The sequence below is a fragment of the Amphiura filiformis genome, chromosome 5 (assembly GCF_039555335.1).
Source record: "Amphiura filiformis chromosome 5, Afil_fr2py, whole genome shotgun sequence".
Classification (NCBI taxonomy): Eukaryota; Metazoa; Echinodermata; class Ophiuroidea; order Amphilepidida; family Amphiuridae; genus Amphiura; species Amphiura filiformis.
The window spans coordinates 9,870,990-10,159,347 of NC_092632.1; the positions used below are offsets into that span (position 1 = coordinate 9,870,990).

Below are 288,358 nucleotides of genomic sequence, written 5' to 3' on the forward strand. Positions count from 1 at the left end.
AATTCTTGCAATTCATCCTTGATGATTACTTGCTCATGTTCTGCACTTTCTGTTAGCTTATCAAACTCTTGCAATTCATTCTTGATGACTACATGCTCACACCCTGCAACTGTTTGGTATACACCTACTGAACAGACTTGAATATCTTCAGCATGACTTCTTTGAATTTCAGTTGTGTATAGTCTAGGTGATGCTCTATCATATATATTCTCTCCTGTATCTCCTACCAACATTTGATCTTGCATCATTGCATCACTTATCTTCATGTTTTCTTGGCAACCGTCTTGCTTCAATTCCAGTTTGAGCACTGCATCTGAATTTTCCTTTACATTCTGTGCATGACCTTTGACCTGCTTTGAACATTTGTCTGGTAAATCATGGTCTGTATACATACTTTCAGGTAATGCTGCATGTTTTCTCTTCAAAGAATTCATTGTCTCACCTTCCTGATGTTCACTACCTTCCATTTTTCTTGCCATCAATTTTCACATGTAGGAGAATATTGTAATCTGGTGACCTAACTACTAACTGTTTAATCAAATGATATGTTACAATAGTCTCAGGTCACAATGTACACCTTCGAAATTAGTAAGTGATATAAAAACAGTTTCAGAGTGATTCACACCTATAGTCTATATTTACTTGGTATAGTTCTCCACATAGAGTGTATAGTTCTCCACTTCAGCACGATCCAACTGACCTTCATTCCCACACTCCAAATCTGAAGAAAATGGTGAGAAAAATAAAGACATCTTTTAAGGACGAGTCTTCTTTAATATTTTTAACTTGGCCTGGCGGCTGACCCAGATAATACCATCCCGACTAGATTGATCAAAGAATATGCAAATGAGCTTGCACCATGACTGACTATGATCTTGCAAGGCAAATCACCTGGTGACTGGAAGTTTGGGCATGCTACACCAATTTTAAAGCAATGGAATAGACATGAAGCATCAAATTGCCATCATATCTGTTAGCTATATCTTATGGAACACATCCTGGACAGCACCAGCATTTCACATCTTGAAGATCAACAAATCCTGTTATATCCCAGTATGGTTTTTTCCGAAGCTAGTTGTGTGAAACCAAATTGATTCACACTATTCACAATTTATCAAAGGTTTGAATGTGAAAAAGCAAACTGATGCAATCTTGTTAGACTTGTTGAAAGTTCTATGTAAACAACTCTTTCTAAAGCTATCACACTATGACTATGGGTTATGTGGTAATACTCAAGGATTGAGAACTTTCTGTTTAACCATACTAATCATGTTCTTCTGAATGGACAAGTTTCCAACTAGTGTGCTGTGACATCTGACATTCCGCAGGGGTTAGTCTTGGGGCCCCTGCTCTTCCTGGTATTTATTAATTATCTTCCCGAATGTGTTACGTTAACTACACACCTGTTTGTAGTTGACTCCTTACTTTATCACATCACAAGAAGCTCTGAAGACAGTAGATTGTTGAAGAAAGACCTATACAGCTTACAGATGTGGAAAAAGTGGTGGGGCATGTCATTTAATCCTAAAGAGGGTGAAATCCTTTGCCTAACCAACAAGAGGTCTCCCATTCAAGCCACCGATTCACTTCTTGGCCAGGATTTTGTTTTAACATCTAATGCCAAGTACCTTGTAGTTACCATCAGCTCAGATTTATCTTGGATTGCTTACATTAATGTCATTACAAAAAAGTGGAAAAGGAACTTTGTTTTCATCTAGAGGTAAATCTTCACCAGAGATACCAAGATCTAGATGCCCCTTGACCGAGGCAATAAGGATTTAAAATTATAGCTCCATCTCTAGTAGATGCCTCATGTATACATCAGATGAGTGTCCAGCCTTTAAGATCTGGTCATGAACAAGTGGTTGTTCAAAGTTATCATTGCTATCATCAGGAATCTCTATACTAGTGTTTTTCCCAGATCTGTTACTGCATGATCCCATGTGTACATCTTTTATGTACCTGTAAGCAGTAGACCTTAGTGAAGTACATGTTGCATGTTTGGCAATAAGCTTCTGTTGTCTTGTCACATATTTTATGACATATATCTGCATGTTGGATTTTATCACCTTCCCTGTCACATGCAGAAAATGGTTTAAGAAATAGGCTTAAAACTTCTGAAACATGAATAAGTAGTGCCCTCTGACTATTGAACACTTTTAAACACCAATGGCAGCGAAATGTTCCTCCACACTTCACCCACTCTAGATGAGTCAGTTTGTGATTGTCTAATGCCTCTGGAGATGGAAAAACCAGCTTACAATAACAGCATTTTTGTGTTGACCTGAGCTGTATTTCACGTGTTCCATCTGATTTGACAATAATCTTTCCACTTGACGTGTTCAACCATGAGAGATGTGAGGCTTCATGAGCAATCCTAGCTTTCTCTGTCTTGCATATCATTTGACAAGTTTTGCATACAAGTTGACTTGAATTGACAGCTGCATTTGTACCCTCATCTTCTTTATTGGAGCTTGTTAGTAATTATCTTTCATGCATGTCCGGTTTAGTTTTACTGATAGGTTTAGCGACTTGGACTAAGGCAATTTTGGTTGCATTTTGAGGTAAATCTGCCATTTGCATTATCCCATGTGTACATCTATTATGAACTTTTAAGCAGTAGGCATCAGTCAAATACATGTTGCATATTTGGCAATAAGCTTCTGATTTCTTGTCGCACATTTTGTGACATATATCTGCAAGTGGAATTGTATCATCTTCGCTGCAACATACAGCGCATGGTGTAAGAAATCGGCTCAAAACTTTTGAAGCATGATAGAGCAGTGCCCTCTGACTGTTGAACATTTTTGAACACCAATGGCAGCGAAATGTTCCTCCATGCTTCACCCACTCTGGATGAGTCAATTTGTGATTATCCAATGCCTCTGCAGATGGAAAAATCAACTTGCAATAACAGCATTCTTGTGTTGTCCAAAGCTGTATTTCACGTGTTCCATCTGATTTGACAATAATTTTTCCACTTGAAGTGTTCAACCATGAGAGATGTGAGGTTTCATGAGCAATCCTAGCTTTTTTTGTCATGCATATCAATTGACAAGTTTCACATATATGTTGGCTTGCTGCATTTGAACTCTCATCTTCTTTATTGGAGGTTCTTAGTAACTTTCTGTTGCACTTGCTAACTTTAGTTTTAAAGATAGTTTTATCTTCTTGTAATAAGGCAGTTTGCATGATCCCATGTGTAAATCTTTCATGTACCTTTAGGCTGAGAGCTTCAGTCAAATACATATTGCATGATTGGCAATAAGCTTCTGTTGTCTTGTCACACTCTGTATGATATATATCTGCAAATAGAACTGTATCATCTTCCATGCCACATACTTCCCTGCCACATACAGTACATGATTTAAGAAATCGGCTCAGAACTTTTGAAACATGAATGAGCAGAGCCCTCTGACTGTTATACACCTTTGAACACCATTGACAGCAAAATCTTCCTTCACACTTCACCCACTCTGGATGAGTCAATTTGTGATTGTCTAACACCTCTGGAGATTGAAAAACCAGCTTACAATAACAGCATTTTTGTGTTGACCTGAGCTGTATTTCACGTTTTCCATCTGATTTGACAATAATCTTTCCACTTGACGTGTTCAACCATGGGAGATGTGAGGTTTGATGAGCAATCCTAGCTTTTTTTGTCTTGCATATCATTTGACAAATTTTACATACATGTTGGCTTGAAAGTGGTTGTTTAACATCATCATTGCTATCATATGCATCATTTCCACTAAACTGTCCAGTCTTATTTCCATTCTGATTTAGTTGCATTTCTGATGAATCAGATCTGTCATCAATGACATCTTTCTCTCTAAAAGTATCACATTGCAGTGTCTCAGCCAAATCTATGCTGGTATTTGATTTTTGAGCTGCCTTTTGCATGTTCTTACATGTCACTCTTTTATATATCTCTGGTGTTGATGAAGGTGTGTCATGTATTACCGTATCATGTACCTTCAAACAGTATGCATTAGTCATATACATGTTACATGCTTGGCAGTAAGCTTTTGTTGTCTTGACACACTTTGTATGATTTAAATCTGCATGTTGGATTGTGTCATCTTCCCTGTTGCATTCAGCACATGGTTTAAGAAATCGGCACAAAACTTCAGATACATGAATGAGCAGAGCCCTCTTACTGTTGAACACTTTTGAACACCAATGACAGCAACATATTTCTCCATACTTCATCCACTCTGAATGAGTCAATTTATGATTGGATAACACCTCAGGAGATGGAAAATCCAACTTACAATAACCACATTTAAGTGTAGTTGTCAAAAGCTGTATTTCATGTTTTCCATCTGATTTGACTATAATCTTTCCACTTGAAGTGTTCAACCATGGGAGATGTGAGGCTTCATGAGCAATCCTAGCTTTCTTTGTCTTGCATATCATTTGACAAGTCTTGCAGATATTATCCTTAAGATGGAAGACGCTATTATGCAATTTGAGCATGTCTTGACCAGAACAATACAAGTTGCACAATGCACATGTCGATTTTGTACCATCGCTTATAAAAACCTCTTTAGAGTAGCGTATTTGATGAGTATGATTGTGTTGATCTGCTTCTGACAAGTTGGCAAAACGCTGGTTGCATTTAGCGCAGGAATTCAGGAACTGGTTTAATACTTTGGTTGCATGAATCTGCAGATCTGATATACAGTTGAAAACTTTAGGACACCATATACACTTGTATTGACTATTCAAGCCTTTTAAATGACACCTGCGCATATGATGTTCTAGCCTTTGTTCTGTTCCTAACTCGTTATGACAAACTTCACATATAACTAGACCAATTAGAGCTGCAGTATAAAACTGATTTGTTGTTTCATCAAACGTGATATTGTTAAGGTGGTGAGAGTAAGCTAGGTTATGGGCAATATACGTTCTAAATGAAGAGAAAACATGTTCACAATGCTTACATGTAATTCTGTGTTCAGTCATGTGATGCTTTTGAATTTGAATTTCTTTCAAATTTGGAAATTTCTTGCCACTATCTTTGATGGGACATGTCAGTTCTGATGAACTGTCATTCAAGTTTATTTTCACATTATTTACATTTTGTTCAGAACCTGAGGAAACATCGTCAATTTTGACACGCCTTTTCAACCTTATTTGTTTATCAAGTTCTACATGACCAACATCTGCAGTTTCTTTATGTATAGTTTCAATGTTCACACTCATATCAATGATCTCTCTGCTGGCATTAAGGTTTCCCCTTTCCACTAGCTCATCAAACTCTTGCATTTCATTCTTGATTACTGCTTGCTCATGTTCTGCACTTTCTGTTAGCTCATCAAACTCTTGCATTTCATTCTTGATGACTACTTGCTCATGTCCTGCACTATCTGTTAGTTCATCAAACTCTTGCATTTCATCCTTGATGACTACTTGCTCATGTTCTGCACTTTCTGGTAGCTCATCAAACTCTTGCATTTCATCCTTGATGACTACTTGCTCATGTCCTGCACTTTCTGGTAGCTCATCAAACTCTTGCATTTCATCCTTGATGACTACTTGCTCATGTCTCGCACTTTCTGTTAGCTCATCAAACTCTTGCATTTCATCCTTGATGACTACTTGCTCATGTCCTGCACTTTCTGGTAGCTCATCAAACTCTTGCATTTCATCCTTGATGACTACTTGCTCATGTTCTACACTTTCTGTTAGCTCATCAAACTCTTGCATTTCATCCTTGATGACTACTTGCTCATGTCCTGCACTTTCTGGTAGCTCATCAAACTCTTGCATTTCATCCTTGATGACTACTTGCTCATGTCCTGCACTTTCTGTTAGCTCATCAAACTCTTGCATTTCATCCTTGATGACTACTTGCTCATGTCCTGCACTTTCTGGTAGCTCATCAAACTCTTGCATTTCATCCTTGATGACTACTTGCTCATGTCCTGCACTTTCTGGTAGCTCATCAAACTCTTGCATTTCATCCTTGATGACTACTTGCTCATGTCTCGCACTTTCTGTTAGCTCATCAAACTCTTGCATTTCATATTTGATGACTACTTGCTCATGTCCTGCACTATCTGTTTGCTCATCAAACTCATTTATATCATTTTTAATGACTACTTGCTCATGTCCTGCACTTTCTACTGCTACATATTTTCTCTTCAAACAATTAATTGTCTTGCCTTCCTGATTTTTGCTGCCTTCCATTACTTTTTGCATCAACTTTATTGTGTTTCCTTAGTCAATATACATTTGGTACAAGAGAATATTCAATACAATCTGGTGACCTATAACTACGTACTATGTTTGATCAAATTATATTACACTAGTCTCAGGTAACAATGTACACCATTGTAATTATTAACAAGAGTAGAATACACAGTAAATGTTAACAACAGTTTCAAAGTCATTCAAACCTATAGTTGATATTTACTTGGTATAGTTCTCCATGTAGAGTGCATAATTCTCCATATCAGCATGATTTCATACACACCTTCCTTCCCACACTCCAGATCTGAGGAAAATGTTGAGAAAAATAAAGATGTTCTTTACAATTGTGATATAGTGATATAGTATGGGTGACGTAAATGACAAGAATGCCCAAGCCAGGCTTCTTTTTTGGGTGACGTAAATGACAAGAGTGAAAGACACAGTTATTTTAAATTGTTTGATTAACTTATTAATTAGTAATTGGGTTAATCATTATTATTGGCTTTTCAAAAAAAAAAAAAAAAAAAGAAGCCTGGCTTGGGCATTTTGTTTAATCCTGGTACCATCAGGACCCAATTGTGTCACCACATGGAGCGACCGTTTAAACAATAACTATTCACTAAATATTACAACAATAATCTTCAATATTTTATACTTTGCCTAACATGTACATGTATGGCATGTGCATCTCACCAGGTTTTTGACACAAGAATAAATTAAATTCAGTGAGGAGTTGTAGAGTTGTTCGTTTGTGACATTTTTACAAGTCGGTTTTGGGAACTAAGTTGAGCCACAACTCCCTCCCCCCTACACATGGACTTGTATCACCCCAACAAAAATCCCAAGCTGCATTTAAAAAAATTCCCTGAAAACATTCATGGTGCATATATATATGAAACTCACATAGTATTATTATAATCTTCACAGTATAGCAACCTATGTGTACGACAAAGGACCATAAGCACATACATTGTAAATATCAACATGTTTTGGTTGTAAATTTATAACGGATGTATTAAACATTGAAATACTGGTCAACCGCTGTAAATGTTAAGGTCTCGTAAGCCTGGATCAAAAAGTACCACCACTTATGTAAGTGGTAAACTATTTGAAAAGTGTCTAAGGATTACCACTAAATATAAAAAACTATGAAAATATCACAGTGTTCCATGAAAAGACCCATTTACAAATCAAGTGATTAAATGCATACCTACGTAATACAATTATTGTAGATTTCTGCAAGTCATTAGTCACTCTCTGGATTATGCAATCTGCTAACTTGTAACACCAGAATTAATTAACTGCAGTACCTATAGAAATTCATTCAACAGAAACAAAAATAGAGAGTTTCAAACTTTTATAAATGATGTTTCGTTCCCTTAGCTATTTGCAACAGTAGCTAATACTTATGGCCCAACTGAATCCGACTGGAAACAATCATTGGTCAGGGGATGGGGGTAGTGGTTATGCACTCTGTTATAATGAAAGACAGAGATAAAAAGAATTGATCGCGTCTGACGTCATCTGTCAATCAAACTCGAGCACGGTTTGTTTATAAGTGTCGTGATGATGACTTGCTGAACGCGGCGATATAACCGGGCGCCTTATTGTTAATTTTGCACCTTCAAACATACAAACCATCTCAAAAGTTAGGTCTTTATGGTAGGAAACTTTCTTTCGCGAAGGCACCATGTCAACAATGCCTAGAATGCCTTGAAAAAGTACGTAATTTTTCACCATTTTCTGCTATTCCTTTTCTTCGATCGGCACCAGATAAATCGGCCTTCTTTTTACGCGCTATTAACCTGTGTAAACCAATCAAGGATCGTAATTGACAGTGACATCAGACGCGATAAATTCTTTTTATCTCTGTCTTTCATTATAGCTCATCAAACTCTTGCATTTCATACTTGATGACAACTTGCTACTCTGCACTATCCATTAGATTATCAAATTCTTCATCATGGTTTTCTTTCTGGATGATTACATGCTCATCATGTCTTGCAATTTCTGTTAGCTTAACTAATTCATCATCCCTTTCCTTCTTGATGACCACATTGCTCGTGCTCTGCAACTGTTTGGTGTACACCTACTGGACATACTTGAATATCTTCAGCATTACTTCTTTGAATTTAAGTTGTGTATAATCTACAACCATGGCCAAAATGTGTTGGGACACTTACGGAAAACATACACTATATTATGGCCTTATTTCCGTTATTGTTAACGTGATCAAATGGAGGTTTCTTTGGTGACAAGCCTAAAGCCTTTCCTAACACCCCAATCCTCCCCCTTCCCCACCAATCAATGTTGGGTGTCACTAGGCGCGTGTGACCAAAAAAGTAGGATTCAACATTGATCGGGGAGTGGGGGCTTATTTACATTACCCTATCAAACCGTCCCAACACTTATGGCCAGCATTGTCTCTAAGCTACAATAATTCCAATTTTAAAATGTGTGTTTTGGCCCATATCTCCTCAACCATAGCTTGGATTTTCATCAAATTTTACATGAAAATGGAGAAACTGTTTATTTTTTCACTTATATAAAAACTATTGGATTTTCCTCACGTGATATAACAATACGGTCACTTTTTATATGCAATATCATGTATTTTACAGGGCGTGCTGTACATTATTAGCCTACGTGAACTACATTATTTTGAATAAAATGACGCTTTTATTTTGAAAGAGTAGTGATTTAGTCGCCAGAAATACATAATATTTGTTGACAGGAATTGATTGAAGTCTTTTAAAAGAGTGACTTTGGACAAAAATAATACTTAAATTAAAAAAGCTAATTTTTAGACTAAATAACAAACTTTAATAATTGTCATCGTTTGCATCAAAACGTATGTGGTATTTGCAACAAGTATATCGTGTAAATATAATTATAGTCGGCAGGAGTGGGCTTAAATTACGTTTTATGACTGAAATCTATTAAAGCGCTTTCAAAGAAACTTACGTTTGAAAAATAACATAGCACATAAAAAGAGTAATTATTATAACATTACACATAATTCCTAAATCAGAATTTCATCTTCAGAAGATAGCAAACATCATTGACTATTCACCTTCATATCCTATTAGACTAGTCGACTTCCTGCTGAGAAATAGAAGTCTTAGGTGCATTTTTAGTTAAAACGGTATCTATGTTTTTAAAGTCAATTTGAGTATGCTGAATCCAACAATCATGGATACCATAAATAATTGTAATGTTTTGACATTCTAATTTGCATAAAAACAAAATAACCACCAAAATCATTAAATTAGTATGTAAAACTCTAATTATTTTTGTGGTCATTTTGTTTGATGCAAATTAGCAGGTCAAAGCATATATACATTATTTTTGGTATCCGTGATTCATGGATTCAGCATAGGTCATGCCGATTTTAAGGATGAATACTAGTAAATATAATAGTTCATGATTTAGAGATAAGTTACAACAAAAGGTGAATGATCTTCATGATACAACATTACCTATATAACACAACAAACGCAGTATATAATACTAAGAAGCCACAATAAATGCCCATAATAGTGACATTTTGCATTTTATTTGAAAAAAGGAGTTTGTTCGTCTGCAAAGTAATTTGAAAGAAAATTGTCACGTAAATAATTATAACCAAAAAAAAAAATTGGATGGAGTCGAACCCGCGCTATCTATTGGAGATGACCAGCGCTAACCAATTGAGCTATCGGAGACCACTGGTGTTCGTATGGTTTTGTTTATTGACAAGTGTCAAATTAATCATGATATTTAAATTGACAATATTGTGCTAAATAAGTTGAATTTCTGAAATGATCATATCGGTAATCCATATTGTTGTGAAAATATTGTGTCGATTTGTAAAACATAACGCCATGAATCCACGATATATACCACCGTATTCTTAGAATAAAAGCAATTGACTATGATCAGACTTTATAGCAATGGTTTATCGATGGGATGCATTCATGTGTGTATGGTCATGATGGTGTTTCGTTGGTTTACCGTCGCATCCTTAATACAAAGTCCATACAATATATTTAAATTTCATGATTAGTCTTACTTTAGGAACGAGACTGAATGCGGACATGCTTGAGTTCATGTCACGGTATGTACTATAATAAAAGAGAATCACTACCCAGCAAACACAAAAACGTTTTAAAAACATTTTAAATAAGTTATATTTTGGCTTTTGGTTTATGTAAAAACGTTTTAATAACATTAAAATGTCGGGTTATATAAAGGTCATGATAACGTTTTAAAACGTTTTGTATGAAAACACAGTACAACAATATTTTTTAATGTTTTCAAAAAATGTTATTGTAAACTATTTTTGCAAACATTTTTGCCAAATATTGTTTCAATACTTAAATAACATTATGTTAAAATATTTGAACCCAGCAAACACAAAATGTTCTTAAAATGTTTTTTCAAAACCTTTTAATAACATTTAAATGTCGGGTTATATAAAGGTCATGAAAACGTTTTTAAACGTTATTGAAAATATTTTGGGCAAACATTTTTCGCAAAATATTTTTTCAACTCCCCAAAATAACATTCTGTTTAGAATGTTTTGTATCAAGTTTTCAAGAATGTTTTTGGAATGTTATTAAAACGTTTTTATACCCTTTATATAACCCGACATTTAAACGCTTTTTGTAAAACACTTTTGTTTGCTGAGCAGTAGATTATCAAAAATGTTTTTAAGGTTATGAAACGCGTTTTATACTCTTAATATACCCTTTATATAACCCGACATTTAAACGCGTTTTCTGACAACCTTTTATAACCTTTGCGAATGATGTCGAAAACGTTTTGTGTTTGCTGGGTACTATCTCTTGATTCAGTTTACGAGTCACTTGAACATGTTAGCTCAGTTGATAAGTTGTCTGTCTTGTACTCAAAAAGTCCGAGTTCAATTCCTAACTATTTATTTTTTTATTTTTTTTTTGCTTTCTTTTTAAAATAAATAATTTCTCATATCACTGAATTTCTGTTGAAATAAAAATGTGTAGGATTTTTTTTCATAAATAAGATCACAAATAAAAGCAGAGCATCAACTGAGCTAACACACTGTACTTGTTCATCCATTATTGTATGTAGTCTAAATTAATGCTAACAAGTTGATTTGCTCCGTTACTTCAATTGAGGTAGACAGCATTAAATTGGAAAAACAAGTGTGCATGGGTTCGATTCCTTTATTTGTTTTTTGATCACGAGATGTTGTGATAACTTTTATTTTCTTCTATAACTTTAATATAAGATTTTAATTGGTGGAAACAATAATTTGTCATTTTAAAACCTAACTTTTTGACAGTTAAAGTGACTAATAGTGAACTTCAACATGGAAAAAAATATGGCTTTAAGACTTTTTAAGTGACCAGTCCCTAAATTTAAAATGTAGCCATTTATATTTTTTGTGGTCAAGCATAATTATAGGATCTCTTACTGCTCTAGTCTACTGTAGTAGACTCCTTTCATTTAGCATCACTGTTTTCTGTCGTCCCCTCTCTGTTTATGCATGGGTAACGCCATCTTTCCTATTCTGATCCAACAGCATAGCTATTAATCTTTAACGTTGGTGGCTCACTACGAAAGCTGCAAGCCGATCTGCAAGCCGAGACCCGGAAAAAGGAGTCTACTGACTTTCGATTTGACCTTCGACCCTCCCTATAGCTTTCCCTGGGGCGAAATCTCAAAATTGAGATGAATGCGTAATGAAGCAAACTTCGTGTGGGGTTTCAAGCGCAACCAATGACAGACGAGCAATATATGAATAATTCATCATATGAATCGATGCATTTTGCTCATCATATGATCGATACTTGGGAGGGCAATCCCCGGGGCTATCGTGACGCAAATTACCATTCAATGCAAATAATGATTTATGGAGAGAATTTTTTAGACGGAAAGTGTACAATTTATAATTACCGGTACGACCGGGTTGTTGTTGTGCACATATACATGTACACTTGAAGTGATACTTTTTTGAGGAAAATTTGGCCCCCTACTGTTGAAAGTTTGCAAGAGTTTTTGCCCTGGGAGTTTTTGGTCATTAGCAAAGTAATTTTTTATTGCCTGCATATCTGACTACGGGTGTGTTTTTCATTTTAATATGGCAGCTTCCTCGCCAAAAACTAAAAATGTGGCAATAGACTAAGCCAGTAAAATCATCGGACTTCAATTCAAACCAGCGCAACACGAAGCTCTTTCACAATTTCTTCATGGGAAATACGTTTTCATAAGGGGCTGACATTTTCTTCGAGGGGAGGGGTCCCAAAAATACAGGGGGATCATAAAATTTTCAGACCAAAAATAGGGGGGTCATAATTTTTTTAACACCTAAAATAGGGGGTTATAGAATTATTAAGGGCAGGTGACTCAAAATTTTTTGCGCACAGAACGCGCATTCTTTCACTTCACAATAGAAATGTGCGTAAAATATATGCAAAATTTTTACGCGCTCCGTGTCGCGTAAATTTTACGATAAAAATTTTAACGCGCTCTGCCCACGTCCTTCACTCTTCAGGTTTTGATGCGCTCCGCGCCTTAGTTCCATCAATGAATAATTTGTCTTTGTCTGTGTAGGTGGAAGGGGGGGGGGTCATAAAAATTTTTGACCTAAGATGGGGGGGTCATAAAAAAATTTTGCCCATGATAGGGGGGTCATAAAAATGACTCGGTCATCGACATATTTGGGACACGCCCCCCCTTCCGCAAAAATGCCAGCCCCTAAGCTTGCCAACGGGCTATGAAAATCATCTATATATGAAGCAGCACCATTTTGTTAAGATTATATGGCATACTTGTAGTATTGGGACCCGCCATGAGTACGGTTACGGGTACAGGTCCCGAACCATGAGTACGGGTAAAGGTCCCAAGCCCTGGGTACGGATACAGGTCCCAGGTACGGGTATTGGTCCCAGTCCATGACGGGTACGGGTCCGAAGTCAAAATAGGGTATGAGTACGGGTACATGTACAGGTCCGGCTACGGGTATGAGTAACGGGTACAGAAATTGGGACTCGAGTACGGGTATGGGTCCCAGTATGGGTACGGGCCATGGGAACGGGTATGGAAATTTGGACTTGAATGGGTCCAATTATGGGTATGAGTATAAACAAATTAATTAAACAAGTACAAAAAGAGATTAAATATTGGTGGTCATGGTGAATGTGGCATATTTTGGGATGCAAGAGAAAAAACTATGTCTATGTATGGACACCCAGACTGTGCAATACTAATTTCAACATACTTTAGTATATTTAGCAGCTTTTGAGTCTGGACTCGGACTCAAGTCCACTTTTTACTGGACTCGGACTCGGCTCGGAATTGAACATTAAAAGGCTCAGCTCAGCTCGGTCAAAAATACGACTCGGGCTTGAAGACGACCCCGGTCCGATTCCAGTCTAATCAATCCATGTACAATGTGGAAAAATTATTTATCTTAAAACATCAATTGGAATTAAATTGATTGTCAATTTTCCAAGTACATTCATGCACATCTACACAATACACATTCAACAGATTGTCCATTAGCTTAATCATTATAATTATTATCATTAATTATGCACATCTAGATAATTACATCCATGTTTCTCAAATTTCTGTATGGTAAGGACCTCTGTATTCATTTTCTAGATGTACTAGTCCAAGCCTGGCACAAGAAGTACACTGTCAGCTCACATGTGGCTGGCAGAAAATCTGTCACACCTGCCAGTCACATTATCATTAGGCTACATGTATGCAGCATACAAGTAGTCGTGTGACAAGTAGTGGAGTGTATTTGAATGGGGAATATCAAAATGATTAATAAAAGCTAAAATAATGATATTGATAACTTGAAATTCACCACAAAAGAAAAGAAAATCTTTAAATGTTTTCCCAGTTTGCCATGTCTTTTTCTGTATTGAACAGTCATTGTGTGAATGAGACATGTACATGTAGCATACATGGGTGGCAGTTTGCAGTGTGCACAGGCTGTTTATACCTTTTAGATATGTGTGCAGCATTCATGCCCGCATTCATGCTCATTTTGTGTAGCAATGTGGTAAGTTGAAAAACTTTGAAACTGTTTATTTGCTATGACTGGCAGCATGAACATGAGTCCAATCAGTCCATGTATTTTTGAACAGCTGATTCATGGTACGGACAAGCCTACCCTACGCCCCGGCCAACGCCCATGAGTCACACCCATCGAACCCTCGATTAATCCCTGCCGATGCATGTAAATCTTCCATAAAATGATCTGGAAAATTTTACAGAGATTCCTGCATCTAGGCCTACCATGAATATTAGCAATATTATTTTGTGTATCGATATGCTCTTTTGAACTCCAAATTCTAAGGGAGTAGACCGGGGAAGTGGGATACCTCCGGACATTATGTGCTGATTTCGCTGGCGCCATTCTCTTTTCTCGTACAATAAATATGTTTGAAATAGTCGGGAAATAGTGTCAGCACACGGATTTTAATTAATAAATTGATTAAATTCACTGTTCCACATTAGTCCATGCATTGAAAACATTGTTTGCTGATGTCTAGTAAATGAACAAATAAAGGCTCTGATATATCGGAAACTTCATCGCACTTTTTTTTTTTTTTTTTTGAGGGCCAATCGAAAAGCATGACTAGTACGGTATCATGTATCACGGTATATGGAAATGAAATTGTCAAAAAATGCCACACCCCTGGTGCCCCCGGGCTGGTGCACCCCACCCTCCCCAATCAGGGTCGGTACCGGTACTCCCCAAGATAGCTTGACCACGGGCCACTAGGTTGATACAAAATATTTTGTCATGATGTTTGTGAAAAGTTCTCATATTTACATTTCACTTTTGTGGGGATTCCTCGCGCCGTAGAGAAAACCAGGCCGAGTATTAGGAGGATACATGTCGATATCGATTAATTATCGGAAAAGATTTTGCCATTTAAAAAGTAGGGGGTTATCCAAATAATAGCATACATATTTATTCATAATTAAACTAATATAATTTGGAATTTCTAGTTTTATACTTTTCAACATGTGTCTGTTTGCGCCAGATTCCGGTCAGAAAATTTTATTTCACTTACGATGTGAGAAAAATAATATATAAAAGAGTAGTAACAAATTTGCATTTATTTAAACCCTTTTATATAATGGTCAAATCTGAACGAGATCCGAATTACCTGCGAATTACTGATTGGTGGAAACGATAACTTTGCTGGGGGTAATTAATATTACAGCATCATCGTTAGAGTGCGCAATGTTAGTGAAGCGCAGTTCTGGGGACTTTTCAAAGTCAGTAGACCGCTTTTCCCGGGATGGTGCGGTTCTCGACGGGCAGCGGTTTTCGGAGTGAGCCCTCAACTTGAAGATTAGCTGTTGGCTCAGAACAGCATAGATGGCGCTTCCATGGTCAGAGGGGGAAGGTCAAATAACAGTGATTATTAAATAAAAACGGGTTCCCGGGATGGTGCGGTTCTCGACGGGCAGCGGTTTTCGGAGTGAGCCCTCAACTTGAAGATTAGCTGTTGGCTCAGAACAGCATAGATGGCGCTTCCATGGTCAGAGGGGGAAGGTCAAATAACAGTGATTATTAAATAAAAACGGTCTACACAGTAGACTATTACTGCTCCAAATTTGGTGTCAATATCATAATTACTTTTTGAGTTATAAGCAAAAAACTGAAATTTATTGATTTTTTTTTCAACTTTTCAAATACAACCATGGCCAAAATGTGTTGGGACACTTACGGAAAACGTACACTATATTATGGCCTTATTTCCGTTATTGTTAACGTGATCAAATGGAGGTTTCTTTGGTGACAAGCCTAAAGCCTTTCCTAACACCCCAATCCTCCCCCTTCCCCACCAATCAATGTTGGGTGCCACTAGGCGCGTGTGACCAAAAAAGTAGGATTCAACATTGATCGGGGGGAGTGGGGGTTTATTTACATTACCCTATCAAACCGTCCCAACACTTATGGCCAGCATTGTAGGTGATGGTCTATCATTTTTATTCTCTCCTGTATCTCTTACTAACATTTGATCTTGTATCATGCATCTCCATGTATTCAATGTAATCTGGTGACCTGTTACTACTTACTATATTTAATCAAATTATATATCACATTAGTCTCAGGTCACAATGTTCACATCCATAATCAATAATGGGGTTAGGTTATACAGCAAATTTGAAAAACAGTTTCAAGAGTCATTCAAACTTACAGTCTATATTTACTTGGTATAATTCTCCACATTGAGTGTATAGTTCTCCACTTCAGCATGATCCAACTGACCTTCCTTCCCACAATCCAGATCTGAAAAAAATGGTGAGAAAAATAAAGACATCTTTTTTTAAAGACAAGTCATCTTTAATATTTTAAACTTGGCTATACAAGCTCACCAGGTTTTTGACACAAGAAATCATTTCTTGAAAATATCCATGCTCCATACAGTCATACGTGCGCTTGGCATGAGGGGGGTGGGGTTCTAAAGTTCGAATCCTGGTGGACGGTGCCAAGTGACTTCTTTGTTCATCTTCTCTCCTTTTTCGTTTCTTCTTTAACTTCCGATAGCAAAAAGCAGGGTTGGGTGTTAGGGTTAATAATAATTTTATTTTAACAATGCTTGTAGTGATGTTGTACAGTACCACTTTTCAACCCAATGGTGCATTCTTGTACACTGATGTTACAAAATATAACAAAACATAAAGGCGTAAAACTATCATTAAAATTAAGCCACTACAGCAGTATTTGCAACAGTAAAATCCTGCAATAAAGAAAACCTATCTTGTGGACACCTGGGACGCGACTGGGAGTCTCTTAATTATTAAATAATTTTATCTTCAATTGATGTTATCAAATTTGAAAGCTACATATTTTATAAATCCAGCTTTCTTTCTAAGCCCATTTTGGTTAGGTCTCCAAGAAGTAGGCTTGTTATCGACAGAGCTACTGTCGCCAATATTGTCGACAATGAATTTTTTTGAGAGTTTTCCGACTGTCGATAAGAGACTATCACTGTCGACAAAATAGTAATCAATAATAAATCATGTACGGCTAGTAATAAGGCCCGGCAAAAACGAGATCTCGCTTTTCACGCCGTGATTCTCGCTATTAACCAACTATCTCGCCTTTTAAAAAAGTTTCCAAGCAGTGCACTTACTATCAAAATGTTGCTTTATGCCATAAAAGTTCGCCGAAATCCATTATAATGCAGTTCCAACTTCGCCAAAGTGCAGAATTCAACAGCATTGCAACCACATGGTCGAGTGAAAATGCCATGGATTACTCAATAAAAACTGCCATTTCATTTCAAATGAGTTCAAGTTTAGGCCAAATATCATTATATTTATTGAATTACTGGACTATTTTGACTATAAAACATAATTCAAGGTCAACTTTTTGTCACTTTTTTTTCTTCGATAGCGACCGTCCGTCGGCAGGTTTATTTACATTGGCCCTGAGCGAAACCCACCTGAGCTATTAATAGCGAACTCGTCATGTCGTAACTCATGGGTCAGTCCATTATTACCGCGTAGGCACTGGGAGGGCAAGCTGATGTTTTAATACTGCTTAAAAGTTAACAGATGTAATTATATTTCTTGGCCCGCCTATGGATTATTATTTAGCTGTTTTATTTAAATATAAAAGTGAGATGATACGGCATTTGAGTTGATTGGGTTTATGATAACACAGTCACATAGTCATATTGAAGCGAAGTCCTTCCCCCGAACCACTTTTGAACTGCTTTTTGGGGAGTCCCCTGCACACGTTATTACATCATCGCTGCATGCTTTCACTGTTGAATTAATTTGACCTTGTAAATCATCGTAATAAATCCTCAAAAAGCAAATAAATGAAGCCGTCCAACAAGAATAATGTTTGGAAGAAGTCAAATCATTCAAGGGAAATATGGTAGGATAAAGTTTGGCACCGCTCTTACAGGTAACAAGAGCTAACAAGTGCTATTTTAGGGTCATAGAATTCGCCATCGTCGGCCGTCATGGATGCACAAATAACGCATTGAGTGCTAAATTCGGAAGCTTTATAAAGACTGTATTTTTCACTTGTTTGTCGACAAAGATTTGACGTCGGATTCAGAGTTTTGGCAACATGTCGCCAAAGAAAAATGAAACGATAACAAGCCTACCAAGAAGTTTTACTTTGAATCGGTTAATGCTTTTTTAAGGCTAGGCTACTCTGGCTTGTGGATTTTGCATTTAGGTCTGGACCATATATTTTCCATGGGCCCAATTTTGTAACCCTTATGGACCAACCTAAAAACTAACAATCAAACAAACTCACCTGTGAATATGGCTTCTGATAGTGTCAATAAGGGTCAACCTGTTATGGTCATTATTCATGTCAACAATATCATCTACCTGCAAAATGTCAAGAAAGATAAGGACATTAAAATCTTTATTTTCTGACAATTTCTTTTGAAGAATCAAGATTTAATATTACACTTGAGAAAAGAGCTTTGCAAAAGACAACATACTATTTATATGGCCGATTCTCACAAAAACCCAACAAACATATCCCTTTATAATTTTGACTGCCTTTTCTGTTTATTCTATTTTACTGATGACAGGACCCCGGGACAGGACCATCAATGTGGATTTGTGTAAACGGACATTAACAGTTTACAGAAAGAAAAAGGATGTACCAAGCCTTGCCCCCAGTTTGACTATTTATACTTCATTTTTTAAGCAACTGAACCCCAAAATGTGGTGACCCCTTTTTCTGACATACTTTTCTGACATGCCTTTTTTTACCTGTATAACGAGATAGTTCTTTGTAAATATTATGATTATATGCAAGAAATATCTACAGGGTGAGTAAAAAAAAAGTACAATAGAGAAAAGAATCCATTTTTATTTAAGACCTGAGTTGAACCTTTTAGGTTTAAAAACATTTTATAGATGATATGCCCATCAGTGACCTTGTGTGAAAAAATCAAGGAATTAGCATTTACCGTTTTGTTTTTATGACACATTTTATAGCGATACCCAATTTTAATGTTTGTCCAAGAAACATCTAATGTTTGAATGTCAGATCACTCTGTGTAAGGTAGATTTGGAACAACTGCCATTTTCTTAACCTCATTGGCATTGAAATAAAATGGAGCACCCAACGTGTTATTGCCCTTGGTCTTGTTTAAGGGAAGGGGTATGAACGTTTGGGCAGTATTTATTGTGGGACATTAGAGCACATCAGACATATCGAATCGCATTCTGAATACGAAGAATGTCCTTTTGATATCCAATAATTTTTTTTTTTTTTAATTACGCAATGTAATACACATTTTATGGCAAATCATTAAAAATTGATATTTTTAATATTTAACAGTACTTGAAGTAAACTTTATAAATCTGATGATTTATATTTAAAGTGTATGTAGGTGGGATGAAAAGCCGACAATCAATTGAAAATTTTGACTTTTCGTATTGAAGATATGGATTTTTTTCCCAAAACACCAACAAAAAATAGGTCTTTTTGGGAAAAAAATACATATCTTCAATATGAAAGGTCAAAATTTTCAATTGATCGTCGGCCTTTCCTCCCAGCTACATACACTTTAAGAATATATCATTAAATTTATAAAATTTACTTAGAGGACTGATATATCTCAAAATGTGAAAAATATCAAATTTTATTAATTTGTCATAAAATTTGTATTACCGGTATATCGTAAATTTCATGAAATGAAAATTATTTGATATCAGAAAGACATTCTTCGTATTCAGAATGCAATTCGATATGTCTGATGTGCTCTCATGTCCCACAAAAACTACTGTCGAAACGCACAAAACGCTCATTCCAGTTCCCTTAAGGAGAAGAAACATTATTTGTTGTTATTTTCATTTTACCTTACTTTAAAGTTGTTTATTCTCTATCAAAAACATACAAATTTGTAGGCGGGTTTTTCAAATGTCAAAATGAAATGCGCGCAAATTGATGTGGAGTGAATTACAAAATATCCAGTAAGTTGGACATATTGGGATTTTAAAAAAACGGGAGTTGGAGTCGAGTGCGGTATGAAGGACATAAAGTAATGTTAGAAAGTTTGTTTGAACAGAAAAAAAAAGAAATTAAAATAACACAAAAATCAGAGCTGGCGCCTTTACCGTGCATTGTGTGCTCTCATTCAAAATACATGTGGACATCCCGACAAATAACGAAATTGGGTATCGCAGCAAAAGGACTCATACAAATTAAACGGTAGTCACGATTCACTCCATATTTTCACAGAAGGTGACTTTTGAGTGTGGCATTTATAGAATCTTTCAATAAATGGAAAGTTTGCCTTGGTTCTTGGCAAATTTTCCTACTCGCTGCGCTTGCAACATGTACATTTTTGTATAGACCATAAAAGGTTTGTAAATTGGGATCCCTAAAATTTGGCATGCGCAAGGGGGGGCAAAGAATATTTGACGGGCCGTGAGGGGGGGCAAGCGATTTTTGGCGAGCCGTTTGGAAATGTTACCCACGGAGGGGGGACTCGTAATTATTGCACAGCCCCTTAGTCATTGTGTAGGGGTGTGTTTATATTCATGGGTTACTCATCATCAGACTGAATCATTGTCGTTTACAACTGCACAAGTTTATGTGTGTAATTTTGGTGAACGTTGACAGACAGATGGTGTCAAATATAGGCCTACATGTCACTTTTGAAACACAGCCAAACATGCACATGCTCAGCATGCAAATACGACTGCGATTTAGTACACGTACACTGATCATACGTGCGATTCAGTTTTCTGCAAAAGCGATTGAGTATTATGCATTTTTAGAAATGACTGGCGATTGTGTGTTCTCAAGTGGGTTTTATCATGATATTAGCGACCTGACATAGCCTGTGTTATGCACTTTCAGTTTCCCGTGCGTTTGAATGGGAATTATTTTGCCTACTCGCCACAAGTTTGGGGAGCACATTTCTTCAATATTTTGACAAGTTGACATCAAATGTTCTATTCTACATTGTTTGGCAATAATGTCTTTGGCCAATAGTACGTCCAAAGTTGTAATTTTGTGGTTTTGATCGCAAAGATCGGATATTTTTATTCGATTCTAATTCTGCACCCATCGCAAGGGTGGAGAATTCGGCAGAACTTTGACGATAATTTTGCCTTTTTGGACACTAAAATGCATTAGATCCTTAAGGGGGTACTACACCCCTGGCCAATTTTGTGCCTATTTTTGCACTTTACTCAAAAATTATAGTGCATTGGTGACAGGTAAGATATGTATATTATAGGGGCAAAGACTACAGCTACTGCACTGAAAATTCAGCAACTCAAGGCAAGTAGTTATTGATTTATTGATCAAATATTGGTTTTCCCTCATTTTTCACTGTAACTCCACAAATGTTGTCTGTGCTGAAATAAAATTTCCAGTGCAGTAGTTGTAGTCCTTGCCCCTATAATAAACAGGTGGTGGTCGCTGTGCATCCTCTAAATTCAGTAAATTTACCGTGTAATTGAATGGGATTATTTTGAAATTTTATAACGCTTGAAATATCACAAACAAATAGGCCTATGTTAATAAATAATATACAAGCTAAAACCGTTGGGGTTCGATAATGAACCCCACAAAACCGAGTATATGGAAAATGCCATACGGCCGGGCGGTTTCACAAGTTGCCGGCTCTATCATGCCACTCGCCGCCTGATAATATAGGCCTACATATCTTACTTGTCACCAATACGCTATAATTTTGGAGAAAAATGCAAAAATAGGCACAAAATTGGGCAGGGGTGTAGTACCCCCTTAATTTTGTTTCAATAGAGTCTTAAATTAGCAAGCACAATAAGGCTGAGACTAGTATAAGGGAAACGGGACACTTCACACCCTTTCAATTTCGGACCCATGCAAGTAAAATGATGTGCTGCTGTTGATCGATGCACGATCGATCGCTTCAACTCCCGTTTTTTTTTACATTATATTTTTCTTTTGTTTTCTTTATTATTTTATTTTATCTTTATTATTATTATTATCTTTATTATTATTATTATTATTATTATTATAGAATTATGTTACCTTACTAGTACTAAATATATAATTTAATGATAAATTATTTATAATTTATATAATATTGATGTGGCCAAAAATTTGTAGCCAAAAATTTGATGGCTTATAATTTATAATTTTATCCCATCTTTTTGTTGCCGAATTAAACTCGGTTAAAATATAATAAGTTTGAGACATTCAAAACTTACAGTCCTAAACATATTAAATCAGATAAATCTTCTTTGATATAATGAAACTAAAGGAACAAATATTTGGCAAATTTCTCAAAGACAAATGTGCACAACTAGCAAAACAAACCCCTGCAGCAGCTTTGCGATATATTGCTGTGCTGACTTTCGCCCCTTTCTTCACTGCGAGTATTAGCTGCCACTTACTCGAAAGCGCCGGGTGTGACATGGGTTCAATCTGATGGTGACTACCCACCAAGTTTCATGCCCATATGACAGTTTGTAGTAATTTGACCTCAGATGACCCCTGGTGACCCCAAAATGACCTTCCAAAAATTTGGCTCTAAATATTGACTGTATCCACCAAGTTTCATGCCCATACAACACTTTTTACTAATTTGACCTCAGGTGACCCCAAAATGACCTTCCAAAATTTTGGCTCTAAATGTTGTCTGTACCCACCAAGTTTCATGCCCATAGGACAGTTTTTACCAATTTGACTTCAGATGACCTGTGGGTGACCTCTCGGATGACTCAAAAATGACCTTCCAAAATTTTAGCTCTAAATGTTGTCTGTACCCACCAAGTTTCATGCCAATATGACAGTTTTCAGTAATTTGACCTCAGGTGACCTCTGGGTGACCTCGGATGACCCCAAGATGACCTTCAAAAAAATTGACTCCAAATGTTGACTGTACCTACCAAGTTTCACGCCCATACGACAGTTTTTAGTAATTTGACCTCAGGTGACCCCTGGGAGGGGGCCCCGGGGTCAGATGACTTCACGAACATAAACTTCTTCTTGCCAGGACAGAACTACACCCACCCACCGAGTTTGAGCCCCGTAGGACCTACGGTGGCCTCACATTAGCAGTCACAGACAGACAAACAGATCTACATACAGATCTACAGAGAATAGCGTATTATTATATAGATTATTATGATATTAATAATTAAATATTATTGCTGGTATTATTACTATTTATCATTATTACTATTTCTATCATTAAATTACATACATACATACATACATACACAATTCTTTTATAAAGCGCCGTTACATCTAGACCCCAGCGCATAAACAAATTCAAAGCATAAACACAATATAACAAAACAATGTGAGCAATAAAACAGTTAACTTTTGGATTTCAGTAATTTCTTGAAGACTGGTAATGAGTTTGCAGTACGAATGGTGATGGGTAAATTGTTCCACAGTCCAGGAAGAAAGAAAAGGCTTTATTTGCGGCAGAATGGAGAGATTTGGCATTGAACTTATGCACAGTAAGCTAAGCTGTCTTGCCTTCCCGGGTTTATCATGACTTTAGTGCATGCCCGACAGCCCCAGTATAAACATACATGTACTACGCCGCACCGCCGGGAGTTCAAGCAATCGATCGTGCATCAATCAACAGCAGCACGTTACCCGCGGTATAAAAAGGGGGGGCGAAAGTGCACGGGTGCGAAATAGAAAAGGGGCGAAAGTGCACAGGTCCGAAATTGAAAGGGTGTGAACCAGGGCTGTCAACTTTTTGGAATTGCTTGGCGTGAGACAGAGGCGTACCGGGATTTGCCGACTCCAATGTTCATTTTGTACCATGATTACTTCAGCCACTGCGCTCGAGAATGCGAAAAGCGGGGGGGGGATCAACAAATTATTCATGACGATGCGTGAGATTTTACTCATTTTCTAGCTTTTTGCGTGAGATTTACTACCTAGGCGTGAGATTATACTACCTTGGCGTGAGACCGTGAGAAAGTGACCCAATGCGTGAGACTCACGGCCAATGCGTGAGAGTTGACAGCCCTGGTGTGAACCGTCCAGCATTCAGTATAAGGTGCATGGTACCAATTTTATATAGGTACCTTTGATGAAATTTTGAAGAAATTTTTCTAACCTGCGCAAACCATTAAGTGTGTATTTTCCATAGACAGACAAAATGGCGTGAGCCAGTCCTTAGATACGGTCTGTATCGTAGGACTGGCGAGCGAGTCTAACCTGACACACATACATTGGTTCGATCAAGCATTGAAAATGCTATCAACTTTTGTACTGGATCGTTCAAGTATTAGTAATATAGTGATGACACACAGCACACGTAAATCGGTGCTGCTATTCTGTAACATGTAAAAACTTGCTCTCGGAGAATTGCCCTAGTTCCATTAATACTTGAAATATTTTGCTAGAATTTAATGCTAGTGTAGTTAAAAGTATGTTTTAACTAAATATTAATTCAAATTTTGAATAAAAGCTTGGAAAAGTTCCATAAATAAATTGTGAATTTAGTGGTTTGAAAATCGCGATTGTTGAAATTACCACAAATGGCGACCTGTACACATTTCCGGGTCTCGCATTGCATTGTGGGGGTAAAGCATCGGAAATAATCTAGAAACGTTATCGTAAGCAATATATTCCCCAAAATGACAAAAAAATGGTGAAAAAGCTTTAAAATTAGCCAAATGGCTTGGAATTGTGCCATTTTTAGTGTAATTTTTACTTTTTTTTGACTTTGTGAGCCATTTTTTAAGCTTAACCCCCCTGATGATCTTTGATGATTGTGATTTTTAGACATATTGGAAGGTCCTCTTTGCAATGATATCAAACACATGGGGCTAGGGCATTACACATTTTGCCATAAGTAGGGATAATGTGGGCAGGTTGAGAGCATTTTGAAGGCTTTTTACAGATTTTACACAGTGCTCTATGGGAAAAGTATAGTGTAGACATAGCCTATGAACTTAAACACACCTTGTATGCTAATTACATGTACAAGATAAAGATAGCATTAATTAAATATTTCAATTTTAAATCATTTATTAATTTTATAATTACATTAAATAAATAGTTTTCTTCTTCTAGAAGACTAGATAATTATTTTTAAAATCATAAAATAACGAACAAATAAAGGAATTTCCCAGTACAAAAATTGCATATATAGTGAATTCGCTTAAGGCCAATGGAACTCGATTATTAGTTTCCGATTGGATGTTTGAAAAAAAGGATGAGGTCGCTATTTCATTATTCATTATTCGGTCTCTTTTCATTATCCATTAAATGTCAACAAAATCAATGATTTTATGAACAGCTTTCTCCAAATTTAGGTACCCCACCAGTACCAAAGTATATATTGTTGATGAAAGACCATTTCAAAACAGGTATTAATGCTTAGATCATCATTAGGCCAAAAAAAAAAAAAATATTGTTGTGTTGCCCTCAAGTGGGAAAATGGGAAATTTGGGCCGGACGGTCGGATTTTTTTTTTTTTTTTTTAAATTGTTTTTTAGGCCTTCAGTTTTTAAAAATCCCTCAAATATTAAATAATGCTTCTTCAATTAGGGACATTTGTCAATTTTGACTTCTGGGTACCTGTTAGACATCAATTACAGACTAGTCTTTCAATAAAATATTAATTATAAGTGAAAAACATTGATTTTTTGAACAAATCTGTAAAAATCATCATTCAAAAAAAAAAAAAAAAAAAAACCCGACCCTGATTTTTCAGATTTTAGGGTCGGACGGTTGAGGCAACACAACAATTTTTTTTTTGGCCTTACAGACATTTTGCAACAGATTGAGAAAAGATTTTATTTTTTTAAATTAAAATGAAAAGAAATTTGCAATTTTTGTAATCACCAGACATGCAGTAAACATGAGGTAATCCGTAAATTTCCATTATTTACCACATCCTCTACCCCTACAACTAAGAAAAACTGCTGATTATGATCAGCAGGGTATGTCAGACATTTTGAGAGTTTCAATTTTGATTAGTTCCATCTCAATTTTCAAATAATTGACTTTTTTATAAAAATAATGAAAGTTTTGGTCAAATTGAAAAGGTGATGCGGGATGTCAATAGGAAACTAACAATCGAGTTCCATTAGCCTAATTAGCAATTAATTAGCATATTAATTCAAGATTAATACCTTAAACATCTTTATTTAGGGTTATTTCATGTAAACATTAAACAAACTTAGCTAAAAAATACAATTTGACTTTAATTTTTATAAAATTAGTAAAATACTTCATTCGACAGACAAATTCGTTATAATTCAATGTAAGGGCCTCTAGCCCTAGTAGAAGTAAAAACCGATACTATGGCCAGAGTTTTAGGGCTAGACTTGACTGTTCAAAGACAAGTCAAGTTAAAGTTCATTGTTTACATTGATTTTTTTTTGAGTTGTTCTTATTTTTAGGTAAGCTTAAAATTTAAATAAAAATTTATAATAACACGATCTGCCCTGACGATCATTCATATCAGTAAATGAATATTTTGTTCTGGGACTGATTATTCCATGATTCGGTCAAATTAAAAGCTTACCAAAACTTCAACAAGTGGCTTGTTTTTCTCGACTTCCTTGCGAACCATGTCAGAGAAAATAAAGGTAGAGAAGCGACACTCCGTACAATTAACGTGCAGACGGCCTATACCGATGTGAGGACAGAAAATGTGACTCTCCTGCTAGTCTCGAGCGCGGGCCAGACTGTATGCGGTATGAACAAAAACATAATTAACTGGTTGTGTAGGAGACTAGCAGGAGAGTCACATTTTTCTGTCCTCTGCTGTCCTCCGGATGTGCTTGCGAACCTGCCACACTGATTGGGTCATGGGTCACATTCCTGAAGTCAAGGGCGCACAACACCTATTCGCCAATGAATGTTGTACACATTTTGATCAAAGCAGTGAGGGGGGGGGCACAGTGTCTTCGACCCTATAGCTTCATGGCAGGAATCGCCATGGTAGGTTAAATCCACAGCCACGATTAGCCATTTGGTTCAAACCTTTAAAGCTCTTTTAAACTAATAATTAGTCGAGGGACATAACTAAGGCTACTCACAATAGCCGGGTAATCGATCTTGGTTGTGCGTGATTAAGCTTGTATACCCCATTGAGGTCAATGGTCATCGACTTTTATACTGCCTACAGTGAGTGCAGCTGTACTACACGCTGCACGCTGTAGTCCGTAACAGGACCAACGCAATATAAAATGGTCAAATTTTGAGTTCAAAGCGCACGCCCGGGAGCGCACGGCCAATTTTCAAAGCGCATTCTAGCGACTATCATATCTGTTCAACACGTATTTCCAAGTTTATGAGACCAAATCTGATTTCTTGAGAAAAAAATCATGACGGGAGATATTCATCATTTTCTAACCCGGTATCAGAAGATTTTCGTCTGATATCAAAATCGTGCATAGCAATTCACGTGTATCGATCCCGTGTATTCATAGTCATGTCCCTTCTGCACCAAATAATTATTAGCCAGGCGGTGTCGGTGTGGGGGGGGGGAGTCACTTCCATAACGCAGCTTGTGCCTCTGGATAGAACCCCCTTTTCACACTTATTCCAGGCACTTATTTAGGCCTATGTCAGTGTACTCAATGACCCCCTTTTGGCAGTCTTGATATAAATTGGCAATGACCAATATGATAAGTTTCCCCGGTATAAGTTCACACCGAATGACCCCAATTTCACGGTGGCGTAGACATTTACATTTGGGGGAGGGGCAAGCATGATAAATGAGGGGGGGGCAGGCATTGTTCATGCTGTTTGGGTTTGTAAAGCGCATCAACACCCTCGTCGCCCAGAGCGACACGGGCGGGGGGTTGTCCAGGATCTTGGGATCTGCTTGGAAGTGTCCCCGCAAAAGTGACGTAGATTTCTTTTTGACATTGGGGGATGGGGTTGGAAAAAATTTCTTGAAGTATAGTGAATCCAGCACATTTTGGCGAATATTAGAAGTTTATGTACAATAGTGGAATGAATGCGCGTGAAGCACATATGAGGATATTTCCCAAAGATCAGAGACACAGCAGCATGCCCAAAGTCAGTCAGGGGAAATTTATGGGCCTAGGGTAGTTATTACTAATAGTAATTTAAATTAAACTTCAACACTACTTGTTAATTTTCGCTTACAGGGAGCGCTTTCGAGGAACTTCCTCGTCATTAGTTGATGTTGTTGGTTTTGATGCATTACTTGGAAATGGCTTGAGACTAATCTGATCAGGTGATATTACACATGATGACGTCACCAAAGTCGGAAAAATCCCGCCCCTGGCTTTTATCAGGTTGTCCCACCTGATCAGGTGGTCTCTAGCCATTTCAAAGAAATACATCAGAGCCAACAACATCGGCTGATGACGAGGAAGTTCCTCAAAAGCACTCCCGGTAATAAACAAGTAGTGTTGAAGTTTAATTTAAATTACTTTCATTTTATTACCACTATGTATGAATCTGCAATTCTATATGGAAACAATAAGACTTAACACTTCTAGTTACTTTTTATCATTGTGTAACTACAACCAAAACAGAATCTACTCACACATTATGAAATGACTTATGAAAGAGCTAAAAGTTTACAAAGCATTTTATTCTTTACATCACAAACAGCAGATCACGTAAGAAAATAAGAGAACATTTTAATACAAAGCATGGTATTGTACATTTACTACATATTTATACCAGGGACAGACTTAGGTTTCAGTTTTCTACTGGCCCTCCGGGCCAGTGAAACGGCAAATCTACTGGCCCTGCAATAAATTTACTGGCCCAACTTTTTCAATATGTTCTACGCCAAAAAGTGCAAATAAAGATATATAATATGTTCCCATGCCCGTAAACAGGGGCAGGTGGTGAACACCCCCTCGCCAAATTCCCCAAAAAAGTCCCCTATTTTGACCCAAAAAGTCCCATTCACGAGCGTAGCAAGCGAAAAATAGAGATTTTCAGTCCTTGTCGGTCAGAAAAGGTCCTAATTTTGAACAAAAGTCCACTTTTTACAAATCCTGGTTACGGACCTGCACGTTCCAATGCGACTTTTAAAGTTAGAGACTACCATTATTTTATTCTGTGCCACCATGGACCCTAAAAATCTTTTTCCAGGATCTATGGTGCCACTTTAATTCAAGCAAACCTGAACATTTTTAATTGTTTTGTACTGAGCGTATTCAATATAGAGAGACTAGTCACCAACACAAGTTCAGTCAGTAGTCCTTCCTTAATTAATAAATCTATAGTTCCAAAAGTTCACGAAAGAAAAGGTTCAAGTATGCGGTATTTGCGATATCGCTATCATCATCAGATAGAGCATGAAAGAGCTTGGAAATAGTATGTAGGCCTACATCGCCGTAAAATGCGGCCGTATATTAATTTCCAACTTGCTTGCAACACAAGGATAAGAATAAATGGACAAAAAATCATTAAATAAAAATATAAATTACACACAGGTGACATGTGGAGCAGAAACTGTGTCCAACTGTGTCCATCGCTGATTATATCTTGCCTCATATGATCAGGATCAAAAATCTAGTGGCCCGCCGGGCCAGTATTGTTGGAAGTTTACTGGCCCGAGGCAAAATCAACTGGCCCCGGGCCACCGGGCCACTGCTTAAATCCGTCCCTGATTTATACTGAATTCTATTGCTAACCAGCCAAATATAAACACTGTTTTACAATGAGTTGAGGTCTTGACTTTGACAAGACAAACAAAATACACACACTTGATATGATTTGAAATATTTTTCACAATGTGACATTAATTTCCACATTTGGTCTTCATAAACATTGAACATACTTACTTACTATTTTAAATTTTTGATCTCAACACCAGATTAGACATACCTCAAAATTTATGGCCATACCTTTGAAATTCATCAGGAGACTGGCAACCCAAGTTTAATTTAGGGATCTACAATTTTTTGCAAAATTCCTTTTACAAATTATGCATTCTGCCAGCCATCCAGCGCATATTATTTTCCACAAATGCTCACGTTTGAGGTCGCAAGCATATACACGATGGTTAACTCATAAAAGGAACCTTGCAACAAATTATACATGTAGTGACCTTTTGGACACTTTTCAATCTTGTGCTGAGATCAGAAGTTTAAGACAGTAAATTATGATGTCTACCAGGACAGATGAACTTTCATGCTAGTATTATTGAACAAACTTGTTGAAGTCATCAGTTATATGATTGATGAAAATAAGACCTTTTCTACCTGGACTCAAGTGAGTCCTGTGTCATTTGAATTTAGTACTCAGGACCAGAACTAAGTGTTAGCCGCAAGCGTGTCAACAAACCGCCCATGTACACGTGTGTGTACACTTAGGGCGTTTAACTTTACACGCGTGATTTCATACTGCGGCGAGCAAAATACACACATACGTCACTACCAAACTTGAGATGAACCAAATTATAATATCCAATGGCACAGTTCAATAGTCTACTGTCCAAAAAATAGCTCAAATTCTAACCTCACGTTGCAGAGAAACTCCTTTGGTTCCCCATTTCCTATTTCTTGGGTATGGTGACGGGCTATGGTTCAGAACAAAGAGTGTAGCCTGGTGATGTGATTTTTTTATCTTCAATGTCCTACAGTAGGCAACTCATGGGCCTAAAACAAGACCTGTGGCCTGCTTATTTTCAACCTTGATTAAACCATGTGCCTGCATCTGATTTTTTTTAGAAATACAAAGGATAAATCCTCTGCGATCACTACCATATTTTTCTTAAACAAAGGAATGTTTATGCCTTGATGGGATAGGTTTTGGCAAGCAACTTTAAAACCAAGTACGGTGCCTGATCTACCTGCTTGCAATCACAAGGTAACAGGTCATAACAAAAAAGTGCATCAAAGGCCGCTTGCAAAGGACAAGACAAAAATGCCTCATAGCCTCTCTGATCATTACTTTTAGAACAATTTGTACTTTAGGTATCAGTATCAGTTTGTATTTGGTATGTCAAATAACCATTTTCATTGTAATATTCATCACACAAATTTGGTACCCCCCCCCCCAAACAAAAAAACCAATTCCTTGCTAAGTCACTGTTGATGTGTTGTGTCATAATAACAGAACATGTTTTACAATTCTACCAGGGATTAACAACCTGCACTGTAGCCTGCCAGAAATTTTCATGTGGCTCGCAAGACCATCTACAAATGAAAAATGTTTTTAATTTCTTTAACTTACACATGGAAATAGTAGATATCTACTATTTCCATGGCCTACATAAGCAAGGTTTTTGAACAAAACAACCCTCAGCTTTGTCTGTTATACCCGTTGTGTAAAATCATAATTTTTCACTTTGTTAAATTGTGTTTTCTCCAGATGCTGTTGTCTAAAACTGAAGTGTGTGCGGCCTGCATAATTTGACAAATACTTTTGGCTCGATGATGTGAAAATATTGCCTATCCCTGCTATACATACAGGTACCAGAGCTAAGGAATCTAAATATGTATTTCTAACACTTCACATATACGTAACATGTATGGTTCAGTTTGAACAAATAAAAGTTGCAAAATTTGCATTGATAAGCAATATTTTGTCCAATTATTTTTAAGTTCTAAAATGCATTTTGTTGTTTTGTCAAAATCAATCCCAGTCTTGAAATAAGCTGGCGCGGGGGAGCAAATTTGCCACCAATTGCTCGGTCCTTGTAAAATTCACATGAACCAGGAGCAGTTTTCTAAAACAAATTGCTTCTGGTTCCAGTTTTGCACTTGATGTAGTAGTGCTGGTTTGCCATATTGTATAAGCAAAAAAGATTTTCTATTTGAAAATTGCTCCTGTTTCTTCAGAAATTGATCATGGCTCTTGTAAAATCCCAGTGAACCAGGAGCAATGTTCAAAAACAAATTGCTCCTGGTTCCAGTCCACTTATTTCCAGGCTTGATCCCAAGTAGGCTACTAAATTGACTGCAGTCAAAGTTCAACATCATGAAAGCGGCATGTCTCAATTCAATGCCTAATTTGGATTGATTTTGTCTGCACACAACATATACATTACGACATGGTGTGGTTTCGTAGGGTAACAAAGCAATGTCCATTATGAAAGTCACAAAGTGATTTACTATCATCACTGGCAGAGATAAATTGGGAATGTTGCATCAATGTCACATGTTATGCTATGATTGGCTGTCTTGCTCATTTACCAAAAAAAATATATGTGTTATACTCTGAGTGCAGACACATGCCATCTAAGGATTAAGTCAACTGCAACATTCTGAGTTTATCTCTGCCAGTGATGATTGCCAATTTAAATTGCCAATCAACATTGACAAATGAATACCCGATTAGAATGCAAGACAGTCAATTTCCCGCTGCCTAATCAAAAAATACCATGAATAAATAAACAAGAAATACATATCTGTAAACATAACATTGCATATATACGGACTTAGTAGCTGCTTTACCAGCTTTATTTTCAAACAGTTTATATTTAAAGTCTGAGCACTGACTATTCCCTGTGTATCCTTGATGTAATACAAGCAATACTTTGCAACAGTTCTTTATCCCTCAGTAGAAGTCTATTCATCAACTCTGTTCCCATAAGGATATTTTTAATCCTCGTGTGTTCCTTTAACACAGTTCAGTCATTATTCCCCTCTCCTGGTGTGCTGTTTGTTTCCCTGTGTGTAACACTATGATGATACTAATACATAGATCATACTGTTAAGAAAAATAAGAAGGAAAAAGAAGTCATATTAAAATCATAACGCACAAAACAGTGCACAGAAAATTTCATACATTGTATGTGTATGTACAATGTCCAGAAAAGTACACATTTAGTAAGAGGTGAATGATTGACAAGCAGGCCAATAAGTTTTAAAATAAAAGCCATACACGTGTATAGCATTATTGCTGTATCTTCTGCGGTAACATATTTGGTACATTTTTGCTTTGCATTCTATTATGCCTACAATGCATATCCTTATTGAATATATTCAACACAGAACTGGAATTACAAACAACCTTCCTCATCTACAAATTTACCAGATGATATTTCTGAATAAATTTGGACTGCCTAAATTTTTGGATATCTCTACATGCACATACATGTAGTTATATTTTTCAATCAAATATTTATGACTAACGCTTAATACAGAGTTCTAATTTCTTTCATCACAGCATTCTAACACATGGGCAACTGGTAGTCAAGAGAATCAACTGAAATAATGGTAAAAAGACTTAAAAGGATTGTGAGAAAGTTACTTGCAGATCAAAACTTAAAATAGTCAAATCAAGTTCTCAAATGGCAAGCTTTTCATTTGAAATAAAAAGCAAATAAATAGTTGCAAGGAAAAAAATCAACTACATATTAAAATAATATGATAAATCAAGCTCAAGTAACAAAATACAGTGAATGATACTTGCTAACCCCGGCTTGGGGTGATGAAGGAGATCATGTACATCTGGTGTAAATGTATACAATGGCAAAGCAGATGATTACACTACAGTGAGTGAGTGAGTGAGTGAGTGAGTGAGTGACTCTTGAGTCATAGGTGAGATAAAAGATACATGAATGAGAAAAAGGATTCTTTGACATCAATTTTGCAGTGCGATTAAGAAACGGTCACTATTGCTAAGATAAGAGAATTAGAGCATGGAAATCTACACCACAATGAAACATACATACAGAAGGGATACATTACACCATCGCAATATTTCCCTTCTTAGCTAATATTAAGTCTCAGTAACAGTAGATGTATGGTAAGGCAAAGCAAAGAAGATTTGGACTAGAATCAAGAATGGATAATACATATCAGGTTTGAGGAATTATGTTAAAAGTCTACAACCATATTTTGGACAACAATGGCATCTACGGTGAGCTGAATGGCTTGAAACGGTGCACCCAGAAACTGCAATAAAGATGTATTATGCATACTTGGTTGAAAATATTCTTACCAGAAAAGGAAGATTTTTATGAGAAGGAAAATGTGCTGAAATAGGACTTGTAGGTACCGTTCTAAGCTAGTTCAGTGTACAGCATGGAATGTTTGTGTGCATGAACATTTTGTGAACTTCACAAATGACACAAACTCACACAATTTTCAAACTCGCAAATATTTCCTTTTTTTTCTATAGGCCATTTGTGCCGCGAAAAATATTGTGATTAGCAAGGGTAGTGTTAGATATTAGTGCAACAGTGGTGATAAAGCAGGATAGCATCGCACACTAGAATTTACCATGGTACACTTTTTGGCATTGAAATTGTGCAGGTTAATAAACATTTGGCTTAGCATCACTAAATTATGGCATAGAAAAATGCAACTCAACATGCTTTTAATGTCAAAAGACGAATCCACACTAGTAACCCCATCTATGAATTAACCTTTTATATGAAGGAGGTGGTTATATAATAAACTACAAGATGCTTTTGGAAGTATATTTTGCTTATAAATGTAATATTTAAAATATAGGCCTATATGGTAAGGTAGACCATCAATCATCCAGGGCAGGGTAAAGTTCAACAATCTTTATTTTTGAACTTGTATGTTTTAGTCATTTTTTTCACCTTTCCTTCTTTAAATTTGTTCCAAAATATAGCTCAGTAAATGCAGGATTTAACAGGCAAGTGATTTACCCTTTATAAAATGTTAATAAAATACAGAACAAAAAATGATACACCTCAGGCCTCAAAGAATTCATATTTTTATGGGGCTATTTATAAATTTTATTACGAAAAATTGCCCCCATCCAATGAGTGTTGCTCATTTTTACATGTAGAGTGCTATTTCAGAAAAAATAACAGGGGTAAATTGCCCAACTGCCCCATATTCTTTGAGCCCTGATACCACTCTTTCAACACAGTAATTTTAATTCAATGTACACCTACCTATACAGATAGTAGAAAAATGATAGGAGATAGAAGGCAAGCTTAATCCACCCTTCTCTCATACAGCGTGATAGTACATCAGCATTCATAATGGTAGTAGGGTCATATAACCCTGCTTGACTCATTACAGGCCTGTTGGCATATCTAAAATGAAAATATAACATACAAAAAATATATTTGAAACAAATTACCTGGGATGCATGCATCATTTATAGTTAAATACACCCTTTCTGATTTTTTCACCAAAATTGACGGAAGTTGCTTGAATGTGATATATCTAGCTCAGGTCTTGTGCACAATGAGAAGTGTACATTTTTGTAGTATGGCATTTTCACATCAATTTTATTTTTCAAAATTCTCAGTCCTTCATAAAATTGCATTTAATTGAGATGCCAAAAGTAATGTACATGTATGGCATTATTATTCACATCACTCAGCAGGAATCAGATCAGCTTCTTGCAATCAAATATATACATGTACTAACACTGAGCCTGATAAGACAGTTGTTACAAAGAATCATTGGTGATTCCTGCAAATATTTACCTGCCTTTGTGCAAGAATGCCTATGATGACTCATTGCATATTCAAATTGGGACTTACCACTTCTATGGGGGCTGTGATGGCCTTTTTCATGTGTCTTAGCCAGGCAATTAGCTTTTGCATTGTCCTTTTGCCATAGGCTCACGGTTTTATCTGTCCTGGCCTCAGCTTTTGCAGCTATAGGCATATATCACAGCACCTTTTACGAGTGGTGGGAATCAATTACAATTGTTTTTATAGTCATCATTGCAATCTATTTGAATGCTCTGCATATAATAGTTTCACTCTAATGTTGTTGTCATGTAGTTGAAATGAAGAAGGGGACTGGTGGTTATCTCGATGTATCTTTCTCCACCCACCAGTTCCAAGTACAGGGCAATAAAAACAGAAATACAAAAAAAAGAATGCCTATGTTCTTACCTATAGATATGATAACCAATGAGAGGCAGATTGAGTGCCACGGTACCTATCTGTCCAGCCAGTAAGAATAACACATTAAAGAAAATGTGGATGATATACTCTGGTAACACAAGCTGGAAAAAGATTGGATCAAGAAAAGTTTCAATATATGAATTTAAATGTTAGGTCGCAAACAGAGAACAATTATGTATGTTTTATGTTGTTTTAGTGTATGCTTGCTGTAAGATGCTTAACATTGTAATCTGACATTGTGGACACTTGTGGAGAAGGGAAGAATTCAGGTTAGCAAGTGTTCCCATCAATATCAATCAAACTTTTGGTGTCATACTTAATAGTCAGTGGAATGAGGATCTAAACTAAAAAAACATTCTGATCATCTATCGTACTCAGTTATCCAGAAGACATTAGTGTGACTTCACAGGTAATTGTGTGCTCTAGTACCCTATAACATGGGTGGGTACCTGGGTACAATTGGTGATGGATCAAGTTAAAGTGGAGTAATTAGTAGCAATAGTAATTAGTATAATACCTTTTGTTTGACATTGAACTCTTTGTAATTGGATTTGTGTGCTTTTGTTTGGATTTTTTGGCTAGGGACTCATAGAGAGTAAGTTTATAAACTTATTTATTTATTTATTTATTTATTTATTTATTTATTATTTAACCTGGGGTGACCAATCAATGCACTGGCACTGTTTATTTATTATTTAACCTGGGGTGACCAATCAATGCACTGGCACTGTTCTCCATTGGTTCCCAGGTGAAGAACCAATGAACTTTTTATACAAACTAGGCTAGGGCAAGGCTTGTAAATAATGACCCTTGGGTAGCCCTTTAAGTGAATTCGGGCAGGGGTAGGACACAAAGGGGACGCACTGTTTGTCAGGGGGTCAAACCCCCACCCTTTTTATTTTTCCGCCACGCTTTTTAGGTATACACCCTTTTTTCCAAAAATTGAACCCCCACCCTTTTTTGACCAAAGCTTTCAACATTGTAGTTGTCAAATTCGGGAGCTTCGTCGCTACCGCAATTACCGTACATACCAACATAGTCACTTCCGGGTTCTCACAATCTGCACCCGCCATTGTCCATTTCAGAGTCCGAATTGATGCAGAATTTATCCTCATCTAACAAACACTCATGATTTTATTCATTATCTGAAACATTTGCAACATTATATTGGCACAATTACTCGCCCCAAAAGGTCCCTGAACGAACTGTGCGTCGCTTTTTTCGAAGCCATTTTCAACATCAATTTCGTTTTATTCATCAGATGACAACAACACGCGTGAACTTCTGCACATGCCTGATATCCTGAATCGGTTCCGAATTTCCGATAAATCAGTCTCTACACAGGCGCTGTGGTTCCGATCGCCCCACTTCTAGTGTGCAGCGAAGCGGGCCAAAGCAACTGGTGACGAGGCTGAAAATTATATTCATTCATAAAATTCACGGCGCTCGATTCTACTATGGGTGACATCGTATGAATCGAAAACATCAGCAAATTAATTTATGACATTTTCTTTCGAGATTTATGAAGAAAATATGAATGTTTTTCAACGGATCATCAAATTACTTTATTATATTATATTTTTTCAATTGGTATCGTAACCCACACGCTTTATATATTGCTCCCACGCTTTTTAGAATCCCACTCTTTATACAGCAAAATTTTAACCCCCACCCTTTTTACAGCTTTTCAGAATTCCCACCCCCCCCGCTGTAGAAAGCGTGTCGGACAAACAGTGGGACGGGACGGGACGGGATGCAAACGGCAAGTACCCAGGTTTTGCTGCCTGCCTTAGAAGACATGTTATCAATTCAATGAATTTTCCCTGCATTTGACCTTTCATTTTTATACTTACTGGATTAAGGCTGTTGCATTGATCTATTGGGTTCTTGTAATCTGTTTTAAGTTCATCAAAAGCAATTATCTGAAATGTAATATAGAAAAGTACAAATCTATGAACATCAAAAATCATTGTATGGTGCTAACTTTGGTAAATACCTATTTACAATAAATTGAAGTTGAAGTCCATATCAACCTGGCAGCTAGATGATACTGTTAACACAAGTCCTTCCAATCTGCAAACTAGTGATGCACTGATTCCCCTACAAAAGTCATGTAGATCTGAATCGGTCAATCATCGATCATTGTGATCGGCCAATCATCGATCATTGTGATCGGCCAATCATCGATCATTGTGATCGGCCAATCATCGATCATTGTGATCGGCCAATCATCGATTATTGTGCTTGCCAAGTCAACTGATCTGATCCCAAACTGTACTAAGTATAACAAAATAACAAAATGCAACACTCCTTGACTCGATTAATTCTGATGCCCTGCGAGTATGGCAAAAAGTTAAAACTGGTAAAATAAGAAATGTTTTTATAGCTCACAGCTGTCTTGAATTTTGAAGCCTTGATTTTGCATGAAAATAATTGTTTTTCCTCCAATCCTGATTCAGAACCAATCTGACTGAAATTGGACCAGTTCAGAAGCTACCGATCGGATGTGCAATTATTATACTTGTCCTACAAATGTATATATGAAAATGACTAAAAAACTTGTTGCTGGTTTTTCTTTTCTCTTTGACAGGTCCTTAATTTATGTACAAGAAAATCAAGAAAAAATATATTTTGAAAGTACATACCTGGACGTACCAGATTGACAGTTTTCACTTGGGAATACTTTGCTTGGAATTACCCTTACCCAATTCCATACATTTGTTTATACTACTGGTACCATACTTTTAAATCAATTCTATGATATTTTAACCAAGCCTTGAAATAAGCGGACTGGAACCAGGATAGAGTTCCAGATTAGAGTCCAATGCATTCAAAATCTACTTGAAATTGCTGAAGCATGACACAGTGTAAAGCAATTACATGTAGAAGTTCAGAAGTAAACACAACGGATCATGATGGGTGATCGCATCCAATTAAATCTAGTTTAGCCACGAATTTGCTCACCAATGAGTTTCACATTCGAGGCTAAAGATTGTTCACTGTAGTGTTGCATTAGAAATCTAGTTGGATTCGCTGAAGCATGCCATGATCATGACACTGTGTAAAGCAATGGAAATTCAGAAGTAAACATAAACCGATCACAACAGGCAATCGCATTTAAGGTCATGTTTTTTTATGTTGGGCACCAGTTGCGTCGCATGTGTATTTTTCAAACAAATTACATGCTTACAGGTTTGGTACAATGTACCGGGTACTATAACTTCAAAAGTTTACATTTAATAGAACCCAATAAAAGTATATATAAACCACTTGGCATGTGACGTCATTGCCCAGCAGTATACGCGCAAATTATGGCAATTTCCATTGTTTTTTGCCCTGCAGTGCAGTGGCGTACCGTGGCCGCCCCTTCCCCGGGGGGCTGAAGAAATTCCAATTTTGCCGCCCCTTCCTCAACAGCCCGAAAAGGTTGCCCCAATTTTTTTTACGGTCGTTTGAAAAAGTGAAGAGCAACAACAAAAAAAAAGGATTTACAGGCGCTACCGCCCCAAAAGCAACACATTTTGATGTATAGTAAAAATTTTCACATTTTCCGCCCTTTTTCCTTTACTAATTCTTTTTGCCGCCCTTCTTCTTCCGCCGCCCTCTTTTTGCCGCCTTCTTCTTCCCGCCGCCCTTCGATTTTGCCGCCCCTGCTTTGACCCGGGGCTGGCGCTTAAATACGCGCATGCAGTGTGCGTGACGCATCGTAGTTTGCTAAGGGCACGTGCATTTTAAATCGCCCGCCACATTTCATATAGTACCAGAAAGCCATTTAACAGTGTAGCAGATCGTCCGAGCATATCGATAGACGAGTCCCTCGCCTTTGTTGATAAACAGTGTCAGTGATGTCAAGTGGTCTATATTCTGAGAGCATATACTCAGACGATTTCAGAAACGATACAATGGGAGTCATTATACAGGGTGACCCATACATGTAATATACAGGGTGTAACAAGCAAAATAAGGATGAAAATATGAGTATTATACTATTAAGGGCAGAGTAATGGGAGAGAACATGGACCTTTTCGAGCATCATTATTTTTTAATTGTATGTCGAAAGTATATAAAACTATACATTTTTGGAAAGGAAATGAGTCAAGGAATCCCATGGTGACGTCAGATTTGTTCAAAAATCTCAAGTTTTTGAAAAAATCACAAAATGCACTTTTTACCCCAATTTTTTTGTGACAAGTTAAAAAAAATCCGTTCGAGTAAAAACTTTTTAGTTAGTTTTTCATGGAGAAGAGACATGAACTTAGGGAAGGTTTTTTATTTTTTGAAATTGTCTTATTTTTCAAAATATTGCAAAAAACATGTGAAAAAAACTATTTTATCACTCTATTAAGCTAAAAATTGCACATAATGGTGTATATTTTTGTTTAAAACAAATATTTTGAAAAAATGAGAAAACCTTCCCTAGACTTTGATGTGCTCTAAACGATAGTGCAAAATGTTTACCTTTTGCTTGCATATTTTTCGAGTTATCTTGTCACAAAAATGTGCAATATTGTCAAAAATGAACTCTGAGAAATCGACGTTTTAGTAAAAAAATGTCAAAATTATGCACAAAACGTCCTTATATTTTAAAACGGTAAGACTTTCACGCTTGTAAAAGCTGTATCTGGTGCATGGTCTAAATATGCATCTTTTTGCACCAATGAATCTATAATGTCTGCTTTTAGTGCGCCAAAATCCAAAATAATTAAAAAATCTAAGTGGCTTTTTTTCACTGCAAATTTTTGTTTTGTTTACATCACATTTGCTGGCGTTAACAACATACCGAATGCGCCTTGACTGCGTCGGACATACGCAGCGAGAGTTGCGCTTGGCGTCACGCCTTGACGCGAATCGCTGCCAGTAATCACAATATTTCGCATTCACAAGCATTTCTGACTCATTATTTCCCGCCAATTTACTAAGCTGTCTTGAGCCATGTGACTTTTTAGAGTTGAAAAGAGTGAAATAAATCAAGCAAAAATACAAGTAAATATTAGGAAGTTGTATTTTGTCAGTTTCAAGTGAAAGAATACATGTTAGTGTTGATAAATATCAAGAAATCTCAAATTCGGGCGTGAACGAATGTGTCTTCCATTACTCTGGCCTTAAATGCAACAAAGCCACCCTTTTTAGGTGCCCATAAAAAACATGACCATAAAAAAAATCAAAAATTACACTTTCAAAATTCAAGTTCAACAAAATTCAAAACAGACAATCTTTCACTCAAAGCAAGGATAACGAACATGATGGGTGGAATTTAATGTTGAAATTTGAAACTCAAAACTTAGACAAACTGAGAATCAGGCTGAAAAACGTTCGAAATTTAACGTACTATAGCCAAAATAACAATTTCTCGATCATGAGAGGATGTACCTTCTGTGTCAGCGTACTTTTCATAGAATAACACGATCGCGCGACCTGCATGACCGAATCTTGACCTTGCCAGGCCCTAGCAACGATCGTGTGATTGGTCAATTCTCAAAAGCTGTGTTTGCGCCGTAAGCGCCGGTATTTGCGTAGTACGCTCGGCGCAAATAACTGTGCGTACCCAAGTTGGCTCTCATGATCGAGAATTTAATATTTTGGCTATAGTACACAATTCACAAACAACTTGAAAACCAAGGTTCTCAAACGTTCGAAATTTCTAGTTACTACAACCAGAGATGATGAGAATCTTCTCTGCTTGCTAGCCACACACTTGCACTTGAGTAATCACAAAATCAGTTAAGCTCAGCACGCCACAGTGAGTGCACTGCCACTGTCATGACTGCACAATTTCAATGACACAATGTATTGTTTACATTAATGGGCGAGGGCTTGGATCTTAACGGTCAAATATTATGAAATTTACAGCTACGATCGGAATACTAAAATAGCAGGCTGATGTATCAATAAACCCTTTACACATCTGTAGTTACTCACGTGAAATATTGCGAAGAATATGAGAACTGCAGCTAATAACATAGCCAGCAAATAGCAGAATGCAGCAAATGTGAACGCCATTTTTGATTCGTGTTCTTGTGTGCACACGCCCTCTGGTGTTCAAAAGTTAACTGAAAGCAAATTAAAATTTCCCTTAAAAGGAAATGATCAATTTAAGGGGATTTGATTCATTCAGGAGCTTTCAGGGTGGTGTTTGAAACCCGGGGTTTGAAAACGGCACAAGCACACCGGGGGGGGGCACATCAAAAATTTTTGGTGGGTATGCTCTCCCGGAATTTTGAGGTGGTGGGTCTTTGGGAGCTGATGGCGTACCGGTAAAAGGGGTCTTTTGGAGCTGCGAACCGGGCTGCGAACATGTAAAATGGGGTCTTTTGGAGCTGCGAAAAGTCGAAATCAAGGGTCTTTCTTGGCTTTTTGGTTGAAAATCGCCTGAAAAACAAGAAATATGAGAAATGAGCAATTTTTGGGTCTTTTAGAGCTGAAATTATCAAAATCAAGGGTCTTTCGGAGCTGTATTTTGGTCACTAGGGTCTTCGAGACTGCGAAACCCAAAAAGGGGTCTTTCGGGGAGCATATCCGTATGGTCAATTGTGTTGAGTGCCCCCCCGGGCAAGCACAAGCGCTGTCGACTTGAGACCTTGCTGTGCAATAATTACAAGCCCCCTGGGAGGGGAGGTAAAATGTTCAAATTAGACAATAATAACTTTGCACCATCTATTTTGAGGTCATTGTGTGAAATCGGAGGGTTTTGTTTTTGGGCCGAGGTATTGAAAATGTACCGAGGCCCAAAACAAAACCCGACAATTTCACAATGACCACAAAATAGATGGTGCAAAGTAATTATTGTCATTTATTACCGTCGTATCTAATATTTTGAACAAATCAAAATGGCATTTTATGTTATTTTATGCCATAAAACGCTGTTAAATATAACCAGTTTTAATCATTGTTGTAACCTACCCTACAAAAAAAAATCAACCAGGTGAATATAACATTCGCGCCGACAACAAGAGCTACCAATCACAGAAGCGCGACGGCATCGCGTAGGCGTGTGCGTTGCCATAACACGTAGCTTATACACGCACATGCGTGCAGAAGTCATTGTTGCGAGTGTGCATTTCTACGGTTTGGAGTACACCCAGGCCCGTATGCAGATTTTTTGGGGTGCAGATTTTGAAAATGTGGACTTTTTCCAGGACACTGAAGAGTGTGTACAATTTTGTGAAAAGTGGAACTTCCTTCAAAAATTTGGACCTTTTTGACCATTAAGCATAAAAAACCTTTTATTATACTTTTGCCAATTTGGGGTGGGGGAAGGGGGTGCTTCCCAAATATTTTTCTTGTCACCAGTAAACACCCAAAATTACAAATATTTCCACTTTTTGGGGCAATTTTGAGCAAAATTAGTTGATTTGCCCCCCAAAAAAAAAAAAATTACTTTGCCCCACCCCTCACTGAAAAAATTCTGGGATAACCTAAACCATAAATTTAAAGATCAAACAATGTCAAGCAAAGCTGTTGTCTACGTTAAATATTTTGCAGAGACACATTTTCACTCAATATCATTGCTACTCACACTCAAATAGCTGTTTGGAGACCATTTATAAAAATTTTCCCTAGTGCAAATTTCACAATCCACTTCGACTTTGGCGATACTGGTACCCAGATTACCCAGGTAACTTCCCGTAAAGCAGGTACATGAGGCCACTTTACCTAAAAATCCTAGCCTTAATGTAGACATTTGACCAATTTTATTTGTTCAAGCACAACAAAAAGGGGCAGTTAGTTGATCAATTTTGTAGATAGCACAAGGGAGGGGTATTAGAGACATAGATCTGGAGGCAAAGATCATAGGAAAATAGAATAACATTTATCCAGGAATTATTTCATGCTGCACTTCCAATAATTGACAGCCAATACTGTGTAAACAGAGAACAAACACAAACATTCAAGAAATACACAAACAGAATTTCACAATCCATGATTTATTTATTCAAATATATGCATCAAATGTACAAAATATAAAGCATTATTTATTTTTTAAATTACAGAATACTAGTATTGCATTTGACACATACTATAGCAACACCTGTGAAAATCATGTGACCCAGTGCCACAATATAGACTGACACCGTTATTCTTCTGAGTTGATGACTAAGAAACTTGTGTGTAAAAAAAGTTTTTAACTTTTCCCCAGAATCTAGGGAATAGAGACAGCACTGTTGTGTCCCAGACTGCACAGTTGTGACTTAATTAAAAACCTTTTGACCGCATCTGGTTTTGAACACATATTCAAAATTTGCCTAGTAATGGGTAAGAAGCAAAACATTGCACATTATAGTAAGCTCCACATAATTATATTCATCCATCCGTGTGAGGCAAATCTGTGGTAGATTTGTAATATTTGCTTTCAATTTCATGTAAATTTTATTCGGTATGCCTTAAGGCTGTTTATGTGTGACAACCGCTTTTATCTAGGGTGCCCTCAATGCTTTTCTGATTTTACGTAAACTGTACCTATCGATATTTCAACAAGATTTATTGGAACTCATTTTTATGAATGAACTCCTAATGCCATGAGTGTGTAGTAATGTTCGGCCTAATTGACAACTTGTTGCACCAGGGCAACATTTCATCCATTTAAGTCTAACACACATGTGTATGTATCATGCTATTCCAATCACATTAGCCATAAGATGACGTCAGACTGACCACCTTTATTAATGATGCTGTGTTTATGTGTGACAACTGCTTTTATCTAGGGTGCCCTCAATGTAAGCCTTTCTGATTTTACGTAAACTGTACCTATCGATATATCAACAAGATTTATTGGAACTAATTTTTATGAATGAACTCCTAGTGCCATAAGTGCGTAGTAATGTTTGGCCTAACTGACAACTTGTTGCACCAGGGCAACATTTCATCCATGAAAGTCTACACACATGTGTATGTATCATGATCATGCTATTCCAATCACATTAGCCATAAGATGACGTCAGACTGACCATTTTTATTAATGATGCTGTGGTTATAGTTTACTGGAGGTGACTGGATGTGTATATGATAAACCTCCTACATGTTTGTAAAAGAATTGTAGCATCTTGGGCCAAGAATCCTCTTGTGCATCCGCATGTTCCTTGAGAGATCCTCCCCATCTCATCACGTTACCTACAGATAGACAAGAAGTATCAATTCAAAATACATTAATTTCATCAAAATACACAATGACTATGTTATAATCAGAGACTGCCACAGCTGACGTCACCTGTCAATCAAACTCACAAAAGATTTTGTTTACAAATTGTCATGATCATAAAGTTCTAAATGGGGTGGTAAAACAGTGTGCCTTATGGTTAATTTTGCACAATTAAGGGAAGGGGTATGAACGTTTGGACAGTATTTATTGTGGGACATTAGAGGCTTTAGAGCACATCAGACATATTGAATTGCATTCTGAATACGAAGAATGTCCTTCTGATATCAAATAATTTTCGCAATGTAATACACATTTTATGGCAAATCATTAAAAATTGATATTTTTGATATTTAACAGTACTTGAAGTCAACTTTATAAATCTGATGATTTATACTTAAAGTGTATGTAGGTGGGATGAAAAGCCGACGATCAATTGAAAATTTTGACCTTTCGTATTAAAGATATGGATTTTTTTCCCAAAACACCAAAAAAAAAGAAGGTCTTTTTGGGAAAAAAATCCATATCTTCAATATAAAAGGTAACAATTTTCAATTGATCATCGGCTTTTCCTCCCAGCTACATACACTTTAAGAATATATCATTAGATTTATAAAATTTATTCGAGGACTGTTATATATCAAAAATTTGAAAAATATCAAATTTTAATAATTTGTCATAAAATTTGTATTATATCGTGAATTTCAAAAATTAAAATTATTTGATATCAGAAAGACATGCTTCAGTATTCAGAATGCAATTCGACACGTCTGAGGTGCTCTCATGTCCCACAAAAATACTGTCGAAACGCCATAAACGCTCATTCTAGATCCCTTAAACATACAAACTGTCTAACAAAAGTTGGGTGTTAGTAGGAAAATTTCTCTCCTGAAGGCACCATGTTTGCTTTTTGCCGTGTAAAAGTGCCGTAATTATTTGCAATTAACTGCGCATCCTTTTCTCTGATGAAGGCACCAGATGAATCAACCTTCCTTTTACTGGCTTCTAGCCAATCAAGGGTTATGGGGATTTTGGTTGACCGTTTGAGAAACTCCCGTAATTCCTTGTGCTTACACCCCAGGTGTCAACATTTGCCATCACGCCAATGTGCACATCGCTATAATTAAAGACAGAGATAAAAACAATTTATCCCGTCTAATGTCACAGTCAATTACGATCCTTGATTGGTTTACACAGGTTAATCAGCGCGTAAAAGGAAGACCAATCTATCTGGTGCTGATCGGAGAAAAGGAATAGCAGCAAATGGCGAAAAATTACGTACTTTTACAAGGCAAAAAGCAGCTTTTCTAGGCATTGTGGACATGGTGCCTTCGGTTAAGAAAGTTTCCTACTATAAAGACCTAACTTGTGAGATGGTTTGCATGTTTCAAGGTGCAAAATTAACAATACGGCGCCCGGTTATAAATCCGCGTTCAGCAAGTCATCATCACGATTGACAGATGACGTCAGATGCGATAAATTGTCTTTATCTTTGTCTTTCATTATACTGTGCATTGTAAGTCGGCATGGCGTCAAATGACGACATCTGGGGTCTAACGCAAGGAATTATGGGATTTACCGAAAAGGTCAATTGACAGTGGCATCTGACGCATGTTTTTTTAATCCAGTCTCAGATTATAAGCTGTTAAAGTGATATATCGTAAATAATGGTGAGTTTGTGAACAATATGACAATTTCTGAAGAAATACACAGAGGGTAAAAAGTTGCACAATTTCAAATCCTTTTCTATGCAGAATCATAACATTGTGGCATCCAAGTTGGGGAGAGCTACTAAGAATTTTAAACAATATTTCAATCAAAATTTGTCTTTTTCATTGGTTATACTCAGTAGAAATGACCATACTGTTGTATATTTGTTTTAATTTCGGGTACACTTTTGCCAAAATTGTCAAATACAGGGATTTTGGGATAGAGAAATCCATTTGTGATGAAATTCCTTCCCAAAATGCAATACGTAAAGGATAAGGATTCCCGGATGGATTAACCTCCAAACATTATCTACTGTTATCCAATATGCCTATTGCATTGTGGGACGGATTTTCAGCACAAATTGATTCCCGGTAGAGACACCGTAAATCCACAAATTAACTCCATATCTAATAGCCATAACAAAACTCACCCCATGCTTTATGATATGACTTGATGCACACAGGAGCATATGGTGGCTCTATTAAGTGTCCACCTTTGTGATAACTCCATACTTGATAGTTATCTTTGCCATGGGCCTTCAATCTTGCTACTGATTGCTCTACCATCTCAGGACTAGGCCAATTCAAGTCATCCTCACCAACGATATATAACAACTGGCCTTTCGCTTTTTCTACCTGATGATACAGAGAAACAGACATCGTCAATTAGAATTACTATAATAGTATGTCATGTTAAATGGTATTATGTATTGCATTGTGCAAATAGTCTGTGCTTTTTGCCAATTTCACCTTTAGAATGTTTAATGCATTATGTAATGTTATCACTACATTATTGCACTAAGCACACATACCAACAGTGATTGTATTAGTAATATCAACCAAACTGTCACTACTTTGCACCATCAAGTGAGTGTGTTTTGATTGTGGGTAAAATTGTCTGTATTATTTATCCTTCACATTATACACTTTATTTCAAGAAAGATTAATTTCATGTAGAGTCAATTTACAAGTTCTTTCATTTCATTCAAATAAGACTTTGGATCAGGCCTCAAAATAAGGTGGGCACTTGGGCCAAATGCCCTTAGAAATATGTGAGGGCCCTGGATTTCTGGGAGGGCCCCAACTTATTATACACAACATGCCTAAGTCAACTACATAAGGAAGGTCTGAAGGGCTCGCATAAATGTTACCGTATTTCGAGCCCCATTTTGGATTATGATCAAATTGTCTATGGATTGGATATACATGTATCCATATGATATACTTATGGGTATACGATGTATTGTTGGTCGAAGCAGCAGAAAAAAATAGTTCACAGCATCTTGCGAATGGTAGTGAGCTTTAGCAAAAATTGCACTGCTCATGCAATTCATAGCGAGTGTGTAGAAGAATTTAAATATCACAGATATACTTTTGTAGGTCCTGTGGTTCTTGAGTTATGTTGTAATGAGGGCTGAAACAACAACACTTTTGTAAAACTCATTAACAACAATAAATTAAGCAAGTTTTCAAAGTATATGATTTGATGAATGAACTTTTGCAAAACACCAAATTGTTATTTTTCAATAATATATTGATTCAGATAATGAAAATCTTTTTTGTACACTTGTAACAAAAACTTGCCATTTTATAGTTAAGACCAATTTTGACAACATTGTACAATGTATTTATAATCACAGACAAAATTAAAAACATGTTTGCGTCTGACATCAATTTGTCAATCAAACCCGGGCATGTTTTTTTTGCGAGTGTTGTCATGATTGAGTTTCTGAACACAGCCATAAAACATTGCGCCTTATGGTTAATTTTGCACCTTCAAGCATACAAACCATCTCAAAAGTTAGGTGTTAGTAGGAAACTTTCTTTCCTGAAGGCACCATGTTAACAATGCCTAGAAAAGTTGTTTTTTGCCTTGTAATTTTCGACATTTTCTGCGATTGCTTTTCTTGAATCGGCGCACTAGATGTATCAACCTTCCTTTTACTCGCTACTTATCAATCAAAGGTCATGGGGAGTTTGATTGACAGTGACGTTAGATGCAAAATAGTCCTTTTAATTGTGTCTCAGATTATAAGTAACCCATATAACTAAGTAAGTTTTGGATTGGAAGAGAATATATAAAGGTGATAGGTATATACAAGACAAGATGAAGAACACAAAATACCTTAATAAATATATCCTTATCCCATTCCTGTGGATTTGTAAACAAATCTATTCCTTGTAGAGACTTGTCTTCGTGAACTTTAAATTTGGACATCTCAAAGCTGAAAGAAACAAAAATGAAATGAAAGCTGTGACATTATTGCGGATGGCTGATGATGCTGTATTTTGATATTGTTTTGTAATATATCTTTATCCCAAATTTTTGAATCATCAAATGAAGAGCTTTGTTTCAAAACCCTTACATCCACTTGCCCATTTTGAGAATACATCACAAAATCATCAAAAAATCACTGATATAAGGGGGTTTGCAACAAAAGCAGTTTTTTGGCGGGATGCTTGGGTAGGATGAGCATCCCGCCAAAAACTGCTTTTGTTGAAAAACACCTTATATCAGTGATTATTTTGATGATTTTTTGATGTGTTCTCAAAATTGGGCAAGTGGATGTAAGGGGTTTTGAAACAAAGCTCTTCAAATATATGCAGACAACTAAGTGACTCATCTATGAAAACTGTGATTCTTGACCAGTCATATCTGAAGAAAATATAATCAAGCTTATTATAAAGAAGATGTTTATGGAGGGTATAGAAAGTGACTATATGCAGGATCAAAATAGTGAAAAAATAACGTGCTTGAGGCAGGGTTGCAATTTACAGGGAAATACTGAGAAATACCAGGATATATTGAGCACTACTAGTGAAAGTATTACCTGAGCAATATCATGAAGTGATGATGATGATATCAACACTACAATGCCATGAAGGCTAGCATCAAATGTCTGTATCTTGCACTGGTATCATGTTTATTTATACCCATCTAATGCAAAGTGGATACTTTCAAACAGCAAAATGTAATCAGCAGATCATATGTTATGGATTAAGATTTTTAAAATGACATTCTAATAATATTTCTTCTAGGACTTACTCTAGAAAATATACTCCTTTATAGCTTAAACAAGGAATCATATGATCTGTACTGCCATTGATGGAAACTGCAGCTTTCTACTAAGATTTATGGACTTACTCTTGCATGGGGAAATCCACTCCTTTATAACACAAACCAGGAGTCATATGTGACCGTACACCACGAATGAGCCGTAAATGTCCTCAATTGTATTCTGAGTTACAGTGTAAAATGGGCATGAAGGTCGTATTCATAGGTACCTCAATTTGGTGCTACGTGTACCTCATTTAATGAGATACACGTAGCACCAAATTGAAATACCTATGAATATGACCTTCATGCCCATTTTACACTGTAACTCAGAATACAATTGAGGACATTTATGGCTCATTCGTGGTGTACGGTCACATATGAGCTGTACTGACATTGATGGATACAGCAGCTTTCTACTAAGATTTATAGATTTACTCTTGCATGGGGAAATCAACTCCTTTATAACACAAACCAGGAGTCATGTGAGCTGTACTGACATTGATGGATACAGCAGCTTACTACTAAGATTTATGGACTTACTCTTGCATGGGGAAATCAACTCCTTTATAACACAAACCAGGAGTCATATGAGCTGTACTGACATTGATGGATACAGCAGCTTTCTACTAAGATTTATGGACTTACTCTTGCATGGGGAAATCCACTCCTTTATAACACAAACCAGGAGTCATGTGAGTTGTACTGCCATTGATGGATACAGCAGCTTTCTACTAAGATTTATGGACTTACTCTTGCATGGGGAAATCAACTGCTTTATAACACAAACCAGGAATCATATGAGCTGTACTGACATTGATGGATACAGCAGCTTTCTACTAAGATTTATAGACTTACTCTTGTATGGGGAAATCCACTCCTTTATAACACAAACCAGGAGTCATATGAGCTGTACTGCCATTGATGGATACAGCAGCTTTCTACTAAGATTTATGGACTTACTCTTGCATGGGGAAATCGACTCCTTTATAACACAAACCAGGAGTCATATGAGCTGTACTGACATTGATGGATACAGCAGCTTTCTACTAAGATTTATGGACTTACTCTTGCATGGGGAAATCAACTCCTTTATAACACAAACCAGGAGTCATATGAGCTGTACTGCCATTGATGGATACAGCAGCTTTCTACTAAGATTTACGGACTTACTCTTGCATGGGGAAATCCACTCCTTTATAACACAAACCAGGAGTCATATGAGCTGTACTGCCATTGATGGATACAGCAGCTTTCTACTAAGATTTATGGACTTACTCTTGCATGGGGAAATCCACTCCTTTATAACACAAACCAGGAGTCATATGAGCTGTACTGCCATTGATGGATACAGCAGCTTTCTACTAAGATTTATGGACTTACTCTTGCATGGGGAAATCCACTCCTTTATAACACAAACCAGGAGTCATATGAGCTGTACTGCCATTGATGGATACAGCAGCTTTCTACTAAGATTTACGGACTTACTCTTGCATGGGGAAATCCACTCCTTTATAACACAAACCAGGAGTCATATGAGCTGTACTGCCATTGATGGATACAGCAGCTTTCTACTAAGATTTACGGACTTACTCTTGCATGGGGAAATCCACTCCTTTATAACACAAACCAGGAGTCATATGAGCTGTACTGCCATTGATGGATACAGCAGCTTTCTACTAAGATTTACGGACTTACTCTTGCATGGGGAAATCAACTCCTTTATAACACAAACCAGGAGTCATATGAGCTGTACTGCCATTGATGGATACAGCAGCTTTCTACTAAGATTTATGGACTTACTCTTGCATGGGGAAATCCACTCCTTTATAACACAAACCAGGAGTCATATGAGCTGTACTGCCATTGATGGATACAGCAGCTTTCTACTAAGATTTATGGACTTACTCTTGCATGGGGAAATCCACTCCTTTATAACACAAACCAGGAGTCATGTGAGCTGTACTGCCATTGATGGATACAGCAGCTTTCTACTAAGATTTATGGACTTACTCTTGCATGGGGAAATCCACTCCTTTATAACATAAATCAGGAGTCATGTCATGGATTCAGCAGCTAATAAGAGTTACAGACTTACTCTTGCATGGGGAAATCGACTCCTTTGTAACACAAATCAGGAGTCATATGAGCTGTACTACCATTGATGGATACAGCAGCTTTCTACTAAGATTTATGGACTTACTCTTGCATGGGGAAATCGACTCCTTTGTAACACAAACCAGGAGTCATGTGAGCTGTACTGCCATTGATGGATACAGCAGCTTTCTACTAAGATTTATGGACTTACTCTTGCATGGGGAAATCCACTCCTTTATAACACAAACCAGGAGTCATGTGAGCTGTACTGCCATTGATGGATACAGCAGCTTTCTACTAAGATTTATGGACTTACTCTTGCATGGGGAAATGTACTCCTTTATAACACAAACAGGAGTCATATGAGCTGTACTGCCATTGATGGATACAGCAGCTTTCTACTGAGATTTATGAACTTACTCTTGCATGGGGAAATCCACTCCTTTATAACACAAACCAGGAGTCATATGAGCTGTACTGCCATTGATGGATACCGCAGCTTTCACCTGTAAAACATAAAATATACACAAGATACATATACAGGGTATTATTCTTATTGTAATGTAATGCACATTTCCTGAGGTTTTGGAATAACAAGACTGTAATGGATGAGGTTTGAAGAACCAAAGATGTTTGACAAGGAAAGATTTTGACTCTAGCATGTATAAATGTTGTAAAGAATTAATTAAAAGATGACCCTTATGCTGGTTTCATACTTTCTGCTCATGACATTATTTTCATCATGCTGCTTAATTGTACTCTTCTGCAAGCGGAGCGGCACACTGCTGAGCGGCATGACTATGAAAGCCAATGTTGCCGCTCAGCACAGCCACAAATCGTATTTGTTCTCATACATCAGAGTGGTGCCGCTCCCGAGTTGACTTAAATTCAACACCTAGCAATCTGCCGCTTTGGGCAAAGAAGTGGAGTGATCGATATATTGGCCTGCCACTGGTCACCGCTAGGGTATCTGGTGCAACTGCGTAGTGAAGCAAAATCGTTGTTAGACTGGCAAAGTGTCGAGTGGCAGGAAAGTATGAAACCAGCATTAGCAAGGATTCAAACAATTTGTCAAATTGGCACTTAACAAAAATGTTTACATATGCACCCTTAGGAGGACTTAGTTTTGAATATGGGCTGAAAAGTCCTGAAAAACACCCTTTTTTCTTTGAAATCTGTGTGGATCTGAGTTTTGCTTTTCAAAGCTACCCATAATCTGCATTTTTGACATATGCATGGTTACAATTTGCTGAAATCTCCAGATGTGCATTTTTCATAGCATTACATAATTCATTCTCTACACAGAGTTCAATTTCCAGCTCTCCTAATCCAACTTCTTTGGGGTGAAAACACAGACAAATATTTTGACCAAGATGACTGATATTTCACATTTTCAGAGAAAGGCAACACTGCAGTTTTCACAAGTGCAATCAAAGTTATTGTCAACTATACAGTTATGGTGTAGTATTGCAGAATTATCACAATACATGATATTTATCTTTGTGGCTATGGCCTCTTGATTTATCTCAGACTACTTAGTTATATCTTACTTTGTCTGGAAAATATGTTGCCAGTAGCAATGCTAGTTCACCTCCTGTTGACACTCCAACAGTCCCGACACCCCCTGGCAAGACAAAGTTCTGAGACAATAGCCAATCAATGGCTTCCTAAAACAAAAGAGAGAGAGAGACAAAAATGAAACAAAGAAGAATTGAGATAAAGCGTCGCTTAAATGCAAGTAGATCACAAGCACAAAGTAGTTACAATATCTTCTTTCATTCAAGTGTCAAACTAATCTCACATCAGTCATATGTACGCAAATTCAATCACCGTATTTGAAAGCATCACTTGCAGATTTAGCAAGGTGCATTTAAAGGGTATGTGTCATTCCAGCCATCACCTGTATGCATCAGTCCAGGATCAGTCCCTGGGTACATCTTGTATTCCTTTGACAGTGATGACAGAAGAATATAACAAAGTTCTACAACCTGGCTGGATAAAGTATAATTATTATGACAATACATATCTTGGTAGGCATGCAAAAATCTCCAGGCATAAATCTAAAATGTCTAAGCATCTGAGCTACAAATTGAGATTTGGCTCTCATTTCAATGAAGCTGATCATCCTAAATTTGACCTTCCAAACATGTTTTGCCCAGGCTTCAGCAGCTTACTTGCGGTTCAGCTAGGTCATTATGTTACTATCACAATACCTTGATCTAACAACATCTATAAACTGTAATTTAGCATCAGTCAATGCATCACTTTGCCAATCTCCGGAGCAAAATGATGAGTGGACTGGAGAATAGCTAAAACACTGGTATTACTATCATGACATTGTACCTCAAAATACTCCAGCTGAATGTTGTCTAGTGTATCAGGTAAATCTTCAAAGGCAAAGAATGGCAATGAATAGGACACAAATCCTCTGGAAGCAAGAAGAGCTGAACGGAATTCAAGGATGCCTCCAGCTGTACCAAACATGTCTATGATCCCTGGGAATGGACCTGGACCTGCACATAAAAACACAACATAGTTTTATTCATTTATGATTAAGTCAATATGATTCAGTAAACATTCTTTCTTTACAACATATAGATAAAATCACACTTATGGATGACTTGATGCCTACTATTAATATTCCACTCCATGGACTTGTCTGACTTCACCTATTTAGCACCCTCTTTTATTGCAACATTATTTTACATGGAAATGTACATGTCCAGGGTATAATTAGGTTAAATAAGGGTATTAGGACATGGTGACTCAGTGGTACAGGCTTTGACTCATAATGTGTATAGCTTGTGTTTGGGGATTCAAGTCCCTGTAGGGTCAAAGTGCTGTGCACTTGGGCAGGGTGTTTTACCTCACTTGCCTCACCCCACCCAGATGTAATGGGGAGCTATTACTGTTCGGGGATAATTACAATCAAAGTGCCACAAGCAGCTGTACTACAGTTGTGCTCTTATTGAAGTGAAATAATTTTGATGTATTTCAGTAGCAGCAAATAAATTGTTGAAGGGTGCTGGTACCAGACAGTGAATCATTAACATTTGGTTTATTTTATTCAATTTATACTATTTCTAGTGTATTTATAAATTTGTGTCATAAAAATGTAAATACAATTTCTAATAATAAAGGGTAAAACAAACCTTTTGGTTTATACAGCATTCCCCTTATCCTGCCTTGGTGAACTTTTTGACGTTCAACATTTGGTCCCATGTATGTTTTTTGAACTAGAGTTTTTGCTAATGGTTGCACAGAATCTAACGCATCCATATTTATATGGCCCTTGTACACAGACAGTGTGATATCCATAGGAGTTGTAACATCTTTTTAGAATAGCGAAGACCTGGTCTCTGGCCTGGCGATGGTTGCATACTCCAAAACATCCCCATAGGTTCTATACCTGAAAATTAACAAATCAGAAAACTTAATTGAATATGTGGATTGTTTTAACTTGCTAAGTATAAAATTAGATATGGAGACAGAAAACACTGGTCAGTTTCAAAACTCAAAAGTTTTATAGACATATCACAAGATATGGAGAATGATAACAGCTCAGCATACCATAGTGGTGCATTATCTTATTCAGTAAACTGAGAGAGGTAAAGACCTCTTATTTCCAAAAATTGTCCAAATATGAAAATTTGACTTTTATTGCCAGTTAGTTCCAAATAGAGTATTATGATTGAGCTATGTTTTATTTGGTAAATCAGGATTATATATTTCTGGAATCAGAGTACACAATGTAGCTCTGGTACAAGTTAGCTCTTAATCTGTTAAGGTGTCAGACTCTGGTTATGTTATGGTACGAGTTTGAGCTCTGCAATGACATTATTCTGTTCTTGTGTGAAAAACTTGAGCTAGCTTGAAATTCCATTGGACAAGGAACTCACTGATAATTGTCCCAGTCTACATGTATGAAACTTGGGGGCTGATCCTGGTTGGGTTGGTCATACGTAGGCTGATTAGATCTGTAAAGAGCTTCATCCCTGAATGATGATAGATGGTAAATAAGATTTGTCTTGAGCCAATTTGGACACCAATTTTCTGTAACATGTGCCAATGCATGTGGGTTTATGCCTGCGCATAGTGCGCTATAATAAATGATGTGATTTTTCAACATTTTCTGTCACAACACCATTCTTCTCTTGAAGTTTACAAGTCTTAAGTGATGCTCCTTTTTTTCCTTCTAAAATCAATTTTTAAAAGCAATCTTTTCAAATTTATTAATACTGATAATAAAATGTTTGTTACCTGTGTAACTGCCTCCTAAAGAGCTATTTTCTGTTAAAGAAATGACTCCTTTGTCATCCGCTTTGTAATGTGCATGAGCCTCAAACTTCATCTTCATTTCATCCAGTTGTGACCTCAAAGTCACCTTTGATCGTGGTTCAAGTCCATGAAGAAGCACTTTAACTTTTTCATCAACAAGGGTCAGCTGTGGCGTTGCTTCAATGGAAATCATTTTAATGGATGTTGCCGACAAGGAAGCTAAAACAAACATGAATAAAAAAAGACGTATTATTGGAAAATATGTCAGAACGAAGTAACAAGTCAAAGTTAGGAGTTTTCCCCAAATTGTCTAGCGAAATGGCCATGAAAGTTAAATGAAAAAATTAAACTGGACTTTTCTCAATTTTGATTTATTGCGTCATATACTGATTGTACTCCTATTTTATTTAGTGTTATTTGGGAATAAAGGTATCAATGCAGACTGAGCTCAAATTAGCCCATGGGCATTGCCATTTGCACTCCAAATATTTGCCTGTTGAATTGTACCTTATACAATGTACTCCCATTTTCAAATTACGTACATTGCATTTCACCTTCAAGAGTAGAAAACAATTTAGTAACAAACCTTACTCTGCATGTAGCTTACAGTTAAACACTCAGACACATGTAGTTAAAGTTCCTTGTGATTTTTATACCTCTGTATTACTTCTATCACATGGTTTCTGCCTTTCTTCTTACTCATGTCAGGGGCATATCATACGGGTGGGCAGGGTGGATAAAGTCTAGGGGCTCCAAGGGTTCAGGGGCCCCGAGGAGAGGGATAGGGCGGATAAAGGAGATGTTAAAAGGGCCCCACAGACAGTGATCCTTGTCCATAGCCCCGAGGCTTCCGCTACGCTCCCAGACTCACATACTTTACTTAGTTCACCCGACTGATTTTACCCTACAATTTGCGTCAACTCCCGATGTCATGATGTATGCGCCATGTTGATCTTGGCTCCGATTGCTGACTACCATATTACATGGACGAGAATTACAACTGGTAGCCAACCAAAGTTCCTGATCACCAGAGGTCTTGCATTCTCACCCGAGTGAATGTGCTAGTGAATATTTACTGATTGTGTAATGTGTATACGGTACAATAAAGTTTATGAATAATTAATGTAAATTTCAAGCACCTAACCCTAGGTAACAAGTGTAAGAAGATACATGTGAACTTGATTCCACTCGCCACCAATAAGACTGTTTTGAATTCAGATTAATGATACCAAGAACTGTGGACGATTGGAACTCTTTACCCAGTAACTTAAAACCACAATCCTGGATACTGAAAACTTCCAAGAAGCAGTTTTAAAGAATACCTCAAATCAACAACAGCAAGAAGATAACAAGTTAAATTGCATGCACACAGCTAGTATTCTGTCCGGTTGACTCCTTTGAAATAAAAGGGGTGTTGGAGAGTGCCCATTGCTTGAGAAGTCTAGCCACAAATTTGCTCACCGATGAGCTTCACATTCAAAGCTAGATAGAGACCACTGCATTTGAAATCTAGTCGGATTCGCTGAAGCATGACACCGTGTAAAGCAATGGAAGTTCAGAAGTAAGCAGGCGGTTGCATCAAAAATTTTGCTAAAATTTTGGACTGTTCAAAATAGGCCATCTTTACTCAAAAGATACAGTTGACTCATCAAAATAACTTTCATCCAAATTTCAACATTAACAGAATAAATACATCTGTTGCAAATATGTCAATGCTGACCACCCGTAAAACGATAGCAATGTACTCTAGCATCGAATGCCGAACTATCAAGTGCAAATTCGAAACTAGAGTTCTTGAATATCGAGTAAAGCACCCACAAAGATGAGTTGCATGGGGCATTGACTTACTTACAATACATCATGTACCGGGTATCTTCAACGTAAATCCCATATACCGTAATAAAATTCAACGTATAGGTTCCTGTACTACAGTACCGGTACTACTATACTATAAGGCTAATAAATGTTGATTCTTAGTTTCCCGTCACCTGCCCGCATCACCTTTTCAATTTGACCAAAACTTTCATTATTTTCATAAAAAAGTCAATTATAAATCTGAAAATTGAGATACAAATAATCAAAATTGAAACTCTCAAAATGTCTGACATCTCCTGCTGATCATAACCTAATCAGCAGTTTTTTCTTAGTTGTAGGGGTAGGATATAGTAAATAATGGAAATTTAAGGATTACCGTACCTCATGTTTCTAGTGATTACAAAAATTGCAAATTTCTTTTTATTTTAATAAAAACAAATTCAAATCTTTTCTGTTGCAAAATGTCTGTATGATGATCTAAGTATTAATACCTGTTTTGAGATCGAACACAGACATAATCATTTGGACGTTAAATGAGCTGGTTCTTCTATCCTAGATATCTGGCCTTTATGATACACACATCCACAAGTTGCGGTCGATCCTTCATGTAATTATTTCGTGTAATCTAATCCTAACTCTAACCCTAATCCTAACCCTAAGCTTAATCATAATCATAACCCTAATCCTAACCCTAACCCTAATCCTAACCCTAATCCTAAACTAACCCTAACCTTAACCCTAACCCTAATTTCGTGTAAAATTACATGAAGGAATAACCCAAGTTGCACACATTTCCTAAATTTTCAATTATACAATTCTGTTGGTAGATGTTTTTCACTATTCCATAGTTTCTTCTGTTGCTTACCTAAATATTGATATCATTGCTTTTGAAAAATAATCTGTATTTAAGTGTTTTCTTTCCAACTTCTGTGGAGCGAAAAATTTGGTACCAAAACCTAAGTCCGAAGGAAGAACCGGATGTAGGTGAAAAGGTCAAACTTTGTTTATTTTCTATAGCCACGTCATGCTTGGCGTATTTTGGGGGGCTTTGGGGGGGGCTTTAGGCGCCAGCCCCGGGTCAAAGTAGGAGGCGGCAAAAACGAAGGCGGCGGAAGAAGAAAAGCGGCAAAAAGCGAAGGGGCGGTAAAAGCGGATTATCCAATAAAAAGTGCGAAAAGAAATTGAAGAAGCATAACAAATCTTGAAAGAAGGTTGCTTTTAGGCGTTAGCGCCTAAAATTTTTTTTTTTTTTTTGCTCTTCACTTTTTCAAACGACTGTGAAAAAAATTGGGTCAACCTTTCGGGCTGTTAAAGAAGGGCGGCAAAATTGTTTCTTCTTCAGCCCCGGGGTTGGGCGTACACGCACGCCACTGCACGTGGTGGCGTTGTTTATATAAATTCTCCTTCAGGAGGTATATGGCGGATTGGGTTGGTTTTTTTGTTCCGTTTGATTTTTGAATTATTCATACATTTTAATAATACGTTTGCTTGAATTCATGAATATGAACTGTCTATTTCTAAACCCATGCATGAATAATCATAGTTTTGGGTGTACTATCAATTGATCCACCAATCTACTGTCACCTGCCAAGGCCTTTCATCGCGAACACCTGGATAAATACGTCACAGGCCGTCTCACAGAAATTCCCACAATGCAACATTAAAATGGCTCCTTCCATGAATAGCACATCGCGCAGAGAAACTGCAGCGAAAATAATCTGTTTTAACATTAGTTCAAATACGAAGAAATCAAGGTGAGCATAATAATTTCTGGTAATTTTTCTTATAGCCAAGCTTGGCGGATCGTAGTTAACAACATTGCTAGTCTTGGAAAACCTATCCAAATCATTTCCACTGGTTTAAAAGTCCCGCAGACATCCGCCAGTATTACTAATCATGATCAGAAAAAATATCAGGTTTTCGATAGTAAATCAACTTGAACTCGAAAACACAATGACGCAATCGAAGAACATGTGACCGTCGATGCAAAAAGGCACTAATACCATCCATTTCCGGTACGTTTCATCTGGGGGGTCGGTTTAAATTTAATTTTAAAATAGATGATCAATATTGTCGCATAACAATCATAAACATCAAAGGCCGTGTTTGAGGGACTGCACTGATTAAATCCATTCAAGTGATGACTTGCATTGAATAGCATAATCGGCTTATCCCTCTTGAGTGGATTAGGATTTTTCTGTGGATTCTCCTTCTATTTTATAGGGTAGCTCGATGGTCAAGCTATGAGTTTTAAAATATTGGACGAGACGTAGTCGAGTCCCCGGGGTCGAGTCCAATACCGTATTTCGTCAAATAAACGCCCCCGGCGTTATTTTCCCGGGGGGGGCATTTATTCAAGGTCAATTTTAGAACGATAATTCCCGTTAAAATCATTAGGTAAAGTAAAAACACACGCTAAAATGACGAACTATGAACTAGAAACACTGACTTCTGGCTCACTTCCGGTTTCTGATCCAGATTTTCGCCAATTATTGACACTATTATCGACCATGTGCGCAACTTGGTAAGCTTACTACACAAGATAGCATGGAAATATCGGCATTTTTGAAACATCTTGGTTGAAAAAAGTGGTGGGGGGCGTTTATTTGAGGGGGGCGACTATTTGACGAAATACAGTATTTGAAAACTCATAGCGAGACCAATATGAAATATTTGGTGTAAAGCATCCAATTTTATCATTATTATGATGGATTATTGGATCCAATATTTTCACACACTTGACTTGGATTCATCAAATTAACAATAATGTAAGTTGTAACATCATGGTCATGGACTGAAGTATGTGTTCATCAAAAGTTTACAGCAAAATATTATACCTATACTAAAATGCAGTAAACCTTTGACGAGCGCGTATTGTAAGGATACATCGCGTATTTACTGCGTTGCACGCACTTGTCTCTGCTCTGATTGGCTGCTAAGGCGATGTTGTCGCTGAGTTCAAATTTATGAATGAACTGTGCGCCGTACGCGTTGTTAGCGCCGAATTTGCAACATCACGGTAGTCGCGCTTGTCAAAGGTTTGCTGCATTTGACTTTAGTACTAGTATTTCAGCAAAGCAAAGTCAAAGTTATCATGATTTTAAATTTATACAATTACATGTACATAAAAAGTCATAATGTCAATACATGAATAAGCTTACCACAACACTTCATTAAAAGTCGCCTTTCTCTGGTCAGACAACGTATCATCTTTTCTATTTGCAAGCAAAAACGTCTACAGGTTGAAAACAACCCTTGTTTCTCAGTAAATGACCAAACACTTTTCACACACCTCCGGTTTATAGGAATTTCATGATTTAGATAAGCTTATAATTATTTTTCGCAAGCCAAAGGTCGCCAGACTACCTAAACGCAGCCCGTGGTACATGGTAAAATGAAACTTTTTCCCGCGCTAATTTAAAAGTTTTAAAAGTTTTGTAAAACGATTGGGGAGAGGGGGCAGTATTAAAGTGACGGATGTAAAAAATGTTCACGGCCAATCGCGTCGTGCTTGCGCCCCTCATAAGTGAGAAATTGAAGCCATTTGGGGAATGAGGGACCATTTTGGTAGGCCTGTCTAGGCCCTACTACGGTATTGGGCCCTGTCTAAATTTTAGTTAGCAGAAATTGGTGAAATGAAGGTCGAATTATAAAGCCATTCGTGGACAAGTTTTCACTTTTATTGTATAAACTATTGCTTTTGACATATAGTGTTGTCCAAAGCAGAGGCGAAAAAAAGGGGGGGTGTAGGGTGTTGAGGGAATGTAGGGCCTATCCCCCCCCCCCCTAGAAACTAAAATCGCAATACTTAGTGGACCAATTTGACACTATTTTAGTTTGAAAAATTCGAAAATGGGTTAAATGAAGGCCAAATTAAAGCCGTTCGTGGGTAGGTTTTCGCTATCAGGCCTATTGTATAAATTCTATTTTTTTAAAAACATTGTGTTGGGTATCCAAAGCAGAAGTAAAAGAGGGATTTTTTTATCCATACACAGGGGGGGGGGGTTGTGCAAGATGAAGGTCCAATTGAAACCTTTTGGTGCATCATTTTTACACTTTCTTGCTTCCAACTGGGTTTTTCCTCCGCCTAAAGATATTATGAATAGGCCTATATGGCCTATAGCGCTCAATTTCTGAAGGGATAGTATTTGGATATTTGTGCACTACTAACTAAAATGCAATGATCAAGAAATGAGATTGAAAAGACAGAAGCTGAACTGAAAGGTGAAATTGACATGCAAATTTAAGCATCATTTAAATGCATCCCGGTAAAAAACAACTATAGGCCTATAGCGCATCTCCCAAAACACTGTCGTTGACTCTTCCGGAGGAACCAGATGGTTAAGTAGATGAAGTAGATCATATCCTCAAATTGCATACTATAGGCCTATAATTATGGGTGAAACTCGTATCAGGAAACTTTAACCAACATGAAAATTGTTAACTCATCCTCCCATTATGAAACTATGACCCCAATAGGCGTAAAGGTAAATATATCCATAGGGCTATATTCGTCTCAGGTATCACGTGGTGGTGAAGCATCTAGAGCAGCCTGTGAAGTTTTATGAGTTTAAAGATTTCATTTCCCCTTTAATAGTTTTACAATATTGTCGAAGTAACGAGTCATAAAAATTTACAAAATGTATAGGCTTATTTATTCGTCTAAAGTTTTGTGGCCAATTTATTAGTCATGGAATGAAATTACATAGACTACATACGGTACATTAGACTTTTCCATCGTCCTCTTCTGTTTCTCCCTTTTCCTTCAAGTTTGTCTTTTTTCTTCCATTTCTTTCCCATTTTTCCCTTTTACCTCAATTGGTCTCTTTTCTTCCCTCTTTTTCTCTTCTTTTCTCTTTTTGCCATTTTCCTCTTCTAAGTTCTCTTCTCATTCCCCTTTCTCAGTTTCCCCCTCATTTTTTCCTCCCGGAAAGCCTATAGCTATACACCAGTTCTTATAAAAGGCCTATTCTGATTATCCCAAACCTAGTTTCCCTTTTCCTTGCATTCGATGAAGGCACAGCCATCGTGAGATATCACTTGCAATCTGAAACATGTAATGGGGTGGGGTAACATGGTTGTTGAAAGCTACTCATCTCCGTTGCCAATCATTGCCATGGTGGTACCTGTCAGCATTGGGTCGCAGTTTAGCAGTGGATTATAGGTGTTTGCAACTTTGGGGCCTCCACTCCTTTGAGAAACTTTTTAAATGTCAGAAACCTACATACGCAGTTTCGATAACGCGCTATTGATTTCTAGATTTTTATGCTGTTGTTATTTATTTATATAACGGAATGTAAAGTCAACTAAAAATATACATCTATAGTCTTTAGCAAACTATGCACGTAGCTGAGATATCTATCCACTGGATCAGGCAGGAATTTGACAACGGGCTGCAGCATCTCTTCATCTATGGTTTCCGATTTGAGCGCTGATTGGAAATTGTTGCCAATCAATATTCAGAGTGTACATTCAACGTCCAATTTTCGAAACTGGGTGACTTTTGTTTGGCAGGTGTGAAATACATCTGACTGGGTGTTTTAATTAATAAAGGTTTTACCATCATGGAATGGCTACCTAGTGCAGTGGCGTAGCTGGGATTTTTTCCAGGGGGGCAAGCCTGTATGGCGCGGGGGCCCAAATCCACCAAACAAAAAATTGTGCCGCCCCTTCCTCAAAAAAAGGTTGACCCAATTTTTTGTCGGTGGTTTGAAAAAGTGAAGAGCAAAAAAAAAAAAAAAAAAAGAATACAAGGGATAGCGACTTCATTTTGATATAATATAGTTCCATTTTTTAACAAAATTTTTTAATTTTTCAAATTCTATCCGCACCTGATATCGTTGGCCTATGGATTCTCTCTTTCTGTTTCTTTTCCCCTTTTTTCCATCTCTCTCACTCCTTTATTATTTTACCCTGCGCTAGGGGGGGCGGGGGCCCAAATAGGCATTGCCAGGGGGCAATTGCCCCCCCCCCCTGCCCCCCCGGCAGCTACGCCACTGACCTAGTGCTGTTATGCGTTTAGTTTCACCTCCAATAATGCGAACTGATGCTGTCAGTGTCATGTGACACTACCAATTGATAATATGCTTGCTTGCATGATTATACGTAATTCCAGTATGATGTCATTTCCTCCTCTGCTTTCTATAATAATAATAATAATTATTATTTTCTTAAATTCATTGCTTTTTTTTCTTTTCTTTGCACTTATTCTTTCTTATGGCTACACATTAGGGGGCCTATCACTCCCTCGCTTTCATTCACCCTTCCCTTCTCTCCTCTCTTTCTTTCTTTTTCATTTCGTCTTCTTCCCTTCCCTCCCTTCCCCTCTCCTCCCCTATCCGCTTGTCCTCTTTTTGCCCCTCCCTCCTTCACTCCCTCACTTTCCACTGGCTTTTAAGATCGATATAAGTGATATTAAAAAAAATAGACTTTATTGAATAGGCCTATAACCATGATAACAAAATATACTGCCAAATAGTTCCTTGATAGAAAGGGACACTGATAGACATGGACCTATTACCTGGCAGTCACGCCACGTTGTTACGGGTAATCGATCAGCAACGCTATTAAATTTATAGCGCCTCAAATAAGGTGGGCAGTAAATAACAGTACATCGATGGCTAAAGTGTGCGTTTTTGTGCTTGCGGCTACTCATCACACCCGTAGGCAGTATTAACAAAAGGTACCCTTTTGCTCAAGTAGACGCTTTCACATAACTTTCTTTTGATCACCTATTGACAGTAGGCTGCCTGATAAAGCTTCATTAAGTTCATTATGCTGTCAGGTCAGTTACCGATTTAATGGCGGAACCCTTTGTCTGGAACAAAAGGTACCCCTCGATGAATAGCTTGTTGGCAAATCAAATCGGCATAAAGGAACAATGCGTTACGTAATCTATTGCCCCTTCATTATTATTCGCCAGCGAAGTGGTTACGTAACTCTCTGGTGACTGGATCACGCACCTTTTGACTTTGGTTTTACATGCCATAGACTTTGTGTTGCGATCATTTCGATCGTGGTGCAGAACTCAAAAGCGTGATCCAGGTGACATGGTGATAATCAGATTACACGTAACACTTCGCTGGCGAATTAAACCTTGAGTATTTCTGTCTGCATGTCAACTGCAGTTGGCTGACATTTTACTATATTTGCTGTCAACTTGAAATTTCTATACCCTATTTCTGCCCCTCAATATGGAAGCACGTTTTAAGGGGTGCTTCCTGAAAATGCTGTATCACAAAATGTCCGATCTTGTGCTTTACATAAAAAAGAGGAAATCTGGTGGCAAAATTATTATCCATAAAAAAGTAATATATTTCTAAATTCAACTGATAAAATAGATTATTTTTCATATGAAATATTATATAACACAATAAAAAGGTAATCTGTCAAAGTATAAGACGCCATCAGAGTTCGGACAAGATATTGCGTTTGGGAAAAAAGGTTCATAAGGAGCAGTCCCGGGGTTCAGTATACTTCGACCCGGACTTTGACAATGTTAATATGCCTTAGGTCTGTTAGTATTTTGAGGGAAGTCATTCTCGTGGAACTGATTTGCAGCGAAATGAGGTTGTCGTCTTCCTATGGATCATTATTATGTGACCTATGAGATGAGGACTTTCCACTGTTGTCTATATTTCTGTCATACACAAATGCTTAGTCGGCTAGTATCATAGTAATCCCAGTGAACTCGGGTTTTCCTTTCTTGTGTGATCTTTCAAAGCTATATTTTTTCTATAATTCTTCACTGCCACCTCCATTAGTTAATATGGAGTTTTCGATTTCATCGACGGATGGTTCTGCGACGATAAAACACCAAACATTGTCGTCGTCGCCACGACGGATGTCAGACTCTTCGCGTGTTGTAGAATTTAGACGACGATGCATTACAAAGTCGACAACGTTTGCTGTTTTACCGTCGCAGAACCATCCGTCGTGGAAATCGAAAACTCTCTAGTATTAAGTAAGAAGACGGGTGTTTTTATAACACGGATCGTATGTTCCTATTTTCACTTAAATTGGGTAACGGGCAGTATTTTTGCCATATGGCCAATCTCCATCTGATTTCTTCGGAGCTTTCACCCGGGCCTCCCACCTTCTTTAACAACAAGGGATCCTAGGAAATTAAAGGAGTCCACTTTAACAAATTCCTCTCAATCAATACATTTAGGCATGCCAATCATAGTGCACTTACGTCCACGGCGAATTCACCGTGACCCTTCCAGCCATAAACCCGCTTATTGAAGATTAAACCGATATATGCAGTACTAAACCATTATATAGTAATCTATTGTCCAATACAAATTTATTACCACCTGATAATATTGATCCAATGAGCGACCGAATTGTCCGCTACGGACGACTAATCCAATCGATAATGACTCTATTGACATGTACGCGCGGAACTCCACTGATCGAGTTTTGGGATATTTTTCACTGGTTTGCAGCTGTTTGCTGTCATTTACTCATCAAGGCGGACCACCGTTATTATAAGGACTATGCCAATTATTTAAAGATTGACATGTAGAGAATAAGCCATAATTGATTGACAGAAAGTACTAAATTTGTACCTATGACGGTTTTACGACACCAATCTTCAAAATACGATCAAAAAATGGCTGCCCGGTGAAGTAAAATGTGCATTGGAATAACACGGCGAGTTTGGATAGATGGTAGGATTTCTTTTAATAAAAATGTATGTTCCCTTGTACCGGGTTGAAGATTCAGATATTTGGAAAAGAATAAGTAATTGAAACATAGAGAAAGTACTAAAATCATAGCTTTTATACTTTTTGATATATGATACTAACTAGTTCGTCCCCAATAGCTACAACACAGCGCTACCAGTAGGGTTCAATTGCCTATTGTGAGTGCCCCTGTGTTGTGTGCATACATGTAGTTAACAATAACTGCATGATGTTATCATGGTTATAGCCTATGTGATATAACAGACAATATCCAATTATATAGTTTTCTCAAACCATTTAACATTACTTGAAACATTAAAGAAACATGCTGGGCGAGATGTCACTGTAAGTCTGTAACGATTTCATTAGGACGTTAGCATCGGTAAGAAAGAGTATCGTTTGCTAGTCCATTCACCCGAGATGGCTTAACTCATTATATGCACTCATCAGTCCAATATACCATGCCCTATGATATGACAAAATAACATCTGAAAAATTGAATTATCTTTGAAATGTCAGTTCCATTTGATGTAAACCAACCAGATTTTAATTGATTGTAACCGTCACCAAACCACGTGATTTCATAGATTCATACAGTTGTATTTATTGTATTTCCAGGAAAAGTGGAACACCTGAGAACTTTGATGAGAACTTTGAACCCGATGTTAATAAGCAGTGGTAATTAGTACCTGAACGTGCAATCATCTATAACTAATAAGGAGGAAATAAATATTATTTATTTTGAATGTACTTGAAAATATACTGTCTACAACACTTACTATAAGCTTTATGCAGGGGCGTAGCCAGCTTTCATGGTCAGGCCACAGGGGTAACAAAATAACATTTTCGGGGCAAATACGAAAAAAAACCCGGTTGCATGATTTGACCTGGTATAATTGGTGGGATATATATTTATAGCGGGATTTTTTGAGCTTCTAAAAAATAACTTAATTGGGACAAAGTGCGCGTGTAGTGCACAGAAATTTGGTATTTTACACTATTTTGGCCCATATTGATCGGGGTTAACAAACTCCTTGACCATTTTTTTCCTTTGCCTTCCCGATTTTCTCTTTCACTTTTTATCAGAGGGGCACTGACTTTTCTCTTTCATTTTTGGTAAATATGTATTATTTATATATGCTTATTTGTGTTAACATTTTGCTTGTAATAGTTATCTGGACCTCTTGGGAGACCAGTACGTATATTGAAAGAGCTATCCAGAATAAAGTAAATGTGTATATGAACAAGACTGGGATGGTGCACGCACATAATACAAAGATCAATGTTGCTCAACAACAATGTGGTTCTTTTAAGAAGATCAGGTGTTGCATTTGGAAGAATAAACATCAAATTTGAAGGGTAACAATAATTTTGATACAACTATAAATTGCATGCATTCTACTCATTAAATGGCTTCTACGAATTTAATTCGTAATTTCCGAAACACATCTAAATAGCCATAGGCATCTTCACATGGCACGATGAGAGAATGGAAGATAGGATTTGTTGTAGTCAGAATTGTGAGTCACTCAATCATTCCAATGGTTTCTGAGAGTTCATCTGTTTTTATTATTGTTGTCGCAAATAGTGTCAGTTCATTGTTGTTTTTATTTTGCTTGTCACGCAATATGTGAGAGATGTTTTTGTTGTTACCATTCTTTCCCTTGCCCATCAGTCAACCAAACAGATCATCGCAACTATTGCGATACAAGCACCCTAATAAGATTCAACGTTTAGTTAATTAAACAACAATCATTACAATATAGAAATACAATACTTGCAACAACAAAAAATCACCTGTTTGGGTAATGGGTAATTATAACAAATTTTATGGTGAGGCATCAATAAAATTATTACAGTGTCATATTTTTCGCTCTACAACAACAGCTAACAGCAAAATAAACAAACTGGTATAGTGGTAACAACATTTTTGAAGACCAAAATACTTGAAAAGTGAAAGTGAAAGTTAAGCTGAATTTGTAATAAACACTGAACTGAACAAAAATTGACATTAATTTAACAATGACGAAAACAACAAGTACGTGTCACCCGTCCTCAAACTTCAGTAGCCTAATCTGATTTGAAACATCTTCCGACATTATCTGTCGTCGCACTAATACCGACAAAAACAAAAATCTAAGAATACAATATTCATAATATTAAGTTCGAAAAGCACTACGGAAGGAAAGTTTCAATTGAAGCTAAAATCCATGTCTGTGATTTTTCATCCGAATTTTATCCAAGCATGAGAATGTGTTATCAAAACCCGCCCTACATGAAATGGAGTGATGGAAACGGCAAGTATTCATGGCTTAGCGTTGAAAACATAATACTCAAGACTTTGATATTAATATGAGCAGATCTGTCAGTCGAATGAAACCCATTCCTTCCTATTTTTTATTTACGTGTAACCATTGTATCAATACGTGGCCCTGTGACCTATATTATATTGGCATGTATAAACACAAAAAGCGTCGCAGTCAATTTTGTAATTTGTCAAAATTTTAGTAATCATAAGATTTGAACAAATTTTAATCTGTACGTACAGATCAGTCAGCGCACAACCATTGTCTGGGTACAGATTAAAATGGGTTCATCTTATTAACCTATTAATTAAGTATTATAATTTCATTGATAAGATTTGTCGAAAAAAAATGCTCAAAATAGACTTTATTGTCTCAAACTGGCCTATAGTAGAAGTGATGGGGAGGCATTGAGACTGATAACAACTATATAGTGGTGAGAAGCTGTGGGACATGGGTGCCGATCATGTCCTGTACTTTGACTGGAGGCCAGGTGCGTAAAGATGAAATCGGTATGTTATAAAAATATCGCCAAACATTAAGCTTTTGAAGCGAGACAGCCATTATGATAGGAATAATTCTGGATTGTCAGTCTCAGGTTCACGCCGCTACAGTCAAACCCAGTTGTCAACTTTAGGTGATTAACACGATTGACTAATCCTGTGAACATGATTAACGAAACCGAGCATAACGAAACACGAAAACAACCATTACGTTCACATGATAAGCGAAGCACGTCAATCGCTAATAAGTTGGACAGTTGGTTTGACTATTTTTCTGTGAAGACACCAATGATATTCCAGAACCCAGAAAATATACGCGAACAACCAAACAAATAGCAACGGAAATGTTAAGGACAAAATATTGCTCAAGTGGAATGCGGAATGTTGCGCATGTAGAATTCAATACTGACATAATTATAAGTCGTTTTGTAACAGTTACAAAATTGATCAAAACAAAAGTTAGTCTAAAAATTTTCATCTATGGAATGTACACTCTTCATTCTTCAATATATCTTTATAGAATAGATAGAGATGTCATGTTACTTTTTTATGGCTTTTTCGGATGAGACCTATAATAATATACCTTTTATAGTCACTTGGGAGACACATTAAGCTCGTCTGTAGGTTTATCATACAGCTTCTGCTGCTGCTTATCACCATCAATCGTCTGCCATCTACTCTCCCTATGATCAGGTGATCAGTGATGCAGATCCAGTCGCCATGTTTGCTGTTAAGGATGCGTGGGCAATCTAGACATGTACCTGAACTGGGTCTTTGAAACTGGGTGGGTTTCGGTAGAACTAGTTAATCTCAGCCCGGAATCTCGGTAATCAATACAATATATCAAACCAACCACACGTCCACCAGATCATATTTGACCCACAATCTTCTATCAAAGATGGATATTTCCAGGTGACACAAGATATCAATTTATGTTAACGGTTTGAAGCACTTTTTACCAAGCTATTAAAATTGTGTGTTGGTTTCTGATCAAATTAACCTCATATTCGGGCATTTTGGCCTAAAATATGCCAATTTTTGAGCGCTTCGCGCGAATTTATTCCACATGATCAGTTTAGCATGTTTTTGCATAAAGAAACACCGGGCAATTTGTGTTGTAAGGGCGCATACTACTTAATCACTGCCCCTCATCATTTATTGCACATTAGGATAATCATATAAACTGGCCTCAAAAAGAAACTTATAATTTTTCACAAGGTCATATCGTAAAATCCTGTCCATAAAAATGCACAAAAATTACAAACAGGATTACTTCAATACTCTACTCTAAAGACATGTCAGTAACCAAGTAGTTGTCAAACTGACACAACAGTAAAATGCACTGACATGGAACAGCTTCCGGGACCACATTCACAGGCGTATAATTGTAACCCAGCAAAAGAAATCTGTGAGAATGCGTACAAGATCCTTACAAGGTGATTATTTACAAAGTGGAATAGTGTGGAACGGGGCTGCTTCTGCTTTTCACACACTTTCTTCAAGAAACAGGTCTTGTTCCACACTATTCCATTTACTCACAGATTTCTTGTGTTGGGTGCCAATTATTGGGCTGTGAATGTGGTCCAGGAAGCTGTTCCATGTCATTGCAATTTACTGTTGTGTCAGTTGGACAACTGTTTGGTTACTGACCAGTGTTTAGAGTAGAGTATTGAAGTAATCCTGTGTGCAATTTTTGTTCATTTTTATGGACAGGATTTTAAGATATGACCTGGTGAAAAATTACAAGTTTCTTTTTTAGGCCAGATTACATACAGTGTGAAATGATACGTATTTGAACAACAGCACAAAAGTTTAACCCAATGCACGAGTGTAGTATGCTAGCAACTCTTACATGCTGTAGTATGTGTACGGAGAAGTCGCATGTCACTGAAGTATGTGGTTTGCATATGCAAAAGCACATACATTTGCAAAATATGTAGTTTTGCATAATATGCAAAATATAATTTTTTGCAAAAATATGTGATTTTGCACGTAACACCGGCATAGGTGTAGCATTATTTAGCACTGTATAATTGAAATGAATAGATCCATGGTTGGACACATGCAGCTGGTACACACACTGTCAAAAAAGTTGAACACCCATGGCCTTCTAATAAAATCTGGAATATGGCCCACATAAGGCGTATATGATATTGCTATGTCGTCCAAATTCGTCTGAATGTAAAGCTTTTGATGAGAGATAAATCATGAGGCACGTGTGACATAAACTCAACTCTTCCGTAGTTAGTGCTACCCAGTTCCTTTTTAAATCACTTGTAATCATCGTTACCTGCTAACAAATGGTATTTCCACTTAAAGTGCAGCGCCTTATAGTTTTTTATACGCAATATTCTCTATGGTTTTTCTTTGAAATACACGTTTGCTCATATAAGATGCTCATATTGAGACGACGGGTGTCTGCTTGTAGATCATTCTATTTTAGGAATTGTTTACTTACAAAACTGTCATATTGATGAATACTTATTTTTCACCGACATTACATTTGTGCACTTTCCATAAACGTGAATATAGTATAGGACATCTTTATTTGTAATGGTATCATTTTTAACATCTTTGTTTAATCATTTTTGTCTACTTTTGACTGCTTCTTTAGGCGTAATTGAAATGAAAACAAAATGATTACCAATAGATTTACATTGCCTCTTCTTTTTCTTCTTTTGAAACACAGAGTTCACATAGATTCAAATGTCTTTGTACTGGAGCAGTTTCCGAAACTAAGTGATGTTCATTGCTTACAAACCTGTCCCAATGGCTGTTTGTGATAGAACAAAATGATGATGATGATGATAATAATAATAATAATAATAATAATAATAATAATAATAATAATAATAATAATAATAATAATAATAATAATAATAATAATAACAATAATAATAATGGGGTTTTTTTTGATCGGATGTTTATAGCAAGGTTGTGGACCCACATTGCTTGTTGGAATAAAAACAAGCTGACAAATAAGTTCAGAAAACAAGCAAACTGAAGTATTTGCTGTGTGAAGATGAATGAACGGTTTCTGCAAATTAATTTATAGTCTGGTCGACGACCATGTATAGAAATTTTACCTCGTTTTAGCTTCGCGTCTTAGATTTTGTTTTTTTTGTTTTGTTTTTATGGATTTGACTTCTTATGAATACTAATTTGATAACTCTTACTTGCCATTTGGTGAACATTTTGTTAAGGATCGGTGTACATTTAGTGTCATGCTTTAAATTATACACTTTTACAGTTTTAGATAAGTCTTATTATGTTAGAAAGCATTCATAACTACTACTAATAATTGATTTACACTTGATTTAGAATGGTTTTAGAAGTGCTGATAAAATACGGCGTGTTGGCAAAGGTAGAATTTGCCAACCTTTTCCAACAATTTGACCACAACATCCTAAGGAGATCAACTGAATCCCAATGCATCCTTTAGACATTTAAAGATAGAACGTTACAAAATGTCCCAAAAATTTGTCGCCATTACATTTTGCACACAACTGCACAAAGGACAACACTTTGTTTAAGCAATGTTTCAAGCGGTGTTAAGCCTTATGACGCTTACAAGATATCCCATGTGCCAAAGCTACTTTGTCTGTTGACAGAGTTATAATGGTTGCGGCTAGTAGTCATGTGACCAATCATTATTTAAAAAACATTCTTTTTGATCATCTTATAGTCTTCATAATTGTTTGCAATCTGATTAAAGCATTAGGTCAAAGTGTTATATTAGCATTATTAATGCATGTAATGAAACGAAATATAATTATTGTTGTCATGGGTAAAAATTATTTCTTTAAAATGAGCGAAGTGCAACTTTAACGTTTTTATTACGACACCTTATATACAAGGGAATTCAAGGAGAAATGGAAATCGGGACATAAGCCCTAACTGAAATACAAATCAGCTGATAGCATCGGTGCAGAAGTATGTCAGGTATCTATTGCAAAAGTGCAAATACATTGCCAAGTGTCACATTTTGCTATCTTAAAAAAGCAGCGCTATGTTATTTGTGATCGCTATTCGTTGCCCGTTATCAAACTTGTGTCCGGTTTTTTCTTATGTTTGTATTGGTCTTGTGTTGTTGTAATCCTGGTTATTTGTTTGTTTTATTTCTTTTGCCTGGGTATTTGGCACATTTTGAAGGGACATCTTCTAAGCGTCATAATAATGTTGACGTAGATACATAGGCTTAAAACTGCTTAACACTGCTTAAAACATTTAATTAAACAAAGTGTTGTCCTTTGTGCACTTGTGCGTAAAATGTAATGGCGACATTTTATTGGGACAGTTTGTAACGTTCTATCTTTACATTTAATCTTGATCATCAGCTCCTATTGGAACAACACTCATCTTGTCTTAAGGTATCCTCTGTTCTTCCGTGAAACCCAAGGGTCACATTAGAATATACATCACAATAATGTAACAAGATATCACATTAGAATATATCACAATAATGTAACAAAATATTTAAATACATAGAACACATAAATATAAGTATACATAATCATGAACGTAAAATGTGCAAATTAACACATCTATGCATCCCATTTCAAATACATAACCAACACAGCGCATCAATATAGATACATTGTACTTTTATAAAATTAAGAATCAAAAATTTGCAAGCCGAAGTCAAACAAGACTTGGGATAAAAAATTTCAAAAGGATTTCAGATTTACCATGATACGAGCCAAAATACAATATACATGTAAAGCCATATTTCTAAAACAAAAAGATATCAAACAGTTAAAGATTTAAGACACAATAGAATTTATATAACAAGTGAATTCACCATTTAGTATTAAATAAAATATACACATTTCAGAAATTACAAAACAGTTAAAGATTTAAAACCCATTACACTTGATTAGTAGGAAATTTCACCAATATTTCAATTCTTAAAATGTAATCTATATAGTCATTCTTGTTATAGGTGTTGTACGACCAAAAATTCTCTTTGTTATTATACACTACCAAATCCGTTGCAGTCCCCAGAGGTACGCTGCTGCCCAGTTACTCTGTGGGTATACTCTAGAGTACCAGCGCAGTACCAATCTAATGTGTGTACTCAACGTATGATACCGATGTATGCTACCAAACACTCTAAATTGATAAAGATTGGTAAAGATTGATCCAGAATCAGGCGGATTCTGAATCTATATACACGCAATCACCCTAATTATTTCTGATTATTCCCTTTTATGTGTTCTTGTGCAAAGATTGGTGAATAAATATGTTTAAATGCATGTTTGAACCATTTTTACTTTGTTCTCAAAATTAGTGGTATAGGCTGACGATATTATAGTAACCAAAATAGGCAAATTAGATTACACATTTGTCTATTGGCGGGATGACCATATAATGACAGCAAATGACCTAGTTTAGGGGTTAATGTTATTTCAGCCAAGCGTGATTGAACCGTGACCAATAAGTGTCATCGTTTTTTGACGATTCAGAATATCAACCTACAATATTAGAAAAAACTGTTCGAACACTTTTAAGGCCTTATTGGAAATGGTCCCCCTTCTACCCCCGTACAATGTTGGCATGCCCAATATGCCCATTTTCACCATATCTTCTCTCAACATTGTTTGGTGGGGAAAGGGGAGGGGGCATGCTTAAGATGAACATTGAGACAACACTACTATAATTCTTAGTTTCCAGTGGCTCATATTACGTGCGCACTATACTAAGAAGAACGTGGGAATTATATTGGGTGTTCGAACACATTTTTTCCGGGATTGTAGTTCATTGGTTAATAACTAGCCGTTAATAGCGAGTAGAGTATGAATTAGTTTTTACTGGGAACCCAGCAAACACAAAACGTTTTCGACATCATTCGCAAAAGGTTATAAAAGGTTGTCAGAAAACGTTTAAATGTCGGGTAACATTAAGGGTATATTAAGAGTATAAAACGTTTTCATAACCTTAAACAACATTTTTTGATAATCTACTGCTCAGCATACAAAAATGTTTTACAGGAAACGTTTAAATGTCGGGTTATATAAAGGGTATAAAAACGTTTTAATAACATTCAAAAACATTCTTGAAAACTTGATACAAAACATTCTAAACAGAATGTTATTTTGGGGTTGAAAAAATATTTTACGAAAAATGTTTGGCCAAAATATTTTCAATAACGTTTTAAAAACGTTTTCATGACCTTTATATAACCCGACATTTAAATGTTATTAAAAGGTTTTGAAAAAACATTTTAAGAACATTTTGTGTTTGCTGGGTTCAAATATTTTAACATAATGTTATTTAAGTTTTGACACAATATTTGGCAAAAATGTTTGCAAAAAACGTTTACAATAACATTTTTTGTAAACATTAAAAAATATTGTTGTAGTGTGTTTTTCATACAAAACGTTTTAAAACGTTATCATGACCTTTATATAACCCGACATTTTAATGTTATTAAAACGTTTTTACCTAAACCAAAGGCCAAAATATAACTTATTTAAAACGTTTTTGTGTTTGCTGGGAAGTCAAGTACTCCCACGACCCACAAAGTAACGCGAGAGACATAAAAATTTGAATTGAATTGGTTGCCAAAACAAATCGAAGTTAATTTATAAAATCTAGCCATTTCTTATGAGCACCTGCAGATGTTATTATGATGCACGTAAGTCACATAATAACATAACTTAATCCTCATTAATCATGCTAATTCCTCGGATCGAAACTATGAATAACTCTTAACTTTGATTTCAAATATAATAGTCTTTGATTTGGGTTGTTAATCCACCAAGTTGGTTTTTAGATTATAGACGATATTGCTACCTCATCAGGTTTACCGAGTCATTTAGAAATAAAGGAACACACCAGAACAACAGTAATATTAACTTAAAGACATTTTGTATAATAATTTTTAATAGCAATCATAGCAATGTGTTTGGGTATTCCTTGTTGAGTTAAGAAATCAAGTAGTCAATATTACTTGAATGTCCCTGACAACTTTCAGTTTGAAAGACTGCTACACTACAATCCCGTAGTGTTTGTGAACCGAGTAAACTCAATGCATAGCGCCATCTGTAAATGCTTATTCCAACGACAAACTAACTGAAGTAAAGATATTCAACTAAAATATACACGAATAACATGAAGTTAAGGTGGTACTACACCCCTTGATAAATTTGTTAACATTTTCTCAAAACTAATAAAACACTGGTAACAAAAGTTGTGTATATTATAGGGGTAAGGAATCCAGTTACTACACTGGAATTTCAGTGACTCAAGACAAGTAGTTATTGATTTACTGATCAAATATTGGTTTTCCCTTGTTTTTGACTGTAATTCCACAACTGTTGTCTGTGCTGAAATAAAATTTTCAGTGCAGAAGTTTTAGTCCTTTCCCGTATAATATACATATCTTACTTGTCACCAATGCGCTATAATTTTTGAGAAAAATGCAAAAATAGGCACAAAATTGGCCAGCCGTGTAATACCACCTTAATTAAGTAGACCATTATAGACTATCATGATATTGACTTCGCCGTCGAAGTGACGTAATAATCGTATTAACTACCATAGCATTAGATGAATGCAATTTTTGAATAGATCGCCCTGCACTACAAGCAGGTTGCACTCATCACCTGTGTATGTCTGCAATCATAGATTGAATACAATATCGCTCTTTTCAAAGAGACTAATCTTACAGGTGTGAGTTATCAGCATTTCTTTGACATCTATGGTTAATTACCATAGCAATAGATGAATACAATTATTGAATAGATCGCCCCGCACTACAACGTTCACACGGTAACCATAGATGTCAAAGAAATGCTAATCACTCGCTGACTCGCACCTGTAAGATAAGTATCTTTGTAAAGAGCGGTATTGTATTCAATCTATGATTGCAGACATACACAGGTGATGACTACAACCTGCTTATAGTTCCGGTTCGATCTATCCAAAAATTGTATTCATCTATTGCTATAGTTAATCCGATTATTACATTCGACGGCGAATACATTCAAAAATTGTTTTCATCTATTGCTATAGTTAATCCGATTATTACATTCGACGGCGAATACATTCAAAAATTGTTTTCATCTATTGCTCTAGTCAATCCGATTATTACATCATTCGACGGCGAATACATTCAAAAATCGTTTTCAGCTATTGCTATAGTTAATCCGATTATTACATTCGACGGCGAATACATTCAAAAAGTGTTTTCATCTATTGCTATAGTTAATCCGATTATTACATTCGACGGCGAATACATTCAAAAATTGTTTTCATCTATTGCTATAGTTAATCCGATTATTACATTCGACGGCGAATACATTCAAAAATTGTTTTCATCTATTGCTCTAGTCAATCCGATTATTACATCATTCGACGGCGAATACATTCAAAAATTATTTTCATCTATTGCTATAGTTAATCCGATTATTACATTCGACGGCGAATACATTCAAAAATTGTTTTCATCTATTGCTATAGTTAATCCGATTATTACATTCGACGGCGAATACATTCAAAACATGTTTTCATCTATTGCTATAGTTAATCCGATTATTACATTCGACGGCGAATACATTCAAAAATTGTTTTCAGCTATTGCTATAGTTAATCCGATTATTACATTCGACGGCGAATACATTCAAAAATTGTATACATCTATTGCTATAGTTAATCCGATTATTACATTCGACGGCGAATACATTCAAAAATTGTATTAATCTATTGCTATAGTTAATCCGATTATTACATTCGACGGCGAATACATTCAAAAATTGTATTAATCTATTGCTATAGTTAATCCGATTATTACATTCGACGGCGAATACATTCAAAAATTGTTTTGATCTATTGCTCTAGTTAATCCGATTATTACATTTGACGGCGAATACATTCAAAAATTGTTTTCATCTATTGCTATAGTTAATCCGATTATTACATTCGACGGCGAATACATTCAAAAATTGTTTTGATCTATCCCTATGTAATTAATCCTCTTACATCACTACTTCTGCAGCGTATAGCTTCAGCCACCAATAATCATATATCGCTGATCGCTCAATAACGAATACTTGAAAATAACGAACGTATGGTTAAAACTATATATGGTAGGCCTACCCTAAATTTGCCAACTCACTTCCCTATTTTTATGTTAGCATAGTTCTTATCGATGGATATAAATATGAACACATTAATGTTAAGCTAGATATGGCACGCATTAACACGTATTTCCCGGTGACCACCCAAGTTCGCCCAACCCACAGTTAAAGGTAATATTTCCGTTATTTCTCACACGAACGTAATCATGGTAATTGGTTACAAGTCATTCGCAATCGTATCTACAATCTTGATATATTTATTATCCTAAATTTGGATTCTTAAACAAACTTATCGAATATAGGAAAACAGACATCAAAACCGGAATTTGTAAAATAAGAACACGACACAACCCACCAAAAAGTCCTGGTCACCAAGATTATGGTGGTGGAAAATTTAATTTAATATTTCCGAGTTCCGACTGATTTTGCTTGATCGCATCACATATAATAGATGGTCGCTACAAAGTACGATGGGTTGCATAAATGTTTTTTCACATTTCTCAGTCTTTACCCCTTTTTAATTTTAATTGTAATTGCAGAGATTTCTTCATGTTGTTGTTGTTGGTAATGCTGGTGCTGTAACTGCTTGGCACTAGGACTCCGCTATTAAACATATCACACAGTTCTTTAACCTCAATTGTGTATTCCAGAATGACGTTTGAATGCATTGGTACAACTCATCGGGTCTTTTTCAGATATTTTGTTGACTGGAAGTTACTGAACTGAACCATTAATAGATGAGAGCATTTTGGTGCATTCTGTGGATGGAAGTGTAAAGTACATGTAATTCATGTAAAGTCGTTGCAAACTAAACTAATTACCCAATATTTATTAAAGAGTCTTGAATTATTCACAGTACCGTTACAATGGTTGTCAAGTCCTGATGGATCTGAAGATAATATTTTGGTCATCGATCTGATGTAGAATTCGAATAAAGTTCGAATACTATATATGATATATATCGGCAAACTGATTGCCTGAGTGAGAAGGCGGTCTGCAACACAAAGTGCCGCTCAAAGTACAAGAGCATCTTTGCGATGCATTGGTTCAGATAACACTTGGGATAAATCTCATAAGAATGCTATAAGGGAGGTATTGCATTGCCATTTATCCTCGGGTATTTATCTAGCCTAGGCTATCACAATAATACCGTAGTTTAGTACATGACATTAACTGATAAGTGATGGAAAACAATGGTACCAAAAACTCCCAAGATACGACATTTTCACATTGACATACACTTAGATTTCATTCACGTTTTCATCGAACCACAATGTTATTTTGACCTCGAATTCACCCAAGAAAAGATTCTGGTTGATCGAAAAAAAATATATTTTTATATTTATCACCATAGAGCACGTAGTTAAATCTTTATTCATTGAATAATATTCAACCATTAAGCAATTTTGACATGTTCACCATAATAATATTTTTACCCAAAATATCTAATGATATTATTGACGGCAGTGCAATATTACATGTAAAAGACATTTTACATTTGTCTGTCTGTAGTATTTATTTATTTATTTATTTATTTATTTATTTATTTATTTATTTATTTATTTATTTATTTATTTATTTATTTATTTATTTATTTATTTATTTATTTATTTATTTATTTATTTATTTATTTATTTATTTATTTATTTATTCATATTTATCCAGGGTATCCCAATTCAGCTAATAGCTGGTCTAAATTGGGCCCTGCTACACATTTACAAATCATTAATAACAACAATTATCAACATGCAATTTATATATACTGCGCCAAGAGAGTATCCTTACACTTGGAAAAATAATCACAATTTCAAAACTGAAACATATTGGGGTAAATTTGTATACTTAATAGATGCACTAGTTAATCCTGCACATTATGACACAACATTGAATCCAATGTGACTTCAAGAAGTTACAAGCAATTGAATAGACGATGATCCAGTTTTAAAAGTGACAAATTGGCCTATACAAGGCGCAAAATGATTCAAACAAGCGCAACAAAGAGACTACACAGTTTCGTCAATGAAGCTTTATTTAAAGCAGTATTTATTTAAGTTTTTACTTCTCTGTACTTTTCATAACTTGCATTTTAATTGTCAGCTCTTTTGTTTCAGTTTTCTTTTGTTCTTTTTGTTTTTAAATTAAAGGCACACACAAATTAGCCATTAACCACTCTCAAAGCAGATGTCTAGTCCGTGGAGTTTTGAATAGGCCAGTGTGTCACTTTTAAAACTGGACCTTCGTCGAATCAAATGCTTGTAACTTTGCTTCTTGAAGTCACATTGGATTCAATGGGGTGTCAAAATGTGCCAGATTAGATAGTGCATCTATTAAAAAAACAAAATTACCCCATTATGGTTCAGTTTTGAAATTGTGATTATTTTTCCAAGTGTAAGGATACTTTCTTGGAGCAGTATAGTATCATATAATACAACTATTAAATACAAATTAAAATACAAATTTACATACAAATTTCAATCATAGTAAATAAAATAAAGTACGTGCTCATAAGTTAAGACTTGTATATGAAAAAATTGCACATTTGTTAAACTTCTTACTTCATTACTCAGCTTATTGTGCACATAGGAGAGTTAGGACTATTCTGCTTTCATAACATATTACATTTTTGAGTAGGTTGTTTTTACGATTTTGGCACGATATCCAACATAGTTGCAAAATAATATTATGACAAGATTTAAAGGAGTCAACATAACGTCAGAAACGGTCTAAAACCGAGTTAAAAGTTGAAAACGACATAGGTTCCTTTAAGATTAAATATTCAAGATATCATAACAGATTGCTTCCTAAACCAATGTGAATTGGGTACACGTAATGACGTATTAAAAGGATTGTGGGTATTTTTACAAGTTGCAACTATAAGTATTGCAGGCAGTCGTGAAAAGGCGTGATTAAAGGGCGGTTACCTTAGCTTGTCTACATTACACGGCTCCTTTACGTGTCAGAAGTAGATAAATTTGTAGCTAAAATTATATAATTATGAAACAATAAAGCGGATTTTTATTTCTGCTATTTGCTAGTACTACAGTCTGTCCACTTAGAAGTACAAACCAAATCTGTGGCATCGGGGGTCGATGCTTTGCGTCACACGCGAGCGCGACGCAACGCGTAAAGAGCGTGGTATACAAATCGCGCAGCAGTTGGCGCGCCAAAGAAGCATTGCTCTGAAATGATTATTCTCATATCTCCAGTTTCCGAGGTCTATTTACTTTGTACTTCTATGTGGACAGACTATAGTGAATTAAATTAATTTGCCGTTTAGTGTCGACAAATTGTTTGTTTGTTTTTGTATCTGAAAGGATTTTGCATTTTTCTGTTTCCATTTGTTCAAATTAGTGTTACTCTACTAAAATACCTATGAATGTTTAAATTCTGATTTAGCCTCTTAAGCACAATCTCATACATTTACAGTGCAATGAGTATGTTATCAAAATAATCATTCCTGGTAGTAATTCAACATTAGGTACGTAATCAGGAACCAGAAAAAGCTGATTGCGTTACATGTTTAATCCAACATTCAAATGTACTTAATATATCTTATCTCTTATGTTATGACAGTAGCTCTGTGTCTATATACTTTGGCAACTGTGTTGTTTTAAGGTTATAAAGTCATCCATTTTGTTTTGATATTTTGAACTTCGCGTCGCGGTGTCATGCCTTTGTATTGCGATAGCAAAGGTACATGTCGAGGGCATGTGGCATTATATTAACAGTAGATGGACCCTGAAGTTTATCTATAATCTGTTTCCAATTGCAATCTGCAACGCAAAGCGTTAAACTTCACAGCTCATATACTATTGCTATTCTCCATGGACACGAATGAGAAAATAACTTTCCGGACAAATATAGGAATAATGAAGGAATAACAAGACCAGGAGAGGTCCCGTATTTTCAGACAGACTGCTTATGAATTGATGAAATCAGATTCCTTATAATTCCAGTGTCGTCTACCTGTGAGTATTTTGTGCCTGAGGCGTACAATCCGTGTAAGAACAAGCATTAAAGACTGATACAAAACAAGATAGTGTTGTATTGCCGGCTGGGAGTTTGGCGTGATAAGACCAGGTGCAGAGAGAGAAGTCGCATATACGCGGATTGGAATCATTTCATACATATATTTGTATCATTATTTTAAGTTTTACGTAACACAAGCTATTCGAAAGTTTGGAAGTTGTTGGATTAACATAATTTGGATGTAGATTGCGTGTTATATGCGTTTCTCTCCTATATCCGCCGGATTCATTTGGTTGGGTGTGCGCTGCTTCAGAGCCGAGCACGGAGCTGCGCAAGGCAATTTACATGGAAGAAACAAACTTGGAATAAGTTCACCAAGGGTCGTTTTCTAACCACTCACAAACGAAGAGGATACGACGCATGGGAGAACACAGTATTCGTTTACTCTCTCACTCACTGTTATTGCTACTTCAATGAGTCATGATAAAGTTGTGATGGAATCAGGCCAACACTCTTCTCAACTGGACATTGCTGCTTTACATGGCTCTCCAGAATAAAACTATTAGGGTTCATCACGGGTGAAAATTAGCGATTTTCTGGAATTTTAGCCCACGAAGTATTAACCCCCGCATATACCTGGTTAAGCTCGTGAGGATAAAGGAGGGTTCGCATTTACCTAGGATATCTTATTTGTATCAATCTCGCGCTATCTTATGCTGGAATATAATTGGAATCTGTGAGTGTCCAGTCAGTAACAATTCAAGATGACAATGGCGGCGTTAAGCTGCAACCTCCAGTGGATGATGCTGATAGTCATCGCTTTTTGGGTGATGTTCTCTAGTGATGTTGTAGAAGCCCAGGGTAGAAGCACGACAAATAATAAAAGACCATCGTATACCCTACGGTTTGTGTATACACCAACGGATCTTACAGGGTATGTAATATTGAAACTAACGTTTCCTTTAACTATACATTGCATTTTAAATATGAAAGTATTTTAAGATATGTTCAAGTGATATTTTTCCCACCAAGGAAATCGTAGCCCATATGGCATTGATACTTATCACGCTTATCATTAATAAATTCCGACTGTATAGTTTTCAGTTACGAGTATTATAATAATCAGATTGAATTATAAAAATAGCTTAAAGTGCCCCACTTAAGTGATATTTTCCCATTAAGCGATGTGTGACGTATATGGACTATTTTTTAACCTGTTGCAACATCCAACCTTATAACTGCAAAAGTATCTGTACTATAATTGTATTGTAAAAATGCTTGAAGGCATATCTTTTCGAGATTGTTACTTTGATAATTATTATCAAAGTGATAATTATTATCAAAGTAACAATCTCGGTAAGATATGCTTTCAAGTACAACAATACGTATGTAATTGGCATATTGACATATGTTCCTTTTCAATTAATTTTGTCTCCTTTTGCCTATCGTTGAGGAGTAGCATGAGAGCATTGGCAGGTACGTGTCAGAGCTAAATCAATTTGATCTTGTCATTGATAATGATTAATGTACATGTCTAGATGTGATAATGTGTGCATGTTGATTTCTCATGTCAACCTAATGTAACGATATGTACATGTTATTAGGTGCTTTGTTATCACAACATAGCATCCTTTTTATATAAATCTGAACATCCGAACCATCGTTTCTTGTGTGCGAAGTGTGCAATCCAGGTAAATATGTTACATTGGTGGTTATATTTGTTTGTTTTACCTTGAATGACAAAATATTACATACGGGCACAATATCTTTTTAATTTTTCATACACTCTTCTCATACGAGTTTTTTCCTTCTCTTAAACATAATTCATTATCCTTGTTGGTCGCTTTTTACAAATGAAATAGTAATGGTATATAGAAAAGTGAAATATGAGTCCTTTTTCCAGTCATACAGCTGGTCCATAGCAAGATATCATAAATGATATCTTGCTATTCATAATTAGATTGCTTAAAAATTAAGGTATTACTCAATCGTATCCCCTATAGCAAACAGCAGAGGAAATGAATCGCGTCTTGAGGATGCTTTGTTCATAAGATTTTATCTTTTCACTGATCTAATTAATATCAAGGATAAAGAATTATTTTATTCAGTAAATAAACCAATATATAAAAACACATTGAATTGAAAGAAGTAATGGTGATTATTAAAAATATTTAAGATACAAATTACTCAAAGATGTTAAAGGTTATACGCCAGCCCCAAATAGACTGGTGCAACCAAAACCGGTCGAATTGTACTAATATTGTAGGTAGGCGTTATCCAATTAGGTGGTGCCGGTCGATGTTGTTATATAGCATAGTATGAACTGTTCCAGATCCATTTTGTGCCACTTTAGGCACTACAACATGTCTCAAAAAAATTGTGCAAGTGAAAAGCGCCCTCTTTGGCAATTAGAAAATACCGTTGTGGCATGATTCTTACATCCACGTCAAGGGCGTAGTTCTAGCTCTCAAATGCTGTTTGTTCTGTTAAATTTGCTTGTTTTAATCTCGAGATATGTTTAGTTACCAACAAAAAGGTAAAATCACAATTGTGCCACTTTTACTGGGGAAGAGGGCTGTGCATGTAAATCAATGGTAGCTGCTGATGATGCGTCTAATGCACTCCCCCCCCCACCCTTGGGGCTCGTGCATTAGACGCATCAACATCAGTGCGCGTGTATTATTTTGTTTAATTCCTATCCCAACAAGTAATACGCATTCATTAACCTATAAGTGTGTAATATTTGTTTGTCTTGCATGTCTTGAGTGACAAAGAAAACAATATATTTACCATGATAAAATTATTGACTTGCACATGTATTTAATTTTACAGCAGAATGTGAAATATTTATTTATCTTTTAATCTGTTTTAAGTGGAAAAAGAGAAACATTATACCTGTATCATGATAAAACAGTAAAAACAGTAAAAACAATTTTGTATTGTTGTGTAATTGATGCATTCTTTTGATTTCAAGAAGGAACTCTTGATAAACTTGATGCTATCATTGATTTACATGTACATCACTCTTCCCAAGTAAAAGTGGCACATTTGTGATTTTACCCTTTCTTAGTTAACTAAACATATCTCGAGATTAAAACAAACAAATTGGGCAGAACAAACGGCATTTGAGAGGTAAGACTACGCCCTTGACGTGGATGTAAGCATCATGTCACAACGGTATTTTCTAATTGCCAAAGAGGGCACTTTTCACTTGCACAATTTTTTTGAGACAGGCTTTTATTTCCTAAAAATGTCACATTTATGACACATATGCCTATTGTATCTTCAGTTAAGTGTTCTCTACATTCCTGCGATAAATGTAAATCTCAAAATGATTGAATGACATTTTCACCCGTTGGGGCTTCCTAAATCGGATGCTCTAAAACCATTGCCACAAATAATAAATTCTCCGTGAAGTTAGCCTGCAGTTTAGGGTACTGAACTATCTGTATTATAAATTATTAATAGCTATTAATGCATTGAATTTAATCATGTTCTTCGAAAAAGCTTCACTTCACCAACTTCTTGAAAAGAACAGCGGCACAAACCTAAACTGGAGGGATTTTTATGCACATCGTAATCACTGATCATCGATAGTAGTTAATTAAGATTCACCTTACACGTGGTACATTTAAAAGGAAGGGCGCTATTCGGATGTCATTATACTTTGAAACAGACAAAATTTTACAAATTTGTCTGACATAATAAAGACTCGAATTTTGCAGTTTTTTGTTAGCAATAGAGAGTTGCAACATTAATCACTGCTTTAACTTGCAAATTGCAACACTACTCACTGCTGTTACTTGCAAGTTGCAACACTACTCACTACTGTTGCTCGCCCATGGTGTTGATAAAAGTTGATCTGCATACACTCATTTGTACTTAAGTGCAGAATACCTACCACACTCTAACCCTAACCCTAAAGAAGGTCTTTTAAACCAAGGGTCTAGTTCTTTCTCTTACTGCAGTGAGCCACATGCAGCAACTGGTCCAACCAAAGCCAAGGGGCATATTTTTTGATATAAAAAGATAATGATGAGCTAGGCTAGGATGATCGTGACCGTCTGGGGATTTGTTAACCGACTTTTTAATACTCTAGGTAGCTATCAGATGACTTTGTTCGTTTGAGGCATCTTTTAAGGTTATCGTACTACCGTCGCTTTCATTTGCTCATCTTTCCTTCCTTCAAAGATTGACATGTCATCGATATAGACTTTCCGCTGTCCTTTAAACACCGGCGACTTTATGTCATTCAAATAAATATATGATTAACTGGAAACCGCCCAAAATGTATCACTTTTCCTGTCTATCAGTAACCAATATTGATGAGCAGAAGTAAAATATCAGAAAATTGTAACACGTATTAATTCGGAAATCTATAATGAAAACCAATTCCCTAGCTACACTTTAAACTAGACAATCATGACAATATAGACAGCAGTTCTTGCCCCTATCCATTTGGCTAGTGTAAAACCCATTCACTATAGCTTAGTAAACCATTCGCCTTTAAACATATTTAAACGTTTTCACTTCATATATGCCGTGGTCCCTGCAGTCCGAATGTGTAATGATACTACAAATAATACACAAGATAATAATGAGGCACGTCAATTCGGAAGCAAGGAAAATGCTTGTCGGGGGAGAATGCAAGCTTAAAGGTTCGTTCATACTACCACCGGCGCACCGCATTTGCGATGCGTTGCTTTGCGATGCGGTGCGTTGCCGCACTGCATCGTACTGCAAACTACTGCATTGCGATATCGCAATGAAGTTAAATACATTTTAACTTGGAAATGCGACGAGTTGCGTTGAGTTGCGGTAAAAAGTAATCGATATATCGGCATCGCAAAGCAACGCATCGCAAATGCGGTTTTAGTATGAACGAACCTTTAGAGTTGTGTTTTGAAATCTGTTTATAATACAAACACATACATAAGTACCTTAAAGACGTGTATTTTCTAACCAATTGACATAATTAATTATTTCCTTTTGACCTAAATGTTGTGTGCTGTTTCAATCATTTCTGGAACAAATTTTAAGTTGTTACTTTGAGTGTGTGCATATCAGAATGTAAAAACGTCTTGTCATGATGGAATTAAGTGGTGATAAGTGTCCATGGGTAATTACTTTCATAATCAAAGGAGTGACAGGGTCACAGAGATGGCAAAAATCGAGACCTTCCCAATAAGCTGCAATAGACCCCTTTATACGGACTCTTACTTCCAAAAGCAATTAACATTGCATTCAATTACTCTTATTTAATTAAAACCTCACCATCACAAAAAAAATATTTTCAAGTGAAAGTGTTCAAAGATTCCAACCATTTCGTGTTCCCTAAGTTAGATAATCTAATCATTAGGCGAGTGTTCTTTTCCCTTGTATAGTGTAAAACCCTTTCACTGTAGATTTCACCCAGTAAACGATTTGCATTTAAACATATTTTAAACGTTTTCACTTTAAATGTAATAGTTGTCCCTGTAGTCAGGTAGTCAATAATATAAAACAAGATAACGCACGTCAATTCTGACATGTTTGACGCAATGAAATGCTTGTCGGGGAGAATGGAAGCTTTTAATAGATTTGTGTTTTGAATACTTGAATGTTTTTATATGGATACAAACACAGACATTAGTACCTTAAAGACGTTTAGTTTTCCAGCCAATTGACATAATTAATGATTTCCTTTTAACCTAAATGTATTACCTGTGTACGTTAAATCATTTATGGAACAAAACTTTGAGTTCTTACCTTTAGTTTATGTCCGAATGTAATATCTAGTCACGGTGGAATTTTGAAAAGTGTTAACATGGTTACGTATCCATGGGTAATTAGACTTCGTAATCAAAGGAATGGCAGGGTCACAGAGATGACAAAAATCGGGACCTTCGCAATAGATCTCTTTATACAGACTCTTACTTCCAACAACAACATTGAATCAAATTACTCTAGCTTACTCAATTAAGACATCACCATACAATGAGAAAGAGGTTTTTGCATAGTAGATTAACATTTTCAAGTCCATCAGTTAAATATTGTGCTTTTTAGTGGTTGTACCGGTGTGGCACACTTTTCAATAACAGTTGATCAATCATTTGACACTGTATTACTCGAATCGGAATACACTCGGTTTTGAATTGCAATAAAGCTTAGAGAACTTGCTTTTGATTGTATTTCAGTGAAAATGTTCGAGATTCCAGCCATTTTGTGTTTTCTTGCTACACTTTAAACTAGACAATCATGACAATAGACTAGTGTTCTTGGCCCTATCCATTCGGCATACCTATCATGCCTATAGTGTAAAAGTCATTCAATATTATAGCTTTCATCATGTTCCCTCAGTAAACGATTTGCCTTTAAACATATTTTAAACGAATGCGATAGTGGTCCCTGCAGTCCGAAATGTATCATGATGCTACAATAATATAAACAAGATAAGGCACGTCAATTCTGAAGCAATGAAATGCTTGTCGGGGGAGAATAGAAGCTGTAGACTTGTGTTTTAAGTATTTAGAATATTTTTATATGAATACAAACACAGACATAAGTACCTTAAAGACGTGGATTTTTCTAGCCAATTGACATAATTAATGATTTCCTTTTGACCTAAATGTGTTACCCCTGTGTTGTTTCAATCATTTATGGAACAAATCTTTAAGTTCTTACCTTAGTTTGTGATCATTATAGTCAGGATCTATGACGTCTTGTCACGATAGAATTTTGAATGGTGTTAAGTATCCATGGGTAATTACACTTTTCTAATCAAAAGAGTGACAGGGTCACAGAGATGGCAAATGCAGTGTCGTAGAGTGCAGAATTGGGACCTTTAACATATTTAACAAAAAAACCTTCATACAGACTCATTATGTTCAAAGGCATCATTAGAGAGATTGCGATTTCCAAACGTAGCATCGAACGTACGTGGAATCTATTCAAAATCCCGTCACAGGAGAGTGATTTTGAATAAATTACACGTACGTTCGATACGTATGTTTGGAAATCACAATAGAAAGATTGCGATTTCCAAACGTAGCATCGAACGTACGTGGAATCTATTCAAAATCCCGTCACAGGAGAGTGATTTTGAATAGATTACACGTACGTTCGATACGTACGTTTGGAAATCACAATAGAAAGATCGTGATTTCCAAACGTAGCATCGAACATACGTGGGATATATTCAAAATCCCGTCACAGGAGAGTGATTTTGAATAGATCCCACGTACGTTCGATACGTACGTTTATTATTTATTATTATTTATTCTTTCTTTATTGAGGGTTATACTGCTTCAGTGACAAGCACTGCTTTTCAAGCAGGCCCTCATTGATACATGTTATATAGCAACAAAATATATTACGATACACAATATTTACAAAGTATCATACAGTATTTACAATGTATTTACAATATATTACAAATAAGTATAATGGTATCATCAACTACAAGATAATTATAAATACCATGATTCAAAATACATAAATACAATAATTATATTTATAGTACAAAAATCAAGCAAGTAAATGAATAAAATATAGATAAAGACAGGCCTAAATTTCTTTAATTTTTGATTGAAATTGGCCTAAAGTCATATTTTCCATCTGAGCTCTTACTGTCGGTGGCAAAGAATTCCATGCATAGGCTGCCCTGACATGAAAAGTACGTTGACCTGAATTTGATTTAAATTTTGGTACAATCAATGTATTAGAAGTATGATTTCTAGTTATATGATTATGGTTATCATGAACAAAATCAAATTGAGAAGATAAGTATGATGGATATTCATTCTTTAAACATTTGAAAACAGTCATTAATAGAGTATTATGCCATCTTTGATCAAGTTTAACCCACTGCAATGTATTCATTAAATCATTAGTTGGTGTCCTTATATCTGCTGAGAGAATTATTCTAGCTAAATTATTATGAAGTACCTGAAGCCTATTATGGTACTCTACACTAAAATTTGACCAGACCATGCTTCCATAATCAAAGTGGGGAATAACAAGAGCATTGGATAACATTACAATGGTTTTGTATGGAAGGAAATATTTTATACGTTTTATTATGCCAGTTCTTTTGGAAATAGTTTTACTAACATTATCGACATGAGCTGACCAGGACAGCTTGCTATCAAATTTCACACCTAGATATTTAAACTCATCTACTCTTTCAATATCATTGTTGTTATATATTAAATGTACATTGTTGAACTTTTCAAGCATTTTGTTTGTACCAAAGATCATAAACTTAGTCTTTTCAACATTTAAAGTGAGTTTGTTTACTTTGAACCATTCAGCTACCCTACTTAGACATGACTCCATTTGAATTTTAAGATCAGATTCATTTTTAGCTTTACACATTAAAGAGGTATCATCTGCATACATTACAGTTTTACATTCAGACACAGCATTAGGTAAACAGTTAACGAAAATTATAAACAGTAAAGGACCTAAAATTGAGCCTTGAGGAATACCAATATCAATTGGCCTAAAGTCAGAAAAAGTTGAGTTAACATTAACAGTTTGTTCTCTGTTGTTTAAGTATGATTTAAACCATAATAATTCATCCCCACATACCCCATATTGTTTAAGTTTCCCAATCAGAATATCATGATTTACAGTATCAAATGCTTTCTTTAAGTCTATAAATAAAACGCCTGTAGCATAACCTGTATCCATATTCTTTAAAATGTAATCTTGAACATCTAGAAGGGTTGTTGTTGTGGAATGTTTCGGACGAAATCCCGATTGAGCATTTGATAATAGTCCTACATTACTCATATATTCATATAATTGATCATGAACAGCTCTTTCAATGATCTTTGATACAATTGGTAATACAGAGATAGGTCTATAGTTACTAACATTAGTTTTATCACCCGATTTAAATATTGGAGTTACTTTAGCCTTCTTCCATGCATCAGGAAAAGTAGACCCATTCAAAGACAGGTTGCAAATATGAACAAGTTTGGAAATCTGAATCTCTCTAATAATATCTCTATTGAATTCACTTACTCTTGCGCATAAACCTTCCACCACCATGATCACATAGAGCTTTTGCATCTGGTAATTCAACATTTCAAGTGCATCAAAATTAATGTTGCCCTGATGTGGTATTCTTTTCAATATAGTAACCATGGTAACTGATGGATGATTTTGACACACATTGTATTACTCTAATTGGAGTACACTCTTTTGTGAATTGCAATAAAGCTGCCCCAAAACAAGTGCTTTTTTATATATTTCCGTGGAAATGTTGGAGTTTCCACTCATTTTGTGACTCAATAGCGAGTGAAATGCCACTATCCAAACTTAATGAAATGGGACATTGCTTACAAAGGAAATCTCAGGGTTTATAGTTTGTAATGACTGACGGTTTCCTTGGAAGTGAAGAAAGCCAATGGTTTAGTTAAATTTGCGTTTACACGATTAACATGAGATGGATCAATGGAAACGGGACTAAGCTTAGGCACTTCGTGGATAAACCGTCACATTAAAGTGTTAGAGCAGTCAGCAATACATTTCCAGTTATTACAGGCATCATCATTGATCCACATGAAAAAGTAAAGATATTTGGAATTAGTAGCGGTAGCACATAAGTGAAGCATTAATAATCTATGGAATCTAAGGCATTGTTGCAAATGAAAAAGTTACAGAAATTTGAGAGGTTACTTTTTAGTACGCCTTGGTTCAACTTTATATGCATGTGTAACTATTTAAAATCAAAGCAAAGTGATTTTTGAAGGCCAACCAAAAATTTATTTCAGTTATATCATGTATATTGCATTATTGCTATTGAGAGTGTTCGGGGATGAATTAAATCTTCATTGTTTTATTACAATATTATGATGTTGTGATGTTGTCGACTATACTGCTATACAACCGAAGCCTTCAATGCAACGTCGGAAACATTTTATAGGACTAAATCACTCGGTACCATATGCTTACTTTTCAAAAGAGTCATCTTCACTGCATTGCCGCATCACCTTCTGTTCACCATTGAGTTATGAAGATAACTGACCTGTCAATAAACTTTGACATTTTGCCATCAAAATTATTATACTGATATGTACTCAGTTCAAATCGACGATAGGCACATATTTATATATACATATGTATATTAGAAACCAACTTATTTTAGATATAGGCGATACAGAATACATGTAAAGCTGTGAACACATTGACATGGGTGGTCTCTATATAGCCCCAAGAAGGTTTACTCCTGTTAGTTAAGGTTGCTCCATAGATTCTTAGTTCACCCTTCACCAGTTTACTGGGAGATTCTGAAGAAGCAAGAGATGCAAAAATGTCTTGCAGAACAAAAAAGTTATTATTTATTTGATTCTTTTGGAAATAGATGCACTTTTAAATCACACTCTTCCACAATGATTTAACTTTAATAATTATTGCTGTTCTGAGAGACCCGAAAGTCAGTAGAATACATATAACAATGAAGGGTATTAAATGTTCATGATATAAAAACCTTTTTTTCTGTGTTGTGACGATCAATTATCAATTATGTGCTTCTGAGATCTAATCTTCCCCCGACATCCAGACATTGTCTGTCTGTGCCTTAATCATTTTATTTTCAACACTTACAAATGTACATCTGGGAAAACACACTGAATCAAAAGATTTGAAATTCCGGAGAGAGTTTGTCAGTGCGTTAATAGTATTCTGATTAATCATACAAATCACAGGCGCCTTCATCCACACCCACAGTGACAACAAAACCTATGATCAGTGATGATATAAATGCAAGAGTATTTCAGTAGTGGCTAATATAAAATCCAGTTAATACCAACTATGGCTATTCCAGATTTACTTTTAAAAGGGCATTGATATGTCAATACGATAGCAATTTTTTAAATTGACTTTTCCCGAAAAATTTAATTGCATATTATTTTATAAGCAATCTTACCCGAGTGTTTTGACTAAAATAGTATTCTTATCCCAGATAATTATGCGGCTTTATGCAAATTATAAATCACATTCCTTCATTCGTTATGGTTTGCTTCCAACACAGTCTCACGTATTACGCATACCAATATTCTGACTACAAGTCATTGATAAAATCGTCGTCTGTAACTTCAATAATTGCCTTCAAAGCCCTTCTTATTCGTGGGTGATGGTTGGCTTACTTCTATATAGCCTACTAGTATTCGATAAGGTGATTAAGTTCAAGGGGATTCCTGAAATTTGGTGAGCGATGCCAAGTCTGTGGTTTATGAATAATGTAATTTTAGCCGGACAATAAGTAACATAAAGCTCTTTGCCCATCTTATATTTCTGAATTGTGCATATTGTGTGTGGTAAAATATGTAGGATGGATACAGAAAAATGAATGGGATTGACTGTTGTGAACAAAAATAGAAGCACCGATTTTAAGGGCAATCGGAGGTTCGTAAGCATGCATGCACAAGATTACGAGAACAGTTGTTGCCCTGTAACCATTTATCACACAGTAATGACTTTCATTAGGTTCAAAAGACGTTTCTTTTTTACTATAAAAAGTTAATAAGGAAATTCTAGGTAATTGTAAACTAATGCATAAGGCTATACCATGTTCCAAACACTGACAAATACTGTTTTTAGAATTCTGATGCACAAGAACAAATTATTGACATTGGAAATATTGAAATATTACACTCATGTTATCTTTAGCTATAGTTTTGATTAAATATAAAACACATTAGGGAAGTAAATATGTTTATGAATTTGAATGTATAAATAATATCGGGATCTTAGGTCTTTGGTTTTATGATTGGTTGTTTATATTATAACGTGGCTTCATATTGACATCACCTGAAACATATGAAGGTGAAGTTCAATCCTGCAATCTGGAATCTATTTAAACATACATCGACGGCTGACTAGGATGACATACATGATATTTTTGTTTTTGTATAACGATGTGCGTCAAAGGTTAGCTACATCGTGTCTTCCACCATCTTCCGTGTGTTCAGAAGCATTAAAACGTATATTTTACGTATATATTTAAATAAATAGTTTGCCTTGAATTTTCGTGTTTGTGACAAAATTCCTGAAAAAAATTGCTGATACTGGGTTAACTATTATAGAGATTTACCAATATAGAGTTGGCAGAAATATAACTCGGTCATCGGTCACCAATCTCTAAAAATACTCAATTGCTTCATTGGATTCCTAAGCTCTTGGTAACCAACATGAATGCAAAATGGATGTCATTCATTTGCCGTCTCCGCCCTCTATGTCTACATGGTAACTTTTTTTTCTTATACAGTACAGTACAGTGATCCCCAGCATTATTAGATTTCATATGTAGGCAAATCGAGTTGACTAGTTGTATTCCCTGAAGAGGAACCTTTCAACACCCGCGGGGTTTACTGGTGCACTGGTTTCCAAAGAGCGTGACTCTCCGATGAACGCGCAGCGCCAAAAGTCTCCTAACTTATTTTTAATTTCCTTTTCCCAGACCAATTTTAAGGGCGTGTGGGCCTTTAAGTTAAAAGTAGTTTTAGAAAGATATTTTTTACGATTTACAAGCACGTGCCTAATTGTTTCATTTTTTCAAATTTTATATCTTATAACGCCTGAAACAAACTTTCACTCATGGTCTTACTTACTCGAAGAGATTAGAATCACAAATCCATGGTGATCAAATCAACTTAAGGAATCAACTCCACAATGCAAGATATGCGCATCTAGCCTTTTTCTGAAGAAAAATACTACAAAGTATGGTCAAATATTTTCTAACTCGCTTTTATTGACAGTAAACGAAGGATTGCATATTTGCATAGCTAATGCAGACCAGCAATAGACCTGCATGTTGAAAAAATGTCAAGTTTAGTCGTAGAAAATACAAATGAGTTGTATTTCGGATAAGACGGTGTTACTGTATTTTACGTCTTCTCTGGTATGGCACAACGTTTCAGGTCGAACTTTTAATATCAATACCTTTATTGGATCACATTCAAGAGAGATCAAAACCGGCTTTTGGTGCAGGAGGAAACTGGGAAACCCGGAGAAGACCTGTGAGTGTGAGAAAATTTTTGAGAAAATAAGACGTTTAAAATTGATATTCCGCAAAACCCAACTGTAAGCGGTGAGTTCCTTCGAACGAGACAGATTTGATCTAGAAAAAAGTTGACGTCATGAAATGAAATGTGCTCGCTTTGAAAGAATGGACTGTAAACACTCTCAATGCACAGAACGTATACTGTTGTTGTTCTCAGAAAAAAATCTAATCAAGTGTTACATATTTAATGGTTTTTAAACATATGGATACAATCAGCCGCTTCTTTATTATATATTAGTAAATTGTGATATTACAATTCATATGTATATGAACATCATGAGAAATATTTGGACTAAAAAATAAAAATAAAAATATTTTGAGCTTAGAATATATTCAGGTATACTAGTCTCAGTGATCAATGTTGTATTTATTATGCAAATTAACATTTTCAATGGGCCAGTAGCTATACTTTTGTTGACCATTGAAGGTCGCGCATTTATACATGAATCATAGATCATCTGGATGATCTATGCATGAATGAACATGAAAAGAGCTCTAGGCCATTATGTTATCGTGAACATAGGGGAACGGCGGGTAATCCCACCCTTGATATTGGTATGGTTTATTCTATCTTACGTTGTTTTAATGTGTAGTAATAGGCTCAAATGAAAAGATGTTCGGGATTACTCTACTCTCCCTTATAGTGTCCGCTTCATTTACTTACGTCATTGAGCCCGCTGCCTTGAAAAGTAATTCGTTTCGTTTGGGGGAAGGACCGGTACGAGGCCGAACTTTACCAACACAATTTCTCTTTTTTTTTTCAGTAAAAATACGCATAAAACAATTGCAACGAGTGTCAACTTGTAATGAAATAATTGTTGTCTTGGAATTGTGGAATATATGATCAATAGTAAGTCAATTAATATTTAGCGCGATTTAAATACAGAAAAAAACATGCATCTATAATTTTGCTTGATTTGTGAGGGTACCTGCCTGGCGAGTGCAACGCATTCCGCTCGCCTGCCATAACATGCCAAATGCATGTCAGTGAACCAACGTAAATGTCTACTAAAATTCTGACATAAAACAGAAATGTTTAACATCAAAATAAAATTTGTTTGTGGTTTTATACTAAAAAGGATATTTTCAATATTTCAGTTAAAATCCAAACACGCAAGAATCGCATAAAATTGTATTTTTAGGATGTCTAAATTTCAGTTGGAAGCACTTATATTTCCTATTTCGGAAATGGTTCATATTTTTAAGCCCACACCTACCTATCTCACATCTTCTTACTTTATGTCTGGTATCTATTCTTGAAATAATATATTACGTGAGTTATTATGACTGGTGGGCGATAAAGTACAAATTATCAACAGCTTGCATCCGATGATAGGTCAGTCATGATTTTGGCATTATTATTCTCGGTTACCATCATGAACACATAATGTTTCGTGATCAGATGATAATCATTGAGATATCATTGAAGACCCATCCCAAAGAAGAAACAGCAGTTACGGCTGCAAGGAGCAAAAGTAAGGAACGATAGAGAATACCTGTTGGCATCCAAGATCATGAAAACAGGAGATGCATGATGTCTATTCTTTCAATCCGTGAAATTATATCAGACTGAAGGTTAGCAGGCACAAGTTAGATCAAGTATTCCAGACTAAAAGAATTCTACGGGCAAGTCAGACCCAAAACTACAATTCTGCACTATTCTTACACTTAATAAAGTTCTTGCAATCTTATTGATTCTTAGCCATGTGATATGACACGATATAACCACCGAGCATACTGAGTATTAAAACTTCTGAGCTGCGAAGGATACACAAGTTAGCCCGACGATCTACACGTTGTGCGTTCTTACGCAATTCACAAGTACATCAGTATACGCGAATTTCTGGCATCATTATATTAGATGCACGACAGCGGCTAAGAACAATAACTTTATTCTTTAAATATCACCGTATGCAATGCCAAGGATAATCCCACTTGAAGTATTAATTAATCGATACGTCAATATCTCAGCTGACAAGTTGTAATCATGCATGAACGTGACAGACTTGTCTATTTACATTCACTATTTTCAGTGTTTGTAATAGTATGGAAATGGATTGTTTTTGAATGTGCAAATCAGACTATTGGTCGAAAATTGAATGTTTCTTTCCGTATTAGTAGATCATTAATAGAAATTCACCGTTGGCCTGCTGAGTAAGCATAGCAGGATTTCATCTGCTATTGATAAGTGATTTGATATCTAGAATTCCTGTCAACAAATACTGAAATAAAAGAGTTGCGACGGATATTTGCTGGTCTGAAAGGGGCTTGTCTGATTCCTTGACGCGCTTCTCAATTTGAGTATTGAAAGAAGAAAACACGATGTGCAGGTCAATCAACAAATCTAAACATTGAAATTGATTCAAATTAAGCGTCACGCCCTAAATTAGGCGATTACCGTTTGTTGCTGTTGCACTTAACTGCTAGCGGTAAAAAATAGTAACGAGAAAATAAGTGCTGACAAACGGGATCACCTCTTAGTGATAGGAGAAGGATCGATGTCGTCTACATGCAGGTTCTATACGAAGATGCTAGTATTTAAATAATTATTAACAAATCCACATTGCGAGACGAGATAACACTATGTAGACCATACTCATCATTATAATTCGCCAGCAAAGTTACATGTAAGTTCTACATGTATGTTAGCTGAATCACAAGTCCTGAACCACGACCAAAATGACCGCCATTCGCCACTCAAAGAATGCGGCATTATCATTTAAAAATGTACGTGATGCTTTTACCAAAGAGTTACGGGACCAATTCGCTGACGTTTTCAGCACCAGAGTTTTAAAAACTCAAACCAATCTCACCGTAGAAGTAGTGATGCAATTACCATAGCAACCGGTCCACGCTATTTTTGAATGTATTGCTCTGCACTAGGCGTTACACTCGTCCTCTACATTGCACCATGGATTATCAAAGAACAAGGAGCTAAGGATAAACATGATAAAGACCGGGTCGTTCAATTTAGATATTTCACTCACGCCTGTAAGATAAATATCTTTGAAAAGAGCAGTATCGTATTCAATATATTATGATTGTACACATGTACACGGGTGATAAGAGCAGCCTGTTTATAGACGAACCCAATTTCACGCATTCCTGCACCTCAATGGCAGCCATAGCTGGGTCACCGGCGACTCCATCACACCTAAAATGTGAAATGACGCGGCCTTGGCGGGGACTTTAAACTGCATTCCACCACCCGTGTTACACGTAGACAAAAGAATGATGAATAATTAGTGGGTTTTTAGAACTGTCAAGCTTTCGTCAGGAGTAGTTATGACTTCTTCAGGACAAGAATGAGACATGTAGGCCGCCCCTTGCCTACTGATGGCTCTGAAAAGAGCCGTTCACTGAAGACTGTCCCTTGTCAACAGAGAACAGACAGATCTCGCCTATCTGCTAATTTTAAAGGTTTGGTGCGAGTGATCAGCATAATATGGTTCAATGCATAGGTGCCGCGTGACAAGGCAGTTAAGCGAATGCCCTGGTGCCGTGTTTCATTACCGCTCATGCACTGATCAACCACACGATAAGAAGAATCGGGAAGCACCGTAAAAAAACTGGGCAACTGGTGGCAAGAAAGTTTCGCACCACATACGTCGAAGTTCACTTTTCAAAGGGCGAACTGTTGTTACGAAAATCAAAACGACTGGTAAACATATCTACTAAATGACCTCAAAAGGTCAAATGACGAAATTGCAACAGTGACTGTCACCCTTACGAGTGAAAATACAGCTTATTTAGCCAGTGTCAACATGGTGTCATCGGTTTGAATATTTTCCTAACATATTGGACTAACTCCACAGCTATATGGTTTTTCACAATATAACAGTAATGGAAAGAAAACTGAAATTGTTCGTCATTTTTCGGCACAAAAATTTTTGACAAAAAATGACGTCACGGACATAAACAACAATCTCCTAATTAGCATATGGTCGCCATTCCTCCAGCTAGCGCGTCCTGTGATTGGTCCTTTAGTTATCTATTATTCTATATCGCTGCCGCGTGAACGTTGTAGTGCAGGGCGATATAGTAAAAAAATTGTATTCTACTATTGCTATGGTAGTCTTACGTCACTTCTACAGCGAACTGAGGCAAAGGTTCATCACATATTAGTAGCATTTTTAACGTTTGCTCATCCATGTCATCTGTGTGAGACGATCCTTGGGAACGTAAATTCGGAAGGTCAACATTGTAGCATTATACTCGTAAAAGGAGCAATTCTCAAATACTGCTTACTATGTGCCGTAACTATTATAATTTTGAGCAGATTAGTTTCTCTTTATTACAAGTTGGTATGCAAGTTCTGTCTTGGATAGGATTGTGATTATTCTTTTCTGAAATCGCACGAATCAAAATTTGTATAATATTATGAAAGAAACCCCCACCTTCACCTTCAATGCTTTTCCTCAGAAGTGTTGAACTGTTAGTGAAAACTCTTTACTCTATAGGTGTTACTTTACGGATTAAGTATTCCCCTTTGAACTATACGGATACCTTGATAGTGTTTGCAGGTTTCCCATTAAAACTTATTATTCATTAAAAATGATTAAGGAATGCGCGCATACACATACCTGGTCAATTTCACAATGTATACATGTCCGGACGGTCATTGCTGAATAACTTTGTTGCAAAGGTATTTTTAACATCATTGTTTGAACTTTGAATATACTTGACCATTATGGACTTCATATGACTTGACAAAATTTGAAGCCAATCAAATAGATTCCTTTGCGACCGAACTAGACAAAATATGGCAATCATTCACAAAGGAAATCTTGACTGATATTTACAGAATTGCAAACGCCTTTCCCGAGTGCAAGCAGACCGTTTACAAGTGATTTGTTGTATGTACTAACGACCTTTTTGTACTCAGTTGGTTTATTGCCTTTTTGATCCATTAGTGATGCTATCATGTTGTGAGACGAAGAGCTAAACGGGAAATCATTGATCATTTTGCGTCCAGAAGTTATAGTCCCTTCAATAATGTAACTTTATATCGGACAATTGAAACTGTTACGCCATGATCAGGTATTCGTTCTCTAATAATCTGATAGACTTTGAAAAATGTATGGCTTAAATTGTTTAATGATATAATAAAAACATTTGGATCAGCGTGTTAAGGCAATTTACTCCCATTAGCTTCGGTCAGTCTGGCCACCGTATAGCGAGGTAAGAATGCAGATGTGCAGATGACAGATAAAATTCCCTACGAACACTGACATCACAGAGATCGAGTGAACATTAGTATCCTTTAAGAGCCATAATATCATAGATCGTCAAAAATATGTTTTTTTACTATCTATGAAAATATTATACAATGGCCGGTTGCGTGAAATACATCTCCCTAGCCTCCTGCATCTTGTACGTATACAATGTTGCCGACAGTATTTCAGTTTAATTCTTTTGAGTAAATGCCTGTTTGGAATATTAACTGTTTCTCCATGTTAGTATGGAATTTAATGGAAATAAATATTGACCTTAGTTGAAATTAGTAGGGGGAACATTGACTGACTGCTACCAATTATTGTTAAAAAGAATGAATCGATAAATTATTAATTGTACTCGAATCTATCGCAGTAAAAACAAAACAGCCTGACAAAATCACAAATAAAATACATTAGCACAAAAAGGAAGCAAGTAAGCTTTCCTAATGAGTCGAAGACTCGCATAGCCTGTAGTTGTAGACAGATTTAACACAGAGCGTGTGAAAATGATTGCGACGTCAAACCTGGTGTTGTTTTCCTTGCCTGAGAATTTGACTTAGTGAACACCTCCGTCATAGCATCATTCCAAATATCCTCGAGTGAAAATCGCTGTCCCTGAGGATGCAAAGGAAGGACGAACACACAGTACTCACATGATACAAGATTGTATCATCCCTCCAGCATTTTGCTAGGGCTATTTGAGCTGCTATTCAACTTCTCATAACTAATTTTAGTTTAGGATAGGATACAAATGGGTCATAGGAAAGAGAACCAGACGCGATAGTTGTACGTTAGAGATGTATTCTATTATATGATTAAGTTTGACTTTTTATTATACACATATATTACTTATACCGTATAACACGACGAAACTCGCACCTTCAGTGCATAAAATGTAAGTTGTCCGATTTATCGTGATATGCACCATGAGATAAAATAAAAGATTTACTTGCGTTGCATTCTTTGATCTCATCATGGATTAGGTTTGACATCAAGCATCATATGATAAACACAATAACCTATGCCGAGCCTCGTTGTCAAATGTAGGAATTACGAGCAGCGTAATGATCTATTTGTACATCTGCTGATTTATAATGAACGTCAAGTACAATATTCACGAGAATCACAAATGTATATGAGTTCTATCTTGATTAATGATTTGCAATGAGGGAAAATGAATTGTGTTTCATAATCTAAAGAACTGCAAAATCAAAATGCATTTGACATAGATATTTGCATTGCAACACTTTTGGCGAAGTATTTGGTAGTATAGACATGTATAGACATCCGCAAGCAATTGAACATGTTGGACGGCAGAGATCTTTGGGCCTCTGAAGGCTCTAACAATCTACATGCTTGAAATGATTTCTTCATACCTTATATATATACTACCCTGAGGAACTCAGAATGTGATGTCATTTTGTAATTATTAAAAAAACATCAATTGTGTCATTTTGAGTGCTTAGTAAACTATGAAAATGTGCATTGTATGGATTCAGAAAATATATAGTTTGAGCTATCTAGAATGTATTCTTGACTTGTTTGCATAAAGTTCAAAGGTCAAAATACATCCCTCCAGTATTATGCCACGTATATGAGCTGCAAATAAAGCTGATCTTCTTCTCATCAGCTAATTTTAGACGTGATAGTTGTGCGTTGGAGATGTATTCTATTATCATGATTATCATGATTAAGGATGATTTTCTATTAGTATAAATCCAATACTTATTTTCACATCTTTGAGCTGTAATATGTAATACTCAGGTGAACATGGTGATAGAGGCCCGATAAAAGACTCAAATCATCTACAGAATTATTATGTTCTGAAAAAATATTTGCATAATTATTCCGAAGACAAAACATGGAAATCTGTGTAAGAGGAGGAATTCGGAAGGTCATTATCATAACAAAAGAGGCAGTTCTCAGATGCGAATGCTGTAGAGCAGAATTCTATTATTTGCCGTTGAGTAAAAATACAATTTGAGCAGGTTAATCACCCTTTATGACAATTTCTGTTTGCATTGTGTAAGCATTATGTGTGATTAATGAATGATGTGCTGAAATCGCACGAATCAAAATTTGTATAATAACTATGAAAGAAATTTCCACCTTCACATTGAATGCTCGTTTTCCTGTGAGGCGTTGACTTTATAGCGAAAACTCTTTACTCAAAAGGTGTTATATTATGGATTAGGCCTTCCTTTTAAATTATATACGGATACCTTGAGAGTATTAGCAGCTTTTCCACCATTAAAACCTACTGAGCCTGTGAATAAAATACCATATAATTCATTAACATGAATAAGGAATGAGTGCCATGTACCTGGTCAATTTCAAGACGTACTGTGTCCGGACGGTCATTTCTGGATGACTTGATTGCCGTGATTGCAGTGTATTTTAACATCAATTTTGGACCTCTGAGTAGAGGTGGACATTATGGATCTCAGAATGACTTTTTTAAATTCGAAGACAATCAAACAAGATTCCTTTGTGACCGAACTGGACAAATCATAATGTGCAATAAACAAAGCAAATCTTGACTGATATTTACATTTCAAAATGGAATACGACAGATATTGCAGTTCATGCCCATTCGTGATTCGTTCATTTTGTGAGACGAACAGCAAAAAGGGAAAGCATTGAAGATTTGGCGTCCAGAGATTGATCCCTTATTAATATAACTTTAGATCGGATAAAGGACATTTGTCACGCTCAAGATATTTCACGTATTCGTACTCAAATTATCTGATAGACTTGAAAAAGTATGGCTTATATTTTCATGATATATACAGGGTGTAACAATAAAATTTGTACAATTGCATTTTGACTTCTCAGGAAAAAACTAAAAGAGTTATGGCACAAATGTTACATGCAATATAATCAGTAATATCTTGGCTAAAAGAAGACGTTTAGTTGGTTTCTTTACTAGCTTGGGTTAAAAAGTTATGTCTGATTAATTCAAACGTCCAGAAAACGTGTTGGGCCACTTTTGCCATGTTTGCGCATATCAAGTTTGAACCGCGTAGATATGCTTATCGTACATTAAATATCAAAGAACTGACACAAAAGAATTATAAGTTGTGTTTCTTCATATAATTAACATGAACATATTATCATAATATGGTATTTCTTTAAAAGTTATAAATGAAGTCATGAAATTTCTTTCAAATTATCTTATAAATAAAGTAATTTTTCATATCCCTGAGATATCATTGGTAAAACTGAGAACATTTTTGCATCCATAAGTACAAAACAATAAGATTTTGAAATTAAGTTCAGCTGGGCTTCTAGCTGTTCTGGGGCGACCACTATTACCAGCATGTATGTTAACAAATTCTACATACTTCTCATAGTTATATGTAATTGTATGCCTTGATGGAAGATGTGAGTTTGGAAAATGAGCTAAAAACAATCTTATGGTATCTGCTTGACTCCATGTGCTACCGAATGTCACAACCATAAAAATACGCTCTTCCAACGTGAATTGGGGTTGACGTTGTTGAGCTGCAGCCACGATTTCTAGTAGATGAGATTGTTATGTCAGTGCTTAGTTGTGACTTTTAAAAACTCAAGGAGATATTCTATTATATAATCATTTCTATCACTTCGAATACCCCATTGTTTAAAACTACCTATCATATTAGAGCACCGTCCAACTGGTCCATGGGTCAACTTTATTCCGTCGCTTTTGTAATACTTTAGACAAAAGTGGCCCAAGCGGTTTTAAGACTAGGTTACATAATTGGCCATATCTTCACTTTTATACCGTCGATTTTATTGGAACAAAGCTTAGTTGGTGGCTGAAGAAATGATCTTGATAGATATATAAATATCAAACCACAAAATAAACGGTATACTTGTGTCAGTCTATTTTCAAAATTGTACAAATTTTATTGTTACACCCTGTATAATAAAAACATGTGGATCATCGTGTTAAGGTAATTTCCCCCATTAATTTCGGTCAGTCTATTTAGGGTGAGGAAAGAATGCAGATGAGAGATGACAGATAAAATTTGCTACGAACACTGACATCAAAGATCGAGTGGACATCGGTTTCCATTATTGAGGTATGATAATTATATAGCCTATATATTGAATACTGTGAAATGGCTTGGCAAAATCTCAATGGAAACACTGATTTCAAACAGTTATTGTTGAAAAGAGAGGAGAGTCGAAGATTATTAATTGTACGCGTTTCTATCGCAGTGAAACACAAAACAGCCTGATAACATTATGAAAAGTATTATGAAAAGGAAGCCAGTAAGCTATCCTAATGATTTGAAAACTCGTATAGCCTGTAGTAGTAGACAAAATTAACACAGAGCGTGTGAAAATGATTGCGACGTCAAACCTGGTGTTGTTTTCTTTGCCTGAGAATTTGACTTGGTCATAACATCATTCCAAATATCCTCGAGTGAGAATCGCTGTCCCTGAGGATGCGAAGGAAGGAGGAAGACACAGTACTCACCTGATACAAGATTGTAACACCCCTCCAGCATTTTGCTACGGCTATTTGAGCTGCAAATAAAGCTGGTCTTCTTCTCATCAGCTAATTTTAGTTTAGGATAGGAAACAAACGGGAAAGAGTATCAGACGCGATAGTTGCGAGTAAGAGATGTATTCTATTATCTGATTAAGTTTGACTTTTTATAAGTATAAATCCCATGCTTATTTCTTAGCGGATTTCATACCTGATGGAGATTTGTTTTGATTTGTTTAAGGGATGGGGTATGAGCGTTTGGACAGTATTTATTATGGGACATTGGAGCACATCGGACATATCGAATTGCATTCTGAATACGAAGAATGTCCTTCTGATATCAAATAATTCTTATTTTTTGAAATTCGCAATGTAATACACATTTTATTGCAAATGATTAAAAATTAATATTTTTGACATTTAACAGTACTCGAAGTAAACTTTATAAATCTGATGATTTATATTTAAAGTGTATGTAGGTGGGATGAAAAGCCGACGATCAATTGGAAATTTTGACCTTTCGTATTGAAGATATAGATTTTGTCCCCAAATCAGCAAAAACAAATTAGGTCTTTTGGGGGAATAAAATCCATATCTTTCAATATGAAAGGTCAAAATTTTCAATTGATCGTCGGCTTTTCCTCCCAGCTACATACACTTTAAGAATATACCATTAAATTTATATATCAAAGCCAGTCGTTTCTTAATTTATCTTCATTGCGGAAATGTCTTAGTACATCCAAATAATGTTTTTGCTGACGAACATATTTATTTTGTAATAATGTTTAATGCAAATGATTAAAAATTAATATTTTTGACATTTAACAGTACTCGAAGTAAACTTTATAAATCTGATGATTTATACTTAAAGTGTATGTAGGTGGGATGAAAAGCCGACGATCAATTGGAAATTTTGACCTTTCGTATTGAAGATATGGATTTTGTCCCCAAATCAGCAAAAACAAATTAGGTCTTTTTGGGGGAATAAAATCCATATCTTTCAATATGAAAGGTCAAAATTTTCAATTGATCGTCGGCTTTTCCTCCCAGCTACATACACTTTAAGAATATACCATTAAATTTATAACATTTACTTCGAGGACTGTAATATATCAAAAATGTGAAAAATATCAAATTTTAATAATTTGTCATAAATTTGTATTACATCGTGAATTTCAAAATTGAAAATTATTTGATATCAGAAAGACATTCTTCGTATTCAGAATGCAATTCGATATGTCTGATGTGCTCTCATGTCCCACAAAAACGTTCATTCCAGATCCCTTAATGTAACATAAAAAGAAGTATGTGTCAAAGAGAATAGTACCTCTATTGTACTATGTCCAAGAAAAAAAAGTACGTATGGGATAGCTTCTGAAATAATATTATTGAAAATAAATCAAAGCCAGTCGTTTCTTAATTTATCTTCATTGCGGAAATGTCTTAGTACATCCAAATAATGTTTTTGCTGACGAACATATTTATTTTGTAATAATGTTTACACTTCGTTCAGTTTAATTTTCTTGAACAAATTTTCAGATTATAGTATTACTACACCCTTAATAAATTTAGACTATTTTTTGCATTTTCTCAAAAACTAATAACGCCTTGGTAACAAAAGTTATGTATATTATAGGGGTAAGAAATCAATTACTACACTGGAATTTCAGTGACCCAAGACAAGCGGTTCGATACTTGTGATAGAAAATGAGGTACCGCTAGGATGTACCTCATTTGCTATCATATTTATTGAATCGCTTGTCTTGATTCACTGAAATTTCAGTGTAGTAATTGGATTCCAGCCCCAATAATATTCATAACTTTTGTTACGAGTGTGTTATTAATTTTTGAGAAACATGCAAAAATAGTCACACATTTACCACAGGGGTGTAATACCCCCTTAAGTTTATTTATTTCAAATGCACTTGGTATAGTCATCCATTGGACGGTAATTGGGTCTTTAAGGCTCCAAGCATCCACATCCGTGAAATGATTTTTTTCATATCGTATATCGTATTCTATTTTATGAACAATATTTGTGACACAAGACACCAAACATGATACCCAGAGGAACTCCAAAAGCCGTGATGCGATTTTGAACCCATGTTAGTTTATCAATTGTCAGAACGTCTTCGTTTGTTACGTAACTGATGGGGGAAGGATTGTGCGATTTATTCGCTGTCGAAGCGACGTAATAATCGGATTAACTACCATAGCAATGGATGAATACAATTTATGAATAGATCGCCCTGCACTACAAGCAGATTGCACTAATTACCTGTGTATGTCACCAAACATAGATTGAATACATTGCCGCTCTTTTCAAAGATATTAATGTTACAGGTGCGAGTAATTAGCATTTCTTTGACATCTATGGTTCAATGCATAGGTACCGCATGAACGATGTAGTGCAGGGCGATCTATTCAAAATTGTATTCATCCATATTTGCTATGGTAGGTAATCCGATTAATTACGTCACTTCGACAGCGAATAGGATGAGGATCTGCGGTGAAGGTCACTCCTTAAAATGAGTAAATGACTTGCTTTGATTTCACACATAATTGTGGAAATTTGAGTGCATTAGTAAACTATGAAAAGTGAAATCTAATACCCAAAGGAAAATTAACGTATAAACAAAACATGATTTATGAATGAAATGTTGCAACATTTCAAGCATGACTTATTTTACAATCAGATGGACATAAAAGACATTGACGCGTTTAGAATGAAAACAAAATGTGTTTAATTTAACAGTTTTCCTCTATTTCCCGTGACGTAGCTGATATAAAGATTATTATCATAATCATCATAAGTGAAAATGGACTTCTTGTTATCAATAAAATATCTTGATGATGTAGAAATATCTGACTAATCAACGGTATCCATTTTAGGAATACGGTTCATGGTCCTTTGGAATTACATGATGTTCCAATAAGCTTGGACCTCAATTACTGTGTTGTTGTCCACACACATAAAATAAAATGCTTCGTAAATTCTGCGATATTGGTTAAAGATTGCTTATCAAAGTAGTAAAGTGAAGTAATGAAGAACATAGTTGGGCCTAGTGTAGTTATGAAAAACAATCAGCAGTTTAGCTGCGCCCTTTTTACAAGACACTTGAGAGCAGGCAGATGGTATGGCCAACACCTAACATAGACAAATATAGAATGTAGGTGATCCTTTGGAACCTAGATTATTATGTAATTTGACACACGTTTCATTCCTTTGCCGTTTGGTCAATGGCAGATTTAACTCTTGCACTACAGGTTGAAACTTGAAATTAAAATATTTGATTTCAAAGCCGATATACATCTGTTGGCAAGGTTTGCATGGTAAGCCTCTATAAATGACGAATGATAAAAACATTGTCGCCTCCTCCATCTGTTTATATATTCTATCGCAGCTGGTAAATACTTCATAGAATTTAACTCATCGTAATGTCTTGTATATTGTTTTATGTCCTGAACAAACATAAATGATTTAAATTAAAACAAGGACAGCTCGGCAGATATTTTAAAAGCTCTTTCAGAAACATGATAGTTTCTCTACTAATGCTTGGTAATTTAAAGCTATGATTCTGTGACACTTGATCATGTTGATTTATTTGGACGAATGTAGGAATATCTGATATGCTGTATACTTACATAACGAGACAGCCATAATATTTTATGATTCTTTGGGAAGATTCTAGAGCGAGTATTATTTTCTTAATATTTGAATTTCTTACATGCTTCCATGCGATGTTATTTTAATTATAAATCTTTCGTGTGTGCTGAAATTAATATTTGAATTATAACTTTACTGTGTGTCGGGTTAGAACAGCGTAAGACGCAAAGATGCAGTAAAATATCGCGCTGATTAATTAAGATTAACAATAAAAACAAAGAACCAAATAAGAAAGAAAAAAAAGAAGAAAAAAGATTCAGTTTGTCATTCATTGTTCTTAAAACATATCAGTATTGCTCAGCTCGGGTTATAAAATAGTTCATGAATTAACATCTACCAATAGTTGTATCAAGTAAAACATATAAATTAATTTGAATTCGAGAAGAAGTTTCAAATCCGAATGTTATTTTTCATTTGTTAACAAATTTAGCGGGTATAGCTTTAAACATGGCATATATTTCATCTCTACAACCCAACTGGGTATTTTTGTTTCAATATTTAACTTATCTTGCTCATAATCATCAAGAGGTTTCAAAATGCAGATAAGAACATTTTGAAATGATCAGATTAAAGCACCTGTGGAAAAGCTATAAGATTGCGGAAACCAGGTTGGCAGAAGAATATGTGGTCGTGATGGAGGTAAATGAAGCACACAGATAACCACACGGCGATGATATCCGATTGACACTGATCATGTCATATGTCATATTTTGAAGGTTTTCCTACTATCATTATTTTTCAATTTACATCTCTAAAAATATAAAAATCATGTCGACCTGCCTTTTTTATTTTATCCTCCACGTGCATTCAGGATATCTCACCATTACACGCCCATCTTGGTGGAACTGAAAAATTAGCAGGATTGATGGTTTCCGAAATAAAATTACCTGGAAAGGTTAAATCTCCTTAAATATGCTTTTCACAATAAAACGGGCATTTACAATGGAGTGCTCAGAAAGTGATAGGTATTGCTACAGATTCTTTGTCGGAGGTAATATTTCGAGGGATTATTGCAAGACGCACTAGGATCCACAACATGCTCATCTATCAGGGGCAGCGTTCTTAAACCCGAATACATTTGTACTACATTGAATGATTTGGGTACAAAAACATTGCACTATGATTATGTAATTGAGGTTATTGGACTATGCCATTGGGATGAGGCTATTGTGGCCCATAGTGATGATCCCATCTGCAAAATTGCTGCCCAATGTCGTATTATTAGATGCATAGAATATAGAATGCAGAAATTGTCAGGTGTCAATAGAGGAGCTATTGCAGATAGGGCGTTCTTGAACTAACCACTCGAATTAACGTTTCAGATTTATACTTGTACCCATATACACCAGGCACAAAAAGAAACTCGTCAGTTATAGTCGTCCTTGCTGTTCAACACCCTGATAATTTTGGATTATTCTGAAATATACATTTGACACCCTGTTCGTGAATATCAAACAAGAATTGACCAAGATACGTGCCTCCAAACACTCAAACCCCAAAATCGAAAGTTGCAATTTTAACGATTCAATTGTGCCTGTTACATTGTGTGCTTTATTGATTGGCCCGTGGTGCTTGTGTGCAATACAATGATACGTTCCCATTGAAAATCGTTGAAATTGCAACTTTTGATTTTGGGGTGTGACGATTTTAAGGCGCATATCTTGGTCAATTCCTGTTCGATTTTCACGAACAGGGTGACAAATGAGAAAGCAAAGTCCAGCAAAGTCCAGTAGTAGTAGCTGGTGTAGTAGCTGGGATAGTGGTATATTTGTGTGAGTCGTTCGATGGGGTGCATGGATGGTAGGGTAATGGTGTTCACTAATATTGATCATGGCGACAATGTTCACATTTGCACTTCGATGTAGAGGACACTTACGTGTATTTATGGTGATATAACCAACAATCATGAATAGCATTTATTAAGCATTTAGCGTATAAATGTGTGTCTCACAGAAGCACTAGATATTTAACACAGGATAAGCGTTGTGTGAATCAAAGATTAGACCAGAATTTGCCTTCAATTTAAGTCGTTTCATTTCGTCGAGACCAAAGCGTAACTTAGTAGAAATATAAAGGACGTGTAGGTTCCCCAGTAGAACACAATGACACCATTTGTAAATTGATCCACTAAGGTGAAAACAAATGTATCAAATAGTTGTGTGAAATCAAATACTCTTGATATTGGTTAACCCAACGAAGGGGCATAGGGGCCTGCTGGGATCAGACCCAAATCTTATATTTGTGGTGTTTGAAAAACAAATATAATTTGAAATATTTTGGTAATACTATTATGTTCTTAAAATAAGCATTTAAGAAGACAATTCGTCCGTTTGATCACTTTGATATAATGATATTAAGGACTTACCGTAGGATGAGAATAAGCAATGTGATATTCAAGGATTTTTTAGAGTTCATACAATTTATGTGGTTATTTATTTCTTCTTTATATCTGTGTCCTATTTGCTATACTAATACATCTTGTGTCACCTGAAATACAAACTAGACATCCCTGCGACGCTCGTGTGACCTTCTTCACCTATCACTCTATGTGATTTGCTATCATGTAAATTGGACAATTGCCACTGGCTTTCTATATTCAGGTTCTATGAATCTCAGTGGAAATCAGATCTTGTACTACATAACATATTGCCTATGTGATCCAATTTTAAACATTATATTGTCTGACTGACATTATCTGAAACAATGCAAACTTAATATGTGCAGGAACTAAAATAGTTTTACCTATGCATTGCATTCAGTGTCATGTTTTTTTTGGTGTGGATTTCTATAGCATGCACTATATTGCCACCTATGTAGATACCTCGGAGGTGCTGTGGTCATATTCATATTAACCGACACTTAAGTGCATTTTTGACGATGTTAAATCACAAAAAACTATCAGTGTATCCCTTTAGATAGCGAAGTGACTCCCGTAAGCTTGAACTTAAGGTATTCTCCTAACTTTCTCCCTATTGCTTCCCTTAAATTCTGCCCTTATACAAATTTTCCAGTAGCAGTATCTGTACTTTTGTTCTTCTCACTCAGAGGAACATTTAGAGAACTGATATTGTATAATTGGTTTGAAGATTTTATAAAATATGGTAATAATATCCAGTTGAAATATAACACCATATGTTTGAACTTTGTTAGCGTAAAAAACGAGCAACCATAGAGTTTCACTTAACACTCCTTAGTATTACGCTAGATTACTGACAGGGAAATCGGAAGGTTTGCAAGTGTTGCGTTCGTTATGAATGATTTTCTTTCCGAGTTCCAAAGTAGCAATCTGAACAATCACCAAATTAGCATCTTGGAGTTAAATACAATAGGAGTAACAATTTGCCATAAAGTTCAAATAGTATGGCTTTAATGTTGACATACTTGTCTAATTGTCCTGGTTTGTAGATATTTGGTTCACTCGCCCGCTGTTGTAATCAGCGTGAAAACATTATGAAGTCAAACAGGCATGACAGTAGGTTAGATGAGAGGTCAGACAATTAGTAATAGGATAGAATACATCTGGAAACGGACAAATTAGGATCTAAAATGAAATTAGAATGATGGTAATTTATATATTGAGTACAATTATTTGATTAATCTCCACGTTGGTATGGATCATTTACAGAAGAAAAAGGATATTTGATTAAACATAGCATTTGAGGTGAGTGCTGACATTGGTTTTTGGTTGACAGTTGTAACCACATGTCGTAATCGAGATGTAATCAAAAATTATCATTGATTAGATTTAATTAAAAACTTATTAATCATAAATACTGCAGTGCCTGAGGCCAATGACCTAATTGTGTCAACCCTATTATATGTGTAGCCAAAATTATTAGGGTGTAAAGCATGATAAATGTGTGAAGTATATCTGAGTATCAATCAGTTTGCAGACTAACTACTTCATGTCAAAGATTTTGATTAAATATGGCAGTGAGTGCCTAGGTTTTTTCAAGTACTACATCCGATGTCACAAGTTTAGTACAAGGACATGCCCTTTAAGACACACGCCTTTCTATGTTATAGTAAGCTTTATATGAAACTGCCATATCATTTCCACACACACCATATTATTAATTTTATATAAGACACATGTAGTTGTTTTGAAGCCAAACCAAATAGGCCTAGCCCTATATCTATTTTTATCATTCGTGTTTTTTTAAATAACATTTGTATCAATAAATAATTGACCATCTCGCGGGATGATACTTTACTCAAGTAAAATGTGTTTTTGCAATTGCATCATATACTCGTAACAGGTAACAGAATACATTAATTGGTATCCATCGGTTTACACTGCTGGGCCTTTTCAAGTTTTTGCTCCTGTTTCTGTTTCTCTGTTATTCTGTTATTAAGTCCCAGATTGATTGACGTATTCAATGGATGAGAAGGTATGAAAAAGCCGAAAACCAAACAATGATTAGATTTTAAACAGAGTTATTGGTAGCGTTGTAAAGCCAATAATCCTAAGTGTTTTGTTATCTCAAATTAGGACGTAAATTCTTTCAATTGATAGCAATGAATGTTGCAATGTACCCAGAAAGTTAAAACGAGAACACTTGGAATGGCCCACTGCATTTAGATACTATGGAAATAGATTTGTACCAATTACTGTGATGCAGGTTAATAAGAAGATTTTTTTTCTTACTGAATTAGTTTGATTTGCTAACCAGACTCTCTTTAACAGGATAGGTAACAACAGATGGAAACAGTTTTACTTCTTGCAACAGACTGCGGGTTTCATTTGCTTATATTCCTGTTGAAATTTATGTTTCAATATTCTGTTCTCACGGGTTGCTATGTTTGTGAGAATATTTTGATCCTTCCATAAAATCCTCATTAATTTGTTGATTTTATTCGTATTGGCAGCAACTCAATTCCATTACCGGGCAGTAGCCGAGTTCGTCCTACTTCAGTAAGAATCCCTATAGCGTATAGGGTGGCGTACAGGTAAAATCAGAGTTTTCCTTTATACAGGGTATTGAAAAAGTGAGGCAAAGTTTACTGTATACGCAGTATCCACATTCAGACATTTGCATGCCCCGCTTAACTTGAGTGAAATTGAGATCAGATCTAGAATGGATTAAACGTTCAGATCTAGATATGCTCGTATTTATGTAAACTTTGCTTCCAATCTGTTGACCCTGTTTATTACCATTTTCCACCCTGATGTGACAGTGACGTCAATGCGTATTTCGTTGGGAGCAGCTACAAATCGTTACTGTTCGCTCAAAACGCTGGCGTACACACGCACGCGCTTAAAGACGTCGCGGCATAGATGCGCGCGCGAAATAGCTGTCTTAATGCTTTGACGTCACTGCCACATCAGGGTAAAAATGGTATAGTTGTCGTTTTGTTTCGCTCGCCCCCTCGCCTAGATGATTACCTTGCAAGCAATTCGTCGTTGTCCAACTATTAATCTACATATTGCCTTTTCAACCCATTCTGTTTCAAAGCATTCTGTATTTATTTGTTATCGGTCTATGTAAATAAGTTTCTTCAATATTTTGTTGATGTTGCATTGGTACTAAATCTTGGTGATTTTGTACGAGTCTTTTTGGATTGTAGGACTAACACATAACACAAATCAGATTGACGTCTTTTACAGATGCATTTCATCCTTACCTGATTGTTTTTGTCTGCTACGGTTTGCAGTAGTTATAGTTAAGGTGTCCTGTCCTGAAGAGCTTTAGAAAGTTCTAATACCTTTCGTAATTCGTATGCAATTATCATACAGGGGCGTAGCAAGCGGGTGGGCAACGTAGAAGAAGTCCAGGGCGATAAGCATTGCTACTTGTCCATGCCCCCAGGCTCTTGTTACGTCCCTGTCACCATAATGGTAAAAATAAGTATAATTATTGTTCTTTGAAGTAATTAATATGAATGACGTTTATTATTTGTTAATTATTGTTAAAATGACCGAATTTACTTGCTGATACTTGTTAACATTATCCTTTTGTATATCTGGCGTTTTAAAACTTAAACGTTTAAAGGTAAATATTGTGTATTTCTGGAAAGTAACTAACAAAACCCGGGAACAAAACATCAATACACAATAAAATTAAAGTTACGACAATTGGTATAACGATGCAAGTGGGACTTGGAAGTGGGACTAAAAATGTATAAATGGATGATGAAAACATTATGGATCATAACTTTCATTTGGCTCTTGTAAGACCTTCCTTAGACAAGTTTGGTGTATCAGTGTATCTTTCCTGTATCTTGACTGTCAACCTTCATTGAAAACCTATCAGACAGATGTTCTACGTAATGAGGTAACGCCGCCTCCGTAACTACCACAGGCAGCTTATACGTTATGAAGTAACACCGCCTCCGTAACTAAACAAATTTGCATGACTTCGTGAGAGATGAAAGCCACTTTAAGGTCAGCAAGTGGTACAAGGTGCATAAAACGTAAACAGGTGGATATTATTGGTCAGAAATAGGAAATTTGGAGACACGCATGACAGGAAACCGGCGGTACAGATAAACGTAGTGGAATTCTTGTATTACCCTCCTTGTTTAGGATTCCCTGGAGACGTTTGGAATCTAGGGTGACGGAACAACTACAAATTGATCAGAAATGGGTTAATTGGAGGGATACGCCTCTTGAGAATTCATTTCTGGCTACTTAAATTCCGCTGTTCTAAAATATGCGTCAGTTCCTAAAAAATGATCATATTGTACAAATTAATAAGCTTTATGACTTGTAATAATTGCCCTAGTGTTACTATTTTTAGAATGTCAATTATAGGGCGTAATATTGTGAAACTTTGGCAATTTGGCATAGTATTGGCAGATGTAATAAGAACCCAGAACCAACGACATTATTTTGTTTAAACATTATTGCCAGTCGGAGTCGGGCCAAAAATAAAAAATTACCTGGTCGGGTATAAAAAAATACCGACCATACAAGTACACTTGGATTAAGAATATGCACACTATTTGTAAACGAATCCCGTAGCCAAGAATTAATTTGGGGAAGGGCGAATTTTGGGGGAAAACCTTTTTGATGCAAATTTCAACACGCCTTTGGTGCCGCAAATAGTTAGTGGATTCAGCGAGGGTTTGTGTGAATTTTGAGTCATCTTTGGTCACCTTTGTTGATATGGGCCGACAGATTAGGGTTTGGGGTATTTGGGGCAGATTTTAGGGCCCGTTGACACCTTGGCCGATGTGGCAGTCGCCCATCCCCTGACTACGGGCCTGCTGTAAACTATTACTCACCAGATGGGTACCTATTGAATGTTACCTAACGGCACCAACAGTTGGCCGAAACTGATGGACGGTCGTCTGAGGTACAGCTCTCCTCTCATCTGTGCAGTCAGTGACCACATCAATTATCTCAAAACAAACTTAAATGCAATTTGAGAAAACCTTTTATCTTCATGATGAGGAATTTAAATAACTTAAAAGATTTGAGAGAAACAAACATGTTTTGAATCAATTTGTGTACGTTAACACCGAAGCATCTGTTTGGGTTCAATATAATTTCCGATAGTTCCTTAATTGTCTACCAGGAAATAAAGGCATTTTGACAAGTTATTTTAGAACATCATGACATTTGCAATTTTGTCTAAGTATAGGCAATAACAAAATAGTAGTGATTGGGTTAAAGTCCGTGTGAAAAGCAGTATATTAATGATAGCATGTTCGTATCCAAAAATAAAACGTGTCGCGATGTATATAATGTAAAATTAATTTTATGTGTTTGAAAGTGTCTCTAGATAGTATGTATTGCACGCTTTATTGTGATTTATAAGTCTTACGTGATAAAATAATCATTGTTTCAGATTGGTATCTCACTCGAATGCAATGTAAATTGTTTTGGTTATTAACTAAACGATAATGGGCATATTGTGTTATGTACTTGCTTTATCTATTATCTGTTTTAACCAATTTCATTGTTTACTTGCTTCTGTTGGTAACTGTAATTTATGTTTAAGTAGTTTACATTAATGTTATAAATGTGTCATAAAGTTTATTAGAAGAACTTTATTTATCTCTCGATCTGCAAGCCACGTTATAGAACAATTCTTTTACGGCCCTCGGTTTATGAGTTCAATACATTGTTTGGATTTTATTCTCACATGATTCGCTAACATACATTATGTGAGATTTCGTCAACCAACAATGGTCGTGGAACACAACTGGTTTGCTAGCTAAATACTGAGACTAAGTCCGCAGAAGATCTCTTTGGAAATATCTAAATGGATGTCATTCAAAATCAAATGGATACACTTTCGGAAAGAACAATGCTGCTCGGAGGTGAAAACATAGTTGTACTCCAGGAGCGCTATTCAGTGGTTGACGAAATCTGAAATAACAACATTATTTGTCCATCAAATTATCTAGTGAATTCTTGTCATTGAAGCTTTGAATAAAACAAAAATGTAGCATTCCTCATTATTAGATTTGTGTACTGTGATATTAGATGCATTTAGTGTGTTACTTACTGTTCCAGAGTTGCAGTTGAAGGCTCACAGCTGCACGAATGCGTCTTTGTATTAGCTGCCTTATGAATAATTGCATGGTGAAAGCCTAGGGCTCAGCGCCACAAAGATGTATATTCATGTATATTAACCGCCATACATTCATGTGGAGTATAAAAATATTTGTGCCGCCGAATTCTACACGAATGGACAATGGCTAATCAATCACCCAATTTGAGTAATAAAACATGCAAAAATACATGAGATACTGTTCAGCATCTCATGCTTGAAATATTTGACACCATAAAATATCTAAACTGGTAATTTTGCTAATGAGGTATGGGGAATGTTGTGGAGGTATGGCCGTAAAAAACAATAGCGCTCAAAAATAATATTGTTCAAGGTTGTCCCGCAGGGCTACAAAGAACCAATTAGCCCTCAAAATAATAGCGATCAAGCTTAACCTATAAATTAGCCCTCAATATGGGCTTGTAAATGAGGGAATAAGGGGTAAAAAGAAGAAGAAAAAAGGTCAGGGTACTAAGTTACGCATTGCTTTCTTGCCCTTTGGGCTATTATATATTGGAACTCCGTTAGTTGCAAGTCCTCACTATGGGAGTTTCTGGTCCCAGCCCTGCTGGACTTGCGGCCTTGACGGTTTTTATTGATATTGGTCCCCACACCACTTACAAACATCAAGGCCGGAAGCCCGACAGGGCTGAGTCCGGAAACTCTCATAGTGAGGACTTGCAACTAATGGAGTTCCAATATAAAATGGCCCTGCAGGGCAAGAAAGGAATGTTTTATCTTAAGTTATCGATCGACAGCCCGTCACCCTTTTTAAAGTTTTTATTTGCGAGAAAGCATTGCGTAACCTTAACGTAACCAACAGAGGGTGTCAATATACATGATATGCTGTCCTCCAGATGAAGAGAGGATACATGTACTCTGATTCTAAGCATGAGATGCTGAACAGTATTTTTGCATGTTCTTATACTCACATTGGGTGCATCAATGGACATGTGTCTTTGTGCCACTAGGCCTTCGACATGAACCATATGTTAAAATTAATAATAAATAAATGATGTTAAGACAATTCATTTTGATTTTTCAGGCCCAATGTCTGCGGTAGACAATGTTGTGAAGGCTGGAGATTGAACACGTACAGCGGACAATGCACAATAGGTAAGAATCACAGTACCTCGCCTGTAATTCAGCCCAGGAGTATTACATAATAATACCTTCCTAGGCTAGTGGCTGCATTGGATAATATCAATATCATTCTCTCCCTTTGTGGCCAGGTTGTCTGTACCAGGAAGTCCACAGTACATGTATGTCCCTATCCGTTACTGTGGATGAAATATTCTTTGTTGGTTGAATTTCATATGGATACGGTCATATATTACATTTCACAGCAAACAGCCATCATTTAATTACTTATTATCATAAACATTTACATCATTAGGATTGTAGTTTATCAGATTATTTGTTTTTGTTTGCCAAATCCAAAACATTCGCTATCCAGGCTGATAGGTTGATCACAAGTGATCATCTAGTCCACTGCATTTCCTGAAGTGAAAGATAAACCCTAACAACCAGAGAAGTCAAAGAAGCTCGACGAAGTACCATCGAGAGGAATGGTTGCAGGCTGAACAACCTCAGATGATTTTTCAAAAACAAAAAATATCTACAGCCATGCTTCCAACTAACACACTCAAAAGTATCCTTTTTCATCCGAAAGACAAGAAGAACGTAAGACAAATACATCCCCTGCAAAGGCTGTGATAAGTCGTATGTTGGAGGATGTCAATTTGGCGTTCAGTTAAAAGAACATTAAAAAGACTCTCAGACAGTAACAGACACCAAGTTCACCAAGGCAAGTAGAAAAGCTTCTACATCCAAATAGCACATCGGCGATAACAACGGATCACATTGCACAGGAAAATCATTTTATCAACTGGGGTGCAAGCCCCGGTGCAAGCATATTGGACAAAGACTCAAATGCCATATCAAGATTAGAGAAACAATACAGATACACAGGGAGGGTGTGTGTGTGTGGGGGGGGGGGCATTATCTCTTTCAGCCCCGTATATGATACTACTAAAAGGCTTTGATCCCGAGGACTGAGATTGCATTCGGACACCGCGGGAAATGCAATGGACATGGTGGACCAGACTTGTGATCAAGCCATCAGCCTGGATGGCGAAAGCTCAAGTCACGATTAGAAGTTTGTAGATTTGTCAAACAAAAACAAATAATCTCATTTGTATTACTTTATGGTGCAGCTGTATTTATTTGTCCTTGTGATACAATTATTAAAATGTTCTTTCACACCTAACTTTTTGTAATGAAAGATAAAAGACATCTCTTGTAACACGCACACCCATATATTAAACCAATTTCTCGCTCAGGATTCAAATTTCCAATGATAATAAATCAGTCGGTTCTTGTATCCAGTAAACACATGATGGTGTCGCAGGGTTTAAGAAGATGACACTTTAAAAGGAAAAATATGTCATGATAATTTATATGAGTCATGAAGCCTGCATATTTCAATAGTTGATGATCCGACATCGAACGTTGGCATAGATCTTCAAAAGTTCTAGGATCTTTATTGAAGTTGTAGTTGCTTGATAGTAATTGGCCAGGAATATTTCAAATGCGTTTACATTTAGTTTCTTGGAATTTGATTTATAATCATTTTCTTATAACGGTGTTTTAATAGGCTACGTTCTTCACGTACATTCTAGGAAAACGTAGGTAACCTTATATGCTAGCATAGGTCACTCCCTATAATAAATTCTTCTTTAAAAGTGAAAAGGAATAAATGAAGAATTACTGGCCAGTGGCCATATATCGTTTTACTAATTGCAATATTCCTTTTCTGATTTGGTTCCCCGAAAATACATTTTTAATTGCATTGTACATTGAACTAAATGACCTTGATAGTAGGAGGTTTAAAAGTAAAACCCTATATACGTCAGCTTAAAGTCCAACTTCACAACCCACATAATTTAAATCGAGGGCAGGTTAACGGATTGAGTCAGCGTTATGATGAGAGGAACATACAAATTAGATATCAAAGATACAAATCTGTAATAATTACGATACAAATGGTGCATTTCATTTAAAACAAATAGCTTCTAACGGAAGCCTATACCGCTACCGAGAAGTTACAAAGAGTGATTAATCTGGGTGATTTGGGGCGATTTGTAAGAGCAACGACCCCCAGGACTGATGATGAGCAAACGACAACGTCACTCATGTCTACGCTAGTGACAAAACAACAGCTTAACATGATAAAACCATGAAATCTACGATTAAACTGAGCTTAACATGATAAAACCATGAAATCTACGATTAAACTGATAGAGATTGGTCACGAACTAGAAATGACAAGATAAGAAAAGATAGATTTTGAAACAATCAAAAGTCATAGAATGAGTTCCATGGTTCCATTTAATAATGACGACAACGCAGCATTAATAATCACATGGTTAGTTTGCAGACCTTTTGAATGATACGTTTGCTCTCCATCCATTGACCCTTGTCGATGGGTTTTAAATGTGAATTTCCGATTTGAATGTAATGGAGAAGTATCGTATAAAGGTTAAATCTTTAACGATAGAGCTTTCAAAGAGAACTCCTCATAACTAATTCTCTCTAAGTATAATAAAATTATGATAGGCAAAATTAGGCATATTAAGAAGACGCAAATTGTACACAAAGATTCACAAATCAAAATGTTTTGCTATAAAGTATCATCAATGACACAATATATTCGCACAGTCATCGACGCGCGCGGACGACGCCGGTTTCAATATCTTTTCACGTTAGCCAAAATTGTACTTTGTATAGCAAGCATGTTTTTAATCCCGTAACATCCATGTTAGGTGTTTTGATTCGCTTTCATAATCCATTACATTTGATATCTTCATTATTTTCACGGAAGTTTCCTTGTTTTATGTTTCCTTTATATTCTGGCATTACTTACATAAACATAATTGCATAGGGCAATGTTGAATGTCAAAATCCTTAAGTATAGTTACTGTTATGCTGAATGTTTCTCTGAATTAATTTGTATTTGTAATTATTCTTAGCACAACCTTGAAAATATAATATTTTTCTCACGCAATCATAGTGAAGATGATAGGGCATTTTTACGCCTTCTTTAATTTAGGAAAAACTAAATACGGCACTAATTTGTAAGATTAAATGAGAACCACGTCGGTAAAATCATTATGAAAAAATAAAGCAAGGAAAGGAGGTTTCGAACTTGTTTTTGGCAGCTCCTGTGTGTATTTCAATCAAAGCTTAATATTAATGGCCGAAGCAGATCAATGCTAATTTTCTGTTTAAATATGTTATTACTTTCGCGTGTAATAACAAATTTGCACAAATTAAAAGATTATTTTGAAGATAAAGCAACGATTGGTCTGACGAAATAGTTATTTATACCGTAAAAGTAATCGAGATATGGGGGTAGTACAGGGTGTCCCTGAAAGAACTGCATCGTCGGAATCTTACTTGTTTGGGCATTTTAACACCACAACTGAACATAACTAAATAATTGGTGTGGTTGAAGCATAAATTAGCTATCACATATTTCTTGAATTTTGACAATTGACCATACCGTTCTTGAAATATAAGAATTTTACGAACCGCCCTCATTTTCAAACTTCAGCGGATGTTCAACTGTTCTAATATCAATCGATGATCTGTATTCGGAGTGCTAATCCCTGCGCACCATCAGCGCATGAGGCGTCTATTGTCATTGATAGATATTTGACTCCGTGAACGGATTGAAACTGATGTATTATCGTAAAATTCTTTTATTTCAAAAACGGAGTGGTAAATTGTTAAAATTCATAAAGTATGTGATAGCTGATATATTCCTCAACCACGTCGGCTATTTAGTTATGTTTGGGTTATGCGTTAAAGTTGCTAAAAACAGTTCCAGACACAGATACAGTTCTTTCAGGGACACCCTGTACATGCAGACTAAGTAAGAAGTGCCAGTCTAAATCGGGTCAAAGCATAATATACCTCCTGTCAAACGGCACACTGTGTTTTGCAATTTGTTTGTTTCAATTTTTGTTACAAAAACAATAATCCAAATGATCATTTGATTGGATTCATATTCTGTTTCGTAAGTTCATGCTGTGTATGTTGTCCCCAACTACGCTGAATGTCTCTAATGGCCTTATATATTATGATACGGCGTAACCTTGAGAACCTTTGCATTGTTTGAAGCTAATACGACGACTTAATTTACAATCGATATCAGAAAAAAGACGAATAAGCATTTTGCAAATATTCACTTTACTGTCCAAATGATTTATTTCTTTACGTATGTTTCTAATGATACCTTGCAGTAAATAGTAGTATTGAACATGTTGGTTGAATAGGTAGATTTAAGATCTCATAAATCACTCTTGCATTCTGACAGCAATTCCACAGGGCATACAACGCTTGAAATTGTACTTTAGTGTAAAAATGTAATTTAACTCAATTCTACATACTGAATAATGTTTTTTTCTTGTTTCCTTACAGCCGTATGCAACCCACCTTGTTTAAATGGAGGTTTATGTATCCACCATACCAAAGATTGTATTTGTAAACCCGGCTTTACAGGCAAACAATGCCAGCGTCAAATGTACTCACAAAGAACATCATTTGGAAGGTACAGAACCTATCCAAGTACATCGACTTCTTCAAGAAGTACCGTACAAAATACGCAACCAGTCCGTTCTAATCCCTCATCCCAGTCTTCACCATCCGGAGTGAATAGATATACCTCATCAAGAAGATACCCATCAAGAACCTATCCATACACATCATCGAGGACTTCGTCGTCGTCGTCGTCATCATCAAGAAACACCTATCCGTATACGCAATCAAGAAACACCTATCCGTATTCGAGTTCTCGGTATGGATACCAAGCGAGAACACAACCAGGACAGCCTCCTGCCTCCTCCTCCTCATCATCATCAAGTTCATCTTCTTCCAACAATCCAGGTAAATACTGAGCATATAACCTGCACATGTACACATCATTACTGTCTATTCTTTGAATATGTTCATTAGGACGGTTATACTTTATTATTCCTGGTGTATTATAATAAAATTACATATTATGTTTTTCAAGTCGAGAATATATCTAGAGAATATCATGTGCTTCAAAGTATGAAGCATTCCAGATAACTTTGCAGTTGCCACTAGATATATCTAGAGAATATCATGTGCTTCAAAGTATGAAGCATTCCAGATAAAGTGAATCAATAAGATCGACGCCTGTGAATACAAGAGGGTCGTAAGTGTATTATGGGTTATTACTAATTGCACTTACGACTTTCAGGCATTCAACTGACTTAGTGTCACACTACTTTCACATATCTGTTGTTGGTGTTGCAATTACCATATTGGTATTATCAATTTGTATTTGTGATATTCGTTAAATACATAACTTGGAACGTTGCAGGTACACTATAGTATGTTATATCTTGAATGTCTTAAACTTTTCAACAATGTATTTGAACATGACGAGTGCCTGAAGCAACTTATAGTCAATGTAATTTTTCACATTCTCTCTCACGGAATACGTTACCTTTCTTTAGTACTTTTGAATTCATGAAATATTGATGTTAAATATAAACTTCCCGGTGGTAAGGCAGGGTAATATTGTCTGTACATAACATAGAACATAGTCTAAACAGAAGTTTTATGTTTCGTCGTGAACGGTCATTCTATTTATTAGATTTGCAAAGGAAATTGACAAATATAGGACATTAGTAATGGTATATTCACATGTCAATGTGTCAATCACAATATTTGACTTCCAGATAAAATATTCTTTTTGACTTGAAACAAAGACCCACGAGGTCCACAAACATGTCCAGTAGACATGGTAGAAGACTCGATTTAATTGATGCATATCCGTTTTGCCAGACATATTTCTAGAAAATGCCCTCTTGTTGTTGCACCTGCATGCTTGGCAGTTCTGACATCAACGAGGAATAGCTACGTTATGATCTGGCTAGACAATCTGAATAATCATCGTGATTGAAGAAATACATATTTCGAACGACAGCTACTTAATTGATATGAACAATCTTGTTTGCGCAAGTTTTTTGGTTCTCCTTAAAATGTACACAATTTACGGGCAAAATCATGAACATGAATTGTACTTTCAATTGGAAGATTAAACTTCAAAACTTTCCCCATTCTTTCCATATTATTTTATTTCATTTGTATGGATATTCTATTATTATGAAAAAGAATACCATAATTTCTTTCAAAGTTTCTTGGCTAGGATTTACATTAACTAATCATCCTAAAACTTGTATTGATAGTCCTTTAATGGTTTGTATACCACGCGAGGTATTCTGAAAGGCTGCCAGAACATATTACAAGAATTGCTGGGACATTTGTAAGCCTTCAGTCATCTCAAGACGTTTATAATTCCATATGGTTATCCCGATGGTTATAAACGTCCGACTTGTCCATTTTGATGATCTGTCATCATTTGAAATAGGCTGCAGCAAACACCAACTGGTGATGATAAGTGATGTGGCCTCATAAAGGTATATCATCTCAAGATCACAGTAAGTAGTAAGATGCTCAATATGAATCAACTTTGATAAATTTGTAAAAGCTTACCATACTTCTCCTTTAATCATAGAATTAAATAGTAGCTAGTTGTAGAAATCTGTATTCACTTTAAACAACACATCTTAACAACCCAAAATCACATTTTAATCAAATAACGTTTATTTTGTAGCCAAGATGTCAGAGTATAATCATTGAGGTAGAACCTTTTGAATGACCCTCATATGTATTTGTACCGGGATTTGTACCCGCGATGATCTTATCTAAACAATTCAAGTTGCAAATTCCAGTCAATCTCGAGGCCAATTTATATATAGATAAACATGAGATTCATATGATTGTATTCTCTGATATTATATAGCCTGCGGAATAAGCAACGTGGGATGCTGTACTCCATAGGAGAGAATAACCAGCATGCAAATATTTATTACCATGGGATAATACGCCACCGCTTAAGTGGTTTGTAACATTGTTACACTGTACCTTCGAGTATCAAACCTTAGTATTTTTTATTAATCGGCACTTGCACTTGGCTGTTTCACCATGGTTCATTACCTATGGATAGAAACAGTTTAATATGGTCATTGATATATGACAAAAAATTACTTCATTACAAACTGTGACACTGAAGTGAAAAAAAGAATCACAACAAAACAGGTTGAAGATGCTTAACAAGACAAGTGGCCTTAAGTTAATAAATTGAATTAATTTGACAACCCACATCATCAACGTCAAATTAGCGTTAAGTGGCTAATCGCGGCTAACAAATCCACGGCAATTTCATATTTCAAGAAGTTAGGGGTCAGTTAGGCAGGTGTAAATGCCCGACCGGACATCTTTGTGAAGTATTCTTATTAATCATGTTTGCGAGTTGAGTGATAAGGCTCAACATGTCTCTAAGCTGAAAATGTTTTGGAAATTGGCTTAAACAACAGTTTGACCTAGAATTAACATTGCAATCGTAAACATGTAAACATGGCTCGTTCTAGCTAGGCATTGATTTCGGTTGGGTTGTGTGTAGTTCGACAAATGGTGATACTCTGCTCTGGTTCAGAGTCGCTTGTTTCACTATAACGTTTTGCAAAACGTATTCAGGTGATCAATACAATATGCGGTATTTTGTGATCAAAATAATTATAACAAATTATCAATTGATCAATTAAAATCACATTTTATGCTAGAATCACAGGCATACTTATTGTGCTTGAGGTTTTGGACGACATGAAAAAGTTTTTCAACAGCAATAGAGTGGCTCTGCAACACTTGTCGTGGGGACAAGAAATTGCAGGTAATCCGTTGAAGCATGCGCGTTTTTTGTTTTGTTTTATAAATGGCAATTGTTAAACTTACCCTTTCCAGGGTTAGATATATGTATTGGAAAACTTCTTAGATAATATGATTAATGCTAGAATCACAGGCATACTTATTGTTCTTGAGGTTTTGGAAGACATGAAAAAGTTTTTCAACAGCAATAGAGTGGCTCTGCAACACTTGTGTTGGGGACATGCGCGTTTTTGTTTTGTTTTATAAATGCTAATTGTTAAACTTACCCTTTCCAGGGGTAGATATATGTATTGGAAAACTTCTTAGATAACATGATTAATCAACAATAAGTCACGATCACCTAGTTTTGACTTCTAATCACTCTTCAGGTACCATGTGTATCTATAGTGGATTAACACCCGGCCCATCTTTAATGTTTTAGAGACAGTGTATTTCCTGACATATTACCAATCGGAAATTGTTGGCTTGTTTTTATCAGATATTATTAACTGAATTAGTATCTGGTGTGGCTTTTGATACATAGTCATGAGTGCTTTCGGTTTGATTGGGTTAAATTTGCAAGTGCTAAAGGTACTGTTTGTGGTTGTGTAGCCTACTTTGTTGTGGTATTTAGTATACAATTATTCATAAACTACTGATAATTGATTGAAGCCACACCAAAAGACACAGAATACATATTCTGTGATGAGAAGAGAGGCAGAGATGTATTGGATTAGACTAATCCATTCTTTTAAACCTTATTACCTTTGAGCATTTAATATACAAATTGAATGCATTGAATTTATCGACAAGCAACATGTAAGCAAATGATAAAATAATGAATATATTGATACGAAGTTGCTGAAGGCATGAAAAAGAGATGCAAACCTGTTGTTCAATACTCACAATTTGATACCAATATTTCGGTGAAACACCGAACTATAACTGTTTTCAGCAGATGCGAGCTGAATTCTAGATGGTTGGTCTCCTTTCTTATGAGAAACTCGGGAACAACTATTATGATATTTAGTCTCACTTTAGGAGCTTGCAGACCTATTGTTGTCAGGGACTTATGAAGGCTTTAGAATTTTTATGGTAAATAACATATCTGGTTTGATATTTAAATAGCTGGGCGGGCCCCAACGATCACGATTCTTACTGTTATGTAAATAATCATTCAACGTCACATAGTTCATTTGCGTTCGATTGTACAGGTTGAGTGAACATGAAAAGCCAGCTTCGTAATAACCCTTAATGATGTGACAGTAAAAGGCCTTGGCTATCGCAAGATTATAACGTGCGGAGTAAATATCACAATAGTTGACCCAGGAAATGTAATGTGCGTACTATAGTGGATCACGTTGGGTAGAAGTAAGCTATCAGTCTCGACTCGTAAGGTGTGCTGCCGAAACATTTGGATCAAAAAATATCTCGATCTCGTTTTATCACGTTTATTAACAGTCTTCCTGAATTCACTATTTGCCCAAATATGTAGAAAATCAATAATATAAACGTTGTTAACATTTGCCTTCGATTTGTTTATCTATTTGCTTTGTAATAATTATTAATCATTATTGTTGCGAGACGAGAATTAGTAATGTCATTTACAGGTCTGATATTAATATTTGTCCAATGCAGTGTAACCATTACCTAATCAGGCAATTTAGATTCGGAGACATTTTAATTAGATCCATATTTCCTCTATATTTTCATATTTGTCATTGTAATATGATTTTTCTTTATTTGTGTATGTGTCATAAAAGAAATTCAACCAAGGTTTCTAGATATGAATCCATAATAAATCTTTCATAGGGATAATAGACTTGATGTAATATGAGAAACTCCGGTGTTAATGTTTTATTTCCTAACAGAAATGAATTGCTTTACGTGAGCATTACGCGAGATTACATCGACTTTTAATTTCCATCAAATCACAAGCATGCTATCCAAGCATGAAGCAGGAGAAATGCGTTAAGTTGGGTCGGAATCTTGATATGATGGTCACTCAACTTCCTGCATGTAGAAAATATGTCCCATTAGGGTGGCAAAGGAAAAACTAATCCTTTAAATATCATTTAGAAACACTATCCCGGAAGGTACTAATATAGAATATGTGTCGAAATATTTCTGTGTACTATTTACTTCAATTCAATTTAAGCAAAGGAGATTACCCAAGACTTTAAACATCTTAACTAGATTCTTGTTAAGCCTTTTAATTTAAAAACAAGTGTTACTCGTGGGTCATTTTATTGGCTTTGGCATAGGATTTGTTGAATAACATTGAAATAATATAGGTAATTAAATATTATTAGTTAGTCATCATATTGCCTGGTTATTTTTGATAGATTTATAGCTAGTGTCAGATTTGTTTCGTCTGTCGATCCCTTTCCTGAGGTTTTCTCTTGATAATTTGCAATAACTATGTGCAATTTTACACGACATGGAATTTATCAAATAGGAACACCATAATAATCCCGGATAATAATCTGGTCGTAAACAGGAATCCTTTGCAGAGATCAGTTCTATAGATGCAAAGTTTCTGAAAGTGATAATGAGACTACCTTAATTCGTCCAAAGTAATTTTTGAACCGTGACATGTACCGGTACTATTGCTTTTCCCCTCCTCTGCTCACTCGAAATAGTATAAAAGTAACGAGTACTATACCTGAGTTGGTAACTGAGATAAAGAATGGTTTGGGCGCATGCAGTTCTTACTTATACACCTGGCACAAAAAGAAACTCGTCAGTTATAGTCATCCTTGCTGTTCAACAACCTGATAATTTTGGATTATTCTGAAATATACATTTTGTTAATTGGACTTTGCTTTCTCATTTGACACCCTGTTCGTGAAAATCGATGAGAATTGAACAAGATATGCATCTCCAAACCCTCAAACCTCAAAATCAAAAGTTGCAATTTTAACGATTCAATTGTGCCTGTTACATTGTGTGCTTTATTGATTGGCCCGTGGTGCTTGTCACGGCCCTGCACTTCTTAGATCGCCTTGATAAGAGTTCGAAGCCCTGTCGTCAACAGAGGGCAGTAAATTCGAGGTAAAGAATATCCCATATCGCGCTAATGAGCTAGGCAGTAACCGTAGAAAAAGCTCGTTTCTGGCGAAAATTGACAAGTAACTTGCACAAATTTCTAGATACAGTTACTATAAGGTCGTGCGATGTATTCAAACCATTTGTTAACCATTTCTTTTTTAGGGGGCAATAAATATTTATCATGAATATTATTGTCATGTTGATGACATCATAGTTACTCGCATTTTGTTCATTTTTAAATTTTGAAACATTTAACGCTCAAAAGTCACACAAAATCAATCACATATATTTTTCTTTATTTCACCAGAGTGTCCTTGCCAAGATTCTAGCATCAGACCATGCGCTTTCTCAAGATACAGCCTTCATAAGTGTTAGGTCACTTCTGAACAATTCTTATAATTTGTTTCATGCATACAAATAGCGATGCACGTTTTTGTTTTGTTTTTGATAGGTTTTCATGTCCGATTTTAACGATAAAACATTATTCCCTATAGAAAAACAATATGGCAAAAGATACAACAGTTTGTAACATTCTCCGTGAACTTAACCATCTATGTTTGGATTGTGATGTAATTAACGTATGTAATGAGATTTTCTCTTTCTGAATCCGACTTGTGAAATATTATTTTTCATCACAATTTCTCATCAAATTCATACATTTCTGGGTCAAAAGTCAGGTAAAACACTTTGTGGTTTTGAAATTTGGTTTAGAAATAACGCTAATAAAACCATTTGGGTTGATCAAGCAGTTGCTTTTTATGATTTTCAAGGCAATATGCATAAATGATGAATCTGCATGTACATAATTTTTCACTTCAGTAAGCTCGTCTTTTGACCAACGTTCATTATTGATCACAGGTTATATTGTATGCGATTGACATCAAAGAACCACATGTGTATGAGCTTGTGCATTGAATTGAATTACACAATGGTTATTCAGGTTATTGATCGCTAGATGGAAGCGAACATGATACATATTACGTAGGATTCCATGCCTGTGAGGGGATTTGAACCCTAGCGACCAGAACTATGAACACTTTGAAGTGTTAGCACCTTGCAGGGCCGTGTTGTGTGCAATACAACGATGCGTTCCCATTGAAAATCGTTGAAGTATAATTATCCAGATGGGAAAGAAAACATATTATTGCGTGGAAATGACAGTGCAGAGAATTTGCCAATCTAATTTACAGGCAAACAATAACATCTTATGAAATGCATTTTATACAGGGAAAACCGTTCATGGCGTACTATTGAGGATGTTTACTAACAAGGCAACGTCCCTCGTCAATCAATCAAAACCCTATTTAGTAGATCTGATACCTTAACAATGGTAAACGTTATTTTCTGATTTTAAGTCAAATTCGTTTGGTAAGAACCATGTAATTACCAGTGCTTCGGAGGGGACATTATTTTTGTCCCAATGCTAGTAAGGAAATATAGGTAATTTTATGTAATGTACACTACTTTCCAGCTATAAGTATCAGTGCACCTAAATTCGAAGTACTGACCAATAAAAGTGACGGCAAAAAAATACTAGGTAAATTCATGTTAGAGTGTGCTATCTGATCTTCCAAAAGAAAAGCTTTAAAAAAAGGGCACGCCTGGAGGGAGAATCCTGTTTCACGTGCGTTCGATATGACAAATACAGGAGTCTGGCATTTCATGTTACATCAGTAAATCTACGCGTTAAATACCTAGCGATTTCTGCTGGCAGGTTGGCTGGCTCAGTGCAGTTGTTGTATATCTCAGCCTACTGGAGAAACAAATCACCCTCAACAAGTAATCATAGCTAATCATGATTATCAACAGAATCCTTTTGAATGTTGCAGATACCTTGTATATCAACAGTTAAATCACTCCTTATTGCACACATTTTGTTGAAAATCCCGCCATATGACTTTGCTTACTTGCTTACATAGTATTTCAACCTCTCTGATAACTTTAAGGCCGTTAGATGACATTGTTATAGATCGTAAGATACACAATTTTCTACAATCCCCTGCCTTCAAATATGATCTCGGTAAAATATTATGGAGAACATAATGACCATTAGTGTGGCCTCTTTTCTAGTCGTAAAGGAGGTCAAATGACCTATAAAACGGATAAGATTTAATACATTTAAAGCAAAGTGCTTATAACTTTATACAGCATGTCTCCAATGGTCTCTGAAAAACTCTGACAACGGAAATTGCCATGGACTTAAGTTGTACAAATTCAAGTTTGAAAGTATTCATTAATTGTGGCTTTTAGTTGCGTCAACGCCTGCGAGTCTTCGCTTCGAAATACCAGTCCCATAGTGATATGTACTAAATAAATACGCCTTAAAAGGCCTGGCGTATGAGGGGAAGCGAAGAGTTACCACAAATCACAGCGGCAGGTAGTGACTGGGCCGCCGAGTGCGAATATGTATTTATTTTGGAAAGTTCATGTTTGTTTTAAATTTTGGGACGTTTTTCCAAAATTTGATATTTTTGCTGAAAATCTTTTTTTTAAAGCGACGTGCCAAAGACAAATCTTTGTGCACATACTTTGTTACAGTTCTTTTCCACATACCTGCGTTACCATTCGCTTTGGTGATTTACTAATATTTTGTGACTGCCATTTGGCGCTTTCAATGCGTTTTAAGCTTACCATGAAATTAACGCTGATATCTGGACAGTCTCCTTTTGAAATTTATGTCTGATCGTGGGCTTTAGCAGGCAACAGAATGCATAGTGGCTCAGGATAGATGTCGTATTCCTCTATGTGGGTCTCTTGACGATATAACTACTTTGAATTACTTTGAATTTCAATATATTCATATGGAAACAGGGTTCCTGGCTGAGATCGGAACAGCTGTAGTCTTCGGTGCCGTATCAATATCTCATAAAAAAAAGAGCACGACTATAGCGAGTGTGTTTATATTTCCCGCATGAAAGCTTGCGTCTACGTCTATATTATACTGCTTTGGATACGTTTATTGACAATTATCTTGATTTATACCAAGGATATAGTTATACCAACCTTGTGTTGTGATTGGCACAAGCCATGATGTATCTCTTTGTATAGTGCCCTGCTATTCAGCAAGCCGGCCAATGACTGACCTGTTTTATGGTTGATTGGGTATTGTGATCCGTTATAAAGTATACAGTTCACGACTGAGTTGTTTAGGATCTGGTCAATACATAATCCTACAGGGAACACAGTAATTTGGCAATGGAGTGAAAGACCCATTGTTGATTAGGCGCGGATATTAAAAGCACAGCCCCTTTGCGTGTATAGCAGAAAATTATAAATAATAGAATGTTTGGAATTTTGTAACTAAAATACTAACTGCATTCTGCATTAAGTATTCGATTCGATTCCCAGCTCTGCCTTTTTTTTCAAGGCTGGGAAATACTTGCAATTTCTGAACTGCTACATTATTTGGCGCACGATCTGAGCTAGTTCTATTCTGATGGCTGTGTCTCTTACAGGCACACTCCCTCTGGAATCCAAGCCAGGTTCCCGCCATCTATACATCCCTTAAGAAAACGTCATTATTAAGTTAGGCGGGCTTAAGTTAGGCGGGCAGCCTAACTTATTTCTTTCTTGCCATTTCTTCTTTCTTTCTTCTTTCTCACAATTTGCTACTACTGCCACATTCTTGATCGGATTTCGACCAAACTCAGTCACAAGCAGTATAGGGTAGCTGGCTACAAAAGTTATGGGTTGTTTAACGTCAGAGGTCATCCAAGAGGTCACAGGGGTCAAAAAAGTTCATTTTAACCAAAAATGCTCTGATTGACCTGAAATTTAAATGCAATGATCCTTATGACATTCTAAACATGTTTAAAACATTTTAGAATTTATTGAAGGTCATTAAAGGGTCATAAAGGGGTCAAGGTCAAGTTTTTCCAAATGCTCCAATTGAGCTGAAATTTAAATGCAATGATCCTTAAGACATTCTAAACATTTAAAAAATTCATTTAAGGTCATTAAGGGGTCATAAAGGGGTCAAAGGTCAAGTTTTTCAAAATGCTCCAATTGAGCTGAAATTTAAATGCAATGATTCTTAAGACATTCTAAACATGTTGAAAACATTTAAAAATGCATTTAAGGTCATTAAGGGGTCATAAAGGGGTCAAAGGTCAAGTTTTCAAAATGCTTCAATTGAGCTGAAATTTGAATGCAATGATCCTTATGGCATTCTTAACATGTTTTAAATATTTTAAAATTCATTTAAGGTCATTAAGGGGGTCATACAGAGGTCAAAGGTCAAGTTTTCAAAATGCAAGCTTTCCACGATCAGGGTATATTAAAACCGCAATTATTAAATGAAACAGTCTTATTAAAATTAATACTATCCAGCACAGTATTGCTGCTTGATCAGATCGTCACAGTCATCCGCCTAACTTACCTCGTGCCCTTGCAAAGGGCACAGTTGCTCTAGTTTCTTCTCTGTTCACACGAGCGACACAGCCTTTAGGTCATATTTTCCCATTTTTTGTAATTATGCTTAAATAATACAGTTTACTTCTACATCTTGATCACATAGGAAATGAGTCAATGAAGCCACTGGTCACATTTATATTGCAATATGTATTGCAGTTATTGAGTTATGATACATAATAGGTAAAACGAAGGTTTTCCCTATTTCCCCCCCCTGTAAGGTTTATTTTTCTCAATATTTGAGCACAAATACCGTTAGGTCAGGTACCGCTATGACCCGCCTTTAAATCAAAGAAACGAGAAAATGAGATGTTGTTTGCTTATTTATCACTTTAAGTCTTGTTTTAGAAAATCTATTTCAGGAGAGTTTAAAAGTCAAAGGAGCAAAAACTAGCAAAAACCGAGTAAATGACCAATGATTTACATTGCAATAATTACTTGTGACAAATTGCCTTCTGACTCTTTAACATAAAACCTATTTTTGCTAATGCTTCTCTGTCAATATTTCACAACATATTTTTCATCAGGTGTCATTTAAGAATATGAAGAAATATTTTGAAAACTATGGGAAATCAACCTTGAAAGTGAGTAACGAGGTTTTTGGATCACACTGCACAGCCTTTCTCCGAAACCTATGCAAAGGGAAATTGTCATTGACTGAAGTTGTACAAAATCAAGTTTGTGTCATTTGAAAGGCATTCATTAAATTTTTCTTCTTGTGTCAACGAACTATGTACATGATCCATGCAATGAGCTTGATTCAACATACAATGACATTACTGTTACTGTTAAATGCCTTTTTATTGATCTATAAATGAGCAGACTTTATCTTATTGGGGGTCAGCAATAAATTGAGCCATCTTATTCCGTCGAGGTTTCATCAAAAATAAACAAACAACGAAATCAAAGAAACAAACTTGCACAACAAAAACAGCAACAAGTAAATGTTGATTTTTTTTTCAACAGATACGTTTATCAGTGTGGCCTGTGGACCTGTGGTCCTAAAATCTCGTTACCCATTTTTAAAGTCGGGTTTCTTAGTTCAGAAATTCTATTTCGAAATATTGTTTCTCTCTAATGATATCTTTATAAGAATAATTGGTGCAGAAATTACAGAAAAAGAATTTCAATTAACAAAAAACTAGTTCGACATTAGCCCATTGAAGACCGGGTAACTACTAAGTACGGTAGGCATACTCATTGTAATAATTACCTGTGGATATAATGTTTTTGACCATTTAATTTGAACTGACGCCATTCTGTTATTTGTGTTAATACTTCTGTAATAATTCAACCACATATTTTTAAGAAGATGTCATTAAAGAATATGGAGAAATACATGTATATTGAAATGAACTTTTTAAGTTAAGTTTTAGAAATCAAAGCAAGTAACGAGGTGTTTGGGTCACATTGTACACCGTATCTCGGAAACCTATGCAAACGGATATGGTCATTGACATAAGTTGTACATAATCCAGTGTGTGCCATTAAGGGCTGGGGTATGAACGTTTGGACAGTATTTATTTTGGGACATTAGAGCACATCAGACATATCGAATTGCATTCTGAATACGAAGAATGTCATTCTGATATCAAATAATTTTGATTTTTGAAATTCGCAATTTAATACACATTTTATGGCAAATCATTAAAATTGATATTTTTGATATTTAACAGTACTTGAAGTAAACTTTATAAATCTGATGATTTATACTTAAAGTGTATGTAGGTGGGATGAAAAGCCGACGATCAATTGAAAATTTTGACCTTTCGTATTGAAGATATGGATTTTTTTTCCCAAAACACAAAAAAAAATTAGGTCTTTTTGGGAAAAAAATCCATATCTTCAATATGAAAGGTCAAAATTTTCAATTGACCGTCGGCTTTTCCTCCCTGCTACATACACTTTAAGAATATATCATTAGATTTATATAATTTAATTCGAGGACTGTTATATATCAAAATTTGAAAAATATCAATTTTTATAATTTGTCATAAAATTTGTATTATATTGTGATTTTCAAAAATGAAAATTATTTGATATCAGAAAGACATGCTTCGTATTCAGAATGCAATTCGATAGGTCTGAGGTGCTCTCATGTCCCACAAAAAATACTGTCGAAACGCAATAAACGCTCATTTTAGAACCCTTAAGGCATTTATTAATCGTGTCTCTTGTGTCAACGCCCTAACCACTCAATAAGCAGTCAAAATAGTAACTTGAACAACAAAACCAACAACAACAAGTAAATGGTGATATTTTTTCCATCTTCATAGTTTAGATAAATAAAGATAAAGACAATTACAGTTTTCCCAATATTCCCATTCATCATGTTCATTTTGATAAATGTTTTGCACCTCGTGATATGTATTCAAGAAATAATGTTATTGTTTTCAGTATTTTCTTCTCGTACCAGGTGCACATATTTTAAGCTTTTTCTAGAAACTGCGATAACCTCTATATATTTAATATTATGATATCAATGTTGAATATGCAGGTTCACAAATAATGCTCACCTGTAATTTGGTATAGAAGTTTTACATGATGTGCGCTATATTGGCAGGCCAATTTCCTCCCGTAAATAAATTTCAGCTTCACATTACCGTCCCAGCCCACTTTTAGTCAAGTTGGTTAAACACGTGAAATAGGAGAGAACGGAAATCACCTCATCGTGGATTTGAACTGCCCATAGTTTCTCATGTATTAATATGATTCCTGTAGATTTAATATTTAATTCCATTATTATAGTAATCACATGAATTCACTGAACAACATGAAGTTAACTTTAACATTAACTGAAAACTTTTTGCATGTTTCTCACGAAATGAGTAAGCTGTTGCAATTATTTTTCATCTCTGGGGAAATATTACTTATTTTAAGTAGATCAATAAAAGTAACATTCCATATTTATACTTAAATTTTGCGATAACTAAATCGAGTAAGCTGAATTGGTATAAATAATTATTGTTTGACCGGTTAAGCCCAGGAAAAAGTTTTATACTGTTTCCTGGTATTAACCGTATGCTAATATATTATTATTATCATTATTATTATTATTATTATTATTATTATTATTATTATTATTATTATTATTATTATTATTAGTGTTATTATTATTATTATTATTATTATTATTATTATTATTATTATTATTATTATTATTATTATTATTATTATTATTATTGTTATTGTTATTGTTATTGTTGTTATTGTTGTTGTTGTTGTCATCGTCTGATTTGTCGAAATGGCATAAATCACATGTGCTTAAAAACCAATTCGGCGGTGATATTCTAGCACATTCCTAGATGTTATCCCCCATATCATGCCGAGAAATGACACCAGCAACTCAGCAATGTTATAAAATTAGACATTAGTGTACACAATCATGCTGACTTGCATCTGACGATTAACCACCATGATGCAAGGCAACATGTTAGTAGATTGCATTTACGCTCTACTCATTTTATGTGACACATTGTTCCTCTATCGTCATTTCAGTGTGCTCTAATAAATTAATAAGTCAAATGTCTTGGCATAACTGTTTCACATGTGACGGTGCATTAGGATGTCCAACTTTCGAAGTGGCATGTGAATGCGCCCGCTTTTGACGCACAATTCCACACTGCACTATTTAAACTGCGCACTAAACATTGTCGATTTTAGGACGAAACGTCAAAATAGGGACAAACTATTTGCATATGATAACTTTGATGATCTTTGATACAAGCTTGCTTACAGATTAGGCCTAAATATGTTTTTCAGGTTCATAGTATTTTGATCAAGATGACACAACCTAGCTGTCATTGGAAGCTGTACACAGAAAAGAGTGAAACTTTGAATTCAAAAATCACCAATCATCTGCAACAATTCTACAAATGCAACTCTTCAGTCTGAATTGAATTTTGTGGGTAAAATTTTAAAATTTCAAGATTTTACGACTACATGTGTCCAAATGGAAGCCTCCTAAGTATTTACCTTTCATAGTAATGGAAATTCTACCAGCTAGCATAACGTTATATCAAACATCAATCAGGGAACTGCAGTTCCTTGGCGACAATCCAGAACTTCCAAATTTACATACAACCAACCGAAATACCAATACATACAAAATTCACACGAGTCTCCAAATTCAAAACTTGAATATGAATAAACCTATAGGATATAAACGATGTTTACTTGGTTAATAACTTGAGGAAATACGCCATTTTGAATGAGTTGATGCATTAAGAGGAGGAGACAAGTCTCTTACAGAATCATGTTCGTCATCAGTGCTTACCAGCTGTCTGTACCTCGATCAGTCCATTTGTGTCAAAATAAGGAAATGAAGAAAGCAAGTTTCTAGCCGTTAATGAACTGTAAATGGATCGGTTATTTAGTAGCCTGTCATAAAAATTATTTCATTAAAAGGTTATTCACAAATATAATTAATTTAAGATTAAGGACTAATTTTCAGTCCCCGATATTCGTGCTTTCCACAAAATGTTCTGTTTTGCAAAAGGCGTTTTCAGTTGAATGTGGTATCCATAGTTACGGATTACTTCATCTGTAACATTGCTTTCAACCATCCCAGGTGTCTTCAAATTTATTCCGACAAAATAGGGGAAGCGAAGGTGTCAAGAACATGCAAATAATTGTTTCTTTGGTCTGGCAGTGTATTTACTCGATTATACGACGTAGTTGCAGCATTTGAATATGACACATTATGCATCCGCTTAAACGTTAATATACGTTTGACCTTGAACACTGGCGATGCATTGCATATATATAGGCATACAGTAAAAGAAGCTAAAAGATGAAGCATCCCGTATAAATCGCGTAAATTTGGAAATTCTGGATTGTCGCCAAGGAACAGTAGGCCTACTGTAGTTGCCTGATTGATGTTTCATATAACGTTATGTTAGCTGGTAGAATTTCTAGTACTAGGAAAGGAAAGGTAACTACTTAGAAGGCTTCCATTTGGACAGATGTAGTCGTAAATCATCAAATTAAATTACTCAGGGCACATCACAAAATTTAAAATTAAATAAATTCAATTCAGACTGAAGAGTTGCATTTGTAGAATTGTTTCAGATGATTGGTGAGTTTCACTCTTTTCTTTGTACAGCTTCCAATTACAGCTAGGTTGCGTCATCTTGATCGAAGTAGTGTGAGCCTGAAAAACACATTTAGGCCTAATCTGTAAGCAAGTTAGTATTAAAGATCATCAAAGTTATCGTATGCAAATAGTTTGTTCCTATTTTGACGTTTCGTCCTAAAATCGACAATGTTTAGTGCGCAGCTTAAATATTGCAATGTGGAATTGTGCGTCAAAAGCGGGCGCATTCACATGCCACTTCGAAAGTTGGACATCCTAATGCACCGTCACATGTGAAACAGTTACGCCAAGACATTTGACTTATTAATTTATTAGAGCACACTGAAATGACGATAGAGGAACAATGTGTCACATAAAATGAGTAGAGTGTAAATGCAATCTACTACTAACATCAGTGTTGCCTTACATCTTGAATGTGAATTTTGTATGTTTTGGTATTTCGGTTGGTTGCAGAGCTGCAGAGCCGTAAACATGACCAGTTTCGGGACAAGTTGTTGATATCACTATGTTCATTTGATAAAGTTATTGGTTTAACTATTTTCATTTGTCAGTTGTATGTAATTGCTATAGGATTAAAGAAAGAATAATAATATATCAAAATAAATGTAGCTGAAACGTCCATAGCTGTTCTAATGCCATTATTGTCTGGAACATTCTCTTTCGAATTAAACAACAGCAATAACAAATAAAATACACGACCTCGTCGCTGAACAAAAATACATCTTAAAAAACTACAGATCTTACATTACAAATTAACAAACAAACAAAGCAGCACGTGTCAACAAAAGTTGCCGATAAAGATCTTAATTGCCACATAGGCGCACATTTCGCATTATTTGCTTTGTTTTTTTTTAAAGCCACTCTGCATGGTGGAAAGTGCTTTTCCCCGCCTTTATCAATAAGTCTTCAAATATTCTCGATATTTCAACAACCTAAGAACGTCCACAGGAAGCGTAAACAGTCAACATCGGTAAACACTATAACTAGGTGTCTTAACTGCATTTGAAAGTGTTATATGAGCTTTGCGGAAAAGAACCTCTAGTAAAAAGATTATAAAGATCAATTTTTAATTCTTTTCATATCCTTTTTGTACAAAACCTACACGCATAACATTTAAATTACCACCTCTAGAATTAGGCAAATATCGACTGATTGATTGGAACTCAAGAAGGTTAATTGCAGTGGTTGCTTGCTGGACAAAAAGGGTTAACTACCATTATGGAAAGGTTTGGCTACAAAACGATCCTCTTATAAACGCATCTATGCACAGTTTCCACCTCGATACATCCGAGCACACAATTTCGTCCAAGCAAGCATTACGTCAACAGATGACGCAATTCAATGTTTATAGCAAGGCAAATGTGGTAAATCTGTTGAAAACGACCTATTCACGCACAATTTTTGACCAAAATGTAGGTTTTAAAAGTCAAAACCCCGAGTGATCCTTACAATATTTTAAAAATGTTATGTCATTAAATGTAAGAGCAATCTTAAATTGTCCATTATACTTAAGTTATTTAAATGGGCAATGGCCAGTTCTCTTTAAATTGCAAATCTTGTGCGCAAAGTTACTACTTTCGCCTGTTTTGTCATACGCTTGTAAATTCAATGAACTATGACTTTGCTAAACATAGAGCGCTTAGAAATTAATATGTAAGATTAAACAAAAGTGGTTATACATTTTGTGCTTCAAGCAGTCAAATAATGTCAATGTACTCTGAGAGTATCATAAGGTATACTGAGATTAATTACGAGCTATTACGTTAACATTCGAATATCACCAATTTGAACCATCAACGGATGCGATAATCCTGTGTTTATAACATGGATCGAATCTTCAGTTATCAACCACACGTTCTTAGTAGCCAGTATTCTGAAAAATGTTTTAATCTTTTTTCCTGTCATGTCTTTCAGCTTCACAAAATAGCCAGACTCTTGCACGCTATACTTTACGTGGACCGTGCTTCAGGCGGGTAAGCTTGGAAAGCAACCAGTGTATGGCCCCGCTTAGTGACAGTACAACACTTCATGATGATTGCTGTGCCACTCTTGGCAAAGCATGGGGAAGCTCGTGTCATGTCTGTCCTCAGGTTATCGGTGAGTGTACTCCATTTACCACATTGTCTATTTATTCTTCCTATTATATCCAAACCAAAAGGTCAAGACAATTTTTCTTAATCAACATGATCAAGAGCTTAACTTTTTCTTTTTAAAACATTTAAAAGCGTCAATCGTATCGGACGCTAATGTATCTCAATAGGCCTACTGTATCTTTATTTACTATTCCCGATTGCACTTATTTCCCGAATCCACTTTCATTCTTTGTATTGCAAGTTACAAATGCGTTAAACTACTACGCAAAACTGTGTGTAAAACAAATTGTATCACGATGATTGGAACCGACGACTTGTCAATTTTGTAGGTTTTTTGTTCAGTTATGTACCAGTTTAGGTTCAATTTTTGTTTAAATATTTGAAACTATAGTGGTGTTTTAGGTCATGAAAATAGCACATTCCGTTCAGAATATGCCTTTCAAGGAATTGATATTGATATTGGTTGAAAGCACCTGTGCAATCAATATTTTGAGCAGTGAAGCTATTCACTTCTGGTGTGTTAGTAAAACTATGAATATGTTGATCTTCATTTAAATGACAATACCTCCCAGATGCAACAAACCTATTGGCTTCAGATTATCATATCGTTAGGTTCCCATATGCCTCTTACTAGTAGTACAAAAATGTACTTTTTAGCAATTTTATATTTTTAACATTCTTTGAACGTATCACATATCCCAGTTCCAATAATTTCGATACAGTTTATTTAACAGGATGGCACAGATCCCTTCTTTTAACTTGACACCATACTTATATAGCAACTCAGATGCGTGTTAAATTCTTTGAGGAAGTGGGAAGTCGCTTATTGGCAAAACATGATACCAGAGATGATACAGTATTACATCTGGATGTAATGTGACATCTCATTCCCGACATGTGTCCAATATCATTCAATTCGGGCTTCGTATCATTATCACTATTGGTCTACTTTGCCAAGTGCCTTTACAGAGATTCTTCGTGAGTCCTTTAGGAACTCGTAAGTCTGATGCTAGGAATACTGTCGTCCATATAAATTCTTCATTAGCTCATATCCGATAATAACCACAGCAACTGAAAGACAATCGTATCACCCTAAGATAATGTTTCATTTCATTGATAATTCTCGCAATGGTGAAACTTGCTGGTTGATATCAAAAGTTAAGAGTTATATGATGCAGAAAGCTTACGTTTCGGAGTTCATTTACTGAGAATGTCATTGATAGGCGTATGATCTACCCACGCTGATCAAATCTTCTATTGGGTGTCTCATAACTTTGTCAGGAATGTCTATACTAGAAATCAGATTAAAGTATTTATTACAGCCCTATATATAAAATGAAACGAAATGTCTTGTTGCATTTGATGCTTTTATAGTTTACTCGCTAGGAATAGATTTTATTCCATTTCCATGAAATAGGGTGGACTGCTTTTTGAAGCGCGCGCACTATTGAAGCGCAATCATCTCAAAAGTCATGCAGTGACGATTCGTTTTATCAACAGTTTCTGGACTATATAGTCAACAGAAGAGTTTTGGATTAAGATCTCAAATAATTATAGCCCATGCTGTAACTATACAGGATGTTCCTGAAAGAGCTGTATCGTAGGAACCTTAATTGTTTGGGTATTTTAACGCCACAACTAAACATAAATAAATAACTGGTGTGGTTAAGGGATAAATCAGCTATCACATACTTTTTGAATTTTGACAATTGACCACACCGTTTTTGAAATATAAAAAACTCCCTCACTTTCAAACCTTCCCACGGATTCAAACATCAATCGATGATCTGTATTAGGACTGCGAATCACTGCGCATCATCAGCGCATGAGACGTCTTTTGTCATTGATAGATATTTGACTCCGTGGAACGGATTGAAAATGAGGTAGTTTCGTAAAATTATATTATTTAAAAAACCGAGCTGTCAATTGTCAAAATACCCACAAAAATTCCATTCCTGACGATACGGTTCTTTCAGGGGTACACTGTAGCTTAATATTGTACTAAAGAGATAACAAGACACCCCATAGGAGTCCAAAGATGTGTAAAGTTATTCCAACAACTATTCACTCCCAAAGTAAGTAATTTATGAAAGTTATTCCACGTTAGTAAGGATACTATAATTCACCAAGACTCAGTGAATCCGTTTAATTTATTTGTTTATCTCTCTTCATTTGTATGTAGGTAAAGAGACAAGTTGTGAGAAAGGTTTCAAGAAGGTACCAGGATCAGAGGATCCCAGCGACTGCACCGGTAAGCGCCATTTTGTTTCTTGATGTTGTTTTTACCGACTGACGATCATTAATTAAAATTTTCCACTACGTTCCATATGTTCCAATATCAAATCGTGTAACTTTGTGTCTAACAAAAATTCGTCATTTATTTTACATTTTCATAATTGTAAATCTTCACTTCTTTATTTTTTATTTTTTGCACTGTAGTATTAATCAAACGTTTTAACTGCGAAGTTTTCAAGGTCATATTTGTTTTCAGTCTGAATCAGTCAATTAATGCAAATTATTATCAAATTTGGGTTATTTTTGTTTCCTCTAGATGTGGATGAGTGTGAGGCTTTCTCTGGTATATGTACGAATGGACGATGTGTGAATAACCAAGGCAGTTATCGATGTGTCTGTAGTGCAGGCTATTCAAGCGACTCATCTAATACGCAATGCATAAGTAAGTTTGTAGATAGCGTTAAAGTTGTATCAACTTGCGTAAGTTGTATAATTTACTAAATGTGGGTTTCGTGCGTGGTAATTGCGTAAAATGTATAATGTTTGTAACACTTGCTAAAGTTGAAATTATATAATTCCCACAATATTTGGGTTACTATAACATTATTGTATTGAACTGTTGATGATGTCCCATTCATAATTTAGATGTCTGTTCATTTGAGATAATAATGTTTTTTCGTATAGTTTGCTTTCAATTTACATGGAAATATTTCCCATAATATATTAACACACATGTATTCAAATAATGTACCTTTGCTTAGTGGATACGAGGGAGACGTGTTACAGCGAGCTCGTAGGAGGACAATGCATGTCCAATCATGCTTCAAGTATTACGGCGACTCAGATGGAGTGTTGTTGCAGCCTGGGTGTGGCATGGGGTAGACAATGCACGCGGTGTCCAATTTATGGAACACGTGAGTATAGATTTTTCATCAGTATACTAAGGAATAGCAACATTGCACAAAAAGTAATAGTCAATACTTTATAATTGAAGTAAACTATCCTTAAAACATCGGCACATTTGAAAATACCTGCTTTGTCATTTTTTGTAATATGCTACATAGTTTCAAAGTCACTTCATTTTATACTTTTGCGATAACCGATTTTTGTTAGATTTAATTTGTTTCTGTATTTTTGTCATTTCAGCGGAATTCCGATCTATGTGTCCACAAGGTATAGGATACCATTACATGCCTCATAAAGGCCGCGCAGAACAAACCAACGGTAATAATTGTCCATTTTATTCCGGCATGGTCATGGAGCCATCGAATGCACCACTGTCTACATGCACTCGCCCAATTCGCTTCTTCCAAAATTGTCATTCTACCACAAATCATCATATTCTTGGCTTTTTCACGACGCAATCACCCATAACCTCATCTCCTTGGCTTAACTAGGAGTAGATGAAAGGTCAAAGGTCATGAAGTTACTCACCTGTACTCAAATTGCACGTGATCTACTCACTAGTTAACCAGATGTTGAGGTGTGAATTACTGTTCTGCGGTCGGCCGGAGAATATGGAAGTTTGTGGCGTTATCTTGTGCACGTGTTATGACGTCACTCAAATTTTTAGACTTCTTATAGATTATTATTTTATTTTGATGTTGTCTAGTCAAACTAGTCAATAGAGACTTTATCTAGAGAGTCAATCAGCATCCATTGAAATTGTCAATAAGTCATGCCCCAATTCAATAAGTCATGCCCCGAGCATCCGTCAAATAACAAAATTACCATGACTAATAATATAAAGAAGAATATCAACAATTTGGTCTTAAAAATACAAAGTTGTTGTCAGCCAGCAGCAAATTGCGTCAAAAATAGCAATGAGACATTTAACTCCTGTCGCGCTTGAGTAACAAGTTAGCGTTTTTTACGATATGAGAAAATATATTAGTTTTAAATACTTAAAACATTATAAAGGGCCCGAAACTTTGGATACTGATTGACGAGTGTAGAATCGTGCAAATATCTGAGAAGGTAGCATAAAGCGAATGCTAAGTAATGTGTAGGTAGAACTTCACCAACTGAGGATGAGATTGTTACCGTTGGAATCATTGTCTGTGAGTTGTTGTCAAATGTTAACGTAAACTTTACTTGTTTAAAATGACAGATCTTTAAAAGTTATAACTTTCCACAAATAGGACCACGATATACACATCTTTTTTAACTTTACTGAACTTTTCTGCAATAATCATGGTACTATCTTTACTAATCAAAACACCAAAAAATACATCATTATGCAATCTTACACACATAATTGGGAGAAAGGTGTTTTATCATAACTTTCCACAAACTAAACCATTATCACATTGACTCATAAAACGCAGCACATTAATGGCACACTAAGCTGTTTATTGAATTGGTTAACCTTGCTATTTTCTGTTATTTAGTTTGTTAAAGGCGATTGCATATGAGTCAATTGCATAATTCAGATGACTTAATATCACAGATATCTAAACGACTTACACAGAATTATGAATGTTTATGGATGGAGTAAGTTTTAAGTTTTACGTTTTCTTGCAAAGGTAAAATTAATTGTGAATTGTTCGTTTTGCTAACTTCTCAAATTTGCAAATTTGTCTTTTGCACAACTTGCATGGATTGAACTCGAAGTTGCCGTACTGAGCATGTTTTGAGATAGATTGCACATAGCACTGGACGATATGATTATTGCACGATGACGTCACACACATCATTTTCATCATTTCATCACTTATGGATACATTAGAATTTCTTGATTTCCTGTGGCATGGTCAGAAAATGTTCGGAATGTGTTTTTTATTGGGCAAGTCGGAATTTTTTACTTTGGAAGGGGAGAGACTAATGAATGCGTTAGCGAGCGAAAAAAATGAAAACATCTCGCAAATCTATAGCTAGAGCAAGCAAGAAACTGACCAAGCCTCTGGTTTCATAAATTTGCAATAACAAAGTAGGATATTGTGGAATAGAATCACGCTAGCAATAAAGTGAGATCTAAAACTTAGCTGAAACTAAAACTAGTTTTGAACATGATATTCTACGAATGAATTCTACTGTATTTCAATACAAGTAGCAATTATGCTACTAAGTTAGTGCGCATCTTTTGCTAGGAACTGTCAGGCTGACCCATCCGGCGTAAACAGCCTTAGGGTGTTGCTAACATTTCAAATCGGAACCTATTACTTTACCAACTTTCCTAGCTTCAGGGGATTCATTGCTACTGATAATAATTTATTATCATTGTACCGTTACCAAAAATAATGAGAAATAATCAAATGACAAGATAGCACGGTGAAACTTTTGTACCCTCTGGTGACAGTGTATTTAAGATTGGCAAATGAACTGCAATGCATTACTGTGCACGCTAAATCTGTCGACAGAGAGGTATTAAGATTAAATTAATATGATTAAGGGCTTTACGCTGATCTTGGCATTACATCATATATTTACATTGCTATTAGGGATTTTTCTCGCTTTCATAAATCATCGCGATTCAAACAAAATTGCAGAAGGTCTTTGACCAGGAGTTCATTAGACGTGGCAAATAATTTGAAAAAAGGATATTTCAACCAATGAATGTATACAATACATAATATTGTTAATGATGTTAACTCTCGGAATCAATTCATTCATTAGTTATCTGCAACGTATTGACAAAGCGATACACAGTATCAATCCTGCAAGTGAGTTGACATACACTTGGTCAATATTTTGTAGTTCACCTATACATTTCAACAAGAAATCATATTTCCTAGTTGCTCCCGGAAATACATCTAAATCGACGTATTGAAATCAAATTCTGCCAACCAGCCACAGATCCTTATGTTATTTATTTATCAGTATTATATCTAGTATTGGCTTGAATCCAAATTGATGAACTTCACACTGCATTGGGTGTTCAGTTCTATCAGACTTCCTTAATTCCATAGGGAGAAAAGGCTGAGAAATCTTATAGACGACCAAACATGGGCATGCATTACGTTCTTAGCGACCAACCGTTATACCGATAACATCCTTACATCAATTTCTTCTAGATGCTATTATCTTTTACAGTAGCATCATTGAATATCACTCTTATAATTAATGTTTGTAATACTCGTAAAGTCGTATCGTAGTGCAGTAGTTATCGGTTGTTGACCATCTTTCTCTTCCCACTATCACCAGGGATATGAGTATATTGACTATTTTACCCAGAGGCAAATATATATTTTTAACTCTAACCAGGTCGGCTGGACCCGTGGATAGGTTTTCATCTTTTATGCAATCGTTTCGTAACGTTACAGCCTTCGTTTATGAGAAAATTACCATTGCTCTTCGGTTTCTTTAAACAGATTTAACTCGATATTTTATCAGCATCGGCTTTAGCGCATACCAACGCATTGAGTTACAAATTAACTAACTTTTTAGTAAACTTTTATCACTGAAAAGTTTACATGTATGCATCTGTTCTAGATCATATCCATGGCATGTGTTATAAATAAAATAATTGAAGTGCTAGCGTATAGCATGGAAATAATTCGTATGTTTATAATTGCCTGACAGTGTAGTGGAAATAATACTGCTATCTGATTTTGCATGTCACTACATCTGACAGTTCCTGGCAATTGGTTATTACTTTAATACCATATACATAGGATGTTTTAGAGTTTCAGAAGCTTCAATATCAGAGACAAAGTTTTGCAATACACTCTTTTCTATACCTTTCTACCTCTTCTTTTCTTTAAACAAAATATTTTCGCGAGATCTGGTGATAGAGCGTGATGCTAATTGCGTCAGTTTCAACAGTAATGTTAAATCAATCCCTATCAGCTCCTAACAATATTCCTAGAAAATCACTGTGTCATTTGAAAACAAGGGTAGAGGAAACTGATTGGGGAAGATCCGGGGAAGATGGGTTCCCAATCCTCCCAGACTGGGTGGCTGCCCATTTCTCCTGCATGATCGAGGTATCCCTGGAAAACATCCAATACTCTTGAAAGCAGGAAAACAAATTGGCTCAAAGGGAGTCAAAAAGGGTTGCTAAATTTAAGGAAATCTGTTAATTCCATGCTCTCTTCAATGACGACAGATTAGGTAGAGGTAGAAATGAGACTCAGTAGTTTGCTTTACTGGAACATAGGCCTAAAATAATATAGCTTCTCAACAATTTCTTAGATTCTTTCACGAAATGATAACCGGGAGCATCCAACATTCCAAATAATCTCGATAATAATTATTTTACACATCATCTAGATATTATTCATGATCATAATCATACACATTCCATAGGAAACATTCAAATAACATTCAAAACACTAAAAAATCGCAATTGCTTGTGGTCTAAAGCTGTACATTGTGCTGCCATTTTTGCTATTGTAGCCCGCCGCCCCAATATCGATGTATGTGCGATAGGAAACTTGTGTACGAGGGGGATTTGTGTCCCTACAACTGATGGTCATCGCTGCCAGTGTACTCGGGGGTTGAGGCTGAACTCTGCCGGAAACGAGTGTGTCGGTAAGGATCGAAGCTATTATAGAGTAAATAGTTATTTAGATTTGTGGTAAAAGAATTAAATAAACTGCTGAAAGAAACTCATGAGATTCAAAAAGTTGTTAAAATACTCAAAGTGATACGGTGCCATGGCGATAAGACAGTATATAGTTACATGCAATTTGGAATGTAATTGTTAGGCTTCACATTCATCTTCATCTCATTGGTTCGATTTTATTTAAAAATCTATTGGTGCAATTCGCGACAGTCACATGACAGTAGGTTTAATCTTGATTGCTGTCTATCGCACATACAATTTGGTAGTTTGTTACGTTCTTTTCCCTTTCATTATCAAAGGAAGATCATCATGGGCAGTTTGTTACGTTCTTTTCCCTTTCATTATCGAAGGAAGATCATCATGAGCAGTTTGTTACGTTTTTTTCCCTTTCATTATCAAAGGAAGATCATCATGGGCAGTTGAATGCATCTCTTTACCTGAAACACGTCAAACGTGGTAATAACAATTTCAGTTCATGGAATCATAATTATTCAAAATCCCAAATATAACTAAAAATATGTCACATCTGCGCATTAAAGGGCAAAACGTTATTGTCTTGAACCACTTCTTTTGGAATTTCCTTAACATTGTGCGTTAATTTGTGTTTCTGGTCCTAGATTTAGAGTCCGGATGTTGAGTCATTTTAAATGTTGAGTGCCCAAGTAAACGCGGCAAACATTGGTACATGAATGACACTTAAATTGATGAAGCAATTACCACATTTAATACCCATTGCTTAACCTGGGTGGATTCTAGGTGACAGGATTATCTTCTCCACTGGGACTAAAACGGTAGCTTAGCCTAAGACTACTATATTGTTTAGGTGGAAATAGGCTATAGCATAATCTTGAAATAATGGCGAATGAAATATTAAACTCATAAAACAGAAATTTTAAAAAGATTTAAAAAGTAGGTCAAGTAAGTAAAGTGAACTAGAACACGGTCGAATTGTATTTTTTTAGAATTAATTTATTACTTTTGCCACGGTGATTTGGTGATGTTCCTTGTTAAAAATATATTCAATCAATCAATCAATCAATCAAACTAACAATCAATTAACCAACCAATCAATCAATCGATCGATCAATAGGTCGATTGATTTTGGGGGTCCTCTTGCCTTCCATTTTGAATCGAGGATGACTTATCTCATTACTTGTAGACGTGAATGAATGTTCCACCCAGACTGATCCATGTAAAGGCGGGCGATGTCTAAACACACAAGGCAGCTTTTATTGTATATGCGGATCGGGACTTACTTCGCATGGGAATACTTGCCAAGGTATGTATTATACTTTTGAACATTTTCCTTTTTTATCCTTTTACTTTGCATTATTAAGGTCATTGATAAAACGTAACATTGTACTAGGCATAATATTACCATCATTCCCATGACATTCGAAATTGAAGGTAAACCTGATCAGTGATCACTAAAATCAGCCTCAAAAGTTTTTTAGTTACAAAATGTATTTTCGTAAAAAGTGTTCTACAACTGGGCTCTCACCATTCGTTATTATTTCCCTTCAGATATTGATGAATGCGCTCGTGATCCTAATCCTTGTGGAAACCGTTTATGTAGGAATACTTACGGGAGCTTTCATTGTATGCAGAGTTCTTGTGTGGAAGGTTACAGATATAATGCAAGAACAAGAGCATGTGTTGGTAAGTGGCTTGAGTTCTTTTTGTACCTCTTGCATTTTTTTACCTGATGAATTAGTTAGGTTCTAATAGGAAGAAAGGAAGGAAGGAAGCGAAAGGAAAGAAGGAAGGAAGGGAAGAAAGTAAGACTGAAAGAAAGTGAAAGAAAGAAAGACTGAAAGAAAGAAATACAGAAAGCAATACATGAATGAAAGAAAGAAAGAAATTTGAAAGAAAGAAAGAAAGAAAAGAAATATTAAATTGGAATATAATCTAATCAAAAGAAAAGAAAGATAAATAAATGTATAAATAAAAATAAATAAATAAATAAATAAATAAATAAATAAATAAATAAATAAATAAATAAATAAATAAATAAATAAATAAATAAATAAATAAATAAATAAATAAATAAATAAATAAATAAATAAATAAGGGGGAGGGAAGGGAAGGGACGGGAAAGGGGAAATAAGTGAGGGGAGGGAAGGGACGGGAAAGGAGAAATCAATCAAAAGGCCGGGGCAAAAACAAATAGAATTAGATCAGAATCAGAATCAAATTTATTTGACAATAAAAAATAAGAAAGAAAGAAAACAACTAGATATTTGAAAAAATGCTCACGAACCTCCCTTGGGTGAAAACTTTAGTACAAAGCTAGAGGGCGCTAAATTGGGAGACGGCTGTAAATAGCAGAGCCGAGGTAGATTTTAAAAACAATTTGGTGAAATTGTATTCGTTTTTCTTCTAAAAAACTACAAATCGGTAAGTATTTTGAATAAATCAGTCTGCTAGTAACATTAATTTCTCTCATCTCTATCGATAAACCATCCACTTAGCAGCAAGAAGTTGGTGATGTTGCCTTTTTTAGGAGGTGTTCTACCGACACAAATATCCAGATCCAGATCCAGAAACCTATCAATTTTATCTCATTTCTAGGCTATTAAAATTTAAAATTGCTTCGGAACTTACCTACATTGCCTATATATAGGTAACCCAGGCAAACCTTAGTTAACACTAGTTCACCACGTAAACTTATGGCTCAAAATTCGGACCGCTCGCCAATAAGTTTACTGCTTTCTGTGTTTTGAAATTTGTTGACGTTTTAACGATCCCTGATTCCCGGTCGCTTATTTTCGCTGTGTCATGTCACATGCATGACGCTGGTGGGTACCAACCAAACTTCAGAAAAAAAAAAAACCTCGATCGCCGATAACGATGTGATATGGGACTTACATAGGATTACACAGAGAGATATTTTGCCAAAATTTGACCATTTCCATTTAGCTTGGCCCTACTTTGTCTGCGCTATATGAAAAAGGACAGTCTTAAGTAAGTAAATGTACAATGATTTTGATGTTTTGATGTTTTGGGAGACTGGGAGGGATCAGAACCAAAAGATGATGGAGCCTATTCTTGACTGTGTAATATTCCTTCACCACATTATCGTACGGTACTAAGAGGCTTATACGACACATTTGCTAGTCAGCCAAATTCGCCGACAATGTCAATGCATATTTACATAGAAATTTAAAACAACTGGCCGAAGAAGGAAACGTACATAAATATGTTTTCTATACTTCACTTGACCCAAATATATGATTTTTATGGTGATAAGTCACTCGCACATGGAATTTTAGAGGATTTGGATAGCAGTTCCATTAAAAAAGCTGCTATCATAATGAGACTAAGATCTAGAAACACCCCGAAATGCCGTTTTGGGGAATTTTGCTAGCTGAAACTTTTTGATGAAAGTCAATCTTTGACAAGATGTAACTTTGCTACGGAAAGTGCTATGAAAAAATGGTTTTCAGTTTTGGCTTTGTTTACTCAAGGGCTTTGATTTGATATATAAAATGATGCAGTTTGATGGCAAATTTGAATTCACCTAGCATACATATAGTACGAGGAACCCATACCGTAGTAGCTCTGCACAACTCAACGGTATGGGACGAAGTGTATACAAAAAGCTAGTGCAACACAATTGCATGGTTTCAATTAGAGTTTGCACTAAAAAATACAAGGCTCCTGTAGCTTAAAAATAGTTGCATGTTTGTCATAATATTAATTACACAGCTTCTTGTACTTCTTACCTAAACTTCTATGGCATGCTTGAAATTGTAATAAATACTCCCATTATTTTATCCAGAATAAATAAAAATTCATTAGCACATGATCCAAGTCGGCGCACCAAAACTGAGATGGCACTTCAGTGCAAACTTAGATAGGGCGTCACCAATTACGAAAATGTACGTCATACCGATAAATGATGTGTCTGTTTGCCCGTTTTTCTAAGTTTGCGTTGCGAACTACTACATTGCCCAGGCTAATGACATACATCATTGACATTACATGTTTGTGTTGGAAGGCAATTATAAGCTTGCCTTATTCTGTCATCGGACATCCGGACATGAACCGGCTGACAATAGCACTGGAGTGAAAACAACATTCGCATTCACTGAACTCTGGAGTGTATCACAAGCTATCACACTATTGTGCCAGGTTCGACTCTCTGCAAATAAAAATATGCGATAAGTTGTTTTCACTTCAAGGCCATGGGAATGAAAGCAGTAGATTTGCGTCCACCGCCCGCATGCTCCAAAACCTACCGCATATTTTTTCATTATTTGCAATAAATTTCATTATTTACCAGAAACAAGAAAAAATGGCTTTCAAACATAAAATCAGCAAGTTTGAAGTTGGTAAAACAGTCGTAAAAACCGTGAAAATGAGTCTGCAATGATGTTGTTCACCCGTATTGGCTGTTCACCGCGAGTCCCAGGCGTGTAGTTCAGTACAACAAGCATGACAGGCCAGGCAACGCCGGTAGCCAGCAGCCATCTTGGAAAAAAAACCACATGAATATGCTAATGCCTGACCCCTGTTAAGGTCATAATTTCATTCATAAAAACATGCCTGGTCAATCCCAACCACTCCAAGCTACCGATTAAGACCATGTGAATGTGACGTGATTGGGTTCATGAATATTTAATGAGCAGCGCGATACTGCCTCAAACGGTAAAAAAGATGACGGGTCGGGGATCACCAAAATCCGATGCTTTGCACTTTGCATGCTTTGTGGTGCCTGGTGTGCTAACCGGCTCCTTTACTTCTAACTTTGTACAGGGTGAATGGGGTAGTTCGTTTGTGCCTAATACTGTATATGTGGTTATTTTCGTGTACAGTTATTTTCGCGAATTGGAGTGAGAGAGGCATTTTTGGGATTGTTATTTTCGCGATTGCCTAGTCTTGCCCTATACTTGCAATACATTTATACATATATTCGCGAGGTGTTAATTTCGCGGATGGCACTCCATTCGCGAAATCCGCGAAAATAAAACCCTCGCGAAAATTACCACTTATACAGTAGAATAGAAATAATGAATAATGAAAAAAAGCCGCGTGGGATTTCAAAAAGTTCTGGACGCAAATCTACTACTTCAATTCCCATGGGCCATGGCCCAATGGATGTGACGTGGCCCCGATCGAGAGAATACTCTGATCAGCTCGTAACAGGCGGAACATCTATGCGGACTCAGGCGCTTAAAAAAAAAATTACGTAAGCGTAAGTTTGGACTTTATTGACTCATGCAGTACAAAAACCCAGTCGTGGAACTTCTTGTTGTCTTGAAATGACTGGTAAATGAGATTATCAAAGCTCAAAATTTCATGAAACACAGGTCATTAACATCATCAGGATGTTGTGGAGTTCACATATATTCTTTACTCGAGAATTCTAGCTTCGAATTTGCACACGATAGTTACGCATGCTAGAGTGCGTTGCTATCGTTTTTCGGTCAGAGGTTATTTATTCTGCTAATGTTGAAATTTGGATGAAAGTTATTTCGATGCATCAACTGTATCTTTTGAGCAAGATTTACCTATTTTGGACAGTATAACATTTTGCTGAAGTGTAATTTTAACAACATTTTTGATGCAATCTCCTGTCGTGATCGGCTGTGTTTACTTCTGAACTTCCATTGCTTTACACGGTGTCATGCTTCAGCGAAACCGACTAGATTTTAAATGCAATGGTCTCTAGCCTAGAATGTGAAGCTATCAGTGACCAAATTCTTGCCTAGAATTCTCGAGCAACATATTCTTTGATTCCATGTCTGTACTCAGTGTGTATTTAGAACTGCGCCCATCAGATGTTTCATGTTTGATGAGTACTGAGTCCGAAAATATTTTCAATGCAAACGCATCAATGAAAAATGTGTACAATTTGTGTTAATTATAGGATGACCATTGTGATAACATACTACTAGGCCTATAGTAGATTTTAGACAAACAAAATGTTAGGTTTGAAAATAAGTCTAGTAGATCTAGTAAATCTAGTAGATGACATTTATGTCTAACCCAAGAATAAACTTTACTTTAATGACAACTTATCAGGTTAGCATATTTAGGTGAGGCATAGTGATATTTGCGCATGCGCGATCCTAGTTAGTAATGAGTGATTAGTCACTACAAAATAGTTCCTAATAATTGGCTATCACAACAATAATCATTTGCAACTCCTTCCCAAAAAAAAATGCCCGGAGTACTTATACTACTTGAAAGGTCCGGTCGTCCGTTGAACAGTTTGTTTTGGTTTCTTTACCTTCAATTTTCTCCCATTCACATATACAGATGAAAATGAGTGTAATCGAGATAACATCTGCCCTAATGCGAAGTGCACCAATACCGCAGGATCCTATTCCTGTACCTGTTTGGATGGTTTCAGATCTCGAAACCAAAATGGAAAACGTTGTACAGGTTAGTTGAACTGTGTAATTTTTACTCATAAAACTGCTACATGTTGCTCTTTATGGTGATTTTATTCGAAACATGAACCAATGTGTAGGGCTTTTTTGTGAAAAGAACAGACTCATGATATGGGTGGCAAGACACTTCCAACATGGAAGTACACCCCCCAGTAAATTTGATGAAGAGACTAAAAGGGTCAAAAGAGGTGCTTTACTTGGTATTTTCTTGTTTTTCAGTGATATGAAAACCATTTCAAGAACCTTTATGTTCTAGTTTGTTGGGTCTCTTCCAGTCTTCCTTTTAGGATTTTCAGCTTAGGCCAATTTGGTATAATTTTGGCTATAATTTCAAATTAATGTTATCCACATTATTATTTTTTATCTGTTTTTTAAATTTCTTTGGACCAATTTCACAACTACCTGGGCCAGATGAGCACAATATGGCCTTTAAGAAGAAATATATTATACCATACAATAAATGCAAATAAGTTCAAATAATTATATAGACTATAAGCAAATATTAAACACCAAATATCTTTGACCCTTATTTTGCTTACTTCTGTTTTCAGATATCGATGAATGTGAGGAAAATACACATAATTGTGGAGCAGGATCAACATGTGCAAACAAAGATGGAGGGTTTGATTGCGCTTGTCCTGATGGTTTGGTATACAATAAAGAGACTAGTAATTGCGTACCGCCAAGGAAACCTGGTGAGTGTGATTCGGTCATTTTTGGTCAGTTTTTTGACCTTATCAAAGTCCACTTCATAGCATACACAGAGTTACAAATTCTGACTTTGTTGTTTTACCTCACCATTTAAAATTATTGTGACCCAATCAACAAAGAGTGACTGTTTAAACAAACAAAGAAACAAAAAGTCCTGAGGTTGACTGATTTAACATTAAAATCCTTGTTTGTTTGTTTTCATTAATATCAGTTCGCTGAATAACCTTTTAATAATGGGAGATGGATCAAATGCAGACTGTAGTCAATAAAATGCTCTTTTTCAAACTTTCTAAAAGCATCACAAAATTCAAATAAACAGCCTCAAGCAGGTCACATTCACATCTAGATAAGACAGTGTATCAGGTTTTATTCTCTTCCCATAAAGTGCATAATGTCATAACTATTTTCTTTCTAACGAAGAGTTAAGCACAACAGATAGTCATGAGGGTATTTACCTTTAATGTGTTTTTCATTTTCATCAGTTGTTGCTGAAATCAAGAAGCAGTGTTACAGTAGCCTGAGTAGTGCCAACCTGTGTGGTCATGTATTGAATGATAACACTACCAGGCAGGAATGTTGTTGTTCTATTGGTGCCGGATGGGGTGATGACTGTGACTTGTGGGTGTGTCCTACACCTGGAACAGGTAGGATATAAGAGACTAGTAGTCACCTAGTTGCCAAGTGATCAGTGTATATATTGATACTGACATATTGGGTTCAGTGCATGAAGCAAGATATTTTTTGTGGGTTGGGTTTTGAAATGTTGGGTTAGTAGTCATCTTCCCTGTTGCTTCTGACTGTGGTCTATTTCAGTTTTTTTATGGGGTGGGGGAGGGGTAGATGGGGCATTGGAGATAGGAATCAATCCATTCCAAAAACTGGATTTTAATATAGTGTGAAAATCAATATTACAGGAATCATTTGATTCTTGCAAATTATTGACTCTCCCTAATTTGAAAATGAATGATTCACGCAAATCGCTTTCTATACTTTGCAAGAGTCAACTCTTGCCAAAATTCACATCCTTCCTAAAACAACACCAGTAGTATAGTACTTAATGTAGCAAAAGAGTATTATACACAGATTAAGGGACATTTAAGCTGAAAAAGGGAGGCTGTTTAGCAACTGATAGTTAATATAATATGTGATGCAGCACATTCAAAGGGGGGGGGCTTTGTGGCAAAACCAAAAGAGACAGAAAAAATTCAGGGAAATTTTAGAATTTGGGATACTTTTTCACTTATAAAATATGAATGCCTTGATCAATTTTATCAAATGAGGTGTCATTTTAAAGCTTGCAAAATGCTTTCAAATCAGAAATACTGAACTCAAAATTGACTACAACTGCAAAGTCGCCCTTTTGATGTGCTGCATGACATATGTGAGCTATGTGGGCAATTCCATGTTAAAATGACATTTTTTCCAAAATATGAACTTTGCAATTGGCAATGATTGATGATATATTTTGATTATACACCCTTTAAAGTTAACAAAAAAGAAATTTTCAAATGAATATCAGCTGCAGTATTTTTTTTTCATTGATTTGAAGGATTTAATGTATTTTCCTACATCTTGTTAATAGCAGATAGTCAAAAGTAATTAATTTTTTTTCTCATTAATATATGGAACAAAAACAATTCTTTTTTGTGATAGTGTTGTTTGATACATAATTTGTCAAAATAAAAAATAAAAATTAGGAAGCTGTGTTGGTAATGGTCAGGATGGCACGGCAAATTGTATAATGTTAAGCATAACGCGAGTCACAAAAAGAACAACTTTTTAATGCAGTAAAAAATCTAAAGGGTTATAAATGTTCCCTTTCATTTTCCTCCTGGTTTGGGTCATAACTCATAATTATTTCATAAGGTTTTTGGTTTGCTACAATTGTACCACCAGAGGCAGACTATTCAAAACGGTAACGCGAGTCACAATGTAACGCGAGTCACGATATTGTAACGCAAGTCACACATATTATACAGCTCTCTATACAGTAGGGCTAGAAAATAATCCATAAATAATCACTAAAACTTCTCCCTCCCACTTTTACCCTCCCCAGGACTCATAATTATTGTACATCACTTAACAAATTGCAGGACTGGAAATTGTTTTTGTCCCCATCTGTGAATTCAAATTTACAATTTGACTTTCCATTACAAACACCCATTATAAACACCCACTACCACCATTCCACCCCAGTTTCTCCACCTAACCCCAGAACAGAAGGTCATGTTTAAAGTTGAATTCCACAATATAAATTAAATAGAGCATGTTTAGAGCTTTCAAATTGAGCTGTGTTATCAAATAGTGAGTGTAACAGTCACCTAACGCGAGTCACGCACTAAGTTGGCCATTTTAAAAATACCAAACTCAAATGTACTCAATGTTTGCTTCTGTAGTATAGCTGCAGTAAAAGGTAAACTGTGTGCAGCTTCTTGTTTGAGGAGAAATATTGAAAAGTAAAAGCTCAATTTGGAAGGGGTAATTTTAGTAACAAAAGTCACAACCACATTTTTGCCAATAAATGTTACATCGTTACATTCACAAATTACAAGTTTACGTGATTTGATACATGTAAAGAGAAGATGAATAAATCAAGTCTGAGGAATGTGTTCCACATTGATCAGCGACAGCCTTTTATATTTTGCTACTAGGGGCTCTGCAATAAGCTGACCTCCCTCAGCCTGCCATCAATTGCTTGATCCTCTTCTCAGCCTGCCAAAAAATCCTTACCCCTCTTTGCACATAAATATGGAAAATTTTTAGGAACCCATTTTGCAAACCATAAATGGTCTATCAGTTTTGCATATATGTGACGTGTCATGTCAAAAGGAGACACTTTTGGGCAGGTTATCAATTTTGAGGTTTTTACATATCTTAAATATAGAGATATTTTGCTCCACAATGCCATTTTCCACAATGAAATTAGACATTTCTAAGCGAAGATATTGAGTTGGAAAGTCGTGGTATCATAAAATTGGAAATTGAGATATCGTCCTTTAAAAATATTATTGACACTGTTGAGAGTATGAGTTACCTTCAAAAATGTCTCAAAAAATACAAGATGCCAGTTATATTCCGGTCTGAAACTGTCAGACAATATTTTCAACATTAATAACATCACCAATTCGCAACAAACCCAAATTGTGAAAAAATCACCCACGGGCAGATTTTTGGCTATTTCTCCATTTACGATCCTGCCCAAAAGTGTCTCCTTTTGACATGACACGTCACATATACACCAGGCACAAAAAGAAACTCATCAGTTATAGTCACCCTTGCTGTTCAACAACTTGATAATTTTGTATTATTCTGAAATGTACATTTTATTAGTTGGATTTTGCTTTCTCGTTTGACATCCTGTTCATGAAAATCGAGCAAAAATTGGAACAAGATATGTGCCTCCAAATCCCAAAATCGTTGCAATTTTAACGATTCAATTGTGCCTGTTACACAGTGTGCTTTATTGATCGGCCCGTGGTGCTTGTGTACAACACAACGATGCATCCCATTGAAAATCGTTGAAATTGCAACTTTTAATTTTGGGGTTTGAGAGTTTGGAGGCGTATGTCGTGGTCAATTCTTGTTCAATTTTTACGAACAGGGTGTCAAGTGAGAAAGCAAAGTCCAATTAACAAAATGTATATATCAGAATAATCCAAAATGATCAGGTTGTTTTAACAGGTTGTTTAAAAACAGCAAGGATGACTATAACTGACAAGTTTCTTTTTGTGCCTGGTGTATATGAATGTTTCCATACAGTTTTTCAATGCATTTTATGTAATAAATGTATATGAAAATTGTATTCTTATTCAAATTGCCAGTTTTTTTAAATTTCCATCATTAGCCCCCGTACCACCCCACCACACCACACCACCACCCTACACCAGAGGAGAGGGTCCTTTTTAATGCTGAATTACAGTATTTTTATAGTGCTAAAGTAAAACTGACCACAATGGAAATAAAAGTGAGCGTGTTTAAAGCTTTCAAAGTGGGACCATGTAATCAAAATAGTGAGCGTAACGCTTGAGTCACGTAACGTGAGTCACGCACCAATTTAGCGAAAGTTGGCCATTTTAAAAATACCAATCTCAAATATACTTGGTGTTTGTTTCTGTAATACAGCTGAGATATAAGGTAATTACTTAGTGGTATAAACTTTTGTCTGCAGCTGTTTGTTTGAGGAGAAATATTGAACAAGTAAAAGCCTAATTTTGAAGGTGTAATTTTTCGTAACGCGAGTCACAATCACATCTTTTGCTATAAATGTTTCATCTAGTTATTTACAAAATTAAAGTTTACGTGATTTGATACATTGGGTCAGTAAGTACATATGGAGAGAAGATGAATAAACCAACTCCTTGTTCAATTGTATTTATATGACATTGAATGTGCTGATTTTATCAAAAATGTAACGCGAGTAACATGGAATTGCCCATATGTGTTTGTTCCAAAAATAAGAAAAGATGAGTTCATTTGATGAAATGCAAACAAGTAATTACATGTATGTTTATAAAATAACTAAAATACACTGCAGTTACAATAGTCTTGCATTCTGCTGATGAGCTATTGCATTTGTGTTTGTATGACAAAGTATTCAAAAAATCACCTTCACTTTTTGTGTATTATGGATTTTTGTTAAAGTGTGATTCATTGATTCAAGTAGAATATACGGCAGCTATCACATTTAATGGCATATTTAAACATATTAACCTGTTTCTGTGTAATGTAAAATGAAGTCAGCAGCTGCAAACAATCATATAGAAAGTGTTATATACAAGTCCCACAGCAATCTGACTTTTATCTGTTACAATCTCCATAAGGATTTGTATTTGCAGCAAATGTGATGTTCAATTAGAAAATGTGTATATAAATGACATTTCCAAGATGTTACATCCAAGATTGTCTAACTTTGCTCAAATTTTTTTTAGTTTAAAGAATGACATAAATTGAATTATGACATGGGAGTGGGTTGACACGTTTGTAACAGCATTTTGTACTTACAACTTGTAAGAAATGCCACATTTCCTGGTGTTATAAATTAGCAGAATAGAATTAGATGTCATTGTATCTGAGTTTGACTCTTATTTAATTTTACATATAAGAAAAGAACATTAATGCTTTAGATTTGTGTTAAGGGCAGTATGTAGGGAAATAATGGCAGAAACTAGTGTTAGGAGCTGGGGAAGGAAATGGTATCAAAATAAGACATATATTTCCTGCAGGGTACAAAAGGGTTACATTAGAGGAGCTTGTTTCAAGTATTGGCATTCTAGCTTGAACCTAGCATGTTTCATCAAAATTGTGCTACTCCTTTATGTATAATACACAGAATTTAGGGTTGGGATTAGGGTTACAGTTTGGGTTAGGGTTAGGAATAGCTTAGGCTTTCTTACACAAAATATTACATGAATGATCAACCTTGTTACCTCACCCATTGGGATGATTTTGGAGAACAGTCATTTTTTTTTTTTTTTTTTTTTTTTTTTTTTTTTTTTTTCTATAGGTGGAATTTTATTTCATATTTTATTTAAAAGTTAGCTTCAACTTTTTACCTATTTCCTAGAATATATGGATGCAGTTCAAGCAAGGAAGTGGCCACACCCAGCTGTGGTTTTAATCTCTATTTAATAGGTGACAGCAGACTGTAACTTCAATCAAAATTTGTCTTATTGTTCCTGATACAATTTGTTTTCTTATTACTGAAACAATGAAATATATCAATGTACAATTTGAACATTTCATTCTGCCATATATCAAAATCAATTTAAGATATGAATGATTCATTTCATTTGATCATGTGTCTTGATTTTGAGCTTTGATTTAATTCACACCAAAAGTTCTCAACAAGTCATAAATACTTCTGTTCAATGACACCCCCTTATGTTTCCACTGCTTAGTGCTGCATATCATAGATAAGTAAATTAATGTTCTATGTTTGATTGTATCACAGAGGAACAAACAGACTATGTATCAGTCAGTAGCGCATTTGTAGACAATTTGAAATAGCCTATTTCAGGCAGATACCCAATTTGTGGTTTTGTAAGTCTGCCAAGTGTCCCAGGCCAGTGACCTATGAAACCCCTTTGCTGCAACATCCCTGGCCAGTCTCTAGGATGTCATGCACATACCTGTGTTATGTAAAATATGTCAGATCTGATGACATACAGAACTACTGACATACTTCATGTTACAAATTTGTCAATTCATGTGTAACGGAGTGATAAAGAATGACCAGCTTCCACTAAATGTGTGAACATGTCACATGACTTCTTTTGAGGTATAGTGTTGAGAAGGTGACATTTCTGTGATGAAAATTAATTTTGAGATATAACTTTTGTGGTTTATGAGAGTGCGGCTGAATGTTCTTTTGTATATATCTGAATGAGATGTGAAAATGCATGGGTAAAACAGTAAGTGATGATTCACATCATCGCTTTTGTACCCCTGTAGATTAATTATTTGGCCTATATTTCTTTGGAAATAATAATAACATAGCTATAAGTAGTATATTGAGGTGTGGTACTTACAAAATCATCTGTAGCTTAAGAGGCAATCAAGCTGTGAATACTATTTTGATGTTAATTTGAAAGGAACTTTCCTACAAGCACTTCTAAATTTAACATCACATTTTGTGGTTTAGAATAAATCACAAATGTACAGGTAATTACAAAGACACAGGACCAAGCCTAATGTAACTGAGTCATTTGTACCGCAAAATCATTAATCAATATTCAAAATTATGTAGTTCCTAACATGTCTCAACATCATTTTATATGACAAGTAACTCATTCTACTTGATTTAAGTTGATTTGTTGCAGTATTCACCAGAATGGGTAATGCTTGGCAAGACTTATCTGTGGTCACCGCAAGAGATTAGGGTTACTTTTTAGGATTATGGTTAGGATTAAGAGATATGAGTTCAAAATAGGCATGTTCAGACGGTCATCAGACGGTCATAGAGGATAACGTACTCAAGAATTGTAACAGTCCCTACTGTATGGCCACACGATTCCATTGAAGACTAGAATTTGTTTCACCTCAAGTTCGGTAGTGACGTATGTGCATATTTCGCTCGCCGGCACCGCAGTATCGAATGACACACATAAAGTTAAACGTGCTGAGTGTACACGCCCGCATACAGGGGCGGTTTGTCGGCGTGCTTGCGGCGCAACCGGGAAAAATCATTGACGTCACTACCGAACTTGATGTTAACGAAATGATAGAATCCTTATGTCAGCTTTGGAAACCCCAAAGCTTACTAGGTGCATTCACATTGAGAGCAACATGTTTCTCAAGCAAAAACTTGAGGAAATCCGCTTAGTGAACTGGCTTGAGGATCCAATCCCTAAGTTTGTCCTCAAATTTATCCCAAGAAATCTAGGGGATTTTGCGATATCCCCAAGTGATGCTCGATATGCTACCGCTGTGTGAACAAACCAATTGTGGTTGAGGTGGTGGCCACTTTCCTATAATCTTTTCTATTTAACACACACCCTTATGTGGGCAAGTTTTGTAATTCTATTACTGTCTAATAGTCTAAACATTGTTCATATTTTCAAAATGATCCATGTAATCCATGTTTGTATATTTCAGCTGAATTTAATGCGACATGTCCGATGGGTAAGGGCAAGCAGTTAATATCACATGCTCTACCTGGTAGCAATAGAGGCAGTGAAACAGCAGAGCTCAAAGCACCTACTACAGTTACTGTCAGCCTAGATTCGGGTAAGTCACATTGTTTTATATTAAAAAATACACAGTATACAAGGTACAATGATAATTTTACATGTCTTGTAGGCCACAGTGTTGAACTAAACTGTGCATTCCTTTTATATTCAAGAATTTATGAATAATACAAAATGTATGCTATTTTACGCAAAATTGAATGTATATGTACAAGAAAAGTTTTGTTCTTTACGTGTGTAACAGTGCAGAATGTTGATTGGGATGAGGCCCTTGTCAGGAAATCAAGCTGAAACCATCGGAAATCAAGCTTCATGTTTCCACAACTTATGATATATTTTCCTGCTTACTTTGCCACTGATTTGACCATTAACATGTATTTTCAGGCACTGTGATATTTTACCATAAATCCCAACCACACACTCACACAAAATACAAGAATAATACATTCTGGTTTTTGTGACAACCATGAGAAACAAAATATTTGTAATATAAAAATAGTGAAGTGAAAACTCCCATAATTATTAATATAAAATGAACAAAAATCTACCAAATCAATGGCAATTAAATACAAATTAAGGCAACTCGTCTGAAAGCATTAAAGCAAGCAAATGTGGTATACTATGGTGTCATACTCTCTACTCTTTAAAAGGTGAAAAGGCAAATATCATAGCCATTAGAAAGCAGATAACCTACTTTGAAAGTTGTAAATACAGATAAAAGATGAAATATGTTTGCATTGACTGACAGGTATCATCTGCATCCATTAGCTATTAGCCATTAGTAGGCCTATATATCATCAATGCCTAGTGCAAATTGTGCAGCCATTAGTCTATAGTGATGATACCAGCTACATTGCATTTAGGGGAATCGTTTAATGAATTAGAAGTAGATGCTTAGTTGTTTTTAAATGTTTAGAGACTTGCATCAACAGGGTTTTTCTGATTTGTATGTAATTGGATATTATTTTGAGGGTTAGTTAGGAGAGAGGTAAGATGTGTGGGGTGTGTGTTGGGGGTGTTTGTATCTGCATTGAAACAAGTTTAGCATATCTACACACATACCAACTGTCAAGCCTGATCCAACTGTTGCTTGTAATGTTGCACGTATCACTGGTTTCAGATGCAAATTATCAAACTTCAGAGGTTGTAATTTTACAATGATTCAATTGTCTGATATTGGTTTATTTAAATTATGGGCTAGTTAGCTTGATTGTCTTCTTTTAATGAAAAATGTTTTAAATCTTTTGCTTATATTTGAGTATGTTTTAAAATATTTTCTGTAAATGTTACTTTTTTATGTGTAACAGAATGTACTAGTATGTATCATTTTAGATTATGAAAGTATTGATGTCATTGTGTGTTGTGCAGTATGTGACCTTGATAATTGAATGTGTGAAGGTATGTGTGTGAAAATGATATATTGTTATCCTACAGCTAGCATATTTGACCTGTTTTAAATTATGTGATGTTTCACATTTCTGGCATGATCCTTGCAGCACTGAGAGAGTTGAAACTGTGTGTACACTACTAAAAAAAAATTAAAGGTTCAGATTTATTTATTAGTATTTATTTAGAAAGCATCAATATTGTGTTAATTTCATTCAGTAATGTTCAGGTAACCAAACACCTGTACATTGTACAGGGGTGTGAAATCTCCTCTTTTCAGCTGAATTCCTCTGTTTTGGAAATTTCTTTCATTTTCAGTCCATTTTGAGCACATTTCAGTGCTGTTCCTCTTTTTTCCTCTTTTTTGAACAAAGATCCTCTTTTTTCAATAGAGGTCACTCACACCCCTGATTGTACCACCAAGTATTGAAGTCCAATGACACTGAAAAACACTTTGGTCAGCACCATGAGATCAGAAAAGTAAGAATACAATTGTCAGAGGATTGTTAGTTTCTGATCCTTTAATTTTCTAGTGTATAACAGTTTCATCTTTTATGCATTGTTTTTACAGCCACTTACATTGTTGACCTGGTTTCTTGCAGGCATTTATCATGGTGATATGTTTTCACATTTTGTCATGATCTTTAGCACATTTGAGAATTCAAACATTTTGGGGTCAAGGTGGCACTCAACATGTTGATATTTCATACTTTTTTACGTAATAAAGATGCACCTGGTGTATAGAAATGCAAAACCTTACTGAAAAATATCCCTGGGATAGAAATTCAGCTGGTGGGTTTTGAATCTGTATCTAATTTTAGTATGATGTGAATTTCACATGAAAGTTGATGTTCATATCTGACTAAAAATTTTTGAATAAGAACCTTCTGAATTATTAGGTTTCTTAAAGATATGGAATATAAGCTGGTTGCAAGCACCCTAATATTGTTTAGACTCTGCCCTCTTTGCTTTTTGCTCATAGAGGCAAATATTGTGCCTCCAGATTGTTTCACCATGAGCCCAACAATCTCCACTTTCTAGTGTGTGCTTTGCAATGTGTGTAATATGGTCTGTGCCAATTACACTGGTTAAGTGCGACATGTGCCCACCTTTGTATGCTCATGCTTTAAAAAGATACCAATTGTTGTGCAATTTTGATATATAATCGCTAAACTTCTGAAGGTATTCTATTTTGGTGCCCAGGCATGCCAATCCAGTATGCCAAATATCCTAATGTTGAATACTAGCATTACACATGCAGATGTATGGAGTCTGAGATTTCCTGGTTGAATTCTAGCAACATTCTGACCTAGTTTTTCCTAGATTTTAGCATTCTTATTTCTCATTTCTCACCTTCACAGCACTTTAAAGCAGCACTCCTTGATTACCAAGCTTGTTCCCTTCCTAGCTATACTCTCACTACTTGGGGATGAGTTGTTCATATTGCAGGAAACAGTAGCCTGAGGCTTTTCCTGAGGGCTTTTTACTTTCCTTGAAATATTGCAATCATTTGGAAAAAAACCTGCTGGCAGCAGCAATTAACAATATCCGTTGTGTGGATTAAATAATACATGTGGTGTGGGAAGATGGTTTGAGGCACGTTTTATGCATACAAGCTCATGAAAAAAAAAACATACTGAAAAGTGTGTAAAATTTTGCATAAACAATGTGTACATTCATCATGAGCTAGCCAACAGAAGACAGAATGACAACAATGAAATAGAAATTTTCATACATCTTCCGCAAGTAATATACCCTTAAATTTTCTATCACAAATAGCCCACAATTAGCTGTAAATTTTGATATAATTGAAAATCAAGAGTGAAATTCTATCTGTTTGAGAACTTATTCAGCATATCAATTGGTAGATTTGCCATAGACGCATCAGACTGCACAGGATCGAGTCTTAACAATAATATTCTGTTAATGTGTCATTTTGTTTTTCTGAAGTTTAGCAACAGTCAATTTGATTAGCCTGGTATGCAAATTTAGCATCATCTCAACAAAACTTCTATCGTGAGATATAGCAGGAGGTTGAAACTATTTCTAATTTATATGTTTATTTGTATTTCTTTTATTTGAAATTGAATTGAATTTTATGGAATTTGATTTCCAGGGGCATGGAAGTGTAGGTAAGGCGAAATTTGTCTTGTTCACTATCTTTTGGTTGCAAATCAAATGATTCACCCCTAAGTCATTGTTGTTGTTGTTTTTACAGGTATCAATGAATGTGAATTGTTTACTGATATTTGCCCTAATGCTACATGCATTGACAGACCTGTGTTATATGAGTGTCTATGTGATCAAGGCTATCACTACAATGAAGAAACTAAACAATGTCAAGGTAAGGTAGTCAACAAAATGTCTCATTCTTTAGGAATGGATTTGTTAAAAAAGCATCATTAGGCAACAATAAACCTCTGTTCTATGAATGGATGGATCTGCCAAGTGTGGTCAGTTGGAATTTTAAAAAAGTTGAACGGGACAAGTGGATTTAAATGGAGTAAGATCATTTTTGCTATTGATGATTTTGTTCAAACAATCATTGCACAAAAAGTTTGTAATTTCTTACTCCTAGTAATAAGCATAAAATCTTGATATCTATGAAACCAATCTAAATATATATGAAAACTATGTTGTCTATCAGTTAGAAATTAAAACTGGTCAACAAACTCACAACAGTTTGGCAACAGTTTCAGAGAAACCATAATCCATGATCAGCTGTTACTACACTAGCTGCTATTAATTGGCTGATTGATAATCCATTAGTTTACCGCTGATGACATACAATTCTTTCTCAAAAATTTAGTTGTCTCATATGAGTGATGTTGACCAGTTATTCATTGGTGTCTACTACCAATACATGTATCAATCACTTTATCTGGGATGTTTAGTCTAGTACAAAATATATTGATTAGACCATGTTCTTATTTTCCTTGCCAGTTGTGGATGACTGTGTAGCATTTCCTGGTATTTGTACTAACGGTACATGTGTGAATCGTGTGGATGGATTTGACTGTCTGTGCCCAGCAGGATTTGCCTATGACTTTGCTGTAGGAGCATGTACTGGTATGTCAAAACACCTCAGTGGTGAAATGAAAGCATAGATTAATATGGACAATCAGTGTTTCTGTGTACAAAATCATTTTTGTAATGATCATTTCAGACCTACATAGATCTGAATCATACTACAATTGACATTTTACAAGTCATCATTTAAATTGCAATTTAGGGTTCAAATAAAGAGCATATTATTTTATCCCACCCACAGGCAAGTTCTTCAACCATGCGGTCAGCACATGGTCACATTGGTCACTCATTGGCTTGAGCTCAAAAGCCACAAATCTCTTGTAATAAGACTATGATTTATGATTTCCTTTGGTCATTTCCCCATCAATCAAATGTACTTCCCACAAATGTAATGCATTTTATAGAAAAAACTGACTGTATCTGATCACTTGCACTCAGTGATATTTTGACTGAGGTAAAACATTAATTAAGTGCACCTGAGTGTAAGGTGAATTCTTCAGGTGGCTTGCCAAAATATCTTACCCTCTTACATCCTGTCAAAAAATGACTTGTCCCACTAACCTTTCAAGAATGGTTTACCCCCAATCCCTAGTTCCCCCATAATTCCTGTGCCAACACTCTGTCAATACCCTTGTAGCAAGGCACTGGGATGAGTGCGAAAACTTGAGTACAATTTCAATGGTTTTCAAGAGAAAATCTCTGTTGAATATGCTTGTGCATCCTTTTACCTTCACCTTTAACATTCAGAAATCAGAAGCTCCACCTCAATTACTCCAGTCACAACCTTTTTTATCCTCCCTGAAGTAATCACATGCACTCAGAATAATTGCACAGTAGAATATGATGTCTCAAATGAGGGGTACGTCACTTCACACATTGCTGTACTTTTCCTCATGGGGATAAAGAGACAGTGTACCCTAAAATTAATTAAAATTCAGTATTGCGCTATTTCAGTTGAAATTCATACACCCTATGGAAAATATGACCTTAATCTCCCACATAGGGAGTGTAGATTTCAAATAAAGGCACCCATTCAGGTAAACACTAACCCCATTTGAAATTCACACTCCCTGTGTGAAAGATTAAAGTCATGTCTTCCATAGGGGGTGTGTGTAATTCAAGTGGAATAGCCTAATTTGATATAAACACCAAATTGACGTATTCATTCTCACACATGTGAGGTTTTTGAATGCGGACACCATGGTTAACATACAAACATGAGCAGTCAATGATGGGATAGTCATTAAAGGGGCACTTTATGATACACAGCCTCACCCTCCTTACTCCAAAAAGGTTGAGATTTTTATACAAGCAGAAAAGTAGGACTAGGTAATGTTTATGTACATGCAGGTTGAACCATACCATAAAAAGACGATGCTATATAGAATCATAAAATTGTTTAACTTTTAAAAAATATATTTACAAGATAGACATAGTGAAAATAGAATACCTAAAATCATAATACATATCATTCCCAAACTGGGGTACTCCATACATAAGCTCCATCTGTGAGACTCTGTGTATGTAAGTGCAGTGGTAGACTCAGGGTTGTAGTTGTAGCTGGCAGAATTTGAATGCCAGGTAGCAAATTTATAATATATTACCAATACTGGACACTCTTTAAGAATAAATTCAGTAAAATACACATATTCAATGAGTTTGAGTGGCATTGAAATGAATCTTTAGTTGTAGGCTCTACCACCCACTATAGCTACAAGTAAACCATGGGTACACCATGCATGAGTATGAAAGAGGTACATCAAATGTTCTCAGTTGCACCACGTTATGGAGATTGACACATGTGCAAACAGGTAATGTTGCTTGAAGATGAAAAATATGTTTAACTTGAATGTGATTGACCTCCTGAAACTGTTACTAGCTCTTGCATGTGTAATATCAAACTACTGCATGGTTTATATTTCTTAATGACCTCCCTGAGAAAACCCAGAACATGAACCGATAATGACCTAATTATACGGAGCACATGACTACAATGTGATTGGTTACAGTTGCATTCAGTCAGTGTCTATTACAATATCACTATACAGATACAGGGTGTCACAATAAGGACATAGCATTGCACATAGAATTTATCAGTTTTGACTACAGCAAAAAACATTGGTCCCGTGTCAGCTGAGTTGAAAATACTTTCGACTCAGCATGTCAGTAACCAGCAAAGGTTTTTGAAATTGCTGCCAAAAATGAAACTCAGTTTGAAAATTTTTCAAATGAGATGTTTAATTATTTAAACCTCTGTCTTCCCAAACTTGGGTTGCCAGTCTCCAGATGAAGGTCAAAGTTGTGACCGAAAATTTGAGGTACGTCTTAATTTTATGTTGAGATCATAAGTTTAAATGTCCAATTATGAAGTTTACCAACACAGATGAACTTTCATGCTAGTACTCTGTCTTCATGTTTTATCAATAAGAATGTTTTCTTATACTGAATCAATATAATACACACCATCCTTTACATCAGCAGAGGATGTTTTATATTATGTTGCATAATGTACCAACAAGTCCCAATGTATCAATGGGTCATGTTGGTACCCTTTTTCCTTCTTCCCAGTTGGCTATCCAACTAATAGATTCACAACAAAATAGTGGTTCGATATAGTACATCTATCACATTTTCATTGATCACACATTGTCTAGTCCACAACATTCTGGAAGGAAATAACAAATTTCCACAAGATAAAGTTCTTGTGAGAGCTTAGACATTGCTTAAATCAATTATATCTAACCCTAGATTATTTACTTACTTTCTATACCACAAACAAGATTTGAATGTTGTATTGGAGGAGCAAGCACTCACTCACCCTGTATTAGATGATTACATGTAAGATTTGTTACGGAAACATCCCATTTGTGACAATTGTGAGAGTATTATGTGTGATGTGACTAATGGTGTGAATCCTGTTTGTTATACTCTAGTTTCCAATATATGTGTTGCATATCCTGATATATGTAACAATGGCACCTGTATACCAAATAGAAGAGGAGGAGGCTACCAGTGCACCTGCTCACAAGGATTTGAATTTGATGACACCACAAAATCTTGCATACGTAAGTTTAATATTAACCAATGCCATGTTTTTTCTTATTACAATGTTTTTACTTATGTAATAATTGATAATGTTAGTTTGAACTATTTACCCATGCTTTCCTAATCTGAAAAAGTACAATCAGTTATATTGGTTTGAAAAAGCTAACAACATACAGTTGTATCATAACAAACAGAGCAAAAACACACATAAATTGGAAACAAATACTAAAAACATCCAAAGCACAAACAAAAAATAGAAAGAAAGCACATTTGATAGAATCTACTAATTTACTTTAGTTCATTCTGGTGTAGTCATACAGGTTTCAAATTAACACTTGTAAATAAAATGTTAAGAATAAAATGTGATTTTCCGGGTGACATGGAAGAAAAATGTAAATTGTGTTAGAATTACTGTGTGTAATTATAACAAACATGTTAAGTATATGTCTTCACAGCATGTAAATGTTAAATCCATCCATCCTGATGGACAAACAACTGATTGACTAGGATTTCCAATTTGAGATCTTTTCTTGAGAGGGAAAACCTTAAGTGGTGTTATGGGAGTTGCCAGTTCAATTCACAGTTGATTTAATGAATTTTGATTATGGGGCATGAATAAGAGTCTAGAAAAACATGAATGTAAATAGCATTAATGTTCGTTAGATACTTTCAACAGTTACATTTCAATCCCAAGGTGGGAGCTTTAAACCCTAGGTGTTAGGGTTTTTTGTACATGTACTTACTCCTGATTTCAGAAAAATACAGCTCTAATTTTTTGGAATTAAAAAAATATTATCTTGTTTTATCAAATGAAAGATAACTAAATTGTATCCATTAGTTAGTTCTAACTGGTTAAATTTTATTTTTATGTTTTCCAAAAAATATAATGCATAACTTGAAATCAGTCTTTGTACAAGTCTTAGGGCTTGATTGTCACAACATATTAAAAATGCCCTAAAACATATGTTTTGGCCCTTTTAACAAAAATTGACCTAATATAAAATTTTTGATTTTCACTGCCAGTTACAACTAACTGAATGGCCCAACATACATGATTTTAGTTCCAAAACATTATTACCTGTGAGCATTGCTCTAATGTGAACCTGAACTATTTTTACTTTTTTGACTGTAGAATTCAACTGGTGTAGAATCTATGGAAGTAGCTGCAACAATGGCACCTGTGTGAATAAACCCAATACCATAGAATGCACCTGTCCTGATGGCTATGAGTTTGATCAGAGGTCGAGATTTTGTCGAGGTTTGTGGCAGCAATCCACAGAATATTTGTGGTCATATCGACCAAACTATTAATAACACTGCATTAGACACTTGATGATCAGCCAAATTTGTAGTGCTTGGCAATACTCCTTTTCAGAGATTGAAACTTGATACTATAATACTAAGAAGTATGTTGATTCATCCTATAGTTACACTTGCCCATACAGGAGTTGTATTGTACTTTTGTGGCCAGCCACTACAGATATGTCACATTGACACTCTTAACACATTCACTAATGTTTATTTTTAAACAAATTTTGTTTTTAAAAAATTTCCAGGAAAGGTTGGTAATTTAAAAATACCAGTAATTTGGCTAAATAGATGTTTATAAAATTGTTCAAATTCATGCCAAAAGTATTGAATCTCAAGAAAAACAACATATCAGTTTTAAAAATCTGAGCATGGAGTATTGCCTAAACACTAGATTTTTGACATTTTTTGAAATAAATCAACAATGAGTTTGCTATGCACTTAATTGAGCACCTTATTGCATGATTGTTTTGTGTTTAATTCAGTTATGAACTGTTTTAACTGAAATGAACCAGCAACAAGTTTGCTATGCACTTTATTCTACACCTTTTGCATGATGGCTGTGTTTTTAAGGTGTTGTCAGACAAGTCACTCCCTTTTGGAAATGTGTTTGCTAATTTCCAGGAAAGGTTGGCGATTTGTTTGGCTTTACTGACTAGTGTTGTTTTGAATAACACATACATGTAACATGCTATAAATGAGTGCAGATTTGTTGTGTTTTGTGACCTGCAATAATTTATTATACATATTTACTATTTATTAGTGAGAAAAATGTACCTTCAATAATACCATTTATAAAAGAGATAGAATGTATTTGATGAGAGAGGTACTGTATTTTACAATTGATAAATCATAAGCTTTGTTGATTCAAAAGGTAGTTGCTCTAAATACTCACACAGCTTATACCTCCTCTGGTAAACGGAATGGGGCTAAAGTTATGTCAGAGATGACAAATTGGCAAAAATATATACTTTTTTTCACATTTCATTGTCAATCACCGCAATCAAGTGACATTGCACACCTTCATTTTAAGATCAGTAGCAATAGGCACTTGGCCATCTTGTATTCGTTAACATTTCAGTGTTCATCTGAATATGGTTATAGACAATGTCATAAGTTGCTTCAAACTTGCTATTGATACAGTAGTTGTCAAAGGTGAAAGGCTTGTGTAATTTCCATTTTCAATACTGATCATCTGTACTAGCATGCAAAAACCTGTTGAATTTCTCTTTTTAGAAACCGTTAAGGCTGTAATGACTCAAATTTGTAAATGATCAGGGTTTTCAACCCCTCATAGCAAGCCTAAAAGCAGCAAGATTAAACCATCTTCAATGCCATTTCTCAACCACACTGTTTTCATATGTGCGTGTATCCACCACACCTTCAACTCTCAACCCAAGATCAGTTCTGCCATGTCATTGTCAACTGGGCACACCAATGTACACTGCGGTTAGCTCTTAGTCCGTATACTTGTATACTCATAGCCCAGGCACGTAGATTATTGGCTCCATGCCGTGCACATTTAAATTTGACACAAATTATTGGATGTAATCAATCATGTAGTTGAGTTTTTTTCTATATTATTTATGAACTACCTTGTATGTTTTCAATTTTTGCACAGAAATGGTGACTTGCATTTTGATGTTGATGCATGTAGAAATGTGTGCATGTTATTAAATTTAATTCAGTTTTTATTTTTGATTGATCCAAGTATGGAAACTTCACCCAGACAAATATCGTTAATAATAGAGTAATATGTGATTGGACGTATGCCGTTGATTTCCGATGTTAAGTCGTTGTGACTGTCTAATTTAGTAATCAATAAGCATAGCATCCAATTTGGTACACCTGTTACTGGATCAGCTGTGTTGTACATGGGGGAAACTACACAGTAAGACTCTGCCTTTATGGGTAACATTGAGCTGAGGACAGTGTAGGACGCAGATGCAAACGTGTGTTATTGCACAAACGCGATTGGACAGTTCTGAAAATGTCGCAGCTGGTCCGTACTCCCTCATGTTGCTACCCACAAAGTTGCTGGTGTACCGAGAGTTCCACGATGAACACGAAATTAGCGATTTTCCTATAGTCTGCGATTGATGTCTTCTGTCAAACAAACTCAGGCAGGGTTTATTTACAAATGTTGTGATGATTGAACTTCCGAATGTCACAGTAAAACTGTGTGCCTTATGGTTAATTTTGCACCTTGAAATACACAAACCATCTAAAAAGTTAAGTCTTAGTAAAAGGAAACTTTCTTTCTAAAAGGCACCATATCAACAATACCTAGAAAAGTTGCTTTTTGCCTTGTAAAAGTACCAACATTTTTCGCTATTTTCTGCGATTCCTTTTTTCCAATGAAGGCACCAGATGAATCAACCATCCTTTTTGAGCAAATTCTTTTTAATTCTGTCTCAGATGACATTGTATGTCCTCTTAGGGTAACTCATAAAGGCTTGTATGGATGATACACACAATTTGTTTTGGCTGAGGTTTTGATTCAGAGTGAGAAAGTGTTATAATTGGGACAATACCTTGTCTGATTTTGGCGGATATAGTTGCTAACAAAAGATAATGGTGAAAACTCCCATTCATTTTATGTGAAATTATTAAGTTGTTCTTAATTTATAGTGACTTACTGAAATTTGAGTTCATATCTTCTGACCAATACACACATTACATGGAAAATGAATGCCTTTGAGACAACACTGTACTCCAGTATATGGTGATGTGACTCATAGCAATGTTATTATTAATCTATACACAACCTATATTTATTTTCTAAATATTATTTGACCACAATTTGATTTTCAAACCAAAATATATAAATATGAATTAAAGAAATATTGTTGTTGAGACAATAAACAAGGTGCAATTTTAACATTATTTTGACATTATTTTGAATCGGATGTAAAGATGATAGCAAACACTGGCCAGAAATAGCAATTCAGGAGTTACCAAATCACAGAAAGGAAAGGAAAAGCTCAGCTTCCTTGAGTTAAGTCTGTAATGTAATGAGGTGATTGATGTGTGTTTTGTTTAGGTGTCGCTGACCTAGTTAGAGTCAAACAGTAGCATACAAACTGTTGAATTTGGCAGGCTTCCAAATCTGTGTTGTCTTAAGAAATTGTTTGGGTTTAAATCATGCATTTCGCAGGCTTAATGATCCATTTGAAGTGTAAAAAATGACATCTTATAGATCACTCACTCACTCACGCCATCGACTTCTGTGGTCTTATTATATATAAGACTGCAGTGAATAAAGTTCTATGGATATGGCATTTTGGTGTGAATGTCTGAATGAAATGAATATTGAGTGAATTTAGCCCCATTACCTAGATTTGTATCATACATTGACACATATTATAGGTGACATGATGATTACCCAAAATAGCTGCTGCCGGTGGATTTCTGTCTGTGTGATCTTTATCAGTATGTTCACGTCTGTGTCAACCATAATGGATTTTTACTTCTGAATATAGAAGTGCAAAAGTCACATCAGCTTATAGATGTTCTTATCGGACTTATATCTGATGAGATCAAAAGATGATTTTTGTCTTTGTTTTGTTTTTGTAGCTAGGTGTTATTTTCAAAATTCACCTTCACATCTGGTAAAATTTCACACCATTGAATGTACAATATCTTGAATAATAATGAATATTGCACAAAGAATATATAGTGTTTATAAACATGACACAAAAAGAAAGTCCTTACTTATGTAACCTGTCATAAATCTATAAACCTGCGCATGTTGTGACAATTTGATTGAATCTTATTACTTCCAATTTGGTACAACATTTGCTACCAAAACCTCTAAATTGACAAAGATTGATACCAGTGTATGAAATTTGGTGCATTTTTAAAAGATGCAAATTAGACGGAGCACATAGAGTTGCAGAGGAAAATTGCAGAGTGTCTATGACATAGCCCGAAAAAATCTCAGTAATAATGATCGCATCATGCCCGCAAGAACAGCAGTAAAGCATTATAACAATCCATGTGTCTCAAATTAACAATAGAATAAACTGCATTTTATCACAGACACTTAGGATAGGCAATGGGTTCGTTGTGGGTATGTGAGCAAACAGCTTGGCCATGCTTAGCAATTCCGACTGTTGATTTGAAACTTTTGAAAATGCACAAAATTTCAAATACTGGTATCATTCTGTGTCAATTTAGAGTTTTTGGTAGCAAATGCAGTATCAAATAATGCAGCACATGACCGTATCATTTAAATTGTTTTAACATGAGCAAGTTTATAGATTCATGACAGGTTACATAAGTGAGTACTTTCTTGTTGTGTTGTGTTTAGTACAGCTCCATTACTTTGCATAAACAGGGCTGTGATGGGGGATGGTGGGAACATGCTGGGACTGTATGACCCAATGCATCTCACAACTTGGTCTTTGGACCTCCAAAAAGATGTTGGAAGTCTAAAATGCTCTGTATCACTTAGGGACTAAGTGCGACTTATGCTTTAGAAGACCCGGAAAACTCCAAATCTTACAGTTTCACTACTAACATATAAGTTTAGAGCTAGATATGTCCTATGATATTGATTTATTTTTAACTATTTAAGTTGCAGTTTAATAGTCTAAACCTTTTAAAAACTTCAATTTCAAATAGAGTCCTCCACTAAGAGATAGGTGGAGATACCAACTCTGTTATTATGAAATATCCTTTAAACAAGATTTTCTTGGAAATGCTTTATTTTTATTGCACATACGCCACTATGTGGTGCATTCAATGATTTGTGTTAAAACATAACCATAAAATCCAAGCAGCACTTGTAATATTTTTCTTGGGATATGCATACATTGTTGCATGTAACTAACGAAAAGAAAAAATAAACAACACACAAAGTGTGTTTATGTGTGTGTATTCGTTGTTATGTGTGATTGTGACACCATCATTACACATCAGTGTAGTAGATAGTGCAAGGCAGATAACTTGAAAGTTGAAGCAGCTATTTTTGGTCAAATTTTCATCTAATTTCCCAAACACCTTGTTGTCACTTTTCTAATAGACTCTTCCTACCCCTCCATGGTTGTGACATGACTAGCTCTAAATCTGCACTATTTTGGTTACAAATAATACTTAATGTAACATCTTTATGCTCATAGGGCTTCCTTTACTAATGATAAAGCAGTTTTCTATGATAAATGAAGAGTTATTTTAATCAATTTGACATACCTTGTATCTCATGGGTGACTGGCCATTTTGAATCATGAGCCATGTTGCTTGCTTTTGGATGTTGGCCATTTGCTGCTCCACACCAACGTCCTGGAAGGATGTTTTTAGAGTAAATTTTGAAAAGTGGATGGTTCCTCTAATCCTAAATCTCGTAATATTAATCCTGACCTTACACCCTAATGCCATCTGGTAGCCTTTGAAACCAGATAAAAATTTATACATTGATAGTTTATACTAGCATATTCCAATGACATGCCTAAATGGGGACAGCTTTAAGCTGTTTCTGCATCAGACCAGCAATACAATGAATTTCCTCTTTTCTAAGATATTACACATGTTGTTTTCATGTTGCCGTATGTGACACGATCAAGGGGAATGAGTCGGATGTCTCTAACATTGATTTTGAGATATTGGCAAAGAAAGTGTTAAAATTCTTTTGTTTTCTATTGTTTTCAGCGATTGATAAATTGATGTAATTTCGGAAAGAAAAGTCATATCAACATTGGGTTTTCAGTTTCTGAAAGCATTAAATGTCCTCTTTAGAAGCACATGTAAACCTCATTTTCGACCAGGGTCGACATGTGACTCATTCCCCTTGATCATGTCACATATGCTTCTAAAGAAGTCATTGCTTGTCTGATGAAGGTAGAGCTCAATAGCAACTTGAAGTAGTTCTTTTTGGAACCATATGTTGTGATTAAGGCACAGTGGAAGGGAAATGTGCAGCAAGAGAATCACCATTTTCAAAGAAAATTGGTGGCAATTTTTGAATCAAAATACTTTTTTGGCACACCGCATTTGTAGCGAGATTGAACACTTGTCACAGTATCTGTGTGATAGTGTGATGGATTTATGTATGTTTGTGTAAAAGATAAAATATGTTGTAAAATAGTGTCATTATTATTTATATGTATGTGTAATTATCTGCCATTTATGTTGGACTAAGTCGGCATGTTGTGCAAGTATTGTTTATACTGAATTAAATTGCATTTGATGCATTTTGTATAAAAATTTTAACCTGTACCTTTGTTTCTCAATACATTGTTTTCATTCCTTTGATGTTATTTATTTCACACTTATACTGTGTTTTTAGGTGTACTCTATTCTCTCCAATTAATGCCTCAGGTCAGTGCATTTATATAAGAGGGGGCGTTAATTAAATTAGAGGTTTTGTTACAATGAGCATTCCCATGAAAAAATTGCTTGTACTGTCTGACAGTGCTGTGGTATTCAATAAACAATAAATAATTTCTACAAATACTGTAAACAATGTTGGATATTGGGAAATCGGTGATCGGATATTCCAAAATAAGGATACTGCATGGTATGTTGAGCTTTAATTTGAGAGAATACGGTATATTTGCTCTGAACATGCAATATCAATGTTGTGCACTATTATACATTACTATGTTTTGCACTGTTTCTGTTAATGTTTTGTTCTCTCATTTCTATAGTTTTTTATATGATGAATAAATCTCAGCTGACTTCAGGGATGTCCATTCCAAATATTTGTTGACATAATACTTTTTGTTTCATAGGGCCATACCAGTTTAAATTCATATATACACCCCTATGGAAGACATCTTCCACACAGGGAATGTGAACTTCAAATGGGGATACCTGAATGGGTGACTCCATTTGAAATCTACACCCTTGTGTGGGAGACTAAGGCCATGTCTAAATTAGGGGTTTATGGATTTCAATTAGAATTGCCCATATAATTTGGTAAAATCAGAATGCAAAAACTAACATACAATTTGAACTCAAATTGAACTGGAATTTGCTATAATTGTCATTACTTCTAATTTGAGTAACATTACTCACCAATAGGAATTTAAAGGTAGATGTGAATTGGTAACACCAAATTAGGGACTTTATAAATGCAAAGGGATTTCCCACATAGTAATGCATTTTTCTATACTTCTTTATGTAAATGATCATTATTCCGAAAGTCCTGATGTGGCTCAAGTAAACTGCTCATTAAGCCAAGCTTAACAAAGCTTATTATTACCATTGCAGTCTTAAGAACAGAAAGAAACAAAATTGAAGATACAGAAAAAAATCAAATGACCAATGTTTTTTTTGCCTTTTAGTCAAGAAACAGGACATTCTTAAACCAATGTTAACCATTGACACAGATCTTGCATTAGCTTCACTTTTGCACCATGTGTACTGCATGTTAGATCAGCTTGTATCTTTTCATTACACAGCACCTTGTTTATCCATGGGGTTTGTTCTTGCATTTTGTGTTTGTCACTCACTCAAGGTATGTATTGCACTGTTTTCATTCTTTAGATAACAATTTGAAATCCCAATGTATTACAAATTATAAGAAGGGGAGCTAGAACATTTAGTTAATGCAGGATTGAACCAGCAACATCTGGATTGCAAGTCTTGTGCTCTATCATCGCTGTGATGGACAGCAATTCCAATTATAATAGACTCCATGTTACATTGGAGTAATAGAAAAAGGTTACAGATCATTGGACATCAAAGTCCAACCATTGTTCGAAATAGCTAACAGAATTTAGTATTAGTGATCTCTTCCTAATGGATAGTGTGGAGTCAAGTGAGCCCATCAATTGATACTAATACCTGTACAAAAATAAAAGCTACTCCAAAGAATATGGGACACATTATAATTACCAATGCCTTTGCTTAGGTTCTGATCCATGTAATGAAAACACTTTTGCTCCCCTTCTTTATGTGTATTATTTTTCTGTAAGTTTCTCTGCACAGATTCATCACAAATTGAACTACATATTTATGATTCTCTCAAATCTACCTTCAACATTTAATTTTGATGCACAAAGACATCTCAGTATCATTCTTTATCCATGCCATTGTGGTGTTTACCTCATAGTCATATGTTCAAATAATTTGCATTAATTTAACCTCTGTATTGGCAGCACATTTTACTTTTTGCAGATAGTCGTATCTGAAACATTTCAGTGCTTGAAAGACCCAAAAATTGATACAAGAGAATGTCAATTTTAATGATATACACAATTGAATAGAGTTGCTAAAAGTTGTGCATTTAATTGAAAACCAAAGAAATAATATTATCAGATAAATATATGTAATATCTCACTTGAAATTGTTTACTGCATGTCCATCTTGTTTACAGAGTTTGACCCATGTAAGGAGCAGCCAACACTGAAGTGTGGTAATGCCCGGTGTATTGCAGATCCAAACACAGGCTATAGATGTGAATGTGAACCAGGACGTGTATTCAATGCAAGGAGAAGACACTGTGGTGGTAAGTTCAATGCATATGTTTATTTGTTTGATGTCTGTCTGTCAGTCGGCATGATGTCACTTGCGATAGATCGCTTCATCCCATTGGTTGTTTTTGCCGGGATTCGGCTGTGTCATCCCACACCCTCTGACACAAAGGGGACACTTACTGTTGCACTGAATGAGGGAAATCACAAAACATGTAATAAAATAAATACCTCTTGGTGAAACAATTCCAAAAGTTTGATTTCTTTTCAAGATAATAAACAACCAGAAGTTACAAAAGAAAAGGCAAATTGGTGTTCAAATGCGGAGAAAATTGACTGGAACTAAATGACTGTACAAACCATTAGGGATTTCACAAAGGTGTCCCCTTTGACAGACATGAGAAATGGGAAAGTGCAACAGATGGAACAATCATGGCCGAGAGAATCTAAATGCAGACTGATTAGTGTAGGTACTGTGCTTGTATAGAGCAACATCATCTAATGGGCTTCGTTCATGGATGATGCTAAAATGGTTTATATGGTGTGTGTATAGAGCAGCATCATCTAATGCGCTTCCTTCATGGATGATGCTAAAATGGTTTATATGGTGTGTGTATAGAGCAGCATCATCTAATGCGCTTCCTTCATGGATGATGCTAAAATGGTTTATATGGTGTGTGTATAGAGCAGCATCATCTAATGCGATTCCTTCATGGATGATGCTAAAATGGTTTATATGGTGTGTCATAGGCCAATATGGTCAGCCATTTTCTTTCTTTAAAGTGCAATGATCTTGTGTAATTGCTCCAAATTCAAATTCGTCTATTTGGAAGCCATTTTGTTATGAAGCTCAGGCCTTGTCTTTTGAGGTATGTGAGTGCAATCACAAGCCATGAGTGTGATTTAACACACACCTATAAAGTGTAGATCAAACACATTGACATCCTAACTTAGGAGTGAGATTAAAATAGCACAACTTATAGCATGCGTGAATATCTTGAGGTGTGCAATTTAAAGCACACCTGGAGTTTTCAAAAGACAAGGTCAGAAAGCCACTGTAAGAACAAAACAAATGATTATCATCATTTGATATGACTTGCTATCTATACCTGCTTGTTTACTTGCAGATGAGAATGAGTGTGAAACTCAACCCGGTATATGTGGAAATGGAACCTGTCAAAATAGTGTTGGTAGCTACAGATGTTATTGTAATGATGACGGATTCAGATTTGATCAAAATCAAAAGACATGCATAGGTAAGCTTTCACTTGATGTTAACCTTTAATGTACGCATGCAAGCATATCCATGATGTCACTTGAGTATATAAATAATGTTACTCTTTTTCAACAACTATAAAGGGGGTCTTTGATTTTGGTTTGGTTCCTGTGCTTTAAATTCAGAAAGTGAACTTCAAAATACCAAAAGTCACAAAAGACAAACATAGGTGTTTGTTACTGCTGCAAGTGTTTTTTATTTGTTACAGGACCCAAAGGTGATATTCAGGTGATTCCAATTCCTATCCTTCCTGGATATTTTACTATTTGTATAAATATTGATTTTGATACTCTTTCTGGGTTCTTCACCCAGATTTATTGGGATATATTTTCAGGGTATACATCATAATTTCTGGTTTTCATGAATATTTGGTACCCATATTTGGATATCTTTGGGGTAAACAACATAATTTGAAACCCTTTGCAGCACTTTTAGTGAAAGGTTGTGAGATTTTTGATACTACTCTTTCTTCTTTCTGTCAGTCCTACAATCCTGTCATATATTGTGCATTCTTATTTAGTAGCTGTGGTCTAGTTTGCAGACACAAAATCTAATTAGAAAATAACATGAAAGCGGGCGTCATGTATCAGGCCGTAGGTGACCCAACATCATCACAAGTATTGATAATGCATAACAAACTTGTCTTAGCGTGCTTGTAGGTGTAGGCCTAATGTGTAACACACACACTTGATCACAGTATGTGCAACTGAAGATGTGAAGTTGTAATTATGTTTCTCATTTATTTTAGAATAAGGGGAGGTTTTATGATGGTAATTTAATTTTTACCAAATAAAATAGTTTATAGTTGTCTCGAGACAGCAGGAAAGCACATCAACGCAAAGAATAGACTCCGCATTGCCCCCACGATCATGAGGACCATTTAATACACATAAGCTTATTTATAATAATTTCACAATCTCATAGAAATTAATACTATATTGAGATAATAACAGATTTCATATCAATTAAACAAATTATATACATTGAGATGATTAATTGCAGCAAGCATTTGGAATTATTTATCATCTTCATATAAATCAATAAATACACGAATTATTGGAAAAATGTGTACAAGCCAACCATATAGGCTGGACAAACAAAAGTTGACTTTTGAATCACATTTAACCAAATTTCATCTTAAGCAAATCTTAAGCATATCTTAAACAGATACATCTTTGGATCAAACAGAGGATTGGATTGGAAAACAGCATTTTTAACCGCAATTAAATAATTAGAAATCTCCAAAAGAATAAACAATGCCAACACTATCAAACGAACATTTTGTATTCAGCAGATACGGCATCAATGCTTAAACCATTTACTGATATATAATCCACTGGTATTTACAACCAAGTAAATAAAGATACTCCAAATAAGCAACAAAGCATTTATAACCCTGGTATAAAACCGCAGTAGAAAGCATGAAGGCAACCAATAGCCCACTATAAAACGCAGTAGAAAGTGGAGACAATCTACTGACGAGATTCTTCAGGTTTTGAAGAAACTCCACCACCCTCAATAAAAAGCGCAGTAGAAAGTGGAGACAATCTACTGACGAGATTCTTCAGGTTTTGAAGAATCTCCACCTCCCTCTATCAAAACGCAGTAGAAAGTGGAGACAATCTACTTACGAGATTCTTCAGGTTTTGAAGAAACTCCATACAAAGCTTTCAATAGCCCAATAAACACATTCAATACCATAAAACGCAGTAGAAAGTGGAGACAATCTACTGACGAGATTCTTCAGGTTTTGAAGAAACTCCATACAAAGCAACCAATAGCCCAATAAAACCAACATACCATAAAACGAGTAGAAAGTGGAGACAATCTACTGACGAGATTCTTCAGGTTTTGAAGAAACTCCATGCAAAGCAATCAATAGCCCAATAAAACCAACCAATACCATAAAACGCAGTAGAAAGTGGAGACAATCTACTGATGAGATTCTTCAGGTTTTGAAGAAACTCCATACAAAGCTTTCAATAGCCCAATAAAACCATTCAATACCGTAAAACGCAGTAGAAAGTGGAGACAATCTACTGACGAGGTTCTTCAGGTTTTGAAGAAACTCCATACAAAGCATTCAATAGCCCAATAAAACCAATCAATACCATAAAAGGCAGTAGAAAGTGGAGACAATCTACTGACGAGATTCTTCAGGTTTCGAAGAAACTCCACCACCCTCTATAAAAGCGCGGTAGAAAGTGGAGACAATCTACTGACGAGATTCTTCAGGTTTTGAAGAAACTCCACCACCCTCTCAAAAAACGCAGTAGAAAGTGGAGACAATCTACTTACGAGATTCTTCAGGTTTTGAAGAAACTCCATACAAAGCATTCATTCCCCTTCTATAAAATGCAGTAGAAAGTGGAGACAATCTACTAATGATATTCTTCAAGATTTCAAGAAATTCCATACAAAGCCTCTATTTTTAAGCATAAAGCAGCATAATTGGACATACCATTTTATTGGAGTATCTTTAACCATATTTAGTTACTGAATCACCCTTCCAGCTTTTGGGAGGGTGGGTGGGATTTTTGGTCCATCAAGATCGAAGGAACAATTGCAAGTGCATCACTAGGAGAACTATGGACATAACAAAGGAATTAAAAAATAAGACAGGAGACCTGAATGGCTGCACACCACTAAAGTGACAGCTGACTGGACAGAAAAACTGAGCTTGTTGCTATAACAACATAACAACAACCCCTAAATTAAAACTGAATTGACCAGGAGACCAAAACACTTTAAGTGTACTTGAGAATGCTCAAGTGGGAATAAGAGGATAAGCCTCTACACCTAGATGCACATGACAGCCTAATGTCCCCTGCTGCTGAGACAATCTAGTTTTTAAAAGATTTGCAACTTTAAAAAACGGAATTATTAAAGTAATATTTAACTGACTAAGAATGAGAATAAACAATAAGGATTTTTGTTTTTACTATCCTTATACCATGTGATAGATGACAGGCAGGTACAATGTTTTATCATAGTGCCGGTATCCACTACTCAAAATATTGGACCTGTCTGTCATCTGTGACACAGTACAGGATAGTAAAAACAGAAATTCCTATCATTTATTCTCTAATTCAAAGTCTTCATTCAAGAAATCAAGACCCTGTATCATAATGTATTTTAAAATAGTGTCATATCTTTCAGTCAATCTCTTGCATGAAGATAGACAAGTGATTTAAGTTTAATTTGTCAAGTGTTAACTCTTAGTAAATCAAATTTAAGATCAATGGTTACTCTTTCTGTTTCTGATCCAGAGATGTGTCATTATCAAATCCTGTAACTAGAATGTCAGATAAATGATAACAATGAACCTTTCACAGGTGTTTCTTACTGCTGCAGGTGTTTTTTATTTGTTAATTTGTGTGATTTTAAACTTTTGATGCAAAAGACAGCAAGTGGTTTGTGTGTAACATTAATTGTGGTTTCTAATGTACAACAAAAACAAAATATCTTTAAAATACATGGAATCAGGCCAAATGTGTTTGACAGATTTAACACTTGATGACATTTCAATGGATTCTTTGTGTTTGCTCATCCCATCTGCTCTCCACAAATTCTTAGGTCAAATTCATAACAGATTGTGTGCATATGGTAGGAATATGATAAAATGTATGCATACATCTGTGGATGCCAGCACCATGTAGATCTGTGATTTTAAGACCATTTATTACAAGTAGTAAAAATATAATCTGTCATGGTACATTTTTATCATTTATTGCATAAGTTAAGAAATTGCTCTGTTAATAAATACAAGTAAAATCAAGATAGATAGGTGTAGATAACTGTCATTATATATCAAAGTAAGGAAGTAATATGAAGCCTGTTAAGCTTGTAAACTTTCATTTGTACCACACCTTAGTGACTTGTAATCAGCCAAATTAAAGTCAAACAAAATACCATGCAAACATGCAAATCTACGTTCTTGAATGTCATCCTTGATATTTCATAGCTAATAACATGGAAGCAATAAATTGAACCATTCGATACGGCTAATGATTCCATGCTGGCACCGATAAGTGCATACTTAGACTATTTCCGGTGTTTCAGGTAACAGGAAATGTGAATGGCCAAATATTGGTTGTATGTTAGCTCTGTATTATTTGACCATGTATCCTCTCATTACAAACATTAAACATAGATTGAATTAGGATATATTTCTCCTGAATGTAGTTGGTCAAGTTTTAATTTGTTGCAAGTCATTTCAGCAGTCTGTCAGTCCCTGGGGAATGGGATACTCCACCTTTCTTAGGCTGGCAAAAGGGTAATCCAAATTAAATCTTTATGGGCTGTTTGTTTGTATGTTTATTTGTTTGTTGAAACATACAGTCATTCTGTGTGGAGATGTACTTGCATCCTAATGGGACCAGGCTCAAACAGAATGCTCAAGCCAGGCCAAAAAAGCTATATAACCATCTGCATGGAAAGAAAAGTGGAAACTGATTTGCAGTTAAAGAACAAGGAAAAGAAGGCTACTCAGAACAAATCATGTGAACAATGTCTTATCCCCTACAAGAGATATGAAATCTCCAATCTCAACTACTATTGAGGCATGTAATCTCCCTTAACTGGAAGAAACAAGTGGGAGGGGGGGGGGGTCTCACATAGGTGACACAATCTGGTCCATGAAGGCCAAAAGAGGTATTTTAGACAACCATATACAAATATCAGGTTATCATATACCAAAAACACCAAACTTCTAGCATACTTGGTTCTAAAGTTATGAAGTTTTGTGATGTCAATTTTCTTTTGTATTTTGTTGTTTTTTACTCCATATTTGTGCCTTTATCTCAATTTCCTTTGGCCTCCATGGACCAGATCATGTCACATATTAAGTACTAGCATCAAAGAGTCTGAATAGGGAGGCTCTAAAGATTGATGCCAAGTTACTAAAGAGTGAATCTTTGGTATTGGCTCTTGTTCAAATGAAAACCTGGAGGGCACTTAGATGGTGCATATATATGGTCGAATCCAACGAAAAGTGTACACGGCATGTTCAAGGCCATAACTTAAAAGTATTAATCAATTGGCATTCGTTTTTGTATTGTGTTTATTCGCCTTGATCATACGCTCAGCGCCATATATAATAAGACCCCTTCTGTGAAAAACTTAGACACAGAGACCCCAAAACATGCTATTTTTACCTATTTTTTCAAAATATTTCTTAAAGTATTTTTAAAAACATATAAATCAGTTATGAAAAGAAGTCATTGGATTGAATCTAAATTGATTTCCTGAAAGGTGTGTATTCAAAGATTGCCTGTTCAATTTTTCACATATTTGTACATAATTATGAATTTTTGTGATAATTTTTTGAGTGGTATTTTTTACATTACCTACTGAATACAATTTTTCATAGCACTAGATATATCTTAAAAAATGGAAATCACTAATAAATGCATAATTGATACAAGCTTTGATATGTCCAATACTGAAATGCATTGCATTAGGACATCTTTATTATTGTGTTTAGATGACAGGTATACTAGATTGCACAAAGGTAGTTTTAGTAAAAAATATGCATTACCTCCGAATACATGTTAGAAGCTGTGCCATTTCCACAAAGTGAGAGAATAGTAAACAATAGTTAAGCAATAGATGAAGGGTAATACACTCTTTATTTCTACCAAGTTTCAATAGCCTGCGTTTAAATATTTCTGAGATGTCAACAATAAAAGCAAGTATTCAGTAGGTAAATTTCGGTAACCGAATGTTACCTACGAATACAATTTGTTTTATCATGACAGTATTGTGAAACACCGCCATTCATGCCAATGCCCATATTGGTACATAACAAAGGCCTGTATGTTTGCTATCAAATCATATGTCAATGAAAGTTGCGAATTCACATACATGCCCACCATGCAAAACTGAATACGGCTTAATTGGTGAAAAATATGTACTGAAATAGACGACGGTCTGCTCATTTGAAAGAAAAATCAGATTCAAAGAAGATTAGAAGGGATAAGTACTTGGATTTGTCAACTGTCATGTGTGCTTCATTTTAAATGTTTACCGACCTTCTGGTTTCTGAGTAATTTGTGTCCAAATTGATTTATTCGAAGGTAACTTTTGACGTTTTCGCTAAGGTTACCTACGAATACCATGGAAAAAACGACTGTTCTCATTGTCTCATGATCTAGACAACACATTGATGGAGCCTGGTATAAAGCTAATTGTAGTTGCCCTCAAACGAAAGGCCACAAGACGTAACTGACTCCAAGATGGACTTCACAAGTCTGCAATAACGGTTTTAAGCGATTTGTGTGCAATTAAGCAAATTAAAGTCACATTATAGTGCCTTTGTTTCTTACTTCAATCCTCTTTCAACCGCTGTGAACCGACATTATTAATACATGATAGGGTCTAAAGTATCAATAAACGCACATAAAGAAAATAATACATTCAAAGTGCTTTATAAAATGAAGTTTCGATTGCGATATCCACCAAAAGTCTAATTCTTACCTACAAATACTGAAATGTTACTTACGAATACAGCATAATACATGACATGTGTAATGAAGTGTCTCTACCAATGGAAATTAATTGTCAAAAACTTTAAGTGGTACCCCAGGACACTATTATTACCCATATACGGATTCATTCAACAATTATTTATTATGTAAAATTGCTGATTAACTACTTGTATATCAAAATGAAGTGGTCAAAATCTTGCTATAAGCATCAAAAATTTTTGATCTGAGGAAATAGCATTTATTCATTTGGACCTACCATCTGAAAGAGATCTAAAAACTACCATTTTATTAATTCATTACCATAATAGCCAAATTTAAACCTCTAAACTCAATATAGATATTGTTAAATCGCTCATGTTACCTACGAATACCCGGGTTTATTCACCTTTTCATTGTATAAAGCGTTAGGTATATGCGTATAATTCCTAATATTCTTGAAAACATATATCCTACTCGTTCTAATACAATGTGTAAATTGATTCATACTCATTTGATAAATAAAATACAGAAACTGACCTAAACTTCACTTTCAAAAATAAACGAGCATAAATTGACTAAGATCATATTGATCGCGTTATAAAAATAAAAACAAATATTTTCTGGTTGAGCTAGCATTTCTGACACCCTGTGGTCTACATTACACGAAAAAAAGCGTTAATGGGAATATTCCATTTGTTTTAGGTTGATTAGTATTGCGATAGTGAAAGCATCCTAGTGGTATTCAGTAGGTAACATTGGGTTTTGATATCACATTTACTATCACACGCGTCCTGGATTTATTTTTCAAGATTAGTAATGGCACTTTTGGTTCCTATAAGGCCAATATGTCATCAATCAATGGGCAAAAGGAAAAAAAATTGTGGAGGCATTTTTATTTCGGACTTTTATTTTTGGCCCGTGGACACTTTTGGTTGGATTCGACCATATATAAGCCCCAATGTTGAGTACCCTATAACAATAAATCAAGAGAAATTAGATCATTTCTACTGTTTTCAGCCAGCATATGGAATGCCCTTCCTGAGCATATTGTGTCAAACCAGGATGTACAGAGCTTCAAGTGGGAGGTAAACCGCTATCATCTTGGCGCCAACTCATCAGCAATACCTAGTAGTAGATAACTGATGTTCATGCCTTGATTTGCCTTGATTAACCTAATTGGCATTTAAAATAGAATTGGCCAATCAGTCAGTGAGGTTTTTCAGTTATTGGGCTATCTTAGGGGGCATATGATTCTAGTTCAAAACCATTACTAATGTACTTCAGAGTTAAATTCATAATGTGTTGCAAGTCATTCTCAATATTTTCTCACCAAATTCTTGGTTCCTGTCAGGCTTATAGCCAAGAAGGTAGGGAGCAGAAATGTAACACTTATACGCCCCAAAAGTAAAAATGGCCTACTTTCCTACTCCCAAAAGGTTAAATGTCTTCAGTTCCGAGTACCTATTTAAGATATACTCTAAATTATTTAAAATGGGTATAAATGAAATGCAACCAGTGGTGAACAAATCCACTTCATCATTTTCATATGGTCTCTTTTTAAAAACAAAATCCATCCATGAGAGTTCTTTCAATCACACCAATGTACTTGCATTGGTGAATTCTTAGAAAAGAATTGACACTTCTTTAACTACTCAGAACATTAGTCATATGTGATGCAATCAGGCAAAATGAGTCGGATGTCGGGAATATTGATTTTGAGATAATTATAATCACTAATACTAGTATTCAACTTCTTTGTATTTTATTGTTCAAATCAACACAAAATGGCCATATCTCTGGAACCGTAAGTTTAATTATGATGGGGTTTTTCAGCAAAATGAAGCTCAGAGAAATGCTCATATAATGAGATTGAAAACTGAATTTTTAATTTGATCGACATCGGACTCATTTTGCTTGATCGCATCACATATACTCCTAGAGTTACCTCTCAATGTAAAGTATTTACAATGAATAATGGTCCAGAAAAATTCAATCAAAAAACAAGCAAAAAGTTTTATCGACCTACTAACCATACAAATTTTGGAACAGAAAGAGCTATAGAATTTTTTTAGTCCTTACATATATGGCCATTGATCATGTTGAGATGGAATGCCCTTCCTGGGCATGCTAGAGTGCAAGCCTCAAAATAAGCAGATCTGGAATAGGAGCCACACATTTGGAAAAAGCAGCTCCTGGTCCTGTGATTTTTTAGTGAACCAGGAGCCATTTTAAAGAGCTAAGAGTCGCTTAAATTTCAATTGTACACATTAAATACAAAACCTGCTATAACTACCAGGCTCTAAGATGTAGAGCCTGGTTTGTATGATTTTGGTGTGGACCAGGAGTTAAAATGTTATGACCAGTGGGTAAATAGCTCCTGGGTGCCTGCTTATTTTGAAGCTTGCTAAAGTGCTACTATAGTTTGTGTAACTACTGATATATTTTCTGTTAATTCTATCATCAGATATTAATGAGTGCGCCGAATCCAGTACACTCTGTGAGGCTAATGGTGGATCATGTGTGAACACCATTGGAGGCTATGAATGTCGTTGTATAGAAGGTTATCAATTTGACGCTTCCAGGAGGATATGTGTAGGTAAGTATATCTTTCAAACCATCAGTCTGTGAAAGGTATAGGGAAGGGGGATATGCCTGCAAACATGGATGGACCAGGGAGAGGGACTAGACTGCTGCCCTCAGTCGTCAACCGTCTGGATTGACGACTGAGAAAACTATGTGGAAAAAAGTGACGGAATTTGCAACAGGATTCCTGTGGCATAGAGCATGCGCAGTTGTGTCCAAATTGACCTTTTGACCGAGTTTGTTGTTTTTAGAAGTTCAGATCGCGATCTTGTCACAGCGGCGCGGTACAGCGACGCGGTACACGGGCCCCGCTAGTCAGTCGCGCTATGGCGCACAGCCAAAGTCGCATTGAATAGTTTTCAGAAGTCCGTCATGATTTGGGCTGTAAGATAATCAGTTGTCACTCTGAAGCATGACAGTACATGCAAAGTGTAGCGGCTGATTGGAATTAGTCTAGAGAGGGACATGGATTTTTTGCCCCATGGTCAAATGGGAGAGATGTGCATCTTTTGATATGGTTAAAAAATGAATGATAATTGTTCCAGGGTGGGGGAAATTCAATATGAATTGGCGTAAGTGTGAGACTGAGGCTTTCAAAGTAGGGGCATCTGGTGAGAGAAATATATCAATGGAATTGCCATTCAAAGAAGAAATTAGGGTCTTTGGATGACATGAGCATGGGTTATAAAAGAATTGGGTCTTTGGGTGACAATGATGCTCAAAAGGGAACCTTAAAACAGTCCAACATATGCATCAGCCTTCCTCATTGTTTTCCCCACATATCATTGAGGATACACAGCTGGGTACTGATGGCCTAACAGACTGAAACCTATATTAGTATCTTACATGTAAACAGTATGGGAAAATTGGCATCTGAATTGAAGATAAATATACTTTTAAAAAGAAGGCCATTTCCCGTGAACTAAGTGAACAATTTTGTTCTCATCCTTTTTGTCAAAAGCAAGGAAATTTTTAATTCAGTCTCAACTGCCACACAGGTTTAAATAAGATGATTGCTAGCCATGCATATTGATGATTCATGGACAATCCTGCCGGACAGCGCATTGCAAGTGTTGAAAAGGGTGCTGTCTCTTGGGCAACCTACCAGTAAAATCTAACCTATTTTTAGTGGTAGATGTTGGGTGACCAATATGAACCTGTGACTCTGTGGTGGACTCTTTTTGACCCACCTCACCTAGGAAAGGGGTGTCTTGTACTTCCATGACCACACTAATGTTTTGTATTGTCTTTAAGTATTGAATTATTGAACTCTCTATATATAAATTTATGTATATTTGAGTGAATTGAAGTTGAACCCGCAAAATTAATCAATGTTTAGAGAAATGAAATATTTGTGAGAAATCATCACCACCTGTTGGCTTAAATTGATATTGCATATTTAAATTCAATATCTTTGTAATATCACATATTGGGAATTTTGATTACTGTGTCTGGCCTTGAGAGGCACTTGATGTGTGAACTATGAATTCAGGCATGACCCATCTGTCCCCTCACATATCGTAAGTGACAAAGTAGTATTTGAATTCTTAAAGAAATGAAAGAGCTTCTTTTTCAATGTTTTAAAAACCTGCCAATTAACAAAGAAACAGAGACACAAAAACTCCAACCAATCTGTCCCATTTCATTAAATTTGAATGACTAAGGAGGGCCTCCTAACCAGGCCTTCTGAGCTTATTTTGCAAGTAATAATATAATGAAGACATATTATGTTGACCCTATACCAGCTAATACCACTTGTTTATGCAAGTCTTATGAATCTTTTCATGGAATAGGTGTGAACTTGTAGACATCATATTTAGGCCAATATCCCGCCTTATATATGTTAATAAATCACAGTGTCTGTGTGTGTAATGATACAGGTATACAAGATAAGCTAACAGGTGTTGGGAGGACCAAGTGAATGGTACAATAATGAATACAACATTACCTCCTATTAAATGGGATGCAAGGGGTTCATACTTAATTCTCTGGTTACATTGAGTACTTGGATGTATTAACACTGTTATGTAGAGACAGTGTAGACAAAAAAGGCTTGGCTCAGCATGCACAAAAATAGATTTGCAGCTTCTTAAATAAATTTTAATTTCTTGAATCCAGGTATGCACAACCCCACAACATACGACCTGTAAGCCAATCCAGATGTGCAATAGAAATGCCCAAATATAATGATCTTCTTATCCAAAACTGCTGTTTTTCTACAGAGTCCTTGGTTTATGATTTCAATATTTTAAAACTCTACTTTCGTGTTTTCAAAAAGTATGGTTCGCCATACATTACCTCTCTGCCCTGAAGCTGAAATAATGAGTAGTGTACACACTCATAACAGAGTCAAAAACTTGTTTTGTGGATTTTGAGTGATACTAGAAAAATATCAGATTCTTATGAAGATGTAAAATCAATTGTTTCCCTGTAATATACAGTCACTCACTACAATCTGTGCAAAACCTTATTTGGGCAATTTGTACCTCACTAGGTATAAAATATTGGCACCTTTTGGAACAATATATACTAATAAATACATGAAGTGTGAGCATGACTTTCAAAATCTGAGTTGACTTATTTTTTGTTATAAAGGTCAGGTTATAACATGATACTCAAAAACAGCAAATAGAGGAAGTAATTTGAACTATTAAAGAGAAGATCAAATTGTCCAACATGTGGCATTGATTTGCACTGGCTGGACTTCAATAATAATAGTGGGTTTGGTGATACTGTAAATAATCTGCTTGTGTTAGCCACTGGGTGTTAGATTTTGAAAAAAAAAAATGTTTGTGATGATTGCAGGATTTTGTTAATCATGAGCTGATCTTGTAAACAGACCCACAAACGATGCTAAACTTAGATCAAGCCATAATGTCATAGTGATCTAAATTTGAAATTTGCTGATGTAAATTAGCCAAAAAGTCAACAAATAAGTTAAATATGGGTCTCAGGATGAGCACATCTTCCTAATGACAAGTAAATGTAAAAACTACAAAATTATATTCCAACTGACCAGCAGGGAACCAAAGGATGGATCCAATAGGATACAAGTGTTTCACACTAACAAAGGGTAAATTACCATAAATTTAAAAACAGCAAAATCTGTGACACAAAATCCAATGGGGTAAAAATAAATAAATACATAGAGTTACAAACCAGATGTTTCAAAAAGACAAAACTTTTCTTTTTCAGCTCTTAATTATGTATGATAATCATGATAATGCCTAGCAACTGTCAATCAAAAATTATGGGACAAGTCAAGTCAGCTCCACTATTGCATCAGTACACAAGCATTGCCATATACATAATACATACATTTTCGGCCGAATCCTCTCAGTTGCCAGTCACTTCAGCCATTTATACTACAGGCAATTATACAAGTGTAAGTGTCATTGTCCTGATTGGAGCCTATTAAATGGCAGAGTCTGAAATGAAAAACTGGAAAAAATATTTTTCTTGACAAATGACTCACTGATTTTGTTCAATCAAATCACAAAATCACAAGTTGATATGTTACATTACCTATGAAAAGTGTGTTTTCTTTCTTAACCCATTTCCCTTTTCCTATTATCAACCAACCTTCTATCTGGCTTCCTCTGTCTCCCACATACTATTGTTTAGCCGTAGGCCAACCTGCCATAAAACTTCTTTTTGTCCGTTCATATAACTTCATGTTTGCAAAAGTTGCAGGCGACATTGTTTCAATGTGAAATTTGATGACAGCATAAATTGTATTGTTCTAGTATGTCACCTTAATAGACATACCTGATTTATCAAAGCATAGAGAGCACTAGACTGAATATCCTGATTTCTAGGTGCCAATTATTGCACAAAATGAACATTTGGGATAAAATATCACCATTATGAATGCCCAAAACAATTATTGTCAGGAATGTCTCCATTTTGAATGCCAAGAACAATTATTGTGCCTGAGATCTATGATTTTTACTAAAATGTCAAAAAGTTTGAGAATGAGTTTTGAAGAAGAGAGCAATCATACACTATGGTACAGTATGATAGTGATATCCAGATATATTGTAGCAGTGATTCCTGATTTATGATAATGACAAAAATTGTTGCCATACGCACTCACCTGATTACAGCAGCAAATAAACAGGAAACCTAGCAAAGTAGCAAATAATGTACAAACAAGGGAAAGGATCAATAAATACATGTTAAAAAGTCAAAAATATCCTGAAATTTGAGATGGTATGTAGCCAAGTGATAACATAATAGCCATAGCATGTCATTTCTTGTTTGTCAGATATCAATGAATGCCAAACTATAGAGAATGTATGCGGCAACGGGACATGTCAGAATGGGTTTGGTAGCTACAGGTGCGTCTGTGAGGATGGCTACAGGTTTGATGACACCCAGGGGACTTGTCTAGGTAAGGATACAAGGATGTGCTGCATTTCCTAATTATCTGCTTCTTTTCCTTATAAATTAGTGGAACAGTTTCAAGTATGTCACATAGAACATCTTACAGGAAATAGTTCAAGAAATTAATAAATTGTTGATGATGTTGCACTATTAAATGCACTTGCTTGAGAGGTCACTGATTCAATGTAAAGTCAACAACCAAGAAATGATTCACATATGATTGGGCAATTTTTGTCACGCTTCTTTGAAATGTTGCTGTGTTCTTGTCTGTTTGTCGTGTTTTACCAAAGAACTTGATATAGATAGCAATTCAAACTGTGTTATGGAAAATGGCAACAATCACAATGATAGTAGAAAAAGAGAATCAGAAATGGGTGTGATTTTGTCCATTAAAAATTGCCACTGAGGAAACTTCAACATTCAAACCAAATTCAGCAGTATTATTGACATCCAACCATTTTCATCCATATAAAGTAGGTGCTTGAAGATTTTTTTATTCCAAACAAAATTCTCTCATTTAGGGCCAAATTGTGTAAAATTCAACTGGGTTTTTATCAATGTTCAACTGGAATATGAAATAAATCTAGCAAAAATTTCCAGCAGGATTGACTATAAACTGCAACTGAAATTGGGATGACTGTGTAATCTTCCCTTATTGATTGTTTTGTTCATTTGTCAGATAATGATGAATGTACTGATACGCCTAGGATTTGTGGTGGAGGCACTTGTGTGAATGTCCCAGGAACCTATGAATGCCAATGTGAACTAGGTTATCAATTTGATGAACTTAGGAAGAAATGCAAAGGTAGGTATTTTCAAAACTATACTTGAAGTTGGGGTGAGTTTGTAAAAATTGTGACCCCTATCTGATCGGACTATAGTTTGTTCAGCTTAAAATCTGGGAAAATTATTTGGTTTTTGTTACTGCACATTCAATAAAGTCCCAACTTCCGATCGCGTAAATTCACATAAGTATGCACCAGATTCCAGTCACACATTACACAACATGCAACTAGCGTAAGTGCTGCACCTAAGTGCATGTACACTATTCTATATCGATACACAATGTTATAAGTCTCATTTTTTTGCCAATTCTAAACCAGACAAACTATAGTCTGTACTCAAATTTCAAAATTGGTGACATGCAAGCTCAATATTAGGAATAAATGCTAGGATGATTGAAGGGGTGTGACCCAATAGAAAGCCTCATCCCCCATTTTTCTTCATCAAAATTGAGATTTTGGTATCAGAAGAAAGCTTATATTCTTCTCAAATCCCCAGTCAAATTTAACGCCGAAGATATTTTGTTTAGATGGTGTGAACTAAAACATGGTGAATTGCGGTAACCATGCATTTTTGCTTCTCATATCCAAATCTCTGAAGCAATGCAGCTCAAAATTTGGAAACATTAGTTTGTTAATGGTGGGCCTCAATGTAAGATGTGGAGATGAATGAAAGGAAAGCATAACCACTACCTGTCACATACTTTATGTCGCAAACATACATCTTAACTTATGATTGCCTGAAATATCCATTTACTAATGGACAAAGGTCTCAAGGTATATGCCATATCTTATTCCCATTTATCTCTGAATGTCTGGATTTATGAAACATTGTGTATTTATAATTTTGCAGCTAAATATGAAATCCTGCATTGATAATGAAAATATCTATGCCAATAAAAACATTACTGAATCATAGTATCATTTACAATATCCAGATGTGGATGAATGTAGGCAACCAAGGATATGTGGCAGAGCAGAATGTCTCAATTCAAAAGGCAGCTATACATGCATATGTCCTGATGGATCCAGTTTCCATGAAGGAACCAAGATTTGTACAGGTAAGCAGAATATACATAATTAATAACTGAGGCAGAGTGGATTGTCTTGATACAGAGGGCAGCCATAGATGAGTATGTTTTACAAATTTGGCTAAAAAACATCAAAAAGCAAAGTAAATGTACAATACATACAAAAGGAAACAAAGAAAATAAACCCAATGAGCTAGCATGGAAGTGTCAGAAGCATCAAGACACTGTCATCAAGTGGTGTGACTCCTCCAACCTATTGGGGTATTAACTTTCTATTAAGTAGGTAATGGAAAGATTCATAATGACCAGAGCAGCCAAATATAGTTGTATCAATAATAAAGGTATGATGTCATAAAGAAAAACAATAAATTACCCAAAAAGAATGAGGTGGCAAAGAGCAACTCTGATTACAGTACAACTTCCAGATCAGATTGTGTCACATATGATGATTTTTTTTTGCATCAAGTAACATGGAATTATAAATCATCATCAAATAACTATGTAGCAGTTTTGGCCGGTAACATCCAAATGTCATATTTATGGAACGAAAATGTAATGAATAAATATCGTAAATAGTGAAATACTAATTAATTCATCTCTATCCCTCTTTTTCTATTAGATGTCGATGAATGTACAAATCCATTGGTCTGCGGAAATGGTACATGTGTAAACATAGAAGGCTCACATCACTGTGTCTGTGACAGAGGATACCACTATAGCCCAGATGAAATAGCATGTATAGGTATGTCAGCCTTATTCAATACTTAGAAGAAGTTTATTGTTGAATTATTATGATTAAAGTTACACATGTAATAATTCAATTTTTATATGTGTTGTATATTACTTCATAAGGCAAAATTACTTATCTGTGTCCACCAACTCTCATCCAGTGGCTTTGGAAGATTTTCAATATGCGGGAGAGGGGCTGATGAAGCTAAATTTTGTTGATGAACTATTGGACCCCGTTGGAGTCAAAAATTTTGCAAAAAATATGTAAAAACATCCATTTTCTTTCATTGGGATTTATAATTTTAAAGGTCCCTTGCTTAACAGTGCAGCATGCTTATAGAGTAGACTTGAATCATGAATCTCTTGTGATATTAGAATTACATGCACAATGGGTGACAACAATTAAAGCCATATTATAACATTTGCTGAGGAGAACGCCCTCAAAAAAAAATTTTAAATTCAGGTTTTTACACGATTGTAATGAACTTTAGTAAACAAAGATTCTCTGCAAAAATCAAGACTTTAGGTGCTGTAGTTTTGTCAAAATCCGAGATTTTGAATAAACCGCCTGAATCAGTGTTTTATTATTACGATAGAAATATTAGTCGAACGCGTATGCGATGTCAACACAGTACTACGTACACGGCGTGCGGGACACACACACACTCACACACGCCAGAGGGTCGTACCATATTACAACTGCCGGCGTGACATGCATTGGCGCTAGTTGTAAATTCCGATTTTCTTTGTTTTACCTCACTTGTTCGGCTCAAAATTAAAAGGGGACATATCTGACAGTAAATGCTAATATTTTATTGAAAATTAATACTAATCTATTTTTAAAGAAATGTTATAATATGGCTTTAAGTCTCCAGTTTCAGAACAATTACAAGAATATAATGAAAATCAATGATTTGTGTACTTTGATATTCACAGATAGAAATGAGTGTGAAGAGTACCCAACTATTTGCAAGAATTTGGCGTGTATAAACAAGCCAGGTGGCTATGAATGTGACTGTGAAGATGGATACAAATGGTTTGATGAGTACAGAAGATGTATGGGTAGGTATTATAGGCATTGATTGATTGATTGATTGATTGATTGATTGATTGATTGATTGATTGATTGATTGATTGATTGATTGATTGATTGATTGATTGATTGATTGATTGATTTAATGATTGATCAACGATTGATCAACTCAGTTAGTGAGTGATGAATGTTCAGTTCAGTTCAATTTATTGACATCACCAAATACATAGGTACAGTCAAAACAACTAATACAGTGTTTCTAGAAGTTTAACATATAAAATAGCTTAGATATCCACATTAGTACGTTAACAAAGTTAATTACTGGTAGAATACAATCGTAATTTTTAAATCCCATAAGTAGAATAGATTTATCATTATCAACTAAGTTATCAAAGTCAGCATATATATCACCTATTTCATAAAACATTTTCTCCCTAGTAGTGAGTACATCTGAGCATAAAGTGAGCTTCGTCTTCAGTTTCATTGAGATTACAGAGGGTGCATAATCTATTTTCAATGGGAATTTTCTTTCTGAATGAACGAGTGAGTGTGGAGGGTGGCAAGTGAGCAAGCTACTGACCGACCAAGAGATCAGCTGACTGAATGACTGATTGATGTACTTGCTTGTTCAAGGGAAGATTGTGATAATAAAAGCTGCCGCATATGCAAGTCATTTTGACTGAGTGATTGGGTATATATTATGTGTCAGTTTATACCATGTTTTTCTTCTTGCAGATATTGATGAGTGTTTGAAAGAGGACATATGTGGCAATGCAACATGTTACAATACCGACGGCAGCTTTTCTTGCTTGTGTGATGGTGGATACAAATATGATAGGCAACGGAAAGCCTGCGTAGGTAAGTAGAATTCACTCAGTAACTGTAAATAAGAGTACATATGGCAGCTACTTGTGTTTGTATGGTGGTGGGTTGGGTTATTCCTGTGTGGAAGATTAAGGTCATATCTTCCACATTGGATTTCAGGATTTTGTAGACTGGATGCAATTTATCTTAGTGAGTTTTATTTCCAGTTTTTGATTGTTTACAAATTTACTGTATTGTCTGTAATAAACACCCGGGGGCATGAAATTTTTTTGAAAAGGGGCATTTAGTATAGGCAAATTTTCCATGAAAAAAGCTTTAAAATATGGGTGAAAATCAAAAATATCACTCCCTTCTGGTTTGTTTCTGGGTTTAAATCCAATATGGAGCGCCCACAGAACAGGATAATTATTGTGGTAAATACTACAAAATTACACATGTAAGTGCATTAGTAAGCAACAATGTGATTTTCTTAATGAAAAGTTCAAATAGTTTGTTATAATTGAATCCTATTTTTATGTCAGATTATGCTGAATGTGATATACCTGGTTTCTGTGGCAATGGGACGTGTGTGGAACAAATTGGAACATTTGAATGTCGATGCCCAGATGGATTTGAATTCATATATAGTGCATTGAACTGTATTGGTAAGTCAGTAAGAAGCTTTATTTGTAATGCGATCTCACCCAACCGGGCCAAAGGAGGTCTTTTTAATAATTGAGTTACTATCATCATTGCCCAATATTCAAAGAAACTACTGTTCCTATATTTAAATATATGTGCATTTGAAAGCAACGAGGGCATCCCACAACTGTAATTTTTTCATTTGGCTGATGGTGTAAAAGACATTTTTGCTCCTTCCAAATGATTTTAAAAACATATATTTTGAACTTAAAATATTTGTGTATTTATTTGAAAAACATGTCTCCAATTGGTTGTTATGACACACCTGGCATCCAGGATTTGACAAGTGACCATATTAACAAGGTACCTAGAGGTTAGAATAGGATCTTAGAATCTCAAAATAGGCATAATGCATGACTTAGCAGAATTGGGAAGGTCTTGTGACCCCTGAGTCTCCATTGGATCTAGTAGTCTATACTGTCTCCTGTCTGTTTAGTGTGCAGGTGCTATAATTAAAGACAGAGATAAAAAGAATTTATCGTGTCTGATGTCACTGTCAATTACGATCTTTGATTGGTTTACACAGGTTAATAGCGCACGTAAAAGGAAGACCGATCTATCTGGTGCTGATCGGAGAAAAGGAATAGCAGCAAATGGCGAAAAATTACGTACTTTTACAAGGCAAAAAGCAGCTTTTCTAGGCATTGTTGACATGGTGCCTTCGCCAAATAAAGTTTCCTACTATCAAGACCTAACTTTTGAGATGGTTTGCATGTTTGAAGTTGCAAAATTAACAATAAGGCGCCCAGTTGTACCGCCAGCAAGTCATCATCACGACACTTGTAAACAAACCGTGCTCAAATTTGATTGACAGATGACGTCAGACGCGATAAATTCTTTTTATCTCTGTCTTTAATTATAGTCTAAGGTTTGCTAGTCCTAAGGTTTAGTCCGGAAAAAAAGTTTGCTAGTCAAACACGTAAAAAGGGTTTGCTAGTCCAACAAATGTTAGGGTAGGAGTTAGGGTTAGAGTAAGGATGAGGGTTTTCATACTAGTGAACCTTAAAGACTAGCAGATGTAGGCCTTACTTTTATTTGTGTGATAAAATGATATTGCTATAAATTCCTCATTTGGGCCCTGCTGGACTGTAGAATTTTTTGTCTTAACATACCATTAGTCACATTAGTCAAAATGAAGAATTTACATTTAAAAGTTTGTTGCCTAGCAGCTTGAATATGTAATAAATTGTTATAAAGTAAAAATAAGGAGATTATGTTATAATTGTGTCAGGAAGTTGCTACCTAAACAGCTTGATTGCAGATTTAATATATGTTTTAGGATTAAGAAAAATGTAACTGCTCTTTCATCATTAATAGGTTGTACTTCATAATATTAATACATTCAATTAAAACAATGGAACAGATAACACAGGTCATAGTACTTTTCATGTTGATATTTCCCAGATGTCTTAATAATAGAAATATGCAGCATCAAATGCACCCTGGGAAATGGTAAAATCTCTTGAAGTTTCCTGTACCAAAAATCGCCCACGCCTACTGGGAACTTTCACACAAATACGACTTGGCTTGCAAAATGGGGCAAACAGTATGATGTAGATAAAAGAAAGAAAAGGTGGTGAGCATGTTTTGAAAGGAAAAGATGACATGATCTGTAGAGGATGCTAGAGTTATCTGTAAATTATGTCAACTAGAATATTTGCTTCTCAGGAAGTAAGAAGAACCTATCGATGAGAGATTGATTCGATGATTGCTGTTTTCAGCATCCTATCATATTAATTGTACACCACAGAGTGTTGAAATATGTCTGTCTTTTGATTTGTGAAGTCACTGAGGTGTGGCTTACATGTTTAAAGAAAATATGATGCATTGGTCTTCTTTGACAAATTGATCTATATATTTAGATTGCATTTTTAGAGTTCAGGTATTGATAGAACTTTTTTGTTTCCAATTCAATTCATTTCAACTCAACTCAACTTAATTCAATTTAATTCAATTGAATTGAATTAAATTTAAATGTCATTTATATCCATGTCATAAAATTATACCAAGGTGAAAGAACTTTTGAAGCTTAAAAGCTAGAACTTGCAAGATAGAACAAAGAATAACGGTGAAAGTTACCATTATGAAAGGTTTCAGTAGCTGAAACTGTATTAATATATAGATTGCTTGACAGTACAGCAGCTAACTCTGTAACCTGAAATTCTGATTGTGGTTATTATATCATATCCGTAGTTAATACTGTGAAGTGGGCCAAGCCCCATATTAATGGAATAGGACCTGGCATGCAACCTAAATAGATACAGTTTGGAAATCAGAGCACTTTAATCCGCCCTACATAGCCTTTCAAGTGCAAGGTTAAATTGAAGAAATAAAGTTCAAGATGAGTGAAATGAGCTCAGTTGGTAAGGACCTAGAATCTGGTGGGTAATGTTATGAATTGATCCTGCTCTTTTGAAGAAAATTGAGCTTCATATTCCCCTGAGCAAATTGTCATGGTTTACTTATATACAAAACATTGGGAGAGCTGATGCTGGCTTTGATGGCTTATTGTGGTTTGTCAAGGGTGTGTGCTTCTCATTGCCAAGCCCCTGTATGTTTTTATATGGCTTTTGGTTGTTAGGGACAATCTGTAAAGTGTGCTGAGGCCTTGTATATTTGACATAGTGTGCTATAAATCACTATTTTGTAATCTGTATATTGGTTATGGCTTGATGCTAAATGTCACTCAAAAATCTCATGAGAGATTAGTGACTAGTTAGTAGATACATATAAGTTCAATATGTGGATGGATTTCATAAAGACAAATGTTCCACCTACCCTTCAGGATCTTCCAAAAATACCATTTTTGCTTTTGTATCCCTTACAGTTTCTCCAATTTGATTATATAATTGCCTGAGGCTATGTGTGTAAAGTCAATATGCAGATATAGGTCACCATTCAATATAGGCCTAACTCATATATCCTTTTTCTTTTATCATTGAGGTCATTCAAAAAGTTGTGCCTCTAAAATTATAGATTAAGTTGTAAATCGTAGTCTTTTGAAACTTGGACTATAGAGTAGAAGTTGACCTACAAAATATGGATAAACTGGTTTTACTACTTTCTTACTAAATTTGAATGAATTTTTATTGTACTAGATAGATATAATTATATAGTTACAAAAATCTGAGCATTGACAAGTGCACGAATCAGAAAGGTACTATATGAAAATGCATAGTTTAAATCAGACAATTTTGAACGACCCTTATACAATTGAGTTACTCTAGGTAGACATTCACGAGAAAGAAACATGCTTCAATAGAAATAGGTCCTAGGGTAGTTTCCTCAAATTATTGTACAAGCATTGTCATCAAGACAAAAGATGATGGTTTTAAAGTATTTTTATGCAAGTCATGATAATGATCAGTATGGTGGATGCAAAAACCAATGCACTGCCTTCTCGGGGGAGTTTACATCATTCCTATTGTACACAGAAAATGTCTGAGCAGATTGAAAATCTTGAAAAGAAGCCAGTTTTTATATGAAGAAGAAGCTACACCTACCTTATTGTCTGTTATAAACTCCCTTGGGTGTTGCATTTTCCAGTAGCATGTATTAGTAGTTGTCTTTTGGATATTAATTTCTCATCAGAGGAAGTAAATAAGTAAAAACCTGTTCTTCATTGCTGGTCAAAACAGAATTTAATATGTTTTACGCAAATTTATATTACTGAATTTTCTTAGATGCAACAATAACACATGATGTATTGATTCAGCATTTTATTTTTTTTAAATTGAAAATGTTGAGGGGTGTTTATGAGAGAGAACATTTAACTGCTACTTGGTGTACAATCAGATTTTGTATGAAGCTTATTATCAGCTAGAGAAACAACTTGTGGTAAATTAATTTGAAAGGAGTACACACCATTATTACATAGATAGACAAAATATTGCTTGGTGAGAAATAACTTGTGAATATAGTGAAGTAATCGTATAGCTCTGTGATAATTATTCTATGTTGATTATATTGAGTGTGTTTTATTCTGATTGCAGATATCAATGAATGTGAGCGTTCACCTAGGATTTGTACCACTGGAGTGTGTAGAAATACACACGGCAGCTATGACTGTTCTTGTCCAGATGGACAGAAATATAGTACAAGAAGAAGAGTATGTGAAGGTAGGTAAAATGGCTGCTCTTTTGTATCACAGGATTCACAACAAGTCTTGAATGCTGAAATATATTTTGTTTATAATAAAAAGTGGGTCTGTCATAGTAATTGATTACACATGTAACATTTTCATATTCCTTCCAAGTTGTCTAACATGCCCTGACTGTACACATAAACAATCATGTTTATAAACTCAACCCAGAAAGTATCGAAACGATTATAGATGGTCAGATATATCGGGAACTGAAATACATAGCAAAAACTTATTTAATATATGTAAAGCGCAGCTTTCTCCTGCGCATTTTGATACCTCTTTCGTTGCTCTACGATATCATTTGGTCGAGTTATGGGCACTTGAGTGGCTTCAAGTCAGATTTGCCCCCCCAAATATTTTTCTTTCCCCCCAGTTTTCCCCCCTACTTTTGAGGCAAAACCCCCAAATCACATAGAAAAATTTGCCAATTTTGCCCCCCAAAAAAAAAAAAACTTTGCCCCCCCCCCATGCCCCCCGAATTCCTGGCACCGCCACTGGTGACTAATGAACCTATTAGTTACGACAAGTCAATCATGGTGTGTGTTGTAAAAATTGTAAAGGGAAATAAACATTGAAATCCGCCGCACCTTGTTACTTGATACTAGCATGGTGCTATTGTGCAAGTAAGGCACGCTGTGCAAATCTGAGGCTCTGTACAGGAGTTTCCTACAGTGTGGTTATTGGATGAGGTACAAAGGGTGTAAAGTATTGTCTTGCAAGTCAAGAGTTTTGTTCAGAGTTGATAAAATAGCACATTTGTGTAGCAACTGATTTATGCATTCTATATTTACAGGAATGTATGTACACAAACTGTTGATTGTATTCTAACCTAGAATTTTGAGTGTTTGTTTATTTGTTGTTGTTGTTTATGTACTAATATTGACCAGTGTATCCACAGTTTCTTGCATCAGATATTTAATGTAACTTTGAAATCTTTTGCATGTTTCAGCCCTAGGTTTGTGTGATCTTCACCCAAATGCATGTGGTAATGGTACCTGTATTGAAGCACCCCCAAATGTGGAATGTGATTGTCCTACTGGATATATCTTTGACAGTGTTCAAAGGCTTTGCGTTGGTAAGCATGGACATTTCAACATTTTGGCAGTCGATTTTTTGAAATAATACTGAGTTTGAATAAATGTTACGATAATAATATGGTTTATAATGTATGAATTTATTTCAGGCTTAATATTCTTGCAGTATTGTCAGTATCATAGAGAAAAGAAAACTTAGTTACATAAAATGTTATTAAAAGCAGTAAAAATCGAATGGACTTATTTATGCCCATTGAAACTTTGAAGAAATTGGTCTAAATATTTATAACCTGGATAAAGCTAAATTAAGACAATATTATGTAAGGTCAATTTCTGATTTTTGTATCATGATAAAGAACTTTAATCAGCTTTAATTTGATGTAAATATCATCAAAATGTGACATCGTAAAAACCCAAGTTAAATCAGCACATAACTCACAAACAACTATGACGATATTGTCAAGAAAAGGGGGTACTTTCTCTGAACTAGGTTAACATATTTAGGGTATATTTTATACCCTAAATTTAGGGTATATTTTATGCAAATATAGTAAAAAAAAGTGTATATTTTGGTGCAAAAAATTTGCTTACGAGGCAAAGTTGGTATAAATTTCCCTTGTTTAGGAGTACTTTTACTGGAAGGGTGAAACTTGTTTAGGGGATGTTTAAATCAAATTTTGTCACACATGTATACATTTTATAACCTGGTAATTGATTTGATTTGTTGCTCAGATTTTAATGAGTGTGGTGCAGTTCCAGCAGTGTGTGGTAATGGCACCTGTACCAATCTAGATGGCTCCTACAGATGCTCATGTGAACCTGGCTTCTCATATGATGATATCCAGAAGCTATGTCTAGGTCAGTTACAGAGTTTTGTTCTGGCATTTTTGATTGGGGCAAGCATTTTGGAATTGTTTGGTTGTCCCCATTCTAGGATGGAGTCAGGTGGAGGAGGAGAACAAGCAATCAAACGTCCTAGCAAAGCAAAACTTCCTGTGATGCCATAAGTTTAAACAATTTTTATATTTTATGCATGGAAATGGCCTTTCAGGAATGGTTTTGATTTTGTATTTGTACCAGAGGAACATATATTAATTGCACAAAGTAATAGTTTTCATTAATTTTCGGCAACAAGTTTCAAAGGGGAGAAGATCTCGTCTGTTCCAAAACCAGGGATGAGCAAGTAGGGAAGGATTTGTCAAAATTTGTCCCAGTTACCCCCTCCCCAAATTTGTTTCTGATGCATTTATTTGTTTGCATGACTGTAGATATGGATGAATGCCAAGCAGCTGTATGCAGTGATGATGCTACCTGTGTTAACACACCAGGAGGCTATGAATGTGAATGTCCTAGTGGATACTACTATAACACCAGGCTGGCCAGGTGTAAAGGTAAGACTCTTCTGATTATACTGCCTGGGTTAACACACCAGGAGGCTATGAATGTGAATGTCCTAGTGGATACTACTATAACACCAGGCTAGTCAGGTGTAAAAGCAAGACTCTGTGATTATACTGCCTGTGTTAACACACCAGGAGGCTATGAATGTGAATGTCCTAATGGATACTACTATAACACCAGGCTAGTCAGGTGTAAAAGCAAGACTCTGTGATTATACTGCCTGGGTTAACACACCAGGAGGCTATGAATGTGAATGTCCTAGTGGATACTACTATAACACCAGGCTAGTCAGGTGTAAAAGCAAGACTCTGTGATTATACTGCCTGTGTTAACACACCAGGAGGCTATGAATGTGAATGTCCTAATGGATACTACTATAACACCAGGCTAATCAGGTGTAAAGGCAAGACTCTGTGATTATGCTGCCTGGGTTAACACACCAGGAGGCTATGAATGTGAATGTCCTAATGGATACTACTATAACACCAGGCTAGTCAGGCGCAATGTTTACGCGCTGTATACACGAGCGTTGTCACTTTGTACTTCAGAGTGGACAAGCTGTAAAGATAAGACTCTCTGATTATACTGCCTGGGTTAACACACCAGGAGGCTATGAATGTGAATGTCCTAGTGGATACTACTATAACACCAGGCTAGTCAGGCTTAATGTTTACGCGCTGTATACCTGAGCGTTGTCACTTTGTACTTCAGAGTGGACAAGCTGTAAAGATAAGACTCTCTGATTATACTGCCTGGGTTAACACACCAGGAGGCTATGAATGTGGATTTGTACTTCAGAGTGGACAAACTGTAACGGTAAGACTCTCTTATTATACTGCCTGGGTTAACACACCAGGAAGATATGGATGTGAAACTCCTGGTCACTACTATAACACATCATTTAATTTAATATTTTGAAAGCAGTTTTAAGTTTTTGACTGACAAGTTCGTGTATTTGTGTTACCATTTCCTTTGTTGCAGTTATTCGACCAGGCTCAACTAATGATCCATGCACAAGAAGTCCTGGTGTATGTGGTAATGGAACATGCGAGGTCAGAGGAACCATCCTAGAATGCAATTGTCCCGATGGATATGCCTTCAACCATGTACAAAGGGCTTGTCTCAGTAAGTTTGCTATCCTATGTTGCTCACTCAAAGTGTGGATAATTTCAACATGGTTGTATATAAACATTATAATGATTGTCAAGAAACTTAGTTTACAGTGCAATTAACACATGTACTCTCATTTGAAAGTAGTTTTGTGCTGTACACCATTATGATCAAGTTTGACATGATTAGAAAGGTAAAAACCACAGGTACTTTCCTATCAATACTGAATTCTCTTTTGAATGGGCAGAACCTGTGCATCATAGCCAAGAAACTGGAATGTTTGAGCATTGGCATTGAGTCTGCTGAAACGGTTAAGCTTTATCAGACTGACAAGTACGAAACAGTCGGCATAATACTCGTCAGAAAATTTTATATTAAAAAAGGGGGAAAATGCATTCCGCAGTAGGTTTTCAAAGATTGAAGAGCTTCAGGACAAACAATTAAATTAATATAGCCTAAATTAGTATCAATATATAAAAATGCAATGCATAATAATTAATATACAAATGAGATACTTAAGGGCTGGGGTATGAATGTTTGGACAGTATTTATTGTGGGACATGAAAGCACATCAGACATATCGAATTGCATTCTGAATCTGAAGAATGTCCTTCTGATATCAAATAATTTTGATTTTTGAAATTCGCAATGTAATACACATTTTATGGCAAATCATTAAAATTGATATTTTTGATATTTAACAGTACTTGAAGTAAACTTTATAAATCTGATGATTTATACTTAAAGTGTATGTAGGTGGGATGAAAAGCCGACGATCAATTGAAAATTTTGACCTTTAAAGTATTTAAGATATGGATTTTTTTTTCAAAAAAAACAAAAAAAAATTAGGTCTTTTTGGGAAAAAAATCCATATCTTCAATATAAAAGGTCAAAATTTTCAATTGATCGTCGGGCTTTTCCTCCCAGCTACATACACTTTAAGAATATATCATTAGATTTATAAAATTTATTCAGTACTGTTATATATCAAAAATTTGAAAAATATCAAATTTTAATAATATCGTGAATTTCAAAAATGAAAATTATTTGATATCAGAAAGACATGCTTCAGTATTCAGAATGCAATCGACACGCCTGAGGTGCTCTCATGTCCCACAAAAATACTGTCTAAACGCCATAAACGCTAATTCTAGATCCCTTAAGTATTACAAAATAATGTACTAGTATACAATAAGTCCTTAATTTGCATTTACTTATGCAAATGTTGTTTTTTGTTAATTTATAAAACTTGCCCAGAATCACATTGTTACTTACACAGTGTACCCAGGAATCTGTCAAAAATTTTCATAGAAAGAGTGACTTGTGAGAATAGCTTTAGCCATACAATACCTTCTCTTGTTTGTCCATTTTCTAGGTACTTTCAACCCCTGCAGCACTCCAGGAGTCTGTGGAGATGGTGTCTGTGAAGTTAATCGCAGAGAGGACAAGGGATACAGATGTAATTGCCCTAGAGGCTATGAGTTCAACAATCCACTGAAGCGATGTGTTGGTAAGGACACTTAGTTCTGCTACTACTTTCCTCGGCATTTTAAAGCTTACATGATGTGTATCATTCGTATATTGTTTTATTTCAGGAATTGGCATTCTTCTGTGCTTTCTCATTCATTCATTTCAGCCAAGAAAAAAGTTCATGCAATTATTTCTCCCATAGCATTCACAACAAAGTCAACTCATTTCAATTACATTGTAATTTTGTTATTTCATGAACATTCAGTTATTTTGATTTCATTTGTGTGGAAATAGAAATAGCAAATGTTGAAGATTATTAGTGAAATCATGTTGTCATGATGTCCATCTTATCATTGTCATTATTCATATAGTGTGTCTTGTCTCAAGATGAGAGTAACGTCATGTTGGATTTCACAGTGGCAGATTCAAATCACGCATGCTAACCTAATCCTGCCGTGCATATACATACACATGCCTTGTCTGTACGCTGGCAACGCAACGCTGTGAAATCCAACATGGCATTACTCTGAACTTGAGACAAGACAAACTATAGTCCTGTATTTGGTGTTGCATCTCTATATGGCCACACATACAGAACCATTTGCACATGGGAAACTATTTTGTCAAAATATTTGTTAAAAAATAGATATTTTACAACAAGAATAAAACAACTGTGCTATATGAGCCTACATTAATATTGATATACTTTCCGTCATTTTGAACCACATCTGATGACAGTTCAAATGCAGTGTATAACGCATGAAAATTAAGGATAGTATTACAGCTCAAAGTACAATATTTCTAAACTGTATGTGTGGTTATATTATTATGTACAATATACTGTTGAGACTTGCAAGGTATGTATACATCATTACTCATTTGTCATTGTCATCATTTTGGGCACATCACCCCATTTACAGAAAGGCCAAGCAATAGCCAAACTGATTTATCACCTCCAGTTAACATCAACATCCCTGGTCGAAATCACTCAGGCGAATTATCGGCTTTTGATGATTACAATGAATGTAATAGCTACCCGTCCACATGTCTGAATGGTGTCTGTGTCAATACAGTGGATGGTTTTGAATGCCAATGTTTGGCTGGTTATCAGATTGATTCACAATCACATAGGTGTCAAGGTAGGGTACAGGGCTGACATTGCTTATATATACGTACAAGGCTGACTATACTCCATTGCTTCTTTCTATACTGCTTTGCATAATAGCTCATAATTGCATAATGAACATTTGCTTCTTAGACAGGTAACTGCAGGTGTCAATAGATTGATCAACTTCACCATATGGAAAAATCAACTTGCACAATATTGTTTTTGCTCACCATAGAGAGAGGATCTTGAGCATCTTGTGCTCAAGATATCTCAGCATTTATTATATATACACACTTTATTCTATAATGTACTAAGTTATGTACACAAGACTAGAGTCCCCGTAATGCAAGAGTTCCCTGATCATGTTAATCAAAGCTAAAATCATGCAATACATTTACATTTGGCTGTAATTTATCTAACCAAGTAACAGGCTGCTATTGTTAGAAATGCCATATAATGATAAAATCTGTGATTTTAAAAGGTTGCTTTCAACACTTCAATTTGGTCTTTTGATATGCAGATGATATGGTTGGTACTCTACCACGATCAGCTCGTAAGAAGCGAGAATTATTCATTTTTATGCCTCCACCAGAGGTATTATGTTTCCTGGTTGTCCGTCCATCATTCCGCCCGTCTCAGCCGTCTGTCATTCCGTCCGAGGTTGCGAGTGCAATTTCACGGAAGGCTGGTGAGCCGTATAGTGATTCAATTTGGTGGAGGGGTGGCAATTGTGAAGGTCCTTTTGGGGTCAAGTAAAATTACACCATTTAAATGATGTCCATCACGGTGGAGGCATTGCAGCCGACACTTTGCGTTGAGAACCATGCAAGTCGAGAACCGAAAAATTCTAGTTTGTTACTGCGTGCATCAAGAAAGTCATAACTTATGCCACATAAATTCACAAAAGCATACGTCAGTCACGCAATAGATAGAGTGAAGATCACGTAGGTGCTGCACCCAGCTGTGTGTCCACCATTCTATATCAATCCACAATGTTATGAGTCCTGCCTATTACAAGCTGATCATAGTATAAGGATGCATTACTCCACTATTTAGCAGTGTTGAAAGCTTTTAAAATTACCTAGGGCTTATGTTTTTTACAAGAATTGACTATAAAATAATCACATGTACGATGTTTGTACTAATTTTTCATATTTCATTTCATTAATTTGCTACATACTTATTTATTTGTTCATTTTGTTTTCAGTGTTATTCCATCATTGCTACTAACTATTGAATGTGCAAAGAAGTAAAGTAATGCTACAAGCATGATATGTATAGCTAAGTGCACTTATTATATGACTACATGTACTGTTTTGCACAAGACAGGCTTTGAAGTATGTTGAAACCTTGTATTTTGTGCTGTATTTGAAATATCAAGAAACATTTCTACTCATCCAATTCATAGATAATTCCTTAAATACTACTTTTACATAATGCATATTTTGTGGATACCAGTTGCAAAAGTAATACACTCACCTGGCCATTGATGGTACCAAATTGTGACTGGGAAGTAAAACTTTTATACTTATTCAAAATTATGAGGCATTCCTTGTAATTGAACAAATAAATACGGTAACTAAGTTTTCCAATAAGGTACGCCACCCACAAACTGCGCTTTATTCTGTGTGTGTGCACAGTTCTCAGAATAATCAGAGGGTGCATGATGACAGGAGTAGTGTACCATAAAGTTGCACCATAAATCTATTTCATTTAGCTGGGATTCCTTAGACAGTCATAGAACTTTGCTTTTAAAAAGATTTCCAAAGATGTGAACATATATCATCAGTTGTTGCTAAAAGCATGACATATCTTTGTATCTTCATCTTGTGCGAAACAGTACATTGCAAGATTATAACAATATGGATGTATAGATCTGTTTTAAAATAAATTTCAATGTTTAATTATTTCAGCTTCAAAGAATGCATTGTTCATGAAGTAAATTAATACAATTAATTGAGTGTTTTGTGAATGGTTTTGTTCCTATGTTGTTCTTCTAATATTGCCTGTAGACATTGACGAGTGTGAGAATCAAGATTTGTGCCTGTATGGCGATTGTATTAACAGCAATGGTTCATTTACATGTCAATGTGAGGCCCCATTATCACTGGATGTAACTGGAAGACGGTGCATAGGTAAGACAATGTACAACACAAAAATGTGGAAATTGGTAGCATTACCGTATCACAAAAATTGAGATATTTTTAGCCATTTTTTTCATGAAAAGTACTGGACATTTCTCTGGAAAATTATCTGGACACATGACACTCATGGGTGCAGACATATTAGCATTATGGAATGTGACCCTGAGCAAAATTCTTCCTCCTTTGATGCAAAGTTACTTGTCGCAAATTATTAGAGAGATTGCGATTTCCAAACGTACGTATTGAACGTATGTGGAATCAATTCAAAATCACTCTCCTGTGACAGGATTTTGAATAGATTCCACGTATGTTTGATGTTACGTTTGGAAATCGCTATCTCTCTAATAATATTATGGTAAGAGTGTATGTAGATAAATATTTTTTTCCGTAGTTAGATATTTTTGAAATTACGCTTTGATGATATTGTGAAGAAATTAAGATTGCTGATATTCAATAAAATTGCTATGCACATATTTCTATCAAAATTGCGGCCAAGAATACTAGGCCTATTCCAATTTAAAATGGCTAAGACTTGAATAGCGAGGTCACCGCCAGGGGTCAGGCTTGAGGTTACACTCACATTGATACGTATTAGTCATGTGTCCAGAAAATTTACCCAGGACAAATTACCCGGGAAATTTTACTCATTAATGTTGACTGCTGGAGATTATGTCAATTGTAACAATGGTAACTTCAGCCATATGAGCTAACACTTTGCTTCTTGAAGCAGTAAGCCTACTTGTTTATTTACGGGGCAAGCTAGATGAAGTACCTACCTACTGCTGCCATTTGGATGTCTTGTTTTGTCATTTATTGCTACACAATGTGCAATTTTTGCTTGGTTACTTTGGAGGTGGGCTCTCAAGTACCATTGTATGTGTTTGATGACTAGAAATGTGAAGCAAACTGTCAGCAAAGTTAGTTTTTAACCATACTAACTTATCCTGTTTGCTGTCGAGAAGAATTCCTGTGTTTTCTCAACTTGTTAAACAGTTTTTGAAAATATATGGAGATGGAGGTTTTATATGTAGACAATATAAATTAACTAGCGGTCACCTGTCTTTTGCAGTCACCATCTTTCATGGCTGGTAAATGGTACTGATATTTTATGTTAATGTTCTATTCAAAAAATTTAAAAACTTTTTTTTAAATAGGCAAACTACATAATAGTTACATGATATGATTCCAAAATGAAGAACACTCGTGCCAACACAACAGACACTCCAGATGAATCTCTTTTCCTTCCTACTTCTTTCTATTTTCTTTCAGGTTCTCCATTAGAGAATAGAGTAGGCAGTCATCACAGAATCTCTCTGATGAGAATATAAGCTCACATGTTATGATTTTATAAAATTTTATAAAAAAATGTAAATATTGATTACTAATACTCTCTTCTTGCTTAATCTACAGAAATTCTTGGACGTATCGCACCACAGCCTGGTGGAGAACAATTTTCAGACCCAGTGGGTATTTGCTGGGCAAGGGTTAGTCTGACAGCAGCATCAGTATGCACAGACCCTATCACATCGTCTGCTACCTACATGGAATGCTGTTGTAATGGTGGTGTTGGATGGGGTTCAGGCTGTGATCCATGTCCGCCACAAGGAGGCTGTAAGTTAAGGGCTGATAAATATTTATACTATACTATAAGGAATAGTAGATTTAGAGGGAATATATTGTTGCTTTTTTCACTTGAAAGGGGGAGAACCCATTTTTGTAGGTAAAAAAGGGATCAGAGGAAGGAGTACTGGGGGTAACAAACTTGAGGTTATAAATAGTGACTAGTCCCTTCATCATCATCATAAACGTTTCTCGTCAGCAGTTTGACATAGCTTCATCAATAAAGTTTCTCCAAGTCCCTACACATCTGATAAATGTGATACAATCAAACAAATATAGGTAGATGCTAAATATAGTTCATGTTATAATTATAAATTACATATTGCAAATAGGTTGAACCAGAAATATTGAGTGTTAATGCCATTCTGTAAGCCTTCATAACAGTACAGATGTTCATTTTCATATTAAGCTTTAATGGTACTATGTTTTCCATAATTTTTCATTGTGACAAATGGAGTAGTAGAGATTTACTGTAGTAGCAAAATAATATGGATAATCTGTCCTGAAAATCTTTGCTGAAAGTTGCAGGGGAGAGCCCAAAATCTCAGCATAGGACAGCAAAAATTGTTTTTGTCGCAATGGAAAGATTGGATGCAAAAACTGCAGATGACACAATGACCTTATCATTTGATAAATTAATAAATTGTTACAATACCATCATAATTATACTATTTTTTCTTCTTCCCATGTACAGATGAGTACTTGTCACTGTGTGTGACGTCTGCATTAAACCAACCTGATGTGCCACAACAATTTATACCTAATCAAGGAGGTGTTCAACCAAACCAACCACAACGTGTTATACCTAACCAGGGAGGTGCTCAGCCTAATAGACCCAATACCTTCCGACCCAATACACCAAACCAGCCTAATAGACCCAATACACCAAACCAGCCTAATAGACCCAATACTTTCCAACCCAATACACCAAACCAGCCTAATAGACCCAATACTTTCCAACCCAATACACCAAACCAGCCTACTAGACCTAATACCTTCCGACCCAATACACCAAACCAGCCTAATAGACCCAATACTTTCCAGCCCAATACACCAAACCAGCCTAATAGACCCAATACCTTCCAACCTAATACACCAAACCAGCCTACTAGACCTAATACCTTCCAACCCAATACACCAAACCAGCCTAATAGACCCAATACTTTCCAACCCAATACACCAAACCAGCCTAATAGACCCAATACCTTCCAACCTAATACACCAAACCAGCCTACTAGACCCAATACCTTCCGACCCAATACACCAAACCAGCCTAATAGACCCAATACTTTCCAACCCAATACACCAAACCAGCCTAATAGACCCAATACACCAAACCAGCCTAATAGACCCAATACTTTCCAACCCAATACACCAAACCAGCCTAATAGACCCAATACCTTCCAACCCAATACACCAAACCAGCCTACTAGACCCAATACCTTCCGACCCAATACACCAAACCAGCCTAATAGACCCAATACTTTCCAACCCAATACACCAAACCAACCTAATAGACCTAATACACCAAATCAGCCAAATAGACCCAATACCTTCCAACCCAATACACCTAGTGGTGGTTCACAGTTTAGACCAAGACCTGGACAATTTGGTGGAGGGGGTAGTGGTGGTGGTGGATCCCAGCAACCAGGAGGCTACCCACCATTACCAAGTGCATTCAACCCAAGGCCATCTGGCAATACTGGTGGTGGCCAATATCCACGCCTCCCTGATGGACAATATGGAGGAGGTGCTGGTAGTGGCTTTCCTTCACAAGGAGGTTTTCCACAGACTGGAGGTACACAAGGAGGATTCCCTAATCAACAACAGAGACCTACTATTGATAGGGGTGGCTTGTATCCTCCTAATCAAGGAAATCTTAATCAACAAAATGGAAGACAAACATATAATCCATTTAATCCCCCTAGATCATCACCTGTTAATCCCAGTGGATCACAAACATTTAATCCATTTAATCCCCCTAGTTCATCACCTGTGAATCCCAGAGGATCTACTTTTAATCCCAGTGGATCATCTTTTAATCCTAATCCCAGAGGATCTACTTTTAATCCCAGAGGATCATCTTTCAATCCTAGTGGATCATCAGGAGGAAGAGGAACAGGTAAGGAAACCTGTAGGTGTATTCCACCCACATATATTATAGTAAAATTTCAATTTGAATGAACATTGCATGACGAACATCTGCATACACTGTGTGATGAACATTCGCATACCGGGATGCATATGTACCTACCTATGTATGCACCCAGGTACATGCCCACAAATGTGAATCAAATTCACTCTAATTAGCTGGTATATCTGATGTCTTTTGATTAGTTTGATCAGTATTTCTGCCCGCCTACATTTGTATTTTGAAATAAAAACACAATTGGATTGCGTACAGCTTTTGCCAGCTGTATTCATTCAAATGACAACTACGATTGCTGGGATATATCCTGAGGATGCAGGAAGATGAACCATGCAGAAGATATGCTTTCTATACCCCATTACATGGTAAAAGAATACCGGGGAGGCAAAGAACATCCTACTTGTCTTATGTGCAAAAACTGTTGGGGGACTTTGACAACTTTTACTGCCAGATGCCACAACCACTTTGGCTTCAAATCATAGTACATGGAGAAACTTTGTAGATGAGAATGAATTCATTCAAATGAAATTTTGACTATAGACTGGGAGAGTCCAGATTCCTTACAGCCCTATGTGTAATATTGAGAGAAATCCCCTGCCCTGTTAGATTGGCATTCATGGGGACCAAAATAATGTGCTTCTTGTGCAAAGTTTGTGCATGTAGTGCTTTATTGCATGTATTTGGCACAGTGCATTAAACACAGACTCCAAATAAACATCCTCATACCAAAATAATCCAGAGGCACATAAGTGTCTCCTTGAGTTACACACAAACATTATAGAGTCCAGACTCTACATGTTCCAATCAAATTTGATGACTTGACTGCAACAAGTTTATATAAATAACCAAACAAGGTCATACATATTGTACCGTTCATTACTTCAAGTTCTGCCCATGAATAGGGACTACTAAAGTATCCGGTTTTTGTTTTCTCCTCTTCTAACACAGGATCTAGTTTTGGTACACCAACAAACACAAACACAAATTCAAGAACACAGATATATGATTCAGGTGGTCTCTACCCACCAAGTTCTGGTGAGTAAAGTTATGTCCTCACTCTCAGTGGTGTGAGTCAATATAAATCTCTTATGAACAAATCATGGCTCAGAATTTGTTTTTGTACCTGACATTCGAAGTACATTTTATGAGAGTACAAATTATAATGGGGTTAAGGAAAGGATAGAAACATTTGCACAGTATTTTTTGTGGGACCTGAGAGCTTATCAGACAAACCAAATTGCATTCTGAATACGAGGAATATCTTTCTGATATCAAATAATTTGATTTTATGAAATTCACGTCTAAGTTTTATGGCAAATTATTGAAAATTATATATTTTTGATATTTAACAGTCCTCAAAGTACACTTTATAAATCTAATGATATGTACTTAAAGTGTACGTAGCTTGGAGGAAAAGCCATCCATCATTTGAAAATTTGACTTTTTGATATGCATTTTTCCCAAAAGACCTAAAAATGTCAAAAAATCCAAATTATTTGATATCAGTAAGACATTTCTTGCATTCAGAATGCAATTTGGTGTGTCTGATGTGCTCTCAGGTCCCACAAAAATACTATGCATAGGTTGCTATCTGATCTGCATGCAGGCACATTGGAATGTTAGAAATCCTAGTTCTTGCATATTGTCCGCCTGCTACGCTAATTGCCTAAGTTATTTTTTGTAATTTTGAGAACAAAGAACAAAATGTGGTTCAAGCATGCATCAGTTATGTAATCACTCTAATTATTTTGGATTATTCCTTTCCATTTGTATCATCTTCATTTGTTCTTGTGCAAAGATTTGTGAATAAATATGTTTAAATGCATTCTCGAACCATATTTTGTACTTTGTTCTCAAAATTACAAAAAATGACTTAGGCAAAAAGCGTAGCAGGCTGACGATATATTGGGCTAGTCCATATGTTGAAGATACACGGTTATCTCAGTTCCAGTTGATTCCATGTGCGACTTACTAGGGAATGCAAATCTTTTAGTTACTTGTTACAAAAAATCCTTTGAACCCTTGTAGTGATTGATAAATTGTCAGCCTTTGAACCACATTGGTTATTTTACATAATGTATTAACAGATTACAGCACAAAAATGTCAAAGCCTGATTTTCTTTGTCTGTGAGTTAAAATTTATTTGTAAATCATACATCTGAGCCAGTCATATTTCAATGCTGAGATATCTTGTGTTCCAATTTGAGCATTTCAGTCATTCAATGCAAAATTACGCATAATTTACATATCCTGATTTTTCACTTATCGTCCAAAGCTTGGTCCCATCATGGCCAGATAAAAGAGATTAGATCGTAATCTCTTTCTCTACTACTCTTACCTATTTAATGTGTGTATTTCTTTCTTTCTTACAGGTAAAAAAGACTTATGCTCCACCTTAGGAGATGTATGTGGCGTGGGCGGTATTTGTGTCAATTTAAGTCGTACATATTTTTGTCATTGTAAAGTAGGATATAGGAGTGATGGCCGAGGTGGCTGTATAATAGATACAAGCACGTTACCTTAACCACAGTCTATTGTGTTCTGTATATTTGTAAGCAATATCCAAACCTTGTATTTTATTGTATGTTAGTATTGTTTGTAAATGTTAATTATGAAAATCTTAAGACAAATTTGGTTAAAATAATTATTAAAGTAATGAGGTCAGAATCAGTGTTGACTCTCTCTGGAAATAAGGTGCGCCAGCCAAATAAAGCATTTTCCCAAATTGCCTCAATTTTGGCCCAAAAGTGCTTGTGCAAATACTCGTGTGGGCAATGTGCGCTACACCTAATTTTCACTGGGTCAGAATTTCGATATACGACTTCTTAGTAAACACTAGTCTGGATAGAACCCATTGTTTGGAAACAAAGAGTTCAACAACAAAGGATAGAGGGAGCTAATTTGTAATGATGTTTGAAACTATTATCTTTTTATCCCTGAATTTGGTGCTAAATATATATGATGAAGAACATGTTTGATTTCAAATGATTGGTTCTGTCTACTTTGCTTTGAAGTCATTTGTAGCTATCAGGATTAAGCACAAACTGAAATAAACCTTGAAAGATAGAATTTATTGATATATTAATTAGATCAATTAGTTTGTATTCTTATAGGAATGGAATTGTGGTGCAACTGTGGGTCAAATCTTTGGCCATTTTGTACATCAAAGATGCCTTTTTCTAGGCCAATTTGGTATATGGATGGGTCATTTTTTTTCAAACAAATTGCCATATTTTTGTAAAAACTTTGGCAAGTTGCGTTAAATTTGACTGAAAATTTGAATTTTGGTATGACCATTGGTCAAAATGTCTTGGAAATTGGTATATGGGTGGCTCCATTTTCAAATTCTCAACAACACATCCCAAACCAAACTTGAAAGTACCCCCCAGAAACTTAACCATAATTAAATCCTAACCCTAAACCATAACCCTAGTCCTAATACTTCTCTTAGGGTAGTGGCTGTTATTTATATTTATAACATTTTTAGGTTTGTAACCATAGTAACTTTACGTAATAACAACACATTTCAAATGTCAGGCCCTGAGGCCCAAATTTCTAAAAAATTGTGAAGTATAAACCATTTATTGAGCACAAAATGTGAGTGATGATGTTATTATTTTTGTAAGTTATTTTATCATATAGTTTAACCAAATTAGTTGTATTATAGTTGATTCAAATCTTTAACATTATACTGAATTATATTGAATTTAATGTTAGATGTGGTGTCTTTTATTGCATATCTTGTATTGCCTTTCATTGAGGGTACTGTTGTAATGCTATATGATCACAAAAAATATTAGATCAGTTTATAGTGTCTTGTTTCTATTAAATGACTAGAATTTCAAGCTATGTTAAATTCAACTCTGGCAAAGTTAACTTAATACTGGAAAGTGTCACAATTGGTAAAATATTGCTTTAAAATTGACAGCTTTGACAAAATATGGTCCTATAATTTTTTAAATATTGTAAAATGTGACAGTGAATGTTACTTTCTGTATTGTTATAGTCCAATAGGTTCGTGTACATCTGGGATGATGACCGTCACCAAATTGTAATGCCTCAAGTATGTATGTGTGGACACCAAAAACTAATAATATATAAACCATTCACCAACTGCCAAAGTCCCATCGGGTAATGAGGGCTAATTGTTCCAAGGAGTGTGACATATGATTCTGTTACACACATACTGCATAGTTTACAGTTGTACATGTAAACGCAAAGCCACACCATGCTCTATTGTGTAACACAAAGGCACGCAATGCTGGCATGATTTGCTAGACATCCACGATGGAACAATCTGCCCTCATAAATATGCGAGAATTCTCAGCATACAAACCACAGGGACTTTGCCTGTTGGTAATTATCTGTGTCTATAGTGTACATGTACACAATCATATTCAATCACATGACATTTTTTTTATGTGCTATGCACCACTGTATTGCGCACCACGACACTCGGGGCATATACTTAATTACAGCATGTCCACACATCTAGAACAAATATGAAAATGCCTGTGTCAAACAGGATGTACACTTGTAATCTTTCAAGAAGCACAGGTTTCTATTAGTTCATATATAATGTTAGCCTTTACAATTTAGGAACCAGCTTCATATGGTCTGTAATTAGCTTTAGTTGATTTATTTATTAGTTACTACAAATGGAGGGAAAACACAGGGTATGTGTATGAAATTGTATATAGACGTATCTAGTGCTTGGAGCATAAAAATGTGAAGTGCTTTTTTCAAACCAGTCACTTGTGAAAGTCTTTTACACTCGACTATGAGCATGGTAATTAGGCCCGTAACCAGGGGTGCGACACGCCCTCAGAATCAGCAAAACATCAACTTTTCAGCCTTTGTCTGTAAAAAATAGCAAGATTGCATGGGTCAAAATTTCAGATGAATATACCCAAATCATGAACTTTCTGTGAAATTTGTTTAAAATATAGGCTCCAAAAATCAATTGTAGAGGGGATAAAGGTATGCTTTTTGCCAGAATGAAGATTTCTCTTGAAAAGGTCTGCATTTAAAAAATCCACACCCACCACCAAAAAAAACCCATGGCTACAGGGCCTGATGGTAATATGTAAATCCACAGGCAAAGCACTTCAAATTTTTGTGCTCTAAGCGTACTTTTTCGGTGGAAGTCACACCTATTATGATTACATCTGTATGGAAGTGGGGAGTACACAGTCCTACATAAAGTGACATCTCAACTCAAATCAATTAAGTTCTGCCTATGGCAATCTCTTAAAACCTGTGACTGTAATTTGGAGTGTCTACTAAAAGGAAGATAGCCAGTACTCTGTCCAGGATGGTAAAACGTCTTAAAAATGATTGCTTCCCCGGCATTCTTACTATGCTACATTATTGATGTTTGTAAGATAGATGTGTGTTTTGGGTGTTGAAGAATAGCCTGGGTCCATGAATATGTTAATATATTTGCTTGCTTGATAATAAGTTATTCCTGTTTTGTTTATCTTTTTTTTTCATGTGCTGAAGTTGACCTATAGGTCCAAATTAATTAATTTGTGGCCATCAATGAACACTTGGCATGCATGTACTTCCACTTACAACCGTGCCGTATGGTGTGTACAAAATGGTGCACACTTAGTACACTACATGTATGCAACAGGTATGTTCCATGATGGCAACAAATTATTTGAAACTAGTATGTGATACTTGTGAAGTAGACCTATGTACCATTTTAAACTGTAGAATTCAGCAGACTGCTGTTTTATGTAAATATTATACAACGGATATCAAGAAAGAATATCCAACTTTGTTCATATTTATGTTTATGAATAAATCTTTCTGCCTATAATTTATATATTTGAGTCCATAGCCATTGTTATCCGGTGTGTAATGAGCCTCAGCATTCCAAGTAAGCCAAAGTCAGAGTTAACTGAAACAATCACACAATGAAATTCACAAAAACACATCTACTTTGTAATATTTTTATGAAATTAATTCTTGTTTAATTTTACATACAACCAATATGTGTACAATTAAAGTAAATAATAGTGCTTTTAAGCAACTCCTTCTGTGTCCCAATTCACATATTTGATAAAAGATGGATGAATGCTGCACTGATTTGATTACATTTAATAATAGCGTACAATTGAAGATTACTATAAACCCTACTAGATTGGTCCCTTATATGGCCTCTAAAAACAAATTTCTCCCAAAGAACCAATATTACCCACAAAAAAGTATTTTTGCTGGGCAGGTTGGTTCTTGGTGAAATTTTTTGGCTGGCGCAATGTACAAGGGACCTATCCAGTAGGGCTGATATATAGCTGAATTTATTTTATATGCATTCGCTGAGCGCTTGAACCTTAAGCAATAGGGTAAAGTGTTTTCTGTTGTTGCGTTATGAAAAACACTCTTATTATATTGATAAAGAGACAATCACTCATCACTCAGTGATAAGTCTCACCCGCTGCTCTTTTGATTCTGCTCACTCCATGCAAACAGTCTGCCAATGATAATGCACAAGCCCCTTTTTGGTTGGCTAACATCTTTCCTACAATGTCATTGCACGTCATCAAGCATGAATTGTAACAAGGCTTCTGATAAACCGTTAATAGGCTTCTAAATATTCATGAATCATGAGCATAGTCACATGGAATCCAACTCTGTCAAACTCAGACATAAACAAGAAAAGTTTCAGAATCTTGCTGTTTCTGTTCGATGTCATAGCTATTCAGAAACTTTGTATGTTACAATTGGCAGATGTTTTGTGTGCAGGGCAAGCAGTATCAAACTGGCAGCTAAGGAGACTACACACAGTGACTGAGTATAAATTCAACTTCAGACATGTACATGACATACTCTAAAACATATTTTTGAGGCACAAATTACTGCCATTTGGAAAGAACCCTATATTTTCTTCAATGTATATAATGAAATTGTTTAAAAAATCTGTTGAGCATGAACATGTAGCCAATTCATGTCATGGTGCAAATTTTAAAAAATGCATGCAAACATTTCTAGTTTTACAAATTTTTGATAAATGGTTTGACATGTTTTGATAAATTATAGCCAGCTTTATCAGTGCACTTGTAAACACACAGGTTGAGTCGGTTTTACTGTGGATACAAATGTAGGTTAACATTTGAACTCAAAATAAAATCACAATGATTGTGCATTGTACAATCAAATATAGGCCTACATGTAACATTGGCACATAATTAACTGTAGGTTAAACATTAAATCAAATAAATTACATTTAAAATTTTTGTAAACATTTACACATAATAGCCTCATATGGAAGATGACATTCCATGTGTCTTCATTAATTTACTACAAATATGGTAATCTTTTCTGTTTAATAAACAGTATGTAAGAAAACAATATTTAACTACCCGGCAAACCAGAACTCTCACATGACCTGACAAATTTGCCACAGATAAGTTAATGTGACATATCTTCCAAAACATTTACAGCTTAAAAGCCAAACAGTTCAAAAACAAACAAATTGTTAAAACTGGTACCAATGATTATTAAGGAGTGTAGTTTTGCGAGTCAGTGTGCACAACAGAATTGTAAAAAAAGGGGGGGTGTATTTGAAGCCCATATATGTGTACATCCATATCAAAAGCGATGCACTTGTAGAAACTGCTACATGTGTCTCATTTCACATAATAGCTTGGAATAAATACCCAACTCATCTCAAGTGGAGGTCACCTCAAATCATCCCAAGTCACATGGTTTAGGAATACACAGAACATTCCTTAACCATGTGACTTGGGGATGATTGGAACTGACCTTCACTTGAGATGAATCTGGTATTTATTCCAAGCTATTATGTGAAATGAGACACATGTAGCAGCCGACAAGTGCATCGTTTTGATATGGATGTACACATATGTGAATTTCAGGAAAGAGGTACATGTACTTCGGAAATGCATTTCTATTAGTTATTTGGAACTTAACACTATAGCCACGCTCACATTTAGCTGTTTTAAAGCTACCACATTTGGTACAGTTGTGCACTTTTTGATACAAGCAAGATGTGGAGGCATTTTGGATTTGACCCCTAGGTCACAAAAGGTCATACAGGGGTAAACATTTCTCAAATCTTGTTGAATGATATCTCAAATTACTCGTCTGATCATAAGGATCTCAAAAATGTATAGTTTGTGCTATCTGTGACCTATTGTTACCAAGTCATTGACACTGTTTACCAAACCCTTATTTTTGGGTCAAAACAACACATTTGGTTGTACAGGGGTAAAAATTTCAACTTGCTCCGATTTCGATGAAAATGGTGGCAAAATGTTCGTGCTGACATGAGAATCAAGAATAGGTATGTAGTACTTGCCATCTAAAATGTACTCTTTACTTGTTATGAGCAAATACGCTATCGACCAACATAGCCTATGGTCAGCTAATGACCTTTTTTCCCTCTACCTTACTAGGTTAACACAGTAGATATGCAAAAGTATTCTTTTTTTGATTACATTCAGCTAAACACCCACTTTGCCACCATTTTCCCCCCAAATCTGCACCATTTGAAATTTTTACCCCTGTACAACTAAAAATGTGCAATTTTGACCAAACATGTGTTTGTTGTATAAATTAAATAACTCCGTAACGATAGGTCGTAGATACCACAAACTAGTACATTTTTGAAATCCTTATGATCAGAAGAGTAATTTGAGATATCATTCAACAAGACTGGAGAAATTTGAATTTTTTACCCCTTTTTATAACCTTTTGTGACCTCTGGCGGTCACTAGGGGTCAAATCCAAAATGCCTCCACATCTTAAAATAAACTTTGCACTGTGTACGTCATGTGGAAACTCTCATGCTTGTATCAAAAAGTACACAATTATTTGGAGAGCTTATTTCCAAACCATGTTAAATCCACAAACACATGTTTCAGATTTACCTGTGCAATATTGCAATGGGTTGCATTGTGATGCAATTGGTTGGTATTATAATTTTGCGAGGCCTTTGTCTCTCAAATGAATACAATAGTCTGCTGTCTCCCAAATGAGAACAATAGTTGTGGTAAATAATGGCTTGTTGATGGTATAACTCATTGTTGCTAATGTCAAACTTGTCAAAGCAATTGACTGTATCACACAAGTAAATGAGAAACATGTGGTTGTGGACTTAACACAGTTTGGAAATAAGCTCTTCATTTGGCTTTATGCTTAGCAGGGTTTTGTGATGTGTGTATTTCATTTGTTCATATAAAGTAACCTTCAAAAGGGCGTTCAAAATAATCACAAAAGGTGTCCTTTAAGCTTTTACTCCCAACATTTGTCCTTAGTTTGGCAAGAAAAGGGGATATATATGCTGAGAGTCTTTAGAATTATGATGAGTACACAGAATACAGTTTGGCATAAAAGGGGATATAATATAATATATATGCTGAGAGTCTTTAAAAAATAGAATTATCATGAGCACACAGAATACATGTAGTTTGAATGGAGGTACCAGGGATCTTCCAAATCGGACTGATATAATGTCCCTGCATTCTGTTTCCATCCACCCTGGCAATTCAGGATACACATTCGTTTGTCAGAGTTTGTGATTTCCACAAAGCTGGTAATCCCACCCCGGATCAATACAAACAAAAATGCATGCCTATCATTTCATATTTGTGAGGCAAATTATAAGCAAGGTAAAAGAGTGAAGCAAACTTGGAAAACTTTGAACTTATTACATGTAGTTACCATGGTCATTTGAACTAAATCAATGTTCAATCACCAATGAGATTTTGTTCACAAGTTTATCCAAATGGTTCCATTTTTTCCTACCACTTTTTAGACTCTCCTTGTAAAAACAATGCTTGGCAATGTAAACTTTGGTTTCATGACATCACTTAAGTTAACTGATCTATGTAATATCAATAAATATGTCTCTCCAAACTGAATGATACTTTTCTGTGACATATTCTGTGTGTGAGCAAGTACTGATCATATCCCTAATTCATATCATTGTGAAAATTTTATTTCATATCTGAGAACAATTAAAGAGTGTTTTTCCAAAATTTACTTAATCCACTATCCGGCCCCATGTTACTTGATTTACTTTGTTGGGTCATTACATGTAGGTAATGAGCCAATATGTTTATATCACTTAGTGAATGTCTTGAAATTACATTCTGGACTGTATATAGTCATAATAATATTAAAGGCATATTCAGTCATATGCTCATCGGGAAGGATGTAAAAATCAATTCAATTTCTTTACTTAAGGGTTGACTAAGTATTGTTGGTCGAGGCAACCAAAAAGATCAATTTTCACTCTCTAAATCAATATATCATTTACTTCGGGCAATTTATACACATTTTTTTTTCTCACTTTTGCTGGAACCTCTGAATAAGTTTTTAGAAGCAATTGCCAGCACTTCCATTGGGGAGATACTGGCTGTAACAAGTATTTAATGAGCAACATGGTAGTGGACTGGGTAAATTCTGGAAAAAAAAACACTCTTCAAATGACCCTTTGAAAGGTCATCACAAAACAAGTTCTACCTGCAAAGTGCATGTTGTTGTGTGTGCATACTCATATCAAACCAATGCTTTAATTATCGTGTACGCCCGGTGTCGTCACTTAACATTCAAAGGCGTAACGCATGATCGCTCCCTAAGTCAAAAATACCCCCTATTTTATGCGGTTTCAAGAACATTTTCGTCATTTTTTACCCCTATTTGACACAAAAACGGGTACAAATTCGCCTTAAAAAATACCCTATTTTTTTGCATTTCAAGTACACTTTTACAAAAGTACCCCTTTTTTAACATTTCAAGAACACACACAAAAACACTTGTTCTGATTCATTGTCTTTTCTGAGGAGAACTCTGTTGTCCTTTTAATATATAAATGAGGAAAATAACAGAAAAATATATACAAATACATCCAATAAGATGCATCATGTGTTTTTATGAGACAGTTATCAACAATGTAATCTTTCCTCCCTTTTTTTTTTTTTTTTTGCAAAATAAAGCTTGAATGTGACCAATACATAAACTGACTGACAAAAAGTACGAACTCTGGCATTTGCCACAAATTCCCTAACTCAAACCACTATATCAGCCCCATTCTTTAGATATTTTCAAGAAAAACCTCTAGCTTGCCGGTCACCAAATAGTTAGCGATTTGCGGTTTTCGCCCTGCTGACTGCAACTTCAGAAGGTTCAGAAGGAATCTTGATGATCAGGTGCCATTTCGAAGAGTTTGTGGCCCGGTTTGTGGGTACCCAGTTTGTCAAGGCTCTGGAAGCCGGGCGCGTCATTAATAAAGCAGATGAAAAAAGTCCCATGGAATCAGCGGCAAAACTGGGTACGTCCCCAGTGACGTAATCGGTGTAAACAAACCATGAAACAAATAAAACCGAGTCAAGCGTGTTGCTGAATATTTAGACCGGGATATTAGGAAAGCAAAAAAGTTTCACAAAAGTGAAATCCGGGAGTAAATTGAGCGAGAAATGGTAACATTTCTTGGGATTTCAACATTATCATGATTCACAAAAATATACCCAATTTTTTAATTTCGAGTACACTGTCATCAAAAACAACCCTATTTTTTAAACATCGCGAACATAAAATGTTCGCGAACATAGTTTTAAAATAACCCCTTTTTTCGCGAAATTGGGAACGATCATGCGTACACATAGTCAATGTTGAGTGACGACACCGGGCGTGTACGCTTTGAAAAGCTTTCTGGCGCATTGCTACGAAAGTGTGGAAACAACTTTTTGTGCAGGCATTTGCAGGGAGAACCTCATTTTGGTATCAAGATGGTGGATCCTTGCAAAGGGTCACTGAAGTATGAATCTCTACATTAGCAGCACCCAACACTTGTAGTGTACATACAAAAATATACAACTTTGGATTATTAATTTTATAGAAAATTTGACTTATAATATGTACACAAAATTACATTGAAACTCAATCATGTTCAGCTTTAACTCATAATAGAATATTAATGAATGATACAAGAGTACATTGAATTCAAGTTGACATCCATACACCCTCTATGGAAGACACAACCTTAATCTCCAACACAGAGGTGCAGATTTCAAATGGAATCACCCATTCAGGTAACCCCATTTGAAATTCACCTTATCTGTATGGAAGATTAAGGTCATGTCTTCCATAGGGGTGTATGCCAATAGCCAATTATTCTGTACCTGACAAAATGAAGCCCATAAACAGGTTCAAGTTATACTATATAATTGACTGCCACAACACAGTGAGAGAGAAGACAATCAGGACTATAATCTGTATACCTTTCTTGAGTTATTAAATAAATGTAATGACGAGAAGTATAAAAGTGTATATTTAAGAAAGGAAATGATGCAAGGAATCCTGCAAAAATAACTGTTTTTTTGAGAAAATCTCACAATTTGATTTTACTTCAATGACTCGAGGAAGGTATACGGGCTATAGTTCAGATATTACAGCTGTGAAATCAGGTACATGTAGTGCAGTGGTACAACTCCTGACTGGTAATTGTGTGGCCTGGGTTCAATATCCACAAAGCATTTTTTCTTTCTCATGTATTTTTACGTTGTACATGTAAGTCATGTATGTCAGTTTGCCTGACCCACATAAAGGTACTACTTTTTGCATATTTTTTGTGATTCTGAAATTAAACACACAAAAATCACACAAACGTCCCACTATACAGTGATTTGAGTTAAATTTAGTGTTCCACTCATACCAGGGATATTATTAGTTACCCCCTGTTTATTCACAAAAATATCTTTGGTCTGGTGCTGTATTCCATGAAGCCAAAGGCTGAAACAGCACCAGACCGTAGATACTGTCCCATATTTTGTGAGAACAAATTTTACCTGCCTGCATATTAATGAGGAGTACACAGGTAATACAAATTTTGGTATTTGACTACCAAGCTTACAGAATTCTTGTCAACTAAAGAATAATGTCTCATATCCCTGCTCACACCCACTTAATTAGTCCACTCAAATTTTAACATATCATACCCATAAATATGAATGTATGTGTGATGATACAACTACTATATATACATGTGCTCTTAACACAGAAAATATGCACTAAAGTGTATGTGCAATAATTAATACCCCATTCACACCAAAGTTCATTTTAAAATTGATATTACACATAATGATTGCAACCAAATTCCCAATAAAACTAATGGCAAATAGATAGAGGTTCATTACTCGTTGACTGCCGATAAAACGCCCAATAAAGACTTAGTCACCGGACCGCGCCGGCCAGTTAAAGTGCATGCCCTATCACACCACTCCACACCATACATAAATTCTCCCAGTCACATTTCCCAAATATGAAATTTAAAAAGTCAAATTTTAATTTACTTCTTTTAAAGTTTGGCAGAGGCGGGGTTCGAACTCACGGCGTAACGCTTAGTACTCTATGAGCCTAGCGCCTTAGACCACTAGGCCACTTGTCTTCTTGTTATTCAGTTGAAACTTATTTAAAAATATAATCGCAACTTCAACATAGGCCTACCACGTGACAAGCAAAGGCAGAAAACGTATTATATTTTGGAATTTTATCTGCTTAAAACATTAATGTGTATTATAATAGAGCTACCATTATTTATATTGTTGAATTCTCAAGCGCATAGAGACAATTAATACGAAAGCGTCCTATGATACATACACAATAAAGAAGAACGATTTTAATCTTAGGCATTACTCGGTGACCTCAGATAAAACGCCCAATCACGCCGGTCAGTTAAAAAAAATGCTTAAGTACATGCCCTATTGAGATAAGCAATCCTTTTGTGATATGTCTATTCATCCATATAATAATAGCAATCAGATTTTTGGATGGATGTTTTACACAGTGATTGGAGAAGAAGCTATGTAAATAATCAAAAGTACATGTCTACAAATTGACAAGGACAACTCCTTTTGTCAAAATTGTTTTCACCTATTGCTCAGTATGTTAATTAATCCGATTAATTACGTAATTTCGCCAGCGTATGATATATCAGTACTAATATGTAGGCCCAAGGAGGTTAGATATAGAAAGAAGAGGAAATAGATTACGACGCATATTGGTCCTTTGTGCCTATTAGAGTTTCCGCCAAGGGAGGAAGAAAAAAGGAAGGAGGGGGGGAAGGAGAGAGGAGAGGGAGACCGATGGAGTCACAGGGCTCTAAATTACATAGGCGTAGATCGGGGGATAAATGCCACAATATTTTGCCAGGGGGATGGTCAATATAATCACCCCCAATATTGACGCCTGTGTATTGGTTTGTGTCGAAATTAACCTCATATTTGGCCATTTTATAGCCACAGAATGCCATTTTTAGCGCTTATGCCAATTTATTCCACTTTTGTCCCATATTTCACCAGTTTAGTTTCAATAGGCCTATGCTAAAATTTTCCCCCGCATTTGTACCATAAGGTTCACTGTACTGGGTACTTTTTAAAAATCCTAACCTAACCTAAAACATAACTTTAACCCTTAGATTGGAGCTCTACTAGAAGTAAAAATATAGATAGTGAGCAATTTAGTATTTCTATATCTATGTGAGAATGATACAATAGAGGCCCTGCATGAAATTATTGATTGGCTCCAAACAAAGGTTTTCAACCGTGTCCTTCACCGTAGTTATGGCGGAGTGCAGTCCATTCAATCAAATGTTGTCATCAACCTATTTGATCGTAGTGCAGGATTATGTGTGTGAGACGAACTGTCACGGTAGATTGCAATCATGCTTTTGTTGAATGCATTTGAGTAGTCCGGGATGATACGTCGCATGCAAGGCCTCTATGACATGATGAACATAGTCATTGATGCATCAGTTTTAAAATAGACTAGGCGGTTACCCATATTTGGCGGTTCTCGGCTGGGCGCGATTACCAGGCTGATGGTGACATGCCCATATGACAATTTTACTAATTTGACCTCAGATGACCCCAGGGTGACATTGGATGACCCCAAAATGACCTAAACTTATAACTCTAAATGTTGACTGTACCTACCAAGTTTCATGCCCATATATGAGCTTTTACTAATTTGACCTCAGATGACCCGTGGTGACCTTGGATGACCCCAAATGACCTTCAAAAATGCTGCTTTAAATGTTGACTGTACCTACCAAGTTTCATGCCCATACGACACTTTTTAGTAATTTGACCTTAGATGACCCCTGGGAGGGGACCCCGTGGTCGGATGACTTAACGAACATAGACATCTTCTTGCCAGGACAGAACTACACCCACCCACCGAGTTTGAGCCCCAGGGACCTAGTTTCATGCCCATATGACAGTTTTTAGTCATTTGACCTCAAATGACCCCTGGGAGGGAGCCCGGGTCGGACGACTTAACTAACATAAACATCTTCTTGCCAGGACAGAACTACACCCACCCACCGAGTTTGAGTCCCGACGACCTAGTTTCATGCCCATATGACAGTTTGTAGTCATTTGACCTCAAATGACCCCTGGGAGGGGGCCCCGGGGTCGGATGACTTAACGAACATAAACATCTTCTTGCCAGGACAGAACGTCACCCACCCACCGAGTTTGAGTCCCGACGACCTAGTTTCATGCCCATATGACAGTTTTTAGTCATTTGACCTCAAATGACCCCTGGGAGGGGGCCCCGGGGTCGGATGGCTAAACGAACATAAACTTCTTCTTGCCAGGACAGAGCTACACCCACCCACCGAGTTTGAGCCCCGTACGACCTACGACGGCCTCACATTAGCAGTCACAGACAAAACCTAAATCTACAGAATATATCCATTACTCGTCGATACTCGAAAGAGCTCAAAATAAATAACTTAGAAAATTTTCTTGATGTCCTTTAACATGTTTTCATAGTTAACCATCGTTAGCCATGGATATCTATCATGAGAACTGACCGGTGACTAAGTCCGATTTATTGGGACGTTTATCGGCAGTCAACGAGTAATGGTATGCGACCCAATCCAACAAAATGCAGACAATGTCACTAAAGCTGTCAAGATCAGGGTTGTAGCTACGCCGGGCGCTGCCGGGCGGGGCAAACAATTTTTTTTAGGGGGGTGATACCCCTTAAGCGGGCCCCTGGACCCCCGGCCGTAAGCGCGAGAGCTCCACGCGCGCTCGGCTTCGCAATAATTTGCCACCTGGCATAGAAATTGGCCTAGCTACAACCATGGTCAAGATTATATGAGCTGATTTACCATTCAAATACTTATCCAATGGTTTCAGACTACAACTTGTCTTTCTTTATAAATGTCACATTTTGATGGCATTTACTTCAGATTTTATCATAATCTAAATGAATTGACTTTTCATTGTCCTCATTTTGCTTGACCGTGTTACAAATCATAAATTCCCTAAACCCTATAATACAAAATATAGGATACAAAATATAGAATGTATGTTTGTTGGCATAGTATAGGTTTATTATCAAGGAGACCCTTCAATGTCATATGAATTTCACCATGACAACTATCAAAATACATTCCTCCTCACCAAACCATTTCCAAGGTTATACAAGTGATATACTGTGACATCATCCTTTAAGATTAACAAATTTTCATCGGTGCATGAATACATTTCTTTGTTTCAAATTAGAAATTAATTTTACACTGAACATAAATTTATCAGACAAGAATATCTAAAACAACTTTAAGTACATTAACAAAGATAGTCCACATGATTGATTCCTCTTCTACTTCAGCATCAGGAGGTGTCCAAGAATTTGCCGGTGGCAAAGTAGCATCGGCACCTGCAACTGATATCACACATTCAAAGATACTTTGGACGTATCTTGGATGACCATAGATACCTATACCAACAGGACGCTTGTAGCTCTCCGGTATATCCACAATATCATCTCCACAGGTTACGGAGTGTACGTCAAAATTATCCAGTTCAAATGTCGGATGAAGCGCTGTCTGTGATACATAGAGATCTGCGTCCCCTTCTAGAGATCTGAGTTGGATTTGTATGTTTCCGTTGCGCAGTAATTTGTAATATGTGTAGTTACCGCCACCTATCCTTCCTGTGAAGGATTGTAACGGCACGTAAGTATGGGCCAGGTTGGAATGTAACCAGGTAAGAAGACACAGGAAAACTGAACTTAGCTGCTGATAAGGCTGCATTGTTACTAGCCATCAACAATTCGTTGTCACCTACTCATCAAAATATCTGCTACGGTCAGGTGGTAGTAACTTCTTGGAACATCTACATGCAGTGACCTATAATGTGTCAAGAGTACAAAGTGTGCATGACTTTTTAGACTCAAATTATAATATCCCAGAATCTGGATCCCCTGGTAAATTGATAGAACAGATCAGTGTTTCCCCTGCATACGACCTGCACAGTTGAGATCTACTCTTTAACGTTTCGGGTTACTCGACAAGCTTTGAATTTGCACACAATAGTTACTCATTTGATGCTAGAGTACATTGCTATAAGTTTTTTGGTCGGTCAGCGTTGACATTTTTGGCAACATAATTTATTTATTCTATTAAAGCTGAAATTTGGATGAAAGTTATTTGATGAGTCAACTGTATCTTTTGAGCAAAGATTACCAATTTGAACAGTCCAAAATTTGATTGATGAATGTATTCAGTCATCCAGTTGTAGTATATGAAGTTTGGAATTAAATCAAAATACTTTTAGCAAAGCTACGTTGCGTGTGATACCATCACACTTCATCAGGCAACTGACCCGCTGGACTGGTCATGTGACAGACGGCTAGGGATCGGCTTGATCAACCTACTAAAGCACGGGCTACACTACCTTTCATCTCGGGAAGCATCTGAAAGCGTACGGGATTGCAGCCTCATTTAAACCAGGAAATACCCTCCTTGAAAAACTTGTTCATGTCAAGGACAAACAACCCGAAGAGAAATCATCTAATCTTGTGTATGGACTTGTGTATGGACTGCACTGAATCCTATGTGGGTGAAACCAAACAAGCCCTAAAATCCAGAGTAAACCAACATAGGCGGCCGAGCACCAACAAAGCCCAAAACTCCGCTGTTTATTTACATCTCAAAGAAAGTGGTCATTCCATAAACATCAAAGGATGCAACCATTTTAGACAGGGAGGAACAGTGGCACCGCCGAGGCATCAAAGAGGCTATTTGGGAGAGAGTAGAATCACCATCACTCAATAAAAGGGGAGGCCTACGATACAACCTATCTCACGCATGGGACAGAGCCATCAAGCCGATCCCTAAGTCAGTTGCCTGATGAAGTGTGATGGTATCACACGCAACGTAGCTTTGCTAAAAATATTAAGTCCAGTATTTTGATTTAATTCCAAACTTCAGTCCAAAATTTGGTTGAAGTGCAATTTTAGCAACATTTGTGATGCGATCACCCGTCATGATCGGCTGTGTTTACTTTTGAACTTCCATTGCTTTATATATCCGGTGTCATGATTAAAAGCAAATCCAACTAGATTTTGAATGCAATGGTCTCTAGCCTCAAATGTAAAGTTTATCTGTGCCCTTTTGCACATGTTTGAGATGCATTGCATCCCATATTCGCTGTCGTAGTGCACATTAGAATATGACCATTGCTAGGTCAACTGGTGCACGCTTTCTTTGTTACGAACCACTGATCGAAATGATCACTACACAAAGCCTCATGGCATATCAAAATTTGGAACAGGTGTACAATGTATGAGTCCAGGCTTGAACCATTAACCAATGGTTACTAACATGCACTATGACAGCGAATAAGTCCTGGCTATGTCCCAGCAGTGCAGGGACACATTGTGCTGTTACATCTCAGGCCCCGGGCTCAGGCCAAGTCATACACCCATCAAATGTGTGGAATTGGCCCTCAGACACACACACACACATATAGGCATAGAGTTCTGAAGTAGTATACCTGATCTCATGTACCAATACCTTGTGTATTGGTACATGATTCGGCGGGTATACTTCAGCAATAGCGAATAAGTGGTCGTTTTTTACTCTTTTCAAAAGCGTCACATGTACACCAAATACAGCCCCGAAATGGTCTACTTTTAGCGTGCCTTAACTCCGAAACAGTTTAGTCAAAGTTAAAAATGCGATCCCCAACCCTATGCTATGCAGTATTTTCCGCTAGCTCCGTGTTGAAAAATGTCCGGTACTTGCCCGGTACAAACATAGAAATGCCCACATTTGCTTCAGTCCTGGTATGAATATTTCTTCCGTAATCCAATGGCTCCAACGTGGGCATCACGATGATAGTCTCCTACACAACCAGATTGTGTCGGCCTGACGCTCGTCGATCCTAAAAGTGAGGACAGCGTGAGCTCTTACCTGCGTAAAAGTCTGTTCGACAAAGGCAATAAGGATGATTGACAGCGCCGTTCATTGGGCGGAGCCATTATATTACGTCATGACAGCAGACAGGTTGCGCTGTTCTCTGACCTTGACTGTTAAATCACGTGAGACATACCGTGACCTGGGTACACGATACAAAGCTGGGGGATGCGACTGCGGCCGCCATTTTGACACGCGGTATCTACTCTTCAGAAAAATTACTTTTGGTGACGTTTTATATCAAACAATTTTCGATAACGGATTTTCTACTAGGATTTCAATTTTTTATTAATGAAGGTGCATGCATGTAGTTTTGAGGAATAACACGGGATGTTTGAGTTTTATTTCAACTGGTGGTGTAGGAAGGTGAGTGAATTCGTGAATGAGGCCGGGATTGAGGGTTCGTTGTTTCAACGATCCGATAGTAGGATCTAAACGTAGGCTAAAATGTCTAATGACGCCATGTTTACATGAAAACATTACCTGTTGCGAGGTCAGTGTCGTTGAATTCGTTACCTAAATTCCTTTCAGGATATTCTGATTTCACTTATTTATGATGTGTACGAAAATTCACCATATAAACTCAAAAGTGTGAATGCAAGCTGTTATTGCTGACAATAGAAACATTGTTGCAAAGTCATTAAAAACAGGTATGTATTTAGACGTACTTTGGCCGAAACGAGATACAGGCCAGTTAGGCAGTCTACTGAAGTAGCATGTTTTGTTGACATTTTACTGTTTAATACCATCACCTTACAATGTACAAAGGCAAAAAAGGTGAAAAGTTACCAGCCCAGACTTTTTAGAGCTTTTAAATGGGAAATAATGCTGACATTGCAAATTACAAATTATGCCTTTTACATTTTAAACAGTTTAAAAGCTTTTTTGCAAGAAACATGGGGCCCATTTTGAGAAAAATTGGTTAAAAACTGTCAAATTAGGCTATCAGCCATTTTTTAGGTAAAATAATTCCTAAATATAGGTAGGAGTTTCAGAGTTCTAGCGGCACACCCCTGTCAAATGCAATTTGAGTTACCCTCCCCCGGATCATAACTTCTTCTTCCATATCATCATAAGGCCCTTCACAATTAATTCTAAGTTTCCTGTTTCATGGTTGAAAACCAGGGATGAGGCGACTTTTAATTATTAATTATTAATTATCTTTTATTTTCTTTATTTTAAAATAAGTGGTCGCAACCTACATCAATCCATTTTGACAAGGAGCATGCATTTAATTATTTTACTACTATGTTTGTTTTTATACATAAGTAATGGTACAATTAGGTTCTATGTTTATTCATCATTATAGATGATATGATCAAAGTCAGAAAGTAGCAAATGGTAGTCATTAAAAGTTATTTTTAAAGAAAAAATCCAAAATATAAATAAAATAATTAAATATTTTGCAATTCTCTACTTTGGACGCGGGCGGGAAACAGGAAACTAAGAATCAATTGTAATTGGCCTAATCCACATTACTGATGATGTTAGAGTCCGACTCAGGCTGTTCAAAATAAGTATCTTGTTTTACAAATCAGGTATGCTAAAAACAGAACTAAATACAGTGAAGGCACAGAATATACTTGGGCTGGTCGAAGCTGCGGTTGAACCGTTGGAATTGTTTCTGGCAGGAGCAGGAATTTTTGCGGATGGAAATTTTACTTTATACCGTGCTTCGCAAGTGATTTAATAAATAATGACAGATTGATGATGCATTCATGAATCATGAATATTTAAAAACAAAACTAATACTTTAGTCTAGACTAGTTTCATGGTTTAGTTTTGAGCTTTAAAAAAGTTACCGGACAGCCGGGCCGGCAACTGGATCGACTGCTAGCCTAGTCAGGAAAGTTACAGGCCAATGGCCGGAGGAACAGCCCTATTTCGAATGCTGATTGTATGTGACAGATACTGATGTCAGTAGTCAATAAGTGATAACACTACACATGCTACAGTAATTTAAGTAAGCTTACTAGGAAGTTCCCCGGTGAGAAAGTGTATGCAAGTACCGCCAGGTTTCACTAGGTGAACCTGAAACAAACGGGCTTTACAGTGAATACAACCAGTTTTAAAATTGACTACAAACTCACCTCTATGCATAAGGACACTTTTTGTATCAACTGTTTGCTCCAAAGAACAAAATATTGGCAAAATTATTACGACTAATCGATGAAAAATCACGGAAGCTCACACTCGTTGAACTTTCACCCTGTCCTACGGGCTGCCTAGACTGCCAACAGAGGCGAAGCAGCTGCTTCTACGCATGTCCGTTGAAATCTATACGTTTGTTGTAATGTAATGTTTGGTAAGTTTTTTTCTCTTTATAATATTTCTAGGTTTACAAAAATAATATACTGAAAAGTAAACGGGTGATTAGGTTAATATTTAGAGCAATAGTAAAAAAAACCCTCGATTTTACCGAGGATTGTCAATTTGAGAGGGTGACATGACTGTGATCACGGGACTGTGTCTGTGATGGCTGATGCAAAAATAAATCTTTCACAATGGATAAAACTGATTTCCAGAAGGGGATAGGTCACAACCACAGAGGAGTAAGATAAGACAGAGCGCGTACCACCAGTCAAAGTCTCCGCCTCATCCGATAATGAGGGCCGATTGTTCCAAGAAATGCGACAGGTGAGACTGCTACGCAATTACCGCGTATTTTCATGGTCTATCGCGTAATCGCGAAAGCACGCAACGCTCTATCGCATATACCGCGAAGGCACACAGCGCTGGCGTGATTGTTTGACACAGCACGATCGAACAATCGGCCCTCATGAATATGCGAGAACTGGTACCATACAATACACGGGGACTTTGACTGGTGGTACGCGCTCTCTCTTATCTTACTCCTCTGTGGTCACAACACTAAATTACGAAATATATCAGCCTCTCGCAGCTCATGTACCAAATTTGAGTTAATCATTATTATGAAAACAATAAAGTAGCACCTCAACATTAAAAATCTATTCAAAAATGTTTCTAATCTATTTATGACAGTGAAATTTTAGCAAAGTTTTTGATGCGATCGCCCATCGCGATTGGCTGTGTTTACTTCAGAACATCCATTGCCCAGCATCATCATCCCTGCACAGTGTCGACACCCTGTATTATAAATATAAACTTAATACTCCGTTGGTGAGCGATGGGCGATTAGTATTTCACCGAACGCAAGAAAAGGAGTCCTATCTGAGCTGATTGGCTAGAAATCGATCGCTAGATCGCTCAGTGGGGAAGTAACACAGAATTAAAAACAGAGAATCGGGACTCGACCGCCATCTTACAGGCATGGATCAAAAATTGGGGATATTCGGTTTCCCTCGGAATGCACTCGAGACGTCATGCAAGCGCGACATGGATAAGGGCGCATTTGAGAAACGCACTTGATGCGCTAAGACACTTCAGATGAGACGCAAAATTGTTTTCGTTCGTCTCCGCGCACCGTCAGCAAGGACCCAAATACCCCCAATTTTCTCCCCATAACTGTCGGCGCGATTGTATGTTGCGGTATAGGGAGTCCCGTTTCTCCTTCTCTAATTCTGTGGGAAGTACAAACTCAAAATGGAGAGATGTATTCAATTCGATTGAAATCAATATTCTATTATTGACTCAGATAAAGAAAGTGGCATAGTGTGTCGATATGCACATTGTATTATAGAGTTGTGATTTAATATTCTATACAGCACCTTTATATAATTGTAATTCTCAAACAGTTGAATATATCACAATTTTGATGAACGATTTAAAAATCGTTATGGATAAAATGCAGTAAAATATATCTGCAGCAAACAGCAATCGTCGCTAATTTAGTGTATTGCTTTTCGAGTTAGTGTATGCTGAGAGTAGCATAGTCCAAGATCTGGACTCCAGCCTCAAATGTGAAGCTATCAGCAAATTTGTGGCTAGACTTCTCAAGCCAATAGTAGTATTTGACTTGAATTAAAAGTTTTAACTTCAACACAACACTATTTTTTTGCTCACCTGGAACGTTTTCACTAGTTCGACTAGTGTCTTCAGCAGATGGTGATGCTGTGATGATATCTTGTCTACAATCAGGATATTCCTCACTGATTTCAGACTTAAAAAAATAGTGTAGTTTTGAAGTTAAAATTATATCTACCACTGCGTATGAATATTCACTCATAGTATTTGACTTCCTTTGCAGTGGCGTACCGTGGCCGCCCCAACCCCGGGGGGCTGAAGAAAATTCAATTTTGCCGCCTTCCTCAACAGCCCGAAAAGGTTGACCCAATTTTTTCTCGGTCGTTTGAAAAAGTGAAGAGCAAAAAAAAAAAAAAAAAAAAGGGTTTCAGGCGCAAGTGCCCTAAAAGCAGCACATTTCGATGTATAGTACCATTTTAAAAAACATTTTTATGCTTTATCAAATTTTTCCGCCCTTTTTTATTTACTAATTCTTTTTGCCGCCTTCATTTTTGCCGCCCTTCTTCTTCCACCGCCCTTCATTTTCGCGCCCCTGCTTTTACCCGGGCTGGCGCCTAAAGCCCCCCAAAAAAAAAAAAAATACGCATGCTTTGTAAGGATTACTAAAATAAGCATAGTCCAAAATCTGGTCCAATTGTTTTTTTTTTTTTAATAAAATAAAATTTTGAAAATGGCACATATATTTATAATGAAATTTAAAACTAAAATTTGATTTTGCTTCACACGACTCATTTTGCTTGATCGCATCTTATGAGTTTTCAGCACCAGACTAGATCTAGGCAGTGATTGGTCAATGCAGTTTAAGTGATGAGCAACATCCTTAGAAGTTGATAATTTTTCAACTTGCAAAAGTCTGTTTTTTTTTATATATTTATAGACTCCATACAGTTATTGCAACATGACAGACAAAATAACAGAAGTGCAGGTGTGTGAATGTGTATCTTCCAAATATGTTGAAACACGCCGTCTCCGCTACAAGCAGGTAAGCTCAGGGTCCAATTTAAGTGGTAGCCCCCCTAAAAATTGTAATAGAAGAAAAGTTCCATTATTTTCCGATTAGTTATAATTAAAGGTCAAAGGTTGTATGGTCAAATTAGGTGTATGGTTCCCTACATACAATACTGTGAAATCTTGTGAGATTGAACTGATTGGAAGGTACAGCAATAAATCACCCTAGATCGGGAGTAATCAGCAAAGATTGCTTCAATCAGCTGACTGTAGCTTATCTTCAAACTGATAGCTATTGTATTGTATTTTGTAAACGTCCGTTTAAGGTCATGGGTTAATACAAATGTAGTTTAATTTTTATGTGAGATTTTGTGCACGATTAAGTCTTTAATCATGTGTTTCGATATTCTGAAATTGGTTGATCAGCGTGAAATGTTACTCGCCAATCGGGCTGGTGATTTTTAGAACTTCACTCACCCGACTGGCGACTGGTCAGGTGTTTTTTTTTATCCTAACTAAATTAGCATATTAATTTATTTCTTGTCAAGCTTTCCTATAAATGTATTGCCTTTTGCAATGGTACTATGACATTACAAATAAAGAATACAATATTAAGTTGTGATTTTGTTTTTAATTTTCAGAATAGTATAGAAAAAACATGGGATTACATTGTATCACATGATAGGTAAGTTCCTACGCTGCTGCCAGTAAAAATTGTAGGTGTAGTTAAGGAATCGGATAGCAACATTTGCACAGTATTTTTATGGGACATGAGAGCACATCAGACACAGCAAATTGTATTCAGAATAAGAGGAATCTCCTTCTGATATCAAATAATTTTGATTTTTTTTAAAGATATAATACAAATTATATGGCAAATTATTAAAAATTTATAATTTGCCGTAAAATTTGTATCATATCGTGAATAATGCAATTTGGTGTGCCTGGTGTGCTTTCAGGTCCCTCAAAAAATACTGTGCAAAGGTGGGTGACTGAACCAATGTCAAATGAGCATAAATAGTGTAATTAATTGACAGGTAAGCTGAAAAACTTAATGTGTTGTTCCGTACAATAGGGGTGACAAAATATGTAACCCACTCTGACAAAACCAGGAACAGGTGGCAATTTTGACATTTCATGATTTTAATATAAATGTAAGCACTAAACAATAAGCTTTAAAATGATATAAAAATTATATAAATAGCATCTATACTTTTCAAGATAATGGGCTAATTTTCTTTTAAAAAGATGTGTTTTTGCGTAATTGCTATATTGAGAAATGGGTCAATTAGTTTTATCCTTTACACAAGATTGAATAGGGATTATCTTAGTTACACTGTTAATTAATAACTTTTAATAAATACTTTCAAGGATTTTTAAGTCCACTTTGTCTCACAGTCAAATACCATGAAAATTTTTTATGGGAATGTCATATTTAGAATCCTATAACATGTCAGTCTTGTGACTTGTTCCAGGTTTTGTAGGAGGGGTCACATATTATGGACTATTATTTTTCCAAAACCCACTCCATTCCAGATATTTAAGATTCATTTAGAATTAAAACTACATTACCATACATAACCGCATGTGAATTTTGCTGTTGTGTAACATTAACATTTATAAATCGTGATATCTTATACCAAATTTACTTTTTACTTGTACATTATACATGTACAAGCAACATAATTTTGTAATCATTGCAGGATTTTATGGTAGTAGAATGTTGAGAAGATCCCTGTCATCATAATGGGGTAGAAATTAGATTTATATATGTCTCCTCTGTTGTAGAATTCAGCTGAATTCAAGCCTACTTCAAAAATGTTGCTGGCATACTGAATTTGGTTCTTTCTTTTCTCCCTGTAGCATTTGTATCCTGATATTCAATGTAACAAGGGAAGTGTTTGTTCTGGTGAGACAATTCAGACCAGGTAAGGCATCCTGATATTCAATGTAACAAGGGAAGTGTTTGTTCTGGTGAGACAATTCAGACCAGGTAAGGCATCCTGATATTCAATGTAACAAGAGAAGTGTTTGTTCTGGTGAGACAATTCAGACCAGGTAAGGCATCCTGATATTCAATGTAACAAGGGAAGTGTTTGTTCTGGTGAGACAATTCAGACCAGGTAATTCATCCTGATATTCAATGTAACAAGGGAAGTGTTTGTTCTGGTGAGACAATTCAGACCAGGTAAGGCATCCTGATATTCAATGTAACAAGAGAAGTGTTTGTTCTGGTGAGAAAATTCAGACCAGGTAAGGCATCCTGATATTCAATGTAACAAGAGAAGTGTTTGTTCTGGTGAGACAATTCAGACCAGGTAAGGCATCCTGATATTCAATGTAACAAGGGAAGTGTTTGTTCTGGTGAGACAATTCAGAACAGGTAAGGCATCCTGATATTCAATGTAACAAAGAAGTCTTTGTTCTGGTGAGACAATTCAGGCCAGGTAAGGCATCCTGATATTCAATGTAACAAGGGAAGTGTTTGTTCTGGTGAGACAATTCAGACCAGGTAAGGCATCCTGATATTCAATGTAACAAGGGAAGTGTTTGTTCTGGTGAGACAATTCAGACCAGGTAAGGCATCCTGATATTCAATGTAACAAGGGAAGTGTTTGTTCTGGTGAGACAATTCAGACCAGGTAAGGCATCCTGATATTCAATGTAACAAGGGAAGTGTTTGTTCTGGTGAGACAATTCAGACCAGGTAAAGCATCCTGATATTCAATGTAACAAGGGAAGTGTTTGTTCTGGTGAGACAATTCAGACCAGGTAAAGCATCCTGATATTCAATGTAACAAGGGAAGTGTTTGTTCTGGTGAGACAATTCAGGCCAGGTAAGGCATCCTGATATTCAATGTAACAAGGGAAGTGTTTGTTCTGGTGAGAAAATTCAGACCAGGTAAGGCATCCTGATATTCAATGTAACAAGAGAAGTGTTTGCTCTGGTGAGACAATTCAGACCAGGTAAGGCATCCTGATATTCAATGTAACAAGAGAAGTGTTTGTTCTGGTGAGACAATTCAGACCAGGTAAGGCATCCTGATATTCAATGTAACAAGAGAAGTGTTTGTTCTGGTGAGACAATTCAGACCAGGTAAGGCATCCTGATATTCAATGTAACAAGAGAAGTGTTTGCTCTGGTGAGACAATTCAGACCAGGTAAGGCATCCTGATATTCAATGTAACAAGAGAAGTGTTTGTTCTGGTGAGACAATTCAGACCAGGTAAGGCATCCTGATATTCAATGTAACAAGGGAAGTGTTTGTTCTGGTGAGACAATTCTCGCGATTCCAAATACAGCGCGCCACCAACGACGGCAGTGAAAATTGGCATTTCCCGTGTCTGGGGTCGACATCCTTTTTCATCAACCATAGCTGACCATGTTTGTGATTATTACTCTAAAAAAAAGATGTTTTATAGTACTTTTTGAATTTTTTGAGATTTTCTGTGTATTGCAGTTTGATATTCACAGATGTCCTTTTCTAAAACCCGCAAACTTGATGTTGATACTAGGTGTTTCCTTTTGTTATACATTTTCTAAAACCGCCCTTTTTTTGTTTTTAAACTTTACGATGCTTTTCAGCCCGATACGCGCGAGCCTAGTCAATGCGAAGTAGGCCTAGGTCTGTCCTTTTTTTATAATGGAAAACGCTTAGGTTTTATTTGGTTATTAGAATAAATTGTTTTAATTCTTTCTGAATTTATTGTTTGTTCAATACGATAATAATATAACACCAGCATACTTAAGAACATCCATACCATAGGTGTTGCGTTTTTGTAATTGTTTGATTTGTCCTTATTTTATTTTTAGCCTAAATTTGTATTTTTAATTATATTACTATCAAACATTAAAAAAATTACGATCGCAATAAAAACACATTGTAGGCATAGCCTACCGCATAAAAATAACATTTATTTTTTTGTTAGTATTTCAATTTGAGACTTTAATGCTTAAGTTCAACAATACGTCATAGAGTTCTAGCCTTATATAAATAAAGATGAAGAAAGTTTCAAACTGCAAAAGAGTACATGAATTTTAAAAGATCATTATTTTAAGGCATATCAAGAAAATTTTAGAACCAAGTATGCTAGACCTTTGGTGTTTTCAGTTTAAAATGATAGCTATGGTAGGGGAGAGCGGGGAGTGTTCGCCCTAGGGGTAGGTTCGCCCACCCCTTGTTTCTCAGCACTACAGCTTTCGGGGAATTTGATGATGGCAAAATTAGGTGACATAGGTTATTATAAACTTCTCATATTAGCTACGCGACATAAAGGGACGTGTTCGTCGAACTGCAGCCAAAACAAAAAAATTACACCAAAACGTAATTTGTTCTTGCATTAATAATGTTGTATCATCATTGATACATAAATACAGATGGTTTTAATGGAAATCTGTATTTGGAACATATGGGATTTGTAAAAGATTTAATGCAGTTATACACTCCTTATTCGATTTGTATTTTGCATACCATGAAGAAAATACAAAAATGTGCACAAGGGACACGTTAAGCCCTTTGAGGATGGGGCATGTTTAGCCCATATCTTCCCGGGCGGACTTACCCCAAACTGGAGGGCGGACATGCCCCATTAGCGTATTATGCAAAATATTGATAATTATACCATTAAACAAGGTAAAACTACTGAAAAGCATGTTTTTTAAAGTTATGTGGTATCAGTAGGCCTATTACTCATACCACCGTTTATGTCCTAATCCATAATCCCCCCGAAGTTGTAAACATGATACGTTTAAACTCACTTTGGACCCCTACATTTGACCCTGACCCGACCCCTGCAACAAATTTAGTGATTCCCCAGAAGAGAATAAATGCCCTGTATACTCTTGCTAAATGTTTGCATTGGATATGTTATTGTTACACAATGTTTAAACCCTTTTTGTGATTAGGGTGAACTTACCCCACCATATGGGCGAACCTGCCCCAATATGGGGCAAGTACGCCACTTTGAAAAACTTTTTTGTTTGCTCTATCCTGTTGCTATTGTAAGGCCTATAGTTCTGGGATTGTGGTCGTATATAGCTAAGACATAGGGCTTTCACATGGGCTAATCAGGTCATCCCTAACCTTAAAATTGACATCGCTAGGCGGGTCAGAAAAAAATAGGGCGAACACTCCCCGCTCTCCCCTACGTGTAATGTATAATATTTACAGTAACACAGTTTTCAAAAATGCCTCCTTTGGCCCCCATGAACCAGATCGTGTCACAATGTCATGCCCGATTTTAATATTAATTCATGTTTCTTTTTCATATTTTATTTTTACTCCCGCTTTCTTGCATGTCATACCATCTTTATTTCATCTTTCCCCTTTAATAATTCATAACCCAAGGAAATTTACTCTTAAGGCCTAGGCCTACTCCCAAATAGCACACGTTGGTTGGAATGAGTTTCTTTTTAGTCATATTATCGGTCGGCACCACATTGAAAAATCAAAAACTTTTTCGACTAAATATTCAATTGGACAATGTTAAACACCTAGGCCTAGGCCTATACATGTTTTTAAAAAGAAAAAGAAAATGGGAAAGATTAAAATCTTTCCCATTTTCTTTTTCTTTCTCATGAAATTGTAAGTCAACACTGTAAAAAGAACTGAACTGTAGTGTAGCCCAACCTTTACGGCATTGTGGACTTGGAAATTGGAAAGGTTTAAATTCGGAGGGTCGACATTTCTTGCATATTAAATAATGGATCAGGCCCATGGATCAAGGACTCAACCTACAAAGTAAAGAGGTCAAATCTGGGGATGGAATTTATTGGAGGAGTGAACGCATTGTTTAGGCCTGCTTCATTTGAGACTGAAGGGGCGAACCGGGACATCCCCCCACACCGATTTACGGTGAAGGATACTGCACAATAATGGACAATTTGCAGTTGATGTTTGTGACAAAGTTTGGAGGCCATTTATAGGCCTAAATGAAAATGTGCCTATTCATACAAAAGGGTAGGCCTATTCGAGCCCCGCACCAAATTTATTGAGGGGGTGAGCCCACAGCCCCGATTCATAAGCCTATGTAATGTTGTTGACAGAATTGCACCACGAGAGTTTATTTTAAAAATTAACAGGTTTATTTGTTTAGTACAAGTATACATTTTCTCCCGACATTATACATTGGGGCCAAAGTGTTTTGTTTATAGGGCTATATACAGGGTGTCCCAGAATGATTTGTACCGTGTTTGCAAAAATAACTAAAAATAGAAGACGGGCAGTGTATCTATTTTTGATACATGTATTATATTGTTGGACATGTCTCCTACTTATTCTGTTAATTTCAGCACGCTACCTTTATTTGTTTTGTCGTGGCATGGAATAATGTAAAATCGGTGAAAACCCTGCTTTTCATTTTCAGCGCAAACCACTCGCATACCCTTGAAAAATGGCACAACACACTTGATCAACTCATGGATCTTTTTGTGTACATTTACTGTCAATCAAACAACTTTCATTCTTAAAACTGATTCGTAACGTCATAAATAATAGATGGATATCGGATATTTAGTGGAAATATGAACGGGGCACAACTAAAATACCTGCATAACTTTTTCCAAATAACTTTGTGCTGAACGGTTAGTAATTTTACAGATTTTCAAAATAGGTTGCATTGTAAAAACTTAGAATTCACCATTTTTACGCAATCTTCTGCTAACAACGTCCAATCTTTAAAATCTAAAAAATCTGAGAAAGCTAAATATATGTAGAACTTAAAATGCAAAACAATAAGACCAATAAACATGCCCTTCATACCTAAAAAAATCCATCTTTTCCGGTATAGATCATTCTGGGACACCCTGTAGAAGGAAATGGCTTCTAAATTTACGACCTTTCGTGATCATACAGTAGGCCTACATCATGCTACAAAGAGCGTTTCAAAACGTCACACGAAAAATGCTTTAAAGCGATTAATTAATATCTATTCAAGTTCATTGTAAAAAGGTTATAAATGTAAAACATCAATAGGCCTAGGTTAGGAAAAAAATTATAAAAATAAAAATAAGACAAGCGTTCAAAACATTTATGAAAAGAAAAAAGCTTTTATCTTAATCATGTATCACGCATGGTTATAATTAATATGGGAAAAGTTATCCAAACAAGAAATTAAAAAGGCACGAATTTGCGTTTTAGATAAAATTTCCTGTTTGAAATTGTCTTGCATCAAAAGCATTTGCTATTATATGCCTATCCAAACTCGAAAATTTACATTTTGACATCGGGTTTATATGCCTAGATGGTCGATCAGAGACATCAACATTTTTGACATCAAGTTTTAACCGTATTCCGTAAATGGTTGAATAGGAATAGAGTAGGCCCTAGGCCTACATTTGAAATTCGAAAACGTTTTCATCGTATTTTAAAAAAAAATGCTTTACGCTGTCCATGCTGTTAAAATAGGGCCTTATTTTATTCTAAATATTGAGAATTAGGCCTACTTTACTTAAATCAAACAAGGTTTAAAAATTGGGTTTTTTTAAGGATATATTCATGAGGGTCTAAGTAGGCCTATCCCCAATCATATTTTCAGTGTTTTCTTTTCTTGTAAACGAGAGCCTAAAGTATTTTCCCAAGCGCCTCGGATCGGGTTCGGAAAAGTTTGAAAATAAGGGTTTAATTGATGCCCATTATTTTCTGTGGGAATATGCCTAACACTCTGAACATTCACAGAGGTAGGCCTAAACCATGACTGTCGAAATTAACTTTAAAAAGGAGGCACAAAAAAACCACATTAAAAAAATAAATGCTTTACGCTGTCCATGCTGTTAAAATATGTAGGCCTATTGAATATTTCGTTATTCTAAATATTGAGAATTAGGACTACTTTACTTAAAACAAACAAGGTTTTAAAATTGTGGTTTTTTTTAAGGATATATGCATGAGGGTCTAAGTAGGCCTATCCCCTATCATAATTTTTTAATCAAGTCTATTATAGGCCTACTTACAACAAAGCTTAAAGACCTGAAAGTGTTTATTTTTCTTGTAAACGAGCCTGAGCCTAAAGTAATTTCCCAAGCGCCTCGGAAAGTTCGGAAAAGTTTGAAAATAAGGGTTTAATTGATGTCCATTATTTTGTGTGGGAATAGGCCTAACACTCTGAACATTCACAGAGGTAGGCCTAAACCATGACTGTCGAAATTAACTTTAAAAAGGAGGCAGAAATGAAAAAAAAAAATCGTCGTTTCCGCTTCCTTGGTCGATGGTTCATCGTCGACGCTGCGTCGTGGATGTCGACTTTTACCCATGATGCTCTGCGCGAAGTAGATCAGCCAGGCGTGATCGTAGGTGGCGCGCTGTATTTGGAATCGCGAGAATTCAGACCAGGTAAGGCATCCTGATATTCAATGTAACAAGGGAAGTGTTTGTTCTGGTGAGACAATTCAGACCAGGTAAGGCATCCTGATATTCAATGTAACAAGGGAAGTGTTTGTTCTGGTGAGACAATTCAGACCAGGTAAAGCATCCTGATATTCAATGTAACAAGGGAAGTGTTTGTTCTGGTGAGACAATTCAGACCAGGTAAGGCATCCTGATATTCAATGTAACAAGGGAAGTGTTTGTTCTGGTGAGACAATTCAGACCAGGTAAGGCATCCTGATATTCAATGTAACAAGGGAAGTGTTTGTTCTGGTGAGACAATTCAGACCAGGTAAAGCATCCTGATATTCAATGTAACAAGGGAAGTGTTTGTTCTGGTGAGACAATTCAGACCAGGTAAGGCATCCTGATATTCAATGTAACAAGGGAAGTGTTTGTTCTGGTGAGACAATTCAGACCAGGTAATTCATCCTGATATTCAATGTAACAAGGGAAGTGTTTGTTCTGGTGAGACAATTCAGACCAGGTAAGGCATCCTGATATTCAATGTAACAAGGGAAGTGTTTGTTCTGGTGAGACAATTCAGACCAGATAAGGCATCCTGATATTCAATGTAACAAGGGAAGTGTTTGTTCTGGTGAGACAATTCAGACCAGGTAAGGCATCCTGATATTCAATGTAACAAGGGAAGTGTTTGTTCTGGTGAGACAATTCAGACCAGGTAAGGCATCCTGATATTCAATGTAACAAGGGAAGTGTTTGTTCTGGTGAGACAATTCAGACCAGGTAAGGCATCCTGATATTCAATGTAACAAGGGAAGTGTTTGTTCTGGTGAGACAATTCAGACCAGATAAGGCATCCTGATATTCAATGTAACAAGGGAAGTGTTTGTTCTGGTGAGACAATTCAGACCAGGTAAGGCATCCTGATATTCAATGTAACAAGGGAAGTGTTTGTTCTGGTGAGACAATTCAGACCAGGTAAGGAGCAGATCATTCAAATATATTGGGATATTCCAGTTGAAATTCATTACGCCCCCCTATTGTTGTTAAGGAATACCCGAATATGTCTTCATCTGACATAACCTGCAAGTCAAGATTGACTGGATTTGGATTGATAGGAGTTTGTGACTTGTTCCAGTTGTTGCGTTAATATTGTGTTTCAAACTTCTTTTCCAAATGGACCTTCTTCCTTTCTTGAGTACCGTATTCATTCCAATAAGTGCCCATACCCCAATAAGCGCCCACCCAGGGTATTTTCAATTTGCTAAAGGGTACCATCAATGTTGAAGTGACTGATAGGCATTGATACAGTGAAATAGCTTGAGGATTTAAAGTCCTGTGTAAACTTGCAATACATTTACTGCATCAGAAAAGCTACTAGAACGTCTTGGGACCCTATTATAACATAGGTGAATTTGTCTCTAATAAACGGCCCTTACGATAAAATTAGGTAAACCAGGTAAAATGTAAGTGCCTTATTGGAATGAATACGGTACTTCTCTCTGTGGTTAGCAAGGATAGGTATCTTCATTGGACCTCTCACACAAATGCATATCTTAACTCCCTATATCTGTCCGCTCTGCAAATTATCTTCTTTATATTATTATTAGTTAGTAAGGAGCATCAGAAGAAGTAGGTTTTATTATGTAGGCCTATATGTTTCAGATAAACAATTATGTTTATCATGTAGGCCACACAGTGATAAGTAGACATTGTAGAATATGAGATTGTTTATTGCAAATTATATGGTTGAAATTGACTGTGTTCAGAGGAGGCCATTGCAGCTTGTCCTTGCATTATATTTTTCGCAAACTTTGAGCTTTTGCTTTACTTGTAGCTTACATTTGGTTGAGTATCTCATGTACATAGACTTTCAACCATTCATGAAAGTCAGTTCGCTAGACACTAATTAATTTTGTATTTATTTTTGTGTTTACTTTTATATATATATGATTTATGTTACCTATCAGAAAAGGAAAGTACTCTGTGTTTAGACTGAAAAGGCTATTGTTCTTTCCTGAATTACTATTTGCCTACCCATATTCTAATATTTGTATTTTGGTAATTCAATTTGAATTATTATGGAAGACATGACCTTAATCTCCCACACAGGGGGTGTACATTTCAAATAGAGTCACTCATTTAGATAACCCCATTATAAATTCACACTCCCTATGAGGAAGATAAATGTTATGTTCTGCACCGCATATGTTTCTTTCTGCAATTTGATGCATTATATTACAAAACTTGTTTTGTTCTTTGGATTTACAGCTTTATATGCAAACTTAGCACAAGCCAAAACAGTTGGTGAGACTGTAGATACAACTATACATCCAGGTCACTTGGGCATGACCTATGAACTGTGTGCTGGACTCGTGGACAAAGATAAGAGTCTACCTGAAATGGCTAGAGATGAAGTCCTAGAGGAATGTGGTTATGATGTACCTGTGGAGAAATTTGAGATGATTACATGTGCAAGGTAGGATAGCTAGCAGCATGTATAAAAACTGATTCTTTGATTACAATATTAAATAGTAGTCCAGTTGCAAAGTATATGGTTTTCAAGTGTTGTGCATTTCTTGTGATTTAGGCTTGGAACCAAGTTAAAACTCTGCTGAAGATCTTGAAATACCATGAACAATTTGGTGGCAAAAATGCATCTTGCGCCAAAAATTTATGGCCCTAAAAGGTCATACATAGGTCAAATTTCAAAATTTATCAGATATTGTTAAAACCTCACCTAAGTATTCCTGTGGTCAAAATGATGCAGAAAAGTCTAGTAAAGTCTATCTGTAATGTATGGTTCTTGGGCTCTAAGCAAATAAGTTGCAGTGCATTTTTAGCATTTTAGCTCATGTGGATAAAACAAATACTCAGATTTTAACCACAATTATCTCAGACTGTTCTTCTTACAAAAGCAATTCAAATTAAAAATAGTTTGCTTTATCTAGGATGTATCCCTCTGGTAATAACAATTCAAAAAAATCATAGTTTTGCCTATCTGCAACATATAGTTATCCAGTTTACTTATAAGCAAAAAGGTCAAAGGTCATACCCTTTCACCCAGTTACCTATGTGACAAGACATATATAGGTGGTACAAACTATTCTTAATTTGGATACAATTAGAGACCATTATTTGAAAGTCAGCGTTTTTTAGGTTTTGACCACGTGGAGTCCAAAATGGACCTTTGAACTTCATGAATCATTATGATCAGAGCAACACTTTGGTACGGTTTATAACAAGATCTGAGCGATTTCATGATTTTGAAATTGCATGACCTTAATACTTGACTGAACAAAGTGTATTTTTGTCACCAAATGTTTTGTATTAGTTGAGGTCAGTTTATGATATTAAAGGTAGTGGGACTTTAATCACAAAAATCACACATGATTTTACTTGCTTCTTAAACATATAGTACTCTGTGTGAACACTGAACAAGTTTTTATCTTCCCCAGAGTATATGAATGGCACACAGAAATGATGAAAATGAAACCCTACATGCATTCTGTGGCCTTTGCATCTCAAGACAATGCTTTGTGCCATGAGTAGAGCCTATATAGAGTAAACATTGAAGTGTTAGAATAAATCTGGAAGTCTTCGGTTTGAATGTTGTTCTTTGCATTCCTAGTGGATAGCATCAGAATGGTATTTTATACCATATAACCCATAATATGTAATATCTGTATCTATAATATCAACACCTTTCTGATGCAATACACTATGAATGTAATGAATGGTCAAACCCAAGGCTTCAAAGTTCACTTGGTAGTCATGGATTAGTGATCAAAGCATTGGTGTAGAGATCCCATGCTCACCAGTTCAATTCTGACAGAGTGTTTTTGCATGGTTTAATTTTGGCATTTATATGCACCAATTCGGGAAAGATAAAATCTTTTACAAAGCAGCTTCTTGTGGGGACATGTTAATTGTAACACTTGAGATTAGAACAGGTTGTTTTGAGATGTTGAGTTAGTAAGAGGCTCAAGTGTAGTGTGTTGAATTCTGCTAGAAGACCTATATTTTGAGTTTGTTTTTGGCCACTCTTTTGCCCAAGTTTGTAATTTTGTAAATATATCTGAGATTGTTCTTAAGTGTACAGTGATTACATTGATCATGCATGTTTGTGCTTGTAGTGAAAAGAGTGTGTTATTAGCACAATATATATATTGCAAGTTGATTGCTTACAAACACAAACTAAAATGTCAGTTTGCTGTGCACATGCCCAAACAATCCACTCCATGAGTTGCACAAAAATAATGGCTGATTTACTGGTCTAGTTTGATGGTGTCAGTAGAAGCTCCTCAAATCAAATACAGTGCTCATTATAAGGCGCGGTGGCCAACTTTTCGGACCTGTGGGCCAGTTTGCAAATTTCAGACAGTTTAACGGGCCACATACAGTGCTCACTGGTATAACTAGCTTGTGTTTCATATATTCTTTGTGTTATTTTTTGTATAAATAAAAGGCTTTGCTTTGCAGGTTGCATTAGACAATGTTGAGAGCTGTATGTAGCCTTTGGACTGTAAGTTAGCCACCCATTTATACCATGCACCAGTTCTTTTAGTGCTTCCTTGTTTAACAGATGTTTTTATTTTACATAATTTTCAGAGGCGGAGTTGGTCTAACTGGAAGTAATCAGACATACTTCTATGCAGAGGTAACAGACGCCATGAAGGTCTCCGCTGGAGGAGGACTAGTTGAAGAAGGGGAAATGATAGAGGTATATGAACTGACCCTTACATCTGCTCCTGCCTTGATGTGGGATGAAACTAAGAATAAGCCTGTTGGAGTTATATTTGCATTCATGTGGTTCTTTCAGAATAAGAGGCCTGGTTTACTACCTGGAACAGGTGCACAACTTTGACTACCAATCTTATGTTTATACAATGTACAATTTACAATTTTGTAAATGTAGAATATGCATTTGTAAATAAACATCTACCAAATTGTAATTACTCCCCCCCCCCCCTTTATTACGAGAAAATAACTCAAAATATATGCATCAAAATTTAAAACTGAAATAGCAAAAACAAACCAAATTTTGATACCTCATTTGTCTTAAAGCCATATTATAACATTTTCATACAAAATAGATTAGCATTTCTTTGCCATAAAATGTTGTCAGATTTATCCCCTTATATTTTTGAGCCGAACAACTACAGCAAAGCAAAGAAAATTGGAATTTACTACCAGCGCATATGTCGCCAATACGCACCACTCCTTCGGTCATGTTATGGTACGCACCCTTTGTTGTGTAGATCACCGTCCCGCACGCCGTGTACGTACTGTGTGTTATGAACATCGTGTATGTGTTCGACTAATAATTCCATCGTAATAATAAAACGCCGGTTCCATCGTTTTATTCCAAATCTCGGATTTTGACAAAACTACAGCACCTAGAGTCTTGATTTTTGCAGGGTATATTGGTTTAATAAAGTACAATATAATCATGTAAAAAAGTGAATTTTAAAAAGTCAGTGAGGGCGTCCTCCTCAGCAAATGTTATAATATGGCTTTAATAGCCCAAAATTTGTAGCCATGGTGACTCCTTGAATGGAAAAGATCCATATTCAAAGGTTGCACCTAAACCCATTGAAAATGTTGCTTTTGTTGCTGGAGTGCCTGGTCATCACTGGTCACCGTGGGTCATCCATGTACAGAATGTAATGGTACACTGACTTGAGTAGCTTTTTAGCGCTACTTTTGAAAATGCCTTTTTTTTCATTCAAGGAGTCACCATGGCTACAAACGTTGAGCTATCCAGACAAATGAGGTATCAAAATTTGCAGAATTAACTGCTATTTCAGTTTCTAAATTTGATGCATAGATTTTGAGTTTTATCTCATAATAAAGGGGTGTAATTACTTTTTGGTAGGTCTTTTATTTAGGGAACAAACCAAAAGATCGACAACGTCCTATAAACATAACAAGTTTTGTTTTAAGGTCGACCCCTCCCTGCTGGAAAGATAATCCTAATATGTTGAAAATTTTGGGTCATATGTTATTAAATAACTACACAAGATAGGTTTATCCCTAGTATTGCTGTGGATAAATAAATAAAGCCAATATATCCACACAACTTGATAACATACCGTAAGGGACGTTGCATTTTTAAAAGGGGGCGTTTATTAGAAGTGAATTTTCCGTTTAAAAAACTTAAAAATCAGGTTCAATTTCCACATGGTGCTCCTGTAGAAAGGAGGGATTTACGACTATACTTGTTACTACTATAGCGGCGCTCACAGAATTGTGTGGAAAATGACATTTTTGTGGTAAATACAACAAAATTACACCCGTTAAGTGCATCATCAAGCAAGAATCTGGTGAAATTCTACCATAATTCAGCAATGAAATGGATGGAAGTTTTAGTCACAATAGGTTTTGTTCAAGTAATTTAGCGATTGTCACTGATATGACTGTTTTCTCACATGATATGCAGGGAGGCCAACCTTGCAACTCAAGAAACTGTGCTCACAGACCCCAAAAACTGTATTTTGCCATACAAAACTGTATTTTTTGAGATCATGTGTAATTTTACTTGTAACTAGCTATAAACATTAACAACTAACTTGTTTTCAAGTTTGTTAGCTAAAATGACCCGTTGCATACCTGTCAACTAGAAATAGGGACACTTGTGAAGCGTAGCGCTCGCGACTACGGCCGGGGGTCCAGGGGCCCGCCTTATGAATTTGCAATCAAATTTGGCAATGCCAATTAGAACCATTCCATCAAAGTAATAAATCAATACAGAAAGATGCTTCCTTTACGAGTTATCACTCATTGAAAGTGCTACTTTGCTATACTTTACATGGAAAGCGGCCATCTTAAAGTCGTCATATATACTTAATCACATGACTGATCAAGCTGATTTTCGGATATGTGATGCACAGTTTAAAATCAATTATTAAAAGATTTGGTGACCTCAGTCGACCTTTGACCTTGAATGTGACCTTTGACCTAACGAAATTGGATAAAGTATGTAGAGGAAACAAATTGATATATTTCTGGAAACATTGGGTTTTGTTACTTCTAATGTATAGAAGCATGCTTTGTTAAAACTTTCAAGCTCAGAAAATCATTGATCATCGTCATCATCATCATCATTATAGTATCAGTCGATAGGCCTAACATCGGGTTTTGTTCATGTTTTCACAAAAAAATTAAACAGTGTAATGTCAATGTCAATTAGAAGACTGTACTGGGTAGGCCTATAGTAATTGTCTATGCATGGTTAAAGAAAATTATTAAAAATATTAATGTGCCACTAGCCACTGCGTGCACCATTGAGAAAACAAAGTCGGAAAGCATCTTGCAGGCTTATTCTTTTGCAGACCTAAATAGTTAACTAAATACCTCCAGAAGACGTAGCATGTGTAGCAGTTAGATAAAGATGCTTAATAAAAAATATTAATGTGCATGAAAAATCCACAAGTCAGGAGAAAATTATTTCGGAAACCATCTTGTAGGCCTATTAAATATTTCTTTAATGTGCATGCATCGTGCGAAAGTCGGAAGTAAAAGGAGGTCGGAAACCTTCTTGTAGGGTTATTCTTTTGCACCAATAGAGCTAAATAGTTAACTAAATACCTTCAGAAGACATAGCATTAGGTGGTTAATCAAAAATATTAATGTGCATGAAAAATTTGCAAGTCAGAAGAAAATAATTTCGGATACCATCTTGTAGGCCTATTAAATATTTCTTTAATGTGCATGCATCATGCGAAAGAAAGACGGAAGTAAAAGGAGGTCGGAAACCTTCTTGTAGGGTTATTCTTTTGCACCAATAGAGCTAAATAGTTAACTAAATACCTTCAGAAGACATAGCATTAGGTGGAAAAAAAAAAATCGATAGGCTAAACGGAAAATTGTATTTTTTGAGGGGAAAACGTAAAATCGTATTTTAAACAAAAAATCGTACAAAATACGGCAAAATCGTACTAGTTGGCATCCCTGGATATGGCATGGAAATGAAAGAGTATGTCCCTTAATATCATACCTTGCAAGAGAGATTTTCACACTTTTGGAGTGATTTTTACTTGTCTCGCTCTTTTGTAGAGTGAGTTTTTCACTCTTTTACATTAATAGAAATATACTACCCCTAATACATATAATAATGGGTTCCTGGTTTTTTGGTCCCAGTTTGTGGATTCCCTGTACTCAGGTGTACCACCATGATCTGATCACAAATAATATGATTATTAATTTTTGATTTTGAAACAAATTTTGATGTTGCTTTGGCAATGGAGATTATATTTGAGTTAGCGAGGTGGCCTTTCTTTACTTTACGCATCTCCATGACTTATCTGAGGTCCCGAGTTTGAACCCCAGTTATGCAGGTAGCCAGGAAGGCTTATGGTCCACTTCAGCAGGTACTCTGGTTCCTTCTCTTTTCCAAAACAGGGTCATTGTTTTCACTTGCATGGTGTAAGTTGCCATTCATATACTTTTATATATTATATAAAATGTTCTTAAATCCAAATAAAGGCGATGTTTTCATGCCTCAATGATGTTCCGTGCAGTAACACAGCACTTTCTCAAATTAAATGACCAGCTTTGACCTTTCTTGTCGGCTGCTTCCTATTGGTAGCTGACATAGATAGCGCCGTCAATATATGTGCGGAACGGAAGGAAGTAGTTACCACAATTCCTAAATTTGTGAAGAGATTCATCAGGTTTGTAGATAATTATAATTTGGAATTTTCATATTACAAAACCAAACTTTTGACACTGACCTGACAGTTTTGTATGTCTTGAATGACATACTTCTTCAGAGTGATTGGTATCCCATCGTCCTCTTTGCTGGTGGTAACAAAGCTCCATCACCAGGGGGTGTGGTCTTGAAGAGAGGGTCATATGCGGGACTTAAATGGAAGGAGTGTGATGCGAGTACTCACTTCATCAGAGTATCAATTTGGATTCGTAAGAGAGGTACTGCTGTCATGAACAGACAAGGGGACCTACCATTTAAGTCATGTGAATGACCCTCTCTTCAAGACCACACCCCCTGGGGATGGAGCTGTGTTACCACCAGCAAAGAGGATGATGGGATACCAATCACTCTGAAGAAGTATGTCTTTCAAGACAAACAAAACTGTTAGGTCAGTGTCAAAAGTTTGGTTTTGTAATAAGGAAACTCCACATTACCACAAACCCTATTAGCCCTGTTTATTGACGCAGCCATCTACGTCAGTTATATAATTGTAATGGACAATCCTGATGAATCTATTTGCAAATACTTTTATATACTTTATACAATGTAGCAGTTATGAAGCCAAAACGTTTTCAGAATTACCAACCTAGTATGCAAATGACGAACAACTAATGGTATTGCATGATGACTGAGTACTGAATAATTATGCACCTTCAAAATGCTTGCATTAATGTAATCAACTGATATAAATCATAGAAAAATGTTGATTATTGCAATATTTTTGAAAATGGTTTTGTAATGTTTGTATTTTGATAATGAAAAAATTCCCAATTTTGATGAGGAAAAGCTTTCAAAATATAATGACACTTTCTTCAGACCAACGTTTTTACAACCGTAATTGAGTATTTTTACCCCCTCCCCCCTCATCATTGATCTTTTGGTTTGTTCTCTTACGAGACCAAAGTTAATACATCTCTCTTTCAGGAAATGTAAATATCAAAATAAATGGAAATTTTGTATATTATTTCTAATATAAATGATGACATGTGCTAGCAATATCCATTCAATTTCTCACCACAAAAGTGATTGTAAATTGTTAAAATGTGCCTTGATCTGGTGTGGTGAGCTATTTAATCCTTTGCATGGTGAACCCAGCCTTGCAAATAACTAAAAAAAGAAATATTTCTCTGGATGGGCCAAGCCAAGGCAGTAAATTGTTCACTCGATTGTTGGGAGTGGTCTTCTTTTCCTTGTTCCTCATCTTCAAATCTGTTTCTCACTTCTCTTTCATATAGGCCAGCATGCATTTATAGGCTTTTTAGCCTGGCTTAAAGTATTTTGTTTGAGCCTGTTCCCATCGGGACCCAAGTGTGTCTCCACACTGTGCAACCGTTGACACAAACAGATTCCTGAGGGGCCATAGCTTTAACCACAACCTCTCATGGCAGTATATATTTGTATAACCAAAAATTATGAAAAAACATCACATTTTACAGCAATTGTGGGCCAAATTTATTGATTTTGCCCCTCCCCCTCCACCCCCCCCCCCCCAAAAAAAATTCTGGCACCACCACTGAACATGTCCAGAGTTAGTTTGTTATGGTATATCCTTTAACTGGCTGTTAGGAAGTCCTTGCAATTTGCTCCAGGTATGCATCCCTTATGAGGTAAAATTCAACTATGTATCTCAATCCAGATCAACTCTAGGTACTCATATGAGGTCACAAATCAACCATGCAGTTGAATGAATCCAGATCTGCAGTATATCAGCATCCTCCCAAATGTATAGATCAAGATTAATCTGGAATAACTCATTTTATGTGGATGGCATAACTTAATCTGCCACTTATTCAAATATTAACATTTAAAAAGATTGGTAAAACAAACAAAAACCTAGTTTATTAAGAACTATTTTTTTATTATAAGTATAATATAGCATATCAAATAACATGTATACACCAATCCGAGAAGCGTTTACTGTATTTGGCCCTCTATTGACGGCAACACAGATGTACCAGAGCGGGAGATTTAATTCGTAATTCAATACGCATGATTGTGTATTGAATATCACTGTTGTGTACAATTCCCGGGTACAATACTATATAGCACAAAATAAATAATGGATGGAACCCCGACCTCGGGACACCGTAGTTTTACATCGGGGACACCGCAGTAATGGCGAAGTCGGATAGGTGTATTGGTAAAATGTTTTGAATAGCCCTCAGTGCTGATGAAAATGTTACAAAATAAAATACAGCACCATAAATTCAAGCTTCTCTGCTTGCCTGTTATGTGTACTATAAATATTCAAATTAAAATAAGCCATAATGTACGCTTTTCATAACATTTGAATTTTGTTATTATTTACCAAAAATGATGAAACAATATTAGTAATAATTGTCAGTACTGTTTTCTGTCCATTTTAAGCAGAAATAATAAGGTAAAATGAAAGAAACCACACTGACTCTCATGGCCATTTAACATGGAGCTAATTTGGGGGATATAATTATGTTTTTATGACATATATTCAAAATTGCTGTGTTGTCCTAATAATACAACAAATTTGGCTGATTCCAATTAGGTGCAAGTTGGAACATGCAGGTTTGACAAAACTAACCAATTTATTTTTAAGATTGTAAATTACAGCTTTAAAGGGAAATCAAATCCACCCACCTAAACAACTCATAGATGTGTGACAGAGATGTACTGGTAGTGAAACACAATAGCCTTTTAGCCTGCTATGCAATTATAGCAACTAAATTGCTTTCTGCCAATGCAGTAAGATATACTGGGCTCTCAAAGACAAGGAAGGAAGCATTCACTTTGTGAACCATTGATTTGTATGAATATATTGATCACGAAACAGTAGCCGAGAATGGTATCTATTTTATATCAGTAACACCATGAAGCAATTCCTGGAGAGGGCAATCCCTCATTTGCATGTGACGCATTCTTATTTAAATTAGCCATTGTGTTATTGCTTAATATTCATATGTTATGGGGAGCACTTTACACCACCAGGTTGGGCAAGTCATGAATAATTTAGCGTTGTGAAGCCAAATAAACTTATTATTTCCCAGGCTTGAAAAAAAATTACAGGCAGAGGTGGGAATCGATCTCGGTACCTCCCAGTTAAAAAGCACAGTGCAAGTGTAACATTAAATCAGTAATAAAAGAAGTAGATTCTTATTTTGGGCTCAAATTGTAGAAAAGGGGGAATATTTGTCTCTGCTCTAAAGAAAAATTGAAATGTTTAAACAAAATGTTACGGCTCTATTGAAAAAAAAAAGATAATTGAAAAACAACAACTTATATTTATTTCACGAGGCGGCATTGTCACAGACTAACACTGTATAAGCTAAAAACTAGATCCTCACCACTGGACGACGTCGTAGCTCAGTGGTAGAGCATCAGACTGGCGATACAAAGATCGTTGGTTCGAGTCCTACTGTCAGCAATGTTTATTTTTGTGAATGCAATTCAACGATACCATTTGTTCACATTTTTCTTATTTATTTATTTATTTTTTTTTTTATTTTTTTTTCTTTATTTATTTGTTTATTTATGTAAATAATTATGCATGTATTTATTTTGTTTAATCACTCACTCACACTCTTTAGAAAAAAGGGCTTGTGGTCGATCAGTTCATTTATTCATTGTTTGATGGTTTGATATGTCTATTGATCGAAATTGAATATCATATAATTTATTCATATTTATTGTTTGTGAATTGATTGATTGGTTAATTAACTGATTGATTGATTTGTTGAGCCGGTGCAAGTGAGTGCGTGAAATGTTAGAGGTGAGTTACTTGAACAAGCCTCAATAATTACAAACAAACAAACAAACAAACAAACAAACAAACAAACAAACAAACAAACAAACAAACAAACAAACAAACAAAAAAAAAAAATAAATAAATAAATAAATAAATAAATAAATAAATAAATAAATAAATAAATAAATAAATAAATAAATAAATAAATAAATAAATAAATAAATAAATAAATAAATAAATAAATAAATAAATAAATAAATAAATAAATAAATAAATAAATAAATAAATAAATCGCTTTCCCCTCTCAGCCTGCCAAAATATTGTGACCACCCCTGTTGGACATTCAAATTATTGGGATCCCAAATAATGATTAAATATATCAGATTTGTAGATGTAGGCCTACAGTAAGAAAACCTTTACTGTTATCTCGGGGTGGGGGTGGGGGGGGGGTACTCACGTACAAGGTTTTCCACGACAAATCCTTAGACATGGGTCTCCTTTAAGATTTTCCGTGCTATTTTTCCCCGGGGAAAAACATGTTGCTTTTTACTATTTTCAAGCTCAAATCCTTAGATATGGGTTCTTACTTTCCTGACAATCCTTAGATATGGGTACTTATTTTCGGTAAAATCGTGACCCTTAGAAATGGTTATGGGTTCGGAAGCTCGGGCCGCACATCTCCGTCGAAAAATAATCCAAGTGCCCCCCCCCCCCCGGTTATTCTAAGCCTTTTAAAGCGTTTTAAGGCCAAAATCGCATCTCTCTCACCCCAATTTTACCCTCCCCAGGACTCATAATTATTGCACAGCCCCTGATAATCTCCTAAATTATTCAATTGTTTTTTCAATGGGCCTAAACTCCTGTAATATGCATGCACATATTAAATACAGCAAGCTACATTCAAATTATACATGCACGATACAAGTGCTATTCCAGAAACGCTGCACATCAGTGACATCACTTAATTAATATTACCAGCGGTAGTGAATGGCAAGCTTCAAGGTTGAAAGTGCGCCCGCTTTACTACCTGAGAGCAATCCGTAGTGGCGTTTCAATTTATTACGTGTTGGGAAATCCACAAGATCAAATAGAACGGTGAGTGATGATTATTTACTTGTTTTTAAAAACAAACTTCTTAGGCCAGTAATAAACTACGTTCACGGCCGACAACTATAAATTTGAATGATATTTATTATCACACGAGGAAATAAAACAAACGAATATGGCGCCTCACGTGCTTCAGGTCAGGTCAGTGGTCAAAGGTTTTTTTATCGCTAAATCGCTGGCTGAATATCGTATCAAATTCAAGTGATTCACTACCGTCGTATTATTGACACCAATTCCTAATTTCGACATTACTATTGCGAAAGGTTATTCCATTATCAAATTAGTAGACTTTCTGTAAAAAACAAGTCACTGGTGCCTGATGGGAAATACTAGTGCGCCATCACGGATTACTCCCAGCTCTGCTAGCTGGCGCGCTTTCAAGCTTGCTACTCGCATTGAACAGGCAGAGTTCGCAAAACTAACAGCGCCGTTATTTTCCAACCCTAAAAGGGATCGAAATTAATTATTCATATCCGATCGATAACTGGCCTCATTTTCTAACTAGCAAACCAGCGGGATTTGTCATAGGTTTGCGTTGATAATAGAACAACCGTGAAGTTAGTGTCACCCCCTTGGTAACACTCTCTAAAAATAAAATGTAAAGCTTTTTTGACAGCTGTTTGATAAATTTGAAGGATCCTTATCAAAACCATCTAATGTCCATCTTAAAAGGGCATTTCGTGATCCACAGCCTCATCCACCTCCTTTTCTCACTAAAAAAGTTGAGATTTTTATACCACTGAAAACCTCTGGCTACATAATGTTTAATGTACAAAAAATTTCTTGCAGATTAATTTGTTTAGCAAAAATATCGTCAAATTTGAAGTATGTTCTGGTGTACCAGAACGAAATTACAACAGTGGCCTATGGAGTAGTGTAAAACACATAATCATGCATAACCCGTAAACGCAAAATCAGAATTAACTGAAATTTTGGAAATAAGCGTTTTGATGAATATTTACTGAAAATGTAAAAAAGAGGATGCTAGGATCACGAAATACTCCTTTAAAGGCCATTTGGCTGTAGAATTCTGAGATTGGTCTTGCAGCAGAGAAGATACCTTACCTATCCCAGAATGCCTTGCAACATCCCCCGATTTCATCAAATGGCACTCCCATTACATTTGTACAGGTTCCCTTGTTTTCATTTTATGAATAGACTGGCTAAACATGGAATAGCCAAGAAAGAAATTATTTTGCAAGATCTGGATGTGCTCTGTTCATACAGGTACTTTTCATCACAATCAACCCATGATACACTATATAACAAATCAGTACAAAAAAATGAAATGTGAGAAATGCATTATGGGAAGCAGAGAAGATGTAAAGAAAGGAGATAGATCCAGCTATCCTCAAACAAAATATGTGTGTTGCCGCTCATTCAAAAGCAATCACGCTATTTAGGTTTAACAATAAAATACAACAAAAGGGTTCGAACCCATGACGGGTGTGATACACAAGTTGCTGCTTACTAGTTTTAGGAAAGGTCAGTGTATGTATACCATCAATACTATGCATACCATGCATGCAGATCCTAACATCCAGTTTATTTCAAATAAAATATGACCAAAGTTCCATGGCAAATAATAATTTTGCACGCTTGGTTACGCTTTCAACCTCTACGATTTATGATACAGCCTATTTTCAATTATCAAAATATCTTTATTAGGTTTGCAGGAAATGACAGGAAAATACATAAAACAATAAAATGTAGATGATCAAAAATCATCCCTTTTCTAACAAAATCCTAAAACACTCTCCTAAATAATTAATATATGTTCCAAAATGGGCGGATCTTTTGGAATCTTTACAAAACTACATTTCTTTCTTATAGTATCCACGTGTGGCATCCCTTCAGAGCAACATCAGGTACTTAACACACACGTGTCATACTTTCAAGGGATTCTCTATAGAAACATTGGATATGGTTTCAATTCTGGAGTGAAAATTAATCAACCGTAGTCGGCAACCCACATCACATCAAAGGCTACTTTCAAGTAGATGTGTAACTACTTGAGAATAAAGGACTATGAATAGGTGCGACAGGATTACCTATGGGATTATCTCAAGGATATAATTCCGTTCTCCCTCCTTCTTTTTCAACTTTCCTGTGGGAAGTATCTTCTCTGGTCTTGCAGTGTACTGTAAAGCATGAAATATTAGCGTGTATAAAAATTTTGCAAGTGACACAGATTCACAAATATTTCTTTTGCTATATATGTATATAGGTCTTTTAAGAAAATGTATCAATTTTGTGAAACATTTCTGAAGAGGTCATTGATACACCAAATGTTGAATGGGGCTATATTTGAATTCATTGGAATCTGGGGGAAAAGATGTGTATATTATGACCAGTAGTGTACCAACTGGGGGGGGGGGCTTGTTCAAATATCAGGTCAAAATTTACCAAAATGTGTGTGGCTTAATTCTTAAATCTTCTTTAAGTCTGTTCAGACCACAATTTATCCCATTTTGGCCTTTTTATCATTAAAATTCAATATACATTCAATATCCTAAAAAATCCAGTAGTGTCACCTTAAAGCTGACATCCTAAGCACATATGATTTTCCTACTCTTATTGCAATTAATACTGCCACATTGTTTTTTATCAAAACACTTTTGTTTCAAACCGAAATGTCATGATCATCAATTACTATTAAATATTGACCCATACAGTACTTATGATGCAACCACAAGCGTCCATTATTCAGTGACTTATGTGTGTTCTTATTGAAACTATAAATACTTTATTTTAAATAGACTAAAATAACAAAATGCCATGATAGTAACACAAAGTAAAAAGAAAAGAGGAAACCCTGCTTCTCCAATAGCTGCCTTTCCATCACTAGCACTATTAAATATGTCAAGTCTTGGTGTAGTGATTCTTGAGGTGTAACCTGCAGAAATTATTTTAATTGTTTTAAAATTTAGATGTCTTGATAGAACAAATGTGCAAAAATGTTGAGATTCAACATCGCAGAATGTTCTTTTACACCTGCTTTGAAATATCATACATAAGGCAGCCAATGTACACATACATGTCCACACATGGCAATATATTGTATGTGATAACACACCAAACTTGGTGTGACAATAACTATAAAGAACAAATGTGCTTGATGACTTGATATGACAAGATACAAAATCTACGTTATAAATGGGTGTATTTGACAATTTTACAGAATCAAATCTTACAAGTAAATGTACCTCTGGTCTTGAGGCATCTTTGTACCAATTTTAAAACCTAAATAAGTGCAACTTTCCCAATTAGTGCCCCTTAGGAATTTTGGGTCAAAACTGACAAGTAAATTACAGAAGAACAATATTCTTCTTTTAATTTAGAATTGAAGCAATATTTGTCAAGAAAAATGTTCACATTGAAATTCATTATACCATAAGTGGCCTTTAATATGCCTTACTACAGTAGCTTAAAACTACCTTTTGCCAGCATTTTGGCACTTGTGCCAACTCTTTCCATCTATGCTGGATTTTCTCCAATTGGGTACTTACACCTTGTCCCATTTTGGATGCTCCTACCTACACTACTCTATATTTCATCCTTTTCTATTTTTTTCATCCTTCTATCTGTCCACCTTCTCTACCTTAAAACTTCCTTTCGCAACACAGCTGGTTAGGAAAGGTGAGCCAATTTAGTTGGCTTGGTAGTTTGTTTTTTGTCTGGTGTTGTTTTTGGATTGGAGCTTTAGTCCTAAGTTTCAGAGAGGATGGGAGTTCTTATTCCACATACTAGGGTAAAGGCGCTGAATTCCAGTACTGCATGGGCACATAACCCATATCACACTGGCGGTACAGGACACAGATCCCCAGTGTGAAGGTGACGGCGTAACCCCACACAGGCATCAGGAAATGGGCGATACTGTCAAATTAAATCCGGACTGTGGACTAAAAGGTTGTCCACAGACGGACAACATCATCCATTTCCTTTTGTCGGGTAAAAGCTAGTGTGGGTGCCAGCTTGTGTTGTGACTTTTACTTCTTCTCTTCATCTTTCTTTCTTGCTGTCCCAATCATAGTGTTTTGTGTAGGATGTGGATTCTCAGGGGGCGCTGAGACCCCCTGTCAGTATAACAGCAAGAGCTGACTTCAAGAACTCCTCTCTTCCAACTCGGAGCTCATCCAGCCTCTACCATGTTACCTCGCCAGTGTGGTATGAGTAGGCAGAAGGAAGGGACACTTTTGTAGGGTGAACCTTCTGTAACCCAGCTATGGGTAAATAGCGAATACTAGCTATGGTTTAAATAGTCGCCAGTGGTCAACAGCATTGATGTATGTGTTGCGCCGGAGGAATCAACCGTATGGTCAACGACAAAACACAATTACACAAAGCTCATATCTGGCATCCAGGGAGATGGTTTGTGTCAAGAGGAGGCTAGTACTGTAAGAACTCAGGAATGGCCCTCTACTGTTGGTACGGAAGGACCTGGCCACCCACCGTACTATTTGGCCTTGAATGTAAGCATGAGAGTACAAAGTCAAAAGAAAACGATGGTATCGGAAGGTGCGACCCGCAGGCCGGAAGATACGTCAATGGCTACTGGGGAAGAGAGAGATGCTGCTCAGAGTACACCTGTTGGTGATGACAGATCAGGATTAAAGCCTGCTACAGGAAGTCCTGTTCTTGACGGTCCCAGGAAGGAAAGGAACAGCACCCCTTTAAGAAAGCTAATAAATATTGCTACATGGAATGTACGCAGTATGTCAGGAGGAAAGATTGAAGTTGTGGAGAAGGAGATGGTTGCAAACAATATTAAGATCCTAGGAGTAACAGAGTTGTGGTGGCTTGGTCAAGGGAGGTTCACTACAGATGATGGAAGTATGTTCATCTATTCTGGAAAAGATACTGGAAGGAAACGAGGAGGTGTGGGTTTCATAATAGAAAGAACCACAGCCAAGTGTGTTTTGGGATATAATCCAATAAATGAAAGAGTGATGACTGTAAGACTGCAAGGACATCCTTTAAATGTATCTATCATACAAGTGTATGCACCAACATCAGATGCATCAGAGAGCGAGATGACAGACTTCTATGAGATGGTACAAGGAGTTATGGATAGTATACCTAGAAGAGACTTACTCATCGTACTGGGGGATTGGAATGCTAAGATTGGCAAAATGAAGGAGAAAACTGGGTGTATAGGCCAATATGGACTTGGGATCAGAAATGAACGTGGAGACAGACTAGAGGAATTTTGTGAAGCTAATAACCTAGTCATTGGGAACATGTTATTTCAGCAGCATCCACGGAGACTGTGGACTTGGATGAGCCCAGGAGATAGAACAAGAAACCAGATCGATTACATCATGGTCAGGAAGAGGTGGAGAACATCACTCCAAAATGTCAGGACACGACCAGGCGCTGACTGTGGTAGTGACCATCAGCTACTTGTAGCCAAAGTAAAACTAAAACTGAGAGCTAAGAGAGGCAATGCACCACCTACCAGGTATGATGTTGACAACATTCCCACTCAATATTCAGTAGATGTGAAGAACAGGTTTGCCGAGTTACTGAAAGTTAATGAAGAGGAGCAGACCCCAAATGAATTGTGGGAAGACATGAAAGAAGCAGTCCAGAGCACAGCAAAGAAGTACATCCCTAGAAAGATGAAACGGAAACAGCCGTGGATCTCTCAGCAGACCTTAAACCTAGCTGATGACAGGAAGAGAGCAAAGGCAGATGGAGGAAAGGAAGAATGGGCACGCTTAAACAAAGAGGTCTCCAAAAGTGTTAAGGAGGACAAAAGAAACTACATCGAAAGGAAATGTGTGGAAATGGAAAGATGTAAGGGTGACTCAAAAATAGCTTTTGGTATTGCCAAAGAACTTACCAAGAAGTGGACCCCCAGGATGGATGTTATAAATGATGAGAAAGGTAACACTCTTACCGAAAGTGTAGACATCAAAAGGCGATGGGTTCAGTATAGTTCCCAGCTGTTTGAGGCACAAGATGACAAGGTGTATGTACAGTGTGAAACGAGTGAGGAAGAACCTCCACCATTGAGATCTGAAGTTGAGCTTGCCATGGAACAAATGAAAAATGCTAAGTCACCTGGCATTGATAATGTAGCTTCTGAGTTGTGGAAGGCAACTGGGAAAGAAGGGGTAGACCTAATGTGGCGTCTATGTGGTATCATCTGGAAAAAAAAGAAGTGGCAGAGAGACTGGTGCAGGGCAGTATTTATTCCACTGCCAAAGAAGGAAATTTGAAAGAGTGTGCCAATCACGGACCATCAGCCTGATTTGTCATGCAAGTAAAGTGCTTCTGAAGATCATCATCAAGAGAATGAAGAACAAAATGGAGCAAGAAATAGCTGATGAGCAGGCAGGATTTCGTGAAGGAAGGGGTACTAGGGACCAAATTGTCAATATCAGGAATGTGATTGAGAAATGCAGAGAGCATAGACTTCCTCTTTACATGTGCTTCATAGATTACAGTAAAGCTTTTGACTGTGTTAGCCACCCTCAGATGTGGGAAACTATGAAAAGATGGGTTTCCAAGTCATCTTGTGGATCTGATCAGCTGCTTATATGAAGACCAAAATCGGCAGTCAGAACAAGTAGTGGAGACACAGATTGGTTCAAGATTGGAAGAGGCTTACGACAGGGCTGTGTGCTATCACCAAACCTATTTAACATCTACTCTGAAGACATAATGAGAACAGCTTTGGAGGGGTTTGAAGGTGGAGTGAAGTTTGGCGGTACAAGAATTACTAACCTGAGGTACGCCGATGATACCACTCTTATTTGTAGCAGCAGAGTAGAGCTGATTGATCTTTTGAAGCGCATCAAAGAGGCCAGCGAAGAAAAACACCTTCTCCTGAACACAAAGAAGACAAAAATAATGGTTGTAGACAGAGAGCGGAAAAGTGATGAGTTTGTGATAGATGGACAGCAGATTGAGGAGGTGAAGCAATTTGAATATCTGGGTTCAATGATTAACAACAGTGGTGACAGCACAACTGAAATTAAGAGAAGACTGGCTATTGCAAGGACAACTGTGCAGGGCATGTCAAGCATATGGAAAAGCAGAGGCCTATCCATTGACCTCAAGGTACGCCTACTTCAGTGCAACTGTGTTTTCCATTGCCACTTATGGATGCGAGTCTTGGGCTATGACCAAGAATGATAGGAAAAGAGTAGATGCTTTTGAGATGTGGTGTTACAGGAGGCTTCTATGAGTGACATGGAAAGACAGGAGAACAAATTCCTGGATCCTCGACAAGATTGGTACAAGTCTAACCATCAGAAGCGGCATAATGGAGAGAAAGCTGAAGTACTTTGGCCATATTGTCAGGAAACATGGAGGTGTAGAAAACAGATTTTGCAAGGGGCTATGGAAGGCAACGAGGAAGAGGACGCCCACCAACATCTTGGACTAATGACGTGAAGCTGGTTTCTAACCAGGGAATGCAAGGTGCAACGCACTTGGCATCAGATCGAGTGAGATGGCGTACTCTTGTGAAGACCACAGCAGCGCTACACAGCGCCACCTGACACAGAGAGAGAGAGACTACCACATCAGTCAGTACACCCCACATACACACACCCCACCCACCCAACCACATTCAAAGAAGTGCCAATGGAAAGGGTTCATTTTCCACACCCCAAACCAACACATTGTTTGCTGCCCCTTGTTTACCAAAGTCTGATTGCAACACCAATACCATTATGGAATTGTTGAGCCAAACAAATATTCATTTCTATTTCAGAATACTGCATCATTAAAATGTGATAATACTTTTCCATCTTCAAATTCCTAATTGATAATACAGGGTGTCCCAAAAAAGAGGCCCCACATTGCGCGTCTTTTTCTCCTATTTCTGAAAAGTTGATCAAATATATTTTGGTATGTAAAGAAACCTTCAATCGTTAGCTTTAATAAACCAAAACAATTATTTCAATCGGCTCATAACTTTTGAAGATATGTCCTTTTAAAGAAATGTATCAGTTTTTCACTCTGTCCACGGAGGAGGTTTGGCTACTTCAAAGATTGAAAAGTGCATATACCATGCATGAATATAAAAACTTCCTCGATGATAACTTTATAAAATAACAACTTTATTTAAGTGAATGGGCTTTACCTGTGGGCTTATGGGTTATGGATTTTGTTAAGTGTCATTAATTTGGGCGAAATTGATGTGGGATGGGACTTCTATTGCTATACTTGCAATTACTTATGTTTTTCTCGTTTCTTGCTTTCTTTTTATTGACAACATAAGTCATTTCTCTTTTGGAATAAAAGGTAGCCCTGAAAAGGGCTGTTTAGTTTCTCTTTGGTTCTTTTGAAGTGAGTTTACTGTGTTGCTCTGCTCTCTACCTGGTTGCCTCCGTGACGAATACAGGTTTCAGCCCTAGTTCTCATTGCATTAATTGCGTTGCGTACCATCCTTAAGGCCTTGCGCCGGATACTTCATGAATGCAGCAGTAATCTGGGGTTGCGAAGATGTTTGATGCTAGCTGGTGATCCTCGCTTATAGTGAATGCTTTCCCAAGACTAATGCTATTATCTATCCATGTCATTAACCGTGTGTTTCGTTTAAATCTTTGATGTAGCCAAACCTCATCCGTGGACAGAGTGAAAATCGGGTACATTTCTTAAAGAGGGCATATCTTCAAAAATTGTGAGCCGATTGAAAGAATTGTTTTGGTTTATTAAAGCTAACGATTTAGGGTTTCTTTACATATCAAAATATATTTGATCAACGTTTCAGAAATAGGAGAAAAAGAGGGCGCAATGTGGGGCCTCTTTTTTTTGGGACACCCTGTACATCAATATTAATTGGACATTCGGGTCTCAATACTCTTATTTACAACTTTCAGAAACATGATAAAAACAACCTTAACCTTTAAATTTTGCAATACACACATTAACAATGCATATGATATTGTGTCTGTTTTGAATTCCTAGCTTAGACAGATAGACGGATGTCTTGGCAGGTTGCTTGTACTTTGATTTGTAAAGATGACAAATGTTAGGCAACTACACTACTTAAAAAATTAAAGAATCAGAAACTGGTAATCCTGATTTTCATTCTTTCTTTTCTGTTCTCATGGTGTAATATATAATGTATTAATATAAAAATAGCTCAAATTATTCACCACACAGTTTAATTCCCTGGCAGACTATTTATTTGACTCAATGGAGCAAATTAATCATTTGTCTAGAAAATCAATTTTAATTTTTCACTGGTATTCTTGCTCATAGCATGAAAGAAAGAGATAAATGCTCATAGTACATGATACAATATGCCAGGGCCGTAGCAAGGTTGAAAAATGTGGGGCGGCCAAATTACAAATATATGCCAAAATTGAAATAGAGATATAAAAGAAAACATAACAAATTTCTCAAAAAGTGGGATGGCCATGGCATCCCCGGCCGCCCGCTTGCTATGGCCCTGCAATATGCTTACAACTGCATCACAATGGAAATTGCAGTTTTCTGAGATAAACAAAAACAGGACTTTCAGAGATCCATCAAAGACCCAAAAATCTTTGTGAAGTCACTTAAAAATGGTTTATATTTTGGGAGAAAACCATTAACACATGATTATCTTTTCAGAAATATTGACCAAATATGAAAGAAACTGAAAGGTTTATGTCCATCTTTAAAATTGCATCCATATTCGAGTCGCGCAGAATTTGTTATGCCTGAGCTTAAGGCCAGAGTAATGGAAGACACATTCGTCCACGCCCGAATTTGAGATTTCTCGATATTTATCAACACTAAGATGTATTCTTTCACTTGAAACTGATAAAATACAACTTCCTAATATTTATTCAGTATTTTTGCTTGAGTTTATTTCACTCTTTTCAACTCTAAAAAGTCACATGGCTCAAGACAGCTTAGTAAATTGGCGGGAAATAATGAGTCAGAAATGCGCGAATGCGAAATATTGTGATTACTGCGCGATTCAGCGTCAAGGTGACGCAAGCATAACTCTGCTTGGCGTATGTCCAACGCAGTCAAGGCGATTCGGTATGTTGTTAACACCAGCAAATGTGATGTAAACAAAACAAAAATTTGCAGTGAAAAAGCCACTTAGATTTTTTAATTATTTTGGATTTAGAAGCACTAAAAGCAGACATTATAGATTCATTGGTGCAAAAAGATGCATATTTAGACCACGCACCAGATACAGCTTTTACAAGCGTGAAAGTCTTGCCGTTTAAAAATATAAGGACGTTTTGTGCATAAATTTGACATTTTTTTACTAAAACGTCGATTTCTCAGAGTTCATTTTTGACAATATTGTACAATTTTGTGACAAGATAACTCGAAAAATATGAAAGATAAAGGTAAACTTTTTGCACTATCGTTTAGAGCCAATCAAAGTCTAGGGAAGGTTTTCTCATTTTTTCAAAATATTTGTTTTAAATAAAAATATACACCATTATGTGCAATTTTTAGCTTAATAGAGTGAGAAAAGTGCTTTTTTCACATGTTTTTGCAATATTTCAAAAAATAAGACTAATTTCAAAAAATAAAAAACCTTCCCTAAGTTCATGTCTCTTCTCCATGAAAAAGTAACTAAAATTTTTTTACTCGAACGAATTTTTTTAAGTTGTCACAAAAAATTGGGGTAAAAGTGCATTTTTGTGATTTTTTCAAAAACTCGAGATTTTTGAACAAATCTGACGTCACCATGGGATTCCTTGACTCATTTCCTTTCCAAAAATGTATAGCTTTATATATTTTAGACATACAATTCAAAAATAATTATGCTCGAAAAGGTCCATGTTCTCTCCCATTACTCTGCCCTTAAAGAATTCTCATGATATGTAAACATAGTTTATTTATTGTAGGGATTAGTTACTACATTAGTAAATATTATAAAGATGCAAATATTACATATGTGGATGGTATAGTGTCCCTAGGCAAGTGGATGGCAGGCGCCATATTTTTTGTGTTTTACCATTTAACTAAAAAACAGCAGTATACTTCTTTATATTAATACATTAACCCAATGTAGGAAGTGAGTAAAGAAAGCCATAGGTCTTGCAGTTCTTGTGGTTAAAATTAACCCCATCGTTGTTAAAATGACTATTATAGGTCAAATCTCTTCTTAAAAAATAACCCTTTTATCTAAGAGTAATTTCAACATGAAACGCCGTAAAAAGAGTAACATTTAAGAGTGTACAAACTCATACTCCAAAACTGTAGGTCATTTTTGATCTATGGTTGATGAATAGAGGTTACTGGACTCTGCCACCATAATCAGTACATTCAGCTCACGTAAAGACTGCTGTGGATCCCCTTCAGATGTGTTATGGAGGATGGACTTCAGTGTCACCAAAGGTGGACCATTTTGGTCAAGTTTAACATACTCATTGTAAAATCCATCGACACATATTACACACCCAAAAAGGAGAGGATGCGTCATCAACAGGTATAGAGACCTTTTCAGGAGGACCTTGATGAAAAATTTTGATCATATATTCAACCATACAATTCCGTTTGAATGCATATTTGACTATACACTGCCTCAAGACAGTAAGAGCAATGTGGTACATGATTAATGCTGGTATGTGAACCAATGCGCTCCTGATAGTGTGTGATTGGTTGTGGTGTTTTTGAAGATTTCCGATCATCTCCTGGAAAGGTCTATCTGTCTTGGGAGAGCTGTAACCCAGACTATTCCATATTCAAAAATGCGCTTGTAAAATAGTCACAGCCACTGCTATTCCAATTTTTTTGCTACGAGTCAAAAAATTCATCTTTATCTTCTGCCCACCGATTGTTATTTGTAATTTCATCGCTCACAGCGCTACTGAGGCCAGCTTCTTTCCTTCGTGCCTCAGCACTTGTTAGTGGTTGAAATCGCTTGGAAGGACTACTTCGGCCATCATATATTCGTTCTGATTTTGTAGTAGCTGCAGATCCATATACTGTACGGGATCCATTCTCACCATCTAGCCAGGAATCAAGATCTGTTGAAAATGTGAAATAGAAAATTGAAGAGATCATTTTTATGCATCCAGTACAAAAAAGGCAAGAAAGCACATAGAGTGAACTGTTTGTTTTCTTTAAATTAAAAGTTTGAATGATAATTCCTATGTGACAATAAAGATTCATACACTCCTATATATATAGCAGCCAATCAGAAAAGCTGTTAGAAAAATATGCGGAGTGTATTAATGTCTAATAACACTGTACTATGCGCAGTGCTTTCAACGATTCGTATTGCGTATCATTGATTCAATTTCCTTGCAGGTGGATGCATTCGTATTTGCTCATATTATTTTGACATGAATAGTAAAAATCACAGGATATTTTTGTGTGTAGACAATAGGTTATATTTTAAACTGCATAAGTAAGATACGTTTTTGATGTTGATGTGTCTAATGTACTCTCCCTTCATCTCAGTGGATGTGCATTCATATTTTGTCAAATTTTTCTTTCAACAAGTAATACATGTACATAGTTATTAACTTATATAATTAAAAGGGTAGAAGTGCATGCATTAGCAAAGAGAAAGTACAAAACATGACAGTATAAAGCAAAAAAATCCAATGTCTAAGATTCAACTCAGATCTTTTAAGATTGATAACTAACACTTGTACCCAAAACATATAAGCATCCTGTGCACACACACATACCATCTTCTGCATTGAATGTATCATCATTCTCCATATCAAAGTTCATTTCCTCTCCCTCTACATCATCTAGACGTTTAATTTTCTCTCTAGCTCTCTGAGCCCTCAATTCCCGTTGCTTCTGCTTAGCTTTGATTTCAGCTTGACGCTTCTCTCTGTTTCTATCTGCTGATGATATTTTGTCATCAAGCTGCAACATAAATTACATTATATTTTATGCATTTTTGTGTGTAAAACTTGTATACTTGTAATGATATATTGTAAGAATTAAATTGACAAAACCAAACTGGTAGGAGGCAACAACAACTTGATTATATGGCATGACGGGGGTATGCCTGTGCCACTTGAGCTTTGAAACCCTAGCTCATTTTAGGGGTAATTAATTTTCAGTGGCGGCACTACAGGGAGGCAAGGGGGCATTTACCTCCCAATATTTTTCTTGCCCCCCCCCCCCCCCCACACACACACACTTTAAAATCCACAAAATTACGAAAACCTTTTGCAGTAATTTTAGAAATTCATTATTTTCTCTCCTGAAATTCACTTTGCCCCCCCCCCCCATGCTACCTGAAAAAATTCTTGATACTACCACTGGTAATTTTACTTTAAAATGGCTGAATTTAGCTATTTTAGGGCAATTTCTTAAGGTTTTACCGTCGTTACTAAACCTATCGACGAAATTTTTTTAAATTGACATATTTTGTACATTAATATGTGTAGATAATAAATCAGGAAAAAAAACAGGGGGTGCCGGACCTCACTTTTGAGCTACAGCCGTTTTAAAAGAGGTGTACATTTCCAAAAATCTCTGTACGCTTCAATGGCAAAATCAGCAATTTGCCCAAAATATATCACCTTTATGCGTTGTATAAAAAAATTGTCGAGACAAAATTTTTTAATTTTATATATGTTATGAAAAAGAAAAAGCTCTGTAAAATCGCAAAAAAAAAATTGGGGTACCGGACCTAGTTTTAGCAGTAAATTGACCAAAATAGGTCAAAAATGCATTTTTTCTGCGACACCATGCGTAGTTAATTGCGTACATGGATATTTTGGTGCGTGCCAACGCGCTGGTATGAAGCGATCTGATGCCGGATCAGCGTCTATTTACGATATGGCCACAAAAAGGAATTGTCTGTTTACGCAGGAAATTTTTCACTGTAAAAAAAAAGTTACCTAAGATAGGCCTACTTAGGCTAAAAAGTGTCCATAATTAGGAACAATTATAATGATGTCGACTATTAAGGCTAAGAATATCAAAAAAATTCTTAGCCTAATTCTAATTTGGTGTATTTTAGTCACAAGCGGGTGTAAGAAAGACTCCCATTCTGCAAAGATATTGGGCCAAAGAGTTATCAAGTTACACAAAGTGAGTTATTTTCAGCTTTATGTTCACCTGACTCGAATGACCAAAAAGAGGATTTATTAAACATGTTAAAGCGAAGCGTTTGACACCATGGGCGTGGAAGTGTTTGACTATAATAGGCCTACAATTATTATAGGCATTGGCCTACTTAGCATGCTTAGTGCCTTTACCGAGAGGAAAACTTTTTGGTCACAAAACTATAGGCCTTCGGAATTATCTCGAGGTGGATTCATATCATCAATTGTTGCAGTTCAATTTAAACCAAAGTTAAACGCTGGGTTGCCTATAGCTGTAGAAAAACGTTTGGCCAATTATGATATCATTTTTGTAAATGTAGGCCTATGACACATTTTTTTAAACTGAATAGTTTTGATGGTGTTGTCTATATCGCATGCATTATGAAAATAGCAATCAAAAACATTGAACACTTGCTGCAAAACATATTCTTAGTTGGAACAATGGTGCCAAAATAATATATGTGTACAATAACATTTTCACATGTTTTTAATTTTGTTGTAGCGTGTTTCATTATGAAACGTTCTACAAACGTATAACCTTTTAATACGTAATATACCGTAGTGCTTACCCAACATTTAGGCCAAAATATTATTAAAACGAATTAACCAATTTACCCAACACTCGTTTAGGCCTAATGTTAAAAAAAACCCTGATTCTGTGTTTGTTTGGTAGGCCTATAACTTCATACCATCTATTGGACCCTACTGTCGTATAGGCCTACTTTGGGGAGGGGGTCCAGGTCCGTTATTACTGGAAGCACGCTGGCAAGATTTGGTTTGTAGGCCTACATGTTGTATTTAATATATTAGAAGCGACCACTTTTTTTGCGCTCAGCAAACATTGTTTTTTTATTTTTGGCCCTAGTTATCGCGGTGCTTTAAAAATAGCATTGACACGCTTTAACACGCATCGTTCTCTGCGATGTCTGCAACGCAACGCAAAACACGACGCGGCGTACGCACGCCTTGAAAACAGGCGCAATAGTCAAGTCGAATCGGCTGACGACGGTAAAACCTTAAGCTTAATTTATACTCGATTGCTTTTGCAGAAAAGTGATTCTCATGCATGCTCTGTGTTTACTCAGCATTTTCAGAGTGTAAAGCCGATCAATCAGTACTGATCGCTGAGCAAAAACTTTATTTGAAACAAATGAACCCATGTCTAAGATTTTCTGTCAAACATACACCATACCCAGGGATCATCTGGTAATGAACAATGTAAGAGAGCTTGGCTAAGAAAAAATTGATAAGAAAAAAACAATGAAATCAAAATGGAATTTGCATGATGACCTTTTGAAAACTATTAATATTGTGTGGGCATAGAAATATGACTATCAATTCAGATGAATTTACAAATACATATTGGTACTTCTTATATGTTCATCCCTACTCTTGGGTATCTCAATTGACTATAGGCAAAGCGCTGACATGGTTTGTTGCCATGGTAACATGAATGTTTTATAGAAAAAGTGGGAGACAAAGTCAGACAAAGTTGTGAGCATGCTGAAGTAGGATATTGGGTAAACTAGGCCTATGTGTTACAATGCTCTACATTTTGGTTCAAATCACAGCATGTCATGTATCACTTGGGTCTGTTACTACCTCCCCAGGCAGGCAAGTGTTGGTAGCAAAATACTAACCGTATATCTTCTTCGAGTCAGTAAAGTAAAATCAAATTTTGAGATTTTCTCAAAAACTATTACTCTTTGCATGAATCTGTTACGCGAGTTGGATTCTTTGAATCATTTCCTTTCTGAAAATGCATATCTTTATATACTTCTCATCATTACATATAGAGATACAATAAAAAACAATATCAAAATTGACTCGAGGAAGATATACATTCTATAGGTTCCTTAGATTTTCATGTCTAGCATGATTGAATTCTAATTGTTTGTGGGGGTAGTAGATCACATCATAAATATTGTATTCAGTGCAGTCATATTTTGCTATTAAATAATATGTTTGTTTCTAGATAATCATGTTGTTCTTTTTTTAGATATATAAAATACCTTCTGTTAAAAAAATTTGCAATTTTAGTTCATTTCATTCTGTTATTTTAGAATTCCAACAAAGAAATTCATGTGAAGATATATTTTAACATTTAACCTACTTTGCAAGAAATATTTAGAACCACAATTCTGACACATAAAAATAAATAAGTTAATGAAAAATCGTTCATCTTGGCACAGGCCCTAATCCCAGATAGATTCAATGAAAAGTCTGAGTTGATTGAATAACCAGATTAAAAGGTTGGACAAGAAATCCACACTCTGCAAATTGGAGGGATTTAAATGCCAGTGAATTTTCCTGTGAGCATATGAAAAATACTACCCTTCTCATGCAGGTAATGAACAGGCCCGTAACCAGGATTTATTTGGGGGGCTGATTTTGAAAAAGTGGACTTTTTTTCAAAATTTGGACCTTTTTGGACTGGGAGTGGATTTAAAAAAAGTGGAATTTGTTTCTAAAATTTGGACCTTTTTTGACCAATTAATGTTTTCTGCTGTTTCAGTGTGCATGTTCTCATCGTTGATGGTTTGGTGGACTGTCATGTAGATGTAAGCGTGATCCTAAAAATGCCTTTCACATTGACCAAAACTAATTACAAGACCTCTTCTACATTGAGGCTGGCTTTCCCTTTTAAAGGGAATTTTTATTTGACCAAAAAGGCATAAAAAGCCTATTTTGTTGCTTGTTACACTCGCAAATGTGACTTTTTGGGCATTTGGGAATTGGGGGAGGCGTCCACCACAGCCCCCCTGGTTACGGGCCTGGTAATGAAAATACTTGTAGTCAATGAAAGGGATTTTTAAATAACTAATATTTATTTTTAAACCATATAATAGTCTTACCTTTTGTTGATGGTGCTGTTGTTGTTCTTGGTTTACAAATTCTTTGGCTGCCAATAGTTCTTTTCTTCTTCTGGAAGTTTTCTTGCTACTTTTTCCTCTGTTCATTAATTCCTGCCGTATGCAAACATTACATTGTTTTATTGTTTGGTGCTTCAAATAACCTAACCAAATATGGTGGGAGGGTTACAGCATAACTCTTCAGCTAATAAGGGCCCAGGATGTTTCACATAACCATTGGAAAGTCAAGACAAAAATAGAGATGCCACTTTTCAGTAAATTTCCTGATTTCAGGAAATTATAAAGAAAGTAACTTTTCACTCTACCATCCTATATAAAGGAATATTTTTCAGGAAATTTTGACAACAAGTGGCATCTCTGCAAGAAGAACAAGAGTTTATGTGAAAATAGAAATTAATTTTACAATGTGTTTTCTACTAATCATTGCAGTAAATGGGTGTGGCAGATATCATATTCCTGCTTGGTTGAAAACAGCTGCCTGCTATCACAGACAGCAAAAAATATAAAAACAAGAAAGAAATTAGATCAAATATGAATTATTTCAGCTATACATCTTTTTGTGTGGGATGATGTAACAAACCTGGTCGAAGCAGCCAAAATATCGATTTTCAATATCTAAATCAATATATTATTGACAAATAACACTTTGATGTTTTGCAAAAGTTCATTCTACAAATCATACGATATAAAATGATCAATGCAATTTTTGCCAAAGCTCACTACCATTCGCAAGATGATGTATGTGAACTACCAAATCGCAACAGTTTTAGATAGTTGCTAACCTATGGGCACTTTGTGATCTACACCCTCATCCACCCAACTTAATCCAAACAAGTTGTGATTTTTATTCAATCAGAAACCTAGGACTACATAATGTTTGTGTGAAATAAGCTTCCTTGCAGATTCAGTCATTTGACAAAGATATCATCCAATTTGTACATGTATTTCCTGGCTGTCAACAGCCCAAAATTACATCACAGTGGCCTATGAGGCACCGCAATGTGAACAATTATGCATAGTAACTTGTAAATTCAATGTCCGAATCAAATGAAAATTTTGGAAATAAGCTTCTTACATGGATATTAATTTTGTGGTACATGATACTATAGAAAGAGGATGCTAAAATCCTGATAAACCTTCAATGAGAACAAACCTTCAATGAGAACTCATGTAATGTACTAATTGATGTACGTTGTATTGATTACAAAAGTTGAATATTACCTGTTGTCTTCTTTCTTCTGTTAGTCTTTGTTTCTCAGCTAACATTTCAGCAGTTAATGATGGTGGTTTGGCAGCTGGATCAAACATCTGTTAATATACAAACAAAACTCAGCTTGAGTGTAATTCTAGGCGAGATCGGGGGTGAATCCCAATATTTTGATAAGGGGTGGACCATCCAGTCACACTCCCCTGTTGAGACCAATATGTAGGTTTCTGACCAAATTTAACCTTATGTTTGGCCATTATAGCCTAAAAAATGTAAACTTTTGTGCTCTTCATGTAAATTTGTTCAACTTTTGCACCATTTGCACCATATTTACCATTTTAACTGCAATTGGCAATTGCCCCTCCCCATGTCAAAAAAGAAACTGGGGGAGGTGAATCCCAATATTTTGATAAGGGGTGGACCATCCAGTCACACTCCCCCCTGTTGAGACCAGTATGTAGGTTTCTGACCAAATTTAACCTTATATTGGCCATTTTAGCCTTAAAAATGTCAACTTTTGTGCTCTTCATGTAAATTTGTTCAACTTCTGCACCATATTTACCATTTTAGCTGCAATTGGCAATTGCCAGCTCCTCCCCCCCATGTCAAAAAGAAATCTCTGCCACAGAGTGAAATAATTTCACCAACCCAGCCATGGCATGGACTGAAATGCATGCTTTGTTATATTGAATGTTTTCGAATCACACCAATTTACCCAAAATTGTTCAAGTCTGAATGCTCTTGAATTTTCTTTACTCAAGCGAGGGATCAAACTACACCTACAAATTCTTCACACATTCATATCAAATGGGGGAAAGCAGTTTTTTGAAGATTGAAAGGGAAGAAGATCTACAATACTGAGCAATACTCTTTGTGTGAAATGATTAAAACAATTTAAAAGTGAAGACATTCATCCATTTTCTTTCTTGCTGCATCTGGTGGTCAATTTGATCCACTTCGATTAGAGTCACAATTTATGGAAAATTAATTATCATCACCTAACTTACTCAAATGTTGAAATGCCCAAGTCCCGGGGGCCCAAGTCCCTGACATCAGTGGCGGCGCCACGGGGGCATGAGGGACAAATGCCCCCACCAGAACTCTCCCCCCATTTCCCCCAGTAGAAACCCAAAATTACGAAAATTTCCATAATTTGCTGCGATTTTGCACAAATTTGGTGATTTTGAATTCACTTTGCGCCCTCAATCCCCCCTCCCCCGGAAAAAAATGTCCATTTTATTTCCATATCATCATTGCTAACTTTGGTTACATGTAATGTATGCATAAATGATGGCTGTGTCTTCTAGTAGGCCTATTAATAAAACATTGAATTTGATTAATGCATGTAATATACAGTGGCAGACAGGCAGTGCTGGGGTATTTACTTCCCCTTCATTCCCTGCCCCCGGGCAAAAATATCACAGAAATCCACTATTTTGGGCCAAATAAAACAATATTGCCAAATGTTAGTATTGTTTCCAACCCCATTTCATCCCCCCATCCATCCTGGCACTGCCACTGGTAATAACTGCCTTGCTGCGGGGTTTTAACTTTGTTTGGTTTGGGTGGGACTTCACAAAAATACCTAACTTTAAACCAAATTTGACAAAAACCAGACCTAAAATCATACCAAATTTTGATTAAAAATTTTGACAAATTTTCCTTTTTCAATAAAGTTTTGAAAAAACAAACTTTTCACAAACCAAATGTTCATGAAATTAATTAAAAGTCTAAAACTAAATGGCTGCACATGCAGTAATGCACCCGAATCTACCACACATCCCTGTACCCTCATTTCCATTAAGATCTTTCCTCCGGGCTTGCTGCTAATTGCCATTATACATTATGAATGACTGATTACCAGAAGTGTGTGCATGCCTAAGAATCTTAATGAATTGTCAATTAAACTGTGATAAACAGCCATTGATTACTCAGGTTACAGATAACAATGAGTGGCATCCTCATTTATCACAAGTGAGCAAATTTAATCTAAACACAAGTTGTGTCTGGCTTGTCTTTTGATTTATTTGTCATGAGCGATGCAAGTAAATTATGTAGGCTGGAAAGCTTCATCCTTTATTTTAAAGCTAAATTATTGCAAGAAACACAATGTATGTATAAGAGCAAATATTATTTCTGTGTAATTTGAAATGACAACAAATGCATTACACCCGGGCATTACAGTTTCCAAATTATTTATCGGTATTTTAAAAGAATACCATCCAACCACTTTATTTTGTAAACCACAGTAAAGATTCTATGTTTAGTTTTGTTAAAATCATCCACATAAACATGTTAGATTAAAGACCCATTCAGTGATCCCAGCGCAAGTGTTACAATATTAAAATTGGTTACAAATTGCTTAAGGATAAGTCATTTGGTATTTTTGAAATGACAAATTTGCCAAAAAACGAAGAAAACAGCAATACTGACGATGTTGAAGCCCCATTCAAATACATGTAGCTAATTTAGATACTGTCAGTATCTGATTACAGATTCGTGTAAAATGACATATTTTGTCTGAACCACTCGCCCCGGCCACTCGCCGGCTATGTTAGCACATCTATGACAATGACAAAGGTATCAAAATCTGAATTTTGATGATTTTACGATCGTCTGGATGAGCAAATCACTGAATGGGCCTTTAATAAGTGTATGTACTGTAGAGATAGCAGAGTGTGTTAGTGTTATGCACTATTGTATGTTATGTAAAGTATATTGAATTTACCTGCAATCTTTTAGGTGGATGTTTCTTGATAATACTATCTTTATTTTCATGTACAGCAACTTCAAATGCTACTCCTCCTCTGAGGTCTGTATAAGAAATTCACAAAAAAAGAAAGATTGATATACATTGTACAACAAAATGATTAATATACAATTACAATGTGAATCAGAGTGAATGTAGCTATATATGCCTCATTGATCGATATGTACATCACCGATTCCAATTCAATTATGGATTATATAGAACGAAACCCAGACAGCAAAATAGGTTATGGCTCTCTGCATGTGGTGAAGTCAAGTATAAGCTAAACCTCACCTGAAGTACACATGGTATCCCTTATGAAACACAGTAAAAGCAAATATAAATTGTTTTCCTGTATTTACAAATCAGCACACAATTAGTTCTTTAAAAACTTCTTTAAGAACTATACATGGAGTAGAGTGGCAGAAGTGAATTTTGAATCCATAATATATGAGAAAGGCCGTTTCTTTAATCCTTTTTTCTTTTAACACACTGTAATAAAGCGCTTGCTTAAGAAACCCATTTTGAAGTTTCAATATTTAAACAAGTCTTGTTACTTAATCATTGATTTCATAACAAACATCATGAGGATGATACATATAATTTGAATTTAAAATAGGAAAAATAAAATTTGAAAATTTGAAAGTTGCACCAAAAGCAAGTAATATCATATTTTCAAATCTAAAGCATAACTGTATTTTTTCAATTTTATATTCAAAATGTTTGGTACAATCTACACACAGAAATTTCAAACTACATTTTCTCATTAACGGTTTATATTCCACCACAAATTTATGTCTTGTAAAATATTAACCCAATTTGACTTCTATCAGATTGATAACATCAGACATAGTCAGAATGAACCCAAAGGGAGAAATTGTCTATGGAATTGACAGCAGTCTCTATGGCTACCATTTGTGAAGCAACCATGGCACAGCACAGGAGCAAACATGGCCATTTACTTAAGAATTGGCACTGATGATTGTGTCCATCAGACTAAGTCAATTTGAAGTCAATTGAAGCTACAATGAATGATTGACTACTGCTGATTGCTATATAAATGTCACCAAATAAAATGCATGGTGAAATTTAAAATGATACAACTTTTTCAGTGGTTTTATAATGAATATATCAAACATACCACTGTTTTGCTGGTTTGTGCTGCATAGTTTGTAACAGATGAATTACATGTTTTATGGATGAGAAAACGCTGCAGGGATGAACATAAAAATTTTCACTATCACTTTTTTTGCTTTTCTAAACACAACAATCGCTGCTAATAAACAACTTTTTTTAAATGGGCTTAAACTATATTCAGGGTTTTCTGTCACTAATATTATATTAGTATATTTCACTGCAATTTATTGTTTCCCTAATGAATTTTTCAAAACAAAAAATAAATTAATTAATCAAAATAAGCAGGACACACACAGAGTATCTAAATCACACCAAACTTGCTAATGTCCTGGAAATTATGTATCATAAGTGTTTATTTGCCCTAAATATGGTGAATAAAATGTTAATAGGTACATGTAAGTAATAGATGGATATTGCTCGATAACACTATCATTGTTTCATTTTAGAGCAACTTCATGTTTGTCATTGTTGTCATCTTCATCATAATATTATGAAGATCTACTCATTTGTATTATACAAGTACAAGGTTGAATTAATATCTTTGAAGACACCTGTCCCGACACATTTTGGGTCAAACTCAAATTAAGGGAAGGGGTATGAAGCGTTTGGACAGTATTTATTGTGGGACATTAGAGCACATCAGACATATCAATTGCATTCTGAATACGAAGAATGTCCTTCTGATATCAAATAATTTTGATTTTTGAAATTGCAATGTAATACACATTTTATGGCAAATCATTAAAATTGATATTTTTCATATTTAACAGTACTTGAAGTAAACTTTATAAATCTGATGATTTATACTTAAAGTGTATGTAGGTGGAATGAAAAGCCGACGATCAATTGAAAATTTTGACCTTTCGTATTGAAGATATGGATTTTTTTTCCCAAAACACCAAAAAAAAAGAGGTCTTTTGGGAAAAAAAATCCATATCTTCAATATAAAAGGTCAAAATTTTCAATTGATCATCGGCTTTTCCTCCCAGCTACATACACTTTAAGAATATATCATTAGATTTATAAAATTTATTTCAAGGACTGTTATATGTCAAAAATTTGAAAAATATCAAATTTTAATAATTTGTCATAAAATTTGTATTATATCGTGAATTTCAAAAAATGAAAATTATTTGATATCAGAAAGATATGCTTCGTATTCAGAATGCAATTCGATACGTCTGAGGTGCACTCATGTCCCACAAAAAATACTGTCGAAACGCCATAAACGCTCATTCTAGATCCCTTAAACAATTGATAAAATAGTTAACATCCAAATCACTCACCTTCATGTTCATCATGTTCTTCCGTCTCATTATGGTTCTCTTCCATCTTATGTCCATTTGGAATCAGCCTTTCATTATCATTATGGACCACATCAGGTGGTGGATGACGCCTCCCATCAGCTGTCTTAGCACTATCAATACCACTGTCCCTACATGTACTTCTGCTTCCTGGTCGAGGACTACGAGGAGGTCCAGATGAGTTCAATGAATCAGCATCTGCTTCATGTTGTTTCTTCAGCACCTGTTTCCTGAGATTGTCACTACTGGCATGATGGTCTGCAGGTGCAGTCAGACTGGCCAGGGAACTACTGCGACTAGCACTGGAGCCACCACAACCCATCGTATGAAATTGCTTGAATGTCTTGACAAATCCAGTTATGACATAGTTTCCATAGATGATTTCAGTGTCACATATTAAGCATGATAAGAGTGGTTAGCAAAAAAAAAAATGGAGCTGGTATTTTTATCCTGTCATTGATCTTGATTTCTGGCTCTGGCTTGGATCATCAGTTAGATCTTGCATGCAGTGCAGGTCAGATCATCTGAGATACGATGCAATAAATGGAAACAAAATGCAAGAATTTAGCATATGAGTAAGTTAAAAATGTAATCAAATAAATTCTTCTTTTTAGACACCCACCACAATTATAAAATCTTTGTGGAATAGAAGGGTAAGGAGAGTAGGGGTCTCAGAGGTTGGTCAGGTTGACATGCATTGTATAAGCCAAAATATTTTTACTTTGAAAGCCTTTTTTGTTTATAATGGGCATTTTAGTAGCTTTTGGTGTCTCTATTCATACACATGTAGGGGATAATACCTTTGGCCCTTCTGACAACTTACCCTTGATATACACCTGCATTTTTCAGAAATGTGGGAACAATAAAATTGCTGATTTTGTCAGTAATTTTGGAGCAATCTAAGCTGTCTACAGTAGATAGCAAGTAGGCGCGTGAATTCTGTGGAAAGTTGCCCTGTTGATTTATAAATGCACATTTATATTAATGACATCTATAATAGGCCTATTCATATATTCCAATAAGATGGCATTACAAAATAATATTATACTCATTAGATTCATCTAGTTCCAGAAACCAGTGTGTTCTGAATTGGTAAGTAAAATAAACCGTACTAGGTAATTTTCGGTAAAATAAAACAGGTCTCAAAAACAGACAAATATCTCAAAAATATGATGCCTGGTTAGAAAATCAAAAGGTTTCCTTCAGAAAATTCTTTTTTACTTGGAATACATATTATACTAAATAAGATTGATCGCTAAAAACATGACGCATGGTGAAAATCAAAAGGTTTCCTTCAAACAATGCTATTTTACTTGGAATATATATCATTCTAAATGAAGATTAATTGCCTCTAGTATTCAGAATATCTTTAAGTGCCTTTTGTTTTGATCAAAATGAATAGTTTGCAATGCCCATAAGTGCAATATTGGAGGCCCAATGGTTAAAACATGATGCATGGTTAGAAAATCAACTTTAATGCAACTTTAAATGATGAAATATAATACATGTAGTACTTTTATTCATCAAGTTATTACAACAAGGGGGTTATCATTTAAGACCATAGTTACATAAAACACAGATCATACCAAAAAGGTTTTATAAAAAAACCTCAGAGGTTAAAAATGATTCAACAAATAGGGCAGGTTTTGAGTTGTGCAAAAATAATATAACATTTGGCAAATGACTTGCACAATAACAGATGTATATACTTTTAATGGTTTTCAAACAGCTCCTTTTACTAATAGGCTACAGTACATGTACATATTATACAGGTAGGAAGTAAAGATGTTCAAAAAGTTCTTGCATATAATAAACAAGATATCTTACAATGCACAGCTCACAATAGGCACATCAAATTGCAATTCACCCTAATAATCAAGAACATGGTTAACTCTAGCACTTGGGCCCTTTTGAATGATACAATTTATTTGCATGAATCAATGATAAACTTGATCCAAGTTTCAGGAATATTTCTAGGAGAATTAAGCAGGTGTGTTTGAAGACATAATAATTGCTTCAATCAGCTGTCAATCTAATTTGAATAATTGCAAAACTAATTAGTAAACCATTTAAGGGGGTACTACACCCCTCGATAGATTTGTGTCTATTTTTGCATTTTTCTCAAAAACTAATAACACAGTGGTAACAAAAGTCATGTATATTATAGGGGCAAGGTATCCAATTACTACACTGGAATTTCAGTGACCTAAGACAAGCGGTTCGTTATTTATGATAAGAAATTAGGTACCGCTAGGATGTACCTCATTTCCGATCATATCTACTGAACCGCTTGTCTTGAGTCACTGAAATTTCAGTGTAGTAATTGGGATCCATGCCCCAATAATCTACTTAATTTTTGTTACCAGCGTGTTATTATTTTTTGAGAAAAATGCAAAATTAGTCACAAATTTACCACAGGGGTGTAGTACCCCCTTAACTATCCAAATGTGTAA

At 35.9% G+C, this 288,358-nt stretch overlaps 6 protein-coding genes and 2 long non-coding RNA genes across 21 annotated transcripts in view; 3 read left to right on the forward strand and 5 right to left on the reverse strand.

Moving 5' to 3' along the window:
* Positions 1–6,094: 6,094 nt before the first annotated feature.
* LOC140151805 (uncharacterized) lies at positions 6,095–26,736 on the reverse strand. 3 transcript variants are annotated; one of them, XR_011858960.1, is made up of 5 exons: positions 26,685–26,736; positions 18,476–18,552; positions 16,408–16,486; positions 7,409–7,508; positions 6,095–6,502 (listed from the first exon to the last, which is right to left on the reverse strand). It is a non-coding gene; the product is annotated as an uncharacterized lncRNA (long non-coding RNA). The 3 variants fall into 3 exon arrangements; XR_011858961.1 differs by having other exon boundaries at positions 7,413–7,508; positions 16,395–16,486; XR_011858959.1 differs by having other exon boundaries at positions 16,395–16,486.
* A 3,450-nt stretch (positions 26,737–30,186) lies between these two features.
* Positions 30,187–41,989, reverse strand: LOC140152590 (protein cornichon homolog 1-like). The gene is made up of 5 exons (XM_072174986.1): positions 41,871–41,989; positions 37,805–37,873; positions 35,940–36,052; positions 34,980–35,123; positions 30,187–32,812 (listed from the first exon to the last, which is right to left on the reverse strand). The coding sequence occupies exons 1-5, from the start codon at positions 41,949–41,951 to the stop codon at positions 32,785–32,787; spliced, it is 435 nt and encodes a 144-aa protein (XP_072031087.1). The 5' UTR covers positions 41,952–41,989; the 3' UTR covers positions 30,187–32,784.
* Positions 41,990–43,866: 1,877 nt separating this feature from the next.
* LOC140151996 (acyl-coenzyme A thioesterase 1-like) lies at positions 43,867–61,395 on the reverse strand. The gene is given in 12 exon segments (XM_072174298.1): positions 43,867–45,059; positions 47,225–47,429; positions 48,919–49,018; positions 51,757–51,839; positions 52,262–52,283; positions 52,366–52,451; positions 53,496–53,612; positions 54,289–54,458; positions 55,098–55,283; positions 55,286–55,354; positions 56,206–56,442; positions 61,200–61,395. Coding segments are annotated over 12 exon segments (1,464 nt in total). The 5' UTR covers positions 61,249–61,395; the 3' UTR covers positions 43,867–44,919.
* Positions 61,396–82,654: 21,259 nt separating this feature from the next.
* LOC140152591 (uncharacterized) lies at positions 82,655–219,862 on the forward strand. 12 transcript variants are annotated; one of them, XM_072174999.1, is made up of 44 exons: positions 82,655–83,514; positions 113,858–113,944; positions 118,541–118,611; positions 122,980–123,444; positions 140,768–140,950; positions 143,129–143,197; positions 143,498–143,623; positions 143,943–144,095; positions 144,328–144,405; positions 148,519–148,653; positions 149,847–149,966; positions 150,212–150,346; positions 154,952–155,077; positions 155,637–155,780; positions 156,279–156,440; positions 163,390–163,521; positions 167,086–167,211; positions 167,811–167,936; positions 170,831–170,962; positions 172,075–172,200; positions 180,571–180,702; positions 181,795–181,923; positions 190,875–191,006; positions 195,261–195,386; positions 196,059–196,184; positions 197,100–197,222; positions 197,812–197,934; positions 198,858–198,983; positions 199,690–199,812; positions 200,301–200,423; positions 204,453–204,578; positions 205,554–205,679; positions 206,371–206,496; positions 206,907–207,029; positions 208,021–208,164; positions 209,525–209,659; positions 210,540–210,758; positions 212,740–212,862; positions 214,282–214,482; positions 215,186–215,251; positions 215,297–215,333; positions 215,739–216,613; positions 217,589–217,675; positions 219,013–219,862. In XM_072174999.1, the coding sequence occupies exons 1-44, from the start codon at positions 83,345–83,347 to the stop codon at positions 219,162–219,164; spliced, it is 6,669 nt and encodes a 2,222-aa protein (XP_072031100.1). In that variant the 5' UTR covers positions 82,655–83,344; the 3' UTR covers positions 219,165–219,862. The 12 variants fall into 12 exon arrangements, with proteins under 12 accessions (XP_072031100.1, XP_072031092.1, XP_072031094.1 ...); XM_072174991.1 differs by having other exon boundaries at positions 215,186–215,764; positions 215,834–216,613; XM_072174993.1 differs by having other exon boundaries at positions 215,186–215,696; positions 215,796–216,613.
* Positions 219,863–220,490: 628 nt separating this feature from the next.
* LOC140152593 (uncharacterized) lies at positions 220,491–222,468 on the forward strand. The gene is made up of 2 exons (XR_011859034.1): positions 220,491–220,996; positions 221,198–222,468. It is a non-coding gene; the product is annotated as an uncharacterized lncRNA (long non-coding RNA).
* A 10,303-nt stretch (positions 222,469–232,771) lies between these two features.
* On the reverse strand, positions 232,772–238,102 carry LOC140152594 (UPF0669 protein C6orf120 homolog). Its single transcript, XM_072175000.1, has 2 exons — positions 237,974–238,102; positions 232,772–233,813 (listed from the first exon to the last, which is right to left on the reverse strand). The coding sequence occupies exon 2, from the start codon at positions 233,715–233,717 to the stop codon at positions 233,217–233,219; it is 501 nt and encodes a 166-aa protein (XP_072031101.1). The 5' UTR covers positions 233,718–233,813; positions 237,974–238,102; the 3' UTR covers positions 232,772–233,216.
* A 2,576-nt stretch (positions 238,103–240,678) lies between these two features.
* Positions 240,679–254,821, forward strand: LOC140152595 (uridine diphosphate glucose pyrophosphatase NUDT14-like). The gene is made up of 5 exons (XM_072175001.1): positions 240,679–240,810; positions 241,418–241,461; positions 242,640–242,704; positions 251,375–251,582; positions 253,715–254,821. Exons 1-5 carry the CDS (start codon positions 240,727–240,729, stop codon positions 253,968–253,970), a joined length of 657 nt encoding a protein of 218 aa, XP_072031102.1. The 5' UTR covers positions 240,679–240,726; the 3' UTR covers positions 253,971–254,821.
* Positions 254,822–274,232: 19,411 nt separating this feature from the next.
* LOC140152596 (uncharacterized) overlaps positions 274,233–288,358 on the reverse strand; it is a 14,924-nt gene continuing 798 nt past the window's right edge. The window contains exons 2-7 of the mRNA XM_072175002.1: positions 285,888–286,429; positions 283,444–283,529; positions 280,730–280,816; positions 279,491–279,601; positions 275,256–275,442; positions 274,233–274,586 (exon numbers count right to left, since the gene is read on the reverse strand). Coding sequence (XP_072031103.1) covers positions 274,354–274,586; positions 275,256–275,442; positions 279,491–279,601; positions 280,730–280,816; positions 283,444–283,529; positions 285,888–286,227 — 1,044 coding nt within the window. The 5' untranslated portion in view covers positions 286,228–286,429 and the 3' untranslated portion in view covers positions 274,233–274,353. The remainder of the gene's footprint in view (positions 274,587–275,255; positions 275,443–279,490; positions 279,602–280,729; positions 280,817–283,443; positions 283,530–285,887; positions 286,430–288,358) is intronic.

Coding starts and splice junctions, on each gene's coding strand:
- LOC140152590 (XM_072174986.1), bottom strand. CDS start 41,951: ATGGCGTTCACATTTGCTGCATTCTGCTATTTGCTGGCTATGTTATTA. Junction 36,053..37,804: donor AATGCAACAGCCTTAATCCA/GTAAGTATAAAA, acceptor ATCTTTTTCCAG/CTTGTGTTACCAGAGTATAT. Junction 32,813..34,979: donor TTTTTCTACTATCTGTATAG/GTAGGTGTACAT, acceptor TTTTCTTAACAG/TATGATCTATGTATTAGTAT.
- LOC140152591 (XM_072174987.1), top strand. CDS start 83,345: ATGACAATGGCGGCGTTAAGCTGCAACCTCCAGTGGATGATGCTGATA. Junction 197,935..198,857: donor AGATGAAATAGCATGTATAG/GTATGTCAGCCT, acceptor TGATATTCACAG/ATAGAAATGAGTGTGAAGAG. Junction 217,676..219,012: donor TCTCTACCCACCAAGTTCTG/GTGAGTAAAGTT, acceptor TCTTTCTTACAG/GTAAAAAAGACTTATGCTCC.
- LOC140152594 (XM_072175000.1), bottom strand. CDS start 233,717: ATGCAGCCTTATCAGCAGCTAAGTTCAGTTTTCCTGTGTCTTCTTACC.
- LOC140152595 (XM_072175001.1), top strand. CDS start 240,727: ATGACAGACAAAATAACAGAAGTGCAGGTGTGTGAATGTGTATCTTCC. Junction 240,811..241,417: donor GCCGTCTCCGCTACAAGCAG/GTAAGCTCAGGG, acceptor TTTAATTTTCAG/AATAGTATAGAAAAAACATG. Junction 242,705..251,374: donor GGTGAGACAATTCAGACCAG/GTAAGGCATCCT, acceptor TTGGATTTACAG/CTTTATATGCAAACTTAGCA.